This window comes from Anas platyrhynchos, chromosome 1 (assembly GCF_047663525.1).
Source record: "Anas platyrhynchos isolate ZD024472 breed Pekin duck chromosome 1, IASCAAS_PekinDuck_T2T, whole genome shotgun sequence".
Taxonomy (NCBI): Eukaryota; Metazoa; Chordata; class Aves; order Anseriformes; family Anatidae; genus Anas; species Anas platyrhynchos.
Genome location: NC_092587.1, coordinates 95023103 through 95238080, shown reverse-complemented (window position 1 = coordinate 95238080; position 214978 = coordinate 95023103). Strand labels below are relative to the sequence as shown.

At 36.6% G+C, this 214978-nt stretch overlaps 1 long non-coding RNA gene across 1 annotated transcript; it reads left to right on the top strand.

Annotated features, from left to right (window-relative positions):
- Window positions 1-76968: 76968 nt before the first annotated feature.
- Window positions 76969-211535, top strand: LOC110352361 (uncharacterized). Its single transcript, XR_003494775.3, has 6 exons — window positions 76969-77097; window positions 87560-87659; window positions 105464-105601; window positions 199163-199262; window positions 199573-199672; window positions 210367-211535. It is a non-coding gene; the product is annotated as an uncharacterized lncRNA (long non-coding RNA).
- Window positions 211536-214978: the final 3443 nt, after the last annotated feature.

Sequence of the window (214978 nt, the reverse complement as noted above, 5' to 3'; positions counted from 1 at the left end):
CTATTCGTGGGATTTGTGTAGGGAAGGGAGATGGCATCCATAAATGCATTGGTGCTGTTTTCTCAGAGAAATGGAAATTGTCTTTGGAGTCCTTGAGTTAGAGCATCTGTCAGGGTGATATGGCAAGAAGGATCAGGAGAGCCACTGTGTTGTGACTGGCTGACCTAAGCTGTCCTTTGGTTGTTTACTGGTTCTGCTGGACCCAGGACTGCTCTGCTTTATCCCAGGGTCTTCTACTGGTACTTAAAGGAGGGTAAAAAATAGTTCATTCTCTTCACCTCTGTTCAGCTAATTAATTCTATGTTTCTCTGAATAAAGTAATTGAGAGTTTCTGTTGTACAGAAATGCCATATTGAAATGAAAGTGATGTAGTATTTGAAGGCTTTAGCATTACTATACAGTATCCACATGCTAAGGCAATTTTACTACTTCAACTTCTGCTTTTTGAGTCAGCATTGAACTTCATAGTCTTTTACTTACTATTTAAATAACAGTAAACTGTAATAGCTTATACTGCAATAGCTTATATATTGCAAGTGTAGCAATAATATTTGAAGGAGAGGACTTTACAGATAATGTCTTTGAATATGAATTCTTTTACTGTTATACTTTGGTACTAGCCCCAGAGAGCTACTGATGGAAATTTGTAAGGTCATGACTGACTTGATGGTGTAGTTATGAATTCCTGCTGAACATTAAGCACATTGCTATTCTTCTCATCTCTGTTTGGTCATTAAGGAAACTGAAGAACATCACATGGTGTCAGAAGTGTGGATTGAGAATGAATTTCGTAAGACTTCAGAAAAGGTCACAGAAAATAAGGGGAAGGGGAATAAAAACAAAATAGGAACTGAAATAGCTCCAAGCTTATTTTGGAAAAGGTTTTGTAAGTGGATTATTTATGTTCAATTTTTAGAATAGTCTTAAAAGTTTATTACATAACAGGAGAGCAAATATATGCCCTCGACCTTGAGATTGTACTAGAATTTGGGATTATTTAAGAAATATCAGACATAAAAGCATGTTGTCAATTAATCAGCTATCAGTTGACACGAGCGATAAGCCTGTCATGTGGGCTAAACTGAGTTGTAGGGAAGAGTACGCTCTGGTAGACAGATGCTATTGAAAGTAGGTTACTAGACTTCTCAAAGTCCAGAATTCAGTTTCCAGTCCTAGTCTGTTTAGTTACCTTCATGTCCTAGCTCTCCCTAAGTCTTGTACTTTTTTTTTTTTTTTCCCCCCTAGTTGTTAATGCTTTCTTCTTCTGTCCAACTCTTCTTTCCCAGTTTACATGAGCTTCTTAACCCAGGCTTTTTAGCAAGACTGTTTCAGTGATGTCTTCCTGCAGTGACTTTACACCCACCCTGTTGCCTTCCCTCTCCCCTGTCAGTTCTCAGTGCCAGTCACTTTGCCCTTATAATTTGTCTTCTTCCAACTACAGCACTCCCTTCTAGTTTCCCTTTTCTAATTCCTATCACTTTTCTGTCCCTGTCATGTTGTCCTTTTTTTCAATTTTTGTCATAAATTGTCCCTCCTACGTACATAAGAGTTTATTAGCTCTGCATTTGTGTTTGGATATCTTGTTAAGCTGTAGTCTTGGTGCTAACATGAATACTACGTGAAGATCAAGAAAATGGTCTTGGGACAGGGGTATGTGCATGTGGCTTCAGCACTCCTTTACTGCAACAGCGAAGGATTCATCTTTGACACAATACCCACTCCTGTCCAATGATACCTCCAGCACCTCATGTTTATCAAATAAACAGTGCCCAGAACAACTGATATGAAACAAAGTACTTAGTATAGTATACAAACAAAATATAGGCAGACCTGGATACTTTTCATGTTGATTTTTCATCCCAGAGTCTATCACATTCTGTCCTCACAGAAACAAGGTGGTGTGAATTTCTCTTTCCTAGAGTACAGGTTGATTCCCTTCTGTGGTTGTGTGATTGTTTATTTATTATAATAGGAGTCATATCTTCTACATATCTGGTTAGTAAAATAGCTTCTTGCTTCAACGAGGTGAAAACTCTCCTTTTCTACCTCAGTGAATATTTCTTTTTTTCTATGAACCTTACATTTTATTTCAGTCTGTATATTAAAAGCCTTTGTGATACAAGCACTAGAACATATAAGCACTAGTTATACAAAGCTTATTGCTGAATCTTGGACAAGATGGTTGGAGTGACAATTGGCTTGGAGTACCTATCTTCTATTCCTTTTCTATTCCTATAACTATTCCCAAACTTGTGTAAAATTTTTAGCCTTTTGCATTTTTTAATTGCTTTCAGTTTATAATCACCTCTTTTCAAGGTTATCTATGTAGAAAAAATTCTTCCCTATTCTGTGTTTTAAAATGTGACAAAGCTACATGTTGGGATGGTGATTTTTAAATTGTCACTCTTACATGGTGAGCTATTAGTAGGACAGAGAAAGGAGGTTGTTGATTAATGGAATAATTAACAACCATTCATTGTGTTTTGTTTTGTTTTGTTTTGTTTTGTTTTTTTTTCACATGATCTGGTAAATTAAATCTTCAAATTTTAAGAACTGTGTGTGATGAAACTGAAGGCAACTTGCTTCAGAATATAGCACAGTAACATGGTAGAATATTAATATGTTATGATGACTAGCATACAAGTTGCTTGCTTTAATGGAAGATATGAGGTAATTTTTTTTAAGTGACCTTTTCCACTAGGGCATGTGCTAAATGCCAGCCAGCTATGCATCAGAAAACAATTATGCCTGGCAGTGCAACTGTTCATATGTTCACGAGGTCTTTGAGGTCTTTAATTTTCCCTGGCATTTTGTCTGAATTGCATTGGAAAGGAACCAGCTTTTTAAAAACAAGAATACAAATATTCGTGGAATATAATATGTTGAATACATGTATAATGATGTTGAGTGAGCTATTTTCTTCTGTTATAAGATGTCTGTAGAGATGGCTGTGTTATTGTTGATCAAATATATTAAATGTTACAGAAATCATGGATGGCGTTAATTTCCAATTTCAAAATTAATCTAGCATCATTTGGTAAATTACCTACAGGAAAAGTTTTACAAAAGCATGTATTGAAGTCTGTATTAAAACCCCATTGAAAGTAACAGGAATTTGACATTTGTGTGCCTTATCCCCTGCTCACAGCCAGTGAACTAAATTGTTGAACAATTTTTTTCATGTTATTTTGCATGATTATGCTCAGAATGAGTCCAGTTATTATTTGTTTCTCTTTTTGTATTGCTCTTGAGCTAAGTTCGTCCCTCTAAAAAGATGAACTCCACCTATTGCAGAAATTGAGAGAAAAAACTGTGCCAAATTTAATTATTTTTTAATATATGCTGGAAAAGGATACAGATTCAGTGTTGAAGATGGCATAATAAAAATAGTCTAGGGCAACATAATGCAATGGTAAGTGTTTTAGAGACAAACCCGGGTCTATCCTTCTGTAAACTTGCCCCTAGTACTTTCTGAAATTCCCTTTGCTGGTGGGTCTTAAGCATGTATTTAAGTTAATTCTTGAATCAAGTTTTGAAATAATGGTTTTCACACTTAGCAATTTTCTTTTTGTATCAGTTACATGCCCTACTACCAATATTTAAGCATTTTGTATAAGAAAGTGAATGCACTGACTATGCTGGCTTTTATTGCATAGATCATGTTGAGCATATATGTTGGGGGAGGGAGGGAGGATTAGTTATCTCTGCTGAGTTACCCATTATTATTGAAATCTGTCTTTATTACTCATCCTTTTCAGTGAAAGGGTTACTGCATCTCAGAAGAAAATTTTCTTAAAGAGATTTCTTAATGTTCTTAAAAAGAGACTTGGACAGGAACTTGCTTCCTGGTAATGAGTGATGTTTTGGGGAGTTCTATTGGTCCTTTTTCAGGGAAGAAAAAGGGGAGAAAAAAAGGGGAGAACTTTTAAGAGGCTTTTTTTTTTTTTTTTTTTTTTTTTCAGGGAGCTACAAAAATGAAATATATTTCATATAAAATGTATTTCATCGTAAGACTACTATGATTTCATGTTGTGGTGTTGTAGAATTGACTAATGTGTTGTAGTGTAATCCCAGAAATATTTTTAGATGGATTCCTTACATTTCCCATTTATAATAACAGTCAAGTCTGTATCTCAGCAGGACATTCTAGTTCTATGCATGTGTGATATCAATTTTATTTATGCTTTACATTTACTTTGGTGTTTGGGCTTGTTATCAATTTTGTAAGGTCAGAAATCCTGTAGTAGTAAAAACCCTTGGTTTTACAAATGAGCAGCTCAAGTAATAAAGTATCATGGATATATTTTCTTTTTGTAAGTGTCCCAATTTTGTATGCACTAGGTTTTAAGCAGTTAATTGTTCTAGTTGAAAAGAAACAAGCTACTCATATGCTTGCCTGTAAGTACATGCATTAACTATTCTGTTTGAATAGGATATTTTAGTACTTTGCCAAAGAGAATGTTATTGTGTAATAGCTCATATTTACCAGCTGTTAAATGTAGTCTTCTGTGTTAGTTGCTTCCTTTGGGTCCTACTATTTTTAAACAAACCCATGTCATTTACTGGCCAATATTTCCTCTACTTTGTGAATTATAATGCTATAGTATCAGACTAGTATAGTCAGTATCAGACCTGGATGGGAAACCCCTTTCAAAGGAGATAAAGCAGATAAAATAACCAACAAAAGCTTTCTTTACAGAAGTGACTGGGGAAAAAAAAAACAACCACTCCACCACACATGAAAATATTCAGAAATCTGAATATTTTTCCCCAATCTTTTTGGTTTTGAGCAAACGTGTTCTTTTTTTTTTTTTTTTTTTTTTTTCCTTAATGCTTGAGGAAAAAGCATTGTGGAAATAGAATGTTCAGAAATGTCCGCTGATGAAATATTAGTTAGGCATTTTCAGTCAGCTCTGGATAACAGCAGTTTCTTTGGCTGTTTGTTTTTCTTTGAAGTGAGATGTTTCTATATGTTGCAAGGTGGTATTTTGCCTATAAAATGATCTGCATTAGCTACATGCTTTTGCATAGTGTTGATGTCTTGTAGTACATATTCAGCAGTACATTTGGTGAAATCTTTTTGATTGTGACTCATGAAGGAGCAGTAAGGATGAGCTCTTTTCATGTTAGTATGGTTAAAGACTACAAAGATACCCTTCAGTTATTAGCCATTTAAACTTGGCCATGAAGACCTCAAGATTTTGAGAGCCAGATGACCTCCCTCCCCTTGCTCCCTTTCCCATTAAAAACATATACATGGAAAGTTTTCTTCCATCGCTTTGCAGTTTATATCACAGTGGAACCCGAAGTGTATTTGGATACCTGCATTATAAACAGGCAATTTGGCCTCCACTATTTTACATCTAACAGCCTGAGAAGTTAGATGTCCCTTTCCTCACTATCCTTTGATTACTGCTGCCTTTGCTTTCTGTCACTGAATGGATTGTGAAAAGTTGCTTTTCACAACACAGATGTAGGCTCTTGTGCTGCTTTTAACTGGTTTTAATTCCAGGCCATTGGGTTAGGTTGCCCAGTTAGCTATAAGAGGATGCTGGCTAACCGCAAGTAGGGACTCAGTTCAGCAGAATAAATTGTTTGTGTGTACTAGGCAGTGAGCCACATGGAAATGTCTTCTCAGTTGCCTCCATGCAGACCTGAGCTTTGAAAAGTTCTTGAAGATGTTTCCCTTTCGCATTTCCCAAATCATGTGAGCTGAGTAGCCAGAGGCTTCTTTGGACTCCCCTGCTTCTCCTTGACCTGATGTTTGCTTTCCTCTGATGTACAAGAGCTGGCATTTTTTTGCCAGCTTTTTCTGTGTCAGGTAATAGAGTACAATTTGAGGATCCTCGGAAGGTTCATCATAGATGTGTGATGGGGCTGTGAGAATGGCATATTAGTAATATAGTAGGACAAATGTCTCCAGGACTGACGTCGCTGTAGAAAACTTTCTATAAAGGAAGAAGTCGTGGGGAAAATACCTGGACAATTTCTTGTCTCCCAGAGAGAAATTCAAGGGCCAGTGTAGTTCCTGTATATTAACAGGGCACAATGACAAGTATCTACAGAAAAACAATAGTCTCTTCTGACTTCTGTTCTCTCATGTGAGTAATCAAAATCCATCCAACACATTCAAAAGAATGACTTTATCAATATGAACAAGTCTTAGGTCAAGCCTTAATTTACGTTTGTGGTCCTGTGCTTCTAGCCAGTCAATAAAGCATTGTTTTTTTTTCCTGTACATTTGTTGAATTCATAGGTTCACATTATCAACTGCCTTAGAGGAGTGCTGGCAGTATAGAAGAATACACTGAATCTTTTCAAGCTTTTCATAATGGTAAGGTCAAACTTTTAAGTGTCTAGTGTAAGGGGATTAAGCACAGTAAGACTTGGCTTTACAATTGTCAAATAGTTTAATATCCCCAAAATTGTGTCTTTACATCAGTGTGTGGGTTATTTGGTGCACTGAAGATGAGGCATTCAAACCATGTAATAGTACAATTCAGGTCTTTCTGTCCTTAATACAATTTTAGGTCTATCAGTATTGATATCTAACAGCAGAGATTGATAGCTTTTAATCTTTCCTAAGCTTTTGCCTGTTGAAGACCAACACAATTTAACTTGTCAGTCTTATATCCTTCTAGTTAAATGGTTTATAAACCCATTTATTCTCCCTCTATTTTTTTATTTATTTTATTTTTACGTTTTGTAATTAACCTAAATGTCGGGTGTAGGAGAGAATGAATGAAAAAACCTGGAAGAAGATTGTATCAAGCACATTTTTGTTCAATGTCAACCAGCTGATAATTCCATCTCTGCTAATCCTTCTCCTTTATGGTGCTTTAACTTGTCTTTGCCTTTGATTTATAAGGCAGCTGCCCCTGGCCTAACCCTGCCAGCTGCAGTTCAGAGGGACTCTCACAAAAGACAGGCCTCTGCTCTGACAAATTGATTTGCCACGAGGAATAGTTCCAGTGGAAAAGGGATCTGCCCAACAAGTGCTCAAGTCCTTTCCTGGGGAGCTTACTGTGGTGGCCACACGGGGAGAATTAATCAAATGCCCCCTGAAGAGGGAAATGCTGTGCACGGGTAGAGGGAAACAGCGAGAGACTTGCCTTCTTGCCTAATAATCCTGACAACTGAAACAACTATATTAAATCTAAAAGCTCTTAAGTGGAGGTCAATTGCCAGTAATTTTCCTAATTAAATGCAAATATTAAAGTGATATTACAGGTTCGAACCAGACACTATTGAAGTAAGGTAATAAGAAAATAGGACCATCAATTAAAATCTGGAGGAGATACTAGTGTGGTTAAAACTAGACTAAAATCAAAAAATCAACTAAAACTGTGAATGTTAAATAACTTGCATAACTCCTAATTTAGCAAGAACTGTTAAAAGCAGATGCTGTCACTCATAATAAGCTGGAATGTGATTTTAATTCTGAAGCCATAAAGTAAGTAGGAAGCTAATTTGGAAATATGTATATTGATATACACTGAAATTTGCTTAATCAGAGTAGCAAGAACAACCCAGGTTGGTGCAGTGTTTGCTATGACAGACACAGATAGTCCTCCATCTGAAAATAATTAAGATAATACAGTGAAAGCACCTGTATTCTTGTAGGAACTTTAGGTCTCAAGTAATTAACCTTTTGAACTACACTCCAAAGTTAGTGCCTTTACTGCATGGGATCTGGCTGTCTGGGAATTGACAGCTTCAGTAAAATGGGTAAAACATTGCCGTGCAAAGTGAAGATTTAGAATCTTAATTATTAGAGCAATGAATAACTAAACTATTTAGGTCACGCAGGCAATTTACTGCTAGGAGATTTTAGTCACTGCCAACATTCATAGGATAGCATGAATTTCTTTGCTAGAAGGTAGAAGATTTAAGAGATTTTTTTTTTTTTTTTTCTGGTATTTTGATTAGAAATACAAAAGTCAACTACTCTAGTGAAAAAAGTACGTGTAACAGACAATAATATGCTTTTGCTATTGTCTTTCATGACTGAATTCTTAGTGTGAACAAATACAGAGTTTGGGTCTGTTTCTGTTTTATGACTTTGTTAGAAAAGCTAACAACAACAACAACAAAATTTCTCAGCCTTCTCTGAAGAGAATATTAAAAATCAGGAACTCATCTGTTGTTCTTAGTAAAATCATCAAAACTACGTCCTAAATCACTTGTGTTATGATGACAAATCTGAAGAATCTTATGGCATCTAATTTTTAATAAGCATCTTCCAAGCTAGCAGTTATTTAGAAAGTAATATGTCAATCGCAAGTATTCTTCTTCAAGGACAAGTACATAATATTCTTAAAATTCTTGCAGGCAATATTATTAGTATGTATATGTGTATATATAAAGATCAGAAGGAATGCACAAGTTACTTTTGCAGATATTGGAGTAAGGGAAATCATACTGTTTCCTGGTTCATGGTTGGTAGACGCTGATGTTTCAGTGCTGCCTAAGGAATTCCTGCAGCTGAAACTTTCTTCCAGGTGCATTCTTTTTTTTTAAACAGTATTAGAAATGTCTACCAAATAACACTGCCTTGGAAAATAAGAGAAAAACAGCTGTCTGGGAAATGTCTACTTGTTATGTTTAAACTAAACGTTAATGTAGTGATAAACTGTGCAGCAGGAGGAAAAAAAAAATGCATACCTCCTAAGTGCTCTCATTTCTATAGTTCTGGTATTGGATAATTTAAAAAATCATGCTACTCTGCCATTCATGCTATTTTTCCGTATCTTAAACTGTATCCTTTTCTGTTCCAATTGTCAACTGAAAAACTAAGTTTGAAAATTCAAAACTCCTTGAAAATTGATCTGTTGATGCCTTGTATTTTACCCTGTTCAAAATGAATAGCTTCTGATGGTTTGCTGCTCATTTAAAATTAGGACTGCTAATTAAACCAAAGTATTTTGACAACTTTTCAGACATACGGATTCTCTCAAATGTACTCTTCAAATAAATGTGTCAATGACCCTCTACCGTATTGTTTTCTTCTAATTTCTAATGGCCTTATGTTGAATTATTTTGTTTGTGCTGGATTAAAGGAACATCTTTTTCAAATCCTTTTTTTTTTTTTTTTCCTTAACAAGCTCAAACCAAGTATTTTCTGTATTAATTCCATCCCTTCTTGGAATATGTAATACCAATGTATTTGGGAAAGTGTTATGCTGCATTATGGCAAAATTTTGTAGTGAGGTGGTAAGCCATGCATAGACAAAGAGCAGCTTGTTCTACCATTGTAACTGTCACTGCATACTTAAACTGAAATATTCAGACGTTGAAAAAAAATGTACCGAATATAATCCGAATTTGTCAGTGCAATTAGAAATGACAGCTGTATTTAGGGTTTTAAATAAACAGTTTTATTGTGACTGATAGCAATCAGAATAAAATTTGAAGTGTAATTTGTTAGGTACTTTCTTTGGTTTTCTTTTATATCTCTCTGTGCATCTCCCTTTGTAAATATATAAACTTTTATACCCATGTTAACTTTTATGTCTTAAAAGTTGTCTTTGTTTACTTTACAGTAATTACAGAGTCTCCTTAGCCACAGACAAGATTTAAGCTTTGTGATAACTCTGTCTGGAGTTGTGATTTTTAGGAACTGTTTTCTTCCTGACAGTACCAGGCATTCACTCTGGGATACAGTGGTGCCTAGTAGATTGCAGTTCCTTTCCCAAGTAAATGATTAAGCAAGCCTTTCATCAAAGTTGGCAGAATATAATTAATGTCTCAAGGCTTTTTAACATAACAAAGGTTCTGTCTTAAATGGGGTCCTGCTAAAAAACAAATGTTTGTTTCCCTGTTTCTTCTTACTGTTGCATTTGTTTTATTTCCTGTTTTTAACAGATAAAAATGGTTTAAAAAATCCCTTAACAGAGAGGGTCTGCAGCTTTGGGATCTCTCTTTACCATAATAAAATACCACTAAAGGTAGTAAAACAATTGTAATGGTTTCCACTTTAATATTCTTCAGATCTGTGTTTTTGTGTTGAGCACTCTCACAGTGACTTTTCCATGATCACTGTCTTCACCAATTATTTTTGTGGAACTTTATATTCTCTCATTTTAAAGTTAAAATAGTGCTTAGGTATTCATGTTCCCATAGTAATGTAGCATATGCTTAGAGCAATGCTGTGATCATTTTTAGTGCGTACTGATTGGGAGGAGGGCGCAGCAGGTTTGGGAACAGTTCTCAGTCTTGTAGAAAAAAAGGCACTCTATCCACATTGGAGGCAGAGGAGACTTAGAAAAGAGAAAATAAATAAATAAATAAATAAATATGTATATATAAAATAAATACAAAGATCCCATAATGTCTTGGGACATGCAGATGTACTAAAATGTGTTCCTTAGGAGTGACACCTGCTGAGGAAGGAAAGTTTTTTATCTTAGGCTATGTTCCCAAACTGTTAGACTTTAGTTGGTATCCTCCTTAAATTATACAAAGTTATTCTGGTTTTAAATGCCTCGCTTTGTTGCTGTGTGGGCCTGTGGACATTATACATGTACTGTGGAGATCACTGACCAATGCCACAAGCAGGGATGAGTACAAACTTCTAGAGATGCATTACGTGATGTAGCCGACTAGTGATATACGTTGTTTCATCTTAGTTCCCAAGGGGAGAGCTGTGCATGTGCTGCATTTCAGAGAGCTGCAGTTAGATGTGGTGAGCATTTGGCAGAGTCCAGTGTTGAAGAAGTACTGTGCACAACGTCTTCAATCAGACAGAATTAATGACCATTTATCTAACAGCATCCTGAGAAGAAGCTGAATGCATATTTGGCTATATGACAGGGCACTGATCACACCTTTATTTTGCATTCCTAATTCAAGGGAATGGACGTGGTATTGTTGTCTGAAGAGAAATACATATCTTTATGTCCTTGCATGGCAAGTCTTCCCCTGGGCAAGGAAATGCTCTGCTGAGTGCTCAAGATGGGAAACTGTCACTGGAATGAGAAGGAACAGAAAAAAAAAAAAAAAAAAAAAAATCAGTTAAAAGCAGAATTTTGTAAACTTCAATGTCTTTTATTGTCTCAAAGGCAAAAATATGATATTTAGCCAGAAGCAGTTACACGTGTTAGGGTTTATTGCTACTTTAGAGCTGTACTACCTTTCTGATTTAAAAACAAACAAACAGAACCCACAGACCAGTAAGATAATTTTCACAGGCTCTGTATTTTTAAATATTTAACACAGGATAAGGATTTAAAATTTAAATTTAAAAATGAATGTGTCAGGTAGAAGGTTTAACCTTATTTGGAAATCTCTACCATTGCAGTAGCATTTTATTGTGGTTGCATATTATATTCTCCTGCATCAAGAATATTGTGCGGTATCCATGAAAGTTAATGCTGAAGTAATTGCACCGCATTTCCAGTTGCTGAGTTCTACTTATGTATAATCCCCAGCTGGTAATAATGTTAAATCATTAATTTACATCCTTGTGTGTCCCCCCACCATAACTAATGTTTTCCAAACTACCAATAGCTTCTGGCTCTGAAGTCACAGTGTCTACATCAGGAGCGGTGACCCCAGAGCTAAATGATCCTTGGGCAGCACTGACATCAGTAGGAGTAATCACCATTTCTGTCATAATCTTTCTGCAAGGCTCTGCATAAATATCTTCCGTGCTTCATCCCATTGTGGTCATTAGGGAGCGGTTAGCAGCCGAATTGCTACCCAGGATGGAGGGGAGAGAAAGGAGGGGCCACTGGTAAGGAAAGTGGCTGCTATGCTTTTGCTAAATACATTTTTGTACTTTTATTTTTAACTAATTAATTGTTTTCCATGCTCTCTGTCACACTATAGCTTCCACACTAGATATAAAGCTTCTGGACTCTAGAAATTTCACTCATAGAAATAGTGGAAAAGAAAGAACAATGAAAAATCAGTACATATAATTCTAAAGAAAGCATAATGTAAATGCTTTTGAGTAACAAAAGTCTCTTTTGCATAGCTGTGTAAAACAATAGTGCAGTGATACTCTTATGCACACAAACGCTTGCACTTTCAAATACACAATATAATGCTGAATACATACCTGCTGGGATGTGGAATACAACTACTGCAGAACAGTATTAGAATATGAAATTAGGAAGACCATTTTTATGTCTTGCGAAGTGAAGCAAAAGAATGTTGCTACAGACTGACTGCAAATTTTTTGCTGGCTTAAAATAGAAAACACGTGATTAGATTTTCATCCAAAGAAATAATAATAATGATCTGGTGTAATTTTATATATGTATATATTTCATGCAGTGGGTGGTAGAGTCTCCATGGCTTTGTATTACTCTTCTAATAAAATCCCAGGTGTTGCTCCCTTTCATGCTATGTGTAACATTACTCTGTCCACTGCTGGCATGATCCTCTGCAGACAGAGGTGTCATGGAGTTGCTCATGTTGTATGTTGTCACCACAGCTGGCAGCCATTTGTCCTTCCAGCTATGTAGGGTCATTTACCCCTAAATCTGTGCAGCCGGCCGAGTTTACTCAGATCTGCCAGTGGGGGATACATTGGGCTGAACGCTTACACAGGTATGGCTGCTCATACTCTGGGTGTGAGTGAACATGCAGCATGAATGCTTAAGAAGTCAAGCAGTTTCTACTTGTTCTCTGTACTGTGCCTGAGGGATGATGGAAGTTGCTGAGTAGATGGTGTGCTGTCAGTCACGGTGTGCAGCTCTAGGTCACCTGTTGTAAGAATGAGCAAGAAGTGTAGGCTGAGACTGCCTTGCATTTGGTAATGTTCCTAATTTTTTTAATGGCTTATCAACTGCAGCACTTATTAATATGGAACCAAAATACCTATCAAGTACAAACCTTTTAAAAGTTTAATATGCTTTAAAAATAATAGTGCTGGTACCCCACAGGACTATGATGCTCTCTGGCAGATTGTAGCTGAGAACTGTAAGTTGTATTTATTATAATTGTTCAGAAAAATGTAAATGATTACTGAAGTTTTAGCTCAAGTGACTTGATTGCCATCAGTGTCTTAACTCCACTGACTGCATTCAAAATAAACGAGGGCAAAAATGAACCTGCCGTGTGCATTGGAAAGACTGAGGCCTGAGAGCTTTCAACAGTGGCCAAGACAGGCAGATCAAAGGAAGAGGAACATCTTTTAATGGTGCTCTGCTGGTGTTTCCTTTACAGTCCTGTAATTACTGGGACAAAATTGCTTTCCTTATAGTCAAGGAGAATCTTTCAGGGGAAAGCTGTTAGTTATAAAAACCTGAAAATGAACCATGAATCAACTTCTGCAGTAAGCACAGCTGTCATCTGATCTTTGTCATATGTGTTACACCTGCAGCTGCTGACAAACCTTGGAATAAACTAATATATCCTGACGCATTAAAATCCCATTACAATGAAACTTCTCTGTGTTGTGTGCAGCATGTTGTAACTACATTTTTTCTGGTCATTGGTGTCATCAAAATACATGTAGGTGGTAGGTGATGCCCACCACTACAAAGCAGGCAGGCAGGGGTAGAAATGCAGCCTATGTATATCTATTCAGTGTTTTCCTTTTTCAGTTTACTAAATGGAAACAGCAACCATTAGGTCAAAGCTATTTTTTCGAGGATGGATTTGTGGTAAACTAAATGTACTCACTTCTCTTTTATACCTAGTAAAAGTATTAATATCAGATATAATGACACTATAAATTGCCTTTTCTTAAGAATGATGTTCAAACTCAAAACAATGTTAGTTACTTATTTTTGTGAGAGTGAATGAATATCCTAAGCAGATGTTCAGGACAAAACAAAATAAAACAACAAAAAGCCTGCAGAAATGGGATATAAAGCTGTCTCATCCAGGTGCTTTCCTAGGAGAAAACAATTTTGATAACATCATGAATTACAGAAATAGTAACAGGTGAATCTAACACCCTGTGCTTATCTAGCAATAGCTTGGCAAGATTAAGAGAAGACATGAAATTCTTCTTAGCTGATATACAGGGGTCCAACTGTTTGTTTGATACAACTGTTCATCATCTGCCCTGAAAGCTTTATTTATGTTTCAAGGATTAATGAGTCTGGTACCCTGTGGAGACATTTTTTCCCGAGGATGTTGCTATGCTGCTCAGATGTTTTAGCCAAATGTATGAATAAAGGTTTTGATTGTGTTTTTTAAAAAATACATATATTTAAATGCATTTAAATTAACATGGAAGATGCCAATTGTCAATACAGTATAACTACTAGATATAGTAGTGCATGCTTCTTAGTTAAGACCAACTCTACAGTATTTGTGCAGTTGTGGATACTTCTGGCTTAAGTGACTGCTGCTGGGACAGGTTTAAAATGTGATGTTTATGATTCTCTCTTGTATCTTTCAAATATTTTTCCAAGTGCCTTTTTAAGCCCTGTTTGGTAACATACAGAAGAGCTGAGCTTGATCCTATAATGATTTTGAAATGTGATACACCGTGATTTGGAAACATTCAGTGAGTTACTGTTTTAGTGTACTGGAAGTCATATATTGTTGTTCAAGACCATACTTGGATAATATTGGGTAATATCTGCCTATTTATTGTTATTAAGAAAATAAAAATAAAAATGTTTTAAATAGTTTTCCACTGACATGCATACCTGCTTCAAGCAAAGAAAAAAGGTATATCTTGTACCCAAAAAGTCATGAACATCAATAACTGAAGTGACCTTTTTGGCAATAGTTAGAGACACATTTACAGAGAAATGTCAGTCACTGAGCTGTGAAAAGTTATGCTCAGTAGAACTTCCTTTGTCATAAAGATCAGGATCCACAGAACCTGTACAATTTTCAGAAAGGTAAACTATTTCAGTTTTAGTCACTGTCATGTAAGGTGTTATATTTGAGTATGCTGGAAATAAATAATGCTATTTTTACTATGATGCTGTTAAGGGAGAGGAAACAATAATAGTTAGCATTCACATACTTATAATATTTGGGACTCAATTCTCATTAGTAATAAGTTCAGTCCTGTGAGTTGGATAAGCAGTGATTTCATGTGGGTAAGAGATTATAATCAAGTCCTAATAAATGGCACTAATATGACCACTCACGTAGTCTGTGATAATTCACTGACTATACATGGCTCAGATGTTGTTGGTGAGATTTATCTAAAGCTGGTTCCACAACTCATTTAAAGTCACTGTGAATTATAATGTTAGAGAGGTGAATAGTCAATGTGACCTTTTGAATGATGATGAGAAGAAAAGAAGCCTGGCTTAATCTTATTAGAGGTCGTCAAATGGTTCGGAAAGTGACTGAAAGCTAATCAGCCCTAGGGATTACTGTAAGGCTTTGGTGATTAACATGGTGAGTTTTTCCCCTTTATAGTTTGCTCAGCCCATTCCATTGTTATGGTAGAAATAGAAAATAAACTGTACTGTTTGACCTAGTCAGTCACTTCAACCTAATATTATTAGGTTGAAGGTTATTAGGTTATCACGTTATCGTATTAGAATATCTCAGCAATGCCTAAAAGATGGTCCTTTTCAATTTACTTTCCTGCCAGGTATTTTCTTATGCCACAAAATTCAGACCGTAGTACAAAGTAAAAGGATGAACCACTTGTTTGTGGACTGAAATGGAAGAGAGTTATATATATAACTTGTCAGGGGAACAAATTACAAAAGGTTTCACTTTGTATGTAACTTCAGTTCCTTAGTCATTGGAAAATAGGTTTAGGACAACCTTCTGTTACAGGAAATAAGAGGTTGAAAGAGGGAAAAATACACAATTCTCACTCAAATTCCACCCAGAAGACAAACTCTATGAACTTCAAGTCCTAAAAGGAGAAACTACTTACTGTAAAGCTTTCAGAGATCTATCTGTACTACCTTACAAGCTTATCCCGGTTTTGAGTCTTAGCTTTGAGGTGGTTGGATTCAGATGAACTCCTAGGGTTAAATTAAAATGGAGGCTCGGTATACATGTATTTAGGGCCATAGTCCTGAGACATATAAGTACATCAAAATGCTTTTTTTCTTCTTTTTTTTTTTAGTTTCTTTCCCTAGTCTTAAAAATAAAAATCACAATTTTCTTCATTAGAAATGAAACTTGAAGATGCAATCTGACATCACTCACCTTAGTGCTATTTGTCTAAGCCACAGAAAAAAGCCTCATGGCCTCACTGCTGCAACGAACCTGGGTCTTGGAGGGGGAGGTCAAGACTGTCTGTGATTCAAACCTCAATGCACTGATATTACATATTGTCAACCTAGCTCATATTGTAGGGGTAACTGTAGTCAGAAGATAGAAAAGCAGTAGTTCTTTCCCCAAATAGCAGACATGAATGGCATACTTGGGAGGATGAGTAAGCTCATTATCTTCCCTTGACTTGGAGTGACACATCACATTGTCATCTTTGAGCATGCTATGAAATGAGTAGTTTACCCTGTAGCACACTCACAAGGCAATTCTGGGGGAAATAGCAAGTTTCTTTAACTGAAAAGAAGAAAAGACTGTTAAAATGAAAGGATCCTGTGCTTTTGGTGTAGCTTGTGATATACAACAAACAAAAAATGGTTTGATATAAAATAGGTTTAAATCGACTTTCTTAAACTGGCTGCAGATATTGACTGCAGCCCCACGTCATTTTTGCATATATAGCTTCACATGGTTTGGTTGTAATTTTTCCACAGCTCTAATAACTTTTTTTTTTTAATTTAAAAGCATAGGCTGAAATTTTGAACCATAAAATATCATCAGTCAAAGGTGAATAAAGCATGATTTCACATAGCTCATTTTAGACCAGGAACTTTTCTTCTAAAATGCATATTTATTCTGCAAGTTTCAATTTTTGGATCAGTAATTTGACACAGCTGCTGGTCAGCTCTTGAACACTCTGCTGTTTTTCAGAGATGTGAACACGCTCAGCACCTGTGGACTTCAAATCCCAAGTTCACATTTGTTTTTAGTGCTTCCTATAGCTGTTCTTACCATAATATCTGATGCCTTAAATTGTTAATGACTATATCTTTAAAACACCTTTGCAAAGAGCATGAAAATGCATGCATGTATGATATAATGAACAGTTGAGCCTGGATTTAGAATGCTCTTACAGAAATGCCTGTACAATCCAACTTCTCCATAATCTGAGATATCCATTATCCATATCTTTTATATGGATATCCATATTAGCATAATACTTATGTGTTGTCTTTTAAAAATTCACTCACTAGATGTGAAATGGACAAAATCAGGGAGTCTCTGGCAATATGCTGATTACAAAAATAGAACTCGGGGAGACAGGTCATTTTCCATATTGTTTGATTTCCAAAAAATAGGAGGACTCCACTATCACTGTCTTGTTCACTGTGGGTAGCATACCACCAAGACCTTTAGATAAGCATAAGTATTCATTGTGCAAGTTAAAATGACTTCTACCATCAAATATTTCAGTTATCCCCTCAAAGCCAAGACTGTTTTGACAGTCTCCATTTCCTGACTTCACCACTTACCTCCATTTCCGTGTTTCTCTTAGACTGTTTTCATCACCATTATATTTTCACTTCTAGTTTTATTCTGAAGCCCATTCTTGATCTGCAGAAATATATACACTGGCCTCTGCATGCCCATTTGAATGAATTGGCTAATGATTGTATTGATTGGTCCTGAGTTTGGTCCAAATCTGCAAAACTTTATTCCAGTTAAATGTTCAACATTTGACCACTGTTTTGAATTTTTTTTTTTTTTCCCCAATTTTAGATAAATGCATACAGAATTTCTTGTGAAATTTTGGTCTATTTAGTCTATGGAAAAATGACACCTTGTTACTAAATTGTGCAGAACTGTATTGTGGCCACTCTATTCGTCTGGCTGTTGCCTGTAACGTTCTTAAGGCTTGCAGCTACTGTCACTATAACAAACTAATACAGAACTGAGGAAACGAGTCAGATTTGTTTTAATGGCTGCACAACAGCCATATTAATCAGCTTCCACTTGCTTTTGCAAACTGGTGTGTACAATATCTGATGATATCAGCACCTATGGCCAAACTCTTTCTGCAGTTTTGTACAGTTGAATGCAGAAGATCACAAACTTTGTGTTAACAATACTTTGCATGTATTCATCAGAGTTGTCCACCAATGCAGTTTGTAGGGGGGTCAAGCCCTTATATTTTTGTTTGTTTGTTTTGTTTTTGCTTTGTTTTTTACTCTGATTCCTCCCCCCACACTTCTTGGTCAATATGAGGAAACAAAAAGCACAGCTGAGCACAGGGAGCCTGAATTAGAACTTACAGTCATAACGAAAATTGAAGAATGCTGGAATAGTATCCCGAATACAGCAGTGCGTTATGAGGTTGAGCTGAGATACCATCTGGATTCGAGCTCCCCAGCGTTTATTTTCTTGATCTCATTAGCAAGCATCATAAATCACAATGGAAGACATGGAGTTAAGGCAAGGTTGCCTGCAGACAGAAAATTGAATCTGTTGAAAATAAAAGTCAAAATGCAAGTCTGTGACAGGACTAAGGTTCAACTTAGCATGTTTTGTGTTTGTTTTTTACAAAAAACAAAGTTACTGACTAAATTAAAACTGAACTTTCACTAAGCTGGAATTGGCATTCTTAATGTGTCTTGAACTCATTAACAAATAAATGAAATTCCAATGTTTTAAATCAATTCCAATGAAATCTGTATATTGAGAGAAACCCTAAGGTCTTGATATCAGAGTGAGATGAGGCTGAGATCAGCTTGGGATTCATATTGAGATCAGCTGGAGTTCATGAACTCTATCCATAAAACTCTCTTAGGACCTTGTCTTCAAAACATCAAAAAAAACCAGATCACTGTTCTATCACTTACAACTGCTGAAAGAAGGGTTGAGTACAAAGCGTGATGCAGTATGCTCATCTCTGTGGCCTTAGTCACCAGAAAGGATTCCTGTGGGGCTGTGTTCATTCTTTGCCATGTAAGAGTTGGGAAATATAATATAGCTAGCAACAGTAATTTTTTGTATTTAACGTTTTAGAATTTATCGGTCTATGCCACATTTTCCTTATAGGCCTGATAAATGCAGTGATAAGAGAGGAGAACAAGAGAAGGTAACAAAGGAATTTTAACATTAAAATACACAGCTAGTGCACTGGATTATTTTCTCAATGTGTTTGATGACTAAACATTCTTTTCCTATCTTTTGAATGTTAATTGGGTTTTCTACATGTTGTATGACATGAATTTATCCAGGAAACATCAATTACAACACACAAAGCAATAGCGAATAGTACAGTGTAATTATGCCTCTATGAATTTATTTACAAGCTAGATCTAAATTGAATTGCAAGTTGTATAACACTCAAGGAAATTCTGTAATTCTTTGATAGAAAAATTGAAGGCATTGAGTATCTTATGTAAACAAAAATACTTTAAACATGCAATAGAAATGTTCTGTTGATTAGGATAATTAATCCAACGTATCTTTCTTTGACCTGTGCTTTTAGGTATTAACATGGCATAGACTTTGGCATTGGTATTATAGTGTTCTTTGATTTTCTCTCATTTATTTTTCATTGTCATTGAAAAATTTGGCACGTGTTTGGGGAATATCTGAGTTTCCTGGTTCACTGGAAAAAAAAAAAAGCAAACACTTTCATAGCCTTTTTTTTTTTTTTTTTTAGGCACTTTCTTGTTAAAGATCTTAAAATTACTGTTTTCCCTAAATTTCTTTTGGTTTTCTCTCCCTTTCTAATGCACATTTACAGAAATTGCACATTTTAAGCTTCACAAAGGCATTTACCTGAAGATGGAATAATTTTAAAATAAATTATTCAAAAGTTAAAGAGGTGTTTGCCTTTCGCATGCACTTTTATTGTTTGCCTCAGAGGCCAATAGAATTATTGATTTTTGTAGAGAAAGAAACCTCTTTGAAGATTTGGTCTGACCTTCTGCATAATGTAAGTCATATAACTTCACCATGTGAACTGAGTAATCATCCTTTCTACTGGACTGAGCTACCTGTAGTAAAACTTCAGTTTATCCTTTAAAAATGCATTTATTTATTGGTTTGAAAAATAAAAAATGACATGAAAGTAGCAAGGTGCTAATTAAGGTACTACTTCCTTTGATAAGCTCATCTGATGACAGTGCTTACTCTTTGACAATTTGGATCAAGCCCTGATTTGAATGAAGCGCTGTGCCTTCAGCTGTACATTTTTAGGGCCCTGCTGTAGGAGTTTTCTTCTGGATCTAAAGCACAAGTGCTCTCTTAAGTACTTGTTAGGAAAAGCATGAAGAGATGGTTGTTTAACCTGGATGTGTTTATATTCCGAATGTCATCCTCAGAAAGCTTTTGGTTTATCACAATCTGGATAGCACACAGGGTGATCTGGAGGAAGCATACCAGTAGCGTGAGCTCCTGTCACGAACTTGACTGATGTCCCTCTGGTCCTCTTTGCAATTCCTCAGCCATGCAAGACAGATGTCTCAGTGAACAACCCCAGCACTGCAGATTCTGTAGCTGTGGAAAAGCATGCTGTGTGGACCACCTGAAACTGAAAAGCTATCTTTTTACTGTGATATTCTGAAACAGTCAGATTCTTGTTCTGAAATTGAATGAAACTCTATTTGAGAATAGTAAATATTTGTAATATTATATATTTTAATATCTTCAAATATGAAGTATTTGGGTGAATGCCTGACCCAGAACTTAAGCTTATAGTTTTGTATGCTATCCATGCTCTTGGCTGCTTCTGAAACCTACCAACAGCCCAAGGCTGCAGAACACCAACTCAATGAATCACAGAATCACAGAATTTCTAAGTTGGAAGAGACCTCAAGATCATCGAGTCCAACCTCTGACCTAACACTAACAGTCCCCACTAAACCATATCCCTAAGCTCTACATCTAAACGTCTTTTGAAGACTTCCAGGGATGGTGACTCCACCACCTCCCTGGGCAGCCTGTTCCAATGTCTAACAACCCTTTCAGTAAAGAAGTTCTTCCTAACATCCAGCCTAAAACTCCCTTGGCACAACTTAAGCCCATTCCCCCTCGTCCTGTCACCAGGCACATGGGAGAACAGGCCAACCCCCACCTCACTACAGCCTCCTTTGAGAGCAATAAGGTCATGAATGAGCATGAATGCACTGCCCTTTCTGATATGGATGGTGGATAGGCTATCTCCAAATAGCCCCAAAACAGCTGAAGGCTGGGTGGGAGAAATTAGTTTAGGAGAGAAATTAAGAAATTGACTTGTTGCTGTACCTCACTGTAGGGGTACTCATGTTGTTTTTTGTTTGCTTCTTTTTACTGGGAAATTGGTCAACTTAAATAGTCTCAGCTGAAGGATTTTGAGTAACACCAGGGATCAAGAAAGAGCTCAAATCCTTTATTGGGTTATATAACTTCCATTTCTTGCAGTACGTATTCTAGCAGAGTTAGGATTTTCTGAATGGAAGTTTTCAATATTTATAACCTTTGTCCAGTCCTCAAGCTGTATATTTCAATGCTGCCTGCTCTGAATAAGGAGGCTGGGTGGGAAAAGCTTGGGCCTAACTTCCTGAATTTAAATCACAGAATCATAGAATGGTTTGGGTTGGAAGGGACCTTAAAGGCCATCTAATTCCAGCTTCCTGCCATGGTCAGGGACACCTCCTACTAGACCAGGTTGCCCAAAGCCCCATCCAACCTGGCCTTGAACACCTCCAGGGATGAGGCATCCACAGCTTCTCTGGGCAGCCTATGTCAGTGCCTCACCACCCTCAGAGTCAAGAATTTCTTCCTAATATCTAATCTAAATCTATCCTCATCAAACAACAACAAACTGATATCTCCACACAACCCTAGTTCATCCTTTCTGAATACTAGGGTTCCTCTAAGCCAGTTAGGATGACTGCATTCAAAGATGCATGATCTGACACAGTAGAGGTCAGGCCCTTGAATTTGAGTAATTGCTTAAACACAGTATGGGCTGGTTTATGTTGGGATTAAGAATGACTTTGCTGTAGAACGGAGGAGGCTAAGAGCTTGTCAATGGCATGTTAGGCTGTGTGTGAAATGCGTGATATGGCTTTGGGTGTGGATACCAATGTGTTCATCTGCTTGATTGTCTCCATTTTATTTTTGTGGGTTGCGTTAACAGTAAATAGGCTAGTTTGCCAAAGTTTAGATTAGAATTAGCTTTACATGGAAGTATCCACTTGTGGTAAGAGGCAGAGATTTTTCATTCTGGGTGAAATTACTTTGTAGCAATGTGCTTAAGACAGATATAAGGTTTGTACTGTAAAGCCCCTGATTTTATTTTATTTTACATGTTTGTTGTAAATACATCTGTCTGGTCTCTGTTAAAGTTCACTTCAGAATTCCCAGTGATGTTTGTGGTGTAAATCAAGATTGACTGATACTCAAGACTCCTGATTTAAAAGTATATATTAGTTATAAAGATACATATATATAGCCAGAGCAACAAGACCTAGTTTTTCATAGGCATTAGCCAGCCACTGCTGTCATTTTCATGCTGCTTGTTATGGAAAACTTCCACAGCTTTGCTAGGGACTTGATTCTGAAATGTGCTTTAATTCTCTGCTGGTTAATAGTTAAAATTTGCATTGCCACTTGTGAGCCTTTTGTCTCAAAGGAAGTTTTTCAATGTTAATGGTATCTATTTATCTGTAAATTCATCCCCCCAGTGCTTATGTGTTGCAACAACTTTTATATAAAGAGACCACATCCTAATGGTAGCTCTGTAGGGGATCAATAACTGCAGCAATCCACATCATTTTTTTTAAATGATGACAAAAATAGCTGGCACTAAAATAATTTGTGAAGGACAGCTGTTGTTAAAGCACAGTAATTTTAAATAAAGACCAAGTGGAGATAGAACATGTACTTCATTTCTCTTTCTTTCTTTCTTTCTTTCTTTCTTTTTTTTTTTTTTTTTTTAAATGAGTGTAAGCACTTCATCCTCATCATTTAAAATTGCCTATTTTCATGAACCTAAGATCCAAAGTCTTCCTGAGTACTTAAGTTGTTAACTTCTCATTGGAAAATATGTTAATTCTTTGTGTTAGCAAGCAGAGTTCATGCTGCCTCCACTCAGGCAGAGTTTCTCGGTGAAGCCACCCATGACCTAATTGGGATTACTTCAGTTAAAAAGCAAATGATGTTAAAGTACGGGAACTTTAAGCGTTTTCATAATGTGGTTGGTTATTTCAGAGAAATCCTGTACAGTAAGTATCTAAAGGAGATGTCATCCTCAAGGACCCCACATTTTGGGGAAAAGTCTTTTTAACATGAAAAATGTGCGTTGTTACCCACGATGGCCATGATGCTGACAGCTGAAACTGTAGCAGATGGAACCAGGCAAGTCATGTGCACAGAAAATCATATGACGGTGATGAAAATCAAACATTTCCCAGGGAAGAGTGTCATACCACTCATGCCCTGCAGTGCAAGGTATAAATTGATGGTAGAAGCAGGCATAAGCAGATCTGTCCGTGTCAATTCAAATAAAGGGCTGGTGGGAAAGAAATGGCATAATGAAGTCTAACAAGAGAAGATTGCAAAGATCTTTGCAGTCTTAAAAGTACGCATACCATGTGCTGTGATCCACATATTGAGCAGCTGCAGAAATGCATTTTAGCTTTTAAAAATAAATCATGGATAGTAGTTCAGCAAATGGTATTCAGTTCAGTTTCAGGTTGTTTTTTGTTGTTCTTTGAGTTTTCTGTGAGCACTAGTTCTGCAACAGTTTTAATCTAAGAGCATTTCAATTGTGTAGTAGTGGTGTGTTTGATCCAGTGTAAGTGGGGAATGCTGAACAATGAGCGCTCTTGTGTTTTGCCATAAGTCAAGCTAGTTTTAAAATTAACATAATAAACTGGGGGGGTGGGGGTGGCAGGGAGCTGTTATTTTTGGAGCACTTATTACTTCTCTCACTTCTCCATTTCATATTTGTAAGATAGAATCAGTGGGAGATCTATCCTTCCTCTGTGCAAAAAGCTGTGTACAAAATGCTGTTCCTGCAAGTTTCTGAGCTCACCTACACAGATCAGACAAGGTCATACTTTTAAGTACTTTTTATCTGAATGGAAAATCTAGATGATATCAAGCTTGCTCATTACTAGTTAAAAGAAGTTTTTAGTGAAGAAGTGGAACTTCGCACCACCAGAGATAGGCCATGGCCTGATAGTCAAACTGTAGGGAAACTTTCTTCTGAGTTTCTTTCTAAAAAAAATATAAAAATAAAATGAAAAGGACAGTTAGGGCACAAGGCGAGATGAGCCTTTGTGCATTTTTATGCTGAACCTTAGTATTGAATAAAGAAGCTGAAAGTCTAACAACCGTCCTGTTTGTAACAGCACTTCTTTGCTAGAGGAACATGAGCATTTAAGCCCTGGAGCAGATGCCTAGGGATATGGATTTCTCCCTACATGGAGAAACTCAGAAGTAACAGTGCAAGATGCTGAGCAATGTGACCTGTCTTTGAAGGTAGCCCTGCTTTGAGCAGGTTATTGGACTAGAGACCTTCAGACATCCCACCCAGCCAAAAGTTTTCTGGATTTCTGTTTGAAGAAGAGGGAGCAAAAGAATGTTCTTTGTTCAAAGAACAGTATTCAGAGAAAGCAATGTCAGTTATTAGGTGATTGGGTGAACCATGCTTAGTTGTGGCAGTGGGCGTGCAAGGTCAACTTTTCCGTAATATATGCCATGATTTCAGCAGTTTGCTTCTTTCTTTGTCTCTAATGCAAGGTGAGGAAGCACAAGAGAAAGCAGGCAAGTAGGCAAGACCACAGTCTATGTACCAGCAATAACCAGAAGTCCATGATTCTCTCTGTAGGAAACAAAAACAAAAACAACAACAACAACAACAAAAAAACATATTGACTAAGTATAGAAAGAAATTTCACTGGAATTCTATGTATGAGAGTTGTCCCACACAAAGAACTGGATGTTTGTACTGTGTCTCTCTGACAAAGCAAGTCTTAATGTGTAGATTACCAGGGTAGCTCAAATATGGTTAAGAAAAATGTTTTTGAAGGAGTCTGCAGAGGAACATGGTGCCTAAATGTCGCTTTGTGCTGGGAAGAAGAAGAAGAAAAAAAAATAAAGACAGGTTATTTCCTTCTAATATATTATCACACCAAACAAATTGTTTTTGCAATTAGTTTTGTTTTCATTCAGGCAAAATTATACTGGAAATCCCCATGATAATGAATATGGCATGCACATTAATATAAAATGAATTCATTATGATCAGTATTACTCCAGCAGATTCCAAATGAATTAATAATGACAGGATAGTCAAAACAAAGTGGAACCACGCTCAGTTAAAGGCATAACATGCTGTTAATGACAACATTAAAAAGGGGCTAGAGAGCATTAGAAATTTGTAGTGGAAGAAAATTGGAGTCTTGGGTGCTTAGTGCTTGCTTCTGTGTTTGGTTGTCGGCTGGAACAGTTGGTAAAAAATATTTATTAGCCAAGTTAATGTTTTCCCTTTTATGCTAAATAAAACAATTCTGTTGTTTTTGACTATTTCAAAATAATCTATAATGAACTTGGTAAATTGTTCATATTGAAAAAAATGAGTCGTTTCACTTAGTCAATTTTATGTAAGTTTAGTTTTTCTATTAATGAAAAGATGTATTTTTTTCTTGTAAATCTGCTTTCTTCACAGAGAATTCCCAAGAAGTTAAAATAAATAAATAAATAAAAAAAGCTGTAGCTCATTTTGCATTTTCTCTCTTGAAGGTTACTTTCTCATTTTTATAGTTAACCTACTTTCCCATGCTTAAATCTAGTGACTGAGGTTGAATTTTAACAACAAAGGTAAGATATCTTACCTTCTCACTAGCTAATACATTGTGCTCTGTCCTGTGTCCGTTTTCTTACTACAAAACAAATTCTAATTCTCTGGAAAACAAGTAAAAATAGCACAACATTCAGATGTGTATAAGTTAAAATAAGAGCTACCACTATTAGTTACATATTCTGATTAATCTGATTACTAGACAAAGCTAAGTAAGATTAAAGAAGACTTGTTGTTTTCTTACCTAAAGCCACTGTTTTTTATAACTAACCACAAAAATATCTAATTCTTATTTATGTTTCTCCTTTTGATCATAGTAATGCATAGTGGAAACAGTTTGTCTTTTTCTTATTAGAAGAAAAAAATGTTGAAAGAACTATTTTTAATTGTTACTCAGTTCCATCAGGTTTCATAAGCTTTATGATGTAACTGTTTAAGTTAAATTTTTTCTAGGAGATAAATCTGAAAAAACATTTTTTTCATGGAAAAATTTAAATTCCTTCCAAATGAAATGTTTAAATTTTTACTCAAAAGTGAGTTCAGTTAATCTGCTTTTTGCTAAATGAAAATGGAAGTCAAATTTTCAAATCATGTGAAGAATATGCTCCATTTGTCTTTTTTTAAATAACATTTGTCACTCTGTATAGTTCTATTGTGTGTTCCCTTATTTGTCTCATCTATAAACATCTCAATCTTAACACGCTAATTTCGTATGGGGGACGTTTTCTCATGCCTCTAATCGTTTTTGTCATCCATCAGTGAACCCTTTGTATGTTGGAAGAAATTTAACAGAGAAGGTGACCAAAACTTAACAATATGTTTCCAAGGAAGCATTGTACAACATAACATCTAATACAGCATAATTAAAAAAAATATTTGTCTTCCAGTTTACGCTAACCTCAAAGAGGATATTTCTGGAAAATTATTTGTAAGAAAACTTTCAAAAGAATATACTCATTCATTACACATCTAGCTGATTAATGATCATGTTTTCTACATTTCCCAAATACTACAATTTTAGGAAAATGTTTTTCTCGCAGGTTTGATTGAGTCCTCTCCTTTTGGATACCTTTATCAAAAGCTAAGTATAAAAACATAATATGGCAGCCATTTCTGCAACACTCTGAAATATTTAGATCTACTGCAGGATCTAGAAATCAGGAAGATTGCTGTAGTGGTAGAAAATAACACTCAGAATTACCCTTGTTTTCTATTATAGTTGAGGTTAATTATTTTTCATCTTTTTTTTTTTTTTTTTTTTTTTTTTTTTTTTTTTAAACTAAAAATAAAGTTTATCAAGCAGATTGGAAAAGTCAATGGATAAATCTGACACAAAAGTGTGTAATCTGCATATGTGTAAATGTTAAAACTAAGGCTTCCATCTCCTACATATTCCACAGAATTGCAGAATGGTTGAGGTTGGAAGGGAACTCTGCGTGTCATCTTGTCCAACTCAAACAGGTTCACATACAGCAGGTCTCCTAAGACCAGAGGGCTTCAGAGCATCTCAAAGCACAGAGATTCCACAACCCTTCTGGGCAACATGTTCCAAGCAGGCTGATTCTTCTTAGGCCCTGATCACTGACTGTTGGAAGTATCATAGGGCAGGATTCTCACACCATACTTCTGCATGATTGGACTGGGGACATTGTATATTCTTGCTATTCTTATTCTGAAACTTCTGCTGGTTTTGCTGCAATTGTCTGTGACTCACATTCCCATTTAGACCTTAATGATGATGTAGCATGATTCTTTGGAGTTCTACCAAATTATGGATATTTTAAAAATACATTTGTAGGCTTTCAGAGTCGCGATATAGACTTTTATATTTGTAGTATTTTTATTTTTTTTATGTTGTCTGCTCTAAATAAATGATTCATTCTTGTGTAGATATATTGCCAATCATGAGTATATTTAAGGCAATTTGTAAAATAGGTCACACACACACAAAAAAAAAGTAATTTAATCAAGTAATCTTTATGTGATACAAAAGAGTATTTTCTACTCATGCCTTGTAAGATTCAGATCCTCCAATTTTACGTTTCAGGCTTCTTTAGTGTAGCAATTGCTCTCAAGCAGAGATACCCATCCTAGGCAATCCATGGCAGGACAGTTTTTCTGGTTTGCAATCTTTTTCATTGACCTTTATGGTAGAGAGCAGGTTGAGGGCTCGATTACACATTGTGGTAGCAGTGTCGGTTAAAACTTGGTAACTATCAGGAAGAGGGTAATGATCACAGTTAAAGACACTGACAAGTAATCAGATCATGTTACAAGAAAAAATAATTATACGGTAAGCTTTCTGAATTTTTCCATTGAAACATAAGCAAGGTGGCCTCAAAGGTGTTACTATTGGAGATCATGATATTCAGGGTAAAAATGAAGAAAACGTCAAAGCCATACTTAAGATTGTCATTTTATTGCTTGTTCTGCATGCGAATTTTTCGAGGATGGCAGGTGATGCTCTAGCCAGGGGGATGCTGTCTAGTAGTGTGACTCAGCTGTATCAGTATCCAGATTACAGCCTGGAAACATATGATTTCTTTTAGAAACCATCATAATAGTGAATCATTCAGGTAACAGGATCTAGCTTTGTATTCTGCAAAACCGTGGTTTTATACAGGTAGGATCTTGGATGTGAATCCTGAAAGAGGAAGTTTTGTTTGTGTTTAAGATACAAAGATGCTGCTGGAGGCAAAATTTTGCTTTTAGGAAGAGTTTTTATAAAACTTTCTCAGGAAGGGGAGGAATCAGGAAGGAGAATAAGGAATAAATGAGTACTGCCTTCTTCTACCTCATTATTAGAGATAGGAAGCAGGTTCATATGGAAGAGGCTGTTGCCATCGCCATTACAGTCGGTAAAGTGCTCTCCTGGTTGCACAGGAATGCTCTCCTCTTTGCATACTTGGCTGGAGGTAAGAGATACCTGCAAAATGTGCACATTTAAATGGCACATTTAAAACACTAGCCTAAGAAGTACTCATTTGTTAAATTAGACAGTCTAAGGCTTCCTTAAGATAGCTGGAGTATGTTTGCTGGATGACAGAAAGTTTGCTCGTTTATGCAGCACTAGCTGGACATGAAGTCAGACAGCAGGGCAGTGGCATAAATGTTGTTGCTGTATTATCCTTCAGGGGCAGTATAGTGGCCATAAGGTCCTGCATGTAGCCCAGAGCTTTCACAAATGTTGGCCTGCAGAATTGAGCTTCCTCTTCCATTGTTCCTATCTTTCAGTGTGTTACAACACACTGTTTTCACAATTGCACTTCAAAAAAAGTGCAAATGTTCAGCTTTGTTGTTGCAAAGTATCCATTTGCAGTAAAACTGCAGAGTAATCACTTCTGAAATGGAAGCCAGTGGGATCCAAATTGGTTGTTCTTACTGTAGAAGTGCTTCTATGAGAATTTTTCATTCTCTAGTGACTTCGCATAGTGAAGCTAATTAACATTTTTAAAAGTAGTTAAAAAAAAAAGGTAAGTTTTATAAACACTAGCTATAGTAAGATTAAGTCATTTAATTTATATAAGAAATCCTCCTTCAAAAAAAAATAATGTAACCTACCTGATGCTTATAGGAAGGGATAAGGATTGCTTTTGTGAATAAAGGTTTTGTAATGGGGCCCTGAACATGCATTAACGAAACCTTGTCTACACATATACCTTAATGTTTCAGGGCAGGGAAACCAAATAGCACTTCTACTTTTTCCGTATAGTATAAGATGTATCTCTGTAGCTCTGCTGAGACTATGCATAGAAAGTAAATGTTATGATTCCTTTGAAAGATCCAATGCTGTAACGGCTGTGTCCATGTTAACAATTAATTAAATGCAGTAGATGAAGGTCAGCAGATTGGAAAGGTTTGTACTCAGTCTCACGTGTAACTCAGGGAATTCACATTAAGGTAAGTTTTGTTTGTTTCTCTGGAGTCAGAGTACACCCAGTGTTTACCAGTTTACACTCCAAAACCACCTGATAAACTGAAGCAACGTGTGGTTAGCAAGGACAATGAAGGAATTGACTTAAAAACCACACAGCTGCTCCAAGCCACATCACAAATGTAAGCACATCCAGCAGAGCAGGGCTTGGGTGAGAAGAAAACTGGTGCTGGGATTAGGGAAGCAAGGTCCTGGTGGATTAACTCTGAAAGAAATACTGTCTGCCTGCCACACAATGGAAATAAAACTATTAAGCTTCTTGTTTTGACTGCAATAGTGAAAGCCCCATTCCCTATACGGCATTAATAAATGGACAGGTTGGGGACCGAGGAAGCACTGATGTGGGTTTTTATCTGTCAATTCAGCTGAGATCAAGTTAGAGAAAATCTTTGTCTTTTGTTTTATCTCAGATTGACAGCTTGCTCCAGATCTGCTTGTTGTGAGGTAAGCAGTTTATGTTGGGGGCAGAATGACTTTAAATTACTTTGGTTTGTAAATACTGGATCTTTCCATGTTTTGGTTTTCTAGTGGTAAATACCTCTTGCTGTCTTCACTGCAGTATATATACCTACTACATCAACAGCTGAAACAAATGAGGAGATAATGGAACTCCATTAAACTCCATTAGGGTGGCTGACCAATACTACATTAATTATAAATAATTTCTCTGTGTCTGAATACTTAATAACAAGTTATTAAAAAAAGCCCTGTTATCCTGTGGATGCTTTGCTGATGCAAGGCAGACTTGAAAGAATCAAGTTTAATTTCTTTTAACTTTCCCTAATATTAATAGTATTAGATTTTAATTTAATTTTATTTTATTTTTCCATTGGTGCATTGTAGATGTTGCTAAGCCAGTCAATTTCCTTCTCACTAAGGTAGTTCAGTTTGGATCCCCTCTAATGTGAGTCCTCATTAAGGCAGATAAATATTACGAAAAATATTGATTTAAATACAAAGACATATGTTTGAAGCCAGTTTAAGGCAACCTCGTTTAAAAACAAAAAAAAGAAAAAAAAAAAGAAAAAAAAATCTTTTATTCTCAACAACAAACAAATTCGTGCCTTTAGAAACAAATCCTAAGCAGTAAGGAGCAGAAAGGCTGTTTCAAAAATCTTCCTCCAGGAACAATCACAGGCATCCAGGATCCCATTTACTCATACAGCAAATAAAAACCCATTTGTCCCATTTTAGGATGGTATGCATTCTTTCCCTCTTTTTTAAAAGTTTTCTCTTTATGTTTTCTCTTTAAATGTGCATATTTGAAAAAGAAAATTAAGAGATCTTCTAATACCTTGTGGCATTTCTAAATCAAAAGTAAAGTATCATAGAGTCACAGAATCATTTATGTTGAAAAAGACCTCTGAGATCATCAGTTGAAGACCTGAAAAGGACCTCCAAGATTAGCAAGAAGGTGAACAGTGATTGAGATCTTAAATATCACTGTTTTATTTTGATATTTTATAAACATTCAAATTCCTTGTTTGTAGCCAATGTGAATATTTAAAAGAAACCTATCCATGAAGTTGTAGCATAAGCTTAGTATTGACAAGGTATTCAAACTCAGGCTAAACTTATTTATTCATTGGTGCTTTTGTTGGTTATGTAATGTAGTTGTATGCATATAGTACAAGCATGAAAGCTTTTATTTTCTTAAAACATCTTTCAGTCAAGTGTTCCAGAAGAATTTCTGTGAACAGCTTTTCATACCATTCCACTTTTTTTTTTTTTTTTTTTTAATCATTTAGTGATATCAAACCACTAATGCTCAATAAAATGATCATTACAGTGGCTTCTAACTGAACGTCCTGGCAAATCAGAAAAGGTAGCAATTTTAAAAGGCAGCAACCTCAAAGGCAGCAACCTCAAAGGCAGATCTGGTCCTGACACTCACAACCTTAAGACAAGCTTGTCAGACCAAACTACCATATGACCATATGGGAATGTAAAAGCACTGCCAAAATCACTAATTTACTTAGTTTTCAAAGTAGCCTCAAGATAAATCATAGAAACCTGGAGCTTGTGAATTAAATTCCTTTAGAAACAAACAAAGAAACTCTAGAGGAGCTTGGGATATTTTATATTTCACATCTGCCCTTCAGTCTTTCTGGAATCAGGCTTAGTTTTTCTCTTGAATGGTTATATTCTAACTAGATCATAAATCATTCTCTGTGTATAACCTTGTGTTTTAGAATCTCATTATCTCAGAATGGAAAATTTGAATTATTTTCTTGTGCTGTTTATGGTTGGAGCTTGCATTCATTGAAGAAAATGGACTTCTATTTAACAAAGTATTCATGATTTTCTTACCTTCAGATATGCTGCTTGTGTCCAAGTCTTTTCAGTGCAAATAACACATGCTCCATGTTGAGCATGTGCTTTTTGGTATTTTGCTGAGCCTGCCTACAAGAATTTCATGGGATTAAACTTCTATTTCAAATGACTTCACTGGTAAACACAGAGGGCCTACATCTAAAACCTTCAGTTCTGACAACCAGAGGGAAACAAAATCCAGGTTAAAGAGACAATGTCATGTACATTTTTAAGGACTATTAGCTATTGATAACTGAAAATACCTATTGATAGAGACACTGCCTTTACACAAACCACAGAGGATTTGACCCACAAATGCACCATATGGAAATATCAGTCATGTACAGGGCATAAACTGCCATTTGCATTGTTGCAACTTAATTTTATTTTAGAATTGGTTTTGGTAGTCTATATATGGTAGTCTTTTGGGCTCTATCTATGTCCATAAAAGTTTTCAAACAAAAGAGACTAATGCCCATGTTTGTGGAGCACTTTAAACCCAGACCAAAACTGTGCCTAAAAGACCTGAAATACCTGATAGATTTAACTGGCTAAAGTCGTCTCCACCCACCCCTCCTTCCCCCAGTTCCCTCAGCTCTATAGAGAGGTGTTACTGTTCATACTCTGCCCCAGGCTGGATGGAGTATGAACTGGGAGCAGTCCTGGTGAGAAGGACCTGGGGGCACAGGCTGATGAGAAGCTCGACCTGAGCCGGCAATGTGCGCTTACAGCCCAGAAAGCCAGCCATATCCCAGGCTGCATCAAGAAGCCTGGCCAGCAGGCCAAGAGAGGTAATTGTACCTCTCTTCTCTGCTCTTGTGAGACCCCACCTGGAGTCCTGTGTTCAGATCTGGGCACCGCAGCACAAGAAAGGCATGGATCTGTTAGAGCGAGTCTAGAGGAGGACCACAAAGATGATCAAGGGGCTGCAGCGCCTCTCCTACGAAGGCAGGTTGAGAGAGCTGGACCTTATAGCGTCCCTCAGTGCCTAAGGAGGGCATACAGGAAAGCTGGAGAGGGACTGTCAGGTAGTGTAGCGACAGGATAAGGAGTAATGGCTTTAAATCTAAAGAAGGTGGGTTTAGATTAGATACAAGGAAGAATTTTTTTACTCTGAGGAAGCACTGGCACAGGCTTCCCAGAGAAGCTGCAAATGTTCCATCCCTGGACGTGTTCAAGACAAGGTTGGATGAGGCCGTTGGCAACCTGGTCTAGTGGGATGCATCAATATTTCATCTCATTCTTCTAGAGGAAATACAGGTAAATACTTATTTTAATAAATATAGTTTAAGAATGGGCTGTGATTTCTAAGAGAACCAAAACCTTTAATCTTTGACCAGCATCCTGCATATTTATCCTTTGCTTTCTAACTGGTGCAAAAAAAAAATACGTCAGAAGTGCTTGCTCTTATTGTTTGTCACTTTGTAACCAGTAGATGTAGGGCAATGTGTAATCATTTCAGACGTGCTATGAAATACTTGTAATGTAGACATGGATTAGTTTAAGTATAGACTTATCTTTTAACAAATTTACCAAGTATAAATTTACCTTATAATCTGTAAGATACTTGCAGGCCAACAGTCAGACTAGTAATGTGATTTCTAGTGAGCCAGTTGGAAGTGAGCAAAGACTAAGCATGGAGCAATTTTTCTTTCTTCATTTTTTTTTTTTAATTGTTTTTCTCTGAAAAGCACTTTCAGTGGTGGTTGAAGTTACATGTGTTACTATGTTATATTCATTACTCTCCTTGGAGAACATCAGGCTAATTAGAAACCTTGAGCTCTCACTTGTAATTTATAATCTGGCAGCAGAACCAAAGAAATTAAAAAGGTACTAAGAACAGACCTTTATGACACAGGCCACAGCAGTACTTCCTTATGGAAAGGTCAATATCATTGAGAGGCTAAGATACCATAGGCCTGTCTAACTCAAGACTTGAGCGTCAGTAACAGTAATGAGTTTCTTAGCCTGCACTCGAGAGAGTCTAAAATTAACCTCATATCATCTTCAAACTTGACCTCAATCACAGCAATTAATTAACAGACACTGAGAGAACTTTAACAAAGGAGATGAGTAAAAGGACTCTGAAGAGAAGAGGAGATACTTATTTTACATTTCAACCCATTCTTTTTCCTAGTACTGTTAGGAGAATATATTTTTGATGAAATCCTGCAATAATATGTTAAGACCAAGTCTTTGATTTAAATAGACTTTTAATATAGGCTTAAAGCCTGGATGGTAGTGTGTAATTGTGTAATTCAGTTATATGCTTTTAAAATTCAATTATATATATTTAATTAATTAATTAATTTTTGCAGCATATGTCTGTACTTAGTCGAGGAGGTATCTTCTGAATCACACAAACACATTTAAAGGCAATCAACAGTGCTGTCACCCTCACTGTTAAAGTAACTTTGCCAAACTACACCCATCTAACAACAAAATCTTTCCTGAATAAAATTGTTGCTTAGTTACAAGGCTCATTCACTTTCAGGTGTTTCTCCCAAGAGCCTGCCAACCAGCCTGCCTGCTAATTCTGACTGCTAGTGGTATTTCTGATTCTCACCCTGCTAGGAACTCAGCTGAGACCTGGAAATTCATCACATGAGAGCCATAGACTAGTCAGTATAAAAAGAAAAGAACAAAACAAAAACAGCTTTTGTTTGCAGTTTCTAGTTGACCAAGGTACAGACCTCACAGTACAAAATAGAAATAAATTCTATTGACAAAACTGGCAAGTCCACTTTCTGACAAAAAGAAAGTTTGTTGTGGTAATGGCTTTTGGCAGATTTCTTCACATAGAAATATGTTTTTGTTTGTTTGTTTTGTGGCAACACTTTCTAAATGAAAAACAGTACTTTTCAAGGTTCTAGATTGTCTTTATTTCATTTTCTCTGATATAGGCTAATTTTTTTGTTTGTTTGTTTTATTTTGTGTTGTCTGCTAAGAATGAAAAAATATTCCAATGAATTTTAAATGGTTTGTTGGCTTAGACATGTTTTGACATGTCAGCCTGACTTCCTTTGAAATCCAAAAGATTTTCATTTGGTGAGAAAGCTGTTTTCTATCCAGATATACACAGAGCCAAGTATCCATTAATAATGAGGCAATTCAGATCTCTCCTCAAGATGTATAGGTGAGGCTTGTAACCAGAGGGAAGGAAATGTGAACTTGTTTTTTAATCTTGTTTGAGCCATGTCAGATTCAATAGTGGGTCATTAATGTCAGTTTTTCTGTAATCATGATCCAGCTCAGTTATACCAACTGTATAAACTTGCTTCCTAAATCAAAGCTCAGATGGATATTTCTTGGGAACAGTCAAACTTTTGCCCATTTGTAGAGCTGCCAATTAGTGGCAATTGGTAGACAGTTTTACCAGAAATGTACAGAACATGATTTTCTCAAAACCACTTTTCACAGTTTAGTTCTTGTTTTCTTGGTCAAATTTCAAAGTATGCTGACTACTTTACCAGTGAGTTTAGAACAGTTCTTAAATATAAACACTTATTTTTTCAGTATAAATATCCAGAGCATAATTCAGAAAATGTTTTATATTCAAGGTAAGTTTTCCTCACCTTGGATATTGAAATAATTGGAAATGTGCATTATTTATACTTCAACATGTAGACAAATATCTTCAAGATCAACATCTTATTTCCCTTCCACAGTGTGTACAGTTTTCTCTAAGATGGATCATCTATAAATAATAATTTTCACTGGTTCATTCATTTCAAATGTATTAGTTCTTGCAGCAGGCAAAGTAATTAAAAGTATACCATGTATTCATAGGAGAAACTTGTACTTTTTAAGAGATTCTTGGACAATCTGGGCAAACTGGAAAAAAAGGGTATTCCCAATAACTTCACTAGAATTAATTTTGTACCAAAAAATGTCTTATTTAAAGAAATCTAATATTATATTTAGTGTTTTTCCCCATTTTTGTTACTTTTTTGGATGATATTGATAACTGAGAAAAATCAGTTAAAACATGCATAATAAATAAGAATGCTGTACAAAGTAATTGGAAGGTACCACATATGTACATGTATATTGCTTTGAGTAAATAAAGTGTGTCCTCGGGAGAAAATAAATACTCTGGAAATTTTTTTGAGGAAACATACTTTATCTTATAAATTTAAAATTCAGTGGAGCAATCTGCTTGTATTGGAAGTCCTGCATTGATTAAATCAGTGATGTGTCTGGTGACAATCTCTAGCTCTGTAAATATCTAGGACATACATTGAGCTAGTGTGAATGAAAACAAAGCAATTCAGATTCCTAAACTCTAAGTCTTATGTCTGCCTTAATGGTGTTTTCTAGACCATGACAGCCTCAAAGAAATGCAATAAAAAAGAAAATATTTCATTCTTTTGCTAGAGATCCCATTTTATGAGTTATCTAGAATTGCTTATCAAAAAGAAAGAACATTGATTACCAGACAGTGTGCTATTTTTTGGACAATGTGAATGTTATGGAGGAATAAGGATTGATAAATCAACGCGTTTGTATTAAAAAAAAAAAAAAAAAAAAAAAGTGGAATGCTTTAGGTTTTCAGTATTTTATTTGGTAAATGGAAATCTCTTGACTTTTGTTTTCCATATTCTAAATTTTTAAAATTAATCAAAAACACATTTTCTGTTCCAAGTAAAATTACATTTTATACATATTGCTGCCCTTATGGAGTATTCATTGCTCTATGATTTAGTAGTAGCTTTAAGCTGTGATTTTTCCATTGAGCCTTAGACACGACAACAATCTTATTCACATAATATTGTAACTGTGTTCCTTTATGCCCTCCAATATAAAAAGTTAAAAGAAATAGTGATACTGATGCCTTTTGCGTTATATAGGTGATGTGATAGACAAGGCTCCTATTCTTATGCTATATTTTTTGTGTTAGTGTGGCTAAGAAAAGACAGACATTTATCCCTGGACTAATTGGCGCCACACAAAGTGCAGCTTCAGTTAACAGATAAGCCAATAATAGCAGTTTGCAGAAGTCATGAAACAAATTTAGAGGCCATTTTGTTGACAATTCTCAGATTAAAGACATGTTTGTTGTAAATGTGACCCCGGCAGTAGTTCTAGGAAACGAGCTATAGTGGTAGCATGTACATCTGTGAAAGCTCCCTTAGTGTCACTCATATGGCAGAATTTTCATTATCTTTTATGCAAAAAATATCACATTAAATTAAATAGTATTAATAATAGTACATTAAATAGTATTTAGGTCATTCATAGCTCTTCAGTAAATGGGTTTTAGATCATGGCAGTAGGTCACTTGACCCATCTAGTCTCATCGCTGATTGCTCCATCAGCATATACGAGCACCCTGTGCCCAGGTTAACAGAGAAGTTTCCCCATGAAATTTGAATAAATAAGCAGTTGAGGAACCAATCACCGGCCTCTGAGTTTCTGATGCTGTGCCGGTAAATAAGTGATAATTAAATAAATTTCCTTTTACTGTGAAACATAGTTCTCTGCATGAATTAATAAGTTATGATTAAAATATGAAGTCTAACATGAAATAAATAGACTTGTGGAATGCATGATCCCACAAATGACTATTGCCACTAAAAATATCTTTTAACCTGTACCACAGATGAGCAGATAAGTTGCACTGCAAAACTAGGCACAGAGAGCACTAAGTCACTGCTAAATTTGCTACTTAATAAAAAACTTGAATAAAGAGTGGACTGAAATGCTATAATGCAACGTTTCATTTTTCTTGTTAAGTTTGGTGCGGTGCCTAGATGAAGTCTCTTTATCCCAACCACTTAGCAGCATGGAATATTGTAATGAATTCAATCTCAGAGGATAAATAAAGCACCATGGGGAATTAACTTCAGAAGCACTAACCAGGAATGAAACAAGGCCAAATAACTGATTGAATAATCTGCCTAAATTCTAAGAGAAAGAAAACAAAAATGTTGGAAGCTGGACAGACAGCTTTTAGATACTGTTTCTTTAAAACATTAAAGATGTGACAGTCATAAAATAAACTGATGGAAGAATTAGCTATTTAAATTAGACCCAGCTTAGAAAAACAGCACTATAAATATTTTTTCAAAGGTTTGTGGTAAAGCTATTGCTTGTATTGAATTAATTGTTATGTCTTTGTTTAGATTTTCCACTTCTTTTAATGACCTGCGTTAGTGTTTTGTGTGGTTGACTACCCTAGAAAATTAGGAGTCCATTAGTGTATAGATTGTTATGTAGATTTGAAATGCTGAATGGGCAAGGGAAATTTGCATCAGGGAGTAGAATTTATTTTCAGAATACAGCTGAACGAAGTGTAGGAAGATGTGTTAAAAGCAAAGTTTCTTTTCCAGGTGGTTCAAATTAAGTGGTAGCTGTGGTTGTTTTTAAACCCTTTACTGACTGTTACACTCAGTGTTTTCTTAATTTATGAAGCCTCTAGGCTATTTTCAGAACAATAAACATAGTTTTCTTAATAATATTTTAATCTTAGTGAAACTTTTTTAAGTAATAGGAATAAAATAATATTCTGTCTTGCTGGTAGTTCAGTCAGCTCTACAGTTGGACAGTTGTTCATCATGATGTCCAAGAATCACATCATATTTCTGATGAGCAAGCAAGTACATATTTACGTAGATTTGAGGTAAAGTGATAGGGAGTCTTATATGACTGATTTTAGCTTTCCTCTGTTTTGTTGGTCACTCATTTTGTTTCTGAAGTATGGAAAAAGAATGGGACCAAAATGCAACTAAGGTCAAAATACTTCCAATCCTTAGAAAATCCTTTTCCAACTGACTTTTAAAAATAGCCCATCGCATATGAAATAAACCTTTTAAGCTTGCAAAGATAATAATATATATAATAATAATGCAAAAAGAGTTATGATTTTCTAATCTAAGCCGTGCTGTGTTGTCTGGCTTAGAATATGTCATTTTATTCACTGGAGAAAGCATACAGAATACATCAAACTATCAGGATACACTGTCATTGTCACAGAGGATACATATTTCACTCCAGAAAGACCAGGAGGAGTACTGAAATTACTGCAGTAGCTTTCTGATCATAAATCACTAAAAGGAATAGAAGTAGAAATGCTGTGAGTGTACATAGGCAGTCAAGTACTTGTCATTGTTGATAACTTTTAATACTTGGAGGAGTTATGTGGCCATCAGAGAATATGTGACTCTGCCGCTAGGGTTTTGCATGTCACACTCATGGATTTAGCTCAAGATCTAGTTGCTCAATTTGACAAAATAGAAACCTCTTAATTGAATCTTTGCATCCTGAAAACCTCCTATCAGTTGTCACTAAACTGTGAATCAGTCTCAGTTCGTTAGCAGCTCTGTTTGATGTGAGAGTTTTCAAAATGGCTACACTTGCACATTTTTATAGCTGTAATTGCTTCCATCTGATCATCTCAGCACCTAAATCCTACTTAAGCCCAATCAGAAATCTGAAGTTATGTGCTCCTCTGCAGGGGTCCTTGACAAGTCCTAATGGGCAAGATAGCTTCAGAGTGAGTTGAATGTGCACAGACACTACTGTGCAGTTCTGATTGTTTTGTATGATACTGCAGCTGCAGAAAAAGAGGAGAGGTTTGCTGTGTTCTACTCTCAAATACAAACCAGACAAAAAGCCCTGGGAGCAAGGACCAGATTCTCAAATTTCTTTTTCACAGATCTTCAGTACTTTTCAGCAATGTGTCATAGCTTCGCTGGGAGAAGTGTAGGAAGCTCCTTCAGCTTTGTGCATTGCCTGATGATTAGTGTTCTCGTAGGAAGGAGGCTTAGAAATGTTGGCTTAGGCCCCTTAAGGCTGGGAAAGGTCTTAGGTCTCAGTCTTCTCATGTTTGGGCAAATGCTTTCCATTGGTAGGTATTATTTATATAGTTAATATATATATATATATATATTTTTTTTTTTTTTCAGGTGACAGTAGAAAAAAAAAAAAGGGGGGGGGGGACATAATTTGGATTTTGGCAATTGAGTGGGCAATTTTATCTTTCCTGAAGCCCTGTTTCTGCATTTAGGCTGTAGAGAGTGACAGGATTTCAGGACTTTCCCATGCTTGCTAAGTTTTTTCATAGCTGCATATCTGTCTGTGTGCTTGAGAGAGATGCTTTTTTTGAATTGCTTAATCCCTTCATATCCTGCATGGAGAATATCTGCTGCTAATGAGCTTTAGGCTGTTCTGTACCTAAAATCTAGATGTCAGGGCACCAGCTTTGTATGTGCTGCAAGTTTTTTTGGGGACAAATTATATCTGCACCATTAAGTATGGGAACAGAAATAATGTGATACTTAGGCATTTGAAGTGCTTTCTGAGAGCTTACCTTTTTATACATCTGGTAAGTGCTTTATTTTTAGCAGAGGGGAAAAAAAAGCTGACATTCAAGTACCTCACACAACTTGAGTAAGATGATGATTCTTCCATAGTTATTAGTAGTAAATGTTGATATTGTCATTAGGCCACACAGCAAATGCATATTGGTATGAACAGGGAGTCCACATTGATTTTAAAATGCGGTTTCTGTGACTGCAGGAAGAGATCTTGATCAAACAGTGGGACTGACGAAGTAGCACCCAATTGTAGCATATGGGGAGTTGTTTTTTTTCTTAATTCTAATTGTAAAATAGAAATACCTCAATAATGTTTTAAATTTTAACTCACAAGGGAGGATTTTTTAAATCACAAGTAGTGCAGGTGAATGGGAAATGGGTGGGTTATGGTCAGTCCACAGCAGTTCTTCTTTGATGTTCTTTCTTCTCATACTCACTGTTCCAGCATGAGTCTGCTCCACAGGTCAAAGTCCTTCATGACCTGCTCCGTCATGGGGTGCTGTCCTGAGTTCAGGACAGCCCTGTCCCTCCAGCAGGGCTATTCCACAGGCTTCAAGGGAACCTCTGCTCCAGCACCTAGAGCACCTCCTCCTTCTCTGACAGGGATGTTCACAGGGATATTTCTCTCAGTATTTTCCTCAGTCCTTGATCCCATATTTTGTCTCCTTTACTGAACGCACTTTGCTAGGGCAACCCACAGGGTGGCTGTGGGTCTGGCCAAGACCTGTGTGGTGTCTTCAGAGCTGTCTGGAGATGGCTGTGTCCAGCACGGCACAGCCCTGGCCTCTCCTCACGTAGCAGCCCTGCCACCGCCTGGGCCTCTGAGCCTGGTACAGCTAGGTATGTTTTAATTCTCACCGAAAGCAGCTAGAATAAGTTAATAGATGTCCTTTTAAAAAACAATGTGTAGTTGCTTTTTTGAAAATTGTCATAAAGCACTCTTGGTTGTCTTTTTATGTTCACAGCACCCAAGGCAGGAAGCACAGGTGCAACCATGTGTAATGCCTAGCACAGTTACTTACCTCACAGTTTAGATTTTTGTACTATAATATTTGAATGAAGAGCAATTTGTGGCTTGAACTTTAAAGGTATTGCTGAGCCTCTTGGTAGGAAATCACTAAATGTGAGGTGACCTGTTCCTGAAGAGGGCACTGAGAGATGCAAGAAATACTTCAGTTTCCTGAAGCTATTAAGAGGGAAAAGTCGATGCCTGACCACAAGAGCTGAATGATTGCCATGGCACAAGCTCAAGTAAGAGGTGAATGCAAAATGTGAATAATTTTTTTTCAATGTGTAGTGTTTTTTGTCTGTGCTTTGCTACAACTTTTTTTTATTACCGTTATCACAAAAGAGTGAATGACTTGATGTCGCCTCGCAATGTGGGGCAGTCTTGTGAAATGGACAGCAGCCTGAAGTTACCTTGCAGTAGATGACAGGGTATGTGTGTGATGATTCATCAGATACCCAGCTGGAAGGAGTCTGGGGAAGAAATCTGGAGCTGCTAACATGCAGAAGTGTATGGAAAGGCACTGTAGAAGGCACTGTTAACTGTATCTAGTTTGTCCTACAGGTGTTGTAGGTCATGTGGGGACTAGATCGTTTAAAAAAAAAAAAGAGAGAGAGAGAAAGTACTTTAGAAACTGCTACAAACTTAACAACAAAAGGGAAAACTACACAACAGTACCAGGCACATTGTAGAAATAATGTGTGAATCAGGTGTTGGTGGAGATGTGATTAAAAGTAGATCAGTCTTGTTGATCACGTGTAATAACTCACATGTGAAAAAGGGAGTGATATCTGTAAGATCCTTACATTGTTGATCAGAAAGGGAAGGACAAGGAAGAGAAAAAGGGTGATTTAAAAGAGGTGAGAGCATGGCAAAAGAAAAGTGAGACAAAAGAGGGTATGAAACCAAGTGATATGTGGACTGTGCAGAGGAACATGGCAGACAGTGAAGTTAAAAGGTGAAAGCTGGAAGTGGCAGAAAGTGTTTGGAAGAAGCAAACAAGTAATCTTGCTACAACACTTTGCTCCACAGTTCTTAAAAATGACCAAATTATTCTAGACTGCTGGATTCCTGGGGTTTCTTACGTAACAAAAACTTTATTTCCATAGAATAAATTATGTTCTGCCTTTTGTCATAGTTGTTTAAAAAAGGTAACCTACTTCTGTTAACAAGTTATTCAGTTAGTGGAAGTGATAGAGAACTGCTGTGGGATCTGAAATTGCTAATTCAGCTAATGAACTGTGTAGGTGTTCGGGTTGGTTCCATGTGACTTGTGTGGGAGAGGGCTTCTTTTTTTTGCTGTTGCATTTTTCAATTAGAAAATTTCACTAATGAGCATGCTAAAAGGGCATTTAAGTCAAGCATCAAGTTAAGAAATGCCAGCATCAGTGTGCCACTGGCATATTTGATAGGGTAGGTCACAGAATCTGTCTCAACTTTAGCTGGTAGTTGACTCATTACTTTTTTTTTTTTTTTTCTTTGAAGAAAAGGGAGTTTTCAATTAAAAATAAAAAGCCTCAACTGTTCTTTTAGGATAAAGGCTATCAACATTTCAACAAAAATACTATTCTTTTCTGGTTTTGTGATCACCCCAGTCCTGATGGCTTCTCTTACTGCCGTTCTCTTTCTTGCAGAATCTGCAAATCTACATGGTTTTACATCATGCAGTTGCTCTTTGTCAACCTCCCCTTTCTCCTTACAAAGGTGTAGATAATCCTGCCTCTGTTTGAATTCTAAAAATGAGGAAGATGAAACTGATGAGAATTCAACAGGTTAAAGGAACCAAAAAACTCCTGCAAGGAAGAGAGAAGGAAAAAAAAAAAAAAAAGCTTTTTGTAAAACTGAAAATTTATGGTAGATTGAAAATTGGTTTTCTGGATTGAACTTCTTAAACTAAATGGGTCATGATGTAACTCCAGAGCTGTTTAGAAAGGACATGGAAAAGCTAATCAAAGTCTTTTCTGAGTTTTGTTTCCAAGCCTCTCTTGTTTTGTGAGATTTTGCACAGTTGCATCAGTTACTGTCATCAGTTTATTCTAGTATGAAAAAACATTTTTTTTTTCTTTCATTAGGTAGGATTCCTTTTATTCTTATTTCAGTCACTCCAGGACAGAATATTCTAGCCATTCTACAGCCTCTTACTTCCTGCTGCTCTCCACAAAGTAGTCTTTATTTTCTTTTATGTGTTATCTTTTATTGCAGAACATCAAAAACAGAATCACAGTTTTATGTTGGTGTACTTAGTGATGGCTAACCTACTATAAAACTATCCTTTACAGCATTTTTCAAACATCTTTTCAAACATGGACTTAAACTTGGCTCTGATGGTCCTATAATCTCTTCATGTTATTGATCAGTTCCATAGCCAAAAATGTTTTCGGGTGAGTTGTTTCTTTTTCTGAACTTAGATTAGACAAAATCAAATACAATCCAAATCTTGCCTTCCTATGAGTCAAGGGATATTGTGTATATCAAGTGTTAAGGCTGGTTTTTTTGTTTGTCTTTGTTTGATTTTTTTTTTTATTATTATTATTTTATATCTTATTTTATCAGAAAATCTGGATCCAGTTCTAGTAAATACTAGGTTAAAAATACTTGCTTTTTGAAGTTTATTGCCCTCACCTTTTTTGTTTGTTTACATTGAACCATGTATTCTGATGCCTTAGGTAGTAAATAGGTAATGACATTTGGAAAGGAGTTAAAATGCAGGATGTATGAAATGGTATTATCTCTGAACCATGGGAAAGCACAGAATGATTTCCAAATTATACCTCTGCTATTATAAGGATTTTTCCACCATTGATTGGAATCAGAAGAGTCTGTCATTTATGAGGTTTGTTTCAGGGAGCATTGAGAAGAAAATAAATACTATCCAAACATCAGAAAACATTCTTAGCTATGTTTCAGTCATTACAGTTAGACATTGTATTGGCAGTATCTGTATTGCACATGACAGCTTCAATGGACAAAAAGAATGCAATCCACTCTTTCATTATTCAGACTAATATTACAGTGCTGTTCTTTAGAGACAGCCTCATAAAACTTTAGCATCTGACTCAAACAGTATTAGAGGGGTAAGCTAGGCTTCTAAACTATGGCAATCTGCTGATAAGAATATAGAATATGGCTCAGATGAAGTAGTATTTCTAGCATAACGAGAGGGAAGAGTATATTGTACAAAAGGAAAAGCCAGCAAGAAAATGAGATGTGGATCCTTATCTGCGTTATTTCCTCAGTTGGAATTGTTGCCATTAGGTATGCCTAAAGACATGTTTTTGCCAGCAGTGTGTGAGTACAGTGCCCTCTACTTCTATGTGTAGCATTGCATGTATATGCCACTGGATAGAGCACTTAGTACACGCTGTGTGTGCTCCCTTGAAAGCGTGTCTTACCTCCTTCCAGCTTTTCTGGAGGCCAAGAGGTAAGCAGGAATAATTTCAGCAACATCCTATGACTCTTTTCACAGAATCACAGAATTTCTAGGTTGGAAGAGACCTCAAGATCATCGAGTCCAACCTCTGACCTAATGCTAACAGTCCCCACTAAACCATATCCCTAAGCTCTACATCTAAACGTCTTTTAAAGACCTCCAGGGATGGTGACTCCACCACTTCCCTGGGCAACCTGTTCCAATGTCTAACAATCCTTTCAGTAAAGCAGTTCTTCCTAACATCTAACCTAAAACTCCCCTGGCGCAACTTAAGCCCATTCCCCCTCGTCCTGTCACCAGGCACGTGGGAGAACAGGCCAACCCCCACCTCACTACAGCCTCCTTTAAGGTATCTGTAAAGAGCAATAAGGTCACCCCTGAGCCTCCTCTTCTCCAGGCTGAACAAGCCCAGCTCCTTCAGCCGCTCCTCGTAGGACTTGTTCTCCAGGCCCCTCACCAGCTTCGTTGCCCTTCTGTGGACCCGCTCAAGCACCTCGATGTCCTTCTTGTAGCGAGGGGCCCAAAACTGAACACAGTACTCGAGGTGCGGCCTCACCAGAGCCGAGTACAGGGGGACGATCACCTCCCTAGCCCTGCTGGTCACGCTGTTTCTGATACAAGCCAGGATGCCGTTGGCCTTTTTGGCCACCTGAGCCCACTGCTGGCTCATATTCAGCCGACTGTCCACCATCACTCCCAGATCCTTCTCTGCCTGGCAGCTCTCCAACCACTCATCTCCCAGCCTGTAGCTCTGTTTGGGGTTATTGTGCCCCAGGTGCAGGACCCGGCACTTGGCCTTGTTGAACTTCATGCAGTTGACCTCAGCCCATCGGTGCAGCCTATCCAGATCCTCCTGCAGAGCTTTTCTACCCTCGAGCAGATCGACACATGCCCATAGCTTGGTGTCATCTGCAAACTTACTGAGGGTGCCCTCAATGCCCTTGTCCAGATCATTGATGAAGATATTAAAGAGGACCGGCCCCAGCACCGAGCCCTGGGGGACGCCACTAGTGACTGGCCTCCAACTGGACTTGACTCCATTTACCACGACTCTTTGGGCCCGGCTATCCAGCCAGTTGCTAACCCAACGAAGCGTGCGCTAGTCCAAGTCAAGAGCAGTCAGTTTCTTGAGGAGAATGCTGTGGGAGACGGTGTCAAATGCCTTGCTGAAGTCAAGGTAGACCACATCCACAGCCTTTCCCTCGTCCACCCAGCGCGTCACTTTGTCATAGAAGGAGATCAGGTTCATCAAGCAGGATCTGCCTTCCATAAACCCATGCTGACTGGGCCTGATCGCCTGCTTGCCCTGCAAGTGCCGCATGATGACTCCCAAGAGGATCTGCTCCATGAGCTTCCCTGGTACTGAGGTCAAACTGACAGGCCTGTAGTTTCCCGGGTCTGCCCTCCGGCCCTTCTTGTAGACGGGCGTCACATTTGCTAGCCGCCAGTAAACTGGGACCTCCCCCGATAGCCAGGACTGCTGATAAATGATGGATAGGGGCTTGGCCAGCTCCTCCGCCAGTTCTCTCAGTACCCTTGGGTGGATCCCATCCGGCCCCATTGATTTGTGCACATCCAAGTGCCGTAGCAAGTCACCAACCAGTTCTTCATGGATAGTGAGGGCCACATCCTGCTCCCCATCCCCTTCCACCAGCTCAGGGTACTGGGTATCCAGAGAACAACCGGTATTGCCGCTAAAGACTGAGACGAAGAAGGCATTAAGCACCTCCGCCTTTTCCTCATCTCTTGTAACTAAGTTTCCCCCCGCATCCAGTAAAGGATGGAGATTCTCCTTAGTCCTCCTTTTTGTGTTGATGTATTTATAAAAACGTTTATCTTTAACAGCAGTAGCCAGACTGAGCTCCAGATGAGCTTTGGCCTTCCTAATTTTGTCCCTGCACAGCCTCGCTACATCCTTATAGTCCTCCCTAGTAGTCTGCCCACTTTTCCAAAGATTATAAACCCTCTTTTTTCTCCTAAGCTCAAGCCACAGTTCTCTGTTGAGCCAGGCTGGTCTTCTTCCCCGCTGGCTCGTCTTTGAGCACATGGGAACAGACCGCTCCTGCGCCATTAGGATTTCCCTCTTGAAGAGCGCCCAGCCTTCCTGGACCCCTCTGCCCTTCAGAACCGCCTCCCAAGGGACTCCACCAACTAGTGTCCTGAGCAGCCCAAAGTCAGCCCTCCGAAAGTCCAATACAGTGGTTTTACTGGTCCCCTTCCTGGCCTCGCCAAGAATAGTGAACTCCACCATTTGGTGGTCACTCTGCCCAAGACAGCTCCCAACAATCATATCCTCCACCAGTCCTTCTCTGTTTGTGAAGAGAAGGTCTAACGGGGCACCACCCCTGGTAGGTTCACTAACCAGCTGCATCAGGAAGCTATCTTCCACGCTCTCCAGAAACCTCCTAGACTGAATCATAGAATCATAGAATATCCTGAGTTGGAAGGGACCCTTAAGGATCATCAAGTCCAACTCTTGACACCGCACAGGTCTACCCAAAAGTTCAGACCATGTGACTAAGCGCACAGTCCAATCTCTTCTTAAATTCAGTCAGGCTCGGTGCAGTGACCACTTCCCTGGGGAGCCTGTTCCAGTGTGCAACCACTCTCTCTGTGAAGAACTTCCTCCTGATGTCAAGCCTAAACTTCCCCTGCCTCAGCTTAACCCCGTTCCTGCGGGTCCTGTTGCTGGTGTTAATGGAGAAAAGGTCTCCTGCCTCTTGACACCCCCTTACGAGGAAGTTGTAGACTGCGATGAGGTCTCCCCTCAGCCTCCTCTTCTCCAGGCTGAACAGGCCCAGTGCCCTCAGCCGTTCCTCGTACGTCTTCCCCTCCAGGCCTTTCACCATCTTCGTAGCCCTCCTCTGGACACTCTCCAACAGTTTCATGTCCTTTTTATACTGTGGTGCCCAGAACTGCACACAGTACTCGAGGTGAGGCCGCACCAGCGCAGAGTAGAGCGGGACAATCACCTCCCTTGACCTACTAGCGATGACTGCTTTCTCTGGGCTGTGTTGTGCTTCCAGGATATGTCAGGGAAGTTGAAGTCCCCCACGAGTACAAGCGCTGAAGATTTCGCAATTTCTGTCAGCTGCCTGTAGAACTCCTCATCCGTCTCCTCATCCTGGTTCGGCGGTCTATAGCAGACCCCAACCAGGACACTAGCCTTGTTGTCCCAGCCGATCCTAACCCAAAGGGACTCGACCTTGTCATCCCCAGCCTCGAGTTCTACAACATCGAAAGACTCTCTAATATAGAGAGCCACACCACCACCCCTTCTGTGCTGCCTGTCCTTTCTGAAGAGCCTATAGCCAGGCATTGCAGCACTCCAGTCATGAGACTGGTCCCACCATGTCTCTGTGATGGCAACCAAGTCGTAGCTTGCCTGCTGCACGATGGCTTCCAGCTCCTCCTGTTTGTTACCCATGCTGCGTGCATTGGTGTAGATGCACTTCAGCTGGGCCATTACCTTATCCTCCAGTCTTGCCATTGTTCCCCCTGGCACAGCCCCAACAATCCTTGCTTCAGCCCCATCCCCCTTCTTGCCTAGTTTAAAGCCCTCTCAATTTTGCTTTACACAGCCCAGAGAATACTATTCACATAGTTACTGCTGCATGTCTGGCTTCTCCAGGAGCCCCTCTCATCCTGCAACTTATTTCTGGTTAAGGTGCAGCTCTGGTTCCCTCTAGCTCCAGTTCTGCTCCTGCTCTCCAGGCTCTGACTCCCTCTACCATGTCATTTGAGGAGTTTAATAGTCTGGCATAGAAATCATTTAAAAAAAAAAAAAAAGTTAATCATAGGTGGCAGTGTTAGTTACTCTCCTATCTCGAAGGTGTCCCTTCTCTTGGATCACATCCCAGCTTCTCAGAGCAAGAACTGGGAGAAAGAGGATGTCCGCCCCAGGTGTACGCTGCCACCCCCAAAGCATGTCAGATGGCGGCTCTGGTGCACGTGGCAGCAGGTGTGTGAGTGCTTCTCCCTTTCCTTGCCATCTCCCCCAGACAGTTTCAGTCCATCATAATTGCTACATGTGTCACACTTTTCTCACTTAAAATTTGACACCTGGGAATTTCATGGCAGATTTTTTTCTTAGGAGCTTCATCTTCTAGCCAAGCTGTTTTTCTTCTTTTTACAAAGTAGGTGCAAAAAGTGTTTTTGGCTTCTGTTTCCACATGCAGACGTTTATATAAGCAGCTGAGTTGCAAAGGGTAGTGATCACCTTGCAGCTTCAGTTGACTTCATGTGTAGTCCTTCTCTGTGGAAACAATAGATTTCCTTGTCATGTTAAGGGTCACCTTCAGAGGTCAGCCACTTTGATGAAAAAGAATGTAACAATCAGAGCTACATGTAGTATGTGATTCACCATTCAAAACACTTCAAGCCCAATTTCTTACTTAATGGATTGGACAATTTCACCTCCTCATAGAATATTTTTCACGTGACTTTTTTTTTTTTTTTTTTTTTTTTAACTGTTACTGAGGTGTCAGCAAGTAAGTCCTTATTGCTTTTATCTGTACAGTTTAATTCCTTGACTAGCAAAGGTGCTGTAGTCTTTGAAAGGTGCCATAGCCTGGAATGGAGTTATAATGTTTAATGACACACACGAGTCATTCTTTGCAGGGTCACAGCCGAGGCCTGATTTCATCACAGCCTGATTGCAGGTAATTTCTTCCAGTTCCATTATTGTCTCTTTATGAGGATGTACCTAGGAATTTATGCAGAAGCCATTTAAAATCATTTGGTCTAGGGGAGCTGTATCTGAAGTAGTTAGAGAAACAGCCACGCTGGGATATATTTTTGTAGTGTGAGTTTTATGTAAGTTTGATACTTAGTGTTGTACACAGAAATCCTCACCTGGGAGAAAGAAAGAAATCCTGGTACTGTGCTTGGTGTTTCGCCCTGTGAATGTAAGAGATGCACAGGTAAATATAATGTCCTGTTTGGGAAAGATGACGTGTCTTTCTCACCATAATTCAGTTGGATCCAACAAATAGCAACGCCAGAGGATTTATTGTTGCTCTCATTTGTTTACTTGGAAAGATTTGTTGAAAAGGCAGTTTTGGCTTACTGTGAAAACAGACATGTGGACCAGCTGTCAAGTACATGAGTACCCACTGATTTGGCTTTGAAAGAAAAATCTTGGGCAAAGAACGAGGTGAGGAAGTGCCAGTTAAGGCACTGTACATGCGAGTTGTGGAGAAGTGTGAAAGTTGTGGGAAGAACGTGTTGCACTGAAATCAGTCTGTGGGTACACGGCTGGAAAGGTAGCTGGAGTTAGCTAGTAATCCTCCTGCAAAGAGAGCATTTTAACTTTCCACTTGAGTACTGTTTTCCCAGTGTTTGCCTAATGCAAACCATTCAGCTGAGAGCCACATCCTGGAACCAAACATGAGGCCACCATAAAGCAGTGTGCATTCCTCTGTGTCCCCTCTCAGTGTCTGGTGCTAAGTCTTTTGGAGGAAGAGAGGGCCAGAAAGATTTTCACCACGCAAGGTGTGGAATTAAAAAAAAAAAAAAAAAAAAAAAAAAAAGGGGGGGGGGGACAAGTGCAATAACAAACAAATGGCTATTACCTGGAGCCTGTTACTTGGCATCCAAAACTCCTCATCCTCTGCCTGCTGAGCTGGATAAATCTGTGCGATGCACTTGGGAGGCACACAGGTCTGCTTAGTGCGCCAGCTCTTGGCACACAGTGCTCCGAGTGCTGAGAGGGAGTTTAACAGAGTGAAGGTTTCCATTCCCCAAGTGTATCCTATGATCTTCATTTTAGTGGAGATTCATTATGGTCATGGTTTTGCAAGTTTGTGTCATATCTTTAGATTTTTTTTTTTTCTAGCATAAAAGCAGCAGGCTATAGATTTTCTTCCCCTATCAAAGTAGATTGCATCATTGCAGAGGATCTGCTTTGTCTAGCATTTTTGCCTAGAATATTGTCCTTTCAGCTGCAGCTTTAAAAGACAAGTGTTCTGCAATTCAAGAACTGTCATTTTACTTACATCTTGGCTAAAGTATTTACATTTTCACTGGAAGACAAATGATCATGACAGTATAGTAGAGGTTCTTCTAAGACATCTTCTTACGTATGAAATGCTAGAGGTCAATCTTGTAGCAAAATATAGTAAAAATTGAGATGGTTAATTATTTAGAAGTTTAAATTATTATGATTTTTTTTGTCGCTGTATCCATATCACAGTGATATGATTATACATTTAAGAGAATGCATTTAGAATAACTGATTAATAAGGAAGTCATAACAGTATGATTTATAAGACATAGTTCACAGTGGGAGTATATTTATTTCTATACATACTGCACACAGCTATCTCTAATTTCTGTTGTTTTTCCTTGTAAATGTAGAATGGTTTTTACATAAAGAAAACTATTGTATGATTGACATTTTCTAGAAAATGTCAAAATAAATGTTTCAAATATAGGAGCTGTTTTTTTCTAATGTTCATAGATAATCTCTTTGGATGTTCAAAAATAAGATGCAAATAGAGCTACAGAAAGATACCAAATGCAATCTAAGGTAAAGCACTATACCGTACTACTTTGTGTGTTTAAAAATTAGATTTTTCTTTGTAGTGAGTGGGGCAAAACAGCAGATCCTGTAATTTTCAAGGATGTTCTTTTTTTCTTAAAAGCTGTCTGCCACCATCTTAACAATCTGCATTTTTTCCTCTATCCGTGAATTGTCAAACTCTTCTCAGGTGTTTCAAGAAAAAAACAACTTACTTTATTGAATAGAAAACACACAGATATGAAGATTTAGCACTGTACATGTATAGCTTTCTATAAAACTGCAGTCCTAGGACTGTGGTTCAGCTCTGATTTACATTTTTATTTTTAGATAGGAAATTCATTTATTAGAATGAAAAAAAAAATATATCAGTCATCCCAAATTGAAAATATAATCATGTTTCTCAATTTATGAAGTGTTGCTGGGGCTCTAATCAGAACGTATTATGCAATAATCTTAAGTGTATTTCTGATGATATTTTCCTCATCAGTGCATTTGATTTAATTTCTACATTTGATTAAGAAGGACAATGATACAAGGACTGGTATTATTTCAAAAAAATAAAGGACGAATATTCTTATGAGGAAAAAAACACTTGCTTTTGAAACTTTTATCCGGCCTAGTTACTTAAAATGCTATTCCATATTCTGTCATATCACTCTGTCTTAACGTAAATGTACAGAATTAACTTAAATGTACACATCTGCATTAAGGAAAGAGGTAGCACGTACAACCATTTTGTTCAAGAAATTGTGGGTCTTCATTCTACGTTACACTTATGTTTGTACAGTGAAGGATATGATTGTCTGAGGGGGTATTTCCAACGTGTAGCAGTTAATTAAGGGATTGGTTTTCATTGGTTGTCAAAAGAAATTAAACGCCTAGATGTACTAATTGTGTACATCTTGTGAATTGAGAGTTAAGATTTTGGAGATAAGTCCATGGAAGGGACATATTTCACAGGTGTCCACTTTTCATTAGGTTTTGTGACAGCTCCTTGCCATCATGGCCGTGAGGTCTCTGGAAATACTGAGGCCTGCCTCAGAGGGATGTCCCTTTTTTTCAGGGCAAAAATGCTTGGTCTGGCTGTAGGCTGGGCCAGCTTGGCCTGGCAGAGCTGTAGCTGCTGGCTTATGAACTGCTGTGAGCGTCCCTCTTTCCCCAGTTGGGAGCAAAAGAGCAGAGTGCTCAAGATGGTGTATTCTGGTGGTCCAATGAATGTTCTGCATCTCAGTGATGGGTTATGTGCAGGTGAAGTAAGGCAGCCATGGTTAATGGAGAATTTTATTTGCCACTGATGACCTTAAACAAGACTGAGACCTTTGACTTTTTAAGGAAGGAAAGAAATGTAGTGCCTGAAATGGCAGCCAAGCAAAGCAAATGCTCTTGGACTTGTTATTGTAGGCAGGTCTAGAAAGGACTCTCCCCAGAAAGGCTTTGTGAACTTTTCTTGCTACTTGGCATAATCTTCAAATGCCTGATTTCATTGCAATTACTGCACTCCCCCAGTATTCAGTTAACTGCTCCTCATAGGAAGTAATTGCTGTGTGTTTTCCCTCCCCAAATTACTATTACCTTATTGCTGGGAGATGGCATGTGGCAACAATTGCTCTTGAGGAGCTATGAGTTCAGCAGCAGCATACAGCAGTTATTGAACTAGAGTATTCCAGCACTCAGGCATCCTCATGGCATTATATTGCTGACAGGCATCTCAAGAAATACTGATTTGGTCCCTGGACATAAGGCAGAATCAACTAAGCCAATGTTGTTCTTGAGCAGTTTGTTTTCTTACTGACTTTATCTTGAGACTCTCCACTGGCAACATACTCTGCTGCTTTGCTATCATAGAAAGTATTTTTGATATCTAACTTGACTCTTTATTGCTGTAATTAATATCAAGAAATTATTGTCTTATCCACCATGGAATTGGCTCCTTGGTGGTGGTGATGGTATGCAGTCAGAGGCATTCTCTTCCTCTTCGGTATTTTCTTCTTAAGGCAAAAAACCTCCAATTCAATTCCTCTTACAGCTCGAGTGTTTCACTGTCTGTGCTGTTCACCTTTGCTCTGTGTCTTTCTTGATGTGCTGTCAGAGCAAGACTATTTTGGCTGAGGCCTTACAAATAATGAATAGAAAGTTATTTCATCTGTCCTGTAGGCTATACTTTCAGTTATCTTAACTAATGTAGTATTAAAGCTCCACCTTTTGCATGCAGTTCATTACAACCCCAAATTCCTTGGTTTTCTTTTTTCTTTTTTTTTCTTTTTAACATTATTTTACGTAACTGCCATCTCACCAGTTATTGTAACTTCAGCATTTTTCCACTTGCATGTAGCACAGCTGCTGAAGTTCCTTCTTCCTCTCCCCCAAACAAATCTCCAGTTCTTCAAAACCATCTTGGATTCTGGTCTTTTCCTGCAAATGCTATATCCTGGCCTCCACAACTTCGTGTAATTTGTAAGTTTAATAAACTTGGCTTCTACTCCATTATCTGGGCTGCTGCTGAGAATATTGAACAGCAATAGACACAGAAGGTTCCCCGTGACAGTTTTTTTGTGCATCCTCCCATGTACATAATGTTGCAAAGCACAGCTGCTCTTGCATGCACAGGGGCTCTCGCATGTTCTGTTGTTAGTGTGCCTGTACAAAATCATTACAGTGGTGCTTGGGTACTTTTCATTATAAATCTAATTTTTATATATGCTCTCAAAATCCTTTAGAGATGCAGCTGTTTTCATTTGACTGTATTTAAAGCTTAAAGTGTATGCTAAATGAAAGGAAAACCAGGGTTTCAAACTGTGTCTTTGTTCATTGCGCTGCATGCTACAATTGCAAATGTAAATAGAGCTTGGGAGTTCAGAGATAATTTTGATATTGTATTGGATTTAGAGCATTCAACATCATGAGAAGATGTATTTGGAGGAGAGAATGAATGTGTATATGTACGTGTACTTTTCTTTAGCAAGATAAGCAAATCTCAATTTAAACCTATTTGTTGTTTTCGTTAAGCATCTATTACTTCGTCTGTTTAAATAAAGGAACATATTGCTATACTATTCTTTTCCAATTTTGATTGAAAGTCCTCTTTAATTCGGAGCTGTTTTGAGGGGAAAAAAAGTTAAAGCATCACTGTAAATTAAGTCTATGATAGTTGTCAGCAGACTCGATTCTCAGTTGGCATAATTCAGAGTAGAGCTCTAGGTTTAGTATCTGCCAGTTTGCATTGTCAGAGACTTGGCTGAAATATTGAAAAAGACCTGAGATTGTCTGTTTTCTCACCAGGGAAAAGTAGAGTTGCTTTTATACTTCTGTAAGAATATACTGATTTCAGTTTAAGGCAGTTTCATCATGAAGGTATCTGTCTGGGACAATCTCAAATATACATATTAATATTTGCCAACATCTGTAATGGCAGTATGATTTCACTTTGCAGTAAAATAACCAGGAAAATTCATGTATCTGAGAGACTTCAGTTATTAAATGACGACTTTTGAACAGCAAAACTGTAATTTCAAAATTTCAAAGTTCACAGCTTTATGAGAAATGACTGCTAAATATATATGTACAGCAGATTAAATAGTTTTACACTATTACATTAAATATATACAGAGAATAAAGACTATGATGGGAGGTGTGCTAAGCAAATACTTAAAAGCACATTATGATACATAATAAATAATGCATAGTCATACTGAATGTTTCCAAAACTCATATGTGACTAGAGGTAAGTGAACTCTAGAGTTAAATGAAGTCTTCATCTAAAGAATTCTGTATTCTTTTCTGTGATTTAGTAGTTCACAGAATCTCCTAGCAATTTTATAAATAAGCCATCATATAATTTTTTCTTTCCTATTTATCTCATCAGTATGAACTTCAAAGCCTGCATGATCTTTACAAGTAAACTGTTACATTTCAATCCTTGAAGCAATGCACTATGCTTTTTCCTACTTGGAAAATTTTTTGCTATGCTTCTGGATTTACAGCATCTGAATGTATTTCTACTGCCAGTTTTCACATTTCTGCAAGAAACGCGTATGAGTCTGTCTGTTTTCCTAAGGGTCTGCTGCATTTTTAACTTTAATCTTCTATTTGTACTTAAAATCTCAAGTTGGGACTAGTGCTACAGCAGTAATAAAAATATAAATAAATAAAAGCTCAGAGCTTTTTCAGGGATGTATTTTCCAATGAGTGTTTGCAGACTTGGGAACTGTGACAATGTCTGATCTTCTTTGTATTACCTGAAACTCATGCACAGCTTCCTTGACTTCAGGCAGTTGCACGGTCCCTTTGTGGAAGCTGCTTTTCCTTCCCACTGCTGCAGTGAAACTTCCACGGTGCGAAGGCATTGCCATCTTCACGCTGTCAGCTTCATTTTTTTTCAAGGCTTAAATGGCAATGGTTAAAGCTAGAAGCTAGGAGAGAGCTCACGTGTAGGTGTACAAGACACGCAAGGTTATCAAACAATTACCAAAAAACAATTCAGAAACATCTGTCTGTTGTGTGATAAAAGCAACATTTCTTAGAGCCATCTGTCTGCTTTTGGATTAGCTTTAGATTGTGGAAATAACCTGCTGTTGATTAAGGTGATGAGGTTATTTTTCCTTATTACATTTGTGACTAAAATTATAAGTAGATTTAATGTGATAAATAATGATTCTGAAAGGGGGAACAGTCAAAGCAAATACTGACTCATCAAAATTTGGATGCTTGGAAAGTCAGAATTATCTGGCAGGTATTTATTCCCTGTAGGTTTTGTTTTCTATGTTTTTTGTTGTCATGGTGGTGGTGTATTACCCCACCCCCTGTTGTATGCACCAGAACTACACTTTTTTGAGAAACCACTTTGTCCTGTTTTTACCATTCTGAAGATGGCTGAATTCTTGCACATGTTAGACAAGTGTCTCATTTTATTTCCTCTGCTATTTGTTGGAGTTGAAGCTATACTGGTCTGTCAAGAGGGTGAGGAGAAGCCATTTTTAAACAGAAGGACCCAGCAAGAATAGAAAGTGACAGCAAGGTAGAGTTGTTGCCTCCCTGATGCAATGGGAACAGCAGATATGTTTTGTTTCAATTCTGGAAGAATAATGACCCAGTGAGAAGAGTTTCCACTGCTAACTATGCTCGAGAGAAACCCATAATGTACAGAGACGCTCTCAGCCCCCTTCCAGGCGTGCTTCTCTTGTGCCTGCAGGTGGAAAAGAAGCAGCAGTCAGCTTCTTTGTAAGTTCTCTCAGGCCTTTTAAAATTACACCTCTTCAGGAGTCATTTCTGTGGTGCCCACTGTTCTGGAAAGGGAGGGATGTGAGCAGGCTACAGAGAAGGTCAGGATTTTTCGTTATGAAAATTTATCATGAGTACATTGTTCTGAGTAACAAATTGAGCACACTATTAGAAATAATACTTGGGTTTTCTGATTATTTTTGTAATTTCTTTTTCACTCTATATGGCCCAAATGCCACTCCTTCTGTGATTATACTACTTTTTTTCAGTGTTGTGGATGACAGTTGGAAAAACTGCCAAGAATCTAATTTCTAATGATCTGAACTGCACCAATCATGTCCAGTTAATACAGACTTTGCCTGCTGTCTGAAGACAAAATTTTACTATTCAACTATCTGATAAAGTACATTTAAAAGAGTCTTCTATTGTTTTACTGTTAAACAAGTGGTGCAGAGATGATAATTCAATGTCAGCACTGCACAGCTGGTGAATGTATGCATTTTTATAAGCCTTCTAGGAAATAGTTTTTTTTTTTCCTTTTATTGTGAAGCTCTTAGTGCTGCTTAGTAGTGAGTTCAAGATAGTCTAGCAATTAAATGTCACTGTATTTTTTTTTCTTTTAAAGAGGACTATGCAAGACAGAAGAAATTAACTTGGCCTCAACTCAACAGCTGTGAAGGTATAACAAGGAAGCGCACAGGATTTTCTTGTAAATGCCAGTTGAATGGCCAATGAATAGTGTAAAGTTGAGATTCCCTCTTTGCAAGTAATTTTTTTCCAGCAGTGTTTGCAACAGTCATTTCAATTTTTTCTGTGCAATTGTATTGCAGCTGATCTGAACAGCACATGATGAGAAAATATTTAGGTTTATGTTTCTGATCCATATTCCCTGTGTGCATGAAGATTACACTCCTACCACAATGTTTCACAGAATAGATCCTATCATTTCATTTATGTAGTGTCTTTGACATGAGAGATGTTCTTTTGTTGCTTCTCAACTCATAGTTGCTGAACTTCCCAACAGTGTGAAATTCTTAAACAGAATTTAAAAGCCTGTTGCTGACACAGCTACTAAGGGGACACTTCCACCTAAATGGGAGGACTGTAGATACAGGTATATGTAGCTACAATGGAGGAAAGAAAATACTATGCTTCTGAAATCTTTTTTTTTTTTTTTTTTTTTTCCCCTCTGTGTAGCAATTTTATTTTATTAAGTTTATTTCTTTAGCCAAACAGTGTCTCACAGTACCAGGCTCTGATCTGTAAGTAGATGCCTTCCAGCACTGTTTACACTTTTCAGAGTCACGGTTCATTATTCTAACAGACACACCACATCATTTTGCATACCCTTTACATACTATTTCCAAGTAAACATCTCCCACTTCCAGGCCCATCTGTACTTTGTTCTAGCCAAGAACAGCGCTTCTGCATGTTAAATTGTCCTGGCTAGATGTGTCAACCAGACTCCCCTGTAACTCCCTTACCTACGATGCATCTGAAGTCAAAACCATGTGGTTGACATTATTCCATGCTTTTAACAAAGAAGGATTGTTTGTACCTCTATTGTGCAAACAGTAATTGAATGATCAATCATTGTGTTTTCTTTATTTTTCTACTTAAAATTAGCAACTTTCGTAAGTATCGGTGACAAATGAACTGAACGGTGCACTTTTAAATGATCCTCCTACTTTACTTTTCTGAATTTTCCTGGTTCTGTCCTGCATACAGCTTTTTAAGGCTATTTTTCCTATTGCTACTGTATTTGTCAGTATTGAAGCAGTATGAGGTATTGTGTACAGCACAGTGGATGGAATGTCTGCCATACAAAGTTCTCCATGAAGAATTAATAAGATATGTTTTCTGGTCTCATAAGCTTGGTATGTATTAATAAACGAAAGGGTGAAAAGAAAAAGCTGAAGGGTTCTTATTGTTTGCTTTTTAATTAACTTGCTAAGTCATAAAAAGCCTATAGTTGGCTGAAAATAATAATCTTTCTTCCCGCTTCAAAATCAGTACCTAATATTTTTAACCTCTGACCACAACATCATTTTTAATTTATAATAACGCTATTAATAAAGAGAGGAAAAAAAAATGCAGTTTCTTAAAACTGGAGTAAAATTTGTGTGGTATGATAATTAGCTAGATTCAGGAAATGAAGCTATTTCTTTGAATGTGCTTAGAGAGTCAGTGTCATTGCCATTGAATATTTAAGAAGGTTAGCTTGGTTTCCTTAGTAGGTTTGGAGAGTTAATATAGGGTTTTTTCCTTCTCCCTTTCTTAAATAAATAGATTTGCAAAAAGTCTTTGGAACTGTCCAGATTAACCAATTTTATAAGGAAGCTTTACATGCCGGTTCTTATTTTAAAAGAATTAGATATCAAGAAAATCAGAGATGCTTTGTTGGACAGAGATTGTGTACTATGTTCCCTAAGGCAGCTGTCTAGCTGTGAAGGGCTCTGAAGAGCCTTTTAATTTTATTTTTGACAAGATAACTCCAAAGTTGTTTTTGTTGGCTTTAGTGGTATCCCTAGGAGAAAAACAAGCAACCAACAATAAGTATATGGGGATTAGCTATTCCAACTCATTGTCCTGCATGTTGCGTAGTCTTCCACTGGAGTCTAAAGATGGGTGGCAAAGGAGTTTTACCTTGTTAATTAGTAAATTATGTATTGAAAATGGTATCTTATCTGGCAAAGTGATGTTTTCATTCCTACAGTCCTTTAGCTGTAGTTGTGCTAGGCATGTCTCATTAACAAATTAGAAGCAAGTTACTCTTGCAGGGAAAGCAGGAAGGGGAGATTAATTCTATCTACATTACCTGGAGGACTCCCAGAAGGAGTTTAGTTATAAAAGCTAACGTGTCTCCCAGCAATGGGCTGCTCCTGGTGAATACAACCTGAGCCACAGACTGTAGAGGAAGACAGAATCCCTCTGGAAATGTATGTCAGGAAAATATTTCATATCAGCAAACGAACCGGATACAGAGAGAGAGAATGTGTCTCAGATTTAATAATAATGTAACACTTGTAATTTGAGTTCTCTCTTTTGGATGTTGTTGATAGCTGCATTGTTGTTTTACCTTAACCTGCCTTTAGGGTAGGGGTTGTTCCAAGGTAAGTGTTAGTATCGAGTTATCCCTTACCCATTAATTTATTTGATCATTTTGGAGAGAAAAACAAAAAAAAACCTAATTCACCAACTGCAGAGTTGACCTGCTATACTGGAAAGCTGGTTAATGTTTGCCTTCTTTTGCAAAAATGTGACAGCTTCAACAGAGGAAGCAAAGTAAGTGGCCGAGTAGCTCTCAGCTAGGCTGAAAAAGAGCCAGTCACGTTGCTGCTGCCGTGTTTATCAAAGTTTAGAGGAGTGATTTGTGTCAGACCGAAGGATCAGAAGAGAAAAAAGATTCTCTTTGGCTCAGTTTTCTGCACTGAAATATGGCAAATCTTGGAAATCTGGGCAGAGGAAGAGGTCTCCTCTTTGGGATTGACCCTCCAACTGTTGTCAGCACAGAGTTGCCCGAGCCACTTGCAGGGCTGAGACAAACAGGATCCTTGTGGTCATGAAAGCAGAGTAGGCACCTAAGGGATGTGCACAGGAGAGCAGCAGTTTTAAGGAAGGGGAGGCCCTGCCTGATTTCTGGATAAGCAGATCTAGGCTTATCCTCCCAGTCCCTGGGAACTGAGTCTCTGTAGTGCCTCCTCTGAAGGGACTGAAATTCTCTATATACAAACTGCACTTTTGATTTTATTTTAAGCTTATCTGGAGGAGTCACTAGATGCGCTTAGTCAGAGATGTGATTCTTCATAGTTCATCTAATTATTTCTTTAGGAATGTGATGAAGTAAATAAGTGTAATGGGTACAGCATTACAGTGCGTGTAGTGGAGCATCCTCGGAACATCACCTGGAGCCTAGCTGTGTGACTCTGCCCTGCAAAAAGACTTATACACCTGCAGCAAAGCTATTTGCAAGATGAGGCTGGTGTTACATTGCAACTGTGTGCGTGTATGGGGAGGGCTGGGATGCTTGGGGATATTACCATTGATCACCAAGGACAGATTCTGCCTCTGAAAGATCTGGAAGGCTGGTGGGTTTCCATGGGCTAGCATGCACAGAGGATGCTGGGTAAGACATGGTTCTGAAGATGATCTGTTTTCGTCTTCTGCTGTTACGTTATTTAAATCTGCTTACTTTATTTTTTGTTTTTCTGATATTCCATTGCAAGTTTTTCTTCTTTCCAATGCATTTTTTTTTCTTCTCTCCTTTGGTTTGAATTCAAATCCACAAAATATTTAGTTTCTTTTGGTGTCTCAGCTAAGCTTCCACATGCAGAACCTTACTTCTAAAAACAGCTCTATGGCATTGTACATATGCTAAAGTCAGGTTTTCTCACTTTCTTTTTCCCAAACCCTCCTGCCAAATATGTGGGCAGATGATCACAATCACAACTTTTATGCCAAAGGAGAGGAATGAGGAAAGATGGATGTGTTGAGGTTTTGTGGGGGAAGGAGCAGAAATAATGTGGAAAGATTTTCTGACTATCTAATCCTTTATCTTGTTGTTGGTGCCTTCTTCTTACACCTTTTTGTTATTGTTGTTTTGTTTGTTTTTGGTGGGGAGAAGAAAGATTTCTGATTTTCTTAAATTTGTTTATGAACTTTTAAGACTTGCTTAGGTATTTATGCCCTCCTTCTACTTGCAGGGAATTTTCTCAGCCACTCAGGTTATGATGAATCTCTTTAAACAAATGGAGCCTTGCAGAGTGAGCCCATATCATTCATTACTTGGAATTAGTGATGTGTGCTCCAATTTGGTCCATTTCAGTGAACCTCTCTCTTACTTCCTTCCTATTTCTTATTCTGTCATAGTGCTAAATAGCTATCCAGAGCAAGAAATGAAGTTTCTAGCAGCTAATACAGTCAGTAGTTTGGTGTCTGTTTCAGTCCCTGAGTTCTGAATAAGTTTAAACAACTATTATTCATCCACTAAAAAGATTACGGAATTTCTTATGCACAAACTGTGTTGTCATTACAACTTTGTTTTCTCCAAGAAACTGTTCCCCTGTAATGCTCAGCTAAGTAGAATGGTTCCCAGCTGCCCTGTTTCTGCATGCTTTAGTGAATATATTCTTTAGTATTCTGCTCATCTTGGTTTGTACTAGAATAAATGCTGTGCTTTCTTCAGTGTGGCCCTTCTGGGTGGGAAGTTCCATATGGATGCTCACCGAGCCAATTCATTGTCCTTGATTTCAACAATTCCTAAAATTTCTTGGTGCTATAATTGTTGTGAACAGCTCAGTAAAATCAACTGTGGTTTTGTGAATAGTATCCTGCCGTTTAATACTGGTCAGGTAAATGGGGATATATTCCCTTGCTTGTGCTCCTGAGCTGGTTCCTTTGTACCATAGTGTGAAGAGGCTACACAAGTGCTACATAATCCTAGCAACCAGAATCCTTACCAGAAGAAGTAAGGACTTCTCAATTTAAGATACACTCTGAAGTCGTGCTGTGAAAGCTTATTGTGATTTGCCCTGGGCAAGTCTGTAAACCTTCATGTTAGAGGCTACCAAATTTTATTCATTAGTTTAGATTCACTACTATTTCTGCTTGTTTATTAGGGCGTGTTCACACCAATGCATTTTTCTGGATATGAACTTCTTTCACCATCCTTTTCCTTGTCTTTAAACTGTGAGGATTATTGGTATGAAATAGACACCCTTCTGCACACTGTGTGCACTAATTTTTGCAGCCATGTAGCATTTTGGAGATTGGACTAATTCTTACAAGACAAAAAAAATAAATAAATAAAAATAAATGCACTGATTGTATCTCTTGTCTTTATACCAGCACTCAGAGCTGAGAGTATTCTGTTCAGGCCAGGTGCCTGCTGTGCCTTCTCCTTCAGTTTCACAAGCTGGTTCAATGTGTACTGTTCATTTCTGGGACAGATGTTTCCTCAGAGGGGCAGAATTCCCCATGTTTTCACGCTATGGACAGCAGATGGCCATAGCCAAAATAGCTGCAAGTAGGTTGACGCTGCACGTGTGATCCAGATCAGAGCCCTGCTGAGTCTGCTAACATGGATGTCTTCTATCCAAAATGTCATTGCAGTTGTGGATATTTGGCATTCACGTACAAGATGTGTATAGCAGACTCAAAGGCATTTACAAAGAAACTTCACAGCTACATGATATGAAGTACCCATGTTCTGGTAGAAAAAAAAATGTGTTATATCTTTGCTTCAGTTGAGAAGCTGATGGCTGCATTCAAAAGGTCAGTGATCATTCAGCCACAGAAAGGAGAAGTGGTGCTGCAGAAGCAGTGACTGGAGAACCAGTGCTTTATTGAAATTACTTTCAGAGAGAATAGGAAAGAATTTAGATCACTTTAAAGGAAATCAGATGAAAATAAACAAGAATTTGTGAGTGAAGATGAAGAAACACAATCAGTAAGTTATCAATTCCATTGTCTCTTGTAATATTGTCTGCTGGCAATAAATGGTTTGAAAGTGTTGTGAACTGATAGCTGAACACTGATTAGGTTGAGAGAGCCTAAAATCCTTTGAATTTTCTGAGTCACTTTAGTCCCCTCAAATGTGAATGTCCTGTGAAAATGTTATTTTAATATGAAAGTGATGACAGGTTTTGGCCACATCTGCTACTGCACTTTGTACAAGCACATAAGTGTATCAGGGAGCCACAGGGCCCCCCGAGCCCCCACAGCCAAACCCCCAGTAGGGGTGATGCGCTCAGGGTCACGCAGAAGCTTAACCGCAAGTCCCTCTCCCTACGGCTAAGCCCACAGAAGCTGTGTTACACATACCTTGGGACTTGTCCCCTGGTGGTGGTGAGACTGACTTCGCCCTCCATGGTGGGTGAGATAGCGCTTCCCTTACTCTTCACTTAGCGTTGCTGTAGACCTGGTGGGACAGCCATGTGTGTTGAGCTAGATCCTTGATCTAGTTGATCTTGAGGGTCAGAGTTGGGTGGGTTGAATATTTTGTCTCTGAAAGTGAAGCTGGAAGATGTGAAGTGACTGACTGAAGCTCAGATGGCAGGTACAGGGGAGGGAGCATCCTGGCCTCCAGTCATCCTGTCTCTTGCTAAGAGAAGAGAAGAAGGATTGGTTTCTAGTTGAGCAATGAAGAAATTATGATTTACTGAATAGAAAATGAAATATAAGTACCCCCAAAATAGATCAGACTATTACTTACTTGTCTGTCTTTGTTTGACTGGTTCAAGTGATGTGTTTGGACAAATGGATACACTGCCCTGACTAACACAACTGCACATATTGAAGAAATGATCCCCCAAAAGCTGCCTCAGGAGCCTTTAAGAACCAAGAAAATGCCCATTCAAATTAGGACTTTCTAGTACCTCTTGAACTCACCAAAAAGTCACAAGAAATGTGATTTTTTTTTTATTTTTTTTTTTCCTGGTGATAAATTAGAATGCTATTATTATTTTTCCTGTCTTCCATTTGCCTCTAAGAGAGTTTCTTTCCTTGCTTCCATAGGAGCAGGAAAAATATCTGCTGGTGCTGAGACCATACTTGAGCTGCTAGTTGCTCTGCAGCTTCATTCAGAAGAGCATACTCCTGGTTTTCACTCCCTCAGGGCTGACTGCCTTGGGAAGTCCTTCAGATAGGAACTGTGATCCTTAGCTGAATCACAGCTCTTGCTCACAGTTTGCCCACAGATCAGCTGTGGCTCTCCAGATCCTTAAAATACTCCTATGCTTTGTTCAGGACTAAGGGCTCACTTTTTAAAGACATCTTATGTAATAGAAAGTAGCATATTATATGAAGCTAAACCATGCTTAAGGCTGAGGTTGAAATCCTCTTCCAAAGTCAGAAGTTAGTATTCAAGTTAAATTTGCCTGCTTGTGCTGAAAAGCTTTGACAAAATTTCTTTATTTTACACACTTGATGCAAAATTTATTATGTATTTTCATTTGGAAAAATAAGAGAACTATAAAAGTCATATTTGTAATGTGGATAATTGCACTACTATCCACAAAAGAGAATTTACTGGAAAATTAAAATGTTAATATAACTTTTAATATCAAAATAAAACTACTTTTCACAATAGTGGCTATATATACAATGTTTCAAACTGCATCTTGTGAGTATATTTTTCCAGTATGAAAGATCAGAAAAATAATAATAAAAGAATATTACTTAAATCTCTATATTGTCACACTTAGCCTTATTCATTGAGGCAGACACCTACTTAAACTATGTCTAATCTACATCTAATCTAGTTTCTTCTGAAGTTTACAGCGTTGTAGCCAGAAGCATAATTTGGTCCCCTATCAGCAACAAAATGTTTGGAGTTTTTGATTTTTATTTTTTATCTAAATGATATTTATACTACTGGAGCACCAATAACTTGTCTCTTTTACAGCTTTCCTTCCACACTGTCTTCAGTTTCAGAAAATGAAAAATACTACTATTAGAAATTAATAAAAGTACCTCCACAAAATTGCATTCCTGACATCTACAAAAGAGCAATTTGTAAAGCACCTACTTGCCCAGGCTAGACTGTGCTGATAAAAAGGCATAAATGTTGAGTTGACTTAAAAAATAAATATATATAATAATAGTTTACCGCTAACAAAACAGGAAAGTGTCCGTATCAGTGTAATTACTTTTGTTCAATAATCAGTTCCCCTGATCTTGACAAGCAATGCAGCAGAATCTAAAAATACTGTTGATTAACCATACATTTTGTCATCCTTGTTCCATGTGTCTGTGTGCAACTGTCTTAATTGATGAAGGCTTGTATTTTTTCAAAAGTAGAGTAGATTGGCTTTTAAAATTATAAACATTATCTTTCATTCTGCAGGAACAAGTTTAATAATTTGTTTAGGATCACTTCAAATTTTGTTTCCCCAGTGCAACACTTTATGCTACTACCATGCCCAAATAAATGCAGCGGCACTTCACATGTTGTGAAACCAGAAATACCTTACATCAGCCACAGCTAATATGAAATGGGATCACAGCTGAATCTCTTCAAACCTTTGGAAAATACTTTTCCGAAACAACTGCATCAAAACAATTGCAGTCTTGACAGGTGCTAAAAAAATAATAATAAAAAAAAAAAGTGAGCAGAGGCAGTGATGGAATTTATTCTACTCCAAAACATTTCAGGCATCCAGCAGAATAATTTAATCTCCTTGCATAAATAATATATTATAAAATTACTTTGGAATACACATATATATATATATGCACACAACAGTGTAGAATGCTAAAACATTTTAATGTAATTGAAATGCATTTGATGAGAGTAAAAAATATTATTTATGTCTTGAGAAATGTGTATGTCATTTCTCCCTAATGGGAAAGAATTTCTACAACACCGTTCCTTATTATTCCTTTAGGGAATTCCTCCATGTTGAAAATTTGAAGTCAGGGTATTTTAGAAGTGGAGGAGTACGAACTTCACTATATGGTGCAGTTTGAGGATATAAGGGTGAAGTCTAAATTGAAGAGAAAATGATCAATGCCAAGCATTTTGAGCACAAAGCTTTCCAGGAGCTTGCGTTTCTGAGTAGTGGCAGCTAAATAAGTAGCAGGTGCCAGCATAAGCAACCGGGTGGCGTAGATTTCTTGTTCAAAGCAGGGTGCTGCTGGGGAAGTGCGTTTGGTCTGCTTTTTGGTTTAAATGAGCACAGAAGCAAAGTCTTATTTAGAGCTTGCTGAAATTAAAGCATGATCCATATGCTTTGTGTTGTGGATGAGATTTAATATTTAATTGTACTGCAGGTTTTTCAATGTTGCTCTCAAGAGAGCATATAAACTACTTAAACTCTCTCAAATAGTAGGTGCAATAACAATCAAACAAAAAAAATGAAGGAGAAACTCTCGGGCTACTTACATAAATTCAGAGTGCCTTTGCAATATCTGTGAAATTCACAAGTGAAGCTACTAAGAAAAGATTGATTGATTAATTACAGAAGCTCCTACTGATCAAGCAGCTCCTTTTGATCTTTCTGGGGATTGTATGTGTTACCAATTTATAACCAGTCAGGTATCCAGTGTTGCACTGCTCGTGCTGGACAGCAGGGAAAGGGATTGCATCTGTCCCGGTGGCAGCCAATGCCGAATACTTTCTGCCTGGGCTCATGCTACCAACGGCACCGTAACTCTCTGCCTGGAATGTCTGGGTTTATACGCTTTGAAGAGATGGTTTGGAGTCCTTTTAGTATGCACTGCTGGTGGGAGGTCTTTCTGTTCTGGTGCTTCTATTCTATTTTGGCACTTATTTTTAAAGAAGTCATCTGTGGCTCTCTGTAATCCCCTCAGACTGTATTGATGGTGAAAGTCATGCCCCCTCCCCCCCCCCCCCCCCCCTTTTTTTTTTACACAGAATATCAGCAACTCCTCTCCCTGGGTATGATGACTTTCTGACAATGCTAGGTTTTACTGATAAATGACTGAAGTGCATTACTCTTAAGCTTAGAAACATTATTTTCTTTTAAACTGTAGGCTGTCATGTGGATTAAGCTGTAGCCATGTGTAGTTTCTGTATCCATTATACTGAGAAAGTGTAGAGAGAGGCAGCTCTGGAAACATGGCACAAATCTGATGTGCAGGGTCAGGAATTTCTCTAGACTCTCTCTTAACTGGCAATAATAATACCTTTTTGTTTGTTTGTTTGTTTTTCTTTGTTTTCCTTTGAACCATGGAGGTTTGGTTGTTATAAACTGAACTGAAGGCACTACTTTGCTTCACAAAGATCACTGAAAAACTGATGGGTGGCAGGGACTTGCTTCACTTTTGACTGAGATTAATTTTTACCAGTGACCAGAAAGTGAAAGGCTCAACATCTGGAAACTGGTGACTCCTGCCAAGCAAGCACAAGTATTAAATTCATGGCTTCTAAGACGCATTTCTCATATCAACCCCTGGGATGCAAAGAACGATAATAAAAACAAGCAAAACCCTTCCATATGATCTAAATGTCAATCTGGAACTCAGAAAATAAAATTCCTGCCCAAGTATTATTTACATCAGTGTTACATCTGTAATTACTCTGTAATTCATTTACATCAGTGTTCCTGATCTTTCAAAGAGTATTCTGTGACTTTTTAAGTTTTGTTTCTTTAAACTATGTGCCTGTCAATTAGTTTTGATTAGTGTCCATAACTGATAGTTATGTCCCTAGATAATATCTCCTGAAAGACCGCCAGTCAAGCCACCTCAACTTTTTGACCTCTGTGTGCACGTGTGTGTATATGAGAAAGGGCGAAAGCTGTATTAGTAATGTTTTACAATGTACTCTAAAAGATGACTGGCTCTGATTCTGTCAAGCTAAGGGAGAAGGAAAACTTTCATTCACCCATTTTTTGTGAAGTGTGCACTGCTCTTTTATATGTGGTAATGCCTACCATCCATTCTAACTACTCAGTCCATATTAATGGCACATTTGGTTTCCTGGGCTGTGAAAAGTTTGTTGTTGTTGTTTTTTCAGCTTTTAAAGATAAAAATCACCTGTGTTTTTCATATATTTCACCCCTTGTTAGCCTTATAATATAATTCTGCAAGCCCAAGGCATTTTCTAAATGAATACAACATACAATGACCAATGATGATCTTTCACTAATAAGTCCTGCTTTATACTTCTATTTTTTCTTATATCTTTTTTTTTTTTTTTTTTGATAATGTGATTTCCATAAAAAATAAAAATAAAAATGGACTTCTGTGTATACAAATAACTCATTTGTGAACCATGTACACTCTTTGTCTTTCCTGGAAAATAAAGGCTTTGAGTTTGAGTTGGCAGAAATGAGTAATTTACCTTTCTTTTATTAGTCTCGAATTTCATTTTTCACTGGCTAGAGGAATATGTGCCCTAACTCTCAGCTTGTACTTTAGCCTGTCTTTGGAAAGCATACTTGTGAGAAAGCATATTTCTTCTACTACCATCTTATTTGATCAATCTGGATGTTTTTTCAAAATAATAATAATAATAGTGTTTCCACTGCTTTTGTAATAATCAGGTAGTTATCTATTTGAACTAGACTATTCTGTGTGTGAGAATCTGGAGGACCAAAGTGTGAGGCAGCCCCTCTACTCAGGGCAGTTATTGTGCCATTTCCCCTGTTCACCTCACGTTAAACTTTGTGTCAGGAACCTCTGGATCCAGAAATATAACAGCAAGACCATTATAAACACTGTGATGTTTCCCTCAACAATTGTATGGCAGTTCCATGTCATTCAGTGATGAAAGCTGATGTGATGTTGGGGATGCGAAGGAATGACTGAGGTCACGCAGAGCATGTGACAGTTCTCTCACCTTGTCTCTCATGTCTGCAGCTGGCTTTGAGGAAGTCCATGGACTCCACTCCTGTACCAGTGGTAGCACTGGAAAACCAGTGACTGGGCCTGCTAACCAGTTGCATTTTTATTCTCACCTTTTTCAGTAATAAATATGCACATCGGCTTCATGTGGTCACAGCTGATATTTCTTAGGTGTTACTGAAATTCACAATTCCGAGCAACAAAGTAATTGCAAATTATGAAACTTTGCATAACATAGAGTAAACAGTTAACTTTATATGACCAATGTTCTGCAATATTTCTCTCCTTTGGCAGCTTCTCTGCGACCCCTTTAGATGTAACGAGCATTACATTTGTGTGCAGAAGAGGGAGCAGACAAAACAGTTGAAGCATAGCAGTCCTGTGAAGCTGCAGGGATTCATTCTTGAGAATCCCAGCGGAAGCATTAGGGTAATCTCTTGAGTACCTGGGGAGGAAGGATTGCCTTAATGGGTGCAAATTGAATGTGAATAAGTTAGCAATTTATATGTGGAATTATCTTCTGATTCACTCCACCATCCCTTTCTTGCTCCTCTCCATTGCAAAGTAGCAGCAAATCTTATTAGTTTGGAAAAGTTATTATTTCATTCCACTGAAAATCTTGGCCTTTTAGTCTTTTCAGAAAGCATAAGGGCCCAGCGTGTTGAAAGATGTAGTATTGCTTACCTATATTTACTGATTTATTATTCTTTACAAAAAAAAAAAAAGAAAAAAAAGAGTCCTCCTTAAAGTAAGGAAAACTAAAAACATGAAAACTAAACACAAGGAAGTAGCACCACAGGACTTGTTTGTTCATGGTGGTCTAAGACCTGTGCAACTGCAACTGTCCACACAGACAGGTTGTTTTGCATCAGGAGATGCAGGCAGTTCTAGATGTGGTCTTTATTCACATGCCAAGCTAACAGCATTTCTTGTCCTCTCTCTCTCAAATTGATGTTGGATGCTGTTTAGTTTTGCTTCCTTAAATCATGTTGGTAGTATGACCAGAGGAAGTTGCAGAAATTGTGAGGGAAGTGGATGGATCAGGTAGGTTGCTCTGTTTTGATAATGAGGATTTAATGGGAAGGGAAGGTATTACAGGCTATGTACTCAGAAGATGCTTGTATGCTTTTCTTTGTTCCTTTCTGGGGAACAAAGTGCACATTTTAGCTATATGCTTGCTGTTTTCCCACTGCTCAGCTAGATATGGGCAGAGGAATGGTTAATAGAACTGCTAAACGTGCAGCTCTCAGGTTTTGTGGCATTGCTCTGCTATCTCTACTTCTCTGGGAAGGCATTTGAAACTACCCTTGTATTTCTAAAGGGTTGGAAATTACAGGTCTGTCCCAGATGCTTCCTGGTTTTGATAAATGGGAGAGCATCCTATTGTGTTATGCTTACTCCTCTAAACTTTCTAATTCACATGGAGGAGTTAGGTAGAACGTAGTCTTTAAATGATCCTTCTCTGTGTTGTCAGTCTGCAGGTCTATAGATCACTATAGCAGCAAAAACTTTTGTATGGGTTTGCAAAGTAGGTGTCTAGGAATAAAATAACCGAGAGAATTTGAAAGACTTTCTGCATATACTAGATAACTACAAAAAATTACTAAGGAAAATTAAAGTATGTAGGATGAAGTGATTGAAGGAATTGATTGAGAATTATTACAGTGCTTCCATTTGCTCCTAAATAGGAATTTTATTTTAGATTTAAGAAAAATATTTTTAGCTTGGTTTCTAAGGAGATTAGTGGTGTATTAATGTGCTGTCTTTGTCCATCTGTCTGCCACTCCTATGTTTCTAATACAGGCTGAAACTGTTGATAGATTACTAGCTCAACAGAAGTAAAGGGTTAGAAGATATAGTGTTTCATAGTAGTTAGTGGCTGGGTGGAGGCTAGTTGGTATTAGTACAGTTCAGTGCTGTGGGGAATTTCCCCAGTATAATATGGGGAAGACTGGGAGAATAGAAGGTGTTAGGATACAAGAATTCAAATGGACTGGAGAGTACTGTCTTGGAGAGGTCCTGGGAAGCATCAAAGGAGAGGACTGGGGGGAAAGCAAGAAATGTGTATAAGAATTGTAATAAAAGAAGCCTATCTACTTCTGTTGTCTGTGTTTGGAGACCCAGTTGCAAGTAAGTAATTGCATGTTGTTTATGGTCTAATAAAGCCAAAAAAAGCATCAGGAACCAGCTGGTATCACTGTCAAGAACATGTTTACCTTGTCACTTTATACTAAGGACTTGCTGGATATGTGGCCTGGATATAGTCACCTTTTGAATTCTTTGGGGTTGACATACTGATATTGACCAACTGTGCTCAGCCTTCCTTTTTAAAACATTCAGGCTTTGTGGAGTCAGCCCCAGGATCAGTGGTTCACAGCTGCATTCTGTACACTTCTTCATTCCTGCAGCTGCACCAGCAGGCCCAAGACTTATCAGAGAATCCAGATGATTTCTTCAACCAGGGATGCAACAACCATGCTTAGATTGATAGCATTGTTTCAAAAGCAGTGAAATAACACAACTTTAGGGAACAGCATGTGTAGTTTTCTGGGATATCATCTGTGATCTTTCTGGTAGACAATCTCTCGCCTTTCTGTAAGGAATATACCATCTTTCCCCTTCTCCTATCTTAACTCACAGACTTCTTGAGGTTTACTTCTCCTGAAGAAAAGAACCCCTTGCCTTTCAAAATGTGTGCTCTTTTTTTTTTTTTTTTTGAGCTCTTGAATTACCTAGTTTTCTGCCTGCACAATATATGCAGATTATTTCTCTGATCTGGAAGACGCTACTACTTATCTGTGGTTAAAAGGTAGTTAAACTTTGGATTTTTGCTATTCCTTGTTTTGTGATTTAGAGAGTGAGCTTGGGAAATGAAAGGCTGGTAATGCATAATATGTTTGTTTCTATAGCAAATATATAACCTATAAGAGGATGTCAGAAAGGGAAGTGGAGCAACAAAAAGTGAAAAATTGCCACTCGATACAATGATTTGTCACCTGTTGACAGTTATGCCTGATAGCAAAAAAGTTCATTATGAATGATAAGTTGAGAGCTCAAAGCAGGACAGAGAGAAGCCTTGAAGATTTGTCCTTGAAGGCTGGTGATGTACAACATAGTTTCTTTCTTGCTGTGAAGGAGGTTAGTGTAGTTTAATGTGCCAGTTAGTCTATTTTAAGATACCTCCAATCACAAGAATTACAGAATGAAAGATGTCCATAATTAAACTATACTGTGAAAATACTGTGAAAATGTAATGATCTGTAACTATTTATACAAATAAATGAAGAGAGGGCTCTAGGCAGTGAGAACTACTGAAAATCAGAGTAGCTGATGCTATAATCCTAATTTTTGTAAGGATGACTTGAGATCAAGAAGTTTATATCAATTTAAATATTCATCATCCTAAAAAATCATGAGAAAAATGTAGAGAATACCAGGGTTCATGGAGTCAAGAATTACTCATTTCTGCTGTAATAACCCAAGCATAGTTACTGTAGCATCATCTCCTTTGGTTCTCTCACATTTTTTCAGTAGAAATCTTGTGTGTAATGTAAAACAGACAACAACTGGGCAAATATCTCATTGTTTGTGGTTTTCTCATGTGACAAAAGGTGGAGTTATAACATCTCTCTCATTCACTCTCACGTTCAGATAGATATACAGTGGTACATGGAACAAGACATTTTTTTCAGCATTGAGTATAAAACATAGTTGGTTCAAGGGCTACCAAGTAGACTACTGTTTGATTCTCAATTGGCTTTTCTTTCAGAAGAAATGGAAATTTAAAGACTGCGGTAATCTGGTGATAATCTTATTTCACAGAATCACAGAATTTCTAGGTTGGAAGAGACCTCAAGATCATCGAGTCCAACCTCTGACAAATGAAAGAGAGTAGCTCAGTGTGGGAATTCCTGTTGCTTAATTTCACCTTTTTGTTTAATTACCAAATCACCAGTGTTTAGCAGCTTGACGTAACTTCCACTGCCCTTGTCCAGCTAGTATTTGTTGTCCTCCTGGATTGGTTGGTCTTAGGAGTTCTGTGTGACCTCTCCTGGGTTTATAAGGACACAGTCTTTAAGATAGAATTGATGCAGTAGAAGAGTAGACTCTGGTCTACGTAGTTCCAAAGTGATGACTGCAGAAGTAGCATAGTGACAAGTGTGCACAGCTTTAATCAAGTCTGATATTCTGGCCCTGTGGGGCATATGATATTTCAGTGAGAAACGGCACCTTTATAGCCTACTCACCCTAATTTATTTCCTGTTGTTCAGCTGTGCTTCCTGTTGTGGGTGCTTCTATACTGAAAAAGAATACCTAATACAAGTATAATGTTGTCTTTACTATCAGCATTAGACTCAATTGTGTATGCTTAGTTTTGAAATTTAGTGAAATTGTGTGATAAAACCATATGCCTCCCACTCTTTCTGAGTGTTGACAGGTTTCTTACATATACTCTATCTGAATGCTGTAACTACACGTAGATGGAGCAGATGTAGTTGCTTTGCTTTTAATCAGGGAATATATTTGCTTTCGAATAACATACTTCTGTTGTTTCATAATTTTTTGGGAAACAAAAAAGTTTTGTGTGGTATTTATACAATCCACTTAAAGTAGATGAAAGGAGAAATAATCAGATAAATGTTTTGATAAAAAAATTTGGTGGGAAGAAGTAAGAAGGTGAAATAAGATCCCACAAGGTCATTCCATACTGGAAGGTTGACCTTCAGTTATAGATGATGTGGAGAGGGAGAACAACATAATCCTGATGGGTAGACTGTTAATAAGTTTTGTGTCTACTTCCCTATTTTGATTCAAATTATATTTGATATAACACATTATATATAGTGTACTACGAGTCCTAAATAACTCATGTTGTTATGGAAAATACTCTACAATATGTAGTGTAAATACACATTGGCTAAGAGAATATGGGGGGACAAAACTGAGTGATGTTTTTTCAAAATCAGTACACATTTTGGGGGGTCGGCTTCAATGCTAATTCCAAGGAGGTAAGCTATGGCTTCTTAGAAATGACTGAGAAGATAATATGCCTCCAAATGACTCACGTGACAGGGAAAGGAGACAGGAAAGTCACAGATACCATCAGAACTAGCTAAGGGTAATGAGACAACTGAATGGAACCACTCACTCATCACTACAACTTGTGAACCGTCCTCTGGCCGTTGTGCTGCCTGGGTGTTTTCTAAACTAAATAGGATTTGTCTCCTAGAGGTAGTCAGTAAAATCTGTTTCCGATATCACACATCCCTTGGGATTTGTAGGACAGCAAATATTAGTTAAGTCATTGATCACACTTCCAGAGCTGTCCACCTTCTCCTCAATTTATAACAAAAGGAGATTTCCAGTGCCAAAAATACACATTGAAGTTTCCAGTTTCAGACAGGTGAGTTAGAACTACGGAAGCTGTTGAAAATGGATTCATTTTCTCCTTCACTTCCCATATTAATCAGTCTTACAGAGGAGCAAGTCCAAATCCCATTCCCAAAAGCTATCTTCAGCATGTCAGCTACTGTATTGTCACTGGACTGCCAAGATACTTGCACTGCTTTTGCTGAAACTAAATAGCAGAAGGTCTAGTCAGTGAGAGAAGTGAACCTCTCCCAGGATTCTTGTAAGACCAAGCACTGGGAGGGGAGACCTTATCCAAAGGGCTCTGCAGCTCTGATGGGCAGACTGATAACAAAAATACTAATATTGACTGATGACAACTAATATATCTTCTGGAGTTAATGGAGTCAGTAATGTATTAAACGTGTACAGAGGGAAGACAAAATCCCCAGCCTAACCATGACAATAATTCTGGATGGTCAGTGGTCTCCCCTACTGCATCCTAGCTTCCAGGAGTGTCTTGGAAACTGGCTGCTAACAGACTGACTATAAAGAAATGCAGGATAATGTTATGCCGAAGTCAGAAGAATTAAAATCCCATTTTATATCACAAAGCTGAAATTAGGTCTCTTGACATTTTAATAGGCAGACTTTCTACTAAAATATCAACATTATCCATCTGCATCAGGTATTATCTTGCTTATCAGGTACATATCTTGCTTAAAGGAGCTCCCTGTAAGAGTTACTCTGTTCTTGTTCATTTTCCACCACTGAGGTCAAGAACTTCTCTCCATCCCATTACAGTGTTTCACCATTGATTTCGCCTTTCTGTCACGAGGGCACCTAGCTTTAAAAACATAAATAAATAAAAATAAAAATAAAAATCTGTTATTCAGTATTTCTGTAATCATGACATTTTAGGAACCTTACTCTCTCCCATTTTATAGTTTTTAGAAGTCTTGAAAATTTCAGGACTAGAATGCCTTTTTTTTTTTTTTTAATAAATAAATAAATAATTATTTTTATTGAAAGACTATGAGCAATGAAACTGTGAACTTAAAGACACTTCCTTGAAAATCTCTTATCTCTTCTGAGGTAAAAAGGACTGTGAATGTCCTCATAATTACTTTTGTGGATATCTTTTTAATAGCCTTGGGGACACACGCAAACATTTAATTATTAGGAAAGAAGTTAATACAATGAAGAATATCACTCTAATAATGAAGCTTATAAATACAGAGAACTCATTAATTGATAACTGTGTTGAGAGATAAGCACAACTCAATTGATTTTGCTTAAAGCAATGAGTTCATGCAGGTGTTTACTTAGGAAATGACTGTGAGAAATCCTCCTGTGATGATGTCAATAATTTGCTTCTTGTCCTTCTTTCTATAGCAGCATATGGATCTAGTAGAACCTCTTGATCCTCTTTTTTTCCCTAATATGTCTTTCTTCCTTCCTCCTCCCCCCAAAACAAACAAACAACCAAAACAAACCACACACACACACACACACACACAAAAAAAAAAAAAAAAAAAAGGCAACACACAACACAGAGCCTTAGAGCTGGCATGTGTAGCATGAGGGAAAGTTAATGTTGGCAGACCAGAAACAAGGTTTCAGCTGGCTTTTGTGAGCCCATGTCTGACCACAAAGTAAGAGATAATCTGGCTGCCTTTGGACCACCAGCCCTTGTGCCCTCAGATTACTTTGTTCTGCCCTGCATGTCTAGAACACAGCTTTGCTCACAAATGCATAGTATCTGGCCCCATGCAGAAAGTCTTTTTACTTCCTAGAAAGCAGCATGTAAATATACGTGTAGCTGTATTTTCACATTGCATCAACTTGGACCTCTTCTAGTAAAAATAAATAAATAAACTACACATTTAGAGTTATTTGGACACGAGCATGGAATACAGAAACTCAGTCAAGTGCTCTACTCCATGTGACATTGGAGTGATAGAGGTAGGGGAAATATGTTGATGGAATTATTTCATTCAGCTGTAGAGTAAAAAAAAAAAAATTCCCTAATTTTGAATGTTTCTGGGGGGAAAGAAGGCTATTTTTTGATGAAGCACAACTTGTACTATGACCTCTAACTTAGTAATTTGATTTAAAAGAAACTGTCAGGTTTAATTTGGTCCTAAATATAAGACACTAAAATCACACTTTTACAAGCTTTTTGTGACTCACACACCAGATTTAGTTTGCATGCTTTTAGATATACTGTTTTATTTGTGAAATGGCAAATATCTTCTGGAAAAAAAAAATCATTGCTTGAAACGTAGTATTTAGAATGTTTGATTTTCTTCAAATTTAATTGTAAAATATATTTCTTTAAAACAAACAAACAAACAAACAAAAAAACCTGAACATTTCACTGTAGGATTGGCAACCCAAATATTTTTCTTTCCTTCCTGAAAGTAGGAAAGGTCTTGAACGCTAGTAGCTTAGTTTTGGTTCTGTTTGCCCAAAAGAAAAGGAACAATAAGTGCACTAGAACTTTTATTTTTTTTTCCCACTTTCAATAATCTGAAATATTGTTAATGGTACAGATTATAAAATGTGTTCCTAGAAGGTGTCTGGGAGGTATAGGTTGATGGAAGAACTGTAAGACTGCACAGGTCATTTACTCAGTTTACCCAGCATATTCTGTTCTTCCTGAGCTGTTGCTTAGGCAAAAAAAAAAAAAAAAAAAAAAAAAAATGGGAAAGGATAACAGAAATCCCACAAGTTCTGATTGCTGTTTCTAAAACACGAGATAGAAGATGACTGCCCCATTTTCATATTTCCATCCTATTTTGTTTTCAGGTAAAAGGTATCAATATAATATCTTACAAAATAAAGATGAATGAAGAATTGGGACGACTGCAAACTGCGATGAATTTTCTGCAAGATGGAAATGTCATAAGGAAGAAGAAAACTGGCAAGCTTGTTTGGTAAGTCTCAAGTTTGTTCCACTTATTTAGAAAAGAGAAAGGAACAAAGGTCAGATATAAGGAAGGACATGGAAAAACAAACAAACAAAAAACCAACCAAGCACAAACAAAACAATAAAATAGGAAGGGATAAAATTAAACTCCATGCAGTTGTGGCATTACCTCAAAACTGAAGTAGGTGAGATTTTTGGTGTTGGAGCACTTTGTCAAAATGAAGCTAGGCTGTGGTTTAGTGATATAGGCAATTTGGCATTAGGCCTAGCTCCTGATACCAAGTGACAGATATTGCACCCACACTGCACAGAAGTGTTGATCTGCACTGAGCACCCTGTCAGTTTGGTGTTCTTCTAAAAACGCATCAGGTGATGTCTGACTTCCCACTACCAGCAGTAAGTTGGCTGATTGCATATCATGTGCAGTGGATATTTTGGTAGAAAATCCATCATGTTGCTTGCCATGACTGAGATGGGTAAGTTTTTTTACTGCTGGTATCTGTGCTGTGCAGATCCAGTACTAATGATGGGGGAATCATAGCTTTTAAGTGCCCAGCAGCATTACAGTCTGACATGTGTCTGTGTAATCTGCTGTAGACATGTAAATCAATGTTTTTAATTATTATGGAAAAAATAAAAACAAACAAACAAAAACAAACAAACAAAAACCAACCACCAACAACCAAAACCCTTCCAGTTAGTTTTTTGACAACAAAAGTGTACATTCAAAGAAAATATTTCTGAGAAGGCATTTTGTGATATGCAAAATAATAACAATAATAAAATCATTAGGCAAGCTACCAGCTGTGAGCTGTTTCAAGTATCAATTCAACATGTCAATTACATTAATATTTACACTGGGTAACAATTTTGCCAGCAAAGGCAGTTAGAGCAGTCTTTTTTGTGGAAGATTAAAAAAAAAAAAAAGGATAATATGTGCTTAATATCAAATTACGTAATGACTATTGCAGTTTGGTTGAATACTGTTTTTAAGCAACTGTGTGTTAGGTAAGAGGTCTCTAAACATATTCTTGGTGGATAAATAATTTATTATGATAAGCTTTATTCAGGGTATGAATTAACTAGTTTGGGAGAAGGTAAAATAAGCCTAGATTCTCAATTGCTTCCTATTTTGCATAGCTCTGTTGCTCAAAAACCAACCAAACAACATCAACAACAACAACACAAACCTAAAATAATAAGCCTGTGCATGCTGCTGGGACCAGTAGCATTCAGCAGTGGTTGCAGCTGAATTATCCAAATATTACCACTCTATGAAATGCATGTAATCTACTACTTCGGGTGAGAGTGAGGACTCTGAACTCATATAATTTTGTACTTTTTATTTACTGTGACAGATTTTTTGCACTTTTGTGCTTGCCTGTAAGGAATTTGTCAAACTGGAAGAAAATGAAGGCTTAGAGTGGGAGTTGCTGGCAGAACCCACCCATTGCACAGTCCCAGAACACACTCATGGGTTCAGTGGCTAGCTGACCACTGTCACAACTGCACTTAGGACTCGAGGTTTTATCAGTGTGTCAAATAGATCTATAGTTTGGTTATGGTTTCATCAGAGCCTACTATTGCTTTAGGAATTTGCTTCCCTAGAAATGTGCATGTTCTCTGTGAGGATTCCTGTTAGGTGTGGGGATATTCTCCTCAGTGTTCTGCCAAGCAGTACTAACAGTGTCTTTGTGTTGCAATGGCCAATCACAGTAAGTATTAAGCTGAAGTGCTATCACAGTAATAGTCCTCTGCTATCTCATCTTATCCTGTTTCGTTCCCTGTGTGTTGAACAGATGGACTTGAGTTTTATGTAGGTGATTAATTAAATTGCACATAACAGGAGTATTTTGTGCATGCATAAATTCCTCTTAACAAGATTTTAAATTCTTGTTGCAACCAATCTGCTCTAGAGGAGGGACAAAGTATTTTTATCTTTTCTACTTTTCTTTTTAATATATGCAATATATATCTTTAAATAAACGTGCCAATATCTTGTGCCAGTTATTAGAAAAGGCTTAGGCTTTGAATCTGCTGGCTAGTAAAACTTATTAAGGTTATCAGTAACCTGAAAATGTTAAATTATGCTGCTGAAAATATAACATACCTCAGTGGATGCTCTGTAACAAACTTCAGTGTGTATGGGAGATGGCAGACATTGCTTTGTCTGACAAGGTCTGTTTAGGGCACAGAAACTTGAGTTCAACAACTGCTCTCAGAAGTACCTGCAATGGACTATGTTGGCACTACAAGACGAAGTGCCCTGAAAGGGAGCTGAAGTCTGGAGAACAATCCCTAGTCAGAAATGGCAGTAGGTATATCCATTGATACGGCACTTACTGCATGTCCCTCCCTTGTTTCTCACACCAGCCAAGAGGCATTTCTGTAAGCTTGCTCAAGCTGCAGTGACCACTGACCTCATGTGCATGTGCCTTTCACAGGCTTATTAGCAAGAACTGGATGTGTATTATAAAATGACTGAAGGTAATAAGATAAACAGTTACTCCTTCAGTCTTTTTTAACTATGGAGGAAAGACAGCAAAAAGGAAGCTTAGGAAAGGAAGGTTAATACAAAAAGGGAATTGATTTTTCTCTCTGACATGCAGTTAAGGATAACCACATATCTTGAAAAATCTTCTACTGTATTCTCTGGCTTTACTGTACATCTCTTAATAGGCAATCTGTGATACCTAACTGCAAACACACACATACCTGAGAAGAACAAAATTCTGTGAGATTAATGCATTGTAATCCCTTGGTTGATATCTTTGCAGCTTTTTCTTAAAAGTTTTAAAATCCTCAGGCAGTCTTCATGCATCCTGTTTCCTTTACCACTGATAAGAAAACTTAGATTTTTTTTCAGAAGGTAAAAATATTTGGAATGCTCTGTTTTCTGATGCATATATATGTGAGGCTCTTTCTTCATGTTCCAGATATGTTTTGGGGATGTTATGATACACAGGGATGGCAGCATGAATAGGGTTTGTTGGGGTGTGGGAAGGCATGACCTGATACTGCACATTAAAAATGTATTTTGATTGGACACGTAAAGACCTTCATAAAAACTTTAAACTCTGTGTCATTTTAATAACACATTTTCAAGCTAAGTGAGCGTTTTTGTTTCTCATCCTGCCCTTCATAGGTTTGCTGAAGAAACATTCTTGCTTTCTCTTTTTCTCTTTGTGCCTCATTGCTATTGCCCACTCCGCTGGGGATGTGTAATCCTCGCAGCGGGTAACCTGTCATGCTGAGCAGCGTCTAGCTATGCAAGTATCTCATGCCAAAGTGATCTTCTGACCTCTTGATTCCTTTGGCTGAAACTTGAAACAGGGATCAGAGCTGAGCCCGCTGATTAGTTCCTAATCATGTGAGAAACCCCACTGAACTGAATTGCTGCTGCTCACTGTGACCCTGTGTATCATCACTTATGTTTCCTAAATTAAAAGGCTTATCTTGATATGTCTCAGTATGTGACATAGCACTTTAACACAGCTGCAAACACTACTTTCTGTTCAAAGGGGAAAAATAATACATGCTTTTTTTCGTCTGCTTATTAGCCCTTACTTTTGATGGCTTTTACTGCTGTTTCTGTATAATGGCAAATTATGCCAATTTCCACTGGAACAGTAGCCTTGAGGTCTACTGTATCTTGTCACAAGAGGTGGTGTACTTGAGACAAATCATGCACAGTGTAAGACGTCAGTGAAGCAGCAGTGAAGTAGTTAATGGCTCTTGGCCTCGATTGCAGTGCAGCTGGCCCAAATCAACTCAGAGCATTTGTAGTACAGAAATTGCTACAGCTCAAATCAGCCAGGCTTCCAAGGAAAGGATAAGGGTGGCCTTTATGCGAGATGGGTAGGTTAAGATGACCCACTTTAGCTGAATGCCTGATTTAAGTGGAACACTCCTGTTTAATACAAGCCTTCTTTTATCTTAATGGCATTGGCAGAGAAACCCATTTGTCTCAATTTCCTTCAACCAACAGTTCTTAAGCCAAACCTTGAAAGCAGCAAATTCTACCATACCACAGCAAAATCATACACCTTCGTCTTATTCTGGTTTGCACGTAAGGTGACTAATTTTCTGTCTTATCTCTTCCTGATACTAGAGTAGAAGTATGTTAGAACCGTTGGTATTTCACACCAGAAAAGCAGGATAAAAACTTTCTCTCTTGCTTTTACAATGGCACATTGTGGTACGAATAACTTTAATGTAACATGATTTGAGAATTCCAGCTACTATCAACAAGATTACTAATAGACTTGTACTTTTAATTCTATTAATAGAGTACTTCTCACTGGTTGGGCATACAAAATTCAGAAAGCACATAATACTTTTATTTTGAGGAAATTTGAGCTGAATAATCAACATGCTTACAACAACTATCAGATAAGATGATCAACATAATACTTGCTGGTGTTGGTTTCCTTAGTAATAAGTATTCTCTTGATAGCAGAAATAAAACTTAAGTAATATCATACAGTGAAACGTTTTAATTGCAATGAGATTTTGGATTATATCAATTAGGGTGTTGCTTTGAGCCTGCAGAAGTTTTCTGATAAAGGCCTCCCTTTCAACATTGTGATACCAATACAGACACCAGAGAGTATTAAATACTTAAAGCAAATTCTAGAAAAATGAATCAAGTACTTGTCTTGATATCATATTTTTACGTAGCCCTATCTAGAACTCAAATATATACATATGTATATAGAGAGCTAAGTAGTATATATACATTGGAGAAGAACTTACTGTTCTGTGTTGGGGGGCATCTGAGAGGGAGGCAAGAGAGAGAGATGGTGCAGGATTCTTTCTGATCTCAGTAAGAAAAGCCCAACAAAAATAGCTTTAAAATAACTATCTTAACTAGACAGAATAAGAAGAGAGCCAGTCTTCCCTTCAGATTTCAGGAACCCTGCATTTGCACAGCACTGGACAGACCCTTGCTGGATCTCTCCCATAGGGGCATACTGTGCAAACCCTATCTGTGGAGAGCAGCTCCTCCCTTATGCTCATTCAAGCTATTAAATAATTTTCTTACAAGAAGCCAACTCTGTTCCTAAAGGATGTTCATATGAAAACTTCTTGCTGCACTGTTTGATAAAGGCAAGGCCTTGTACATAGCAGGAGCTGCCTGCAGGCTATGCAGTTGCAAGGAGCTGGCTGAGGTTATCCTGCTGCCAGGGGATTTGTATAGCACAGGCCTGCGTGTACCTGGGTTAAATGTATTGTGGAGCACAAACACCCTAACCTGCAGTGCTTTCCCAGTCAGAATCAATGCATTTGTACTCTTCGTACACATAGAGTTCACCGTTCCCAAATCCATTATAAATTACAGATTATAGTAATAACATACTGGTCTCTCAACTTCAAGTAAAAGGCATGGTATGGCAGGTGTGGCCAGTTCGAGATCAATGACTCCTCAAAAGCAATGCCTTCTTCAAGGCTCCCAATGCACTTATTCTGCCATGGCACAGGTGAGATTTGCAGTATCAAATTTATATTTGGTTATAGCAGGTGAAACAGCCACGGATCTATGCACACGGCAGTGGATCATTTCATGATTCTGAAAGTTTGTTGTCTTGTACACACTTCTGTCTGTAAGGAAAGTGTTCATTTCCATAAATACTGGCATGATGGGATTCTGCTTCTGAAGAAGATGCCTTTGAGAATCGAAGAATCATTCCTGAAAGAGAGGGAAAACAGTAGTGTATATGCAGAATGTACAGCAGAATATACTGCTCTGTATACAATTTCCTACCTTTTCTGATGAAGACTTCTCTGAAATTAGACTCTTTTTCCTAGGGGAATTAGATTGGAACCAAAGCAACATGCTTAATATTGTCACTATTCTTCTCCTCCCCCAGTCTTCAAAAGAAACAGAAACCGCAACAACTTACAGTCCTCTTAAAAGGTTTCAGAACTTCTGTAGAATAACTTAAAATTCAGAAACTGTGGATGAGCTATACAGTATTTTCCAACCTGCAAACATTGAGCCCTGTCTGAAGTATATGTCTCAATAGACTGAATTTTGAGTAATTACTACCTTTCTGCAAATAAAATTTGCTCATGGTGGAGCAGGTGGATGTGGCCTGGAGGAGGCTGCGGCCCATGGAGAGCCCTCGCAGGAGCAGGCCTCGGGCCGGAGCTGCAGCCCATGGAGAGGAGCCCTCGCAGGAGCAGCAGGTCTGGGGGGAGCTGCCACCCAACTGTGGGGGACCCGTGCCGGAGCAGTTTGCTTCTGGGGGATGGATGGACCCCGTGGTATGGAGATGTGTGGGAGCAGTTCTTGGAGAGCTGCTGCCTGTGGGCAGCCCCCACAGGCTCAGCTGGGGAAGGACGGCATCCCATTGGGAGCAGGGGCAGAGAGAGGGACCTTGAAGGAGTAGTGATGAAGCATCAGGGACTGACCGCAGCCCCCGTTCCCCTGTGCTGCTCAGGAGGGGAACATAGAAGAGGGCGCATGGGGAGAAGGTGTTTGTAGTTTGCTTGCAGTTTCTCACTGTTCTAGTCTGCTACTGATAAGTAATAAATTATTTTAATCTCTCGATGCTGAGTCTGTTTTGCCCACGATGATAATTGGTGGGGGATCTCCTTGTCCTTATTTCAACCCTTGATTCATCCTATTTTCTTCCCCTCTTCCTTTGAGGAGGGGGAGTGAGAGAGAAGTTGTGGTGTAGTTTATTTGCCCTTCACAGTGAAACCGCCACAGTTGCATGGTTGCTGTGATTCTTCCAATTAGACACAGAATGCTGAAGTATCAAAAAACACTGAAATATGTTCCTTTACAAATATTCCAGCCTCTGCTGATGCTCTTTGGCTAGGATCACCAGGATTCATAGAAGCTGTGAATTGTTGGTTCCGTGCAGCTGTTCAGAGGTATGAAAAAATTCCTAGGACAAATTAGGTTCTGGATATATCTGGGCTCTAGTCCATTGCAGATTTTTGCCAGAGCTTGCTGCTATTCTTTACATTGATTTAATTATAAAGTTTTGATTATCTTATTGATTTAGTGAAGCTGTGCCTGTTTCTCCCATAGCTGATTTTGGCTCAGTGATTTCAGATGGAGACAACTGAAGAGAGATCTCACAGGCTTGGCCAGAAGGTGATTCCCTTTTGACGTTGCTACAACAATCCCCGTCTAATTATGCTATGCATCAATACATAAACTACACAGAAAATGAACTGAGTCAAGCCAAGGTCTTGCAAACTTTACTAGATGAGCATGTCTGACACAGCTTTTTGCCAACAGCTGGCAAAAACATCATATTTAGAGCAGAGATCAGCTCAGATATGAACTGGATTCTTAGAATGTGTCTGCATATAACCAGAATATATGAAATATATATTTTAGGTCAGTCATGTCTGTTTCTTCATGGAAAAGGTGGCTTTGTCTTGTGTTGCTTTTTTTCCATAGTATTACTAATATTAAGTAATTTATCAAGGCTTTTTTTTGTTTGTTTGTTTTATATATTTTTAAATTGCTAACTTTATTGAACATTTAACAACTCATCATTCGGGCTAAAATACTATAATACAGATGGGCATTGCTGATATTAAAACACAAAACAGATTGCTGCTATTTAGGGACACCATTTATTATTCTACAAACAAAGCAATTTCAGGCAAATTAGTTTTGGTCATGTAATAAGGGAAAAGTGGAGGTAAGGGAAGTCTGCTGTACAAGCTAAGTTGACTGGCACTGATGTAGTCAGAGAAGCTGATGTTTTATCATCCTACTATTGTAAAAGATGTTTAACTGCAGACATATGGGTTAAACTTCTGGCCATTCCACATGGAACAGTGATACCCTACACAGGATTAACTCCTAGACACTATTGAGAAGGTCCATTTATAAACATAAAAAAAGCATAAACATAAAAAGCAAATTTTCTGTGTTTAGCATTAAAGAATATCACAGAATTTATAAATTTACTTTCCAATAAATTGATTATTTTTTTTTTAATTAAATTATTTGCACAGTGTTTGTTTGCAAAGCTGTTTTTATGAGGTGTAGAGTGCCATGATTATCGTTTGTTTGTTTTTTTTTTCCTATACTCAAGGATAGATAACAATGAAAGTAGTCCTGAAACACATATTTATCTTCAATCTAGTATAAAAACACTAGCAGGTTTAATGACTCAGGAAGACTGAGTGAAGGAACTGACCCTATGTGATAGTAAATATGTTGCTCCAAACCTTCATTTCCAGTGAATATTGACACCTGAGTGTCCTTAAAAAGAGAACCCCTTGTACTCACCTCTACAATTTAATCAGGATTTGAGTTATGTTTTCCTTTTTTTCTAGGCCAGATATAATTTGGATATATATTTTTATATATATACTGTGAAAATGGAAATGCATGTTTTAAGATTTCAGTGAAGATATTTAGAATTTATTTACAGTATAAAGTCTGGAGAAAATTAAGAATCCCCTGTGACTTTTAAGGTGCAAGAAGTATTTGGAGTTTAGGATTTCTGTTTTCTTTTGCTGTTGGCAAACCTTTTTCATGTTTTCCAACTCCAGTTTGGCTGTGATCCAAGATCCAGTGTTTTTCATCACAGGGAGTCTTTCTGTTACCTTCTACAAGTGTTTGATAAGGCTTTTTTTTTAAACTTGAGAATTAACCGTGCTTCCTTCTGGGTTCTGTTACCTGTGTGATAATCCATAGCTATGGAAGTTCATAGCTATGGAAGCTTTGTAAAGTTGTCACTAAAATGAATGAACTTACTTGAAATTCCTGAAGAAATTAATGGAAGAAAACAATATGCTATCTTTGTGCCATCTATTACATGTTATAGTGAACATTTAGGTAAAATTTTACTTCAGGTATCAGATATTTTGTAGCTACAATGAATTGAATGAAGTCTTTATGACTACCAGCAGAGACCAAGCTCCATTATCGTGTAAGCTGTAAAGGAAGGAACTCTATCAGGGGTATAATTACCTGTCATCTTTAATTAAACAGCAGTACTGTGCACAAACACAACCCCTAAAAGGAAAAATAAATAAATAAACTACAGAGAACCAGTGCAGCTCATGCTAGTGTTCTGATAGCTTTGCTTGAAACAGTTTTCCAATCTCAGTAACATAATGCAGGAAAAAAAGTACTTATTCTGGTGAAGTTGGAAACTTGTATAGTTTTTCTTGAATATATTAAGCTATGAATATTATCTATACATTGGTACTGCATAGAAGAGTTAATGAAGCTGTTAGCATGATCTGTCATGCCAGAAAAGATCCTGAAAATAATTAGAAAGTGACTGTGAATATTTAGATAGGGCACATATTAGATATGTCACATTCTCTTGTAGAAGATACAAGTTTGCATTAGAAAAATATTAAATGACCTCCTGCAACTCATAGCCTTAAGTCAAGAATATAGACTTCGTGAAGTCTATTATGCTTGTGAAGTCATACTGTTTTAGTAAAAGGCATGAGTTTCTATGTTACGCTTCTTATAAGATGTGTACAGTATTCTTTAAAAAAAAAAAAATCAAACATAAATTTTATATTTTCATTGTCATAAGAGAACTGCAAGCATTTTTTTTTTCCAAACAGATTTGGCAAGTGCGTGTTCATCTATTTCTACTTCTACTTCTACTTTATTTTTTTTTTTTTTATATCACATATGTACATTAAGTACTGTAAAAAAAAAAAGACAAATTTTAGATGGGTAGTATGTGCAACAGGTAATGGGAATGTGTAGGTTAAACTGAAAAATGAAAAAAATAATAAGGGAAAATAAGGTTGATGCAGGATCAACAAATTTTAATAATATATGTTTAGAATGTTGGTTCCATTAACAATGATGAATCGCAAGGGTTCTTTTCATTATCTGCCAGTTCAGATCACCTTACCTCTATATGATGGGAAGAAAGAGCAAATTGGTGAATATAATTACATCTTTTCATTATTTTGCTCCTAACCACAGACTGAAATTGTAGTTAACTTGCTCCACACACTTCAGGATTATTTACTTAAAGTTGTTTAGGGATACATGAAGATTTCAAAAATCTATTTAAGGGGTACTTGGGAGTGAAGAATTAATTAGACCATTTCCTGTTTAAATGGTAGACATTAAAAGACAGGGTAGGATTACACTTGTACACATAGTGAAACAGAGCTTAAATTCACTGGAAGAAATATTAACTCTCCAGAATTAAATGAAATGCAAACCACAGTAAAATTCAAATTCTTGAGGACTGTGAAACTCAGAGCTATGGGGTCAATATTTTCTTAATTTTAAATGATTTTAAGATATTTCCTTATTTTGATTGTAAAACAGCATGAAAAAATAAAATAAAAATCTTACAGCAGGCATATCTTTATCAAAATGCAGTGCTCAGAGGATTGTGATATCCATACTGGTGTGCTCAGATGATCTCTTTGATTGCATTAACACGTGCTTTTTAGTAACCTTTTCTTTGGCTAAGTTACTGTAAATGATCTCTGATCCCCTGCAGTGCAAAGAAGAGGTTTGCTTAAAAACAATGACAAAGGAAGCCCCCTACAGCTGGCGAAACCCTGTTAAAGTCATTCTGAAGATTATTACTGTGGTCATAGGTAAGTGTCTGCTCCATACATGTCTGTCTCAAGAAACAGGCCTCTCTGCTTTGTAGTAGTAGTGTACAAGTTATGCAAAATGTAACAGAGGAAAAAATGGGATGTTTTTGCGCCAGTATTACTGAGATAATGCTGGTTCAAATTTTGCTTCCAACTCTGTTGTAGTACAGGTATTTCTTCTACCTTTAACATATTTCAGTGTTAGGTTTCTTCTGTAAAATAGGTATAAAAATGCTGCCCTAGAGCACAGAAGGACCATCAGCCCATCAGTTCTTTCTTATTAAAAGACAGATTTGTTTTTGATTGGAGTAAGGGGGTAAAAAGCCCTGGAAGAGTGCATGAATACTAAATAGCAACTATAAACACAAAAATACTGATATGGTAATATACAAATCTTTTATATTCCTCTTGCTGTTCCAAGAATGGTTTATTCAAGGCAGACAGATAATTCCTGATCAATGGATAAGTTATAGCATAAACATGTGCCACTAAACAAAATTAATTAAAAAGAAGCAAAAGTCATTCTCTATAGCATCCTTATGGGTACAGTGAAGATAAATACAGGAAATTAAATTTGTGAGGTGAGGTTCATATATTAGTTATTATACCTGCATTTTATTTATTTTATTTTATTTTATTTTATTTTATTTTATTTTATTTTATTTTATTTTATTTTATTTTATTTTATTTTATTTTATTTTATTTTATATTATTATTTTTTTTTATGAATGGAAAAAGACACCTCAGTAGGCCAGTAAATAAGAATTACCTTTACTAATAATGGTCTGTAGGCTTAGTAGTGAATTTGCATGACCTCCAAGCTGGTATTTGTCAAACTTACCTTGTCTGAATTCATCTTGTATTGCCTTGGAGCTTTGCTTTAGCTTGCTTAGGTGTAATAGTAATTTTCCTAAAAATCAGTTTGCTATGCCAATTTTCACAGAATTTCAGGCTCCCAGAGGTTGGAAGGGGCTCTGGGCATCATCTGGTCCAACCTTCTGCTCAAGCAGAGCCAGCTAGGGTAGGCTAGCCAGGATCATGTCTAGTCAAGTTCTAGATTTCTCCAAGGATGGAGACTCCACAACCTCTCTTAGAAGCCCGTGGCAGTGTTAGTGGGAAAACAAACAAATAAACAAAAAAAAAAAATTGTACGTTTAAATGGAATTTCCTATATTTTGTTTTTCTTTCTGCTTTATCTTGTCCATTCACTGGATACCTCTGAGAAGAGTTTGGCTCTGACTTCTTTACTTCTCTTAGTAGAAATTCATAGTCATTTTTAAGGTTCTCCCTGAACTTTTCTTCTCTAGGCTGGACAGTCAGAGATATAACAGATGCTTCAGTCTCTTTATCATCTTGATGAGCCTTAACTCACTCCAGTGTGTCCATGTGTCTCCTGTACTGGGTTGCTGAGAGCTGGACCCAGCACAGCACTCTAGATATGATCTCACCAGAGCCGAGCAGAGAGGAAAGACCACCTCCCTCAATACTGGCAGTGCTCTTCCTGGTGCAACCCAGGAGGCTGTTGGCCACCAGCCACCTTTGCTGTGAAAGATGTTTGGCTGGCTCGTGGTCAGCTTGGCGTCCACCAGCACCTCAGGTCCTCATCTGCAGAGCTGCTATCCACAGTGTGTACTGGTGCCTGTTGTTGTGATTTTTTTTTTCTTTTTTTTTTTTTTTTCCCCAAGGTGCAGGACTTCACATTTTCTTTTGCTCTGTGGTATAGCCTTGATTTTAACATAGGTAGTAGCAAGACGTAGTTATTCTGTTTAGACTGAAATGATTGTGGTTTTATTATAATGATGTAGTGGAGAGGAATACAGTCCTGGTCATTTAGTCAAGTCCTTAAACGTGGGGATCTAGAATACAGTGTAGAGACGTGAGATGGCAGGAAAAAGGGGCACAGGCTGGTACTGAAGATACTAATGGTCAGTTAAAGAAATACAGACCTGGAACTGAGTACAGCCAGTTTTAGGACAGAAAAGAAAGAGCAACATCCTACATATGTAAAGCATGACTTATTAAATATTTGGATGCGATGTCTGCTTGCAGGCCTGTGAAGAAGGAGGAAGGTTAAAAAAAAAACAACGTGTTAATAAATAATCAGAAATTGCCCCAGGCAGATTCTAGAGAGAGTAGTAAGAAGAAATTATGGACATCATACTCCTCCCAGAAAGTGGGACTGAGGATGCTGACAAGACATTGTACACCTCCCACCCCAGACATTGAAGCAATTGATTTTAGGATCCAGAGAAGGCAGTGAAGGTCTGAAGAAAATAGATACTAGGCATGTGCATGTAACAATTTTAAATCTATTCTTGAGACTTTTTCTGTAATAGTATTCTTTCTTTCCCCTGTTTTTATAATAATTAGATGTGAATTAACACTAACTCGTGGATTGAACTATTAACATTTCAGGCATTAAAATGGTAAATACTTGACTTTATATGTAAGGTGTGCTTTTAGACCATAGCTAGACTTTGACTGTAACACTATGATCCTTCTTTTTATTCAAAAGTCTCAGTTGGCCCAAACCACTGTTGAGAGAAATAAAATAGAAGTCTGAAGGGTGGCTCAGGCCAAGATCCCCTTTCATTTCTACCTGAAAATGTGTGCTTGCATATTAGTGCTTTTATGTGCCTCCCTGTAACCCTAACTTAATATTCTCTCAGTTCCAGAAGCATGCTCTATGCAATTAGTGTCTGTGAGGAGAAAGTTGCATGTTCTCTGAAGAAATTATCTCTGCTACTCTGTCTGTACAATTAATTCTGTATTGGCATGTAGGAATTCAAAGCCTTAGCTCTTTGCCTGCTGATTCAGGTTTTATGGGAATTAGTATGTAGTTTGTAAACTCAATCTCAGAGCAAAGCTTCCTTATTATGCCTTTACTTTGTTTGTTTGTTTATTTATTTATTTATTCATTCTCCCCCTCTGGTAAAGGAAGTGATTCATAGGTGGTTCCTTAGCAAGGAATGCTGTTAGATGAGAAATCAGAGAAGAAGTCACTTAATATACACTGCATACATTTATTCATTCAAGACAATAGATGTTCAAATGTCACCACTTGCTTAACCACCATCAGAACCTAGGAAACTTAGCCATTTATGTACAAAAAGTATCACGTTTAATGCAGGTGCTGTCGCTGTTACTTAATACCAAAATAATTACTGCAGTAACACATGCAAGGAGAAGTACACACTAGTGAAAAGAAAAAGCTTCATTTAAGCTCAAAAGCCTTTAACTTTGTCACTGAAAATAATCACAGAAATTATCTTTGCAGCAAAAGATAGTGGATGATAGAAAAAAATGGATGGTGTTAAGTCATACATTTTAAGAAAGCTCTACCTCATTTTTGGCCTAAATAAAGCCTTCAGTCACAACTGAATTGATATGCTCAGTTTCGATTAGAGTATGGTCTCTCCAGAATTATGTCCTTGGCAGAATAAATTAACCATTGCTTTGCTTTCACAAAAATGCACAAATGTAGCTTGATTAGACTTAAAAGAGGAGGGCTGTCTGTGTCACAAGTTTTTCAGTGCACTTCAGATGAAGGGCTTTGAAGGGCTTGATTTAAAAAAAAAAAAAAAAAAAGAGAGAGAGAGAGAACTAAAAAAGAAGCTAATTAAGGATGAAGGCAAATAATGCAAAAGAGTAAATGTGGAGTTTAAAGTTGCACTAATCCTTTGTAGTTAAGTTAAAATTGGTGAGAATAACAGTTTTTTTCATATGGTGTAATTTCTACTACATTTTTCCTTTTCCCTCCATTAAATTCTGATCTCAGCTAAATTCTGTTTCAGAGACATCCATAATAAGCTTGTCCTTGTTGTTTTCCATGCAAGAGATGATTAAGATAGACTTTCTGATTGAACAACAAATATCACAGCAGGTTTGGAAATATCATCCTGCACTGTATAACTGATTAAAATAAAAATATCTAATGCCAGCCTTGTACTCATACCCAGTCAAGTCTTTTCCCCAATGTTTTTCTTACTACCGAATATTTCACTGCAGTCTACTTTTTCAGAAACAAAAGCACACAAGTGAGGTCCCTGAAGAAAATGCTGTTTGAATTAAAAAAAAATCCTTAGTGCTACCTACATCCATATGAATGGAAAAAAAATGGTATTCGTTTTAACATCTAAGGATATGAACGTATAAGGAAATTTGCAGGTAGAATCTAGAATACTTCTGTATTTGAAAACATGTGAGAAACAAATATACATTACTTCCAATATTCATCACAGTAGAATAAATTATGATGGAGAAACTGGATAGGAGAATGAAAATTAAAATTAATCCACTCAAACTGAGCAGTAAACATATGCTACATGGTGGAGATAATAAAGGATACGATTTCTCTGTTTTCTGTAAAAAATGGGAAATAAAAAAGAAAACAATATTTCAGTATACTAAAAAGGTTAAGGATTGTTTTTTTTTTTTTTTTTTTTTTTTTTTTCTTTTTTAGGGGTAAGACATGGTAAACACAGCAATTGAATTACATCAGAGGGTATCCATTCCATGCAGTGAAATATATTATGCAAAGGCTTTTGACCTTTAAGAAAATATGTTGATGATTTTCCTCTGCATACAGAAAAATGTCAGCATAGGTGTAAATAAATGTCATTAACTTTGTTTTTGCATTCAGAATATATCCACAAGGACCAAGATGTGCTGGTATTCAGACACATGAAAAGAGAGCATTCAAACCACCGATTAACCTTCCTAATTCACTTGACTGCTCAGGCTGCCTCAGTGATGGCAATCTCCCACATTATTAAGGAAATAGGTCCTTATCAAGCCTATACAGTATGAGTATGCATGTTGTCTTACCACAAAAACTACATGCACTGCATGTATTCATGCCATGTTCTGAAGATCTGCTGTCTCAGGGAAGTGAAGAAGTCCACTTCCAATTTTCTATTTCTTCAAATATATGTATATAGAAGAAATAGAAAATGAAGAAATAACACTTCACTTTGATACAGAAATTATTTTATAGGTAACTATATTCCTTACCCTTTATAGGATGTTTTTACTGGCCAGAACCTCATTTAAATGTTTCAAGTTTCAGAGTATGCGTCTATTGTAATTTAAGCTTAACAGTCCATAAAATGACTACCTGGATATTTCCATAATCACATTTCTGCTATCTAGTTGCTATCACTGACTGGAGAAGGGAAATCTAGCACTCTTAAGATGCCAGGAAGAGAAGGCGATTGTAGGTTTTAAGAGACCTGAGCTGCTGTCTGTTCTGTTGTTCCACATATGTCTCTCTCAGTCTGAACAGGGCAATCCAAAAATACTTTGTTTCAAGAATCCTCCAAAGCCCCTATATATTTTCACCATATTGAATTTGGAAAATAGGATTAATTTCATTATTCAGTGATACACTGCAATCAAGGATTGTCTACCACCCAAAACAAAGTTAACATTGGTATTCAACTTTTGAACATTTCAAAAATCTATTTTTGTTTCTTAGTTTTGCAAAAGTGTTTTTGAGAGTAAATGGTAGTAATAACAATGAGCAGAAATAAAGGCCTGCAGGCAGCTTTGGTTTCATCAGTATTTTCATGCAATTTAATGATGATTGATTGCATAAATTCTTGGGAATTGCAGGCAGTCAGCATAGTTAAAAATTAGGTCATTTGTATAGATGTAGGAACCAAATTTAAGCATCCAAGTTGGAGAAAAATTCATGAGTCTGCTTAATTACATCTTACAGATTAGCCTGTCCTGGAAAGCTGGATGCTTAAAAAGTGATCCTGCGGATGCCTACCTCTTGTTTGGATCTCCTGATTTCAGCAGCAGTATAGACACCAATAAGCAAAACTGTGTTTGCAGGACTGTTTGCAGGACTGTTTGCAAAAAGTGTTTGCAGGACTGAATCCATAATTGAAATCTTCTAAAGTACATCAGATCATACTGGGGCTCATAATTCTGCTCCTTTCTGATACATCTCAGTAACTTACATGCTGTCAACAACATGCTGTCTTGACATTTACATCATGAAACTGTTTAAATACTCCATGAGTTTGTTGGTAAAACTACATTGGGAATTTTTCTTTAATAGATCATTGACACATTTTGTGCTGTAGTATTTAGAGATTAATATGTGACTCAATGATGGAAAATTTTATAATAGCTACTTTGTAGCCATTTATAAATTGTTATGTCAATCAGTGTATGATTCAATACCAATTTGGTTTTTAAATGTGTTATGAAAAAAACATTTTTATATCCCAGCCTAATTTTTAGACATTAATAACCAAACCATTCATTCTATACCACGACTGCTTTCTGCTGTGAGTATGATAGCTCTGGAAGTAATGCATTTTACCTTTGTTCTCTATTTACATCGTGTAGCTTATCCCATTTTTGAGGACACAAAAGCAATAGAGATATGCTGTCTAGGAAAATTACGGGGCTATAAGGGAGTCATATAAAATCACTAGGCAGTGTGATGTTGTAATAACAGTAGTATGATGTTGCTTGGAGGACAAGGAGATGGAAACAGAAATAATGGGAAGTTGGTTAGATCCTGTAGGACACGTGTGTATATGCATTTATATTACATATGTATACACATGCAGCTGTGGGTGAAAGTTACCAGTTTGTGTGTAGAGACACTCAAAAATACATCAGTAATTTCTGATCTTTCTGAAACGATTCCACATTTTAACTAATATAGTTATTCTTCATTCTAAAGCATACAGTGGTTAGAATGACTTTTAAAAAGGTTCAGTCACATATCACTTTCTTTTTATAGAAGGGGCATAGGACTTTGGTCAGGCCTTACCTTTTGTATGTCATTTGGTGGTCATGAAATTAGTTAATTTATGTTGGCTTAAAACACAGATTAAAAATATTGCTAATGGACATTGATTAGTGAAATAAATGGTACTGACACTAAGTGAATGGCAAGTATAGGCTCTGTTAAACTGTACAGTAAAGCTGGTTTTGGAAATAACTTAGGTTGTTAGATGTTAGGCTTCGATGGTGTTTTTTTTTTTTTTTTTTTTTTTTTTTTTTTTTTTTAAAGTTTATAAAAAGTCCTTAAAGGTTTTAAAGTCTGGGTTTGGTAAACATCAGAAAGTTAAGCTTAGCTGAATTCTTTGGTGTACAACCAAACCGTGAATTGCGTGCTTGAAAAATACTTTAGAGAATTTGTTTTAATGAATGTTGTGTGACTATCCATGCAGAGCAGATTGGATCAGTAAAGTTCAGTGCCATGTTCTTCAGTGTTTTCATTCAGAGAATTATGAGTACACAGTGGAAAATTTTTAAGGTAAAAATCCTCGAAGATTTATGAGAATATTACATTTTATCCTTCCTTTCAGTCTTCTGAGCTCAAAGGTGCTGCTGCAGAACATGACAAATCAATCTGCAGGTTAGGAATAATCCCAAAGTGCTCAGTGGTGCTGAACTTCCACATGGTACTGCTGGCGAGGAACATGTTCTGCCATTCTCTGCCTGGTTACAGAACTGTGTTGTATTCATACAGGAGAGATACTGGCTATGATAGCTTATGTTTTTGAGCTGGTTAAGGTTGTTTGTTTGTTTGTTTTTTGATGAGATACTTTTCTGTTGAAAAAAGATAGTTAATCAAAATCAACACTTTTTTCAAGAAAAGGTCAGCTTTAACAAATGTTCCGCCTTTAGGAAAAAGTATCAAAAAGTATAGAAACTGCAATTTTTTCACTTCAGCAGATTTAAAAATAAAATATCTGTTCAGAATTTCATTGTGAAGTTCAAGTTAATATGTAGTAAAACACAAACATTTTAGAATTAGCTGAGCATTTTCCTAATAGAAACAGAATTATGTTTTATACTTAGTTCTCAAAAGTGTCTCCTCTTTAATGTTCTGTATTGTGCAGGCTTTCTTTTTTACATTTCCTACATACCTTTGTAATTTTCCAGTTATGTTACATTGGAAACATTCAAGTTTAGTTAAATATCAGCAACAGAAAACAGGATACCTACCTAGGGATGTGGCTTATCAAGCATACTTAATTTTCTCTTTAGTACAAGGTCATACACAGTAATCACTGTTCAGTATTGCTTTGAGTTATTGTTCTGGAGAGCATGTTTAACATCTGTGATGGATTTATGTTCTTCTCCTGTCCTCTAAGATCTAGAACAGAGCAAGAGATCTTTGATCTCTTAGGAATAGCTCTGGTTTTTAAAATTCATTTCAAAGTATTTGATATAGAAAGCAGGGTTATGCAAAAGAATCCTGAGTTGTAAGTAGAAAATAAGAAAGTTTGTCCTTCCAGTCCAAGAAAAGCTAAACTATAACAGATGAGTTTAGCCATCCTGAAGGAGTTCCCTTGCACCAATTTGAATCATAATCTTGAGCTTTAAGTAGCTTTTCAAATCACTTGAACTTTGAAAAAGAATCTTAAAGCCTGGAACTTGATTCCAAGCAGAGGATGACAAGAGGTGACAAGTTGCCTGGTAGTGTATGCTCGGTGCAGAAAGCTTTGTCTCAAGGAATGCATCATGTATGTAGACTAAGGAAGAAATGATGACAGCATGAATAATGAAAAGTAAAAAAGGAAGCTTGTACTACATTTTGTCAAGACCACACTTCATGAGTTTCAGTGAAATAATTTCTTGACTAAGAGAGGGGAAATCAGACTTATATGAGCCTCAAAGTGTTTGACAAATACCAGCTATAAGCTCAAACTACTGTTTTGAACAACTTCTTTGTTTTCATTGTCTGTTACACTTCATAATTTATGAGGAGGAACAGAAAAGATAACAGAATAAATGATCTGGGCTTTATTTTGGGGTATAAAAATTTTATGCCTTACGAAAAATAACATTAGCTAAAAACAAACAAACAAAACAAATAAAAAAAAGCTCTAAAGGAACTGTTTAGATATCATTCAGTGTGTAGCTGATCCAACATTACTGAGGTACTTGGAGACCTTTAGATTTGTATTCTGTATAATGTATTTGACTGTTCTAGAGTAAAAGGGCTATAAGGGATTGGAAAGACAAGTGTAGACAAACAAGTAACAGTGAAACTGCTGATTAGAAAACACTTTGTCACACGACACGAGAACATGAGATATACTTTCAAAATGTCAAAATAGGAGTTCTTGTAGCTGAGGATGTCTTGATTTATTTATTTTTTAATCTTACACTAGATAGGAAAAAGGACATCTAAGAAATGTTCCTCTTTATTGTTATTTTTTTTTTTTTTCCTCAAAACTTTTCACTCTACCACTGTAAACTTGCTTGCTCTAGCATGAATCTATTATGAGAAAAGGTTTGGAAAACTGGTGCAATGTTGTACCAGAAACACTAGATAAAACTGAAAATTTATAATCACAGACTTAGTAGAAGACCTTTTCCTTTAAATACTAGCTACTGATAGGTTTGACTTAGTAAATACCACTTAATTACAAATTAAATACATGTTCCTCCACATTAGTTGATAATTATGGTTAATATAGTAGACCCAAAAGTAATTACCTTCAACAAGAAGAGAAGTTGTAGAAGACAAAAATAATCATGTAATCATGTAACAAGGTGCATTCTGTGTTAGTCTTCTTCCACCACCTACTACTTAACTTGTAAATAAATGATCAATGATTTCCATGCAAGAAAGGACTTGGTCAATATCTTTTCCCTATAAAAGAAGCATTATAGATTTATATGGGAATAAATTCACTAAACAGAAAAATTAAGAAGGCAAACGATGCATATAGACAAATTAAAATGAAGTGTGGGAAAATCATTAAAAATTAATGTGCCTTAAATTTCATTCTAAGTTATTTACCACTCATGGTGTCTTTATTGCTAATTCAGGAAAACAAACAGATGAACCAGGAAGAATAAAGGCTTTATTTTACCTTAAATAACACTGTGATATAAAAGAAACAGCACTGAAACACGTTCTGTTATTGGGAGTTAGAATCAAGACATGATATGATATCAAGATGATATAACAAATCCTTTGAACTCATGACAGAGCAATTGTATGTGAATCACAATATGATGCAGTATCATGTTGACAGGCCTGTTTTGTTTTTATTTTCTGTACCTTAGAATTTTATTAGCCAATAAAAGATTGAAGAAGCAGATTTTGCAATGGAAAGCAGCTCTAAGGATGAGTTCTGTAATCCCAGGTTGATACTCAAAAACAACATTTCAGTGGATAAATCCTTTTCCTTAGAGACACAAAACAAATTAATGAAATCTAGTCCCTTGGAACACATCAGTCTTTGTTCCAAACTTGGAGGGTAAGGCCATGGCCTGCCAGGTAATGCAACAGGCTGTGGCCTGCCAGGTTTTGGCACTACCAGGTTTTGGCACTAACTGACACTAACTAGTGTTAGTGTCAATAATTGGAATTAAGGAGGAATTACCAATGACATCATACATCCATTACATTAAAATAAATTTTCAGTGTTGTCATAGCATTCCTATTGCACTTACATATTTCAGAAGTGGCAGTAAGATGGAAAATAGCATTTACCATTGAATTATGCCTAAGGTGAAGGTCTGAAGTGGCCTGTTCACTTGTGGCCTGAGAGAACAAGGGTAGGATTCTGGGTAACTTCTTCAGTGTTGAGGAGAATTCTATGGTCACTTCCTTCCAGAATGAAACAGGAGCTTACAAGGCTCTCCAAGCTCTGGTTTTCACCTCTGTCCCCACTGCCTCCATAGATAATCCCCGTTCTGGTCAGTCAGTCAACCACGCTTTATACCTGAAGATTTGAAGATTAGGATCTTGAACTAGAACTGTTGCTACATAAGGGAAGGAGGGGCGGGGGGGCCTGAAACACAGATTTTCAAAAGCAGTCAACACCCTGTGCTTCCTATCAGAGCCCCTAAATGATTTTGCTCAGTGGAGACGAGATGAAAGGAACTGCCAGTTATCCTTAGACTCCTTGATTTCTTTCCTTTGTCAAGTCTGGAAGTTTTTCAGATTAAAAGTCTGGAAGTTTTTCAGGTTAAAATTTCAGACAGTTTCATCTCTCAAACAAGCAAGTCAGATAGATTTTCAGATTCTGGACTAAAGCTAGCTAAATAGTAATCTCACTTTCTTAAATATTTCTTCAAATGAGGGTGATTACTAAGGCAGAACTATTTATAAAAAAGAATAGCCTCGTAAATTTAGCCCGTCCTTTGAATGCTTCCTAGATACTTCTGTGATTTCCTTAGATTGCAGTCTATATATAATATCATAATTTAGATTAAAATTATTTAGACAATCAAATCAAGACAGAAGTTTACATGAACTTTGTTGATGAAGCTTGTATGTTTAAAGATCTAATATGTATGTTGATGCTTCTGATGCCTGAATAGGTGCCTTAAACAATTTCAGTAATTAAAAAGTGTGCATCTTATGCCAACTTCTGAAGAGGTGACTGAAATTTAAGTGTTGTGTGAATACTAGCAGGAGTGCACACATTTTCAAATATTTGTTATAAAACTTTGAATCATAACCACCAGTGTCAGTCATTTTTCATTATGAGAATGTTGGCAGGTAATTTTTGATAGTATTCATTGAACTTCAAGGCAAATACTAAATTTTGGAAACAATGCAGATATATGAGCCTGAAGGGCCATGACAAAATGATTTGTCCTGTTATACTTAGATTTAAAATCAATTCTAGTTTCAGAACATTATTTAAATATGTAAGTATCTTCTCAGAGATAATCTTATTTGTGGCCATAATGTGTATATTTCCTTAATTTCTCTACATACACTCAACCTTGATACTATTTTGTTTCTTTATGATAAAGTGTATTTAGTAAGGTGCTAGGAGCATGTCCTTTTAAAGAAAGAAGTTTTGTTTTCAGACACCAAAAAGACGGTGTTGGAAGTTGGCACTGATTTTTAATATTTATTCCTGGCACATGACTTCTCTGCTTGGAGACACAGAAGGACCAGTACATTCAATAAATTAAATAACTTTGGTTAATGTTTGAGACTAGTGATGACTTTTGGCTCTTCTGCCTCAAGGGGCATTACTTTTATTTCCTCAGGGAATTCATCTACTGGACAATGAATGCTAAAAACATGGTTGACAAGAAAACAGTAGTGCCCCTGGTGTTGCCCTGTTCTGTTCACTAGCTCCCCTTGTAACATTTAATCTAAAGCAAGCTGGGCATATAAACTTTACAATATGAGAGAATATGAAAACTTGTTTTTGTGTGAATATGTCTCTTCCCTTCCTCTTAGTTCCTTGGCATTGTCCACTTCTTGAGGAAAACTAATGGAGAAGTAGAGATTTCTGAGCCACCTGGAAGTTTCTTCCAAGAGAGGAACAGAATCACTGCCACCTTTTTTATTGTTTTCCTAACCCATCAGTGCCCACTTCTTTCCTATAAATTAGAAGAAACCTCTGAAGGTCACCTGGGGTCAGAGACTTGAGGATGTATCAGATTGTTTGATTAATCAGTTTTGAATATTACAATGTATAAAGATTTGATAACATCTTTGGGAAATCTGTTCCAGTGTTTGAATACCCTCACTGTGATTTATTTCCCTAATAACTTATTGTACTTGCCTGTATTGGAACTTCTGTGTGTGGCCCATTGTCTTGCAATGTGAATGTCAAATGAATCCCTGTCTGTTTATTTTGAACAAAAATTATCCTGTTTCTTTGGAAAGGAAAAATAAATGGTAGTTAAATGTGATGTCTACATTAGTTTTTACTGTGATAGTGACTTCAAAGTCAAAGACAGGAGTAGGGAGAAAAACACTACTGTGACCTCATTGCTACTTTCGACAGATAAATAGCTGAACTTTCTAATACCCTACAAGCCAGTAGGTGCCTTCACTTCATGTGTCAAAATATAGACTAGCTGGTGTTTTTCATCTAATTGCAGTAAATTGAATCAGTAGTATGTAAAATTTTGAAAGGAGGGCTTTTGGCAAGGAATTTTCTTATCCCCAGGTAATATTTACATGTGTTTTTTTTTTTTTTATTTTATTAATTTTATTCTTCTTATACCTAATAAGGAGTAAAACTTCTCAATACTTTATCAACTGTCTCGCTGAATCATTCAAACTGACCTGTATTGATTGATTTTGTATTTGTGGCAGCATAAGAACTTTATTTGTCCATCTATCTAGTTCTGTGTCTTTTTCTCGTGTACAATTACTACGTGACCTTTGACTATGTTAGGAAATATAAGTATTCATTCTGTGTTGATGTGAATTGTTGGTATTGAAACACTGTGCTCTCAACTGTGAAAGTACTACCACAGCTATCAAGCCTTTTTGAATGCTGATGGGGTGTACACAATGCTCGATACATACAATAAAAATAGATCATTTGTGAAATATTTACACTTGGAATTTGCTTTCCCTAGTATGTAGAAGTTCAAGAGATTTGTTGAGTCATACTGATTCGTAAATGGAATGATAATAAACATTTTTTATTTTTTATTTTTTTCTGTAGCAGAGAACAGGGAAAATCATTAGACATGAATCTGTAATTACAGACTCAGATGCAATGCTATCATATCAGATTCCTCTGACACCTGTTTTCTTTCATTCATAAATAAATATAGAAAACATACAGTATAATGGAAATTGAAAATAGTTTTGTTCCTCTTCAGTGATCAAAAGATTGCCAAGTGTCCTTTTAAAATATTGTAAAGTATTGTAAAACAAAAGCTTTACACTTTTGTTTTATTTTATCAGGGATTTTTTATTTTTTCTTTTACATTTGACTAACCTACCACATTTCCTCCACAATATTTTGGCTTTCTAACACCTGAAGGTTATGTTAATCTCTAGAAAAGATATTCGATATTCTGCTGTCCCTATTTGGTACTATTAATGTCATATTTTCCAATCTCTGTGTTAAATGTTTCATCTTACTCTGTCATTGTATTTCTTACTGAAGTGTATGAAGACTTATTTTTATTTTGAAGCTCAGTTGCATTTTTTTTTATTGAAACTGAGAAGTTGAAAACATTATGTATCAAACAACTTGCATGTGCTTTTTGATTTTGTATAACCACAGAAATGATTTTCAGCCACAAATGGAAGTATAAGATGAACTTTCTCTTAAAATATTTTACATTGTTTGTTCATTGGAATGCTAGCCTAAGTTCAAAATTTGGGAGGTACTCGGGTTCAGATCTGGTTTACATTTGCAAATTTGACTTGCTGAGCATTTTATGTCTCTGTGTATTTCCATTTTGGTGTCCCCCATCTATATATAGGGTTATTATTAAAAGTATTATCCTGGTATATTCTGAGAGGAGTGACAATAACTTAGAACTGTAGCAGCAAAGATAGAGGTGTTAGAATTTAGCATTTGTAATGAAAATTGATTGCTAGAAATCATGTATTTGAGAAAACATATTGTATATTTAAAACTTATCCAGTGAAAATGCAGTCAATATATCATGTAGATATATTTTTGAAACATTTTAGGTAAACATTATAAAATGTACATAGTTACCTGTAACCAGCATTCCAACATTTGCAAATGGAGGAAAACAAATAAAATGGCCAGTATCTTTTTTTTTTTTTTTTTTTTTTAAATTTTAAAATAATGCAGAAAGTCAATACAATACTTATAAAGAAAGTAAATACTTGGAACCCAGAAAAAAAAATAAAAATCAAACACCCTCTCTTTTATTGTCTAAAGCATTGATTTTGCAGCTGCTCTAGATTGGAGTAGATAGCCAGATTCATATTTTCTTCAGCTTTCCAGAATAAACTATACAGATGCTCACCAGTTACAGATATTACAGGCAGAAATAGCACATGTACTGTCAGGCTACTAAACACAGGAAATAATTGCTGTTCACTTTTCTAATAACTTAGCATTGTTATCTCATTTTATGAGCATAAGTTTATCAAGTAGAGCATTAAATCACTTTCATTTTTATGAGGATTATATCAAAACACCAACAGTAGTATTCTGTATGGCTCCAAGTCTTCTGATATCTGATTTTTCAAAAACTTATTCAGTTCTTTGTCTAGAAACCTATTACCAACCAAATTTTATAACCTTTATATCTCTATATACATCACACTTCTCAAATGCATTAAGTTATTCATTACTACTTGCAATATCTCATATCTCTTAGAGGATATGTTTTTAAGTTGTTCCAACATACAGAACTATTTTTTTCTCTGTGACTCTGTACAACTTATCATGAGGTTTATCCACCTTGGTGTACAGTAATAGCTCAGATTTTTTTTTTTTTTATATATTCAGCATTTTCTCAAGATTCTTCTAAGAAAGGAAGTAGAGTTTTTGTGGTTTGGTTTGACTTTTTTCTATTTTTAGGCAGTGCTTAAGTTGCATCAATTTTTAACATATCCTTACTTTTTTTTTTTTTTTTTTTTTTTTCCTAAAATAAGTAAAAAGAGAATTTATTTCCAGCTATTATGTGTATATTTGGTTGACTTCATCTAAGAAAATCACTGTATTGGAACCACATTCTGAAAAGCAGATAAATCCTTTGTAACAACACCAGTCCCACAGCAAATATCAAGTAGAGCTTACATCACCTTATGTAAGATTTGAGTATGATGGAGAAATGTATGCTAATTCTGTTCAGTTCTGGAAAATTTTGTAAAAACTGTTGTTAAAGAGGTTGTAGAAAGCTGGTGATTGATCTCTTCTCCTAAGCAACAAGCTATAGAACAAGATAAAATGGCCTCAGATTGTACCAGGGGAGGTTTAGGTTGGATATTCAGAACAAAAACAAACAAACAAACAAAAAAACTTCACTGAAAGGGTTGTGAGGCTGTGCAACAGGCTGCCCATGGAAGTAGATGAGTCACCATCCCTGGAGGTGTTTAAAAGTTGTGTGGATGTGGTGCTTAGGATCATGATTTAGTGGTAGACTTAGTAGTGCTAGGTTAATGGTTGGACTAGGATTATGGACTTATAGGTCTTATCCAACCTAAACAATTCTATGAGATAGGTAGGAGGATTCAACAAGTGAAGATGTATTTTTTCATTAGAGTCCTCATACTTGCTAACAAACCACACTTGAGAGGCGCATATTTTTTGTAGGAGCCTTTATTATTCCAGAGTGGGGTTTTCCCAGTGAGGGATTCTAACATGTAAACTCCTGAAAACAATGGTAATTGTATCTACGTTTACTGATTTCACAGTGGTGATTGCAGAAGTGTATTCATTGATTGCAGTCTGTCAAACATAAGAGTTTCCTTAGCAGCTTAAGAAAATTGTCAGTTAGTCACTATTTCTCATTTATGATGTTCAAATACTTCAGGAGATTCTTCATTATTAGTAGTGGTCATTTTGGACCAACTTGTGACACGAACAAATAATTATTTGGGAAAATATCTAACTTACAAAAAATAGTTGGATGAGATTCCCTTATAGAAGACTGCAAGAGGCTGTCTAAAAGACTTTTACTTGCAACAAATAATCTAATCACGTTTCCAAAATGGTGTCTTTTAAGATTCTTTTGCTGTAGTATTTAATTTTATGGGACTACCATACTTTAAAGGTTTTGAAGAATATTTGCTTTTCTAAGCACTTCAAATTATGTTATTGTAAATATTAAAATTTTAACTTCCTTGCCGCTATCATTCTTTCACATTTTTACCTTCAAAAATTTTATTACTGTCTTCTGTACTTGTGACTACCTTTTATGATCCATTTTGAGTTCAGGCATTTTCCTGATGTCTTACATTATGTGGCCCCCTGCTGTCTTGTAATACTGCAAGGTATACAAGGTAATCTCTACAAAATGTGCAATAGCAGTAAATAGCAATCAAAAGAGAACCGTTGTATGTATTTTTGTCTCTTGTTTTTTTGTTTTGTATGACAACTATTGGAAACATTGATTCAACTGCCAAGCCTAGGCATAAGATGATGAATAATCAAGTGTGAATAAGGAAAATCACTTTAAGTGGCTACGAGGAGTTAAGAAGGTCAAGCAGGAAGAAAACCTGTTGTAGGGATTTCATTTTAAGTGTAGGTGTCTCATCTGCTTATAATTAGAAACAGTTTTTTGGGTTTCAGCTGTGCTATGTCTTGTGTAACGACAACCCTCATCAGAGTAATTTGACTGATATTCTTACTGTCCTTTGCTGCCCTACTGTAATAAATGTTCACTTGTGTGAGACACTGAGCTAAGTCATTTGCTCTTCTATGTCTGCATAGCAGTGTGTTAGTTAAGGATGATACTTAGTCAAACATTAGCAGCTTCATTACCTTCTTACAGGGATTAACTTTATGCTACACTGGAAGGGTTTTATATTTTTCCTTTGTATTTTAGAGTCAATAGTAAAATCACAGACCAGTTAAACACCATTATTCTCTCAGACTTTTTTCAGTATGTAAGAATATCATCTTTGATAACACATCAGTGTCCTCCTTTTTTTCCTATGGAGGAAATAAAACCACTCTTTCCAAATACATTTACCCTCTGCTTCAGCTTAGTATTCCTTCAGAACAAGCTCACTATTAAGCAAAGTGGTTCGATTATAACCTTTTTTAAATAGGTCAATTTTAGAGTTATTTTTCCACAGGCATGAAGAACAGGTATAAATTACAGATCTTTAGCACTGATAGCCTGTAGCTAATTAAAATTAATTGCAAGTTTAACAGATATTCGAAGTTATAGGGGAAAAAAAGAAAAGAATGATTCAAAAATGAAATACTAAACTCTCAATTTAGTATTAAGTTGTATCTGGGGAGATTAAAAAGATAGATCCATATAGATATAGGTATTTATGAATAGTGGGATATGAGGAAATTCAGAAGGCAAAAGTAAATAGATAACCTGAAGGTAATTATAACCAAATGCTTTTTTTTTTTTTTTTTTTTTTTTAATTTCAGAAACCCAAAGGAAAACAAGATGTGTGGCTATTAGAATGGAGTGATCAGGATTCAGAGTCTTCAAATAATACAGCCAGAAGCATTGTTTACTCAGGACAGCACTTCTGACCACGTATCTCCAAAGTACTCCGAAGCTTGGTAAGTGAAAAATAACGATCCTTTACATCATATTACAGTCCAGTTCTGTGGTTATGGTAATTCTGCTGGTGTATAATATTTTGAGTTTAATCTCTAAATGCTTACAAAATCTCTGACAGCATTTGTAATGGGATTTTAGTCTTTATGCCCCATTTCCTATTATGAATTTATACTCACTATTTTTGATACACTTGTAGAAAGCCTGTTAATCTATGTCATCTGAAAGCCTTCAGATGACACTGAATACTTTACATACTACCCATCCAAGAAAAAGAAATAAGGAAAGGAAGAAAACTTTTTGGGCAAACTGATGACAATCTACATGTAGCTATGATATTATTTTTTTTTATTTTTTTTTTACCTTTTAAATTAGAATTTGGACATATTCTGTGTATGTTAATTTGGAACACAAAGTATCTGAGACCTAAATAAAACTTATAAATAATTACCAGATCTTCAGGAAACTGCTCTCTAGAGGTTAGAGTGCTGGCAAGCAAGGTTTTGAATGCTATTGCTTATCCTTTTGGGATTGCAATGAAAACTTTGACTAACTAATCTAACAGATCTTGCCACTGAGCCTCTGCTGCAAATGTAGGTGAAATTGAAGCAAAAAAAATATAAATTCCATATATTAAGTTTAAAGTAAAATTGCTGATATATAATTTCCAGATATTGAAGTAAAAAGGAGAGATTGTTTAATGGAGCTGTACTCCACAACTTTGAGTACTCCAAGACTTCATTTATTGATAAATTCAATTCTGTAGAAGTTATTGTAACTTCAGTGCTAAGTATTATATAATTGTAAACAAATGCTTATAAACAGACTATAGGGAAATAATATTCATTACAGAAGATTACTAGCTTCTACCTGGCTATGAATGAAGTAATCTATTATCTGAAATTATTGCAAGTAACTGAAGTTTAAAACTGGACATAAAAATGAGCATCTGGATATAGCTAAGGTTTTCTGTATGCAGCTGAGCTCTTGCAATAATATTTGAGAACACCGTTAGCCTTTTAGCAAGTGAGGTGACATAAGAATGGCTGGAAATTAAGGAACTGCTTGGAAATAAATGTTATTGTTTTTGAGAATAAGTAAGGTTAGTTTTGCATTGTGCCAGAGTGCAATACCTTAGCATATATCTCCTTAGCATAAAAGTTTGTGACCAACAAAAACATTAAAAATGTAAATTTTCTTAAGGTATATGTATAATGTCAAACTGGTTTTGTTTTTGTAGTAGAAAAGAAAACAAGAATTCTGGCTGTCAACTGGATAAACAATTTTATTATTTTAATCAGTATTGCACACAAATCTGGATTTACTTCACTTTTGACAGTTGCTAGGACAAAACCCTATAGGTCCTGTGTACAAAGCTCATATAGAATTTATTTGGAGTGCAAGCTGTTTCAACTTCGCTTATTAAGCTGTTCTTAAATATCTGATCCTCATCTGTATTTGTCATGATTTTGTGTTGCCCTCGACTTTATTCTTTACTCACTGTACTCTTGGAGAAAACACTACCTTGCAACTACATATAAGTGAATATCTAATTTGGAATATGAATATGGATGTGAATGTGAATATGGATACATGAGCATGGAGAGGAGCTGTGCTTAAAGGTAAAGTGACCACTACAGTGGCTCTGGCTGAGCCTCTGTGGACTTTGCCACAGATGTTTCTATGTTCAAAATGAGATAAGAAAATCCAGTACCTGTTTTGAGAAGTGGTTGTTATGCTTTTCTGATTACCTGAGAGTGTGGTAGAAATACAGAGCTGAACATGGCGATAAATACAGGGAACTCTACAGAATTTGTTTTGGCTTTCACTGTGCAATTCGGAGGATAAGAAGGGAAAGACAGAAGGGAGATCAAATGAAATAAGTGGTAAGATAAATGGAATAGAAAATACAGCTGAGGTTGACTGAGGATGCTAACTGTCAGAGAGATGATAATTGTCCTTTCCAGGTTCATGCTCTAGGTGGATCCACATGGTTCTAAAATAACATAAAAGACAAGTTGAGAGGGATCCTGATTAGCAGGTAGAAGTTGGTTTTCTCTGAAGGCCAAAACTGCCTGACAACATTTCCTTGTGTTTTCCTTCCTCTCCAATGTTCCTTAGAGATGTGAGGAATTCTGTATTTTTAAAGCAACTTAACTGGTGGAGGATACTCTCCTCTGACATACCTGAAATTTGTGTTCTTTAGAAACTTCGATTTAAGAAGTTGGAGAATGTTTAGTCCTTTCCTGTCTGATGCTTCTGAAAGAACTAGGAGGGCTGCTCTGATGTGGTGTCAGTAACAGCAATCAGAATAATTCCTGAATATTACAGGACTTGCATGGAGGGATAGTTTTCATTTCTCTGCAGCCCTTCACATCAGCTTTTGATACCTGCATATCAAACTAGATATTTTGAAGTTCCAAAATGAGGCAAGTGAGGAAAAAATGTGTGGCAATTTATAAATGGCACACTGAAATTACTGTGGTTTGGAGAACTAGATTCAGCAGACTGGATTTCTCTTAACTCTTTTCTATTGAATTCCCACTCTTGTGACATTGTCTTGTGCCTTATAATTCATCCCCTCTCTTTAATTATTCACCCTTCATTAATACATATTTCTATGGCTGGTAAAAAGAGACAAGAGAATTGATTGGCATGACACCCCTGAGGCATTTAAACCAGCCTGTTGCCTCCAGACTGGCAGCCTGTCATAAGCTTAATATTTCATGTATAGAGAACATAATAGCACTATAAAAACAACACCAAACTTCATCTGTTGGCAGAAATGCAGCTTTGCTAAGACTGCTGTAAAGATCAAGTGGAAAGCTCTCTGGGAAAGTAATATTGACCCAATAATGTTAAATTTAAATTAAATCCATTATTGTACAGGAATAAATGAGAAAGCAGAACAAAACAAAAAGTTCTGGGGAAGTCGGACTCCACAAGAAGAGTACAGAAAAAAATACTGCTCACAAACTTAAATTGGCAGTGAAGGATTATATAAAAACAGATCTGTAAACCAACATTTGTTAGATAATACAAGGATGTTCTAAGTCTAAAAAAAAAAAAAAAAAACAACATAATTTTAGGATGGTGTGTGCCATTCTCGATGTATTGAGAGTATAGTTTTTGATTGTCAGAAAGAAATGCAGAATGACATACCTACTGAGATGAAGCCACAGGACTCCATTATTGTTTCTCCATATGTGATTGTCAGCAGGTCTTCCTATCTGTATGTAGTTTTCTCTTTTGATTGTCCAGAGGTAATATTTACATGAGGTATCGATTTCCTGTTCTTTTGAGGATTGCATCATAAACATAAACAACCATGGAAGTATAGGTGAGGGGCAGAACCTTACATGGTCGCAATAGGGGCATCATGCTACATAGCATTGATTTGACCTCTAAAGCTTAGTGTTCAGTGGTCTACATCTGTTACAACACAAGAACCGTCACTAATCAAATAACTATATATATGATATGGACAAGGAGCATAAGGAATAAAGCAATGGAGTACAATGCAAGTGACAAAATTCCCCAAATGGTATGATTGTTGCTGGCATACAGAGGGCTTTAGACTGCAGAAATAATTTCAGTGTAACCTTGAAGACAAGTTTGTCTGTGGTTGAGACAACAGTTCTGTTAACATTTTACACGTTCAGAGGATAACCCTCAGACAGAACAAGAAGAGAAAATAACATGTTTGTATATGTGGTCACTTAAGTTGTTTATAGTGCTGACACATACAGAAGCATAAAAGACCACGCTGCAGTCAGAAGAAACAGTGGGATGAGTCATCCACCCTGTTTTCAACATCTGCTTTAGAGCAAGATGAATGCTGCCCCAGAAATTTCTGCTTCTGTCCCTGTGTGAATGCAGCATGGGTAGCTGGCTTGGGTATGGGCAGCTGCAGATGGATTGCATCTCCAGCAATTTGAACACAATTCCCCATACCAGAAAACAGTAATTATTCTACAATTGGAGAGTACTATACAGTACCTGTAGGATCAGAGATTTAGTACCAGCAAACTTCATGTGGACTCTCGGATTGATAAAATAGCCCTGTTTGTTCTGTGAGACTTTATTGACATGCTAAGCTTTTTATCATCACTGCAGACCATCTAGGTCTATCTAAGGTTTTTTACTAGACATTCAGCAACTCAGGTTTCTACTATACAGTCAGGGTACCAAGATGTTTTAGTCTAAGTAGTTACCACAAATGTCCAGAGAAGCCAGTACTGAGAATTACATAGAATAAGAATACAAAAAGGATACTGTGTTAAAGCTACTGGCTGCTCCTCAGTTCTCAAACACATTGTTTACTTTTTTTTTTTTTTTTTGATTTTAATAAGATTAAGAGCAGAGTACGTGTCAACAGTATTTTTGCCTGTTCTTATATACATTATTGATGTAACACTTACTATTCATATTTTTCTTAAAGCATTTTTTAAGTTTGCATGACAATAGCTTTGCCTGCTTGAGGTTGTTCAATACATGTATACCTACAGACATCATAAATCCTGGAATCTTGGAGGCTTTTTTTCCTTGATCCATGTAGGTTACCTTTGGCAGTACTGGTCTTATCATCAACCCCTGATGCTCTGTCCCTTCTTTGGTAGTCTTAGGGAAGAAATAAACACATTATTGAGGGTAAGGAGTCACCATCAACCAACCTTATTTATGGCAGCTGAAGTATAATACATAGAGGGAATTTACACTTTTGTATGTTTAAATGACCCTGCTATTCTAAAAAGAATCTCTTAAAAACTTAGACTTTTGGTATCTTAAAAACTTTCAAAACTTTTAATGCATATGATTAAATGTATAATACTTCTTACCATACCCACACTGTCCAACTACATGGAAGTCAATAACTATTGCTGAAAAGTCTGTTTAAATTTGCAAAACTGCTTGTGCCATGTGCAATAATGGACATAAAGTGCTCTGTGGAGCAAGAAACCAGTGATTTTCTCTTGACATTAAAAATGGAAATCCTATTATTACAAGTGATATTAAATGAGCACTTTTACACTGAGCTAATGCAAGATGTTTTGGTGCATGGAAAAAAAAAAGAACTATCCATTTAAAAGGACTGTTTCATTAAGAGAGCTGATAGGTGGGCTTGTGCATGTATTTTAAGTACTATTTAATTAATGTCTTCTTCATTACACAGTGAACAATGCTATCACTACAATACATTAGAATCTTACTAATTCTCACAACCCACTTGGAGAATTACAGAGGTTTACTGAATTTTGTGAATTAGCAAATAAATGAACAGGCATAATGAAAAGTTAAAGTTACTGCATCACAGTGTTTCTTTATCCTGAAAGGTATAATTTTAACTATAACTGTTTCATTCTACTAATAAATGTTGGTAATCTATTGTCAAGATAATGAAGTCTTACTAATGAGACTTCAGTCTAGTTTCTGCTGTCATCTGTACTGAAAGAAGGACTGAAGAGACCAGTCTATAGACTTTTTAGACCAGCCTATAGACTAGTCTATAGATACTTTTCATGATGATGCTTTTCCAAGATGTAATTTAAGGGGTTTACTGCATACATATTCAGATTTTGTCCTTGGTTATTTACATGCTTTCATGTTAACAGTGACAGAGATAAATCAGGAACAGAATACATCCTTTTGATTTTTGGGAAGTGAATATAAAGGAAAAAGTTTGTAATGAATAGGAAATGAGGACAAATATAACTTGGAGCTACAGTGTGTTAAAGTAGAAATGTCAGGAATCCTTTATTTAAAAACTGAAAGTGACAGCTTTCCACTAAGCTGAAAACATGATATTAAATGATATTTAGGGATCCAGTACACATCATCCACCCTCTAAGGCCTAATATGACTTAAAAAGGGTAAAGGTCTATGTGCAGCTTCCAGTTAAGGAATCATAGTATCCCTACTTAGCACTAGGTCAAAGCACAGTATAAATACCACTGAATATTTTAGTACTGTTAATAACTAAGGTAAAACCACTGCTGACTAATATTATGGGAGCTGGTGTTTATCAACTGGGGCAGCTAAGTTACTTAATGCTTTTCCCATTAGAAAGGATTCATGTGACCTTTTCTTTGAAGAATACTAATCCATGCAGTGTTTGCAAAATACTTATGCTACTAGGTAGAGGACATCCAGTCTGTTTGGGGAGGCACTTTTGAAAGATCAAATTTTCTGCTATTTTCAGGGAAGCAGCAGAGAGGCTGTTGCTTCTGCTAGAGTTAGAAGGCAGCAGGCAGAGAAAGCACCCACTCTCTCCTGCTTTCACAGTAATTAGTCCAGTACCTGTAGCACTAATAGATCTATCATCTTTCAATTTTTATTTCAACAAAATTGTTTCCTTCAGTATAGAGCCTTGTTTGTGGAGTTATGCTACCGATTACTGACCTGGCATTTGGCAAATCTAGAACCTAATTTGAAGATCACAACTCTACCCAAACAAATATATGCATCAATGGTATAGTTACTATATACATCCAGTGTTGTAACTTGTTTATCTTCCTATATGTATTTTAAAAAGTAGAATACTGTGTTAAATGACAATATCAAGACGACCTCAAGCATTTTCACAAAAAAGCTGTTAAACAAACAAACAAAAAAAAAAACAGTGATTGGAATGGTTGTGTGTAATATTAAAGTATGTGCAGGGATTTAAAATATTTATAATTAGAACCTAGGGGGCTACTTCTAAAAATCTAGGGGTCACTAGCATTATGGAAGCCCTTTTTTTCATTCTTTTTCCAGATTATGTTTGTATTTGATCATGAAATGTTTTTATAGGAATTTTAAAAAATTATTTAATTTTTTTAGGATCTCGAGGAAGTAATTGTCCTATTATTTTTGTTTAGATGAGTTACAATGCCAGCTCCAGTAAATGAAAGACCATGAAGGGACCATTCCAGCAAAATTGTTCCTTTATTCTGAGAGCTTACAGTTTTGAAAAAAGATAAAAATCTTGGAGTGAAGTCTAAAAGTAACTATATTTGTGTGAATTTTATGAACTTTGGATGTGTTTCTCATTACTTATAAGTAGTAATGGAAGACTAACTTCAAAAAATTCAACTACTTCTGCCACTCAGGCAGAAAAATTCAGAATTCATTTAATTATACAGCTCAGCAAAAGACAATTCAGTGTCAGTGCAAATTGTTGGGTCTTCATAGATAGAAATTGGAGGAAATAGGAGGAAATACCTTTTCCACAAAGGAGATAAAAACACATTGTCCAGTTTCTTTAAAATTCTTCTGGACATCAACTTAGAAATATCCACATTATTTTTAAATTTATAAGTGACTTGGATTTCAGAGACTTTAGCTGCATGTTTAGAGCACACAGAATACAATAAAATGTTGTTATAGTACATTTTAAGAATATTTTTTAAAATTTTTGAACTTTTTTGCTCATTTAATGTTCTTTCATATACATGCACATAATTGGCTTCCCATTATTTTTGGAACGTGAATTACAGGCCTAAAATACTCACATCTCATTTTTGTACATACAAATGATGCAATTTTACAGGAAATAACAGCATAAGTCTATGAAAAGTGGCAGTTGACCAATAATGCCAAAATATAAAATACACGAATAAAATCTCAACTTCTAGTGCAAGGTGAGACTTTAAACTGCATCTTCAACCAATAAAGTGTAAAGGGACAATGTTTTAGGTACTACTTTCTTCTGATGTCATGAGCAGGGATAGTTTGCAGTGTTTCTCAAGGTGCATGGAGTAGCCTGTCTAAATTCTTGCAGTGTGTTGCTTTTGTGGTAAAGCTTCCCAGAGATTTTGTCATGTGGTTGCAATATTAGCATTTGCAACATGCTAATGTTGCACCCCACATTGGGGTTTGCATCTGGATAGTCTACATGTATAGTAGAATCTGTCAAAAAATTCTCCTGACTCAAATTTTTAAACGGTACAACGGTACTCTTTTTTTTTTTTTTTTTTTTTTTTTTTTACTTTTGGAAAAAAAAAAAAAGGTTGAAGCAAGAGCTTTGTGTTTAATAATAAGTCATTTTTGGTAACAGACCAGGCTCTAATATTCTGGTAATTTTAACAAATGCAAGAGAATGCAAGAATCTGTACAATTAGGAAAAAGTACTATAACATTCCATGAAGCATAAAAAAAAAGTGTCAGATTCTGCCATCTTTGTGGTGGGATGTTGTGTGGATGGTAACTTTGGTGTCAGGACCCAGCCAAATTCTTTAGCTATGACTTTGAAAGGGATGTGTTACTGGTCAAGCTACACTCGCTGTGCAAAACTTGTACCACCTAACCTTTTTCATGCAAAGAAGGGAAGTGGACTAGGCAGATGGAAAAAGTCCTGTATTTTTTAACTTCCAAAATCAAGGAAAATATTTCAAAGACCACATTTCCACAAAGCCAGGCCAGTTAAGAAAATATTTGATGACAGCTTGTTCTCTGGCTTTTAGTGTTGTGCTTTTTTTTCCCCCTACGCAGTGTAAAGGCAGTTCTGTAACAACAGATTCTTCCTCAGCAGCTTGGCTGCTATTTGAAAGGTGAGCGAACTCCCTAATTAGGGGAACACAATTTCTACTTGCTGCTCTTCAGCATGGCTAGGGAAAGTAAAAAGTAAACAGAGCACAGGTGCCTGGTCACCCATGTGATCTATGATGTGAAGCGTTATAATGAGAAGAGAGCTGGCTTGCAAGGGAGATGTTCTGGCCCTTTTAATTACATCTCATGCATCAAGCTGGAGTTCTGTTGTCAGGGAAACTGTGCTGCCTCTCTCTCTGCTGAATAGCTGCCACCATGAAATCCCATGCATTGCACAGAGACAACCAGAGAAGGACCCAAACAATACATCATTAAATAATTTTAAATTAATATTAATTGCTTTGATTTGCCTGATATTATAGATTTGGCATTTACCTCCCTTCAGGAGAGGTAAGCTAATGTTTTCTTCTGTGAGGAAGGCTCTGCATTTTTAAAACAAAGGTACTGGTCTTTCAACTTCCATAATTTTCAGAGGCTATCCCTTTTAAGAGCTCTGAAGTTTGGAAAATGTACTTATAATTAGGAATGAGCTACCAAGACGTCATCTGGAGTGGCTAGGGAATGTATGTGACACACAGCTGTTCAGAACTAGGTAGTGAGTTTAGATCTGTTTTGTTTTGTTTGTTTGTGTTTTGGTGACCTTGTACGAATCAGTGTAGCTGAAAGTTTAAGCCTCACTCTTTTTCTCTCATTCCATGCATTTAGTGTATGGAAATTGCAATATGTAATTTATATAATATAGAAAATGTATATAATTTGCTGTTTATAATCCTGGAGTGATACAAGAGCTAGTAAAGAAATCCAGAATATCCAGCCATTAAAAATTGTTAGTGCCTTCTCTTCCCCGTAAATTCTGTGCATGTTTGAAGAGGGATAACATATATATAACATATACACTGTTGCTAAAGTGACTATTTTACCAATTTACTGTATGATTTGGAGTATATTATTTAACCTCAGGCCACCGTTGGTAAATTTCAATTAATGTCATTTCTCCACTTTAAACAGGCAATAGCATTTGTGCATTTTTCAAATCTTATGCAAATAATTCCATCAAAAAATTTAAATATATTACATTAGAGAAGGCTGTTACCTCCTTGTACATAGAAGAAATGTAGAGAAGTTCCCAAATAGGCACTTGAAAATAGATTAAATAACATAATTTGCTTCTCCAGATTGACTGGACTATTTTGTTTATTTTTATTCCCATAATGAAGTTTGCTATAAAGTGGTATAAAATGGTTGATAAAGCCATTTGCCTACTGTAATGTGCATAAACAGAACAAGAAATGCAGTCAGAGAGCAGACAGAACAATTAAAAAACACAAGGCAGATTCCCTGTATTGCCAGATCACTGAAATCAGTTTTCCCCTTTCCAGAGTATCTTCCTTAGTTGCTGAAAGAAATATAAGTTAAATGAAGAAGCCAAGCTGTAAAGGTTGCTTGCAGACATCACTTTCAAAATCAGTCAAGTAACCAGCGGAACTGTCTTTGGCCCTGGCTATCTGAAGCTAATTGCATGCTTCTCTCTTATGTGTACCTTTCATACTGAAAATACATAAAAGATCAGTGTGAGTATGTCCTTTACTGATGGTGTGGATGAATGAGGACTCAAAGTGAAATAATGCTTGTAAGGTCTTTGTCAAGTCCTGGATGTCCTGGATTTTCTTTCTTCCAACATGCACAAAATCCAAAGAACACAAGATTATTATTTTTTTTTTAAAAAAGAAGTATTATGTCAAATTTGACCTGAGATATACATCATCCTAGCTGTATTAATACCTTTGACTTAGGTTTGAATAAAGCAAGGTTTGGACCTTAAAATTATTTAATATAAATTCCTGAAATGTGGCTGTACACAACCACTGATTTTACACCTGATTCACAGTCTTATGTGGTTGCTAGCTTCTCTCTTTGCACTGACAGCCTTGCTCTTTCCCATTGGAAGGTGTTTCAGAGGCTGCACATGGTAGTCTCTCAGTTACTCATCCATTGGTTGAATGTGCTAAAGCAGTCTCTGTTCTTATCCTATTGCCTCAAGTGTAGGAGACTGAAGTTGGGATTGCATTGTGTTTTTTACTGTAGTTTATGTTTACCAAACCTCCTCCGCTTTCTAGACAGTCTCAGATCGACCCTCCATTGCTGTCTTCTGTTCTTGTGCTTATGCACTTTCCTTGGCCCCATGACTGATGAAGAAGGAGGGCACTGCTGTTTCCTCCAGGGAGGGTTTCTTTTCTGAGAGACTGCTACCCGAGGAACAGGCGTAAAGCTCTTACTTGAGCTGTACTCATCTATGAGAGGAATGTCCTGCCTGTCTTACTGGCTGCCCAGTGCTGTCATATAGCTTATAATGCGTATAAAAATTATATTGTTAAAATTGTATAACGTACAGTGTAAAATACAAAAATGGCAGTAGAGAAACCTATGGCCATTGGCTTTTGTGGTCTATAAAAGATAGTGAACTACTTTATATGTTAATTTATTATTTTAAACCTTCATTACTCATCACAGAAGAATGGTTTCCTGATTCTCCTATAGCTAGTAAGAAGTAAGCTTGTTTGTTGCTGTGAGACAGTTGCAAACTCAGAAGCAGATATGAGAGAAGTAACTTAAAGTATTTCTTCTGTCATGGGAATATGACTCATGCACTTTTATCTGTACCTACAATCTTGCCAACTTTTTTTTGTTAAAAATCTTCCTAGGAAAAAAGATGAATGTACAAATATTTCTGAAGTTTTTAATAAATTTTAATACATCATTTAAATAAATAATATAATATTTAAATATTAGGTACAACAGGGAAAATATATTAATTTCTATCCAGTGTCTTCTGCAGTTCATAGTACAAAAGATATACAAAGTAGCATGCTTTTTGTTCAGGATTTCAAGCCTTCTCACAAAGGAACAATGAGGCTTTGTCTTTTTGGACAGGTACTGGCCATGCACCTGAGATTGTTTAGTAGTTTCTGGCTTACCTAAAATCATATGATCTTTCTATTTCTGAGTTTCTTTATCAGAAAAGAGAAAAGGGTGGGTTGGGGGTAGGTAATGATAGTGATACTGCTTTGATAACTACAAAGTATGACAATATAGCTAAATATTTTCTTTTTTTCTATTAATCCATTCTAAGACTACTGTCTTCCTTGTTGCTTGACAGTTGTCAATGAGCAAAAGGATTTTATGATATGTATTTGTTCATAATTATCTGCAGTATAGGATATCTGAGGAATCAGAGACCTAAAGACAGTTTATGAATGTTTTTGGCTGCATTGTTCCTGAGATGCACTTTGTTTCAGTTTCGTGCAGGTATGGTAACATGATCTTTTAATGAAGGGGATGTGGCTGGATTTCTGGATTTAGTCCTGCAGCAGGGACAAGTGGTATAGCTAAAATGCTAGGACTCCATAGGAAGAATTTGTTTTATTGTACTTGTACTTTAGAAATCTTGTCTTTGTTGATTTGGGAAAAAAAATGTCACTGATTTTCAGTGGAACTGAATTCTGAAATCACTTGGGTAATTCAGGAAACTTCATTTCTACAGTGTAATAAAAAAACAAACAATCAAAAAATTTTAAATTGTAATTGATATATATATGGCAATGCTGCTTCCCCCAGGGTATGACGTAATGGTCACACTGCCCTGCTATTTAAAGGCCTGCCATAGTCCAGATACTCCATTCCTTTGACAGTTGCATCTCCTGTCTGTATTACTCATGTAATCTATAAAATATTCAAGCAGCCTATTCTTTTGTAATATCTGATGCATCGTAACTCAGAGTTGACCCTGCAGATGCTATTATAATATATATACATACATACATACATACACACACACATATATATGTGTGTATATATATGTGTATATATATGTATATATATGTGTATATATGTGTGTGTGTATATATATATATATATATATATATATATAAAATAAGATACTATGCCAGCAGTATTCAGTGAGCAAATAGAAAATGTTTGTATTCCCAACTCTGAAATGGCACTTGAAAAAACTTCTATCTTCAGTTTTCTTTCAGGAACAAAAAGCTGGCCAGTACTGTTGCATTGGACTAATATCTCTTGAAATGCATCCATACAGGTGTGTTCTAAAACTGATGAATTGTCTCAAAGCACCTTAATGGGTGATTATTTCTCTTTTGATTGTGTACTACACTCATCAACATCACAAGAAATCTTAGGTCATACCTGTAGCATCTGGTAGATCATGTAGCAGTCCTCCATGTAAGCTGCGCAGGCTAGCTTTAAAAAACCTAGTTCAAGCCCAGGCTGTGTTACCGTCAAATCAACACAAATGCTGGGTACCTGGGTACTGCCAGGCAAGTCACCAGTCACTGCAGGTCTCAGCACTGCACTCCATAATGCACTCTGTATGTGCTGCAAGTCGTTTTATCGGGGTGTTTGTTAGAAATAACCAGGAAATCATGTACCTTATGGAAACCCTATGCGTTGTTCATGAATGCTTTCTTTGAAGAGCTGTAGAGATCAGTTAACAAAATAAGTTTATTGGTAGAGAAGCTGTTTGTTGGCTTAACCTCTCTTAAGTAATGGAAGAATATTTTAAGCTTACTAACACAGCAAAAGTACTGAAGAAAAAGAATATTAATTAAATATTTGAATTCATGTTATCCTTCAAAATGTAAAGTTTTATTAAGAAAGACTTTGTGTTTACTATTACTGAAAATGATTCATGATCACCAATACATTTAACCTGTGTAAGTGTTCTCCCATCTGAAGTTAAACATGATTTAGTTGCTTGCTTCTCAATTTTGTTGTTACAGCGATGTTTTATCTGAAAGACCATATCAAGTACTTGGCAGTCCTGTAATTACTTATACATTAATCTGTAGGTATTTAATGCTAGCATGAGTTCAGGTCGGAAAGGAATAATTTCCTAAATCCCCCCCCCCCCCCCCCCCCTCATTTTCTGCTCTGAGATTTTTGCAGAAGAGAGCAAAGTCAGAGTCCTGCCTACTCTTTATATTATGGAACACATCACTAGGGAAGCTTTCCTTGCTAAGTTTCCCCACTCGGTAAGTCATGAGTCATAGTATCTGTACCTGAAAAAATTGTTCTTAGTAAAAACTTGATTGAGATTGGCAAATACCCAAGAAGTATCTGAGGAGTCACTTTTTTCTTTCCCAGTATACATGACTAGGTATATTTAATATACTAAAGTTGCAGAAAATTGGGTATTTTTTCTTCTTGACATCTGAGCAGAACAACACTAGATCTGTTGTGTTTTCTGCCTCATTATTTGCATGCTATTCCCTAACCCTATGGTCTCCTTCAGCATCATTGCTTTTGAGATTCTTTCCCTACTGAATGAAATGTTTGTGTTTTTTTTTTTTTTGTTTTTGTTTTGTTTGTTTTTATTTTATTTTATTTTTCATTAAAAAGGATTATTGTCACTTAATATTTTTAAATAGGTGATAGCAAATAATGTTCCTATGCAGCAATATGCTAGATTTCATCTTCAAGAGGTATTTGATGTTATGGGGAGTAATGTTTGAACATTCATTTTAATGTGACTTCCCATTCTATAAAAAGTTAATTTTCTATTGCACGTAGTATTAAAAAAAGAAGGCGTGACAGCTACTTTGTATGTAGAAGGAAAAAATGTAGAACTGCTTGCCAATACTGGGGGATTACCCTGTGAAACTTTTAAAAATGACCCTAAAGAAAAAATAATTGCAGTATTGCACTGTTGACTTTCCAGAAGCTTTTTATTTTATTGTCTTTTATTTTATTGTCTTCACATTGTCCAAGACAAAAATATTTTGAGTATTGCTGCTGGAACAAATTACTGTGAGTTAATTTGATCTGTAGTTTATAGCACATAGATGCTCAGCAGTACTCTTTGTGGGTGCTCTTATCCCATGGTAAATTCAAGGTAGTTCAGTGAAATTAGGGTAGGGAAGCCCTTCTACACAACAGAGAAAGAACACACACTGAGACTGCTTGTAGCAGAGTAGCTGACATGCTGTAAAATTACAGCCTAGCTTCTTCTTGATAACTCATGAAATTATTTCATATAGCCATTCATGTAGCCAGTCCCTTATTTGCTCTGTACCATAATAATTTCCAGTATATGCAACAAGCCGTCTTTATCAAGATTTATGGCCATTGATGCAGCTCCACTTATATATTAAAGAGTGTAATATGTTTAGAGTATCTAGGAAAGATAAATCAGGCCACATCAAGGGTGACAACACTGTGAGATTAATCTAAAAAGAATATTGCTACATGTAAAGGACCAAATGAGAGATACAAAATAGAAGAAACAAGCAAGTTTATAAGGCTGAACTTCCCAGTCAGGAAATATATGTTGTCTCTACTATATGGAGAGATATGAGAGGCAACTAATGCTGACTGCACAATTAAATCAATAAACTATTTTATAAAGTTCCAGCTGCACTCCTGTTCCATTAATCCATTAAGGGCAATAGCCCTGCTCCTAATGTGGAATGCTGCATGGCCCTGTCATCCAAGCCTGGCCAGTGTGCTTCTTGGGGCTTTTTGGTAGCCACTGACAAAGATGACACCTCTACAGCACAGCACAGACTGCGTGTGAAACTTCTTTGCACACTTCTTTGTTCTTGGGAACCCCAGCTGGAACAAGGTAGTATATGGAAGTTTATGGGTCTGTTCCATGAGACTCTGTTGTTCCAATGCTGAGCTCTGTTATTTTTTTAGATACTGAAGCTCTGCCAGTGTCACTGGCTGAGACATTAGTTAGATGCACATAAGAAGCTCAGAGAAGAATGGCAGGGCTAAGAGAAACAATTTAGCAGTGAGTGGTGTTTAACAGGATTTTCGAGAAATGAACAAGGAAGGAAGCAAAGCACTCTAACATGTTCAGCAAGGGGGGAAGTAAATATCACAGCTCTCTTAACAAGCTAGGCTATAGAGTACATGTATATGCTTTATAAATATGAAAAAAAGCTGCAAGAAAAACTCAGAATTGAAAAGATAATACATTTTAGGGTGTCTTGGAACACATCCATCTTATCAAATAACTTAATTCCCTGGTTTACTCCAGGTTCCTTGGTTGCCCACACGTCGTGTATATATTGCTTTTGGAGATCTGTTTTAGACTGCTGCGTTTTGTTCCTGTGAGCCTGAATTTTGGGATCTGGTTAGCACGAGGGACAACATCTGACAGACCCTGTGGGAAGGCAGTGCCATGGTGGCAACCTGTGCCTGCACAGAACTCTGGCACTCTCCCAGGGGTCTTGTACCCTTAGATAAACCAAATGTTCCTGTGTCATTCCTGTTCCCCATGGCTTGTAACACATATCCTTGGTGTCATGTTGGAAAATAAAAATGCTGTTCCTGTGAGCAGTCTGCACATTACTGTGAATTCAAGAAATACAAAGAAATCATTACTAGAGACGGGTTCACCATAGAGAGCCAAGAAGACACCCGGATTAAGTGCTACACTGTATGAGTACAAGCTCTCTGATCTAAATGGAGCTATCCCTGAACAGTGTGGTGATGAGTCCTCACATCTCCTATTATGGTGGCTGTAAGATTGGCATATGGCTGCAATCTGTGCAACATAATTTGTCCTTCTGCATATGAAGTCTTTAAATACCATTTTCCCCCATGCTAACCAAGAGGAGTTCTAGGCTGTTGAGGGCTTACTTCCAGAAATGAAAGTATATATTTTTTTCACTGAGTGCTAGAAGTTGAGAAGAACAAGAACACGTTCAGTAAGAGCAGAATGAAGGGGTGAAGAAGAGTAAGAACAGAGATGGTAAACTCTACACCCCTTTTACACAAGTTCATAATAATACATTCCCTAAGGGAGCTGAAACTAATCATACAAGAATGAAACGGTTTAAAAAACAAATTGGCTCATATGTAAATTTAAAAGTGTTTTTCACAAGATAATATGAAATCAACTTCCAAAACTGAAGTTTTTTTATTTTATTTTTTTTCCTAATACAGCTGGCATTATTCAATGCAAGAAACCATCTACAACTTACCATATCTTGCAGAAGTATTGATTAAATGTATTTGTTTTAAGATTCATCCTCATGGAGTGAAGCTGTTTATATCAAACTGTTAAACTCCTACATGGGAAGCTGTGGGAAGCTGTTTGGATGCTTTGTATTTTATTTACAAGCAGGTTAACATCTGACATTGTCCATTCTGTGGGCTTGCTTCATACTGTGTTCCTATAAATTGAATTCAGGGTGCATACCTTAGCAGAGCCCTGTGACTGAGATTTTGTCTCATAATATAACTGTGGGGGAAAAAAACGCGTGCTTAAGGTTATGTCTGAACTCCTGCCTAGAACTCCTACCTCCATATTACTTGTAATACATTTTGAAATGAATTGTTCTTATTTTGTCCTCTGAATCAGTTCTTCAAAGGCAGCTGTGAGTTAACAAGATATTTTAAATGGAAAATATGTTCCCTGCTCCCTTGCAGCCTGTGATTTCTGACTTCCTACACCCCCTCTACATAGGTGCTGTTTGTTGTACAGGCAGATTAAATCTCTATGTGCTTTTCCACATATCTGCTATTATTTGTTATTCCTATTTTTACTAACTGTCTCAGCACCTGCTGAATTGCAAGTCCTCCTACTGAACCTAACTGAGTCATTTAGTTAATCTTTGTACAAAAGAAAAGGTGGAACCAGTGGCTGAATGTAGCCATCAGACTTCATGACTCCTACAAGCTCCAGGGGCTAATTGCATGTTGCACTCACTTGAGGCTTCAGAAACCTTTTCACTAAAAGTTTTTCTGGCTTGTAGAGATGAAAGAGAAGTAATTTTTGGAAGGTCCTTGTTCAGTGCTGTCATATATTCTCAGTTCTTAATACTGGAGAATTTCCAGTTGCAGAACAGGTGGGATTTTTGTGGTAGAAGAAACAAGACTAAGAAAGGAATAGCAGTTGCAGGATTGCAGAAATTATATATTTTTCTTCTTACTGAGCAGCAGCAGAAATAATGTGTAGTTGCCCCCATGTTGAATGGCAGCAGATGTTGAGGTTTTACAGTACATCAGGTTTCTAGTTGAAAAGAAATTAGTTTCACAGACTTTGAAATGTTTTATGGTGGTCTATTGATATTCATAAGGTGTAAACAAGCATGTTTACCTTTGACAGAGACGATAAAAACAAGCATTAGGGTGTTTAGACAATATTGTCAGAAGAAAATCCAACTCAGGTTTCACTGTATAAGGAAGTTTGTCTCCTAAAAAGTGTTCTATTTTCTGTTATCTTCCAGTTCTGTCCATTCCCACCCTGTTCACTGTTGACACCACAAGTCACCACAAGTAATGCTACATACCTAGTGCTGTGCAGGCAAATAAATTATTTCTTGAAAAATGTTATTTCAGAATTGATAATGAGTCCAGGCAAAATTTACTGAAAAGTTTCAAGTTTCAGGTAGAATGTAAATGAAGCATTTTAGAAATGGGAAAAATGTTTTAGCCATGTGGTAAATGCTGATATTAACTGGAAGCTTCCATTAGGAACATTACCAACATTTTTGAAATGTTACCTTGTGTTAATATAAATTTATGATCAAAGAAACAAGAACTACTATGTGTGGGATTGCTCATGACTCTCATTTTTTATCCTCCATTCATATTAGGACTCTTAAGGGTTGTTCTCATTCCTACCTAAGGATCCTTTTCCCTACTGCATAGACTGTGGAGGTACTTACTGAGTCAGTGTACCCTGTGCTAGCCTTGTGAAGGGGAATTTGAGTGAGTCTTCTGTCTATTTCTGGAATATGTCCTGATTACTTGACACTACTTGTTTTGTTTTGTACCAGAAGACCCCAAAACATTTCACTGAAAAGAATAGTCAGTATGTAACGGATGTAAATGAACAGGAGAAAATAACGAGCATTTTCCCTTATGTCAAAGGTAATGTTACTGTTCTCAGCCACATTCTAGTCATAAATGTCAACCCTCTGTTATCTGTCATACTGTTTATAAGTAAAAAGTGCAAACTTGCAGAAAATTACAATCAAGATTTGCAATGAGGACTATAGCTTTTTGTAAAGTGCAACTTGCAAAACTGAAACCATTGTTCTAGTCAGTGGGAATACATGACTTATGTAGGAACAAAGGTGAAATTTATTTATTTATTTATTTATTTTTATATTTATCTTTATTTAAAAGTTTACAAATGCACAAAGAAATCAGGATGAATAAGAACAGAATATCCTTCCTAAAAGTAATTTTTTACCATTTTGGAGAAGCAACTCATATGTTTCGTCCTTGTCAGTTCTGCTAATTTCCAAAGATATTTTCCTAATATTAACGCTTTCAGATTTCTTCCGCAGTTTCCCTCTCTGTGTTGCCAGTAATGGAAAATTGCATCTTTCCTAAATTTCTGTCATTCTCTGGTAAAATTTGACAAATAATCTGTGTTACAGGAACCTACCAATTTTACGGGAAGAAATCGTTAGGACAGGGATGGGACACAGATGTCCCAAAAGCATGCACTTGGTTACTCAGATTACTGGTAGGATGGATGCTATTCTATTATCATCAGCAATGCAAATTAAATGTATTCATGTCCCATCACTACAGGAAGATAGTTTTGCTGGGGGTGACTGTCGTAATCTTCTCCCTCAATACTGTATGTAGTCTACGTGAGCTTTTGTTTTCCTTTTGTGACTCAACCAGAAGCTCAGATGTAAAATAGAACACATTTCAAAAAGAGAATTTTAAGCAAGTTCAGTAACATGGAATATAGAGCTTTTCCAGTTTCAGCTGTATTAAAATGCAGGAAAACTGAGCACATATGTTGGAGTGCATTTCTTCACTTCCCCATGTGGGCATGGCCAGATTTCCCTGTGAAGTACAGGCTACTGAAAATGATGATGTTTGTTATCCAACAACATATTAAAGTTACATCCCCTTGAGGTAGAGCTCCAGAATACAGAAGTATTTGGATCCAGCTGGGGCAGGTAGGTGGGGTGAGGAGGGGGATAAGCAGACAATTTTTGTGGCTTTTGTAGCAGCTGTGACAAATGAGTGAGGCTCCATCCTACAGGGCATTTTCACTTTATCTTTTCTCCTGGGCTACATATCTCCTTCCTAATATTATCATCATTTATCACACCTTTAAGATTCATCTCACTGGCACAAAACTTTTGGATCATGGACCTTACATCCATAATTGATTCTTCAATGGGCCATCTGTGACTTCTTTCTTGATAAGATAGCTAAAAATTCAGAATTCAGTTCCTTGACTTTCATTTTTATTCATGCCATTTTCTGAAAGGGTCTCTGACAATTTCTGCTCATTGATCTCTATGATACCTGTATTCATTCTACAGCTATACTATGTGATTTTACTAAACAAGGGGGGGCTAAATCATTTTTCTGCCTTACTTTGTAAATCAGAGGAAAATATGTTGTACTTGGTTAAGATCCGTTACTTTAGCTTTTCAGATGAAAGTTAACACTTTGCATCAAAAAACAGCATGCCTATATTCGTGGGCATTTGCAGATACTATTTTTATTACATAAATATCTAAAAGAAAGCAGACACTGGAGCACCATGTTGCAGGCAATGAATGCATGCATATGGAAATGAGAGTTTTCCTCCAATACCAGACTTCACTCATCTGGAATTTATCAAGAACTAGTAATAGATAACACAGGTTCCCTGAACCATGACTTTTCTCCCAAGGCAGCTGTGCTGCTTAACTGGGAAGTTTGTCAAGCATGGAGAATTTTCAGGCCTTGCTTTTCTCCCTGAGAGACTCCCTCTCTGAGGAGCAAGCCTGATGGGATCTCACACCATGGCACAACATGTCAGGCTGCTGGCCAGGAGTCGTGGGCAGAACAGTCATCGCTTTTCCCTCCAGCAGTCACAATAGTGGTCTTTCTTAGTTTGAGATATAACGGAAGTGCAATGTGTGATCTCCCCTAGAAGATCATTTTAACGGCATGGATCGTTAGCCTTTCTTTAATTTCTCTTGCTTTGAAGTAATTAAGTTTAGCATATCACTGGGTTGTCATTAGTACGTAGAAATGTTGCGTGAATTTATTGAGTGATGTATCAAGTGCAATTTCATACATAAGGGAGGAAAGGTTATTTCTTTCTTCTGTGCAAAGAGCATCTTTGTTGGCTTCTTAGGACTTGGTTCTGTGGCCATTGTGCTCTTTGCAGAGATAAGTAAATGGTCTATTACAATACCATCTGCTGTGGCACTTTTTAGTCTTTCTCTTTTTGTGTAATGCAGGAAGAAATGTTTGATGTATGATATTATTTTGATAAAATCAAAATCCGAGCAGTAAATTAGCTGGAATTAAAGTCAGACAAACATTGGGTTGTCAGAACAACCACTTATTTTACTCACTTGTATTTCAGTCTTTTGATCTATAAGAATTTTTAGTTAAGTAAAATATTTTTAAAGGAGATCCAGATAAACACAGCAGCATGAGCAGGATTCTGCTGAAGGTGATTGCTGTTTAGATTACTGAGTGCTGTTATTCCAAAGATCACAAGCATAAGGTTGCATTTAAGATTGATCACTAGCTATGTTTACTGAGGAATTTCTTTCAAACATAATTGCTTGTGGAAAACAATTCCTTGTGGAAAACATCTGTACAAATCTTATTGTTGTAGTTTAGCAATTAGTGCCTACATAGTGCTATCTGGACATAATGTAAAATGTAAATGATTGTTTAATTAAGTCAGAACTCCTCTACTGTGTGATAGGGCAATGTCCTTTAAATAGATAATGAACATTTTTTGTAGTTCAAATGACAGATCTTGCACATTTAGCACAGATGTTAAAGGCTTTCAAGAGACAAAACTGTGAGTGCTAATTTCTGTTCATAGTAGGATGGTTCTATCTATCCAAAATCAGGAAAACATTGAAAATTGGGAGAAATGTCCAACAGGATTGTGTAATTAGTAACACCTGCAGGCTCTCTCTTCCTCTCTGACTTTGCCCTAACTTCCTTCTCATATATTATCAGCTGCAAATCTGTGGCAAGAGGGGAAAAAAGGTTTCTGGCAGGAGTTTCAGTGTCCAAACACCTCAAGGACAGAGGTGGAATTTAAACATTAGCTCTTGCTTGGGGCTGTGCCTTGGAGTACAATCGAACCCTTTAATTGCACTAGAAATATTTTCAGATACTCTGTCTTAAAAGTAGGTTAAGAAGCTTGTCTTGGTTCTGTATTTCATGATCTCTGCAATTTACTGCTCTAAGCAATGCTAGTAGACCTTATAAACACTCAATGCTTTTGCAGAATATGAAGAAATCTCAACAAACACTGTGATGAATTTTCCTGCCAGATACTTAGACTGTTCAACAGAATTTGATAAGCCAATACTAACAGGCCTTAGAGGATAAATAAAGTTCTGTCACAAAATGAAATTACGGACTTAGGGCATTTAAATTAGCTCTATAGTGAGGTCAAGGGACTTTATTCAATTACCTTCACTTCTGAAATATACAGCTTTGAAACTGAGATTTTGTTAATATATATGGATGTGCCTCCTGAGATGAGGAACTGACTGCATGATATTCAATTGTATTGTGTTTAACTATATACATTCCTATTGTTCCATAACTTATTTCTGTGTTTTATTCATAGCCTGTTTTGCAGACAGTTTTTCAAGTGTGCATAATGTGCAAATATTTTCTTTGGCCCTGAAACTAACTGGCTGCTATCAGCTATCAGTTTCAGATCGAATAACTAGTTTTCCTTTGTTTTGCTTTGTTGTTGTTGTTACTTTTTTTTTTTTTTTTTTTTTTTTTTTTTTTTTTTTTGTGGAGGGGTGTATTTCAGTGTAGACCTGTGTTATGCTGTGTTAATCTGTACTCAGGATATAAACAGTTTTACTCAGCCATTGTAAACCTAACCCAGATTAGTTCAAATAAGCATAGCCTATGTAAGAAGAAAAGTTATATAAAGGTTTTATTAAATGTTTAAACTTCATTAACAAGGTCAAAATATACAGAAGTGTCTCTTCTATCCTCTGTGATGATCCTTCAGATCATCTGTGAAGGGCCTGGACATAGGGAGCAGCTTGCTCTTGCACCTACCTTCTGCTCTACTCTAATGAGCAAGAATGTCTCAGTCCTGTGTTGACTGAGTCACCAGATCCACATACAGAAGTTGCCTGGTTTTAAAGCATCTATTGCTACATAGAGGCATATTGACTCTAAGCATATAATAAGTATATTGATAACAGACAATGATAATTTGAGAAAATGTGCAAAATGAACAAGGGATGTAACTGAAAAGAATTTTCAATCTTGTTTGAACCTCCAGAACTAAAAAAGAAAATAACAAAATGATTCTATATAAAAGTCTTTGTAATATGCTCTCAAAAGGATAGAGAAAAATACACTTTTCTTGGCTCTGTCCCTGCTGCTGAATAAAATTTCCACTTTAAGAGAGTAGAAAATGATGTTCATTAAATTCACTCTCCACAACAGGAAATAGTCTGTGGAGAAAGGAAAGGACACAGAAAGCTCAAACTGATTTTGTGAAATATGCTCCATATTGAAAAATAAATAAAATAAAATCCACACACAACTGTAGCTTCATTAAACCATATGCTTCATCACTCTCACACATAAGTGGCAGTTTCTTTCTTGCTTCTTGGAGACTGTTCAATAGTGTGGCACCATAGCGAAGTCTCCCGTTATGAAAACTTCATTATTATTTCTTCCAATGATGGTAGTGCGTCACAACATAGTATCATAATTAAAAACTAAATTTTGTCAGCAGAAGAAAAATGAATGAGGAACACACTGATGCAGAATACGTTTATTTAATATTTATTACCTTACTAATTCATAAAGCCATTAACCTGGTTATAGCTATCTTTGTTAATATGTGAAATTGCAAGGTGATTCTGTATTGATGACAGTAAATACTAATAAAGATCAGGAAATGAATAACTAGGATGGTGAAAACAGCTTTTAAAATCTAGGATTATTTATCTTCTCAATTTTAAATAAATAGAGAAAATCTGACTGTTTTTACTTTTGCATTTTATTTCTACTAATTATTGTACAAATTAAATTTAACATAGTGGAAAGAGAAATGGATAATTACTCAAAGGCAATTAAAGATTCTGAATCTGTATAGTAATTATGATTTTTTATTTTTTTTTGAGAGTGCCATTTATCTTTAATGTGTGCTATGTAATTAAGGCCATATGCAATTATCTTTCTCTTACCATCCACTTCCAATGGGAATCATTTTTTAAAATATCTGGGAAGAGTGAATGCAGTTGTATACAGTGGGACACTCTTATACATAAAGAATTTTTCAGTTGTTGATCATTGTTCAGCATGACTGCAGTATGCTTCCTAATTTGTTTTAATTTAGCAAGTCTGGACATGGCCAACCTCATGCTAGATATGTGATGCAGTCACTTCTCTAACTCTTGTGTCTGCCCTTCTATTTCTCCCTGAGTCCTCTGTATCTTATAGTATGCCTCAGTTTCTGTAGGATTATGTTTCTTCCCCAGCCAAGTGTCTGCTTATGCCTCTGTGAAGCTGGACTTAATGTAGTCTTGCTTGAGAACTGTTTGAAAGATTGCTGTGCAACTCTGTTTCTTCATTCCTGAGCAGCTTCTGTAGCCAGATAAGGAAAGGGGCAACAGAAGCTACAGACAATGAAGAAAATTGCCTTTCAAAGTAAATCTCACTGTTTAAGCTGGTAAGGAACTTTTAGACTGCTTTCCCCCTGCATTCTTTTTTTTTTTCATTGTCTGCAGATCTCTCCGGCCTGCTCCTTTCCTAGCTTATAGAAAGAGACCCTGTTTTCACAAAAACTGTTGTATGCAAGATTAAATAGAGCTTGACTTCTGAAAGAAGTCACTATAGCAGGTGCTCCAAGACCTGTGGATAACTATTGGAAATGCAACTGTAATATCAGTATGCTTTGGATTGCACTGTATCATTGTATTAGTCATTGAACCATTTTGTATGGGCAATGCACAGAAAAACTGCACAGTCTGTTCTTGTGTCTCTTATGTAGTCACAAAAGGAAGCATCCAGGTATATTCAGGTTCTCTTCCAGTGGCACACAGATCAGCCATTAGCAAGAGGTTGATCCCATATAAAGTCCCAGCAGTTGCATTTACTGCCCAGGGACTACTTGAGCACCCTGCAGGGGTAGACTCCTGTGGGAATCTCAAAATGGGGGAAATAATACTAAATCAGAAGACCTGTACATCTTCCTCAACATGATCCAACATAAACAAGGCAACGCATACTCTCTTGATGGTTGCAAGCAGTGACAAGTGACATGGGGGGGGGGGGAGGGGGGAGAGAGAGGGGACAGGGCTGTCATTCCCTTGAAGCAGTCATGTTCTGATATAAGCTATCGCATGCTCCATCTTTGTTCTTGGAAACACATTTAATATATATATATATCACAGAATCACAGAATTTCTAGGTTGGAAGAGACCTCAAGATCATCGAGTCCAACCTCTAACCCAACACCAACAGTCCCCACTAAACCATATCCCTAAGCTCTACATCTAAACGTCTTTTAAAGACTTCCAGGGATGGTGACTCCACCACCTCCCTGGGGCAGCCTGTTCCAGTGTTTAACAATCCTTTCAGTAAAGAAGTTCTTCCTAACATCTAACCTAAAACTCCCCTGGCGCAACTTAAACCCATTCCCCCTCGTCCTGTCACCAGGCATGTGGGAGAACAGGCCAACCCCCACCTCTCTACAGCCTCCTTTAAGGTATCTGTAGAGAGCGATAAGGTCGCCCCTGAGCCTCCTATTCTCCAGGCTGAACAAGCCCAGCTCCCTCAGCCGCTCCTCGTAGGACTTGTTCTCCAGGCCCCTCACCAGCTTCGTCGCCCTTCTCTGGACTCGCTCAAGCACCTCGATGTCCTTCTTGTAGCAAGGGGCCCAAAACTGAACACAGTACTCGAGGTGTGGCCTCACCAGAGCCGAGTACAGGGGGACGATCACCTCCCTAGCCCTGCTGGTCACACTGTTTCTGATACAAGCCAGGATGCCGTTGGCCTTCCTGGCCACCTGAGCACACTGCTGGCTCATATTCAGCCGACTATCCACCATCACTCCCAGGTCCTTCTCTGCCTGGCAGCTCTCCAACCACTCATCTCCCAGCCTGTAGCTCTGCTTGGGGTTATTGCGCCCCAGGTGCAGGACCTGGCACTTGGCCTTGTTGAGCTTCATGCAGTTGACCTCAGCCCATCGGTCCAGCCTATCCAGATCCTCCTGCAGAGCTTTCCTACCCTCGAGCAGATCGACACACGCCCATAGCTTGGTGTCATCTGTGAACTTACTGAGGGTGCACTCAATGCCCTCGTCCAGATCATCGATGAAGATATTAAAGAGGACTCGGCCCCAGCACTGAGCCCTGGGGGATGCCACTAGTGACTGGCTTCCAACTGGACTTGACTCCACTTACCAAGACTTTTTGGGCCCGGCTATCCAGCCAGTTTCTAACCCAACGAAACGTGCGCCAGTCCAAGTCAAGAGCAGCCAGTTTCTTGAGGAGAATGCTGTGGGAGACGGTGTCAAAAGCCTTGCTGAAGTCAAGGTAGACCACATCCACAGCCTTTCCCTTGTCCACCCAGCGCGTCACTTTGTCATAGAAGGAGATCTTTAGGTATAACATATGCCCAGAGCACTTACAAAGTATTTTGACAGCATGTGCCACCCTGTCTGTTCTGTGTTATGAAGAACAGCACAGGAATTCTGCACTGTACAGTGACAATCCATAGGGAAACTGGATATCACTCTAAACATTTTGAAATCTGGCTCTTCAGAGACTATGATAATTAACAGTAGTGATGAAGAATCACACCTATTATCCCTGTGGCATCAAAAGACTTCACATTTCCCTTTGAATCTAGTATCTCAGATTACCAAAAAACTCCATTTAAATGTAGAGCCACTGCCTGACCTGAGCAAAGCAAAATATGAAGTGGAAATCACAGCCTCTGGTGTGCTAGCAGGATACCAACCAACATTAAATAAAATGATTGCTGGATGCAGAATCTGTCAACATAGAACAGAAAAAAGGTTAATTAAATACCCTAAACTGCCAGGTCACATACTTGTGGGTTAGTGCCAGAGAGTGTCAACCATAAATGAGCCATTTGGAAGTGAAAGAATGAAAATATACTTGTGTGTCCTTTACACATTTATTACTCTCACTGTCAAACTTCCTGAAGTGGGACTCTGTACAGTTCTGAAATGCCACATGTAACCAGATTGCAAGGCTGTCAACAGAATCCAGGTAAGTTTTTTCTATACATTGTATGGCAACATGAATATTTCATCACAAAAAGTAAGAAATTTATCATCACGAGTATCTAGGCCACTACTGAAATAAAATGTAAGGCTACATAGTATTTGTGCACTCCATAGTAATATCCTAAAGCAGTTATGCTGATTTATTTATGTATTCTGTAAAATACTGGTCTACAAAGAGAGCAATATTTAAGAACTCTGCAGAATGAATGTGTTAGAAATACTGCTGGCTATATAGTTTAACCAGATTTCTGGATTTTGCCACAATGACATCCTATGCAAATGGAATTTAACACATGTAAAACGGATGTGAAAAAAAACAGTTGCTTCCTAGAGCAGTTCAATATGAATGTAAAGAAGGTTTTCTTCTTCTTTTTTTTTTCAGGATCTTAACAGATTGTCCTCAAAATGCACACGCGTACATTTAACCCATTGCTTGGTATTTCATTTCACAGTTTTTTATCGGTATATATACCAACCATTTCCAATTTAGGCACTTATATAAATAAATCAATATTTAAGCTCCTTAGCAAAAACAAATTCAGTCATATAGAGCTGCAGAGAGCAGCAGTTCTCAATAATCATGTTCTCCTTGCTTGCATGCCTAAAGTCGGTCACTTTATATACTGATTCAGAAATATGAAATGGTGATTTTTCCATAATGAAAATCTCAGTGAAGTTGGATTAATTGAGGACTAAATAGATTACCACTGTTAAAGGAAATTGAATTTTTTTCAAACATCTGAGGAAGAAATTTTAGCTAGCTTGCTCTAAGACTTCTTTAATCAGGTTGAATATTCTTATCAGCAAAATGTAAGAAAAAGTAATGACCCTCTTTATTTTGATCTCTAGATTCAGGTCAGTCTTGTGTCAGGCAGTATTTTGTGGGAAAATATTTCTGAGTTTGAATGGCATGCATTGTACAAATAACTGCATTCTAATAATGAGTTTAAATGGAATCTGAGAATTAAACTGTCATTCAGAAATGAAGGCTGAGGAAGAACCAGAAAGAATACCCATCTTGCCTTGAAATTGTAATGGTGCCCTTTTTTGTCATTTCATCCCCAGTTAATCAATTCCACAATTAACCCCATATTATGCACCAAAGGCCATGAAAGATATATATCCCTGTGAACTTGTTATTTTCACACTGGCACAAGAAAATTGATTTCACCATTGATTGTGTCAGTTAAGTATAGCCTATATTAATTGTGCTACCTACCAGGGGAAGCTAGTGGGGTTCCTATGGGAAAGAGACAACCTCCTGAGGTCTTAATTACTTCCGATTGCATACTTTCTTTTCAGGTTGGAGCACTGCAGCTTTGCTTTAAAATGGCAGTAAATGGTAAGGTGAGGCAGGAAAATATTCCTGGTCTTACCAGCTACATAGTATTTTTCATGTATCAAAGAGCCATATGTTGCATATAGCAGATTACAGAAGGATCTCTCAGAAGACTTTATGTGCTCCTCAGCTCTAGTGTGGAACTGGCTTGGCTAGACCGAACAGGCAGCAAGTGTAGTTATAGAAGTTATAGTGACACCCACATTGTTTATGAGCCCTCTGTGTAGCAACATAATTAGTTCTTCCCATTTCTTCAAAAGTACCCCTTTAAGTTTACCAAGGCCATATAAAATGAGTAAAAAATCTTTGTTATTCCATCACAAAGCACATGAAATAATCTTTGTAAACAATCAAAGAACATACTTTACCATTTATTTTCCAAGGCATAAAATATATCTGAAGTTAAGCAGTTATAGTATTATTCAATTCACATATGTACCTTAACGTATATTTTGCAGGGCATTAAATGTTACATGAAAGCTTGACAGTATGTTATCGTATAATAAATGAAACCTTTCTCTAATTAATTAAAGGGAATAATACCCTTATGTTTATTAATATATTTTTTAAGACAGTGAGCAAGCACCTACTACTGTAGTCTGTGGAGCTACAGGCGTATTATTAGTAATGATCCTATCAATACACACAAATAAAGTATTTACTCTTCAAACTGTCTGCTAGCCTTTGTCCAGCTTGAAAGACACTACTGAGCACAATGAAATCCATTTCTTTTTTGAGATTCCTTAGATTAAGGTAGACAACATGCTATTACTTTCATTGAGGGGACTGGTACATTTTACATGATTCATATGATGAAAGGAAGATCAGTCAAGCAAAGCATTGGTCAACTCATGCTGAAAAATAACATCTTTCTGTTCATTGATTATTTGCCATCCCTGATTCCATACCAAATACACGTCAAAAACACCTCTCCAACAATTAGCACATTATGGTTATGGTCACATTTGAAAATAAACTAATAAATAATAAGTTTCATAAGTTATGACAAACTGTAGGAACTGCTGCTCATTTTAGGAATGATGATAGAAAGTGTGGGTCACTGGTTTTGACTGTCCTTTTGCTTATATAGTCATTTTATATAGTGATTAAATATCTCTTGATATGTTCAATCTATTGAGCTGTTTTCCTTTTTTCCCTTTCCTTTTCTATAAACTTATTAGATGTACTCAAAAAATGTCTTAACTGCACAAAGTCAGTGTGCTTCTAATAGTTACCCTGTAGATGTAGGCACCCTATGTATTTCAGTAAAGATAAGGGAATGTGGAAAGATGAGGGCAACAGAGGGCTGGAAAGCTGTAAACTGTTCTTTTTTTTTCTTTTTTTTTTTTTTCTTTTTTTTTTTTTTAACAAGGACTTTTCTTTGCACTTAATAAATACAATTTCCTATTAAAATTCAGTTCAGAAGCATTAACTTTCATCTGATCACATGGTTACTTTTTTGTTTGTTTGTTTGTTTTGTTTTTTAAACTTACAGGTCATTCTCCTAATCACAAAATGAATTTTCTAAATCCACACTAGCTCTAACTGGCTCCTCTCTCCCTTCTTTTCCTCTTTGAATGTGTCCTCAAATAGTGATTTTTTCTTCTCTTTTCCACTTTAAGGTTTTCCAGAAATGTTTGAGTAATGCATCTATCTATACAGTCTAACGAAACATTTAGAAAATGTTATCGCCTGCAATCATACTCTAATAATCACATTTACTTTACACTATTTTATACAGGAAATACACTATGTGATTATATTTCTAACAAGATATGTGTGTGTATGTGCAGTGTATCAGCACAGATTATAGGGTATTATTATTCTCCAAGCAGGCAGCACTCCACCAAGTGTGACATCAGCCAACATTTAATGTTATCAGTGGTAGAGAGAAAGCTGGGACTGGCATTTTCAAGAAGTTATCACGATTGTCATGTTGTTATGAGCTGGCAGCACAGAAAAGCTATCACATATTTTCTTCTGCTCTTTTACTGGCTAAAGCCATGAGGAGGGTAGTTAATTTCTAATCTGTCATATAATGGGCAGTTTGTGAATTGCCCTTTTCTGAAATCTTCCTGAAAGAGAGATGATCCTATTACCATGATGAAAAAACAGGTCCTTTATTCCAGCTATTCAAAAAACAAACTTCAGTAAGGAAAAGAGTTATGGTGAGTTTTGTGGCTTTGTTTTGTTTTGTTTTTACATAAACGTCTTCACTTGGTATATGCTGTAATGCTGCATATTGATTGTCCTGAAACTTGTATGAGTTGACTGAAAAGAAAGTGACCAATTTCCATAAACTCCATTTTCTTTCCCATTGCTGATATGCAGGTAAGCAGGTTCAGCATACTGCCATAATGAGTAAAACTCATTAGAGGTTTACTGCATTCAGAAAGGAGTATGACATACAGGCATCTGTTCTCCCTTTTATATCTGTTACTACTCTGACCTTTCTACCAGGGCTTCTTTAAGAAGATTAACCCAAAATACTGATTACCACTGGGAAAATTATGTTAAACTTTTCTATCACTCTGTGAGTTAATTTTCTCCACTTGGAATCATGAGTCAAATGACTAAAACCCACATTTTTATTAAGGGAGGAAAGAAAATCATGCAAGGCAACTAAGCAGTAGCAATTAATATTTCTAAAGATTAATTAAAAACAATTTCATGGCTTTTCCTTTGGTGAGACCAGCTATTTTTGTCAGATTGTTTCAATAACTTATTTACAGTTCAAAGATTTTTAAGACTTGCTGAGTACCAAGGTCTAGTTTAAACGGACCTGATCTGTTACTGTGGCTTGTTTCCATTAGCCACTCTTCACTAACTGCTACCATTACCTGCTTCCACTTCTTCTGGCCACACCTTGCAGGGCTCATTCTCTACTAGTTACTTTTCTACCAAAAATAAAAAATAAAAAAAGCTCTGACATCCTCTCCATGATCCAACCTTTGCTACACTTGCCATTTTCACTATCCCTGCATCTAGCCCTGCCTCAAGCTGCTCCTCATACCTTAGCCATTCTGGTTTCATGTTTGTTAACAGCTGCATCATCTCAGTGCTTGAAACAGTATCTATGGAAGTCTGGCCACAGTCTCTGAGCTGATACAAGACTCTTAGGCAGCTTATTCTGTCTGGTGCACGTGAGATGCACATGCAAAGCTTTATGTCTTGCTGCGTGTTGTAGCATTTGCTTTATAATGGTGAAATCTTGCCTGTTTATGCTTCAAGTGTCCACTCTTCTCAGGCATAGTTACTTGGCTTGTCTTTGTGCACCATTTCAGCTACATACTTTCCTTCATTTTGCATTTATCTCCCTTCTTTCACAGCCATGCCTCTCATTGGCACACAAAACAACTTCTAAGCCCTTTTCGTCCTTTAGTCCTTTCCCTCTATCTCCCCTTTGGTCCATGAGGGAAGTGAAAATATTGTGCCCTTTTTCTCTGAGTTTCCTGCCCAAGGTGGAGGGAAGGGTGTGGAAGTTTTCCTTTAGATTAATCCTCAACCAATAAGCTTATACTACTAATGAGGCATGGATGGATTTGTAAGTGTTTGGGATCTTGGCCCCTCTTACTGACTCCCTTCCTTCTTTCTAAAAATGTGCTTAGAAAAAAAAAATATTGTTTGGTTATTTTCACGTTCTACATATAAATGAAAACTGTACTCTGCTATTATCTTGAGATAGAAGGTGTAGAAGTCCTGTGTGGTTTAACATCAGAAAGACAATTCAACAAGTGCTGTCTTGACAAGAGAAATGAGTTTGGGAGGTCACCTATTTGTGAGGCAAAGAATCCTATATCTTTACACTTTAAAGAGGTCTGACAAGACCATCCCATATTCCTAAATTAAAAACTACAGTATGTTTAATTGATCTTGACTTTAAAAACTTATTCCTGAATTTTGTGGCCAACTTTGTTGAGTGAGTATGTTGGAAATAAACTTCCCTGTCATTACAGAACATGTAACTATTCTGGGTCTTTATCAGTTTACTTTAGTGGGGTGTCCAGCCCAGTGAAATTGAAAATTTGGGGTCTGTCATAGCTCCTAAGGCAAAGCCATTTAATACACAGATTTACTGTGTAGAATCCAACTGTTCTTTCGGACAGGAGAAAGCCAGTTATAAAACAACCTTAATTTTTGTACTTCCCAGTGTTGGAATTTTTATTAAGTGCCATTTGACCTTTGCATTCTATACCCCCGAGATTTGCTTTAGTTTGACCACAACCATATATTAAAGACGTATCTCTTTAAGGTATTGATAGATACATAAAATCAAAGGCCAGATTTTTCTCCTGGGAACATTGTGTGTAGTAGATCTCTTGTTAAAGTATTTATTTGGCATTTCATAGATCTTAAGGGCAGGCAGGAGCACGCTGATTATTAAGTCTGACTTCCTGCATTAGCTGCACTAAGTACAGCTAATTCAATTAATTTGTGCTGCAAGATCACAGCTTGAATTTAAAGCTACAGATTCATGTTTTTAAATGACACTGATCTTGATATAGAGACTAGGCAACAGAACACTGTGTAACTAGGTTTGGTTAGTTATTTTGATGTGCATTTTTACACTTCGTATTAAAATATGCAGGGCACTATGGTTTTTGTTTGGTTTAGATTGAGTTCTTTTTGCTGTTTTTATTTTTATGTTTATTATTAATTTTTTTTTCCTAGTTTATGAGTACTGAATTCATTTTCATTGACACATTAAAACATATTTTCTGGATTTTAAATTCAGCAGGAGATGTCTTCAAGTTTAAAGAATTCATAAGTAGTTTTGGAGTCCATTATCTTGCAGTCAAACAAACTGAAGGAACCTTTATATTCCCCTAGCAAGCAAACAAATTTTCAAATTTCTCAGGCCTACAAAGCAAACGAACAAAACAACAACAAACAAATGAACAAAACTTTTTTTTTTTTTAAAGTGCAGGAGTGAATTTTCTGTTACAATATGTAGCCTTTAAGCAAGTTTTGGTTCATTCCATCTAGCCATTTTGCACATATGCCTGCAGGAGAAAAAAGGCAGGAATATCCTGCTACACAAGCAGAAGTACTGTTATAGGGGAATGGTTTTACAAAGACATAATGCAAAGGAAAAATAGAACAGTGAGAAAATTGAGACAAAAATTGAAATTTGCCAAACATCATGCAGAATATAGAAACTATGAGTAATGACACAGCTCTCCTACATCCTCTAATTTAAGAGACTTAAGTCACAAGAGCTAAAGACAAATAGTCCTGGTGACAGGGAAGGCCTAACCTTAACTCTAACCTAGTTTTTACTGGAGCAAATTTTTATCAGTAGCTTTTTCTTTAAGAACTGACATCACTTATTACTGACATTCCTTTACTGTAGTAGGATTTAAATTATTATTTCAAATTTAGGTTAAATTAGAGTTGACAATATTACTTCTCAAAAACATTCATCTGTAAATTTGTATGTTATTCTAAAGAAAGAAAGGGGAAAAGTTGTATATCTATGCTATCTTTTTCATTGTTGATGGTACTATTTTCAGCTAATCTAATGCTAGCATAATTACACAAATCAATGCATTTCCACCATATTAGGAATCTGTATAACTTGTTTACAGAAGCATTAAAGTGAGACAATCAGAATACTTTCCACAGTTGTGTGCTTTTATGCTGTGTTGAAATCTGTCTATACTTTAGCAATAATAGCAGTTACTGAACAAAGTTTCACCTTCTGATATTACTATGTGATGATTAAGGAGAAGTCATTTTGGCCACTTGAGTCTTTAGCATGTCAGCTGAAGTATAGCAAACATTAAAGAACAAATTTGGCAGGTGGAAAGGGAAGTACATCTTTGGGTTGCATCAGGTGCTAAGTAGTACAAGTTGGATGTTCCAAAGATGTCACATTTCAGCACAGGAATTAAAAGACTGGAAGCCTACAGTACTTAAAACATTTATTTCTGGCAGTTACCAACAAATCTCTTTTGGCCTGTAAATCTCATTTAACAGTGATTCATCCCATTTAATATTGCCTCACACATTGGGTGAGCTGCAGTCTGTTCTGTTTCAATGCCGTAAGCATTATGCCATAAGCATATGACCAATGCCATAAGCCAACAAGTCTCAAACCTCTAGCAGGCCGTCTTTTTGGAAACAGATGTGTCAGCTGGGTTCTGTTGCTCTGTTGTCTCTATATGTATTTACATGTATAATTTCTACTGTTCTGATCTCATTGTTCTATTTTCTAAATATATATATATATAAAGTGTAATAGTTTATAGCTTATATTTTACATTTGTTTTGTTTTATTTTTCCTTAGTATTTGTCTATGTTAGCAGTTTATCTTTTCTTTTATCAGTGGTACTCTTTTATTTTTTATTTTTTATTTTTGTTTCATATATATTTCTTCTTCCTGTCTTTGATCTTTTATTGTGACTCTCTCACAGAAGGATACCTTATTTGATACCTTTTAATGCCAACAAAACTCACTGTTAATTACAGTGTTATGAACCTTATTTTTTTTTTGTGTGTGTGTTGAAGAGAGTTTTCTTTTGCATTTGCTCAACAATGTGTAGTGCAGTGTTTGTTACAAGACAATAAACAATTAGGAGCAAAAGCTAAGTATCCGGGATTTCTATTTTTGTGGTGAACGAGGAAGATACATGTATGCACAACACAATATCCAAGATCAGCAGAAATTCAGATAAATCGTATACTGAATCGTGACTGAGGCAATAAGGATATTTAGTTTTGGTTAATCTAGCTTCTCTTTCATTGCATCAAAGAACAATAAAATATTTCTCATGTAATCTCAAACTGAACACCTTATTAAAGAAACTCTTTGTTGTTGCTGTCAGAAAATGTATCCTCAATTGCAGGCTGAATTTATCCTACATGTTTTTTGATTGATATATATTTTTTTAAATCTCTGAGGGCCATGGTTAGTCTCCACAACCAAGGCTAAGGTAATAATCATCTCCGATTCTTCCTTTTTCTGAACTGTGTGCAACTATACTGTTTCTGAATAACCTTTGTTTTGCCTCTCTCTGAAGACCCTGGTGCAGAAAGAATGTAAATCCACGTTTTGTCTTTCAAAAAATGGCAATTGGAAGAACTCATGTTAGGGAATAATTGAATGTAAAAACTAGTCCGTGTTTACTTCTAATATGAATGTTCAGTGTTTATTTTGCAAGTTTCATTCCAAAGATAATCTAATAGGTTAAAAGGTAGAAAGGCATGTTGGTCTAATCATACAATTTCAAAATACTCTCCGTGATTCATTATTTGCTCAGCACTTCGTGACCTACAGTGCCTTATCATTTCAAATGATAACAGTAATGGGCATTACTTCTCCTGCTCTATTTACACACTGTATTGACATTTGCATGACAAAAAAAAAAAAAAAAAAAAAAAAAAAAAAAAAAGACCTGAATTGAAAGATTTCAGGACTTCAGAAAAATCCTTTGGTGTTCTTTTTTTGTCATCTTCATCATCTTCTTCATTGTCTACTTCTTCTTCTTCATTATCTTCTTTGTCTTCTTCATCATCTTCTTTGTGTTCTTTTACTTCTTCATTGTTGTCATCTTCATCATCTTCTCCTTCATTTATATATATTTATGGGTGAGGGGATATGCACTGGTATCTCTCAGAATAAAAGTCAGGAATTGATTGCTGTATAAGATTTTAAAAAACATTGTGTCTTTGTGCAAGACAGCTTATTTTATTCATGTTTTTGAAGAAATTTCCCAAGCCTTAGAATTCAAGCAATTGAGCAAGGTAAAGGAGAAAAGATCTCACTTTCTCATTTTGTATTGAGCTTATAGTTTCTTCTGCAGCTTTTTTGCTTTAGGAATGTAACAGAGTGACACATTGTCAGTTTGATACTTGCAGATGTTAGCCAAAATATTTTATGTCTTGGAACACTATGCATACCCAAATCCAGGAAGAAACCTAGGTCTGCTTCTTCCAAAACAATTTTTCCCTGAACCACATATTTACTGAAAAATCAAAGGCATTGTGGTTTTTCCTCATCCTCCTCTGTCTAAAAATTTAAGCTTTTCAGAACAGAAACTCATAAAAGAAACAGTCAGATTAGGTGACGTGTCAAATAGGTCAAACAGGAAACTTCACATTTTCAGCTTCAGTAAATAGTTTGCAAACAATCACAAAGTGAAACATGGTAAATTAAACTGCAGTGATAACTAGTGAAACACTAAAATACTTTGTTTTACTATATGACTATATTACTATTTATATCTATTAAGAATGAGATAACATTTGATTAAGTAAAGAAAGAAAAATAATAGTTTAGGACATTTTAGGTAATATCAATTGGAAGCGTGTGTCAAAAATCATTACATTTTCAAATCATTACATTTTCTTTCTTTTTTTTTTTTTTTTTTTAACCAATTAGTTATTTTCTTTTTGTGCCTACTTGCAGTATTCTTATGCATTTCTTTGTATATAGGCAGTTTTAACACCATGAATTTGTAGAAGTAGAATATAGTTAACAATACTCTGAGTTTAAATAACAAAAAAGAGGTCTGTTTTACGCTGTAAAACTGTGGGAATCTCCCAGAGTCCGTCAGACAAAAAAAGTTTGAAAAGTGGGAGCTGTCTAGGGCACTGCACTTGTTTGATTCTTCAGCAGATTTCCTCCTAGCATTTTCACCTAATTGGTGATCTGTTTTCAAGACTGAATTTCTTTTTCTCTGACAATAGCAATTTGAAAGAAGACATAGACCAGTTCCCAGAAGGTGGAGATCTAACTACCACATTGATCTATCTAGCACGATTAGATCATACACCATTTTCCTGAGCTCTTATTGTGAGAATGGAAGGGATCAACGAGGGTGCCTGCAGGCAGCAGGCACTCTGCCAGCAGTGCTGAGCTCTGGGGTGGTTACCTGAAGGGCATCTTTTTTGTCCTGGGCCAGTTTAAAGGCTTGGACAGTGGATCAGGAAACTCTCACAGTTTCCTCTGACTGTGTCTCCCTTTCTCATTTGCCAAATATAAACTTAATAAAGCAAGGAGCCTGGCCTCCAGTCTGCTGCTTTAAAAGGGTGTAATAAGTAATCTGTAATTTGTATGGGTAAGTTCAGAGAACTGAAAACACAGTTGCCCTGTAGTAAAATGGTTATATTATATACCCAGTATTTGTGAATAAATACATATTTTTCCCAGTGTACCAAAGCTAGTTCATAACAAAACTCTTACAGTATCTTAAATGTCTCCTCATCAACATTTACAGCCTGTTCATTATGACTCTTCACAGCCTTTTCACGGACTCTTCACTATCCATCCAACTTCTTCCTTCTGTTGGAGGTGGCAAATGGCCACCCTGCCTAGTTGCTGTGGCCCTTTTATGCTGGAAAGATAGGGAGTTGATGCACTATAAAGCTGATATGACTACGTTAGTCCAAATTTAACAAATAACAGTTTACAGCATCAGGTTCAGCCTCAAAGAATTTTTCTACCCAAAGATAAAAATAATAAATAAATAAATAATTGAAACATCTGCTTTTGTTGCAGTTATCAACCTCTCGGTCAATGACACATGGATATTTCTCAGTGTAGATTTTTTATTTTTATTTTTAACAGTAACTTTTGTGGCTGAAATCATGAAACACTTAACAGATCTCATTAATGAAACACTTAACAGATCTCATTAATGATTAATGATAAGGAGGGGGTTCTTCACAGAGAGGGTGGTTGCACACTGGAACAGGCTCCCCAGGGAAGTGGTCACTGCACCGAGCCTGTCTGAATTTAAGAAGAGATTGGACTGTGCACTTAGTCACATGGTCTGAACTTTTGGGTAGACCTGTGCGGTGTCAAGAGTTGGACTTGATGATCCTTAAGGGTCCCTTCCAAGTCAGGATATTCTATGATTCTATGATTCTATGATTTCTTTTAGCAAAAATACTTTTAATGGCTTTTCTAGTTGTTCTCGTTTTCTTTACTTCTGACACACTTTCCTGAACATTCATTCCACCAAAAAAACACATGGAACAGTCTTCATGGTGCAGTGATATGTCTTGAACAAACAGCTTTTAGTTAAAGAAAAATCTCAGTGCTTTCATTTCCATTTGCATTATGATGAAGTAATTGATGGTACCTTTTACTGACTGACAGATGAAATATACTACACACAGATGATAATCCCCACTTCAACCTACTAGATCCTAGAAATGTCAAGGTTACTTAATAAGAAATCAAAGTGCATTACAGTCTTGGAGTGAACAGTTAAGACCAACCAGTAGTCTAATTTTATGTTTACAACCATACTTTGGAATATGGTCCTTTTGAAATTGATAGTAGAATCACAAATGACAGGGATGAAAGGGCATTGGTAGGACATCTAATGCCTTTCCTTGCCCAACATGTGTAATTTCTGATAATTATCTATTAAAATGTGTTCTTAAAAAAATTGCTAATGCTAGAGATTGCGCTGACTCCCTAGGCATTTTATTCTAGTGGTCTTCATTGTCCCAGTGATAGACAATTTATCATCAGGTCTCACCAGAATCTTTTTTAATGCAGCTTAAGCTCATTACTACTTGTCCTATTGCCATGAATATGGAGAATTTTGCAGCAGTTTTTTTCTACTTGAAAGCTGTTCAGTATCAGCACCATCATCTCTTCACTAGACAAAACATCTCTGCCAAATCATATTTTCTCCTTTTCATTGCTCTCCTCTAGTGTCCCGTTGGCCCACATCTTTCACACAGTGCAGTCTTACCAATACTGAGATGAAAAGATTGTGCTGCATATTTTGAAGTCTGTGTTTATGCCTCCTAGTATACTTTTTCATAATGGCTAAGGCTCTTGACACATGTTCAGTTTATGATCCTTTAAAGCCTCTAGATCTCTCTTGGAAAACTGCTACCTAACTAGTTATTAGTCATTTTGAATTTGTACAGCATATTTTTTTCTGCTGAAGTGTAGAACCTAATGGTTATTTATTTCAGTGTTCTGCAGGATATTTTTCCAGTTTTTAAAAACCATTCCCTCATTTACTGAATTTAACACATTTGTGGTCTTTACTGGCTGGTTTCTGAAGGCTTCTTAATAAGTATACTCTCAGCTGGGCCATTATTAAAAATACTGACTAATACTGGGTGAAGATAAGTGCATAAAATGTTCTTTAATTTGGACACTGAAGGGCCATTTCTAATCATGTTTTCACTCTTGCAGTAGATTTTGTCTGAATTGTATTTAGATTGTATGAATGTTTAGTGAGGAAAACCTTACTAAACAGAAGATACATGAGATTCCTAATAATCCTCTGAACTCTTTCAAAGTAATAAATTCAGTTGTTTTAATATTGTTTATTCTTGACAAATGCACGTTAGCTGTTATTAGCCTTACTTTCTTCAAGGTTCCTATGATTCACTTGTCTGATATATCCCAGTATTTTTGCAGGAACTAAAGTTAAACAGACTGGCCTGTAATTCCTGTTTATCCTTATTCCCTTTCCTAACAGTAGGTAGTATTTTTGCCTTTTTTGGTATTCTGGAATTTTATTAATCTCCCACAGATTATCATGATAATTGGATGTCTTTGAATTTCCTTCACACAGTTGCCTAAGCATAAAGGGAATTAGGACTCTGTCAGTTTGAACATTCTTTAATGCAAATCTGGCTTTGTAACATATGGGCTGACTTTACGGCATACTGCTACCACAACATGGAGTTCCCACTACCTATTCCCCTTTCTCCCCAATAACCTTGCACCAGGAAAACACTTCTGACAGCACTTCTGAGACATCTTTTAAACTGTCTTAACTCATTATATTACAAGAAAGAGGAGAAAAAAAAATAAGTAAAAAAAAAAAAAATAGAAGCCCTGCATCTCTTTTACCTTATCAGTGAGGCAAATAAATCCTCAAAGATGTCCAACAAATAACAGAGACTACAGTTTGTAACTTTCTCTGTAATCTTTCTTCACTACCCTGAGGCTTCACCTGCAAAAGTTAAGATTGCTGAACAGTTCAGGTATTCAGGAAGAAAAACCAGCAATGTAGAGAGGTGTAAAATCCTACTGGAAACCAAACCAAACCAAAAACCAAAAACATGTGCATGTGGTTGGTAGTGTGGGTATCATGGGAGATAGCAATTAACAATAGGATAATTAAGTTTTTGTTTTGTTCTGTTTTGTTTTGTTTTATGCCATAGCTATCGTTTTTTGGGTTTACCAATAAATCATTGCTTTATGCTTTCAAGTTGTGTACATCCTGCTTGCAGAGTCTCTTTGTGCCCAGCCAAAGGTGGGAGTGGGAGGAGAGTGCCCAGGAGGGAGTGGGAGAGAGTGGCTGCAGAACTTCATGTCTAGGAGCAGTAGAGGGAGGAAGGTTGTAAGACTAGAAGAGGAGGATCCCCTCTTTTTGTGGCAGCAACCCTACCTTATAATCCAACCCTAGCCTTGTAATTTATTATTTCCTGTTGCCCTTTAACAGCAGCTTAAAGACTGATTATTTCCTATGAACACCATTAAGACAGGCAGGAAGCTGTTTGGCCCTCTGGCATCATAACCCTATGATTTACTTTCTCCTTATAGTAACTGAACAATAATTGTTTGGTCTTCTACCCACAGTCAGTGTAACTATAGTCTGTTTTCATGTTATGATGTACTTTAATTTTAAACTTATCCTCAATCAGTAAGCTTAAAGTGAAATATGTTGTTATACATTTATCGTGATCTATAAACATATGGTCTTCTTTTTTTTCTCCCTTCTCCTTTTCTTTGTTTTAGACACGAGTGTAGTAAGATGCTCTGTTTTTTTCTAATGTTGATCTGGAGCAGTAGTGTTTGTACCTGATTACATCACAGACATTTTTCTTTCTACCCCACTGCCTTCACACCTTGAGATTTTTCCTCAATCCTGTTTCTTCATGGTTTCTTCTTTCAATTTAAGTATAATTGTAGCACCGTATATATGTGTGTGTATATATATATACATGTATATTTTAATCCTGGAGATGACTCATAATCATCTAAAAGAAGTATATTCTTCTGTAGTTGCCACATAATTTCTTTCAAATGGAAGTAAAATCAAATAGTCCTTACAATGCAGTTCAAATTCCCTTTGTTGGTAATAGGTGGAAAAGTGTCCACACAAATGTGTGCATGTGTAAGAGTCTATCACATGCATTCCACTGACAGGCAGATTGTTGCCCATTTTTAGAGGAGTTGTTTTCCACTAGAGGAGTCTGTTTTCCACTGTTGCCGAAGAATATGAATTTTAATTCAGACTCTATCTGATATGTAATGCCTTATAAAATTAATTCAATACTAATATGAGTTGACTGATGCAATATTATACCCATATGAGTAGTATTAATTATTTTATGTCAGAAAAGTTAAAAACATTTATGTCATTGTTAAGTAGAGGTGAACTAGAGGTGAATAGATGTTGCTGACACTGAAAACCTGCTAAACTGTTTTCTTCCTTACCTCAAACACACTCTCTGGTATTTTCTCAGTTGAGGCCTTTTTTATCTTACTCTGAGAAGAATCATCCCAGTCACTAGTGGCATTCCCCAGGGCTCGGTACTGGGGCCAGTCCTCTTTAATATCTTTATCGATGATCTGGATGAGGGGATCGAGTGCACCCTCAGTAAGTTTGCAGATGACACCAAGTTAGGTGCGTGTGTTGATCTGCTTGAGGGTAGGAAGGCTCTGCAGGAGGATCTGGATAGGCTGGACCGATGGGCTGAGGTCAACTGTATGAAGTTCAACAAGGTCAAGTGCTGGGTCCTGCACCTGGGGCGCAATAACCCCAAGCAGAGCTACAGGCTGGGAGGTGAGTGGTTGGAAAGCTGCCTGGCAGAGAAGCACCTGGGAGTATTGGTGGATAGTCGGCTGAATATGAGGCAGCAATGTGCTCAGGTGGCCAAAGAGGCCAACAGCATCCTGTCTTGTATAAGAAGCAGTGTGGCCAGCAGGTCTAGGGAAGTGATTGTCCCCCTGTACTCGGCTCTGGTGAGGCCGCACCTCGAGTACTGTGTTCAGTTTTGGGCCCCTCGCTACAAGAAGGACATCGAGGTGCTTGAGCAGGTCCAGAGAAGGGCAACGAAGCTGATGAAGCTGGTGAGGGGCCTGGAGAACAAGTCCTATGAGGAGCGGCTGAATGAGCTGGGTTTGTTCAGCCTGGAGAAAAGGATGCTCAGGGATGACCTTATTGCTCTTTATAAGTACATTAAAGGAAGCTATAGCGAGGTGGGGGTTGGTCTATTCTCCCATGTGCCTGGTGACAGGACAAGGGGAAATGGGCTTAAGTTGCACCAGGGGTGTTTTAGGTTGGATATTAGGAAGAACTTCTTTACTGAGAGGGTTGTGAGGCATTGGAATGGGCTGCCCAGGGAAGTGGTGGAGTCACCATCCCTGGAGGTCTTTAAAAGATGTTTAGATGTTGAACTTAGCAATATGGTTTAGTGGAGGACTTGTTAGTGTTAGGTCAGAGGTTGGACTCGATGATCTTGAGGTCTCTTCCAACCTACACAATTCTGTGATTCTGTGATCAAAATCATTGTTGTACTTCATTTCAACAGAGTGGGGCTGGGCCCACACCACACTGTAATTAGCCCTATATCGGCACTAAAACTTTATATCCTTGTATGTGCATATTTGTGCAATGCAGAAATTAAACCCCATACTGGTGTCACCTAATAAGGAATACTGTTTTCTATCTGCACCAAAACTTTCTTTGTATGTGCTGAAAAGATTTAAAAGGTTGTTAGATTTTACAGACCACCTCTATAATTTTCCTCATTAATTATTTAGGTACGGGAATTTGAGCCTCAAGGAAACGGGGAGAGATAAACACTTTTTCAATACACTAGGATAGAATTCCATTCCGAACAATTTCATTGTAATGTTGTTAGTGTAGCCACTGAATTTAAACTGGATTCGTGCTAACGACAAATGACTGCAATCTGCATTTTTTATCTCATAACATATATGTATAATATAGGTAGTTCTTTATTTAAGATTCAGTGTAAACCAACAAATAAAGTAGCTCAAGAATACAATGTTCATGTGATTAAAGAATGTTCTCTGAGTCAACACTGCTATAACAAACTGCCAAATGCAGTTGACAGAGTATTAATAAACGCGACAGTCATCTTCTAGATGTGAGAACCATTAGTAGCTTTCAGAGCTGTTTAAACAGTTATTCCACAATATAGATGAATTACAAATGGATCTTTCAAAAGGAGAATTTTTTAAATGTATTTTTACTTTGCTTATTTAATGTTTATTAAGGGAGTTATAATGGTAGACAGTATTCTAACTTTGAAAGGCTGATCTGTGATTTTTTTTTTTAATTATGTGATCTTTATGCCTTAAACTCTGTGCAAAACCATAACCACCGTATTTGCTTTTAGATTAGTATGATGTCCCGTTGTTCAAAAAATACCCAGAAAAAGTACATCTAAGTTACAGCTAATAGAGATATCACCAAATAATAAACAAATGTAAAAACAAAACAAAACAAACAAACGAAAAAAAAGCTTAAAATTTACCAGTCTATTAAAATCCAAACATTACATAGGATGATGTTAAATCTGATGACAATTACCATGATGTCCAAATCTGAGCTGAGGACTTTGCCTTCTGGGATTTCTAAACACCTTACACACCCAACTTCTTGGCAGTGTGCCTGGTGATTTGCATACAAGTGCAGACTTCCAGGCTTGTTCCTTCTTACCTATCTAACTTCCCAGTGTCCTCCAGCTCTTTCCTTTACATCCCTTCCAAGATATTCCATAAAGGTTGGATAGAAAGACAGAAACTATTTTTCAAAAATTACATAGTTTATTCTTTAGCTAAATGATATTAAATTTTAAATACATTCAATTCTCAACAAAACTGATTTGCTATTCTCTGCTGTCCCTGTCTATTTTTGCTGTATTTAATACTCAAGCAGTTATGAGGTCAGAGCCACAGGGGTTTAAATTTAAAGATTTACCCTAGAAAACATGTGAATGTAGAACCAAAATATGATTGGTTGTGGCAGGTGGTAGTGTAACAAGTTGATTTATAGATTACACACAAAAATTTGTGATGTTTTACACCAGCAAACTACATAAGCACCACCACTTTCCTCTGCAGTGCATGGATTTTATTCATGTCTGACTCTGCTGAAGAAAATGACATAGTAGTTCAGTTACTCAGAGGAGAATAAGTTGTCCTTGGTTTTAATTTTTTCAAAAGTTTTAATTGATATGTTTTCAGAGTACTTGTCTATCTTCTTTGAAATTGTTTTAAGAGCTATCATTAATATCATGAAATAGTCAGATAGATATGCTTCTTTGTCAAAAATAACAGAAAATGAAAATTACACTGAAGATGTAATTTTGTTCAAATGAATGTGATTTTGTTCACTAATTCACTGTGTGGTCTACCTCACCATACCATTGTATTAAAGACCCTGTAAAACCTGTTCTATAAAATCTCCATGAGAATCCTCATACAAATTATTATTCTTTAAATATCTGCAACAAAGCTTCTAATACATCACGGATGCATGTTGACTCCTGAGTTTAATTGTTTAATTAATCCCGACCATTATGCCCTTTTAACTCTCAAGTTTTAGTGTATTAACATTCTGACTTGAGATGTGAATACTACATGCAGTAGCAGTAACCTTTTCATTGATCTGCTTTAAAGTGTATTTGTTTATATAGATAGTCACTACTGAATGTGTTGACATAGTTCTTTCCCCTGGTTTCCCAACATATTTCTCTAAAACACCAGGCCTGTAGCTCACTTTAAAACTGTGCAGTCATGCTCCTGGGTTGGCAGGTTGGCAAATATTCTTGCTATATGGCTAGCTGTCCTCCAGATACATGCATTAAGTTGCCATTAGCTCAGTCGAGTAACGGTGATCAGATTGTAGTGCTTCTCTACATACAGCCTCTCTTTGATTACTAGTGAATGACAATATTCCGTTAGCATATTTTTACCTAAGGATGGCTGTATGAAAATAATTGTTGACAGATAAATATTATTTTATTTGTTGATTTGATTATTAATCTAGCTGAGAAAAATAACTTTCTACAGTTACAGTACTTAGATCTGACATTGGTAATGAAAATTTTTACTAAAGAACTGGCTAATTGGCTGATCCTAAAGTAGGTGAAAATGAAGAAGCTTTATTGAAATGAGAGGAAAATTAATTCAACTTGAGAAGATACCACTTACTAGACCCTAACATCAATCTGGAAGTAAATACAAAAACCCTATCAATCAAGTCTGTGCATTGCACAGATTTATGATGTGTTAGTAGTGATGAGGCCAGAGTCTTGCAGAGTTGTATATATCAGTAAGATGGTTCCAGTCATATGAAATGTCCAGTCCTTTTATCATGGCCAGTTGTAAAGACACATGAATCCAGCAACAGCATGCCAAACCCTAGGCCGAGCAATGGCAAAATGCTGTTTAGAAGCACAAATCAAATTTCTACATATTTTTCAAAGACTTTTGGACAGTTGAAGATGGTAGTGGGAAAAGTTGTAAAAATGTCTTCTGGATGGGGTACTGAAAATCAATTCTTCAGGGATGGGTGCCTTTCCAGCAAATGCATTTGTTGGACACGCATTATTCTTTAATCACATGCTCATTGTAAATAGAAGATCAAATTGGATGATAAGTGAACTTTCCTGCTCCTAAGATGCCTGAAAATGAAATTTTATGAGTAAATAATATAAACAGTAAGCTTAGGCTTGATTATTTTTTTTTTATTATTATTATTTTATTTTTTTTAAACATGAAGTAAAAAATGTAAAAGCTTTGAGGAAAAACAAAAACAAAAAGCACAATAAGCCACTCATTGTATGTATAGATTAAGATGTAAGTATTTGTAAGCATGTATATCACATAAGACATTGCACCTTGACACAGAGAAGCAACACAGTATATTTCTAATTCACCACTACTTTAAGTATGTTTCTTTTCTTGGCTGTGCAAAGTATCACATCACCTTCATGATAAGTCTTCCTGGTTAGATGTTTTCCACCTTGTTATTCTTAACTACAGTGTCAGTTCTAATAATTTAATGTTATTGATTTTTGATGCTTGGGATATCATTAGCAAGATTGCTGGTAAAGGTAGCAGTAACTGAAAAAGTGTTTATTCTATTACTAGTCTGAGAAAGAAGAAACATAAGTGCTTGAAGGCAACCTGTCTCATGATTCATGAGAACAAATCAATGTCTATGCATGTGAAATGTCAGGATTTAGAAATATCTAGGTAATAAGTAAAGAGGATAACTGTTACAGAGGGACAGCATAAAGAAAGAGACATTATTTCAATGCCTTACTTCCATCTTTCTGCCACTTCTGCATGACTGGATTTCAGATTTGCAAAAGCCAGTCTACAGTGGACATTATTCTTTATGTAACTCTTTGTATGATCTTGGACCAATAGAGTTATGTCAGTAAAAGCTTTTTTTAAAGTTTTTAAAAACATAAATCTGTTTATTTTTTCTTTAAAATAATAATAATAAAAAGAACTAAGAGAATTGTCACAGAGGGTTTGTACCTGTAGCATGCTGCTATGATAACTAGCAAAACCTTTCCCTGCTGACAAAATTAAATGCCCAACTGGACCTTTTGGCATGATTGTCCTTTTATGTGCTCCTTAATACTTATTACAATAATACCTACTGAAAGAAGATTGGTATCTCTAAAAGCTTAACTTGTAATTAAAAAAAAGTAACAAGATGACAGAAAAGCAGCTTTATTTGGGGTGAAATATACATATATATATATAGATATAGATATACAATGTGCTTAAAAACATACGGGAGTTCTGTGGGAATCTGTGATCTGAGTGTGTATTCCTGAGGATCTGTGTCTGCAACAGAAGAATTTTCCTTCCTCAGTGTTAAGTATTAATGATGTATTTATTGGTAGCCCTAAATTTGCTGTTTTGGAAGGAAACATGATACTACAATATTTTCCAATCCCAGTTGAATATGCTAGACCCTGTTTGTCTTCAGCTATCAAAATATAACAATAACCAAGTTCAAGTCATATAAGTATTCCATATTCCCAGTAAAGAAATTCTGTTAGTGCCAGAATAATTTTTGAATGTTTTGTAAAGAAATGATGACTAGTATAAGTTAACAACAACAACAACAAAACATAGTCCTAGAAGATGTCTGACTAAATGAAGGTTCACTGAAACTAATAGAAATAAGGGGAACAAACTGAAATCAGAATTAATTTTATTAATGCTCATTAATTGCATTAATGAATTTGCTACAGCTCTGCATAAATTGCGGCAAACTGTGTATAAGAAGGTATTACTGGCAAAGAGAAGGAAGACAAGATTTGAGGAAAGGGAAAGTCTTTATTAGAAGAATACCTGAATGTATTCTTTAGCATAACCTAAAAAAGGGAGGAAACCTTAGGATAACCTAATAAAGGGAGGAAAGCTTTCCCTCTATAGATGCACCAGGTAACGTAAATAGAAGAAAGAACAGCTGTTTAATTTGAAAGAAAAATGTTGTCACAAGGAGTACATATGAACCAGTTACAAGTAAATTCAGATGGGATATGAGAAGAAAGTAAAGAAAAAACAAGTCTTGCTCCAGGGTGCTTGCCCATTTAGGAAAAGCAGTGTGTTATGAATTTGGGGGGTGATTTTGGTGCAAAATTTAAACAGAACCTCATTCTATGCTAAAAAAAAGAACTAAAAAAAAAAATCAATTCACTAATAGTGCAACGTATAAATGATGATTTTCTGTGATCATGTTCACTTTGATTCTTTCTCTGATACCAGTTATTTTTCTAACATCAAGTCATCAGCTTTGAAAAGATCATCTCTACTATTGTATATAGTTTAGTATTTTGCATTGACCTCCAGCTGGACGAAATTCCTTTCTTCTCCAGCATGGCTGAAAGTAAAGAAATCAAAATAAATTACAGGGATGTAGCTTTAAACAAAAGCAACAACAACAACAAAAATATTGGTTTTCAGCTATTAATGTATTTGGAGAGTTCATCTGTTGAGGACATTTTGAATTGGTAATACGTGAAGCAGCACAGAAGGCTTTTTGCCTGAACTCTAGTCTTGTCTCCACCTTTCTAAATACTACATTTAGTTTGTATTTGCAAGGTAAACTTAAGAAAGAGCTGAAATGTAGTCAGATAATGAATGTACTGAATTATTAGAATGGTTTGAACATAGGATTTCCTTAGAGATCTTAATAAGTGGCATGTATTCCCTATTCCGGGTCTAAAACAGTAGAAGCATAGTAACAGGAGGAAACCAGGAGATAGAGCAGATAGAAGGTCAGTGTTAAAAAACTGTCAGGACTGAGTGCATCTACCTATAAGCACTGGCTGCCCTCTCCAGGGTCACACACACACCTTCAACCCATGGGCCTAGAGTCTCCGTCTCAGGTAGGGTCTTTACCTGGGCTGGCCATGAGAGAGCAGCAAGGGCAGGAGGTTCTGCAAAGGAAGAGGAGCAAAGGGTAAAAGACAGGCCATTCCTGAGCTACATGGGACCTAAAGAACAAGATCAGAGCAGGTCTGCTGACAACAGATGCCCTGTGACAGCTGAGGCAAGTCTGAGGTCAAGCCAACAGCCATAGCAGAGGGTGAAAGCTTGGGGCAGCTTACCTGCCATACAGATCAGGGAAAAACTGGGAAATGAGAGGGCTGACACAAGTTCATGCAAGATACAGAATCGAACATTAGTTTTTAATTTTTAACTTATTTGTGAGGCTGTCTTATTGCTGAAGTCAGAAAGTATGACTCTTCAAACTTTCCCTCTGTGACATGCAGGAGTATGGAGTAGTAGATACATGGCTTTTGGGCAGCATCTACATACTCTCCAGTCCATGTAACAAGCATAAATAATGCCCGTGCCCCTACAAGAAATGTAGGATTTTGTTCTGGAAAGATCTGTTTGACATTTTTTTCCCTTCCATATTGAGTGATGGCAAACATGAGCCAGGGTTATACTGGAATGGTTACTTGCCATCAGAAACTACCTCTGTTGCTTGCTCATTTTAGTCTTGTTGTTCCAATACCTGGAATTCTGGACAGTGTCCTATTCACAAGTTTTCAGGTAACAGAAGTGTGTGGCTACTTCAGTATTACCTTGTTATCATGGTTAATTACTTGTACAAATCTGTGGCTGGTGCATCTGAATGGTGACTTCCTGCACAAAAAAAAAAAAAAAAAAAAAAAAAAAAAGGTATTTAATTATGAAATAGAAGTGGAATTTGTGAAAAAGTAACATTTCTGCTCAACTGTAGTTCTGTAAATGTCTTTTAAATTCAAGATGAAAGGCTTTTTCTATTCATCAGGTTGACTGTATGCATCATTGGTTTCAAGTATGCCATTTGTCCCAGCATTTGAAAGAAATACTTTACAGTTCAGGTAATAGGAAAGTTTTGGTTTTTTTGTTGGTTTTTTTTTTTGTTTTTTCTGTTTGGTTTGGTTTGGTTGGCTGCATTTATTTGTTTGTTTTTCCAGAGAGCATTGATGAGATGTCTAAAGAAAGCTGGTGCAAACTGAGGCAGATGAAGGAGTACTATGTGCTCTTCTACTGTTCAGGCCTTTGGGGCATTAGAGGGGCTGAGCTCAAGCTTAGGTCATGTAAAATGGCAACTTCTTTGTAAGAAACTTATTTTAAAGCTCTGGACAGGAAAGGATCAAATCCCCTAGTGTAGTTCTAGTGAAGACAGTAGGCATCCATTTTATACCAGTTGCACAGCCAAGCTGTAGAAGTCGTGTTAATTTTCAGTGATTTCTTACTTTTTCTTCCTCAGTGGTAATGGATCCTTCTTCCAATTTAAGTCACATGCTGCAGTGATGGGTACAGTAAAATATAATTTATGTATAATCTATCATTCAGAAAAGAATGGAGGCTTGCACAGATAACTTGGGTTTAGAAGTAACTTATCCATTGTGTTTTAAATGGCAAGAATAAATCTGTTGCCATCTAATTGTTTCATCCTATCTATGCCAGGATATTCCTGACTTTGTATGTCATAACACATCCCTGTTGCCATTAATAGAAATAATTTGCTTAAGTGCTTTCCTTCTGAATACTTTATTATTCAGCTCACTGTCTGTGTTGGTTTTCATGAGGTCTTAATCAAATAAATCAGTCCCTCTCTGGATTGCCTTTTTACTGTTCCATATTTGTGCTTGTGTTATGTGTTTTTCTATTTCCTCCTACAAGACTTCAGGGAGCTTTTCTAGTTAAGGATTTTATTCTTTAACTTTCAGGTTTTGTCAAATGTTGTTTCTGTGGGAAAAAAAAATAATAATACAAATTGCTCTTCTGTGCCAGGATGCAACAGTGATGAATACATGTACAGTATTTGGCAAATTGTATCCCTGCTCCAAAGAGTGGGGTAAATGATAAGGGTTGGGTTCACCTTCGGAGGACAAGGATTACAATTCTCTTTTAACTTTTCAAAGCCAATGTTAAGAATAGCTCACAATGATGCTCTGAGAGGGGTGTAGGAGATACATCCCAAAAACACATATCATTGCTGCTGTTTTAACTGTTGAAATTAATGTAAAATAGGCAGTAATAATGTTTCTGAGCTACTGTGCTACAGTTCTTTCAAACAGTGTTAGGTGTTAAGATTGGAGAATCTGGAGGCTGGTAAACTGTTCCATTCAGGGTGAAGAGTCACTTTTTATGTTTTATCCTCAAGTGCATCATATGTGAGGCTAGCCCTATAGACCATGCACTGTGGGAAAATGGCATAAAAATGCTTCAATGCTAAAGAGACAAAATATCTGCCATTAGTGCCACTTCTCGTGGTCCATTAAGTTGCCATCTCACACCATAAACCTCTCACTGGCTACCAGGTTAACAAAGCATCATAGAAAAATTGCTATGACAGAACTGTTCATGGCTAAGGTGCCTGCTAATCAAGTCTTGCCCTTCACATAGTTTCTTGGAGGATACTATTAAAAATTATAAAAATGATAAATCTTTAATAATGTTAGAGGGAATTAGGGGAAGGGAGGGTAGGGAAGGAAGAAAAGAACTTGGAAGAGAGGGAGGGAAGAACAGAAGGAAGGAGATGTAACTGTGATTTTCAGTCAAGGTGCTGACATGAGCCGACAGTCACTGGTCTTGAACAGAATTTTGTGGATCTTTATTTCAGCTGTATCTTGTGGGATTCAGCTTCTTCACATGACAAAGACACATAGCTATGCAAAGTGTCCATGGCAAACTTCTTTTATTTAGATGGTCTGCAGATCTGCAAGTATTGACAATGGAAATAGAACATATTCATTCAGAAATATTCGGCCACAAAAGAGATTTGCCTTTTAACATGGTTTTGTGCAGCAATTGATTAACATCAGTGTATTCGTTGTCCAGAAGGAATTGAATACACACTCAGTCTGTGGGTACATCAACCACCAACTGTTTGGTCAGGGTGATCAATATTGTATTCGTGCTTCTCTTTACTCTTCTGTCTATAGCCTTCTGGTGTGATTTATTTTTTTTTCTTAATTTCATTCATAGATTGTGAATGCTTTGGGATTGGTTCTTGTGATGAAGATCTAGTTTATGTCTGGGACTGCTATCTACCACAGTAATATAATACTAATGGCAATGAAAACAATAATAACATGTGTAAGTGTGAACAGGGATCATATTTATTAAATCTGCCTGGGGTTGCCTCTCAGTTTCATACTAGGTCCATCTGTTCAAAATACAGCTATCTCATGATGCTGTATTTTCTAAACCAAGGACTAAGCTGACAAGTTTCAAATGGCTGCCTCATAATAAGGTGTCCTATTATCCTCCTCCAGCTATTTCACACCTCTAGCTATTCCCTTCAGGCAGATTCCAAAATGAAATTAGCGTGGGGGTCAGTAAAGATTATGCACAGTGAAGCAGCAATGATAAAGGTTTGAAAAAATGTTAAGTAGCACTTTACACCTTTAATCCCAGAGGCAGCACAATGATCCCATACAGTATGCATTAATAGCAAATCAACACAAATCATTCATAATGGCCTAGGTATTGTATTGAGAAGAATGGAAAATGTGTAACATACATAAAATTATAATAAACTAGCATAGTGCAGACAAAATCAAATATATTAACCAAGACAGCCATTTTTACATACTGTAGTGAGCTCTTCCTTCACTCCTCATGCCAAAATAAATGCCAGAACACTAGAGAGTTATCATGTGCAAATTGCCTTAGATAGCCCATTGTATGTACCATTGTCTCTCAGTGTATACTTCTGATGATGTACAACTCTAGATCTGTAGAATATGCCAGCAGCTTCCTAGTTACCAAAGTGACTGACATGATAGAATCGGCAAATCCAACCCTTAAGTATCTTCATTAAACTGTACTGATTTCCATGGTGAACTAATTTAGGGTTTCTTGAAAGATATTGTGAGGTTTTATTATAAACCTCACAAATAATATTTTGGTCCATTTCCTAGTGGACTTTTGCCATTCCTTTGTAAGGATGCTACTATTTGATTTCTCATGTGCCACTGAAAGGTCTGATTTTGAGAAGCTGTGATACTGAATATTTTTCTTCACTATTTCTGCCACAAAGTAAACCTTATTCTGTTGAGGGTACTAAATGCCATGTCACAGTAGGAGATAACAGAGTTACTGGATAATTAGAAGATTTTCTAGGATATGTAACATGGTGCTTTCCTCTCTCTCTTCCTTCCCCTCTTGATGCATACTCCTGTAGTCATTAAGTCAGGAAGGAGAAATACTTAACTTCGAGTGACATGATATCCAGAAGGCTGGACAGAATTTCTGAATTTTTGGCCAGGGATGAAGTCAAGTTGACACACAAGATAAGCAGGGTTTTGTTGCTCTCTGAGGTATTTGCTTAACCCTTTAGTTTGCTTTGGAATATTGTCAGTGGGATAAGGGGGTGACAATAGTTTGTTCTCACAATCTATTGATCCTTAATTTTACAAAATTTTTCAACCAAAACAACTCTGAAAGACCACTATTATCACCATGGCTTTTTTTCCTGACATTTTAGTTTCATTAAGATGCTTGACTTATTTTTTACATAGCAGATCAGCAGTTTTGTCCATCACCTAATCACCAAGCCATCTGCTGTTGTGTTCTGTGAAGAGTATAGACATTTCCAAATTTTATCCCATTCCTTTAGAAATCACATACTGAATATTTAATGATAATTTTGGTCAAAATTAAAATGTTCTTAGAAAAGAAAAATACAAATTTTTAAAAAGTTGTTGTTTCTTAGCAAAAGAAAAAAAATAGCAAAAGATTCCTGACCATCACTACCATTCACATATTTAAACTAGCTGCAATGAACTTGTAAGTCAAGGGAATTGCTTTATTAATCCTTGAGAGCCAATGCAATCTTAAAATTAGCATTTTTATTTTTTACTGATCTTGTTTCAAAGGTTTTAGAAATCTCATCAGGTGTCACTGGAAGCATAATTTATTAGTCAAATAGAAAAGTGGATTTTGTTTATTATTATTTATTAGTCTGAGATTCATTTATTTAGAAGATTAAAACACACAGGGAGAAAACTATCAAAATAATATGTGAGGATTTGGCTTACTGACTCCCATTATACTTCAATGGGAGTCACACAGCCAAAGCCACAAATCCCACTTTAAATATGTAGTGGAATGAGATTAGGCTTAATCTGGTCAATGAACATGAAACCATAAAAATGTCAAGTCTTTGAAAAGTTTCAAGGTAATATGCATACTTATGAGAAATTAGACAAGGTATGATGTTGGACTATTTCTTTGTGACAGAAATCTCTTTTTAGTATTATCTTTTCTGTATCACTTAAAGCTTCCACTACATAGAACTGGTGGCTAAGGAGATGTTCATAATCTTCTTTTCACAGCTGTCATGCACACATAGATACACAACTCTGTCTTCTGTTCATCCTGTGGCCAGGGTACAGCTAGATGGCAGATCACAGCAGGTATTACAAGCAAGCAGCATGTTCATATCTTACATCTTTAGCAGAAGGATTATGCAAACCCTTAACTTCAATTATACTGCTTTTCATACATCAGTTTAGAGTCAGCAAGTAAACTATGAGACTTGGGGTATTTAAGATTTAAAAAATAAATAACTAAAACAAACAAAAAAAAGATTCTGCCCTTCTCTTGATTCACTAGTCACATCCTTTCTGCTTCCATGTATAAATATCAAAATGAAATATCCTGTTTAATGGGGAAAAAAAAAGATAACAACAACAACAACAAAAAAAAAGACAAGCCAATTAAAACATTTAAATGGGATATACTTAAGCATGATTCAAGAAGACATTTAGGACATTGTTAATGTTTCTGATCTACTGTCTTAGTGCTAGTATTTAAATTCCTCCAAGTCTCTTTTTTTTTTTTCACTGATCAAAGATGTGCAGTAGGTACTTTCCATGTTATCTCCAGTGCAGAGTCCTTGAAGCAAGGCTCACTTACTGCAGGTCTAGCTGTTCTAACATAATTATTACAGCCATCCTAAGAGAATAGTTACAGCTCTCCTATGACTTGGGCTTTGATCAAGTTTGGCAATTTTCTCTTCCCATAATAACAAGTCATTGTGGACACACCTGTACCCTGACTGAGCAATTGACATATCTAGAACATATTTATGTGACCTGCTGGCTGCTGGACTCATCCCAAATAGAGAATGAACCAAGTTAACTTGAAAGTTATATTTTCAAATGTTGTGAGACACTGAGTCAAGGTGGCCAGTTACCACCTTCTAGTTACAGAGCTGTTTTTATTCATCCTGAAGAGAACCTTTGCGAAGGTCCTCTTGACATATTTTGTCATAAGGAAAAATGGAAATATAGGTTAAAAATGCTAAGGATAACAATCTGGAAAAACTGAACATTGGAGAGCTTTACTGTCTTGCGCAAAGGCTAGCCCCTGCATTTCTACTTGAACAGTTATAAACTAAAACTTAGCTGCCACTAGGAGTGCCTTCTGTGCCCCCTTTACTGGGAAGTGGTGCAGAACAATGTGTCACTCAGCAGCTGCAGGACTTGCAAAATAAGGCCCTTTGCTGAACAAATAAATGAAAAATTCTAGACCTATGCAGCACGGCATGTCACCCTGCCTGTGTGTCTTGTGGCAAATAAGCTCGTCATGCTAACTACTGTCTGGCATCACAAATGTTCTTAATATATATAAATTTTAAAACACTCAGTTCTATCATCTTGCATTTACTAACATGTCACATACTTACAGTTGTTTCTTTGTATAATTACCTTGAACACCACTATGTGAATAAATAGTAGCTGGTAATAAGTCATGTATAGAAATCTGACAGCAAGATATCACTGACAGTTAAATCTGAAAGTTTATGCTGTAATGCAGTATACTAGGTAAAGAATTAAATACAAAGGAAACATAGTGAAGCAATAGAATATTTGATTGCTAATGAATAATGTGCTTAGGCTATGTTTGACATTCAAATCTATACCCAAGACAACACTTTAAGATAACATTTGAAAATTCATTTCCATTCAAAGTGAAATCCATGTAGGTTATACTGACTAAATTCTGAATTGTAACATACACCTGTGTGACCTTAGTAGACTAATGTCCCTGAAATTTGGCTGTAGTCTGCTGCAGTGGCTGGATTCTGCCTTTCATCCATGTCAGGTAAAGCACTTCAGTAGTTCTCTCAAAATTGCAGTTACTCTGACAGCCATCCTTGGTCTGAATTGCTGGGAAGTAGGCATATAGACTTTCCAGAAGTTGGAGGAATAGGCTTTGATTTAGAAACTGCGGAAGTCACTCATTCATGGCCAACCTTAAGGAAAAGATTTCACCAGAGAAGCTTTTTTTTCAGATTTTTATTTGAAGCAATAATCCTTTCATATTTTTGGCCCCCTTAGAAATGTTTGTTTCTCTCTCAAGCTTAACAACTATTACTGGACCTAGAGACAATTTGCCTTATGTTATGAAAAATTAAAATATCTGATAAGTAGACTGTCCAATACGACACAGCATCTATCATGAAACATTTATTGAAATTATTTGTTTGTGGCCTTGTATAGAATGACATCTGGTCTCAACATTTTTGAGGTTTTAATGAATCAGAAAAGACTAAGATGCAGGAGCAAGCACATGAGAAGAGCTGCAGAGAAGAACAACAGGAAGGAAACAAGGTGCTGAGTTCTTCACATGGGCACACATGGGGTTCTCCTCATCTTGCCAAACAGATGTCAATCCATCAGGCTATCGGGATCATATTTATTTATTTATTTATTTTAGTGTTGGAAGATTTCCTGAGAGGAAAAGGAAATATATCCTTACTTTTATGTGCATTAGCATAAATTTAGGGTAAATTAGGTTAACAAGGATTTAAAAATGAAAGTTTTCTACACTTGGTACATCTGTTACTGAAGTTTTATGCATAAAAGCATCCCATAACAGCATTAAAGAGGAGAGTTAAGAAAGTATAGGCTCCAAAACTATACCCTTTGGACTTATTTTTTTTGTTTACTTTAGTTACTAGTGTGTACTTATAACTTCAGTTTCATATGGCTGTTTCTAGGTTTGACACTGTATGTTCTGTTAATTGCAATTGACTTTTGAATTGGGACTATCAGGGGACTTCCTAAAAATGATGTCCCAGTTTGCTTTTGTTTTCTGCTTCAGAGACTGTCTTCCACATCCCCCAAATCTCTCTTTGCATTAAACATAAATTGAAAGCAATAACAGTCCTATTTCACCCCTCTAAACCTTTGCTTGCATGAAACTGAGATGCAGTTTTTCCCTATTCAATTGTCAACCAGTTTTAGTGACTTAAAAGTAGCATACCATTTGTAACACTTTAGAGGATTTTGATGCTTCCCTGAATGTGAGCCTTGGAAGATCACTTTAGATTGTGTTTCCAATACACAGGTTTTGTTCCAAAATTTGAATTACAAATTAGTTGCTTTCTAAACCTTTGCCCTATGAAAGTTGTGAATTCCCAATAGCTTCCAAACATGACTTTTGCAGATCACACTCTACCCTTCCCGTACACCCATGCCTGTAGTCAAATCTTGATTCAATGGGTTCAATGGCAGCTCTCTTTACAAGCTCTGGAACTCTCGTTTAGCAGTGAGGTAAAAGATTTAGTGCAGCTCTAATATTCTTTCATCAATCCTAATTTGGTAAATATTCAAGAGGCTTTTTTTTTTTTTTTTTTTTTTTTTTTTTTTTTGGTGGTTGAACAGCAACAAACATCTGGTTAAAACAAATCTTCTAGCATGCACTTTGTCATCAGTTTACAATCAATTAGGGACAGGCTTTTTATTCTTTGGAAATCTCCAGTGTCCTCATTTGTTTTTTATTGCACTATCAAAGAGCATTTTCATTCTGTGAACTTTTTTAGAGTTACTATATAAATAGATAGAAATGAGCATTGGTATGATTAAAGACGCCAATAAGCTTTAACTGAATTTCTTCAGAACCAGAGGAGCATAGCTGCTATATACAATAAACTCCAAAGATATCGGAGCATAAGCATAGAGACTAAGGGTCTTATTTAAACTTAGTCCTCCACAGACCATTTGTATTTTAAATTTAAAGGATTTTTCTTTCCTGTAAAGACAAGAATTGATTTAAGGGTGCAAAATAAATCTGCCAGCATTTTTTTTTTTTTTTTCCATAAGAGCCTACAATTTAGGCTTCTTTTCTGCACATTAAGTATTCAGTTTAGCTAGCATTGTATCTTGACTGGGTGCAGCATTTCTAAGTTTTAAGCCTGCTCTTGTCAGTATCAAAGCTCTTTGCTCATCATTTTTGCTATCATAACCCCTAACACTCTGATATGGGCAGCCAACTTGTTGGGTCTCCTAAGTTCTGTGGCTCTGAATTCCTCCAAGTTCATTTCTTACAAAATTTGAACGGTTGCCACAGAAAGTAATATAGCCAATCCTTGGAATTCCTCTAGTCATAATGAACATATGGCTGTGTAAAACTTAGGCAGCATGTATGTTAGCAACAGTAAAACACAGGTGCTTTCAGCAAAAAAAAAGAAAGTCAATTTGTCAAGCAAGCTAAAAGAATAGGAATACAGTCTGGGATTAATTAGTGGACATCAAATGGACTAAAATCTGCCAAAAGCAGAGGTCTGTACCTTAGCTTTGGTGAACAAGCATTTGTATGGAAAATAAAGGGATTACAGACTAGGTGTATATTTTCTTTGCAGCAAAGTTTTGCATTTAAAAATAGTGATGAAAAATTCTAGACTAAGGAAAAATTCTAAGACTAAGGGAATCCTGAATTGTGCCTGCATTTTTGTTTTCTGAAAATGAAAGGCATATCCAGGTGTAGATGTGCAAGTGGAAAGCAATGAGGGAAATAATTCATTAAAATGATTTTAATTTTATTAGTCATCTGTCACTTATTTAAAACAGTACAAGACCAGCATGAATTCAGTTACTCATGAAGACACATTTCTCAATGTTCACCATAAATTTGATTTCCAAACTTCTGTTTTGAGGACAGAAAGTTTCTGATTTCTTGTCAGTATTAAAAGATACTGTGATATAATGAATTCTGCTTTAACCAGAAGATTAAGATAAAATAATTTACATACACATTGGTTGAGAATAGTGAGTATAAGTTGCTGTAAAAAGGTAAGGTAAGCTGTATATGCCAGCAAGTTTCTTTAGCATTTTTTTTTTTTTTAAATCTAAGAACTAATTACAACTGGTAGAGACCTTAGTGCATTTTAAAGTATGCATGTATAGTCAATAGGATACAGTTCTATTAAGGGTAAGCCAAACTAAGTAATTTTTACTATTTAATGTAAAGCAGTTTTAGCAGTCTTGTGAGATTTTATTTCATACTTTAGGCAGAATATAATAAATTAATATAAAATCTACTTCTATCTAGACAGGTAGACAACATAAAAAGCATAAATAAGGTCATATATCAGTATGAATTAGTTTATTCACCTTCAGATAAATTGGCAGTGGTCAGAGTCAACACACACACAAAGAAAAATAATACTGATGTGTGTTGATTGTGTTGCTGTGCCTGTAAAGCAGACAGCATTTAATGAATACAATATATTAAGTGCACGACTGAATTTTAAAGTAAATATTTATTTGATCATTTCAATAAATAGCTGTGGCCCATTCAAATGTGGATGTATGAATATATTGAGAAACATCTGAATAATGCAAATGAGACTTAGAACTCTGAAAAGTTTACAATTTCCATAGCACTTGGACATGAGAGTCAGCCCTCATTATTTACATTTGTACCAGCAAGGCAGATGGGCAATTATTCTCAGGCATTTATTTCTGTATTGAAGACGTGATTAAAAAATAAGCTTCCTTAGGATCCAGCTCGTGGTAGGAGTTCAGGTTTGGCATGTTCTGTCTCAGTTTAAATTCTAAGAAAGCTTTTCTGCCTTGGAGTCTGACCCAAAACATACTGAGTCTTTTGGAGGATTTTTTTTTTTCTTTTAATTGATGTCAATCAGGTTTGTATTTGGTCCTTTATATATTAGAACACCTTAATTCCCTAAACTATATGGCACAAATTCTTGGTACTGACAAGCTTTTTCTGGCATTCCTATGAGTTCTTTCTGACTAATGACATCAAGAAGGTGAGCTGGATACCTTTGTGACCATTGCCTGGGGCTTTATTCTTATCACTGTGCAAAAATCAAGACCTTGCTTTCTTGTCATGTATCTACTTAACAAATTATCATGTATCTACTTCAAATTATCATTAGCTTGAACAGGATTAAAAAAATAAACTATGGTCTGTGATGTCCAGCTCACTAGTTGATGACACAGTCTGCAGTGCTGTTGTGTGAAACAAGGCAAGATATACTGCTTTGACATCAAAATGCCATGTGTTCCAGAACACAGAAGATAAAAATGTTTAGTGTTTAATGGTTCGTTTATTTTTCTCTTCATTTTTCCTGGTAAGTTGTAGCATTTGTTGTAACAGTTTAAAGCAGTGTACTGCTGAGAAGCCCAAGATTTGAAACAGGCCTACTCCAGGAAAAACCTTGTAGAGACTGTATACAATTAAATCATTTCTTCCACATGCTTTACCATGTTTTGATGTTGCATTGGTGATATGACTGGCTCTGCTCTAAACAGATAAAACAGAAGCTCATATTTGCAGCTTTATCCGTTACCTTTTCTAACCACTGAATTCAGTTGGTGCGAAGGGTAGGGCACGGGTAAAAATAAACCTACCTAAGCCTGAAGAGCACATTCTTGAGTCAGCACAGGATCTGCTGTTTTAGGAGGTTCATAATGACAGTCTGACTGGACATCATAGTCTGATTTTGGTATGGTAATCACTTGCTAAAAGTTTGGTGTTTCAAGCATTCTGAGTGTTTCTTTAAAAACAAGGCAAGACCTTTGTTCATCTTAAACTCCCTGGCTATAGTGAAATGTAGTTCAGGGCACAATAATGTTAAAGCTTCATCAGCGTTATCTGACAAGCACTGTCATTATGGGAACAAAGTGCCTCATGTTTCAGACTAATGTTCTATATGGACAGTGGTTGAGTCCTCATTTCTCCAGTCCTCTGACATTGGCTATTACAAATGGATTGTAGCCTCCTTAAATTCATCATTATTATTGTAGTGTTAGAATGCAAACAAAGCCTTGTGCCTCTATGTTGGTGCCCCTTTACTGTGTTTTAACTGGCAGTGTTTCTCATTGTTTCTCATTGTATTTAAAACAATGAGAAAAACAACTTGGGAACCTGTTTTCTGAATGCCATCCTTTCATAATACAAAATGAGACTGATTGAATCTGAATGATATTGTGCTATAACTACACATCAATGGTATTATCATTTTACAGATAGGCTTGAACTACTTTTCAAGCAAAGTTGAATAAGGCTAGAATCACACACAGCATGGGAAGTGGTATATATAACATAGGGTATTATATTTTTCTGTTAAAAAGAAAAGGGCCATAACCTGTTCTGATGAGTTCAAATGAATCTTGGACTCATATTTTGGAGGGAACAACAAGAATCATATTTCTCTACTAGGTTGACTTTTTGCCATAAAATGTCACTCTTTTAAAAAAGCTGTAGTCTGACAATAAGTCCTGAGGGTATGAATTAATAAGCAGATGGTATAAGTAGCTCTCAGAAAGCTAAGGAAAACATTCCAATGTCCCCATTCTATGTCCCCACATAATTTTGTTATTAACTTCATCAAGAGCAGTATTTAGTTCTGTCTGTCATTATTCCAGTTAGAGTTTAACTAAACTGTTAATACTCTATTTTCACTAATGATTTTGATACTTGTACAATTTATTTATTTATTTATTTAAGTGCAGGCTCCAAAACGTAACAAGAAAAGACTTCACTTTTTTTAGTGTAAGGTTAATTTTGAAAGTTTGCTCTGGCTATGTCAAGACTGTAGGATTTCACTAAGATGAAGGTTTAGCAGATAGCAGCAGTACTGCTGCAAGCTTACAAGCATAGTATATTAGTACATAATACTCCATCATCTGCACATTTCTTCCTTTATTGGTTCCCTGCCTTTTATTAAACTCCATGCTATACCTGCAGTTAGTCATGCAGTTTCTGAAGACCAAGTACAGAACAAGAGATGTAAAAAAAGTGAACAAACCCTTTACAGATGTAGAACCTCTCTGCCACCCAAATACCCTTACACTAGTATTAGCTAGCAACTAATTTTGATCTCTCCATTTTTACCAGCTAGATTTAATCAGAATACTGTACCTAGATGCACACATCCCATTCTTCTAGTTTTTATCTTCCTGCACTGAGAAAGGTCCTTCACACCTGGATTCTTTTGCTGATTTTCTTGTGCTAAGAACTATCTGCATTTCATTTGTCAGGAAAATCATCAAGAACAAATTATTGTGATACTTTTATTTTTCTCTTTGGTCATTGCAGCAAATGGATTCTATTTTTTTCCACATTTTTAAGTACCTAGGATTTGCAGATGATCATTTGAATACTTTAGACATTAGAGGATTTGTGAGAACAATAGAAGTATGAAATTGTGAAATTAAATTTTGACATTTATTCATCCATATCACTGAATTATTCAAGGAAAGTAAATAAAAGTATCACAAACACCTGAAACGATTAATTTATTTAATTAAGGACTTGAGATATTAATGCAGCTGTGTTTAATAACTGTCTAATTCAATTTACTATTACTTGTAGTGTCATACTCTTCTCCACACTGTCTTCTGTTATTTTGAATTTCTCTCTGAAACCAAAAATGTATCTGGTTTGTCTCTAAAAACACTGGAATTATAGTTTTGTATTTTGTAGTTCTGAACCAGTAGCTTCTTACCATGTGCAAAGTCACAGTTCCATCTGCATATGCTTTTTCCTCACCTTCAGCGGGCAGATATAAACAATAATTTCTGTTTTTGCATTTTCATCTCTAAAACTAGGAGAACCTGGTTTCTGTTGGCAGGCTTTTTTAGCCAAATAGCAAGTCTTTTAGATCATTTCAAGCAAATTTGCTTAACTGATAGCAGCATTTATGTCCTCAGTGTCACACATGATATACTTCCAACATATTAGCTGTACATTCTGAACATTTATAATCTTTTCTGTCTCTGGGAAACTTGTTCTAGTGTGTGCTGTGCTCTGTGTAAAAAAGCAAAATACTCTTTCAAAGTGTAAGACGGTATTCTATTGTGCAGGCAGATACTGTTTCCAGTAAAGCAATAGCCTCCACCCTGTCTGGATCATCATGTTTTTCTACATCTCTTCTGCAGGAAAAGGGAGGGTAATCACATCAAAATTTAGGCAATGGGTATCTGGACCTCATTTGAAATGCAGAGAAAAATACAAATACATCGGAATATTTATCAGAGCATTTTTCCAGCCGCTTGATTTTTAGAACTGGCTAGCTTCTAATGTATGTAAATTAATTCTTTGTTAAAAAGAAAATTTTAAATCCAATAACAATAGCTTCAGTGGAAAAGAAAGAGTGGCTTGCCTCCTTGAACCTCTGGGGGAATTTGGCCAAATTAATTTTCATAAGCAAGATCATAAATCCAAAGAAAGAAAAACACATTTAGATAAATGAAAGTCTGTCAGAGGCCACAGCGCTAGTAGTGTTGAATTGGACAATTAATTATGTATTTTGTGCACATCATAAATAGTGAGCAGCTTAAAGGATGATGACTCAATAATATAGCAAGAAAGAAATCAGACAGAGTGAATCTTTTATCAATACTTTTCCCCTGTGAACCATGTTTCACACAATTCTGTTGTAATGATGTGATGAAAAGATCAGAGCACTGGAATAGTCCAGCCTCCTGCCGTTCTAACATCCGTAGCTTTATGCCATCAGGAAAATGAAATCAGCAGATATGGTCAAATAGTGAAACGCAGGGGTAGCTCTTTAAGCTTATTAAGTCTCATTATGCACAAAACTTCATGCACAAGCTAGCTGTCCCATCATATCAATATGACAAACCAATGTGTCCGTGGAAACGCTTTCATCTTCTGATATCAAAGAAAAAAGATTCATACTCTCTTGTCCACAGTATTTATGTATGCAAGGCTGAGAACTTGCTCAATAAACAGTCTTACTCGTGTAGGCATCTGCCAGAAAGTGTCTGACACAGCTGCAGGGCTGACTACACCTTTTACTTTTTTCTCAGTATCTCTACATGGATGATGATTTCCTTTTTCTTTACTCCATCTCAGACTTCATTTAGGTGTGACTTAGAAGATTCACTTGTCCTGGAAGATGTCTGTTCTGTCCTTTGAATATAGCCTGCCTAGATCTAACTGACCTAGTCTTACAATGGCAGCTCAGGTACTGATTACACTGTAATTACAAACACGCAGTGCTTGTTACAGGCTGCTAAATTTGCCTCTGAGAAGCTGTGTGAATGTCTGAGTGTCGCAGCTGCAATGAGCTTTGTACTGTGATGGATCATTTACAATTAGCATGAGTATGTGATCTTCAGTTGCACTTTTGATTGTGGTATAGACATATCTCAAGAACTGCAGATCTGTTAGGTACTATCTGCTCTTAAGTGACTAAACCAGGACTTTCCTTTGAGATCTGTAGCCATTGATTTACATGTTTTGAAAGACAGCCCCTCTCCTTAAACCAGTTTTGTTCGCTTTAACAGTAGGAACAAAATACATGTATTTTTTTAAGAAAAGAGTCTTAAAACTATCACAAAGGAAGTTTGCTCTTCCTGGATGGTAAGTCAAACAAGCCTGAGTTCATTATATGACTTCCATAGTTGGCTATTTCTTAGTGTGTGTCTCCATTAGAATCACTCTTGAAAGCATAATCATATTCTGATTACTTTTTTCTTTTGCATCCCTGGACTTTTTTTTTTTTTTTTTTTTTTCCTGGACATAATTTGGTGTGTGATTTCTTCAGGAAATAAAACATTCAGAGCCAAACTTTGAGCATTGTTCCTAAATAGGAACAAGACTTATTAGGTTTCAGCTATATTTTGCTCTGTCCTTGGTTTTATCGCATAATGCTACAAGCCAAAAATGCATGGGGCACACATCCTAAAAATCAAATCCTTCACTACTTTCATAAGTAATTATAAGGAAGTTTCCATGCTCCAGCATGAGTTCAGCTGCAAAAGAGAATAGCAAAACTCAAAATAGTCATTGTCATCAAGTTCGAACAAAGAAGAGGGTAGTAACATGGCTAAATTGCCCTTGCCCTTTGGAGTGTTACAATAATCTAAACATATTGTCTATCACAAGGCAGTGAGGGGAGGTAAAGTTCAGCTTGTATGTTAAAACTTGCATTTAGAGGAATCAGCATTTTTGTTTTGGATCCCTTAAAAGATTTGATGTTTTAAAAGGTTTTTGTTTTTGCTCTGTTTTTGTTCTTCCCTTGTTTTTATGTCAAAGAGCTGTGGGGCCATATTACCTTTCACACTTGCCATACCCATCATCGTGATAACAAAATAAGAAAATTGAGTGAAACTGCTGTAACTAGAACATTTGAGGTGATTTTATGATCTGTTTGCAACTGTGGAGTCATCAGGGGTGGAAGTGAGCTAGACCTCTTGCCATCAGAGAGAGCCATTTGAGGTCATCCTCTTCAGTCCTGGTGGACAGGCAAAGTCATGCACCAGCAGTCAGAGCTCTTTGCCTACTTCTTTGTGCCCATCTCTGTCTCATTAGGCTGCCTTCCCCATAATAAAAATGGCAGCACATTTGTTTTGTCTCTCCCTTCCCTAGTAGTTACAAAGTCGCAGATAATCATGGGACTCTCCATTTCTAACAGTATTTGGGCAGAGGCCACCTCAGCAGCTAATTGGCAATAGAGTGCAGCTCAGTACAGATGAGACAAATATGCATTATTAGGATTGTGTACAGCCTCATTAAAAGTTCCTCAGTGAAACAGTCAGGTAGAAACCAGGCACAGGTTTGTTTTCACAAGCTGGTCTAGTATTCCACCTTGGAATTTGTGTGGTTGTTGCAGCAGCTGGTTGACTGAGTGTCAGGAGAACACTATGGCAGTCCTTGAGGGGCTCACCAGGAACCCAACTGCATCACATCACCATGTCTTTCATGGCACTACATGCCCAGGTTTCCTTCCTGAGGCATCATCATTCATGGTCCAGAATGGAGCCAGGAAGCAGCCAGAGCCAAACCTGTATGAGGAAAGCACTATAATTCCCCTAGCTTGAATACAGCTAATGTTATCCATGAAACTTGCAACCTGGCAGATGGGGTGAGTCACAGATGGCATTCCTTCTGGCAGAAGCCACATTGCTGCATTAGAAAGGCATTGGTGGCATGTCAGGTGTCAGTAGCTTTTTTCTGTATGGTTTCTGTAGGGTTTCTCTAAGTGTTGTGACTGTTACTTAAGGGAGCTGTCACAGAGCAGCTCAAGAAAGGGTTGAGCAAAGGTTGTTAACCAGAATAGATGAAAATCTGTTCTGATGGTGTCATAGCGGGTGCAAGAGTGAAGTGGGAAAACAGGGTATGGCAGAGACCTATGAGGTCTGCATCAGACTTTCGCTATATGAAAGATTAAACTCAGTGGATTTTTGGAGATTACAGAATATATTTTGTATATTTTGTTACAGATGATGACAAGTGAACTTTTTGGAGTTTCTCCTAGCCCACCACCAACCATGCTCTCATCTCAGGGAACATGTTATCTCTAGTCTTCCCCCACAGGAAGCATCCCTTCTTTCAGTCCTCCTTTCCTGCCTTTTCAAAGGCTGTTATCTACCTCTTCTATCAAACCAGCACAAGACAAGTGTTGTTTTAGAAAAGTTATTCATCAGCAAGAGAGATGTCATTGACCATTCAGAAGTGACCAGAGATGATCATTTACCAGCAGAAAAATGTAGGAAGAGATGGCCAAACTATATCATGTCTTACACTCTGCTTGTAATGTGAATCTTGTGTTTGCAGAACATTGTCATGGTTAACACAGAACAAAACTTGGAAATTAATGAAGCTAGATTTTTCTGGGAGATGGGGATAAGGCAAATATTAGGCAAATAGTACCTTGCTTATTATTACAAGACCTGTAAGATTTCATGTGGGACCTGTTCTTGAAGATTTTGAGAGCTTACACCTGATGTAGCTTTGGGCATGTTAACTACATCAGTACTAGTAAATAAAGATACGGCATGGTGGTTGCCCATTTTGCTTAATTGTTGACCCTTAGCTGGCATAATTTTGTGATTTCTAAACACAAACCCCAGAACAAGGTCTAAGGGTAATACAAAGATTTTCCCAGTAGATAGTGCTGTCATCTGGGGAAGAAGTGAAGTTAGCCACATGGATGTAATCCATAAAGCTGGAGAGTGGAATAATGACAATGGCAGTAAAGTAGCAATAAAGAAAAGGACTAGACAAGTTCCCTTCTGGGCAGATTGTTTTTTTTTTTTTTAATTTTTATTTTAACATACTATGATTTATGGGTCATATTTACCATTACCTATCTTCAGTTCAAACCTAATAACACAGTAGTCTTTGCTAAATTCCTGATGTTAACAATGCACATTAGTTTTGTTCTCAGTTCTGCTGCCACCCACATCCTCAATTCAAATTCAGTTTTGTGAGACTTAAGTGCCTGTCGCCCATCCACATATTAGGACCCTCTATCTTAAAAAACCCTGTTAGCTGGCTTTTAAACACTAATCTTAGTCACTTTTCAAAGTGTTTTCTCATGATGCTAAGGGATAATTTTCCTTGATGTACACATGAGATGAGGGTAACCACCTGCTTGCGCCTAGACATGTTGAAGAAATTACCTACCTTTGTCAAATAACTTGCCTGCTCAGATTTCTATTTATGTGGAAATGACTGCTTGGAGCTGGGCCATATATTGACTCACAAGCATTCACTATCAATGCTGAGAAAAACAGGTGATCAAAGAAGAAACAATGTGTTTCCTTTTTCCAGTGAAAACTCTTTCCTGAATAGACACTTGGACATTAGGAAAAAAAGAGAAATCATATTATCTACCACCAAAATTATAATTTATGCTCCTCAAAATGTCATTCCTATGTGTATGTTACCCATTTGCAGATTGATAAAATAGTATTTTTCATACTGCATCAATTCACTGGCTTGCTTTGGTAGTTCTTTTGGCTTGCATGTCAGTCCAAGGCATAGTTATAGAACAGGTGTCACATTGGTATTTTCTGGCTACCTAGAAAATGGATTTATTTCCTGAAGCCTAAGGCTTTTAACAATTCATTACAGATTCATTGCAGAAAGAATTCTTGAGCCAACTGAATAGAAATCTTCAACCAGCTTTTTTCAGTGTAAATGACATAAGGCAGCCAACAAAAATATTTTGTCTTTTAAATTTAAAGTTGATTGATAAAAGATATTTTAAGCTTTTTTTTTTTTTTTTTTTTTTCCCCTCATAATACAGTTTTTAAAAAGGGAGTCTTTTTTTTTTTTTTTCCCAGAAGTTGAATGTGTTTTAAAAAGTAATATTTTTTAATCTTCTTCATACCATCATCACCACCATCATCATCACTACCACTTCTGTGTAAAAAAAAAGCTAGTAGTATTCAAGTCAATATCTTTGTCTCTCAGAGGGAATAATAAGATATTCTACTATTTAATAGCCTTTGGATTTTCAGAAGTCAAAATGAGACAAAAGTCTTCAGTTGCAGTATTCTGTTATAATAGAATAATCAATGGCATTCATAAGCAGATCCTGCTTTTGCTGAATTCATTTCTAACCAAAGAAATACAAAAATACCTTCTGTTGTGACTTAATGGTTATCCCACCCCATTCCCTGACCAATCTTTGGTAAATCCTGCTTCCAACACAAGCAGTAGTCTTCTTTAGGTTTTCTATTTCATTGCTGTTACTATAAAGAAACAATGCTACTCTGGAAAGCCAAATACAAAGGAAAAGCAAAATGAAATAATTTTGAGAAAGTCAGAATTAGCATCTATCTTAGTGCAACAGAATTCTCAGATCTGATACTGAAGTACCATTCTGAAGAGCATATTTGTACTCAGAGCCCTTAGATGAACACAGTAATCATTTTACACTGGATAAAAGGCTACAGTGAATTGCAGCATCTCTTTTGTAGGGAAACTTTTTTTCTCAGTAAGTTCTTCTGAAACAGAAAAGAATGATACTCTGCCAAAACTCCTTTTTAACAAATCTACTAATTTCCCCTTTGTCTTGCCTTTTATCTCACAGGAGGTCATAAGATATTTTGTCAGTGATTCATGAGAAACACATATTATAAGTCGTTTCATTTCCGATTGTTAATTTTCTTGTCTCTTTGTGGAAGTGGGAAATCTGAAGCAGCTTCCTGCCATTCAGTATGTCCATTACAAGGTGTCATAGTTAAAGCAATAATGGATGAATGTTGAAAAGTGCAGAAGTTTGCTATGGTTAATTACAGAAGATGAGGTGATAATTCACAATTCATCCATGCCACCCAGAGAAACTAGACTGGCTGGAAGCCTCTTGAAAATGTGTGAAACCAGTTTCATCTGACAGAACAGTCCCCATTTGTTATCTGTGGTGCCTGGATCTGGATTCTGTAACCTTCCCATAAGCTGATCTTCCTTCTTGTTCACTCTAAAAGCAGACATCCCTGCCTGCACAAATACCCCAACTATGGCGACAGGACTCCTTCACTGGAAAAATTAGTGTATATCTACTGGTTTGCTAAACAGGAGGAGAAGGTTGTGCTGGGTCTTGTAATTGACCTGGGAAAGGGTGGTAACACCTGAAATCTGCTTTTTGCTGGTATATGGAGTTGAAGGCAGGAGTTCTTTCTGTAAAAGGCTCATCCACCCCCATTCACAGTAACAGTCTCCACATCATCCTTCTCTCAGCAGTACTAGCAGCCTGAGCTTCCAGGTTGAGTTGCACACACAGATGATGTTTTTAAGCTACATTTGCTGCTGGAAAACCTATTCTGAATTCTCTCAGAACAAGATGGTGATAGTTTAGCCAACAGACCATCTGTTTGACTGTGCGGAATGCTTTAAGCTGACAACAGAAAGGATCACAGAAGTTGGAAAGTGCTATTTTACAAAACCTGGCAGAAAGGCTTGCTGGATTTCACATAGGTGAAACAGCACTAGCACAGTAGAGAGGAGAACTGAAGCTAGACTTCTGCTATTTAGATACCATTATGCTATTTAGAACCATTATCCCTCTGCCTCACTTCTCTGCATTGTCTCACTGATCTTCTGGGCTGTACTGTGTCACTTCCTGCTCAACTTTTTCCTTAATTCAGTAGTTGCCTCCTGTAAAAATATCCAAACTTTCCCATCATGCATCCATCACTACATTACCTGAGGTTTCATTTTTCACAAGTGTGTTGGTTCTCCTCAGTTCAACTCAAACTGTTTTTTCTCTGCTTGTTTCTTCTACTCTTGCAGTTAACCCCTTCTAACTGATGTTTCTCCTGGATCTCATGTTAACTTGTTGAAAAAGCAAGAATCAATGGGAATCCCTAAAACTGAAATTGGCCAACAGCCGAGACAACCTATCTGCTTCAGCAATGACCTTGCAGGCTCTTTGAAATGGAGACCAGTGTGAGAAGCAGTGTCATGTACACAGGCTCAAGCTCTCTCAAATTTTCTTTGGTTCCATTGGTCGGTATGCTCAAATACTATGTAGAAAATTAATGCAAAGAAATATTACGTAGTGGACGAGATGTGCCAGAAATGAAGGAAGGTCAGAGTGGGGTTTGACCTGTTTAATTTATATATTATAATAGACTTTGACAGGAGCTTCTTTAGCTTTGCTCCTATCTTCTTAATTCCCTTGGCATAAAAATTAAGACGGCTTACTCTCACTTAATCAAATTTACAGCTGATATGTAGGGGTTTGGCTCACATAGTAGTAAGTGATTGACGCTTGATAAAGTCTAGAGGGAGACTATTTTGGTCTCTAATTCAGTTTAAAGCGCATATTTTATGTTACCTCATCTTTGGTTCCTGGATGAATTTCTTGCTTATCTATATTCACTGCTCAATCCTCACCACAGGCATGTTCTTTCACCTTTTACTGTCCTTTGACCTGATTTCTTTTTCTGACTGCTTCTGGAAGCTCAGAAACCTAGTGCAATGTGGGCCTTCTTTCAAACAAGCTCAAAACTTTTTTTGAAATGCATACAACCTTGTTTTTCTTATGAAGTTAAGGTCTCTTTCTGATACCAGAATATGCTTCCATATCATACTCTGTTAACACCTTCTGGAAACTGCAGTCCATTAAACTCTCCTGTAAACTTCAACTATATATTAATTGCACCCTTGAAGAAAAAAGTGTGTGAGGTATTAGTCTTTGGAACCTTCCTTCCTTTATTTATTTATTTATTTATTTATTTATTTATTTAATTAATTATTTTAGTGCATTGTCTTCCTTCAGAAAAGTTTTCCCTGATTTAAAAGTGAATAATACAGAGCAACATCCTGTTATTCTGGGAAACGTGAAAAACAGCTGCCAATCAAAATCCCTCCACAAGGTTGCTCAGTGGAGCAAACGGGTAACTTGCTGCATTTATACCTGACACCTACCCATCCATCTCCCATCTCCGTGCCAGTTAGTACAGAGTGGCTTGTGTTTGCATTGCTCACAGCTAGTCCTTTCCGACACGTGTCAGCTGAATTCCTCCTGCAGGGTGCCCAGATGAAGCCTTTCTGGGACCTCTGCAATACCCTGGTATCCTAAAATACTTTGTTTTGTCATTTTTCAATGTAAAATGACAGAAATAATGTGAAGTGTGTATCACAGTCTTACAGAGCTGTCTTACAGAGCTTTTTCTTAATAGCCTGTTTGGGAAAGGCATTGTATGCCTAGCAATGTAGCATAGGACCATGTGTGGGGTTGTTGCTGGCATTGAAACTCTGCCTAGATTTTACTTTTTTATTTTGCTTTCCCACTAAAAACCATACTGCTCATACAGCTTCTTAACTATTCCCAGAAAAAAAAAATAAAAAATTCTAAATTTCATTTTAGAAAGAACTGTTTGCTCAGCACCAAAAGAGAAGCTAGGAGTAAACCTATATACAGCACGGAAGGTCAAGGAGACAGGGCGCAGCAGTGAACCAAGGAGCTAAGATTTTGGTAGTGCAGATGCACAGGGAAGCTGAGCTGAGCTTTATTAAAGCTCAGGAGTTGGCTGAATTGAACCTGTCCAGTTCATGTGTCTGATCCATATGCACTTTCTAATCATTAATATTATTTTGGTTTGGATTAATCACATTATAGGAGAAATTTGTTCCAGAATTGCAATTTAGTCATCATAAAGAATAAATATATACAATGAGATTAAGAAAATCTCCATTATACTTCATTTTTCTTAATTTAATTGGCAGAAGTGAATAAAAAATGAAATCTCTCATTATTTTAAGCCAATTTAGGTCTTGCCATTTTGCATCTTTTAAGGATATAGTGAAAGAAAGTTTAACACTTTCACAGACCAATAAATAAAGCCAAGTAGATTTCTTATTTAGTTTATTTTCCATCTAAGGTAACATCAAGAAAGATAAAATTCCTGTTTTAACTTGGTGATATATAAAAGGCTGAGGAAATATTAACGTGTTCTGAGTCACAAAAAGCTGACATTTGCTTTTATGCAACGTTCTCTCATAATCCATGGTGATGAAGAATACGGTCTTTGCTGAAGTATGTTAATTACAGAGGGCGAGTTTCCTTGTAACCATAATGAATAACAGCTTCCTGGAGTTTATGCAACCTCAGTAGTTAAGTATTTAAATCTTGGCTGCCTTGGACTAAAATGTATTGTAAGTTTTCCATCTCATTTAATAGAACATAAGTAATTTTTAGCTTTTAGGACTTAGCTGGAATTAGCCAAGTGTATACAAAGATGAGCTCTTAATAATGTGAAGTTTATTTAGTGTAGAACTCCATCGTAATACAGAAGTCCATGATTAGAGACCTCTACAGACTTGCAAATTTTGGACAAGCATCTCCTCTGTGGTTTTGTCCCATGTAAAACACAGGAGATTCCATGGATTTCTTCTGGCAGGGTCCTCCTACTGACACCTGCAAAGGGCATCATTATGTATTCAGAAGGGAAGAAGGTTAGCTGGGTTGCATCTGAAGCCACCAGACGCCCTAGGACTTCTGTAGAATGCCTGCTGGTTGCTGAATCACACTGCTTCTGTGGAAGGTACAAAGTGTAAGCATCAGCCGTGTGACATGCTCTGAAATACAGGCTGCCTGGACACCAGTCTGGCTGTAGAGTGGGCTCTGCCTGGGGTTCAACACAGATGTGCTGCAGTTTTGTTCCTTAGCGTTGCTCCTGTGTACTGTTATTGCAAATCTAGTTTAGAAATGGGACATAATTCTGAAAGGCAGCTCCACTGTAGTCACAAACTGATTAATGACTCAAGACACCATGTAACACATTTACTGCAGAAACATTACTTGCTTACCCAGATGACAATGACAAAGGGATTCAGACAAAAGGAATTACTTGGTTTCAGACTCTGATTGGTCCTCTTTTGTCCAACTGTAACTGTAAATTTAATGCCCTTAGGAACATTGGGTTTCAGTCTTTTCTGAAAGACATCTTCCTTAACCATGCTGTTTCCTATAACATCCTGCTTATACCATGGATGACCTTTAGTGGGGAAGTAATATCACCTAGCAATCATCCACACTAATTCCAAGGGTTCTGGAGGATTTGTCTTTTTATTATTATTATTTTTTAATTATTTTCAGTGCAATAACTGTGAAGAAAAAAACATGACCAACCCAAAACCATAGTACCAAAATGATACTTTCTAGTTCTTAGACATCAGTACCTTAGGACTAAGTGCTCCACCACATGCAAAGATGTATTCCAACATGAGAATATGTGTTATACAGAAAGGATAATAAGAAGTGGGAAACAAAGCAGAGAGATTACTATTGAAAAGACCTGTCCAAATGCACACAGCACATCACCACTGGCTCTTAAGAGAAGGAAGATGTCCCAAATTTCATGATGCCTACTGAATAACTCATTCCTTATATTATTTAGACTGTATTATCTATTATCTATTTATTATCTGTATTATTTATCTATTAGTAGGTGTTACTTGGCCAATTACTATGTTCTTTTACTTAGCACATGATTTTAAAATAATTTCGTTTCCCCTCCATCCCTCCTCAGGTCAATGAGTGCATTTTCTGTAAAATATAACCTCCCATGTATTTTAGTTGCTTTTATAAGAGTTCATATGTTCTTATGTTCTCATGTATTAAGGGCATATCTGTAATGCTGCAGTTCAAAATCACCAAGATAGTGAACAATTTTAGCATTATACATGTGGAGCAGAAATTGAAGGCAGGAAAGATAAAAAGTGCATGCATACGCACAATGGTATATTTCATATATTTTTTTTTACAGAAACTGCATTCTGAATAAGCCTTTGTTGTAACTACAAGATTGTAGGAATATGAAATAAACCTGCTCTAGTCTCATTAATGTTTTTTAATAGCCCTTGTGGCCTCTTACCCTTAAGGCCTCTTACCAAAAAAAAAAAAAAAGATGGAAAGATAAAGATTAAAATCTTTATTAAAAAGCAAAATGTCACCATTTGACACCCTTTTCCAAGATATAACTTTAACCTCATTCGTTGACCTTGAGTCTGCTTTAATAATGAAAATCAAGAACATCACACCAGTCAGTCAAATTCTATCAGGGTAATAGGAAGGCAAGCCCTCAGCTCCCTTGTGAAGAGTAACCAATCCTTAACTTTCATTTTATAATTTGAGAATTAAACAGAACACACTTGTGTTTAAATCAGTATGTGGATGTCTGTGGATATGTCCATTAATTATTTATTACTTCTGTAAACTTACATAGCTAAAACTAATTTTAACGAGTTAGAGCTTAGTTAACTGAAACTTCAAGAGCCTAAATTCTATCCACAATGTTCCTTTGGTGTTCTCAGATTTATGTGTGTATTTATATTCACTTTAACTAAATCCACATCAGGCAAGAGTCTGAATGATGTAAGCGTTTGCATTTGAAACATGATTACCAGATAGGACAATACCTTAAGCCTCTAGGAAATATCTTTGATACAGTCTATGGATTTTAATGCCAGTTAGGATATGTATCCTAAGAGCTAAATGGGCAGCTCTAGAGAAGAAGAGGTATGTTAAAGTACAAGTGGAGTTCTGCATATGAAGAAGAGCCCACTGTACTTTTTTCCTGAGATGATAGACCAAAGTCTATCATCTTTGTTAAGAAGTTTATAGCCCAGTTTTTCATATTTAAATGCAGATTGTGTAGCATAGTGGATTTTGACCCATGACTGGTGTCAGTATAAAATACTGAAAATAATACAAAGCAGGAAGCTGGGTTGTGTCTATCCACTTACTCAGGGTTTTATAGTTATTATTTCTGACAACAATAATAAAATGGTATTAATTTTTCAATTAGTATTAGCATGAATATTGACTTATGCTATTATGAATATCAAGACACAAAAGCTTTCCTGCTGCTTTACATAATTAAATAATGCTGCTTTAACATTTGCAGAACCTATAGGGAAGTATAATGAATTCTGTAAATACTCAGATTTACTTACTGGAAACAGAAACAACTGTTGGAAACAATTGGATAATTTTAAAATGCATCTGTTCTATTTCATGTACAGTAATGTCAGCTTTAAAAAAAAATGAGAAAAGAAAAAGTCATAAAAAAAAACTAGACTAATCTTTGCTAAAGAGCTGACAATGCCATGCCTGAATTTGAACATTAGGAAAGAATGGAGATCTACATGTAGAATGAATGTCTGTCATTTCTGAGTCCAACAAAATATACAGTCAGCAAAAAGCACAATTTTGGGAGCACCCAGGAATGACTTGGAAAAGAGGAAAAAATTGGTAGCCAGACGTCACCAGTAACTAGCACATTGAAAATAAGTGAAAACTGGGATACATAACGCCACTTCAAGTCACTATAGCTGCAGCGTTGGGATCTAAATAAAACCTGCTTTCACTGACTGGCCAGTCCTAGCAGCGGGCTTTACTGTAAAAGGGAGCAGGGCTGCTGCAGCGTCTAGTCAAGAAGGGTGAATGTTCAGCACCAAGTGACATCCTGCAATTGCCCTTGTCGAAAAGAACAAGAACCTGTATTCCTTTCCATAAGGAAAACACTAGAGTCCAGATTATCTCATGACTAAAGTACTTTACAAGCCACAGCTGTTATTTGAAAGCTGAACTCTTGTTTTCTAGCCATGAGTTATGTTGTAGGCAAGAAGAAAGAGGAATTAGGGTCTACCAATATTAGGCTAACAACTGGAAAAATGAGCTATAGTAAAATCTTCGAACTGTAGCATGTCTATAAAAACATAAGTAAATGCAGGTTAACATGCACCTTTTCTAGATGCTAAGGGCAGTATGCAGGATTACATTGAACAGCAGAGCTAGAAGGACATGGTATAAGATAAAGATCCAGCTACAGCCCTATTTTGAATTTTGAAAGTTTAGAAATTCAAGTTTTGAATCTTTTGTTTGTGCTTATAAGCCTCTCCCTCACCATTTGCAGTCTCCCAGTCATTCTTGGGAGTGGGTAGAAACAATTAATTTTATGTTAAGAGAGAAGGATGTCTTATTTCCATTTGAATTAATATGTAATTCAAGGAATTTGACAGAGAACTGACTGATACTGTATTGCTACAATTACTAATTGATTGGCTTTCTGAAATGTAGCATCTCATTCATGAGATTCTCACCATCACTTTCTTAAATCCCCTTTTTCAAATTCAAATAGTCAACATCAGATTCTCTCAGGACAGGGTTTGCTCTTTCTCCCTGCTCAGGTTCAGACTCAAAGCTGACACCACTAATCTTCTCCTGCAAGGTCTTCTTTGTGGAGCATTTGGCATCTGTGAGCAAAATAGGACCCCTGCAAGCAGCACATCAGATGATCTGCTTATTGGCTTTGATTTCCCTACCTAGGAGTTGCTCAGGGCATGTTTTCCCTAGGCTATGCCTTCCCCAATCCTTTTCCCCTGTCTGCAAGTTCACAGGCTTCACATGGTACTACTAGGCTCAGAACACAGACTCTTAATACAACAAAATGCTGAGTGAAAAAAACGCACTTGGGACCGAATAATAATTTATGTAAATGAAGCCTTCCCACGCTACCTTTTCTCTTCAAGAGGGGGAGCATAGAGCTTTTATTCTTAAGCCTTCTGGCTTATTGCATTAATAATTCATATCCAGTGTGCTTTATAGAGGCTGTGATTCAATCACAACAAACTTACGGAAAGCCATTTTTCCACCAGTGTTCATCAAGAGTGGATTTTCTTAAGAGCATACAGCTTTCCAAATGACAAATTCTTCATTTCTGTAGGGAAAAACTTCTCATTCCATGAACTGTTTTAAATTGATTATTGACACGTTCCTTCTCTGCAGAGTTGAAGATATGCACAAGGCAAAGAAGGAGGTGTTTATTGCAACAGATTTGCAGAATTAACAAAGATAACAAATCTGCATCAGTAGAGACCTATAATGCTGTGAGACAAAGCTCAATTAAATGTTTTGATGTAACTTTATCATAACGAGTTAGAAATCCACCTGTAGTATATTTCTGATAGTAATGACTTGTCTTGGAAGACTGACACCAATTGAATGAGTAATTTGGTTGTTCTGAGTCTATTACAAAGATGTAAGAGTTTTAAAGTTGTTAAAAGTAAAAAGTTAAACTTTAGTTCACATTAGTAAGTAACAGCTTTCTAGTAATAGATGATATTATGTTGTAGGAAAAAAAAAAAAAAAAAACAACAAGAAACAGATGGAATAGTTTTAGACTAAAAGTAAATTTGAAGTTTATATTTTCAAGGCAACCTTGTGAAATGTGTAAGTAGATGAATGCTCTGGTATAACTATACGGAGCAGGGCAAGACTGATTAAATAAGTGTATAATGTATAATGTAAAATGAACAAATGTTTTGGAAAACTGGAAATGCTCAGACCAAAAAGATGGTCTAGCCTCATTGGATAATGTCATGAAGAGGTGATTCTGAATGAACATATAAAGAACCATCATGAAAACAACATAGAACCCAGTATGACAGAGCAGGTTTTCATAGGATTTAGTTGTGAAAAGTAAATCTGGATTATAGAGTTAACAGTGCTTCTATTTTTGGTAATTTAAGCATTTTTTAAGGAAAACATTTGGAGGCATCTTCAAGGGCCAAGCTGTGTAATAGAGATGAGGAATCCTCAGAATTTCTTCTGCATAGGTTCCAGTTGTTTTTTGTTGCAGACTGGCAAAATCACAGAAGACACTGGCTGAATCTTCTTCCCTCACCAATGTCCTACACAGAGGCCCAGCAATGGGCAGCTCATGCAGAGTTGAGCCCATAGCAAGGAAGAGTTTTAGTCTCCAAAGACTCATAACAATTAAAAATGAAGGGAGAGGGGAAGAGGGGGAAGAATATATTTTTGAATCTTGGAGAGAATATAATGTTTTTGATAAGTTAATATTTGTGGCAGGTAGGCTCAGTGCTTACAGAGCTAGTGAAGAAGCTGAAAAAGTGCATCATCTGGACAATAATGTAATAGTAGCCATGTAGTAGCCCATTTCTCTTTGATAACAAAGATGCAAGTTTACTTTAGCAGGAAAACGGAAAATAGCCAATTAAACTACTTAGCCTATGCAAGTTTCAAACTCTACACATCACAGGCTTCTTAATTGTGAAAGCAAAATAATCAGTACAGCTAAAGCACTGATAGTAATGGTTTCACAAGCACTTAGAATGCTTACAATATGACTCCTACTTAAGTTCTGCATCCCCTGGGTTCTGTTTGTTGTCTGAAAGCGATGAGGCAGCAGAGGCTGTCTCTTATCCGCTTACAGCAGAAATGGAGCTCTTTTTCTCATTAGTAAGTACAAAACTAAACAGCATACCACACTCCATCAGGTTTGTTTCAAAATGCTTTCTGTCAGTCATAACTTTGCTAGAGAAGTTTTATGATGTTTTGACATTGCTCAAATCCCACTTAAAAGCTGTAGAAATAAATAAAATAAAATAAAAGAGTAAATAATAAAAGAGTTAAATTTTAAATATCAGCCAACTCTGCTATGCTTCTGGAGACAAAATAGATTAGGAAATTATTTTCATCTAAATTCTGACAGCAATATTTTTTTTTTTTTCTGAAAAATTTAAATACCATGCCTTCTAATAAAGTATCATATTATCTACAGTCAACGGTAAGCTAAATACTGGGGATTGTTCCTGGATGTGTTATATTAAATTCAGGGCTGTAACTGATATAGTGAAAGACAATTCACATCCATGTGAAACGTCAAAAATGAGGACAGGTCTAAGTTACATATTAGGTCAGGATCAGAAGCAATTCATCTTACAATGTTGTGTAGTCTGTAATCTTTGTAATTACAGGGAAATGTTCAGATCCCTGGAATGTTATACTGGTTTGGGGATAGGATGAAAAAATAAATCACATTGTGTTATTCTGATTAGATCAAACAGTACAATTTCAAATGTAAAATTAAACCTGAACATTTTATGCAGAAGGATATGAGAAATATTAAAGAGAGGAATCTAATACTATTGAAAGGTTTGTCTGAAGCTCTTTTGATAACTTAGTTCTTTGCATTTCTTATAATTTTTTCTGGCTAGAAGTCTGAAGGTTGCACAAAGTGACCCGTTTTTGATGCTAGTGGATGGCATGCTAGTGGATGGCATGGCACTCAAATGCAGGGACAGACTAAGAGTTTTTTTTAGAAAGAACTTTTGAAGGACTTTTGAAGAACTATGGAAATTGCATATGGGTACATTGTCTATGTGTAATATGTCTTTACAATAATGAAGGTAGTTGCAAGAGCAGATTAGAAGCTGAAATTTGACATAGAACCATTCCCTTCACTGGTATATGGTCTCTCAGAAAGAAGGATGAAGATAAATGAAAGTGCTTGAGACAGGCAGTCTGTTATCTCTCCTCATCCCTGTTTATATGTCTGGTTGGCTACTGTAACTGAGAACAGGACAGGTTTAAGTTCTTTTCTTGCTTAGTTCAACCTCTTTCCTGCTTCTTTTCCTTGCTTTCTTGCTTGCAGGAAAATAATAATAATAAAAAATAATAAAAAATAATTTGTCAAGCAGCCCTCATCTATAACAGTGTCAAGAGTAAATATCTACTCAAGTAATTTATTGCATAGGATGAAAGAAAGGGCAACCCCAGGGGCTACTTCAGCTGTGCAGCTTCCTGCATGTTGCATGTTGTGGGCTGCAGCAGGCATTCAAGGATGGCGCCTGTGGCAGAGCGACAAGAGCTTGCTTATCTCTGCTAGGAAATCCTACCTCAGTGATGATCCAGATAGTTATAAGTATTGATCAATAGACCATTAGGTACAAGATAGTTATTTTTTATTTAATGTACAGCTGTGATCACAGATACTTTGAAGTTGTGACAGGAAGGTGGAAACACATGCATACGCAAAATGCATACATTATGATCACTGAACAAGAACATAGAAACATGAATGAAAACTTAGCAGAGGTGGTCTTCAGTCTTAAACTTAGCAATGTTTTAGGGCTGAAGAGCTTCTTGTTGTCAAATGCTCATCCCTTACATTTCATAGAATCACAGAATCATAGAATATCCTGAGTTGGAAGGGACCCTTAAGGATCATCAAGTCCAACTCTTGACACCGCACAGGTCTACCCAAGTTCAGACCATGTGACTAAGTGCACAGTCCAATCTCTTCTTAAATTCAGTCAGGCTCGGTGCAGTGACCACTTCCCTGGGGAGCCTGTTCCAGTGTGCAACCACCCTCTCTGTGAAGAACCCCCTCCTGATGTCAAGCCTAAACTTCCCCTGCCTCAGCTTAACCCCGTTCCCGCGGGTCCTGTCGCTGGTGTTAATGGAGAAAAGGTCTCCTGCCTCTCGACACCCCCTTACGAGGAAGTTGTAGACTGAATTTACAGAAATTAAAGGCCACTTAACAAGTTAAAATGAACCACAGTGTTTCATTTGAAAATGTGTGATTGTTAATATAGCTGCAAGATAGTTTTTGATGAAACTGAATAAAAAATAATAGGGTGGATTTGTGAACATGGATGTACACAGATAATCTCTTGACAGCTGGTTTGTTTGTGCCATGTTGTATAGCTTATGCCATTTCCTTTAAAGTTCTTAAGATCATTGGGTGAATGCAGGTGTGTTTTAAACAAACACTGGTAGGGAAATATGTTAGTAGAGTAACAGGGATTTGTTATAGAAGCTCATCATGAATTTCAGAAATACTTTAACAAAAATAATAACAGCCTTCTGAAACTGCTATGTTTTTTAGTTATTAGGAGGAAGTACTGTTCTCACTGGCAGCAAATGCAAAAACCCATTTGTTTTCAGTTTAGCCCTGGGGAGGTTAGCAACATTACCATCCCATATGTATTGGATTATACACTTCAAGTCCATTCAATAATAATTGCAGGTTTGAAATTAGATTCAAGACTGGAATGATTTAATGGTCTTTAAAATGAGTGAACCATGAGATTAGTTTAATGATTTTAAGCATAATCATCTATATCTAAAAATATTATTCCTAAAACATTTAATTTTGGCATCAAAAAAGAGATTAATTTGGCAAGCTCTTTTTATGCTAGGTTTAATGAAATCACTTAAATTCAAATGTTCCAAGTGACCAATGGTTTTTAGCTGCCTAATTGAGACATATTGGAATGATGCCATTATCATAAATCTTCCTGAATATCATATCATTTGGGTGTCACAAAATTGTTGATTCCTTGAGATGCAATACTATAGTTGTGATGTAAATCAGTTTCTAAATTACTTGGAAAAATATTTTGAAAGCAGATCATTTAACGCTCACCTAACTTTTGTAAAGCCTTTTGAGGACTTTAATGAAGCACTTAGGTGACAACTGTGTCATGGAATTCAAGTTTATTAGATGGCCAGGCTGTAAAACTTAATTAGCATAATGCTATGATATGTATGAAACTCTTTGCAGCCAAAACTCGAAGCTTTCTTATTCAGAACAGAGAAGATTAGCTGGTAAATAATCAGCTTTAAAACATTGCACAGAAACTGCTGAAGTGAAAAGCAGAAAATTTTGAAATAGAGAATTAAGACAGAAGGCATTGGGAATAATTCACAGAATCACAGAATTTCTAGGTTGGAAGAGACCTCAAGATCATCGAGTCCAACCTCTAACCTAACACTAACAGTCCCCACTAAACCATATCCCTAAGCTCTACATCTAAATGTCTTTTAAAGACTTCCAGGGATGGTGACTCCACCACCTCCCTGGGCAGCCTGTTCCAGTCTGTGTGCATATCAGCAAGTGTTTTTTACAGCTATGTCCAGGATAAAGCCTTTCAGCATAACAATATTTTCAGGGCAAATTAACTGCAGGCAACTTTGAATACTATCCGCAGATTTCTCACTCTGATGAGGTGTGCGGAAGGGAGAAAAAAAGCCAGCTATTTCCTCAAAAACTTAGCCTTGAATTCATCTTCTGTCATGCACTGAGGGGTGTGGTAGGGGAAAAAGAGAGAGACAGAGGAATGGTACAGGTTTCTATCTAGATTTCTGTAAGAAAGACCCAACAACAATTTTCAGAATGGAGTATCTGTTTCAATAAATAATAATAAAGAGAATAATGGATAGTGGTTAAATGATTAGATATATCTCTTTAGATGATAGAACCCCTATGTTTTTATAGCACTGGATGGGCCCCAGTAATTTAAATGGCAAACAGTGCAGAATTAACAGAAAGCTCCCCATCACATCGTTGTGGTGGCATGAAGATATGACAGGCAACATCTCCCCTCCATTCGTGCATGTGTGGGGGTGGATGTATGGCCAATAGCAAGTGTGCTGTGCATCTGAAATGCACTTTCACAGAAGCAGAGTGTGGGGCAGAATTCTGATACAGCCTATACGTTTCAATCCTCGTATTTCTCCCAGGACATCACCCAAGTTCACGACAAATTACATGTCAACAAATTGCAGAACTTTAAGATGTATGGTTGAAACAAGTCAGATTCTCTTAAATATAAACAGATCTCATTAAGGCCGTCTGTAAATTTTATGTCTGGCCAAAAAAGAGTAAGTATTGTGTAGCCTCAAGATAAGCATAAAAATGGGAATGGAAAGGTCACATTTTTCTCCTGACAATGGCAAGAAATGTAACACTAGGTAATTTCAGAGCAGAAAAATGTAGTGCTCGAAAGTCGTTTTGAAATGTGCAGTATAGCTTCTACAGTTTCACAAGAACAGAGGAGATCTACGCTACTTCATTTTTCTTGTTAGAAAAATAAAATAATAGCAAAACCCATTAGACTGATCTTGGTTTTCCTCAACCAAGATAAAATTACAGTGATGGCTACAGCCATTCTTAACCAGAAAATCAGTTGACTTTCATAATGAGACTAGAAGCAAATTTTGCCTTTTTTTTTTTTTTTTTTTCTTGAGAAAACCAACGCATAGCCTGTATTGCAAAGAGATTCATACAATACCTACAAAAAGAAATTCCAAACATTTCTCTTTCCAAACCATAATTTGAACTTTCAGTATTTTAGATTGTTTCAAATATAGTATATTCAAATCTAGGCATATTTTTCATATAGCATGCTTAAGTATAATTGCTATTCAAATCCCAAAGCCTTTCAGAAGTTTGTAATGGGGAGGAACTTTCTTAAGAGTTTGTTGGTTAAAAAGTGAGTTCTTGCAAACCAGTGAGAAGTGAATCTTCATTGAAGGCAGTGAGGTTTCAGATAAGAAGAGGTAATATTGTAACTTGAAAAAAAAAGATCCAGAGCCAATGCATCTTCTTGTTTTGTATACAGCACGTGTTTCCACCTGGGGTTATCTTTTCAAATGCATGAATCAGATTTCCTGTACTGTGCTGTTAATCAAAACATTACCTTTAAAGGCATAAAATGTCAAGAAGCTGCAGCCTCTTTTTACTCTTTTTATTTTTCTTGCCATTTGAAACTAATTTTAGCTAAGGATTCACTGGAAAGCCACAGTGCTTTTATGTTTGTTTGTTTGTTTTTACCTTATTCTGCAAATCTGCATCAGCTCTGTTAGAGGAACTGAGACTCTTCTTCCATGGCTGATGTTACATCAATTGCTTTAGCAGGTGTTTTCAGCCTTATATTTCTGAAAAGCAGAGCTACACCCTGGCTAACATGAGGGTGTGGTATCTTGCAGAAAATAAAAGACATGAGTTAGACCCTGACAGAGGAGCAAGCCTAAAAGTAATCCAGGATTCAAACCAAGAAGTTTTAGAGCTTCTTGTGGTAATCAGGGTGCAGAGCCCAATGTGGAGAGGCAGGGGAAGAGAAAAGCAGCAAAGGACACTGTCACATTTTTTTTTTTTCCCTGGAGTCCGAAGTTTAAGGCATTATTCTGCTGTGAACTCCATCAATAAATCCTTCTTAAGTCATATCAGAAGAGCACAGTTTTAACCCAAGAATCAGGCCTGATGTTTATGTTCATAGAGAATTTTATGTGCAGTGAAAGTGCATTCCACAGTTAAGTGGAAAGGGTGCTTATAACAGTTGGACACAAAGGTATTTATGCTTTCCAGACAGAGAGTATATATATATGTATATATGTGTATATATATATATATATATATATATATATACACACACACACACATACATATAGTGTGTATATATATATATATACATATGTATATATATATATTTATATATTCACAGCTGCAATATTCTTAGATACAGAAGTATTTATAGAATTCATAAAGTAGTCTATCTCTGGTTTGTCTTAACCAAATGAGTTGCTCACTTTGACCTCTTTTTTTTTTTTTTTTTTTTAAGTTACTCAGTAACTTATACTCAGAGTCACAAATACAAATAGACAGTGTGGGTAGAGAGAAAGAATTCCCTTCCCAAAACACTGAGCTCATCAGTATAGGAAAAGCCCCCCAAAAAAGGAAAAAAAAAAAAAAAAAAAAAAAGCATATAAAGCTTTAAAGGCAAGGAAGTATTATAAGGAGAAATGAGTACCTTTCTGAACTGAACAGAACAGAAATGAACTGGTTAGAAAGTGTATTTTTTTCTCTTGAATGAATAATCTTCAGATCTTTGTCAAACCACACTGAAATATTTCAAAAAGCTGATTTTTGGTTGAAAGAGCCAAGTTGGGCCAAGTAGACTTCCCCTTTCAAAATATCTGTAGCAACCCTCATTTAAGGATAAGCATCTATGGATTCAGTGTAATTATAATGTACAAAAATGACATTTCTGTGTTATACATTCATATCAACCAAGCATATATGAGATATAAAAGAGAAAACACAGCTGTGGGAAATAGTTTTAAATGTGGTAGATACCACGACAGGCAAGCAATATCACTTCCATTGGTGCAAAAAAGGAGTTCCAGCAGCCTACCTCCTGCCCACAATCTTCCATGAAAAATATTGCATGAGTGTGTCAGGCCTAACTATATTTACCAGTCATTTTTGATGCATTTTAGCAGAATGCAGCCTAAACCAGAAAGGAGTCTAAAAAAAAAAAAAAAAAAATTCTAAAAAATAACCAGTGTGTGAAAAGAAAGTGATAGTAATGGCAAATTATGTTTAGTGTCAACAGGAGAGGTGAACAGCTTACAAATAGTAGCGTATAAATAGAGACACACACATCAGTATATCGCATACAAAAAGCCATCTCAGGAAAATGTCTACCCAGCATGACAGCAACAGAGATCTATTGTACTGAAAGGACAGAAAGGTTTGACTTGTCCTATGTCTAAACTGTCATCAGAGTGTGCAAAGATCTAACATCTAAAAATCCACACTGAGCAAGAGATGAAATGCACCACAGAAAAGTAAAAAGCTGTCTATTCATGTTATATGGGATTTGAGAAAGAAAAGCTCTAACAGATTCAATCTCACTGCAAAGAACAATTTTATTACTCTGTTGTTAGTTGAAGGAAGTATAGCCAAACAGCTAAAGAATTATACCAGTGAACCAGAAGGGTTTATTCCACTCGTGTATGTGGCTTTATGCTTGATAATTCCCTTGACTTCTGAAGAGTTAACTTGGATTACACTGATGCCACTGAAATGAGGTAAGCAACCTCAAAAAAAAAAAAAAAAAAAAAAAAAAAAAAAAAAAAGTACCACAGCTAAGGTTAAAAAAGAGCTCAGGACTTCAAGAAGTCTATGTTGAGTTCATATATATATTTTTAGAAGCCTAGTCACAAACCCTTGTAGAAATAGAGCATGGAGTACTAGAAATCTCTTCTTCCTGGACTTTTTAAACAAGAAAAATCTGAATATAGAGCTCAAAAAATATGCCATTGACTGAGGAACAGATTCCAGCTAGGAAGCATGGAAAATTTCTCCCATTCAGTGGGGGTTACAATGGGGAAGAGATAGGGCTGTATTGAACAGATTTCTTTACTTGGCAGGGATAGCTAGGTAGGAGCCACTCTGTAAAGACCCTTGGAATGCAGCATTGTGTTGAAAAGAAAGCTAAAAAATATAAAAGAAAAAAAGAAAAAGAAATTTGCCAAACGTACTCTGAATATAAAGCCATACAAGCCAGTTGTAGATCACATGAGCCTTCTCTGGTAGAAAACAATTTTTCTGTGCTTTAAAGAACTGCCTATTTTCCTGTTACTGTCTGTTTCATAGATGAGATGCATTTCTTTTGTCAAGCCCTCTGGCCCAAAGCAGGTTTTGTTTTCTGTTGAAGATAAGACATGTTTTAAAGGAGTCTGTTGAAGCCTGTTTGTGGTAATAAGAAAGGCACACCAGTAGTTTTTAACTTCAGTGATTCTAGAATAAAATGGTATTTCCCAGGTTATGCAATACTGACAAAAGTGTCACCAGACAGAAGTATGTCCATGCTTAAATAGCAACGACAGTGAGTTTTTAGTATCTTAGAAACATACACTGAAGCTTAGGTCTCCAGGAAATTGCCATCTGTCCTGGTTTCAGTTAGGACAGAGCTACTAGGAAGAAAATTAACTCTGTCCTAACTGAAACCAGGACACCATCCATGAACATGGTATAGTTGAAGAGCTATGCTGTTTTTTGTTTGTTTGGGTTTGTTTGTTTATATACTATGAAGAAGCAAAACAAACTGTAGGGCAAAAATTGCTCAGGTACTAAACTCTGCAGTCTGTGAACAGTTGATAGCTAGTTTAAAGTCAACCTTCTTCCTCTACAGCCAAAATACATATCTTTATTATAGCTGTTACAAATACAAAGTTGCAAACATTCCCTTTGATATCCATTTATCATATCCAAGAACTGGACTTTTATAGGTGAAATGCAAAGGTCTGTGCTGTCTTATGTAATGAATCACAAATCACTTGGAGTGAGAAGTATGAACCCCTTAATACATGCAGTGACAGAGATAGCGCATGCTTATCAATGTTGGCCTCTTCTGGTTGCTTCCTCAGCTTCTTCTGTTGCTCTGCTTGCTAGCGTATATCACAGGTCTTGGCCTTTTGAGCCATCAGAAAGAATGACTTAAGTTGATAAGGATATTATGAGGTAGTCCTCACAATGAGTCTGCTGTCCTGGTTGCAATGCCTTGTCCACCGCCAAGCTACTTGCTGGACTGTGGTGGGGGCAGAGTGAGAAACAGTGAAAGCCTTGATGCTGTGCAAGCACTGTTCAGCAACAGCTATAATATCAGTGTGTTTATCAATGCTGTTTTTGTCAGAAATCCAAAATATAGCATCATACAGGTGCTACTATAAAGAAAATTACATCTAGCCCAACCAAAGCTGGTACAGCCAAGTAGGAGAGCATTACCATTCAGCCAGACCAGAATGAAAGAAATAATTACACAGTGATTTTTTTTTTCTTTTTAGCCTTGTTTGCTAAGAAGGCAGAAGTCCTGTCCCTCACTCTATTATCCCTTAGGCTAGAGTTCACCTCATGGGTTACTTAGTATCAGATTGAAAAGCTGAGTGGTATTTAGAAAGGAAAGTTCAAAGCCATGTGAGTCAGAGTGAGTTCCTCTTTTATTCTTTTACCATGTCAGATACCATAGATTAGCAATTTCCCTAAGTGATATTTAATGCTAATTACTTCAGGGTCAATGAGCTGTAACCAAAAAATCTTTAATAAGGCTTTTCTCATATAAGGTTTCTAATGAGTACTTTTTCAGGCCCATTTGCACTCTTCATGTGTATCTGTCCATAACTAGCCCCACACAAGCATGTATGCTCATGTTCAACTTAGGTCTTTTGTTTTTTCCAGTTGTGCTCAATCAAATCTGCCTCCTGCAGATAAGTTTCATAGGAGGCATGCGTAATTCAGCTCTCTTTAAAAGGACAGCCTTCTCTTCAATATGCTCCTCTCATTCAGCTTCCTCTGTGCTGTCAGATTAAAGATTCCAAAACAAGATCACAGACTTGTAAGTTGAACTCAGTAGTCCAAAACCGTGCAAAGAGAAAACACATTTTCTAATTGCATTCACTTACATTTCAAGTTGCAGTTATTGCAGATGAGTTTGTGTTACCCTCACCCCTCCTGTATTGCCATGGAGGGGTGAGTTTTGCTGTTTTGCTTTTTTTTTTTTATTTTTATTTATTTATTTTTTTATTATAAACACCTAAACAAATGTGGGATTTTTTGTTTTATGTAGAAGGCAAAAATTTCAGGCTTTTGGAATGGGAATTAAATGCAGGAATTACTAAGTGAAATTGTACAGTTTTTTGGTTGCACAAACTAGACTAGGCATTATCTTTGCTTCTTTTGTCCTTCAAGTTGTCTCTGTAGTACCAATCTGCAAACATGAGTCAGACACATGGGAAAAGACAAAAGTAATAATTTTGAGTGGCTTTTTACTTATCTTTTAAAATCTTGGGGTTTAAGTTCTTAGTCTTGTCTCTTATATCCTGAGGCAAAAATTCAGATATAATTGTATGGCAGAAGTGGTCACATCTTCGAGAAAGTTTGATCCAGTAGAAAAAAAAATAAAAAAAAAAAATCACCGTCTTCCAAACACCATTTTGTGAAGGCAGTATCATTTAGACTTCAGGATAAGGAGTATTCCATTATTGTTTCCCCAGAATAAAACTAAAATTGTTTACAAGATCAAGTATTGTTACCAGATTTGATTAGAAAAAAAATATTATTAGTGGTAAAAACAGTTGGTTAATATTTACACTGTGTTAGTTACACAGAGGTACTATAATATTGCCCCAGAACAAAACTTGATGATGTAAAAATAATGGTGTAATACATCATTTACTAAAATGCGCAGTGCTTTTTTTCTGGTTGGCAAAAAAACTACCAAATAATTGTGGTCAGAAAAAAAAATGAGATTGGACTAGACTTCTAAAACCCGGCTGCTATTTTTACCTCACTCAGTAGCTTTGGAAAATATACTCATATAAGATTACGGAAAACCAAACCTGGTTTCTTGCACAGCTTCTAAACTATTTTAGGACTGCCATTTGCTGGGGAAAACACTCCATCTCGTGGAGTTCCTCCAGCTGATGTTTTTCCATTCTGAGCACAATGTTTTAGAGTACTGTTAAACAACACAGATTGAAAGTGAGAATGGTTTTGTAACCTAGCACTTAGGACACTTCTCTTAGTAATGAAACACCTGAGCTTTGGCCTCTGCTCCAGTGCATAAGTAAGTATTCTGTGCAGAGTGGACAAGTCCTGACAGAAGAGACGCAGGAGGTGCCATCACAGGCTGCCCTGCTCAGGCAGCTCCCAGGCAGAGACATGATGCGGGTAGAGATCTCATGAGCAAAGCAAGTAGTTGAGCAGGGATTACTAAGAAAAAAACTAATGGTAACTTATTTATGTATATATTTTTGATTTATCCTGCTTCAATCTATTTACTTTTTTGTTTGCTTTTACAGTACACAAAATTGTTTCATTTTTCTCCACGGTAAGAAAAACGGTGGAGGGAAGACGGTTTTAGTTTTATTCTTTTTCTCTCTATTCTATTCTGTAATGAATTGGCAAGAAATTAAATTCATCTTTCCCAAGTCAATTATGTTTTGCCAATAGTAATTAGTAAAAAAATCTGTCTGCCCTTATTTTCACCAAGGAGCTTTTTTGTCTTACGTTCTACTCATGCCTCCTAAGAAAGAGTAGTGAGAGAATGACTGCATTGGCATCTGATAATTTTCATTATTTTATGATATATTTTTTCTGTTAATACATGTAAAGTATGGATATTTAAGCATTACATTCATGCTGAAAAAAAATCCACTTCACACTGAGTAAAAGAGATAAAACAAGTAATTCTGAATAAGGAAGAAGATATAGTTGATTTCCTTGTGTAGTACAGTTCATTGACAATCATATATCTCAAAAGTTCTGGATAATCCTACCTATAAATACACCAAATCCTACAATGTCACCACCTGCAAAACAGTATTGAACAAAATGTTGAATCTTGTTCAATTTGGATTAAAATGCAAGAATCATTTGTTGATTTTTTTTTCTCAACATGGGAAAATAAATAAACTATATATTCAGTCAAAAGGAAGATATCTTCTGCTTGAGTTGGACTTGATGATCCTTAAGGGTCCCTTCCAACTCAGGATATTCTATGATTCTATGATTCTATGAAGTGTGTAGGTGTTTAGATTTTATATGCAACTACTTTCTTTGGAGTTCATGCTTTAAAGAAAAGCAAAAGTTCATCAATCGGAAGCCCAAAGTCTTTCTCATTGGCAGGGGACAGTTCTGTATATTATTTTATTTGTTGCAGAAAAGTGGTGAGGAAAGAGATGAGGAAGTCATCTTCGGCTGAGAACATCTGTGAATAATTCTTAGCTTACTTATATTGAAACCTTTTCAGTTCACAGAAGCATAATGGAATAATGAAAATCTATTAACCCTAAATAGCTGCAGGCTTCATCAAATATTAAGTCATTTAAAGAGAGTAAATGAACCAGCCACCCTCACAACAGTTGGAAAGTGTGGCCTATCATTACAGTTCTCTTTTACAAACCATATTGGCTTGGTTTTATTCATTACTTTCGAAGTGAGCAACCAACTGATACACAATGCATTTAATTTATTATTATTGTTAATATTGATATTATTACACATTTTCCCAATGAGTTATAGTTTTATACTTAGTGAGCAGATGAAAAATACCTGTGTTCTGTAAATTTATTCTAATTCACATTCTTTTCTTACTTGAGTTTGAACTATTTTCATTAAAATAAGGAACACTGACATTGCAGGTGGACTTAGCATCTCCTTGCAATGTGAAGTCAGTTAAAATTTGTTTGGTTGTACACATACATACCCTGACTCAAATAAGATGCTAGCCAGAATGCTACTCTGAAATAAAAATTAAATGTTTATATATAAATATTAATTTATTGTTCATAATATAAACCAGTTCTAGCTTCACAAGTCAGACTAACAACTGATGTGGTCTGCAATAGAGTATATACAGATTGCAGGGAATACAGTTTTCTTACTATTTTCGTTTCTAACGCAAGCACCTAGGTGTGCTGTCTCCCTCTTTTGTTCTTGTAAGACAAGCCTATTTTCTTTCTTACTCGGGAGATGCCTAAATAAGGTTCTAAAACATTTTTGAAAATATACCTGAGTACCTAAAATCAAAATTTGTTGCAGCATCCTATGGAGTCATTATTAATATATGCAACCAGTATTCATGTAACAGGATAATCGTTCTCTGCTTTTCTGAAATCAGAACACAGTCAAGAGCATAAACCCTGACTTTCCCTTGTCTTCTGACAGCAAAGCTGAAACAGATACTTCATCAGTTTTAGATTACTGTTGAGAAATTAGCCCTTTGCAGAATATATTTGAAAGTTAAAGACTTATGCATTCATTAAATTGGAGCTTTATTTTTAATATAATTCTTTGTATTTGAAAAGATAATTTTTATAACAGAGGAAGAACCAATTACATAATGTAGAACACTCTTCTTAATGACACAACTTTATTAGAATTTAAGTTAATCGCTATAATAGTATGATATGCACTTTATTAATATTGTAGCATACTGCATTAAATTACTACAATGTTATTAGGCAATTTAGTTCATGCTCCCTGTATCAGAAATGCAAATATAGGTCATAAGATTAAAAAGATGTTTGATACTATTTGATACTGATTTTGAACTATATGCATGTACTTTTATTAACAACAACAAAAAAAAAAAAAAAAAAAAAAATCAAAACCAGGAGTGTCTCCATACTCAGCTAAATGGCTGTTATAGTTAAATATATTGTTACATGTGCCAGAGCTTTTGTCATTAGAAAATTAGAAAGCAAATCTATTCCATGCACGATGTTCAGCCATGATTCTTTAATGACGAACTGCATCAAGTGCACATTCACAAGGAACACATTCCCCTTTCTTCCAGGGAAAATCTTAACCTGAAGGCACAAATTGCATGTGGACAGGGCTCAGCCTTTCATCTGTCTCTCTCTCCAGATGTATATTGTCTCCACACAGTGCTGTTGAAGGTCTGCAAAAGATTTTATGTGCCACTTGGTTATGGAGAAAGAAAAGAGTTGTAGAGAAACACTCCCTTGAAAGAATGATGTATCACTCCTCTAAACAGTCAGTGTAATTTTCACCAGAATCTCCAGGCTCATCCTTGGAAGGCTAAGAGGGTTATTTATCAGTGTTCTTCTTGGTTATGCTGGGCTACCAATGTACTTAAGTCTGTTTTATTATGTAATTGCACATCTACACAATAAGTATACCATTATTTAGAAGTAATTTACCAGCAATGTGCATTTTGTAGAGGAAATACCTGTAAAGTCATTGAAATACTAATATGATTTAAGAAATAACTGCCACTATTACTGTTGTCTGCTCAAGATCAACAGTACTGATAGTAAAGAATGTCCAGATTGCTTTCTGTATTGTTTCTTACATTTTTTGTAAGGAATAAAATATGAAGAGTGAATAACAATTCACTAATGGAAGAAAAATAAAATAAAATAAAATAAAATAAAATAAAATAAAATAAAATAAAATAAATAAAATAAAATAAAATAAAATAAAATAAAATAAAATAAAATAAAATAAAATAAAACAAAACTTGCATCAGTGAGGTAATAAAAAAATATTCCCTTTGCTTTTTTTCATTGTTCCTATGTATCTACTAAACGTATATTTAAAATGAATTTTATCTAACGATAACAATCAGAGAAGTTTTATAGTAAGCCTCCACTTGTCAGTCTCCACTTGGTTTTATTTGAATAGAATTCCTAAACAAAAGAAAAAAAGGAAGAATAGGAGATTCTTAGGTTCATATTATTACATCATTACCTACTTCTGTAAATCAGAAGTAACATATCCGTGTCCAATACCTAAGATGACAACCACAAGTATATATTTTCCCCAGAGTTAATCACTCATAAACCTCATTGCCATAAGAAGAGAGTTTACAGTTTATAAAAATAGACCTATAGTAGAAAAAAAGACTTTTGAATGTAAAAAATGTAATTAGCTGTTTGAAAGTAGATATCTGAAACAAATGTTACAGTTTTTAAAAGTAGAATAAATGAAAATGCAATTATAATCTTTCAGTTAAAAGGAAAAAAAGGAAAAACAAAACAAAAAAAAAAACACAACAAAAAACAAACACACAAAGAAGATATACTTCAACAGATAATGGAGAAATGAATTTTTCTTGAGTTCAAAAGCAATGATAACAAAAGGGTGACTTTATATGGAGTGCTTGCAGCTGCCAGAGACCAAGACGGGAGCAGTAAAATTGACAGAGCTCACAGGTACTATTTTATGAAAGGAAACAATTATTTTTTTCTTAAAGATTTCAGTCACTCAGTAAAAACTAGAATTAAATTCAGAGTTCTTAAAAGCATGTTCCAGAAAATGGTGATATTGCGTAGTTATTTCCCATCAAGCTTCAAAATCATATCTATATTCTATTATTTGAAGTAATCATGTGTTTATAAAAAAGATTCAAGTCGTAAATCCCATCACCAATATAGTTAGTGAAGATAAATCTGATGGCTGACTTTGTCTGACCTTCTTGCTACTGTTTTATTTTTGCAGTTATTTACTCCAACCATGTTGAAAAGACCACAACACAACATGCTTCCAAATGATGAGTCATTATTTCTCCTTCTACATTTTCATGGAAGTCAAGAAGTTGGTAAGAAAAGATTTGTTTGACCAAACCCTAGGCAACTAGTCTCCTGATTTAAGTATAAATATTAGTCATAAAGCATAATGTTGTGTTTAGAAGGGACTGTACATTGGAATCAGATGTCTGGAGCTCTGCCACAAACACCTCTTTTACATGAAATTAGTCAAAACTGCTGTTTACAATTTACATTTTTTTTTGAAACAACACAGTGAAATTTTGTTGTTGTTTTTTACAACCTTCAAAAACATTGACCAAGTGTTTTCCAACCTCTTTAATCAAGGAAATATTGTTGATTTATGTCCTTTATGTCACACAGGGGACGTTGCAGTGCTCCAGTCTCGGGATGGTGTCACAATATCCCAAGGGTGATGGTAAGGGAGAACCCTGATCCAGATAGTGACCTGCCAACTCTGAAAGTAAGAAAGCTATTTTTCAGGTTTGTGTATTTAAGGGGTATTTACTAATTTCAAATAACATCTCTCTATTTTGTTTTGGGATCCTTATTCCATGACTCAAAAAATCTTGTCCACTCCTGGGATTCTGGGGGATCTTTGGGTAGGTGTGGTTCTTTTTTTTTTTTTTTTTTTTAAAAAAAAAAAAAAAGTAAATGAGCTCACCTGCCCCTTCCCGACATAGACAAAGCCCACACAGTCCTGAGAAGGGAGACCACATTCAGCAGATAGCATAGATGTTAGTTTCTTCTGCTCTACATAGGCCTCTAACACTATCCTCACAGTCTTTAACCCCTTCAAAAGTCTTTATGTGCCTCAGCAGTGTAACATGTCCCATGAGTTTCACACAAGCCCCAGTGGTCTGTACCACAGCCTTCACATTACTATTTCATTTTTCAAACTGGAAAAAAACAACACACAAAAAATAATTGTCTTAGCTCTCTATGTATTCTTGTAGCAATCTGCTGGTAATACATGCATCCTGCCAAGGTGTAAATTATAAAATGACCCATTGGATCAGTAATAAATTAGGAACACAACTTGACTAGTTGAACACACAAGAAAAATGTTTTGCTAAAATCTATGTTATTTTATTATTTCTAAAGACTTTTGATGAGGGCTTATTTGATGAATTTTACATATTAACTTCCAAATATTTTCTGGAATGATTTATTTAAAACTGTTCTTCATTTGGTGTCTAGGCATTCTGAATATGCACCCTGAACATTGCTTTTTGAAATGTGACTTTTGAGATTGATGAATGAGATGGAACCAAATAAAAGTTTGTTTGTTTGTTTGTTTGTTTGTTTGTTTGTTTGTTTTTATAACCAAGGACTAGAATCAAGGCAAACTTATGACTTGGCATGTGACTTTCCCACATATATACATTCAAAATTTGATATAAAAGCAAAACTGACACAAATTTTTCTCTGCCAACTGAAGGAATGAATTTAGAATTAATTATTAATAATTAATAAATGATAGATTAATAATTACTTAGCAGATATGATCTGTGTGGACCAGGTCTTTTGTGATCCAATGGACATCAGTTCTATCTAATGAACCAAAATAGAATCATCTCCTCTAAAACTGAATCTCCTTTTCTAAGCCAATATCAGCATAACATCTGGCTGTGACAGACAATTTCTCTTAACAAGAACTACCGGAAAGTTTAATCTTTCACCAACTGTGACATGGTACAAATACCATATGTTTTCTGGAAGAAAGTTGGCAAAATGCATACATTGTTTCCTGTAAGGTTATGTTTTCAGTAATTTTTCTAAAAAGTTATGTGGGAACCCTGAAGGTAAAAGGCTTCTGCTTGGTTGTACTTTTTGTTTGCTTTTATTGAACAATATGTAGCATACACTGAATATTTTCCTAGATAAACTAGAATATGGTGATGGACAAGGCATGTTAATTTTATTGAAGAGAGGAACTAGACAGATTCATCTATTTATAGCAGATGTAGTACTAACCTAACTCATTTATCTTGCAGAAAACACTCAGCAAGGGTCTTGTATAAAATTTGTCCCAGTATAGGGTGAGTTGTTTTTAAGAGAACACTGAAATTACAAAATAGACAATGGCTAACTCAGATAGGAAAAACTTTCAGCACTTTAAAGCTTGTTTTTCTTGTCAAATTTTGAGACGTATTTTTCAATTTTCCATAATCAGCACGTTATTAATGAGTTCAAAACATTTTGGTTATTTTCACAGTTTAAAGTAGTTTTCCCTTCACTCAAACATAAAAACTTCAAACAAGAAGACTACATGTTAGAAAATGGAGCTCAGAATTATTTTTGTAGCTTGTTGTTACTCAACAGCCATCAAAGAAAAAAAATAACAACTTTTACTGAAAAAGAAAATTATACAAATGTTGAATATTTCTGACTTTTTGAGGCCTCATGCTGTTTGTATATTGCACTGAAATGTCATTTAAGTTGAATTCAATATTATCTAATTTATTTTCCTGCCCATTGTGAATATTAGGAAGTCAATCCCAACTGTTTGCAATGGAGCAAGGACTTTTTTTTTTTTCCCATCTGTATGTAAGACTGACCAGCCTGATTCTAATTCATATTTATAGTCTATAGTAGACCAATAACTTAGCAAAATTAGCATGTTTAATTGGCATTTTAGCAAAATTGCTAAATTTACCTCATATTCTTTACAGTTTTTGATATAAACCTACTCATTTGGAGATGCATTTCAAATCAGCTTGAGCTGAAACTACCTCAATAACATCTTCAGAACTTCTAATAATTGCATCTATATTAGAAAAAGAATTTATAAAGTATCACTCCAAAGTCCCCATTTTATCAAGCACTTGAAACTCAGACTACAATTGCTGTGTGTTTTGTTTAACCCATAAATCTGGAAAGAGTGCATTTTAATGGGAAAGAAATTCTGAGTGTGAGCAAAAAAATAACAGATACTCACTCAATCCAAATACGTTTTCTCCTTTCCTGGAAAAATCTGTTTTTTTTTTTTCAGGAAAAAAAAAAAAAAAAAAAATCTGATTTGACATCTTTCCCTTTAGTACAAGGGAAGAGCTATAAACAATAGAAGAGTGATGTTGATTATCATAACTATAGTATTTTAAAGGTAGATACTGTTCAAACAAAAACAGATAAATTCAGGGAAGTTATTTTACCAGAGTAAGACTCTCTTAAAATAAATAAATATATTATAATCATAAAAGTAATTGGAATAGCAATAGCAACAGCAATAGTTATGGTAACAACAACAATAACAAAAAGCAAAAAAACTACTCCACAAACCTATACTCCTGTTTTGTAGGACAATGGGATGTACCATCCTGATCTTGTAGTCTGGGGATGTCCTTTAAAATGTTAATTGTAAGGAATTATAAAGATTCATTCTCTTTTCAGTGTTATTTTTAATACTGACAGTGGAAAATGAATGCCTTTTAAAATAAGCATAAGTATTTCTATATGTATTATTTTATTCAATAAAGAGTGTTCTTTTATTTGTTCATTGATTAAATATAATCAACACTATATCAGCATTTGGATTAAAAATATTTTATTAAGTCTACCGTGATATCTAGAGATAATCAAGTTGGGGACCTTGGACTTCATTACAGAAGCTAATCAGAGTAGAATGAATCTAATGTTTCCTGAGACCTTGTACCTTATGAGAGCACAGATTCACAAAAGCTAAAATTCCACGTCCATAGTGTTAAAAATTCCTGCTTTGCTACCACCACCTACTCCAAGACAATGGACTGCAGTTTTCAGAGTTTAATGTTATTTTCTAAGACTAAAAAATCCACTTCTAGACAGATAAGGTGAAAGTAAAGTCCATGATTCCGCAACTCCTGATTAGGCTGGGAAGCTCAGTACCAAGTTAATCTCTGAATCTGTCAAGATCTATAAGCTTGATGTTCCTTTTTCTGTATTGTCAGAGGACCTGATGTGATAGGGATCCTCAGAACCTGCCCACAGTAGTAGTCACTGCACAAAAATATGTTCTCCTTGTTCAAGTCCTCTCCTGGCACATGGCAGGTACCTGCTGAGATTCTCTTAGGCAGACATATCAACTGGGCTCAGCTCATCTGCATCCAGGATGAGATCTCTAATCACTGACTTAAAGAAGAAAAGAATAAGTGCCTGAACCTTTGTCTTCTTCCTCTTCCCCTTCTGCAACCCCTCCCATGGCAACAGTTTTCAGAGAAGGAAAGGAAAGGAAAGGAAAGGAAAGGAAAGGAAAGGAAAGGAAAGGAAAGGAAAGGAAAGGAAAGGAAAGGAAAGGAAAGGAAAGGAAAGGAAAGGAAAGGAAAGGAAAGGAAAGGAAAGGAAAGGAAAGGAAAGGAAAGGAAAGGAAAGGAAAGGAAAGGAAAGGAAAGGAAAGGAAAGGCCTATTACTTGGGAAAATTCAAATCTGCAGATCCTGAATAGAGAGGGGATATTTTCTTCAAGGGGCAAGAGTCAGAAACTGAAATGGGAGGAATGGCAGAAGCAGTAGGAAAACTAAGATGTTCTTTTCCTCAGCTTTTTTTTTTTTCAGTTTGCTTTGTGCAAACTTCTGTGCACAGTATTCTGGATAAAGTGAAATCTTTCTACTTAAGAAAGTAAATCTATTTAAATCTTTCTAAATCTTTTTAGAGATAGAAAATTAAAAGTCTTCTATTAATTTTTAGCCCTTGAAATCAAAATTGTGAGTGGTGCATTCAGTTTACCATCATGTCTTTTGAATGTGTTGTGCTGGGCTGTGTTGTGCTTCCAGTCTTTAGCGGCAAAACCAGCTGCTCTCTGGATACCCAGTACCATGACCTAGTGGAAGGGGATGGGGAGCAGAATGTGGCCCTCACTATCCATGAGGAAATGGTTGGTGACCTGCTATGGTGCTTGGATGTATGCAAGTCGATGGGGCCAGATGGGATCCACCCAAGAATACTGAGAGAAATTGCCGAGGAGCTGGCCAAGCCGCTTACCATCATTTATCAGCAGTCCTGGCTACTGGGGGACATCCCAGTCGACTGGCGGCTAGCAAACGTGACGCCTATCTACAAGAAGGGCTGGAGGGCAGACCCGGGGAACTATAGGCCTGTCAGTTTGACCTCAGTGCCAGGGAAACTCATGGAGCAGATAATCTTGAGTGTCATCATGTGGCGCTTACAGGGCAACCAGGTGATCAGGCCCAGTCAGCATGGGTTTATGAAAGGCAGGTCCTGCTTGACAAACCTGATCTCCTTCTATGACAAAGTGACGTGCTTGGTAGATGAGGGAAAGGCTGTGGATGTGGTCTACCTTGACTTCAGTAAGGCTTTTGACTCCGTTTCCCACAGCATTCTCCTCAAGAAACTGGACTGGTGTATGCTTCGTTGGGTTAAAAACTGACTGGATAGCCGGGCCCAAAGAGCTGTGGTGAATGGAGTCAAATCCAGTTGGAGGCAGGTCACTAGTGGCATCCCCCAGGGCTCGGTACTGGGGCCAGTCCTCTTTAATATCTTTATCGATGATCTGGATGAGGGGATCAAGTGCACCCTCAGTAATTTTGCAGATCACACCAAATTAGGTGTGTGTGTCGATCTGCTTGAGGGTAGGAAGGCTCTGCAGGAGGATCTGGATAGGCTGGACCAATGGGCTGAGGTCAACTGTATGAAGCTCAACAAGGCCAAGTGCCGGGTCCTGCACCTGGGGTGCAATAAACCCAAGCAGAGCTACAGGCTGGGAGATGAGTGGTTGGAGAGCTGCCAGGCAGAGAAGGACCTGGGAGTGATGGTTGATAGTCGGCTGAATATGAGCCAGCAGTGTGCTCAGGTGGCCAAAGAGGCCAACAGCATCCTGGCTTGCATAAGAAACAGTATGGCCAGCAGGTGTAGGGAAGTGATTGTCCCCCTGTACTCAGCTCTGGTGAGGCCACACCTCGAGTACTGTGTTCAGTTTTGGGCCCCTTGCTACAAGAAGGACATTGAGGTGCTTGAGGGAGTCCAGAGAAGGGCGACGAAGCTGGTGAGGGGTCTGGAGAACAAGTCCTGTGAGGAGCAGCTGAGGGAGCTGGGTTTGTTCAGCCTGGAGAAAAGGAGGCTCAGGGGTGACCTTATCACTCTTTATAAGTACATTAAAGGAGGCTGTAGCAAGGTGAGGGTTGGTCTTTTCTCCCACGTGCCTGGTGACAGGACAAGGGGGAATGGGCTTAAGTTGCACCAGGGGTGTTTTAGGTTGGATATTAGGAAGAACTTCTTGACTGAGAGGGTTGTGAGGCATTGGAATGGGCTGCCCAGGGAAGTGGTGGAGTCACCATCCCTGGAAGTCTTTAAAAGACATTTAGATGTTGAACTTAGTGATATGGTTTAGTGGAGGACTTGTTAGTGTTAGGTCAGAGGTTGGACTCGATGATCTTGAGGTCTCTTCCAACCCAGACAATTATGTGATTCTGTGATTCTCAGATGAGCATGAATCTGAGTCTGAGCCTTCTGAAGTACAAATGCTACCTTTAAATTGTAACACATCTCTCTGCATAGATTTCCCTTTCATAATGAAATGACAGGTACTGAATGATCTGGTTGCATCACATAGGCAGCTGAATTGGGTTAAAAATCACTAGTGAAGGGGAAACTGCTATAAAGAGGGAAGAAAGATGAGAATTAGCCTCTCAAATGGAAAAAAAATGCTTAGAAATTAGATGTATGATAGAGGATGTCAGAATAGTGATAAAAATTACAATCCTTGCTCACATTCCTATGGACTTCAAAGGGAGTTTTCCCCATGTGAGGACTGCAGGATCAGACATCCTATCTGTACTTGTTTCTTTCAGCATCTGTCTCTTACAAGTGTTGTCAGGAGAGCTTTTCTCACCATATGGGACTTGTGAAACATATTTAAAGCCCTTGGTAATGTTCAGTTCACTGCCTACTTGGTTGGACATTTCTTACACCTTTCTAAAGAGTGCCACTGCAGGGCAAAGTTTAATTTGCACTCTAATGTGGGAAAATAAGTCTTCCTTTATAGAACATTTTTAAAGGCATTTGTCTCTTACTGTAGCTTTTGAAAAAGTAAAATAAATAAATAAATAAACTAAATTGGTATGCCCTATGCTTCCTTAAGTGTGTAGTTTTCATTTACTACTGTCAGATTGTTGCTCCTTCTTTTCCAAACATAGCTCAACAGTTTGAAGCTAAACTGGTCTTCCTTTGAAAACCAGCAAAACTTTGTCCTTTTCAAGTCATGGGGTGCAGGATCACTTTTGTTCTGTCCTTTCCAACTGGGAACAAGAGAATATGAACCATTTTACCTTTAGGTCTAGATGTCTGGAGAAAGATGAATCTATTAAATATTTATATAGAAGAGAAATATGTCTTATAAAAGTGTATCTTATGTCACTGCGTAATGAGGACCTGGTTTCATGTACTCTAGTTATTCTAAATTCTTGTTTGGATGTAATACTGATGAACAGCCTGATTCCTCTTCAGTAGAGAGGAGGATTGGTGACTCTTGGAGAAGGTTAGTTCAAAGATGTCTGTAAGGCACTTTTATCATTAGTCCATCACTGATTTCTCTTTACAATGCTTAATTTCTCTGTGAAACCGACGATACTCAATGTCAAGTTGGTGCACAGTGTAAGACCAGCATTCACAAACTCATCTTTGTGCCCTATATTTAAGGTAGTGCACATTCTCACTACTGCTGACAAGATCCAGTGCATAATTGATATGTCTGAATTGGCCATCAGTCCAAAGAGGTTCAACAGCTTATTTTGGACTCAAGGTCTTGGCTAACATGCTTTTTCCATTGAAGGTTTTTTTCACAGCTTACAAATTCTGCACAAACTGTGCAGAATAACATTGCATATCACAAACTTCAGAGTAGGAAGATCTGTGACTCCACAAACCTGTTTGAAAATGACATATTCTAAGTACTGACATTATTTTTAGAGGCGTATAGTAATATATATGTATTGTGAGAAAGTGAATATACATTTTTCTTTGCTGATCAAAATACACAATCATTCATTAAGCCACCCTTCTCCCTTCTGTGTCTTGTAACTGTGGGAGGTGGATAGATGATGAAAATTCAGTTTGTTCTTCCACATGCCCTAAAGATTTTCTATGAAAGCTATCTTCTTTCACTGCTGGGGACGTGAATAATTCATGTCATCATCATGACAGAAAATTTCAGCCATCAACAACACAGTTCTCAAGTAAAATTTGTGCTTTAAATTCTGTCACAATATTTATTTTCACTTAGTGTCCACCTATACTGGACTCTCTAATCATGTGATAGGAAAGAGGCTGTGCTGCTGAGCAATTATAAACAGTGACATCCCTGACTTTGCAGTAGTCATCCTCACCTCACCCATGTCCCTCTGGTGTGCCACTGTAGCCCGTCTGCACTCCATGAAGATATGGACAAGGGGTCACATTGAACAAATGGCACTTGGCTGGCAAGAAGTTATGGAATCCATGTTTCATGCTGATATTGCTGGACTTTGTAAGAAACGGCCCAAGTGGCTGATAATGACATCATCTGTTTTGTGGCCTAGCTTTCTCTCTGTAGCTCTAATATCTGACCAGCTGAACTTTCCAAGATTTATTTATCCACAGAATATGTCTATGAGGTGCACAGGTGTTGTTATTCCCATGGTATCAATAAGGAGAACTAACACATGAAGCTGCCTAACTGCTGCTGGCTCCATCATGATTTTGATCGGCCTAAATACCTGGCAGAGCTGGAGTATGGTGGCTATGCTGATAACACAAAATAACTGCAGCAGAGCAGGATATTGAAAATGGTTGCTCTAGAGTCACTGGCTTTCCTTTACTTGAATATGTTCTTTCCTGGCTCATCTTGAAACAAGCTTGAATGGTCATTACCTGCCTGTAAATGGATTGTCTATGGGCCTTGAGTTACTAGCTCAGGTTTAGCTTAATGGAATATTTTTGAGGAAGGAGTCTTGAAAGCTATGAGGAATAGGTCTAAAAATGTTCTGATAGCTTTAGGCTACTCTAAATGAGCAGGAAGTACCATTATGCAGTAATAAATATTTTAATTCTGTTGCTGATGGAAGTTTGGGTTTGGGGTTAATTACAGCAGCTATAGCAAATATTTAAATGCTCTGTGGCTTTCTGTCCATACCACAAATAACAATGCATTGTTTTCTCTGAAAGATACCATCAGTCACTGTCAGATGCATAGATTTTGTGAATATCTATAGGTAGTTATGTTTATATGACTACATCATTTATTTATTTTTTTAATCAACAGACTTCTCTTGCAGACTAGAGCACCTAAGTTTCTCCAAGAACCTTTCTTTCCTTAAGGATGCTCTCCATTTATCCTCTGGCATTCTACTAATCTATTTTACATATTTCTTTTGCTCCTAGTAATGGAGATACTAAGGGTGAAAATCATGACAGAAGACTCAAAAGAAATCATTTAGTTAAACCTCCAGGTGGCCATCAAAAATCTTGTTACAAATGCCTTTCCACTGTGCAAAAAGGAACAGATCTTCATTGTGACAGTCAGCTTTGATCAAATGTCATATCTGGGATTCCTTGTGCACAGCAGTGTTTTTATAAGAGCTATCATAATACTGCAGCTAACACTTCAAACTAACATTAAATGAAAGTCTGTGAGCTGGATGCATTTCACAATGGATAGCATATCTTGTCATTCTCTGGAAGATGGAGATTTTAAGCTAAGAGTACATGCTTAAATAGTGTTTTGGCACCATCTAGATATTAGTTTCACTCTGACATTAATTTCTTCTGTGGCTTTGCATGAGTCACTTAAGCTCCCTTGATTTTTCTCTAGATCTGTTTATCTTTAAAACAGGGATAATGGTATTTTTTTCCCCTCAAAGAGAATAGATTTCAGATAAATCAGGATTATTTTTATAAAACTTCAGAATCCATGACATTGACAACACGATACAAACTTATCTGTGATTTTGGACTTTTGTTAACTGAAAGCATGACATATTTTACTTCTCCATTCTGAGACTCTTTTGTTAAGTTATATTGTCTTTTTCATATTAATCCTTCTTGCCCTGCTTCAAAGATAACAAAGGGGACTTTTATTTTTTTTAAGGAAACCTCAGTATCGATGTCATAAGCATCATTTACAGAAAATACTTGTATTCAACTCCCCACATGCTTTTGCTTACATTTCAGCAAATGTATATATGGTGAACGAAAAGTCATTTAGAGATTAAAGGGAGGAGAGGCGAGGCGAGGCGAGGCGAGGAGAGGAGAGGCGAGGGAAAGGAAGAAAGAGGGAGATGATTCTAGGTTTAGGACTTTGGTTAACAAAGATAAATAACAAACTCTGTACCGTTCAGTATCAGCTCTACTTATCTCGACATCTAGTCACTTTAATTTTTTTGCACATCAAATTCAGAATTCAGGTATGAGTATCTGTATTTCTCTCTGTTGTTAATCCTGAAAAAATAAATCCAAATAATTCATGGTCTGTTTATGTGCAATTCCATCTATCATGATGGTACAAATTATGGGCATAAAATCTGTTGCTTATATCAGAATTTACAGGATTAGAGATTCATTCTTTTTCCTTAAGGACCATAATAAGTTAGTGAAGTAACCTGAAAAGAGCTTTCTAAAGTGAGCTCATTAAAAAAAAAAAAAAAAAAAAAAAAAAAAACAACACTCATGATATACATACTTAAAGTAATAAAATAGCATTTATTTTATTTATGGTAAGCAGAAACCCTTAAAACAGAAAGTATGTGACTTTGAAGGTCAGTATACTGATCATTTTTCTAGCTTATTATCAAAAGCACCGCAACTGGTATTCAGAGTTCAGGTATTTCCTTTTGAATAAAACAGTAATAGAAGTAGTTGAAGGGAACTACTCTGAATATACTTGCCTCTGCCAATGAATTTTGGGAATTAAACAAGTTAGGCTTATTGACAATCTGTGTTACTTTGGGGTGACAGGAAAAGCCACTTTCTGATATCAAATATGATAGGAAAATGCTGGTTTTAGTGTGAAGAAGATGTCAGGACCTAGAGGCCAACAGGACTCATGATGCTGTAGCAGTTATGGCAGAATCCGTAGAAGCATGGACTCCAGGGATACATTCCAGACCAAAACCTGGGTTTTATTTATTTTCTGTATATCACAATCAATTATGAATTAGTGCAACTAGTTAATCATCTTGCTTCATTTCAGATGAGGGAAAGAAGAGAAACCATCAAGGTAATTACATGAAGCATAACGTGCTTGTAGCTGAACATGGCTTATAAAGCAAGGAAAATAATATTAAATGAGCAAGCAACGAGCAATGAGCAATATGCCATTGGGAACAGTTCCTGAAGAGTATGACTGTGTACAAGTGAGTACAGTTTTAAGGCTTCTTGGAAGGAAGTTATACCTGCTGATTGATCTCTTGCATTCAATAAGCCTATGTGCCCCAGTCTTCTTTCCAAGGCTTCTTGAATTTCTTTCGTGTTACCATTTAGTCAGCTAAATACTTTATTTCCCTTCTTCTCTCTTATCTCTTTCCCCTTTCTCCACCTATTTCCCACTCACTCTGTTAAATCATCTGGTTAAAATGAATCTTTATAAAACCCATTGAGATGCTGTTATGTTCATATCAGATTTATTTTTCATGAAATAGGCTTTTCTGTTCCCTGGTGCTACTCAATCTATATAAACGGGCTATTTTAGTCAATGAAAATTTTTATGGCTCCAGCAAATCAGACTAAAGAAGAATGCAACATATTAGTGAGGAGAGCCATTCAACATTATGCGATGCTTCCCTTAGGCTCCCAAACATGAAGCAGTTCAGGAGAGCTATCATATTTGATTGATATAGTCATATTTGAAATGAAACCCAGAGATGAACAAAATGATTGGGCATCGGATTAAAGGCTTTTCTTATGTAGGCTGAACATGATTTCTGTCAAAAAACTGAATTTGCCTTTCACTAGAAGGCTTTTTTAAATCTTTGGCCAGCAGAGCTGACTTCACAATTGATAAATGTCATACCTGTGTGCATATGCAGCTTCCTACAATAGAGTCGATTTGAGAGAGATCTTTAGAAGTCTTGTTTTGTGTCTGTGAAGACAATGGAAAGTTCTACAGCACATCTTTGGATGGCAATAACAATGAAATACAGCTCCTTCACAGTGCAAATCTGGAATACTTGACATGAGATTTTAGCCAAAAGAAGTGCAATATGCAAACTGACTTGAGGAAACTGTATGATGTTTGTGAATGGTCCAGCATATCATAAAACCCAATAGCAGCTTAGTTTCAAGTGTTTGAAAATGAAAGAGCTGAATAAATGTATGGACATCATCTCCTAGGACTGTGTAACCAAGCATTTGCATTTATTTCATTTTATCAATATATATGTACATATATATATAATATGGCTATTTATTGACTAGTTTTGAATAAAAGTGTTCCTTTTTCTTTCTAAAGTTCTATTTTGATTTACTTTCCAATGTTTTGAGCATGCTTCCCCTTTTCAGCACAGCCTGCTTTCTCCCTTTGTCTTTGGGTTTCTGTGGATTCTTCAAGGATGCCAGGAGAAGCAGCCAGAAGCTAATCAGCCCTAATGCTCTGAATTCTGCTTTACTCCATAGCTCAGCTAGCCAAATCCTAAAATAGACTACCTGGCATTTCCCTTCTAAGGAATCAAGAGCCCTCATAAGGGTTGTGAAGATAGAGGGTTTGTGATCTTCAATTATATTGGTGTATCACACAGGGAAAAATAACATGGGTGTGTAATATATGTTGGAAGGAGAAAAATTCTACTTATTTTACCTACTAGTTTGGTAATGTCAGAGTATATTTTCTTCGTTGATTCCTGGGCCATCAAATTTCAACATTATTTTGAAATATTATTATTTTGATTTTGAGAAGTACGTGTTTAAAACTGCTTTGACGTTAAGATTGTATTACAGCTTTGTCTTCAGAGAAGATAAATTAAGCAGAATAGCTTCTCAAATTAAAGAATTGTGGCAGTTAGATAAGCACATGTAGTGGTATAAACGCATGCAGTAACCACATGAAGTTTCTCTGTGAGATTAAATTGTGAAGATGAGATGCACATTGTCAGATGATATCTGTTGGCAATTGAAGTGAAAGCTCTATGGGGTGTAGGAATGTGTTGTCAAAATTGGATGTACAAAATTGAAGACATACAATTTCTTCTTATTTTCTTCGGTTGTCGGTTTATAGTTTTTAGTTTTAATTTGTTTCTTCCTCCAGCTTCTGCTACATCTAAATTAGGTTACTGTTTGCTGATATATATTTACATATTTCACTGTAATTTTCACTGTTGTGACGTTAGAACTAATGCCATGTTCCTAGAAGTATTTCTGCACACAGCTATCTAATAAGATTGACAGGAGATCATTCAAGCCAAATAGTATTCTATATATATATATTTATGTTTTTAAAACATGAGTTTTGAAACTACCTCATGCAAGCAGAAATACAGAAGACCATTTATAGTGGTTCATCTGCTCTCCATGGTCCTTTTGTGCCATAGGAATGGAGATATTTACAGCCAAAATGTCCTCCTCAGGGACATCTGTGGCCCTTGAACCAAAATGCATCTTTTAACACTTATAAAAAGATGGAAATAATACAAAAAGCTGAAACTGCTACTGAAGCCCTAGAAGACGGAGAGATGAAGGATGGAGGCATGTTTCTTAGCACATGAGCAGATGCTGTGTTGCTGCTGCCACCTAGGAAGCTATTCATTAATAGCACCAAAGGTTTGGTTTGCAAACAGCACACCACCATGGGAACCTGTGACTTGGAAAGTACGTGTTTGTAAAACCAGAGTTTTAGTACTGTAATGATGCCCATGAGAGATAAAAATGTTTACTAACATGGGTGTTGATTAATTTTTCTATCAAAGATATTGCAGTAATAAGCTAGTTACTTGCAGTAAACTTGACAAATCTGAGTTGCTGCTAGCTTCTTGATCAAGCCCCTATACATAACAAATATGAAAGCCAGGGCTGGAGGCAGGCCAAAAGAATAGTTGCGTGTTTCAGACTTCCACAGCACATCAGGCAGTGCTACAACTCCTGCCTCTTCCCACTCTCTACTTGAATTCCTTTTTGCTTAAGAAGATCCTTAATTTTAAAGCAGTTTGTTAAATCAAGGCCCAGAATATTCAGATTGTCTAGACTTACAAATTACACTTTATAATACATTTTAAAAATAAATATTCATAGAGGGCTAAGTAGTACACAGTTATAAGGGATTACTTACTTTAGAAAATGTTTCGTTTCTCAGAATAAAACCTGTATATATACTCAGTTCTCTAGATAACAAATAAGTTATTAAACAAATGCATGATGCTTTTTGTTTTGTTTTGTTTTTGTTTTTGTTTTCCAGAGGTTTAATTGTGCATTTGGTATAGAAAAAAAATATATTTAACTGTTTTAATGCACCTTATTTGACCATTTTATATTGTTTCTGGAGAGAGTGGTTGCAACTTGTAGCATCAGAGGTTCTTCCAAACAGATGCTGATTTGGAAATAGCAAAGACTTTAACATATATTAAACCTACCTCTAGCATCCCTCCAAAGCAGTATTCAATGAATTAAGAGCAGCTTCTGATGATCTGAAAATTTAAAGGTAGTTTAAATGTTGTCTTCCAGCTATTGACAGTTTGTGTTCTCTTAGATTTCCTGGATTCATCCATTTACCTCTTGGCTCTTCACAACACAGTTTGGAGGGATGGGGGGGATGATTTTGTGTTTGAAAGATTATCATCTGAGAAGAAAAGATACTTAAAATTGCACTGTCCTGGGAAGAACAATGTCACTGCCTGGTGGTACCGAGGCTAATTGGGCTGCTGTAGAGTTTATGCTTTTATAAGCCCAAGGATCTTATTTCTGACATAAACACAATTCTTGATGGTTTGGCTGCTGCCCTATATGTGACTGGTCACTGTGAAAACAGGCTTTGCCTTTGCAGCTTTGAATCTAATAAAAATCATTTCAGGTTTAGTAAACCTTAATCTAGGAGCCTGTGGTGTATAATCTGGCTTCTGTGACACCACCTTAAAGTATTTTTCAAGTTATTTCAAAATATTATGAGACAGACATCTCATAGGAGTGTCTGTATAGGGTGGAAAGGAAAGGAAAGAAAATGGAGGAAAATGTTAGTGAAGACATCAGTTTGAAGTCCAAAGTATTAAAAATGGCCCACCAGAAAATATTCTAAATTTTCTCTGAGGACTGATTAATTGTTCAAATGATGGGGAAGAAGGATTTGAATTTTATGAAGAAGGATTTTAATTTTATTTATTATGTTTCCATTAGTATTTCCATTCAAATCATTAGATTTGTATACTTTGCATTGCTATTTCTTTATGTATCCATAGAATTAGGCATACATGGTACCGGGATCAGAACCACAGACTGATGACCTGTCAAACATGCAAATGCTTGTTTTAAAAACAGCTTAGATTATGCATGGCACAGTTATATTTAAAAGAACTCTTCAATTACTTTATTAAACCTGAAGTCTCTCATAAATCCAGCTGTCGTGTAGGAAGCAGGTGCTCTTAAAAATGCAGAAATTACATCCTTTTAAAAATACCTCCATAAAAAAAAAAAACAAAAACATCTGTGTTTTCTAGCTATAAAACACAATTATGCAAATATATCACAGAATCACAGAATTGTCTAAGTTGGAAGAGACCTCAAGATCATTGAGTCCAACCTCTGACCTAACACTAACAAGTCCTCCATTAAACCATATTGCTAAGTTCAACATATAAACATCTTTTAAAGAGTTCCAGGGATGG